The sequence below is a fragment of the Cupressus sempervirens genome, chromosome 10 (assembly GCF_028749045.1).
Source record: "Cupressus sempervirens isolate cs-2001-9-10 chromosome 10, ASM2874904v1, whole genome shotgun sequence".
Classification (NCBI taxonomy): domain Eukaryota; kingdom Viridiplantae; phylum Streptophyta; class Pinopsida; order Cupressales; family Cupressaceae; genus Cupressus; species Cupressus sempervirens.
Genome location: NC_143127.1, coordinates 987015192 through 987303549, shown reverse-complemented (window position 1 = coordinate 987303549; position 288358 = coordinate 987015192). Strand labels below are relative to the sequence as shown.

The following is a 288358-nucleotide window of genomic DNA, read 5'->3' as shown; positions in this document are numbered from 1 at the left end:
ATTTTGCCTTGTATGAGTTAGATATTGCAATCCTCCAATCATAGATCTGTACTTTTATGCTCCCAAACCTTTTCAATAAATCCTTCAAGTACTTAGTCTGAGAAATAAAAATTCCTTCTTTATTCTATACAATTTACAATCTTAGGAAATATTTCATCTCTTCTATCCTACTCATTTAAAAGTCTTTCTTCATCTCTTCAGCAAACTTTTCACTTTCTTTATCATTTCCTCCAAAAAATATTACCAAAATCATCAAAAAATATTATCTTTATCATCAAAAAATATTACCAAAATCATCAAATCATCATCAATTTATTTTCAATATACATTACCGTCTACCATACCTTTTCTATACCAAGCTTTTTCAAATTCTTGTCCAACCTCACATACCAAGTTCTTAGTGCTTGCTTCAATCCATATAATGTTTTCCTTAGTCTGCACACTATGTCCTTCTCATTTTTCAAAGGACATCCTTCAGGCTACTCAATGTACACATCTTCTTCAAGTTCTCCATTTAGAAATGTTGACTTGACATCCATCTGATATACTTTGAATTTCTTTTGTGCTGCATCGGCTAGAAAAAATCTTACTACTTCTATTCTAGCCACTGGAGCATAAGTCTCCACATAATCTATTCCTTCATGTTGTTACTAACCTTTACATACCAATCTTTCTTTGTTCATTATAACTTCTCCTTTTTCATTCATCTTGTTTCTAAATACCCATTTGGTTCCTATCACATTCTTGTCTGCTTGTCTAGGGACCAATTTCCATGTTTCATTCTTTACTATCTGATCCAATTCCTCTTTCATAGTTTGTTTCCAATAATCATCGTTGCATGCTTCATATGCATTCTTAAGCTCAACTTGAGATATCAAGAATAGCTCTTTATTGAATTTATTTCTTGACATCACTCCTTTGTCTTTGCTTCCAATGATCTATTTAGATGGGTGATTCTTTATCATATTCTTTCCTAAAGTAGGAGTTGTCGTCTCAGCTCTTGGCTCTACTAAAATTCTAAGCTTTGTTCCTACTTTGGCTCTCCTTCATTCTGCAAATCATTGTTAGTCTCAAAAAATACCTCATCATTTGAATTATAATTAACTATTCTCTCTCGTATCCTAAATTTCTCATCAATTCTCACATTTGCACTTTCCATAATAGTCTTAGTTCTCTAATTATAACATCTATAAGCCTTTCTTTTCAATGAATAACCAAGAATCATACCTTCATCCCTTCTAGCATCAAACTTACCTATATCATCATCTCTTTTGATATAACACTTACTACCAAAGATTTTAAAACACTTAACTATAGGTGAGTGACCAAACCACAGTTCATAAGGTGTCTTGTTTGTGTCTTTCCTTACTTGCACTCTATTCATAGTGTAGACTATTGTATTCATAGCTTCTCTCCAGAATGTCTTGGATACATCATTCTTTGCTAACATATCTCTTGTAGCTTTTGTAACTGACTTCTTTCTTCTTTCTGTAGCACCATTTTGTTCAGGAGGTCTCGAAGCCGATAGTTGTCTTTTAATTCCACCATGTTAAACTCATTCAAAGTAAATTCTCCTCCTCTATCTAATCTTAAACATTTTCATACTAGATTCATTCTCAATCCTATTATTGAATATGATAAATTTATCAAATGCCTCATATTTCTCTTTAGTAAATGCAATCCACATCATTCTAGAAAAATCATCAACTGGAATCATAAAATACCTTTCACCATAGAATCCTTTAGTCTTTGTAGGACCGTTGAGATCTATGTGCACAATTTCAAAATTCATTTTAGTAGTAAACTTCTTGCTGAGAAAAGAAGTTTTGTTATGCTTTGCCAAAACACACTCCTTGCAAATTGTGTTAGTAGGCTTTATAGTCTTCGGCAAATCTCTAACTAAAAACACTCTACTAGTCCTTACAATATAGTCAAATTTTATATGAAAAAATAACTTATGCCACAACCAATTATTATCTACCTTTGCAAACCAAACATGTCATTTCAATAGGATATTCCAATTACCTTTCCATTTTTTATTTTGATCATGCATATCTTTTCTGTGAACTGTAATTGATAACCTTTAGCTACTAGTTGTCTAACACTCAAAAGATTGTGCTTTAAACCATCAAAAAAGTATACATCATCATTTTTAGTCTTACCATCAAGAGTTATAGACCCAATACCTTTAACTTGGCATGTTGCATTGTTTCCAACTCTGACAATTCCTCCATCCTGACTTTTGAAGTCAACAAACTTGTTCATATCACTAGTCATATGATGTGAACAACCACTATTAATTATCCAATTAGATTTAATCTCAACCTATGATACCAAAGCTACCTTTTCTAGACTTTCTTCATTAATTGCCAACAAATCCAATTTCATCATCACTAGCACTTAATGCTTGTTCATCAAAGTCATTATCTTCATTTGCATACAAACACTCTCTATCTTTTCTAGGTTTATGATTTCCCTTATACTTTTTCTCTCTTTTAGGACACTTGGATGCATAATGACCATATTCATCACAAGTCCAACATTTGAAAATCTTGTTACCTCCTTTTTCTCTTCTTACTTGAAGGGTTGCTCCTTCAATCTTTCTGTGCTCCTTAGATCTACTATTGCTAGCAAAATCTTCTCTCATACTTGTGCTTCTTGATAGACTAGGTCAAATATTCAAGGCACTAAATGTTGTATATGTTCTAGTCAATTCTCCAGATTGTCGAAGTTCATTCTCAACTACTTCAAGTCTTACAAGCAATGTTTCCTTTGTGAAATATTTGGTACAAGATATCAACAACTGCATCATCTAAACTGCTCACTTAAATTGTGGTGTTAGAGTTCTCAGTACCTTCCATATAACCTCATCATCTTCTTTGGTTCCTCCTTGAGCTTTAATTCTTGTAGAAATTTCTAATATCCCAACTATATGTATTCTTATATATTCATCTTCCATCATTTTGGCATCTTGAAATTCACAAATCCAACTTTGTAACCTCAACTTCTTAGAATGTGCATCACCTTCAAAACTATTTTCCAAAGAATTCGAAATCAAATGTGAAGTTACAAGTGATTTTACCTTATTGTACTCAATTTTAGGAAGTGTAGTTAATAGTGTTTCTCTAGCTCTCATGTCACACATGAAATTATCTCTATTTGCATCGATACAAGTTTCCAAGTCTTCTTCAACAATGATTGTCTTCTCTAATTTTGTCAAGATCCAATATCTTGGACCCATACACAACAGGTGTGTCTTCATCTTTTCCTTCCATCTATCATAATTTGTTCCATCAAACTTTGGACTATCTTTCCTAAACATATTCACCATGGATCTCCCAAAGTTGTTAAATTTTATCTTCAAGGACTCGATGCCCTAATACCAATTGTTAGAAATAATAGTCCACCAAGATAACTGAGAGGGGGGGAGGGGGGTGAATCAATTATCCAATAATTATTTTCTGTAAACAAACTTAAACATTCAATCAAAGTAAATAGAAACCATAATAAGATTCTCATAGACAATTACACCAGATATGTTGACTAGGGAACCCTTAATCAGAGGGAAAACTCTGGTGGGAATGATGCCCACAAGATGATGTACTAATATAAATATTATTTGTTAGAAGATGGACCCTGTTAGGAGTCTATTACAAATTTTGTACATAAAGTCCCTGTTAGGAGACTTTGAACCCCTATTAAGAGATTCCAACCTTATTAGGAGTTGTAGCACAATGTATGCAAGATGAACCCACTGCCCAAACATGCATTTTCAACTACATGAAGAGCTCACTGCTCAAACGAGTAATTTATTATTATCTTCTCCTTTCCTTTCCTCTTTCCTCCATCCTATCAACTAGACCAATCATTGTTAGACCTTGTAGACTAGGTCATGAACCTCATATCCAAATACCAAACATTGGATCACTTAGCAAAACCTCGTCAATGAAGTTTCCTTCACTTCCGCATTGCTCTGCTCAACTTTACATTCTACACTCTTTGTTGTTTATTAAACATTCACAATCCATGCTCATGATAAAATAAAGTTTCCTTCCTTTATACCGAGTCCATAAAATAATTCCCTAAGCTGGTTGTTAGACCTTCTCAACTAATTATTATATGAACACATTAAGAACATGTTACACTTAGCCATAACATGAATCTTTTGCCTTGAAACTTGAATAAATTTTTGTACATGTAATATTATGATGAGTGAGCTTAGCCACATCATCACCAAAATGTCTTATCCATGTCCTCAACCTTGGTTCTCAAAATATCAACTCTGCTAAGAGATATAACAAGTTTACCAGAACATGCCTCTGTAAACTCTATCTCAGAATAGACATCATCAAAACTTACATAACTTCTTCTAGAATTATCCTTCCTTCTTCCAATGTTGACTACATATACTAGATACTCGAAAGTATCTCCCATTACCTTGGATAATTACAATACTCAACTAGTCATTCGTACCAATTTGATCTTTACATTGTTCTTCTGTTAGATACCATAGAAAACGGTTATGTTGACATCAATGAAAATCTCAATCATGAATGTAACATATCATCATAGTAGCATATCTAAAAAACTCCCCATAGGAATATCATAATAATTCATGCTTGCAACCAATCTCCTAACAATCTCCCAAATCTTCCAAAAATCTCTTCCTCCAAACTCACCTTCTCTTTACCCTTGCTAAAGTCTTCATCTTCCTTAGCTTGGGATACATCTTCCATATCCTTTATCTTATATTTCATCTCCTCTATGGCCTCATCAAGAAGCTTGTTCTTCTCTTCTATAAGCTTCTTCCTCTCATCTACCTCCTTTTCCAACTCTACATTGGTAACCATCCTTGAAGATCCACTTGACTCAGTGGAGTACATCATACCAACACAAGCCACAATCTTATGGCTCTAATACCACTTTGATGGGGAGATTATTCACTTTAGAGATTCCATCCTCTACCAAGGCTACTCCTAGCCTACTTAGGGCTACTAATCCAGACCCCAACCTAGAGGATTCTTTCCCTGTCACCTTTCACCAAGAATCTCACCCAAAAATTCAAGTTTCCATCCTCTACCTTCAGTTCACCAACTATGCACCATTTGACCTAGTGTTCCAAGATTCCACCAAGTGCACCCTAAAGGTCAAAATCAAGTTTGAGCCATCATTATGAGGTTTTTGATACATTTCCTACCATTCTGCATCATTATTTTAAGTTCCACACACCTGCAACTTCAAACTGCCCTATTTACTCTGGTAGCCCTAAGAACCCCCTATTAGACCTCCGAAAATAAATGAATGATCTATCACTCCAAAAAATATTAACAAGGCCACTTTTATTCAATACTTTACTTCCTAATGACCTAGGCTTGAAATTTGTCTAGCTCTTAGGTCTCTAAGGTGATCATATAGTATAGCTCTAGAAAACCCTTTTTTTAAGGGTTTCAAAGACAATGTCAATGAATATTTCACCAATGGCTTAAAACTCCACTTCCAACCTCCTCCTTTGAGTTATGAACCCTTAACATCCTACTCCTTCATTTCCAAATCAAGATTGGCACTTGTCAATCCATTTTTCTTGCCCAAACTTCAATTCAAATTTTCATTGCACCTTGCCAAGTTTTCATTGCTTGCCTAGGGATCACTTGAAAAATTAACTACTTGACTTGCACAAACCCCAAATAACTATAAACATTATTTACAGGGGTTATTTTTTGATTTTTAAGAGCCATGTTGTTTTTATCAAGGAAGTTCAAGCCATAGCCATTTTAGTGCTAGTGATTCAAAACTGGACAGCAGGAACACAAAACCTAATTAATTTTCTAAAACTTGTAAAATGAATGCTCTAAATTCAACAACTATATTTCGATGCAACACATGGTAAAAAGACACAACTCCATCAGAAATAATAAGCTAATCAATCCAAAATCTTATTCAATCCTTCAAATGACATTATTTGTCAATCAGAACTATCCTTCTTGCATGTGTTGTACGTACAATGGTGTCTCCAACCCCTAAAATGAGTTGGAAAGTGTTCTTATAGAATCTCCTAACCACCTTACCCTTTTTTTTGACCCATAACTACCCATGTTTCCTTTTTAACAAAATTGTATAAAATGTTGCTATGCAATTTTGCAAAAATTGCAAAGTTTTCAATGAGCAACTTTTTGACAACTTTTGCAATTTTGCAAGTTGAGCCTTCAAACTTGACCAGTTTGTTATCAAACCTTATAAAGTGAAGTTAGTGCACATAAGGACAATTTTTTACATATCTTTCCCCTTTTAGGCATTTTTTCCACATTCTTCATTATTGAACAATTGTAAGCAATTTTTTCTTATCAGGACCTAATTGACAAAATTTGACTCACATTCCAAATCCTACCCATCCAAACCTCCTAAAATTACCTTGATAATTTATTCCTATTCCTTACTTCCTCAATGGTTGCTTAGGCCATTTATAAACCAAAAATTAATTAGGATTTCACCTTTACCTCTAGGTGCTCCTGCACCATGCGTATTGGCACAATTAATGTTGAAGGGATTTGTAATGAATAAAAGGACTTAAATCAATGGAATTAACCATCATTTGAGAATTATGAGACAAGAGAAATTTTTGGAGGAGATTGGAGGGAAATTTTAAGGTGAATATGAGTGTTTGAAAAGCAATTTAGACATTTTATGCGAAAAGCCCTAAATCAATAATTTGAAGATATTTATCTATCAACTGTGAAGTCATTTGAAATTTATAAGAATGGATCAATTTGTATTTCATGATATAATAAACAAACCTATATATAAGTTTAAAAGAGGTTTAATTGCATAATTGGGAGATAACCATGTCGATTCATTCTCGTAAATACCAAACAAAGTAGTTATTGTAGAGGATGTACGATCTAACATCAATTGTAAGTTTGAAACCCTAGGAGATGACAACAAATTTTGGTTAGGAGGCCAAGTAGTTTACATCACAAGTGACCTAATCCATGAAGTAACTAAACTTAGAATCAAGGGAATAATTCCAATCAATGAAAATAATGTAAAGAAATAGTGTAAATAAACACCAAGAAAAAATGGAATAGGAGAGGCATGATGCTAAACCTAATTGAATGGGATGATGTAAGATTTGTGAGTAAAATCATAGCCTATAAAATAAGTTCTAGTTCAAGAGAGGATGAAGTATTTGTAGGCTTCATCAATGTTTCATAGAAAATGTGTGTTGATAGAGTTTAGGTTCATCTTGGTGAGATTCTAAAGCAACAATTGTTTGACAATCTAGAGAGAATTAAGAACAAATATGAAACTTTAATATTTGGATCCCTAATCACATTCTTTCATGTTATAGAAACATTCCCAATTATACTAGAATCACAATGGAATTTAGATAAATGTACAATGGAGTTAGTAAGTTATTTTTATAGAAAATCTCTTGAAGATTATATGATCATGACAATGAATAAGATCATTCCAAACTAAAATGAAGAACAAAGTTAGGGTTCCTAATTTAGTTGTAGACATTTTAAGAAGTAGATATGTTTTAAGGTTGAGACTGATAAGAGTTGCATGGAAGCAATTGTACCTAGAGTTATGTTTGTTGATCCTTTGGCATATAAAGTGACAAAGGTAGAGATTATTGAGTATGAAAATGAATAGTTAAAAGAAAAATTTAATGATGAAAGTGAGCAATGGGGAAAAAAAATTAAAGAATGAAAGAAGCACACGAATCACTATCATCTAAGGCAAAAAATCAATCTGTGGAGAGATTAATGGTATCATCTTAAAATGGAAGCACTTCCATGTTAAGAGTGTTTATCCCTTTGAGTAAGTGGTATGGGGTCATGTCAAGCACCTTGAATGGGTCTTTGCATGGATCTGGTTGTTTTCCCCCTGTTCTACTTCTCTCTCTCTATTTCTAGCCTATTTCTGACAACCTACTCTATGAAATTGAGGACTTTGACTTTTGGGTCAAGGATGACTTGGTGAGTCAAATTCAACCTTGACCCTAACCTAGGGTAGGGTTGACCTCATCCTTAACCTTAGGTTCATTTTTCAATTTTTAAAATTTTTGGGATCTCGTGCTTCAAAAAGTTTCTTTTCCTACTTCATGGTCAACTATTTCTTATTTTAGAGTGGTAGACTCTTAAATTACATTTAATATAGGTCCATTTCTAGGATTTAAGGTTAAATGGGATTTAATCCTCCTATGTCAACCTTCTCTAGTAGTTAGTGCCCTAGATCTCTATATAAGGAAGCCTTCTTCCCTCATTTTGACATCTACTTTCCATCCATAATTTCATGAGCACATTCACCTACATGAAGTTAAGGTCTACTATTGATTAAGAATTCAAGCACTCAAGTGTTCAAGAATTCAAGATTCATCAAGGAGATCCATTGTTAGCCATTGAAGGATTCAATCTCTATGGAGCCCTCTTTTTGAAGATTTCTCCATCTATATTCATCCAATTCTTTTCCTATGCAAAGATACATTAAATATTGGTGTTGAATACATCCTACATACATTTCTATATACATTTGGAGCATTTTTATTCAAGGATTTGAATCCTCCACAAGGATTTCAATATAAGCAAGGTGAATTGTTTCATTTACTTTGTTTACATATATTGCAATTTCAATTACATTTCAAGGTTGATTCCAAACTGGGGTTTAACCAAGGAAAATTCTCCATCCAAACAAACAAACCATTTTTCTTGCACATATAAGTTTGGAATAGTGAATTGAAGAGCATAGTTGGATACCATTTTCATCAAACTTGCCAGATCCATGAACAAAAATTTTGTCAGAGTAGTGCAGGTCAAGGTCAACTTTTCAGGGTACAATTGTACCTCGAGGTAAGATTGTGCCCCACTATTAGGTTCAAGGTTGACCTCCCTTCAAAAAGATAAAATATTTCTAAGTTTCTCCATCTTGACATTTCCAGTCTAGCATAGGTTGCAGAATTCCTTGAAACTATGCACAGACAATAAAATAGCACTTCCCAGATTCAACATTAGTATTTATCTTTTATCTATTTAAGGATTTAAGAAAATACTCCTCATAATAGAAAGACCATTGAACCCCCTTTCTCCCTATTCTCCATCACATGATCCATTTCTTCATTAATCACTTTCTTGTGCTTAATCATTTTGGAAAATGGGGTTAAGAAAGGAAACCTTATTTTCTTTCTATTCATTTTGGTGAATATGACACTCTTACCCTCTTTTATTTTTGTGGAATTAGATGCCCTATTTTTTTTTGTGTAATTTCATAATTGTTAGGTCTTTTCTTGCATTAAGGTTAGATTTCGTTTGTGCTCTTGAATTTTAATTCAAAAATACAAAAGAAAAAATTGCAAATTTTCTTTCAAAATACAAAAATATTTATGTTTTATGTTTTATTAGTTTAGTTCATTTAAATTGCATTGGTTTATGAGCTTTATTACTTCTAGTCCTACTTCTAATATTAGGGTTAGATGCAATCATAGACTTATGGGTACCTTTGAGCCTAAGTCTTCTTCTCCTTTCCTTAGGATCTTGGATGAGAGTTTTGTTCTTCCTAATTCTAATCCTCTTATGGAGAAAAAATCTTCTCACTCATCTCATGATGAGGATGATGCTTTAAGAAATCCTCCTAAACAAGTCCAAAAACTTTCAAACAAACTTGATGAAATCGGTAATTGGCTTCTTCAAGAAAATCATAATCAAGATTCTATTCAAGCTATTTAGTCTCTTAAGAAAGTTCTTCATGATAGTGACCAAGGTATTAATCTCTTGTGTGGTATTACTCACCTTTTTCATTCTAATGTTAAACCTTTAGCTCAAGAAGCTCAAGATTTAGGGTTGTTTCCTCATGTCACTAGTGTTGAACCTTCTTTTGTTCTTCTTCCTAGTGTTCCTTCTTATACTCCTTCTTTGGTGACTATGATGATTCCCTATATTCCTTTGAGTATTCCTCATATGTCCCTTCCTATATCACAACCTTTTTATCATATTGTTCCTTTTACTTATTCAACTCCTATGCCAACTATAGTTCCAGTGTTTCTCAAGTTGTGTCTTTTATTTCTACAACTTCTTATACTTGACCTAGTGTATCTAATGATGTTATTCCTCCTATTTATTCTCATGATTCTACAATTATCAGTTTGGCTCAAAATGTGTCATCTCTACAATAACAACTTGCATCCTTGACTCAAAACAAGTTTAGTATCCCTACTTGTGACATGGTTATTCTATTGTCAGAGGATATTATTTGTACTCTCGTTCCTCGTCTTGAGAATTATAATGTTAAGGAGATCTTATTAATCATGTTAAAATATTTCAAATCATTTTTAGTGATTATGCTTATGATCATAGGATTTTAGTTAAGGTATTTACTCAAAAATTTTGTGACAATGCCTTACCATGGTTTTGTTCTTTGACTCCTTATCTTGTTCTTTCATTTCCTCAACTTGCTAATGCTTTTATTCAAAAATTTCAAAACAACATTGGACCACAAGTGCCTTTGACTGATTTGATGCATTGTAAACAAAATTCTATGGAAAATTTGACTAAATTTATTGGTATATTTAAGCATTTGCATGCTTAGATTTCCCATCTTGTTCCTAATATTGATAGTCAATGTATGTTTATTTCAAATTTGCAAACGGATATTAGAGATAAGATTTCGCTTACTAAGTTTATTCTTTTCAACAACTTTGTGATGTGCTTCATCATTACCAATTACAAGTGAGTCAATTCGAGAGCACCACTCAAATGGCTCATGTTCCTATTGATAAAAGTGATGCTGCCCCTAATCCAAATTAAGTTCAAAATTTCAACAACTGTGTCAAGATAAATAAACAAGAAAATGTAGTTGCTAATCAAGTTTTTGTTGCATCTCACAATTACACTTCTGCATCCACTACTTTCAAATTAAATTGTATGTTTACTCCTCTTTCTAAATCTTTATATTTTATTATGAATAGATTATTAACTACTAATATGATTACTTTACCTCCTATTTGACCTCTTTTACCTACTACAATAGTAGATAAATCTTTTGATTCAAAATCTTTTTATCAATATTATTGCCAGAATGGTCATGATACTGAGAAATGTTATTCTTTAAAACATAAGGTTCAAGACTTAGTTGATTCTAATGCTTTATCTATTCATAATTTTGATGGTATTGGGAATAATTTTGTTTCCCCTCCTAATAAGAATTTATAAATCTATACGAATCCTATACCTACACATGATACTAATACTATTGCTCAACCATCTTCTATGGATATTATGTATGATTCAAAGATGGATGATCTTAATCATGTGGTTAATCAAGTGGAGCATGTGGTTCAATCTATATCTCCACCTTAGTCTCAACCTCCACTTTAATTTCAATTTTTAGCTCCACCTTAACTAAAACTTAAGCCTAAATTGAAGCCTCAATCTAAATCTTGACAACAACCTAAGAAAAAATGACCTCATGAACTTTTGATTACCTTTGATGATTATGAGACTATTAAAGATCCTAATGGTCCCCTTTATATTTATGCTAAGGTTTTTGAGATACCCACTCATGGTTGTCTTGTTGATCCTACTTCTTTAGTCAATGTTATTACAGAAGAAAATATTTTTTATGAAAATTTTGCAACATGATTTTTATGATAAATCAGATGTGTGGATTCAAACTTGTAATGTTTTTCTTTATCCATCATTTGGTTCTATTGATTTACCAGTTCAACTTTGTGGAAAGATTGTGAACACCACCTTTGTTTTTGTTCCTACTTCTAATCAGTTTCAAGTTAAGCTTGGTTTACCATGGTTAAATTCCATGCATGCTATTGCTTCACCCATTCATAAATGTCTTAAGTTTTTTTATGATGATGAAATGAACATAGTTAATCATAGTTTATATCATACCTCTAAGCCTAGGAATTCTACTACCATTGATTTCTTTTGGACTTCATTACCTAATTCATGTTGTTTTTTACCTGATCAATTTTTCCATTCAAATCAAGTCTATAAGCATCACAATATTTTTGAGTTAATTTTACCTCCTATGGATCTTAATCATGGTCTTTTTCCTACACCTTCCATACCTCCTTTATCTATGGCTTCTACAACTATTAATCAATCTCCTCTTGTTGCTTATCAGTCTGTTGATAATCCTATTAATCTTCCTATAAAACCTATGCAAGATGTTGTAATTGTTCATCCTAGTTCTCAAAAAAAATCAAGTAAGGAAAAAGGTAATTTTTCTACTAATGAACGTTGTAAAAATCATCATGCTCAAGGTAAAGCTTGTAATTCATTTATTCAAAACTCTTTACCTTCTTTGGATACAACTATACATGATGTGTTAGAAGATGTTGTTGCTAATAATGATGTTAAGTTGCATGATTCTTATGATTCTATTTGTATCTTAAATCCTATTTTGATTAATTTAGATGAAGAAGACACTCTTGATGATGTTAATGATGAATATGAAACTATTGACATTGACATTGATTTACCTAATATACTTTCTGCATAATTGATACTTACACCTAGTATTGAACATGGTGATTCTCAAGAGGATCCTTGTTTGGAACTGTTGGATATAGTCCCTCTTGCAAGTTACCCACCTTCCCTAAATGATACACAATGAGATGGGGAGAGTAGATGAAATGATTGGTTGGCTTGTTCTTCATGGTAGTCTTTATTGTGTGTCTGTATGTTGTATTGTATTTCTCCTATTATGTATTTGCTAAATTTTGTTAGATTCTTTTATACAATTTTTTTGCTTCTATTAGTGCAAGGTGATAAAAGAATCAAACCTATTTTAATATTCCTCTATATACATCTATATTCTTCCATATGTTGTTTCATGTTATGTTGTAACTATATTATTGTTTGTACATATTTCCTTGTGTAATCTTATTGGATTCATGACTTGGTAGAACTGATTCTTTTTGGTCTCTAGGTCATGGTCCAAAAATATTCTTCTTTGTATTTCATATGTAATATTTCCTTTTTTTTTATTGTAGTTCTACTTTCTTTGGGAATGATGTCAATTCATTTGCAATAATATCATATCCATATTATCTTATGATCATACATACCCTACAGTAGGTAGATCCCTTCTGTGTTTTTTGTATGTTTATTTGGTAATTCCCTTGATTTTTCTTCATCTAGGGGCATCTTGTAGTGGAAATGTAACCAGTAGAGTTTTTAATGTTTTCGTCAAACTCATTGCTCCTGTTAAAGTGTTAGCAATGACTTTAACATGGGGGCATACACTTTTCTCACCTATTGCACACACACACATTTTTCAATACATATATATTATTTTTCAAGATACTTTTTTCTCCCTTTTTGGATTAGTGACTAATCCTTAAAGCATGGATTTAAATTTTAGGATCTCTTGATCCCTCCAGTTTCAAATATATTTTTAATCCCTTAAGGTCAAAGGTGTCCTTAAGATTTGATTTTTTTTACATTTTGGTGTTACTCTTATAGAATAGAATATTCTTAAGAGTGAATCCTTGATGGGTTGACTAGTGAGTAGCCACATTCACTAGGTGGTTTAATTCCATATTTCCATTTGCGCAGTTTCCTTGTGTGGTTCACAATGGACATAAGTTCTCATTGGGCAAGATAATCACACTCTTTTTCTTTTTCTCTTTTTCTTTTTCTCTTTTTCTAGAGATGTCTCACCTATTGTGATCTTAGAGTTGACAAAGAATTAAGTCTCTGGGGGCTTGAGGATCTCTTTTTCTCTTTGATTTTAATTATCTTTTCATTACAATATACTTTACCAATAGTTTGCATTGATTAGTCCATACTCTTGCTAAAGTGGGGGCTAAATGTATCATCTTAAAATGGGAGCACTTCCATGTTAAGAGCATTTAGCCCTCTGAGTAAGTGGTATGGGGTCATGTCAAGCACCTTGAATGGGTTTTTGCATGGATATAGTTGTTTTCCCTCTATTATGCTTCTCTCTCTCTATTTCCAGCCTATTTATGACAACCTGCTCTATGAAACTAAAGACTTTGACTTATAGGTCAAGGATAAACTAGTGGGTCAAGGTCCTAACCTAGGTCAAGTAAGCCCTCAACCCTAACCTAGGGTAGGGTTAACCTCATCCCTGACCCTAGGTTCATTTTTTAATTTCTAGAAGTTTTGGGATCTCGGGCTTCAAAAAGTTTCTTTTTCCCACTTTCGGGTCTATAGTTTTGGGTTTCATAATGTATAAATCTAGGTCCATTTCTAGGGGTCAAGGTTAAATGGGATTTAATGCTTCTATGTTGGCCTTCTTGAGGAGTTAGTTCCCTAGATCTCTATATATAGAAACCTTCTTCCCTCATTTTGACATCTACTTTCCATCCATAATTTCATGAGAACATTCACCTACATGAAGTGAAGATCTACTATCTATCATGAATTCAAGCATTCAATTCTTCAAGCATTCAAGATACATCAAGGAAATCCATTGTTAGGTATTAAAGGACTCAATCTCTATGGGGCCCTCTTGTTGAATATTTCTCCATCCATATTCATCCAAAACTTTTTCTTTGCAAAGATATATTCAAGATTGGTGAAGAATATCTAATGCCATTGATTTGAGACATCCTACATACATTTGGAGCATTTGTACTTGTGGATTCAAGGATCCAAATCCTCCACAAGGATTTCAATATAAGAAATGTAAATAATTTTATTTACTTTGTTTACTTTGTTTACTTTGTTTACTTTGTTTACTCTGTTTACTTTGTTTACATATATTGCAATTTTAGTTACATTTCATGGTTGATTCCAAACTGGGGTTTGACCAAGGAAAACCCCCCATCCAAACAAACAAACCATTTTTCTTGCAAATATAGTGTGGAACAGTGAATTGAAGAGCAAATTTGGATACCCATTCAATTAAACTTGAGAGATCCATGAACATAAATTTTGTTAGAGTAGTGTAGGTCAAGGTCAACTTTTAAGAGTCTAATGGTGCCCCAAGGTAAGATTGTGCCTCTATTAGCATCAAGGTCAACCTCCCTTTAGAAAGATAAAATATTTCTAGGTTTTCTCAATCTTGACATTTCTAGTCTGGAATTGGTTGCAGAATTCCCTAAAACTATACATAGACATGAGAAAGCAACACTTTCCAGATTCGAGGTTAGTATTTTTCTTTTATCTATTTCATGATTTAAGCACATACTACTCATAATAGAAAGACCGTTGAACCCCCCTTTCTCCCTATTCTCCATCACATGATCCATTTCTGCATTAATCACTTTCCTGTGCTTAATCAATTTGGATCATTCCTTTTGGAAATTAGGGTTAAGAAAGGAAACCTTATTTTCTTTCTATTCATTAATAAACAATATGCTCAAGGAGACATGAATGACTCATGAAGAATATGTAGAAAAAAAACATATTATAGTAGAAATGAGTGCAACATGTTAAAATAACATATTGTTAGTGCAACATTTGTCAGTTGCACCAAGTAGTCCACCATCAAAAACACCTACTCCAATAGCACCTATTAGTGTTATTCCTATAGTAGATAAAGATAATATAGAAGTTGAACCACCTATTGAACAAGAGGAGTATGTAATAGTGATAAGTGAGATTAGTTCACCCATAGTGTCAAGAAAAACTACAAGAACAACTTCATGAGTAACACTTGCACTAGTTAAGCAAGAAAAAGAGGAAGAGGAAAAATAAGAGGTAACCCCTAAACAATCAAAAATGATTAAGGAAATCATCATTGGTCCAAGACCCAGCAAGAAACCAAAAGTATTAATGACCTATGAATGAACGAAGGCTACAATAGAGAAGGCAAGTACAGCAACAAAGATGAGAGGCAAAATTACACCACCACAACCAAATCCACATGAAATAGAAAGAAGTGAGAGGAATAAAATGAGTTGGAAAATTAAAATTAGCCAAATGATAATTAAGGATGGAAATCCAACTTATTTAAATAAGTACTATGATCTTTGGAGCCTTTGCAAAAAATGAAATTGGAAAATGTAGTGATGAGGTACATGATAGACTTTAAACAATTGTTTATACATATACATAAGAATATTCCTTAAGATATATATAATAGATCAATTGAGAAAAAGTCTAGAATCAAGGAAGAGGAAAAGAAGATAAGAGAATAAGTAGTTAGGAGAGTATGTGACATTCAGAGTGAAGAAGAAATGGTTGGAAAAAATTAAGCCACTATTGAGGAATAAGAAAAGGTCTATATTAATTATGGGAAGAGAATGTGAATTAGTGATCAAGGAGACAAAGGATGCAGTAGAAAATTTGATGATAGAGTCTACTCCAGCAGTAAAAGCAACATCAAAGGAAGAATGTGATAATACAATCATGGACACAAGAGATGCACCAAGGGAAGAAGATGACATTATGGTGATAGGGGTGGATACAATCACTATTATTAGTGTTGAAGACCCCTTTGCTAATGTTAAAATTGACCCCTCTACAGAATAGAAAAAAGAAGAATTTGGAAATTTGGAGAAAATTTACATTGAGGACTATATCATCTTAGAGGGTGAAGAGGAAGAAAAAAGAAAATAGGTTTCTAATCTTGTGCACAGTAAAATAGCTCCAATAGAATTATCTTTAGTACCTACACTAGTGAGTGTAGAGCTTGACTATTTGGCTAATTCGTCAAACATAGTAGATAGGTGACATCCAACACTATTACCTTGAAGAATATAGAAAAAGAAAAGGAGAAATAAAAGAAATAAAAAGAAGACAGAGTGCCAAAATAGAAAGATCATTTGGATGTTCAACCATCACATCCGCCACACCAACAAGCACCTATGATTTTAGTTGAGGAGAGACAAGTAGCAATTATGAAGACACTTGCTAAAGTAGTAGAGATAATATTGTTTAGTACTTCAAGATCCCCTCTTGAAGCACTAATTATTGGATGCCACATGGTGTTTGTAACATGTTTGAAGGTAACATGGACATACATAAATATCTACAACTAATAGCATTTTCACTAAATAAGATTGCAGAAAAATTGGGAATGATGAGTATGAGTGCCTTGGGAACACTTGATAAAATGAAAAAGAAGATGCAAGACATTGCTCAAATACAAGTGGATAACCTAGATACATAGAAAAGAGAAGAAAAGATAATGACATAATTTGATTAGAAATTTTCTACATTGGTTGAATTTGCAACAACAAAAGCTCAGGCCATACATGACGCTAATCTATTTAACATTGTTTGCAAGAAGACCACAAGTAATTTATCACTTCTTGATACTTGTATCAAGGCATTGAGGAAATACCTTCAAAAATGAAAAGACTTGTATGGAAAATGTACTTTATCTTATGAGTGCATAAAAGACTTTGAGGGAGAGATCGAAGACAAGGAAGCTGAACTAAAAAGCATTCTAGATGAATTACAAAATCCAAATGCACATATAACATATTTGGAAGAAAGAATCAATAGTATTAATGATAAGTTGGGACTACTTGAGTTGAGGAAGGAAATAACCATAGGAAATTTTCATTGTTAAGGGAACACCTTACCTTGAAAATTGACCATGTGCAGAGGCAATTCAAGAAATGTACTATTACAGAGGATTCCTTCACCAAATTTATTTTTTATCTAAATGAGGTAGAATCGACATCCAATGGCATATGTGCACTAATCAACATATCAAAAGAAGTCAAGGATATATTATTAACATAATTCAACAACTTAAATAAGAATCTTGGAGAGTGCATGGCACTCATTAGTAGGCAAGTTTGATAGAGAAGTGAAGGTAACAAAATTTTGACATGCATATACAGTTTTGCCTCACCTTTGCCATTGATATCAAAGGGAGAGAGTAGGATAAGAAAAATTGTATACTTTACTATAAGGATTTAAAAGAGGATAAAATACAGTGAAAGGGGAAATAAAATATGTATAGATGATAAACATATGAAATGATCCACATTTTCTAAATTTTGTTTGGCCATGTGAAAAACTTCACAAGTTTTACAATTTCAAATATTTTTTGGACTTGGCCAATTTTTCCATATGTTACCATCAATGCCAGAGGGGGGAGATTATTGGAAATTTGGCTAGGATAATATGTAAATATGCTATAGGGTTGTCATTATGGAAACATGTACCTGCTATGAATCTTAGACAAAATATAATACTAAGTTTTATGTGATTGAACTTAGAAAATTGTTTAAGTATTATTCAAGAAAATAGTGAACAATTATGCATTTTGGTTTAGCATGGTTTACTAGAAGAAGATAAGTTTAGTCATCATTAAGTGAAGCAAGGTTATGATGTATTAAGCACATTTCTAAGATTGTTAAATATTATGTAATGTATGGACAGAGTTATGATCCATACTTGAAGAATTTTCACGAGGAAGTGAGGAATAATATTACCAAAATAAATACATAGTACAAGGCTAAGACAAATGAGAAAAGGAAGCATAAAGAATTTTAGATTTGACATGAAGTCATGGATCATTTTAAAAAGGATATATTACCAATGGGAACATATAATAAGTTGAAGATGAAGAAGTTTGGACCTTACAACATATTGAAGAAGCATGATTCAAGAAATGTCTATTGCCATATGAATATTTCACTAGTATTTAACATTTTAGATTTGATAGAGATCACAAAGAAGGTATTGAAGATGAAGTCACAGAAGCATAGTAGTTTATTCCAACCACTACTTCAAGTACAAAGGAGTTTTATTAAATTTTAAATAATGGTGTTGGTAGAAGCACAAGAAACAAGAAATTGTTAGAAACTATAATTGGAACAATTGTTATGTTGCCATTGATGTCAAAACTTATAGGTGAGACATTTGCTAATATTTTAGAGTGTCATATTAGTTGATTTGAAGAGGATTTTAAAAGAGAGTTAACTAGATGAACTGGTGAGCTATTGAATAAAGAGAAGAAAGTATGTTGGAATTACAGTGGACACTTGATCAATTAGTCTTTGACAATATGATGTTTTTTTTAATCATTATTTGAAGTGAAGATGATAGTTGAGTTGATGTGTATAAGAGAAGACAAGAAGTTGAGTAAAACACTGAGCTTGATTGAGTGATAGTTTTACTAGGTCAATGAAGCAGAAGATTAAGGAACTTAAGAGATAGTTGAGAAAGCAATACTAGCTGAGTGTTAGTTATGGCTGAGCAAGATGAAAAAATTTGTAGTAGTGACCGAGTATAATGAAGACCAAGTGAGCCAATGTAAGTTGAGTGAGAAAAAATAGTAGAGATTGATCTATCCAGTGATGACCAAGTAGAACAACATAGTGATGGTTGAGTGTCATCATTTTAACAATTTGTGAAGAATCAAGTTTTCAAGCCAACATAGTTAAATTTTTGGATTGGTCAAACTATGTGAATGATAAGGATTGGTGAGCTAGTGTATTTAATGCATGAATTGAGTTTGCTAAGAAATAAAAGGAAAGGATTTAAAGATAAGTTTCTAGAAAGGAGAAGAAAGACAAAATGATGGATAAATTCAATGAATCTTATCAAACTCTAAGATCTATGATGATGCTTAAGTGAAAAAATACCAAAGCTACCTATTCAAGGAGGCATAAGGGAGATTTATCAAGGTTGGTTCATTATTGATTGGAATTTTTTTGGAGAACATGTGAAGAACAAAGTAGCAAAGGAAAAGTGAGAACATTGGTGAAGTGTGATTGCTTGAAGGATTTTTAGGCAGATCAAAGATGGAGAGTATAATGAAGTCTAATTAATGAACAAACAATGAAGCCAAATGGAGGTCTGAATTTGCAAAAGTGAGTTATATCTTGATAGATCAAACCTAGATATTACTTTCTAACCATTGTGGCAGTAAAAATCCTTTAATAAAGGTTGACCTAATAGTCATTTATAAATCCTTTAATCAAGATGACATTCTAATGGAATGATCCAAAGTCCTCTAACCAGGCCACTTCTAATAAGGTGATTAAATCCTCTAACCAAGTCACATGTGACAGTGTGTCTTGCAACCTTTAACAATGTTGGATCTTAAGCAATCTCACTTTATAAGAGTGAAAAGTGGTAGCATATTACTTGGTCTTTTTTCCCAAAATGGGTTTCCACATTAAATTCTAGTGTCATATATGTGTGATTTACTTTTTGGGATGCATGTTGTTTACTGTTATTATTTCTGTTAGTTGGCATATAATGAATAGAGAGCTAATGATGTATGAATAAGTTAAGATGTTGATAAGTTGTTATATTGGCCAAGTAATTTTATGAGTTTGAATAAGTTGTGTTAAGTTGTTAAATGTTGAATTGGTAGATCTGGACCTAAGGATAACTAATTCCCCTCCCCCTACCCTCTTAGTTATTCTAAATATTCTAACAATTGGTATCAAAGCTTTGGTGTTTGTAGGGAAAGTCTGAAGGGACTTAAAGCTTAACATCAAGATGTAAAATAGAGAGGTACCTAAGCTAAAAAAAGAGAAGTTCCTAGCATGACAATGCTTGATGAGATTACATCTATCTAGAGTTGGAGATTTTGCATTGTAAAACCTAGGCAATGAGTATATTGAAGTGCCTAGTGTTGGAAGCATGAATGTTGATGATATTCCTATGGGGAAGTATTGTAGAAACATGATTAGATAATTATCATGATGATATGTTACATTCATGACTATATTTTTCATTGATGTCAACATAGCAATTTTTTGTGGTATCTGATAGAAGAACAACAGAAAGATCAAGTTGGTATGGATAGATCGTTGAGTACTTTCAATAGCAAGGTTAAAGGGAGATATTAATAAGTATCTAGTATATGCAGCTAACCTCAAAAGCATAAGATATTAAGTCTAGAAGAAGTTATGCAAGTTTTGGTGAAGATTTTTTTGAGATAGAGTTTACAGAGGCATGTTCTAGTAAACTTTTTATATCTCTTAGCATATTTGTTATTCTGTGAAGCTGAAATTAAAGATGTGAAGAAGAAACTATGGAGATGATGTAGCTAAGATCACTTTTCATAATGATACCTATATGCAAAGATATTCAAGTTACAAGGCTAAAAATTAATGTTCTCACTAAGTTTAACGTGTTCTTAATGTGATTCTATAATAATTAATTGAGGAGGTGTAATAGCCAACTTAGGGAATTGTGTTATGGATTTGGTATAAAGGAAGGACATTTTCTTTTATCATGGATGAAGAAAAGTGAATGATTATAAGAAACACAAAGAGTGGAATGCAAAGTTAAGAAGAGCAGAGTGAAGGTGAAGGAAACTTTGTTACCAAGGTTTTATTGTGTGATCTAAAGTTGGATACTTGGATCTAAGGTTTGTGACCTTGTCTACAAGGTCAGATAGTGATTGGTCTAGTTCACAGGATAGAGAAAAGAAGTTAAAGTATAATACATCTAATTATTTTGCAAGGAATAGTTGAGAGCTTAGTTTAACAGTGAGTTCAGTGATCATTCCTTAGAAGCTTTTTGGATAGTAGGTCCTTCTATCTTCTACAACTCCTAATAGGGTTGGTACAACTCCTAACAAGGTTCGAATCTTCTATCAAGGATTCCAAGTCTCCTAACAGGGGCTCATATGTACTAAATGTTGTAATAGACTCCTAACAAGGTCCATCCTCTAACAAGGAATATTTATACTAGTACATCATTTTTTGGGCATCATTCCCATCATGGTTTCCCTCTAATCAAAGGTTTACCTAGTTAACATATGTGGTGTAATTGTGTATGTGCATCTTTGTATGGTTGTTGTTTACTTTGGTTGAGTGGTTAAGATTATTTAAGGTGAATAAGTATTTTAATTATTAGATAATTGATTCACCACCCCCCCACCTTGCTCAGTTATCTTGGTGGACTATTATTTCTAACACCTAGACCCATGACTGTTGAAAAAATGAAGAACAAGTAGGAGCACAATCAAATGATGATAGATTTGGCATCTTCCCTGACTTATGTCGAATTTGATGATGTGTAGGATAGCACTATTACAAAGAAGATGTGGGATAATTTAGCACAAATCCATGGAGGAGACATAAATATGTTAAGGTCTATAGAAGAAAGTTTGAGAGGCAAGTTTGATGATATGAGAATAAAAGAAGGAAAGAATATTGCACAATATTGTGGTTGAATCAAGGAGGTTTTGAATGCAATTAGAGGATTTGTAGGAGACCTATCTGATGAGACTATGATAATCAAGGTATTAAGGACTTTACTTCCTATATATGCAACTAGAGTATCTACAATTCAAGAACCAAGATGTACACCTAGTAATTATCTAACCTTAGATAGTCTAATTGGTAGACTTCCTACATTTGAATTGTAAAATTTATGTAGCTGCACACCTTCTACTTGAGTGTTCTTTCAAGTATCAACTGACCCTAGAGGAGCTAGAGGATGCCTATATGATGACTATGATAAGCAAGGTATTGAGGACTTTACTTCTTATATATGCAATTAGAGTATCTACAATTCAAGAACTGAGATGTACACCTGGTAATGATATGAGCTTGGATAGTCTAGCTAGTAGACTCACAACATTTGAATTATCAAATTTTGAGAACTATACGCCTTCTACTATTGAGTGTTGCATAATATTGTGGTTGGATCGAGGAGGTTCTAAATGTAATTAGAGGAGCTAGAGGAGACCTATCTAATGAGACTATGATAAGAAAGGTATTGAGAACTTTATTTCCTTTATATGTAATTAGAGTATCTACAATTCAAGAACTAAGATGTACACCTAGTATCCAACAAGTACACCACTAGAGGCAAATATAAAAAAACCATAAAGGAGACTCGAGCTACATACTATGAAGTGTCATCACATGAGCTAACCCTAAGTTTATCCTAGCAGTCTCTCAAGACTCTAGCCCCCTAGTGACTCTATGTGGAACCAAAATACTCTCTTGTGAAGATGAGGAAAGTAGTCATATCTCTCAAGGTATCATCTCCATCTCATCCTTAGTCTATACAAGCACTCAAGGCATGAACAAGGAAAAATCTCTAACTTATCTTTTTAATGTATCTCAAAGAAAGGGCTAGGCAAGATATTTTAATTACTATGTTTTCACTTGTTACACAACTTACAATGAGTTTCCCTTGCAGCCACTTTGGGCCCCGACCCCCATTGGAAGTCACTCCCATAGACATGTACCTAGACTACCTTACCAAAAATCACAAACAACAATTGTGTCCCATACCACAAAAATAATATTGATTAAATTTAGTTCTTTAACAGGTAACCCAAAAATAACATTGGTTCTCAAAACCCAAATTCTCATAAATGCTCGATAACATAAAGCTCATAAAACATAAATTTCAATTCAAATCATAAAGTTCATCAAGACATCCAGTCAAATAATCATAAAATAAATCTCAAAAATGCCTCTAGTTCGCATCCTAACTTTGGCCAACTAAACAACCCACAAAGAAAAACCGTCATTAAAATAAACATCACAAGACTATAAATAGAGTATTAGAAAACATGTAGTTTTTTAGCCACATGATTTAATTCCATCAATTTCTCTTGTTTAGTTTGGGTGATAAGGATGTGTTTAGAAATAAAGTAAGAATATACATGTTAATATAAATTGTTATGGTAATAAACTTATTTAAAACAATAAGTATCATGCAATATTATTATGTTATTAATTTAAGTTATCTTAAATCATAAATAATTTAATCAATAACATAAATATATATTATTAAATTAAATAATAGTATCAATTTTCATTTCTAAAATATTATTTGACTTCTATTTAAGTCCAATATTAACATTTACTTTTTCTTTAATTCATAATGCAACTAGAGATAAAATTATAAATTTAATTGAATTATTTATAATTTCTCTCATAAAGTCAAATAGTTATTAACTAGATGATTACAAAGTGAACTCTACCACAACTTCTCTTAAAATATAATAAAATTATAAATATTTATTTGTTAACTTCCCTCTTGCATTAATAAATATAAAATCATCTATATTTAACTAAGAGTTTAAGTAGACTTAAAGAATCATTAATATTAACAAACACTTTAACTAAATGAATAATATTTATTTAATTTTTGAAATTAATAAATTATTATTATTATTATTATTATTTTAATTTAATAAATCCAAAAAATTATATTATATTTTTATAAAATAAAAATAAACATGCATTTAGTATTTTCGCATGTCTTTGATCTCTTAAATCATGCAACTATACTATACTTAATTTTCTATTTTTAGCATATTTGTTTTACCATGCATGCATAAGTTTAATTACAACGTGCTTTCCTCTCAATTAATCTTTTTCTTTTTCCAAAAAATTTTGCAATTAAATTATTTTAGATATAAGAATAATATTTATCTATATTTAGAAAATTCATTATAATCACATGGTTCTAATGACAAATTTAAAACTGAAATTATAAGATGATGACCACATTCAAGAACATGTCTATTGAGCTTTCCATTTCTTTACCCAAAAGTCTATATGATAGAGTTGAGCAAAGATGGCAATACAGTTTAACTACTGAAAGAAATATAAGGGAGACTAGTCTAGCCAAAGTAATGCAAGAATTGGATAGGTCATCTATGACTAAGGCCATTAAAAAATACAAGGGGATATTTGCTCCCAAATATAGAGCTTTCAACATTTTGCAGAATAATATTGAAGAGGTTGTCAAGCAGAGCACCTAGATATAGAAGGTTATTTATGGGTTAACAACAAAAAAGGCAATTGAGCAAGCACTTGAGGAGGTAGGTGAGGAAAAAGATGAACAAGAAGTAGTGGATATTACCAAAGATGGATCTATCAAAGATGGACATGAGGGAGGCATAGAGAAGGAAGCAGATGTAGAGGCAACAACTGAAGAAGAGCAACAACAAGATCAAAATGTACCTGAGGTACATATGTCGAGTGCTAGTCCCCCCCATGTAAACCCAAGGAAGTCAACAAGACACTATCAAGATAAATGATGTTTTTGATAACAAAGTGCAGAACATCAATCCTTTGACAGAGGATGATTTGAAGAGGATACTACAGGATTCAAATTTAGCTGCTAAACTATGCACTAATCTGTATTAATTAGTACAAATAAAATTGACAAGGTATTGTTGGAAATACAATAGGGAAAGTAAACTTTGAGAGGGGGGATGAATCAATACTTAAAACTTCAACCTTTAAATCATTCACCACACATCCATCTCACAATCTATGCATGTAAACTAAAATACCAAATTAAGCATATACATCCATAGTATAAAAGTCAATAACCATTCAACACATGTATGAAACAAGATATTTGGTTACCAAAAAACCCTCCAAGGAGATGATAAAACTGGGTGAGGATGACAGCCATAGATCTCCACTACTACAGTAATAAAGTGTATCCAATGAAGGTTACAATGTTTGATCATGAAACATGATCTACCCTATAAAAGGTCTACCCTATTAAAGGCGTACAAGATTGTTAGATCTTACCTTGTTAAAGAATTTCAATACCCTATTAGAAGTATTCCTGGTAAAAGGATTTTAACTTACAATGAAGTAAGCACTCTATTAAAGGATTTACAACAGCCTGTTAAAACTACTTTGGTAAGAGATTTAACTAATTCACCTATTAGAATATCTTGGCAATGACCCTGTGATTAGCACTCTACTGCTAGATAACAGATTGCCTCTTTCCTGATGTGTACTTAATCCTTACTGATCAGATGTACTTCTATTATCTTCTAATTCCTTTGTTCTCCTCTAATTGATTCTACAATGTATCGTAATTCACAACTCCTTAGCCACCATCAATGCTCTGTTTGCACATTCAAAATTCTCTCTTTTCTCTTTCTACATTCATAAAAAATTTAGGGTTTATCCTCCTTAAGAAGACATAGGTGAATTAGGATTAGGTATGAATAAACGATGGTGATTCATCCATAATGTCACTTAATCCTTCCCTTTTTTTGATTGGTTGCATGTACTACATAGGGATTCACAATGAAGACTTGTCCTTATCATCTAAGATCACAAAACAATCTTCAAGTTGGCTCCAAAATGGTTTACATATTAGTTTGTGCCATTACAAACAACTATGTCAAAATTGTATTACTCAACACTTGAAGTCATTGATTCTTGGCATCAACTGCAACTTCAATGTTCTAACTCGACCTCTGAATGACTCGACATCCACTGATCACTCAATATCTGAATGACTTGGCACTTACTATTTGTTCGACACTTGAGTGATTCGACAATTACTAGTTACTCAGCACATACTATATATCTCTTGCTCAACATATACTATCTGACAACTTATGTTTGGCATGTATTGCTTGTTCAACACGAACTAAGTAAATGACCTAATTATATTGTCACTCATATGTCAAAACCAATCTAAGATTAACAATCCCCCCCTTTGACATGAGTGGAAAAATACTTGGTCATGAATGAATAACCTTGGCCTTTTAAGAATAACACAGATAATATCCAATTACATACAAAATTTTGCAAAACTTATGACTCTTCAGTCATGCGTCAAAAGTCAAAAACTCCCCCTGAGTTGATTGTTCCATTTTGAACTAAAAACTAAATACTCCTTCTGAGTAGATTTTACATATACTAACTCTATCTCTGTCTCTATCTCTATTTAATCTTCACTTATCATGCATTCTCCCCCTTTCTTCATTCTCTCCCTCCATTTATTTTCCCCCAAAACTTATTTTTTTTCTCCCTTTTTGACACTTATGTCATGGGTTGTACATGGATAGTGTGTTTGTCCAAAAATGTTTTATGGACCTCAAGTATTATCTTCAGAGTTGCATCCCAATTATCAAAAGCTACCTCTAATGATTTGACTTGGATGGCTAACTCGGCATCAAGATGAACTAAGCCTTCAAGTGTAGAAAGATGGGGATCTTTCTATAGTAATGTCTCTACAAAGGCTAGCTCCTTATGAAGTATGTCCATGTGAGGGGTCAACATGGATTGGATGTTGATCAGTGTAGTTCGAATATTTGCATCTTCAGCATGCAGAGTTGCCAACTAACCTTGGGAATTCATCAAATTCCTAAAATGCTTCTAACTCTGAGTTGGAGAATTTGGTAGAGTAGTACCTATTACCTTCATATCTCCCTGTAGATTTGCAATATGATGCTGCACTTCTTATGTGAACAAAGTTGTATCACACAATTTGGTGTAAAGTGAGAAAATATTCTCTAAAACTTTCTTTGCACTATCAATCTTGGTTGTTAACTCAATCTGACTAAGTACAATAACACTTGATATCTTTTCATTGACTTTTCCTTGAAATTTTCTCTTAGACCATTTAAGTTATTTTACATTGGAATCTAGGTTTGCATCATTGATCTATTCCATATTGTTTACCAACTACTCCATGATAGGCATGTCTTCTTCAGGTGATGGCAGACTGAATGCATCAAGAAATATATCCTTGATGTCTTGCAATGCTTGCTTCTACCTATGCTCCCTTCTAAGCAGTTCTTGATGCTTTTTCTTTGCAAGTGCATCCTGTAGTATGCTCATTTGTTCAATAGTGATTGTTTCAAGGTCAAAATTTGGTAAAATGATCACTTCATCCAAGTTTACATCACCAAATGATGTAATCTCATCTACCTTGGATGTACTAGGACTAGGCCATGATGACTATAGTGGTGTAGCTTCTACAATCGACCTATGAAGTGCTTGACTTGGAGGAGTAGCAATCACTAGAAAAGTAACCATTGTTTGTATTACTAATTGTCCTCAAGCTTTATGGTCAAGCCTGACTCTTCAGTCCTCTCCTCTTCTTTCATTTCAACTACAATTACACCTTGAACTTATGTTTCAACCTGTGCAACTATAGCAACTTCTGTATTGACACAATGTGCACCAATTTGTTGATGTTGGTCATGGATGTCTTTTTTCTTTGATACACTACAATGGGTAGTGTAGGGTAAATTGAGGGGTTTTTTATATGTCTTGTTCTTCCATCTTTGCAAATGTCTTCTCTTCCTTCTTAAGTTCATCTAACTCACCAATATAGGATGACTGCATAGTTGTACCTTGGTGGTGGTGTCTAGCAATATTGTTTGCATGTCCTCCTCTATTAGGGGATTGATGTTCTGAGGCACATTGTCAGAAACATCCTTGATTTGTATAATTTTAGTGTCTGCTTGTGTCACATGTTGTGGACTAGCACTTGACATCTGTAAATATGGTATACTCTATTCTATTTTCTACTCATCTTTAGTTGTTGCTATGTGTCTGCATTTGTCTTAGTGCCTTCCACATGTGCATCTTTCTTAGTATCAACTTTAGTAACCTCAATTACTTCTTGATGACCTCTTTCGTCTCCTACCTCAACTATTGTCTACTCAATTTCCTTGGGTGTTGTCAGCCCATAAATTACCTTCCATGCTTGGGTACTCTGTTGAACAACATCTTCAATTTTGTTCTAAAAAATATTAAATGTTGGATACTTTGGAGCAAATCTTTCTGCATACTTTTTTAATGGCCTTTGTCATTTTAGATTTATCTAAATCTAGCATCACTCTTGCATGTGCAATTTTTCTTATATTTCTCTATGTTGTGAGACTATATTTCCATCTTTGCTCAACTCTACCATATAAGTTCTTTGGTCGAGAGTTGGAAATCTCAATTGAGTCATCTTAAATGTTGCCATTGTGGCATATACTGACTCTTCTACCTTATCCATATCTAACTTTCCAAGCTTATCAAATTTAGTATGTGAAAATCCACTCAAATCTGCATTATTCTTTATATTTTCACATAGATTATCCAAATCAAAAGAAGGACTATGACTTACCACTTTGAATTAGCTATTATCATTAGATTTTATTTTCTCCTCATCTGATTTGATTGGAGCAATGTACTTTCTCCTTTGTCTCTTCTCAGGCTCATCATCTTGTATAACTTTTATGGCCTTCTTTTCTTTTGTCTTTTCCACTTCTTAAGCTTTCTTAGCAGTAGTTGTTGTGTCAGTTCCAGTAGTTGGAGCTACAAGCTTCTTCGATTTGCTGACTGTTGGATCTTTAACTTTCCTCTTCTTCTTCTTTGTGGCTATAACTAATTCACTAGCTTCTTCTCCCTCGACACCTTCTTCAAGATTGGCTTCCTCTTCACCTTGATATTCTCCTTGACCTTGGGTTAGGGCCAGTGGTGCTTGAGCAGGGGCATTTTCTTCTTCATCATCTCCATTGTCTTCCTCTTCTTTATCTTCCTTTGCTCCACCAATTTTTTCTTTAAGCTTCTTAACCATTTTGTTCTTCTTTCTTAATATTGTTGTAGTCTTCAAGTCCATAGTTATCTTTGATTTTGCAACATCATAATTACCAAAGGTACTAGCCTTATTATCTACTTCTTCTGCAAGAAAAGTTGTAATTGTTGCAGATGCCTCATCCACATTAATCTCATATCCAAGAGGTCTTAACCATCTTACCCTTGGAACTGCAGGCTATACATACGTGAAATTAGTATCAACTAGAAAGCAAACATCATTAAAATGTTTCTCAACTAGTGACACTGGAATCTTGTGTCTTTGTTTCATTGACTTCTTAAAGTTCTCAAAGTAACTAGTCATAATAGACTCATAATTTTCTCTCATTTTCTCAATGAATTCACCTATTTGCACTGCAATAGATCTATTTATCTTCCAAGCTAGTGTTCTGCACATAGAAAAATATAATACAAGTATTGATTCAAACTTGCATTGTGCACTCTTGGTTTTCCTAATGGCTCCCAAGTCTTCTGATAAATGTTGCAACTATAGCTCGACAAGGTCATAAGTATGATCCTTCTTCACTATCTTGTATCCTACGTCAACAACAATACAAGTTACATTGTTCACCCTGATTGATTGAAAGAATTTGTGTGTAATATGCCCACTATTATGGTTAGATTAGGACACTAATACTTGCATAATAATTGTTAGGATTAATTATTAGCAAAGTAGAAATATATATTATTTTCTCCTTTATTCTATCCATTATCTTCTCTAGCCATTTATATAGGGTTACTCATCTCTTGCACTAGCACAATAGCCATTTATACAAAGATCTCACTTCTTGCACTAGCACTACAAGATTTCATCAATCCCATCTTAGTCATTTATATAAAGACAACTCTTGACTCTATACTAGCACGAAGCCATTTATATAGACGAGCAATGTCCGTATATACTAGCACCCTGGGTTCTTAATTATTTTGTAAAAAATATTTATAGCAAACAATTAATTAACTTATATTCATAAATATCACTTCTCAAATCAATTCAGACACCTTGTCATTATTTCCATAATTAAATCTAGTTACATATTCATTATGTTTTTGATAACATTTTATATTATTTATAGAAGATTATATGTTTAAACATCCTCAAATGTTGGAAAATCTATAAATATGAAATTAGTACTAATATAGCTTTATATATGAAATTATTTATTTAGTATGATAGTACGAATGGGAATATAGCACTAATAATAATGATAATGTAAAGAAAATATATACGATCCTAGTTATTTGATACCCCATTGATAATATAACATGAATTATCATCCTCGACTTGCATTATTGATGGGTGGCGGCTAAATCTTGATACCACGTGTATGTGCGAACATTACTAATTCGTTGCTTGTATTCCCCTGCACTTTTCACAATACCCATGTACTTGCAGACTACGTCAAGGTTTATGCTTGTTTGACCACCCAATCCTTGTGACTCGGTTTAGACGTTTGATGTGATTATTTCTTGTCTTTCCCCGCCTCGTTACATATGAACTCCTTTCATTACTTGTAGTGTACTTGTAGTGTGCTTATATCGTGGATACCAATTGGATCACAACAAATATACTATTAAATTTCTTAGGCCTAATGCTCCCACGACTCTTATCCCACGTGATCGGCTTCTCTTGCTCCACATCTTCGCTTGCAATGCCTAGTTATGCTCATACCTCTTGATAGCTTCTGAACCTTACTTTATTCTATCTCTTTTTGTAATCCCCCATTCTTTTTTTTTCCTTTTTCTCTCCAATGTCTTTTGACTATTTATATGCAGTGGAACTACCACCTCGCAATCCATAGACCCCTTGTGTATGGGTCACGAATTGTGTTTAGTCATATAAATATTTATTCTATAGTTAATTCAATAAGTTTGTTATTTGATCTTTTAATGACTATTATTATTTTCTAATAATAAATCAATGTATTAGATTTCTTATGTCTTCTTTTAATACATATCATTTGAATAGTATAAATACATCTAATATTGTTTTTAATTACTATAAGCAATCAAAATAATGGTTTGAATATATGTTTGCTTATATTTAAAGTAATGGATTTTACATATGTTTATGGATGTTGCATGTCAATAGGGTGTTATTACATTGTGTGAGATAATCCTTACTACAAAATCAATTAGGGGATCTATGATGGTGTCAGTTGTCATTCCTCTCTTGTTCCACCCAGCCCCTGTGTTCTTCTCAATCACCTATTTTGCTTCGCTTCTCATGGGTCTCTCTAGGGTTGGATACCCTGTTACCCTCTGTACAATTTTCTTCATGATCTTGATCATTCCATTTTCTAACCATACAAAATTGTCATGAATTTTGCTCAAAACAATCTTTATCCACTCTATCTTTAAAATGTTTAGAAAATCTAGGGCACAAGTTAACCCTTTTCTCTCTACGATCTTGTATTGCTCCTTCAGTACACAATTCTCACATAGTTTTCCATAAAGGTATTTGATTTCCATATCACTTATGCTACCCACCTTGCATGTGTAACAACATCTCACATCTTGAATCATTAAGACTTGTGGTGGTATCATGGATAACACACCAGATGAGTCTTGTGTAGACACTTAAAATCGTCCCAAAAGACTATATTAATTTATTTAATATTGCCCTTAACATTATAATTAATTATTTATTAATTAATTATAATTTTCATATTCTTCTACCTATTTAATTAAATTTATTTAATTAAATAAGTTCACTTTTCTAAGGTATTTAAATTTAATTTAAATACCTCTAGCCTTAATGTGTTAAATTTATTTAATACATGATCCCCCATAATTCCCTCTTTTAAATAAATTCTATTTATTTGAATCCCTCTATTTCATTAATTCCTCTAAACCTATGATTAAATTAAATCTTGTTTAATTTAATCTTAAACCTAGCCTAAAACTTAGTCTACACCCATCACTTTCATCCTACTAAGCCTATCCACCCTTTAATTCCCACTTAATTACCCTTAATCATCTTGCTAATCCCTCCTTAAGCCTAAATGTGTGCACACACATGTGTGAGACCACTCTCTCTTGCAAGCTTTGTCCTCCACTCTTCTCTCCGAGTTTGCTCACACATGTGTGAGCAAACTTTGAATGTTGACCACTTGCATGGCTTGCTTATGTGTCTCCTTGTGGCACTATGTGGATGCCACATAGATGCCACCTCACCCAGGGTCTTTCTCAAGCCTATAAATAGAGCCCTTGTCTCAAGCATTTTTATCTCCTCCACACGCATTGTTATCATGTTAGTTTGAGTTTTGATCTTTCATAGTGTTATCATGCTAGTTTGAGTTTTCATAGTGATTTCATGTTGCATGCTAACCCTTGGTAGCTAATTTTAGATTGCATTTGCATTGTTACATTTAGCTTATTCTTGCATTTAGATCTTCATTCCACTTGCATATTAGCTTAGCTTGCACATTAGCTTAGTTTTCTTTATTGCATTCCATCTCCACATCCTTGAATGCTCTCAAACATGGCTTTCTCCATAGCCATTGTTTGAGGTGTTCTTCATCTCATATAATATAGTTTCATAGTTTCATCAATCACATTTGCACCTTCACATCAAGAGATTCAAATATAGTTGTGTTTGAGGAGAGCACACCAAACATCCCTCCAATCCAACACACCAAAAAGGCCTCTCATGGGTGCCTTTGTTGATTTTTTTGAGGTTGCTTGAGGACTTGAATTTTTTGTTGCTTTGAGTTGCAAAACTCAAGCAAATGTTAGTTAGCTTTTATTTCATTGTGAAATCTTTAATGCATGCATATTAACTAATGTTTGTTTGTTAATCCTTGCTTCCAACAGGTCTTGTTTTCTAACATACATTTTCGTATGCCCGATGGGACCCATGTCCCTATTTTCATCTCAAAAATCCATCAAAAATTTGCAGTCTATCGTAAAAAACCTCGCATTGTCGTCTTCGTCGAACGTAGTGTCATCTCTATTTTGTCATCTCCGCAAACCAACATCTGCACAGACTAGTGTCTTCGCATTTCAGTGTATCCACATCATTTACTGACATTACATTTGGGGACAAAGTTTTAGCGTCTGCGTAGATTATTTTGTCATTTGCGTTGGGGGTGGGTTTTAAAATTTCAAAAATTACTCTATCATCTACACATAGTATTCTGTCGTCTGCAATTTTCCATTTGTCGTCTGCATTTTGTGATGGCTGTATTTTGTCGTCTACGTTTCTGGCATCTCTGATCTTTAATCTATCATCTGCACCTGACAAGAGCATTAGTCTGCCAACTATACCTTTGTACCTTCTATCGTCTTCGCAGTTTAGCGTCTGCGAGTTTTGGCGTCTGTGTATTTTGACATCTCGGTATTATGTCGTCTGTGCTTTTTGACAAAATTGTTAAACTTTGAAACATTATTATTTGCTAACTAATGGTTTGCAAGGATTGCTAATGAATTTTCATACAAGAAACAAACCTTGAAAGACTTAAAGAAAACCAATAGTGATTTTTATCACTAAGAAAATTTCTAGTGATTTTTATCACTTTAGGATTAAAGGTTAATTAACTTGCATGTTATAATCATTTGTCTTTTGAATGAATGCTACAAATTAATGAGTAATCTCCAACACACTCTTGAGTGCCTAAAGAAAAAAATTTCATCCAATCTCTAAGGTCTTAAAGGAATTTACTCATATTTCATTGGAATGGATGTTTAGGTAGAAAACTCAATCTTGAATGCCCTTAAGGAATGAACCATCTTTTCATTGGACTGTATGTTTAGGGTAGAAAACATTTGGAATTGGTGCTTAAAATAAACTCATATACTCTTGAATGCCTTAAGGGAATGGATATGCATGTTTAAGATAGCTAACATTTGGGCTTGGTGCTTAAAATGAATTCACCAACTCTTGAATGCCTTAAGGAAATTAACATGAATGTCTAGGCTAGCAAACATTTGGAATTGGTGCTTAAAATGAATTCACATACTCTTGAATTTTTTAAAGGAAATTGATTTCATTTTTAGCATTTTGTTTATGCACACGCTTGATTTACTTTCTTGTTGACAATTCCGCGCTTTCATTTATGTTGATGGCGATTTCAAGTTGGAAAGAACATTGTATGACTTAAACACATGTGTCTTCAAGTAGATTGCAAAACCTAAAGGTTCATTAGGAAAGAACGCATCTCTTTTAAACCCCAAGGCCACTTACGTATTCTCTCCCCTCGTGCCTTCGGGTGATCTTGGGTGCATAAGAAATAAGTGGTCTTGTTTTGCTTTTTTAGGAGGCCTGCTTGGGGATTTCATCACCCCTTAGAACGACCTCAACTCTAGTGTTCTGGTGGAGTATTAAAATTGGGAGGTGAATCAAAAGACACCTCTCTTAAAAGTAAAATCTTGTCACTCTTGGCTAAGCCCCAAAGAACTTTATACCTTTGGGAAGTGAAGGAGGAGATTTGGGTTACTGTCTCCTCCCGGCTGTGTGGCATTATTTTTTTTCATCTACAAATTTGAGCCTCACGTACCTTGCGTATATTGAGGATGCCCTTTAGATAAGCCTTGTATATCCTAGTTGTAACTTTATTAGGATTGTTGGCGTGTTCTGCATGCCTATTTTTTTAAACATTCAAAGCCAATACCAAATATAAAACAAGTGCAAAATGAGTGAAATTGTGAGCTAAACTTCAGTGAGAGAAACAGTGGTTATTTTCAAAAGTCTTATATTGCTCTAGAATTGGAAATTGGTTGAGTCTATTTTGTGCTTGAAACTGAGTCTTGTTTTGTTCCTGCCATGACCGATAAAGTCAAACATAAGAAGGTGAGATTGTCCAAACCATTTGTCTACAAGGAAAGGAAGAACCTAGCACACGATGACAAACAATTCTGATATGCTATCAAAGACATTCAAAAAGAAGAAGCTAAAGAAGACCACTACGATAAAATGGAGTACAATGCAAAACTTCGAAATTGGTCTACCTTCCCAGGAGTAAACCTCAAGTTTTTGTTCCCAGTGAGTGAGGATTGAGTTAACCGTATAAGTGACCACCACACCTGCATTTTCCACACATCATTTTCTTTTTCCACATTTCTAATCTTCCATTTGCAAATTTCCTCTAGAGAATTTGATCATTTGAACCTAAATACTTTGGCATAAGAACACCTTCCGAGATCACAACACTAGACCTTTTATCCACAAGAAAACACCTATCACTTATTTGGGATCACAAGTCCATCACCAAATAGTGAGTAATCACACTTTGCTAAACCAAGGTCTTTTGTTTACATTTAGGTTGTTGACCTCTTTCATTGTGTAAATTCAATAGTTCTCTCTCACATTCCCCTCTTTCTTCCATAGTCTTCCACCCATTGGTTTGGTCACTATTGTATGGTACATACATGATCCGACAGATTCACATTTAATCTCATGTCTCGTTTATTGGAATCATTAAGACAAAAAGAGATGGAGAATCCTTTCCCTCCACATGTAACATCATTAGGGGGAGGATTTCCCTCTAGTTCAAACTTTGGCATGCCTAACTTAACATCCACATAAGAGCTAGAAGATCCTTTTTGCAACACAACCTTGGGAAATGATGATAAGGAAGTATACCAAGAGGAAAAACCTACTGACAACAACAATATCCCTAATGATGTCTGAATATTCCTTGCAGATCCATATAATGTCGAAATGATGAAAAAATCTATTAGGGCAAACAAAACTAAGATTTTCCTAAACTTGGTTAAAGATGGTGTTAATGTCCCTACAAGCTTTGATGAGACCACTTTGTTTAGACAGATTACAAAAGGTGGTGCTCCCGTATTGCTAAACACAACCCAAGCATCTAGTCAAGGACCAACAATGATGACTAGTGCTACATCTACATCAAGTGGCACCACACAACCAACATTCTAATTAAGTGCGGAACATATCCAACAAATCATTAGTGTCATACCCAACACTACTATGCCTGCTAGTATTTCGTAGTCCATCTTAACAGGTCCAACTGTGGGATGCTTAAATATCAGGCAAATTTCTACTCAACAGATGGCAATTCCAACACAACTAATGTATTCTGCTTATTCGTAAATTCTAACAAGTATGGTAAAAACATTTGTGCCACTTCTGATGACTGCATATCAATACATTGGCCAAAGTGGAGCACTCCCACCATCCTATAATATGTTTGGACCTCCCTATAGCTTGGGAGGTGGGATTGCAAATTCTCAATAGCCACAAGGGCAACCAAACCAAGATTTAGCCCAAGAATTATAGGAACTTCGAAACTTGGTGCATTCCATGGCCAACAAAGGGGAGAAGGATTTCTCTTTTTAGGAAGTTTGTCCCTTCCCATTTGATAAATCCATTAGCATGATACCATTCCCACCAAACTTTGAGATTCCTAAATTTGACAAATACACAGGAGAAATATGTCCTATCATACATCTCAAGGAATTCTCAGTTTTGTGTCAAGAAGTAGCCTATAATGAAGATTATCTTAAGAGGCTCTTCACACGAAGTCTTGGGGGGCCCGCACTAGAGTGGCTAATGAACTTACCCAAGGGTTCCATTACCTCTTTCAATGATTTAATAACAAATTTTGTGGCACAATACTCTTACAACATTGAACATCATGCCTCATTAAGTGATTTGTGCAACACAAAACAACAAAACGGTGAAACATTTGCTAATTTTCTACAACAGTGGAGACATCTTGCTAACTGCATGCCCTACAAAATTGAGGATTCCCACCTTGTGGATATATTTATAAAAAACTTGATACCAGAGATGTCCTTTCACATGAATATGGCTAGCCCTGAAGATTTCACTACATTAGTCAAGAGAGGCAAAAGCATTGAAAATGGACTTTTAGACAAAGGTGTCATCAAACATTATAGCTTGTCATCCTTAAACAATGACACAAACAACAACAACAAACCCTAATTTTGGTCCAAGAACAAAGGTGTCACACACGATGGTGTCACTGATGTTAAAAATGTGCAAAACCTTCAAGGAGGAAACAACAACAATTATCGTAACCGAAACAACAATAGTTCAAACCGTGACAATCAGAATCAAAACAATCAGCAATCTCGTAATCAAACATAGTTTTTCCCTCACAAAAATAACAATACCAACAACAATTACAACCGAGACTATGATCGCAATAGGGTGTTCACTAACTTTCGTGAACCCTTGGAAGCCATATTCCAAAAACTAAGGGATCACAATCTGATGGTATTTTCCAACACATGGCCCTTTGACGAGAATCAACCCAAGTCGAAATGGTATAGGGAAAATGAATATTGAAAATACTACCACATCAAAGGACATGACATAAACAAGTGTATAAAACTCAAAGTCTTCATCCAAAATCTTGTCGATGATGGAGAAATTGAGGTAGAAGGGGGACCATCCTCTAAAAATGCTAAGCTGAAGATATTTCAAAAACCATTTCCTAATCAAAATAATGACAATAACAACAATGGAAACATCAATACAAACAATGCAAATCGAGCTTCCACATCAAATGCTTTACCTTATGACTATTCTACTAACCATATATCGAGGTTTGACTCCCTGCGTGGTAAAATAGAAACCAATGATATGTGTGGATTTGACTCCATGTGTGGTCACATTGAAGAGGTAGACACTCATGTGAATACCCTTGCCCTAAAAGTAGCCAATTGTGATGCAACCACTTGATGGGGAAGACTTACTTTGCAAGCTGCCACTCCCAATCACACTAATCCATTAGTTCCACATGCACCTACTGCGCTATCCACTTCACGAAGGCCCGCTTCTCTCTATGATGTGTTTTCCCAGTAAGGTAAGACTCCTACACAAATATCCATTCTTGAGCTCCTCACCACATCACCCATCCACAAGGAAATTTTGGAGCAGACTCTTTTAGAATCTCGTGTTCCTGAAAAGCCACACAATAACACCTTGTCTTCATAGATAAATATTTCCAAGGTCCTGATCCCCACCATAATTTTTTGCTCCACATTGAAGTCCTTATACAACAACATAAGATTAAAAGAGTCCTTATAGATAATGGATCTGGTTTGAACCTATGTACATTGAAGATTATTCATTTCTTGGGACTTCCAGAAGATCTCCTAGATGTCAATAAAAGGATAACAATCAAAGCCTATGATGAAAGGGAAAGAGAATCAAAAAGAGTTATCATGTTGCCACTAAAGGTTGGACCAGCCATCATAAATATTGAATGCCATGTCCTAGACTTGGATTTTCCATATAACATCTTGCTTGGTCGACCTTGGATACATACACTAAAGGTTGCTCCATCTACCTATCATCAATGCTTGAAATTTCCCCACCAAGGAAGAGAAGTCACAATTCCAGGAGATCCCACACCTTTTCCTTTTGTAAAAGATTGGAAGGTGCACCAACAAATTTTTGCCCAATCAATGAGTTTGCTAAAGTTATACCTAAGCCTCTCACAATAATAGAATCACCTTCCACAACAGTACCAGAGTTAGCCAATAATGATTCCAATTCTCGCAAAGGAAAAGAAAAGGTGGAAGATACTAAGGTCAATACTACAGGGAAGAAGGTTACTTTTACTAATTTAGGAATGGAGAGTATAAGTTTGAAATGCCTTGTGTGTTGGACAACTACCATTGTCTCCCCCTTCCTGTGGAAAACCTTCACAATTACCACCTCCTACCAGCAAAGAGACTACGCATATCAACAAGACCACATTTGAACATTGGGGTTCACTTAGTGATGAGCACATGGAATCTAATATCCTAGATTGGCTATACTATGATGGAAAAGATGAACCCATGGAATTTCCAAAGGATAAGTATGTTAAAGCCCCTCCCATTATCAAAAACATGGGATATCATGGTACCGGCCTTAGACCTAAAGAAGATGGAATTAGATAACCCCTAGAGGCTAATAGTTATCCTAAAGGACGTGGTTTGGGTTCCATTAAACCTAAGGTATCCTTTACTGACAACTATTGTACGGTTGAATATGATTCTAAGACTGACGAGGAGGAATTCTTCGAAATACCCTTCCAATACATTAAGGATGACCTAGACACCTATGTCCATGCCATTACCATAACTGACCTTTCATCCACTAACCTACCTCTCACCAACCCTGACATGATAGACTGGGACCTTTAGGACACACCACTAGCTCTTGATATTTGTAAGTCTGATGAGGTAGTGATGGCACTCTTTGGCCTTAAGAATCTCCAAGATTACGAAAATGAAATCCAATACAATGAGGAAGCCTACTTTGGTAGCCAAGTCAACTCTCTTAGTCACAAAAGTGAAAAAGAAAATAAAAATAGAAAAATAAAAGAAACATCCTCTAGTGAAAACTCTTCTAGAGCACTTTTGGATGAGGAAAAAGATAAAATAAAGGATGCATCTTCTAGTGAAAACCTTCTAGAGGCGCCAGAAGAGGGAGAGATTAACTTGCCATTCAAATCTTTACCTCTAGAAAAGTCATCGATTTTGAATGAGGACACAATTCCAGTCAACTTGGGTACAGAGGGTAATCCACGAATCACCTACATTGCAACTACCCTAAGCCTTGAAGAGCAAAAGACAATGACTGAATTCTTGAGAAAGGGTAAAATCAATTTTGCATGGACCTATAGAGATATGCCTAGTTTAGACATAGATTTGGTTGTGCATCACTTGACAGTAGATCCCAAGATTAAACCAGTGAAACAAAAGTTGCGCAAGATGCATCCTAAGGTAGCACTTTTAGTCAAAGCAGAGCTGCAGAAAATGTTAGAGGCAAAGTTCATCCACCCTATTGATTATCCTAAGTGGGTCTCCAACATTGTTCTTGTAGGGAAAGCATCTAGGGGCATCCGTGTTTATTCATATTTTTGAGATTTAAATCTTGCATGTCCTAAGGATGATTTTCCACTTCCCAACATAGACATCATAGTGGATTTGACTGCTGGACATGAGATGTTGTCTTTGGTGGATAGTTTCTTTGATTATAATCAAATCAAAATTGCAAAAGAAGATCAACATACAATGACATTTACCACCCCATGGGGAACCTTTTGTTATCAAGTCACGCCTTTTGGCTTGAAAAATGTCGATGCCACTTATCAACGCGCAATGACCACAATATTCCATGATCTTATACATGTCATAATGGAGGACTATGTTGATGACATCCTAGGAAAATCAAAGACACGAGAGTCCCACATTGATATACTCACCACCATTTTTGAAAGATTGGAGAAATATAAAGTGCACCTAAATCCTAAGAAATGTGTGTTTGGGGTCAAATCAGGCAAGTTGTTAGGCTACATTGTGTCAAGAAGAGGAATTGAGGTAGATCCCACTAAATTCAAAGCCATCATGGAAATTCCTTCACCTACCACATTGAAACAACTCCACAGTTTTCAAGGAAAGTTATAGTCCATCAAATGATTTGTGGCCCAGTTAGCAGATAAGGCCCATCCACTTCAGCATTTACTTCACAAAGGAAACAAGTTTGAGTGGGATTGTCTATGCCAAAAAGAATTTGAACAAATTAAGACATACTTGGCTAATCCTCCAGTCCTAGTCCCTCCAGTTGCAGGATGACCATTGATTCTCTACATTTCAGCTACTTCAGTCACCTTAGGAGCACTTTTGGCACAACTAGATGACAATGGGAATGAGCAAGCTATATACTACCTCAGTTGAATAGTAGTTGTCTATGAGTTGAACTACATTGCTATTGAGTGGGCATGTTTGGCAGTGGTCTTTTGCGTACAAAAGCTATGCCATTACATGCTTAATCATACTACACATCTCATTGCCAAGATAGACCCACTGATCTGATTTAGGATCTATAAGAATATGACTTAATCCTAGCAATCAGATATACTTTCCTGATCCTTGCAGTAAATGCGTGGTTATGTATCTTAAACCGTTGAAATTAAAAGAAGATTTATGCTTTAAACACTTAAAATTAACAATGTGTTTAATAACATAAAATAAAGAACATAACAAAAAAAATGAGAGAAATAAGAAAGAGATAAAAGAGATGCAAACGATTTGATAATCGAATTAATCCAGTTAGGACTACGTCTCCGGGTTTGTTTCTCAATTCGAGGACTGCTTTATTAATGTCACTAGGAAAAAGATGCCTTCTTACAACATCCAAGCTTCAACCTTTACAGTCTCTCTCTTTTGCACTTGAAGATAATAACTTTGTACTTACAATAATCTCTCACCTACAAACTCTCTCAAGAATTACAAAACTTCTCCCAAGAGAAAATTTTCCTTCCAAGCTCTAATTAAAGAATGCCTTTACAAAAAGACTACACCCCTTTTAATACATGATTTTATCCAAAAATGGCTCAAAACCATATAACCATCACCATAATTACGTAGCCCAATTTGAAATAACAAAATAATCCCCTCATAAAAAATTACATTTTCGTTTAACCCCTTTAGCCTTTTTATTATTTTGGCCTTTACTAATTTTTGGGGTTAACAAAGTAACAAAAACCTTTATTTCAAATAATGGGTGAGTTGTTTGTTATGGCTATATAACAATTCTTCCTCTAACATCAAATATGTTATAAATAGCCCATTGGTTGACCTTACTTTTAGGAGGGCAATCGTTGAGAGTTCAACTCCCCTTAACTAATTCCTTTAATTTGAATTAAATAATCATTTTAATTTTTTTCCCTCTCTTTAAGATTTTATGATGTCATGCTAATGTCATCAGAATCCACACTTTTACCTGAACTTCGAACCATCATAACTTTCACATTTGATCTATGTTTTTTGACGAAATCGATGCTGTTGGAAAGCTTTCATCATGCCCTTCATTTTGAAATCCATTGTTGACCACTTTTGAAATGGTCTGATTTCACCCCTTATCTAGCCCTCTAGTCTGTCTGTTGACTACAACTTTGACCAAGCATAACTACTACATATTAGCTCCTTTTTCACTCATTCAAGTTGCATCGGGTTCCATTCTCTAAGCTCTTTGCAGTGATGCTAAATTTGAGAGATTACGAGACTATTGAATTTTTGGCCTTTTGGATCCACCTGGATCACCCACTCAAATATTTGCTATCAAAAGCTTCCCTCACTGGTCAAGTTGCAAAATGGGTCTTGATTTTGAGTGAGTTCAACATTGTTTATAAGGAATGTAAAGCCATTAAGGGACAAGTAATTGCAGATCAACTTGTTGAAGCTCCTCTTCCAAGAGACTATCCAATAGTAGCAGATTTTCTAGATGATACCATTATGACTATCACCTTGACTACACCATGGAAACTATTTTTTGGTGGTTCATCCACACAAAAGGGATCGGGGGCAGGAGTTTTGTTTGTTACACTGCAAGGGGATCTCATTCCTAAGTCTTATAAGATATCATTCCCTTGCACAAACAATATAGCTGAGTATGAAGGATTAGTCACAGAGTTGCATCAAGCTATCAGATGGAATATCAAAAGGCTTCTTATCTTTGGAGACTCACAACTGGTCATTAAAAAAGTTACAGATGAATACCACACTAAGGATGAGAAGTTGTTGCCATATCACAAGATAGTTAAGGATCTTAAACAACATTTCACAGAGCTAGTTTTTTAGTAGATCCCAAGGGCTAATAAAAAAGCAACAGATGCCATGGTTACTATTGCCTCCCTGATTGCCATGCTAGAGTATAGTCCTGAATGTGAGTTTCTTGTTGAGAATCTTTTTAATCCTGCTTATGAGCAAACTGATTCAGAGTTGGTGTGTGAGATTGTTGGTCCTGAGTCTCCATGGTACATTGAAATTTTTGGCTATTTATGTAACAAAACCATTCCCATGACCCTCACCCCAAATTAGAGCAAAACCTTCATCCGTCATACAACTCAATATAACATCCTAGGTGACACACTTTTTCGAAAACATTTTGATGGAATCCTCCTTCAATGTCTCAATTTGGATGAAGCCAGAACAACATTAGAAGAGGTCCACCAAGGGATTTTTGGTGCCCATTCTAGTGGCCTTACGTTAGCAAAAAGGCTTCTTAGAATGGGTTACTATTGGCCTACTATGGAAGCAGATGAATATAATTTTGTGAAGAGATGTGTTCCTTGTCAGTAGCATGGCGATTTGATACACGCTCCCACCCAAGATCTCCAGCCCACTATTACCCCATAGCCCTTTTCCCACTGGGGATTTGATCTTGTTGGTCAAGTATACCCAAATTCCTCAAATGGCCACACGTATATTATTGTTGCCACGAATACTTCACAAAGTGGGTCAAGGCTATTCCATTAACCTACACCACCGGAAAACAAATTTCAAAGTTCATCTTGAACTAAATTATTTGTCATTTCAGTATACCTCAAGATATTATGACTGATAATGGAACCCATTGCAAAAATTAGGAAGTTGCCACATTGTGTAGGAAATTCGGAATCACCCAGCATTTTTCCACCAAATATTACCCCCAAGGCAATGGCCAAGCTGAAGCTACTAATAAAACCACTTTGAAAATATTAAAGAAAATCGTTGATGTAGTTGGTCGTGATTGGCACCTCCATCTTGCTCTCTCCCTTTGGGCCTACCGTACCTCCATCTGTACCCCCATAGGAGCCACTCCATTTTCCCTTGTTTATGGTTCTAAGGCTATCTTACCCATTGAAATTGAACTCCCTTCCCTCAAAATCTCTCTCAAGAATCTAATGTTCGAAGAAGAATATAGAGTTGCTTGCTTGCAAGAGCTGCAACTCCTTGATGAGAGATGCCTTAATGCCCTAAACCACCTATGTGTGTATCAAAATCGCCTTCAGCTTCAATATCACAAAAAAGTCAAGCCACTGGAATTTGAGGTGGGTGACTTAGTTTTTCAGCATAACATGAAGAATCTCTAAAATCGTGAAAAGAAAGGAAAGTTTGAGGCTAATTGGCTTGGTCCGTTTATCATTATAGCCAAATATGGTTCTAGAGCATATCAGATTGCCACTCTAGAGGGAGATCTGTTCCCTGAGCCTGTAAATATCCAACACCTCAAGTGATTCTATGCTTGAGTTTTGCAGTTCTTGTACAGTGTTCTTATAGTCCCGCAAAAATCTTTAAAAAATAGAAAAATCAGAAAAATCCAAAAAAATCCGTGAAGTGTTCCTAAAAAAAGACTAAAAAAAAAAAGTTCCTAAAAAAACATTTTCATCCATTGTCTATAAGGCTTGTTTCCCTTCACTCCATTCCACCAGTTCATTTCCTTTGTGCAAAGTATTATCTAGCTTATGCTTTTCCTGCATCCAATAAAAAAGACCTCTTGTTTGCAAGGCTTCGCTTCACCTCCATCTTTTGAAAGACCTTTAGTCCGTGAGGCATTATTTTGTTGAGTGTTTGTTCCAATCCCATCACACTAAGATTTTTCACAATAGTGACCACACAGGACTCGAAGAAAATCACCATTTGAGACTTAACGATTTGAGAAACTTGTTCTTTTCACAACATTTGCCAAAAATAAATAAATGATTTATGATGCTTGACATCAAACAAAACAAAATTTTATAGGATGAATCCTGTCTATAGGTGGCATTATGATATTCACTTCTAGACCTAAGGTTCTTGGCAGGAATTGTGGACTGAATGACTAATTGGTCATGAGGTCTCTTTTTGGTTGATTTCATTTTTGGTGTTAGTGGAAGCCGTTTATGGTGCGCTTTGATCTTCCATATTTTGGTCATACCTAAATGACTCTCACTGACTACACGTGTTGTTTGTGGCATGATATGTTTTTGAGGCTTTACTACATATGTGTTAGTTTCAAGTTATGTTAATGCATTGCACACTAGGGGCAACAGGTTAGTACATGTTCCACCAAAGATCCCTAAAAAGACTATGTGTACCTAGACCTCTCCAAGTGTGTATATGACATTTGGTTCATCATGACTATGTAAACTACACATATTGTTCTAAAGTCTCTAATCTACGCAAATGAGTCGTGTCATTTATGCTTCTATAACATATAATGCATAAACTCATTTGCAAAATCAAACTAAGGTGTGCTATTTCATATAAACACAACTAAATCTCTTGATATCATGTAGTTAAGTTTCATGTAGTATAAGGTGTCATTGAGCCATGCTTGAGACAAGGGTTATGTTTATTCCCCCCCCCCCTCCTATGCTACACTACTCGGTTTCTATGAGTGAAAAGTTTTGATAGATAATTATTCATTAGGTTCATTCATTCTACAATTAGGTTACATTCATTAGTGTTCATTAGGCATTTTGTTCATTTTATTAGGTTGCATCATTGGTTTATTAGTTACATGCATCCATTTTAGTCATCACATCCAGGGGCATATACATCATAAAACATCTCATAAATGCATCCATACATGTAAAATAAAGCAATGCATATATCTCATAATCGCCAGAAAACCTATATCATCCACATGTTAGGCATCATATACGTAAATATACATCATACGAAACATCACATCACACACATCCTGCATCACAAGCATCATTATCCACATCATAGATATCATATGCATCACATTATCCATATACACATAGGGCCATTGAACCATGTCATGTATATATCAAAAAAATAATGTTTGTACAATCCGTATACAAAATCATGTACTACAAATGCATCATCAAAAACTTGCTACATTTGCAATTATCTGTCAAAACATATTGCTGTAAAAAATCAAGCCACTGGCTGTGAGGGCCTAGCCCCCTTATATCCCCCCCCTTGAGGAGGTTTCTTTCATCTTACAGACTACTCTGATTTGGCTCTGCCCCTTGTGGTCCATGAGCTAGCACCCCTCTCAAAATTTGGTTGTTGTTGCTCAGCAGACATGACCTCATGATATAATGATCTATAATAAGTCGCCTCTCGTATGGCTCGTTCCTCTGCTCAGTTCGCTGAGATGGCCTCCTACATGATTGTGACAGCTGCTTAAGGTTGTAGCATCTGTCTCGCTATGTCCCTCTGCTTGTGGTATCCATCCAGCTACACTTGATGGGTAGCTCACTCGACTCGTAATGCGGCCACCTCCCCTTGGAATCTCTCTAGCTCTACTAGCTCCTCAGCATCTGCATGGACCTCCATACCTGCAAACTCCCCGGCATCCACCTGTGCCTGTAGGGCCACTATGGCCTCCTGCACACTGTCTCCTCTAGCCCTTTGAGCCTGCAACTCTACCTGTATGGCCGCCATGGCCTACACTAAGATGTTCGTTCGTGCCTGTTGCACCTATGCCACCCCCTATAATTGGGCTACCTCTGCACAGAGGCTATCCCACTCAACCCTCACCATGTTTAGGTCCTCTATTAGCCCCTATCTCTATCCACCTAGTGGAACCTATACCTGTACTTGTGGCCCCTATCCTGGTGCCTGTACTAGTGCCTCTGTTGGTTCCTGTGCTGGTACTAGCCGTGGACCTCTCCTTGCCCGGGCTCTGCACCCTTGTGGCCCCTCTTCTGCCCCCTATGCCGATGGTGGCATCATGGCTACCTGACCACCATCCTTGCTCCATCCCCATCCCTACATGCCTACTCTGCTGGAAGAGGTGCCCTAGGCACTGTCAGTCTCACAGGCTAATGTGTTGCCCGCCACTATGCATATGCTACTGTCATGCCTGCATCCACGTGATCTTGCCCGTGTACCTAGGGCACTAGATGCATCGGTAACCATGAGCTCTATGCCAATCGTAGCGTGGTCCCATGACCCTAGAGTCTACTGTACTCTCAAGACATGACAGGGTACAAAAACTTGTCTAAAACCACATTCTAGACCCTGCCAAACTGTCATTGTACCCTCGAAGGCATATAGTGCATAACCACGTGAACAAAGTGTCCGATAATCTAGCAGTCAATCTATGTAAAATAGAGATACATCTGAGCCTCTAAGTAATCCTCTCTGCCTGCAACCAAATTTGTACCCCACCACTCTACCCCATCATATGGAGTCCACTCGAACATAATAATCTCATCTAAACATTGTCGCCAAAATTCCACAGACTCTATGGAGGTGTATTGAATGGATGGTTAGTATCTACAGGTGAACGACTTGCCAAGATGTCTGGTCTCCCGTCTGGTGATCGGACCATTAGTAGAGTCAGTCCTGGACCCATGGTCCTCTATGTCCGATATGCACACATGTGCAGATCATGATATAGCTCCGCTAGAATGGTTTGGCCCTAGCAGTAGACCTCTTCGTCCTCCTATAGAAGGGTGCTCAACACTCGCGCCTAGTTAATAGGAAAACCATGCCCAACATGGTCTGATAGCATATGCTAGATCAGAGATGTTAGATATACCGCTATTCAGGGTAGTCTCTGCTCCAAGGCTCCTCTCTATGACAACCATGATCTCTGGACTGGCAATCTCTGTTGTCACCGTCTAAAGCACTCTTGCAGAGGTTTGAGCCCTCTAGCACGTACTCTAGATAGGTCCCCCAAATGGGCACTCACAAAATTTGCCACACGTCCAACAATGTGATCGTCACCTCTCTTGTAGGCAGATGGAAGCTCTTTGTCGGTGTGTGCCAATGCTAGATGAGAGTTGATAGTTGTGCTGAGTGTGCCCTTAGGTCTGGCCACTCGTGGGCGTGCTCTAACTCGCATGGCTGGATGTGTCCCCAGTTTGCGTCAGTCAACCTCTCCTCCAGTACCATGGTCGACGGATAATGCTCCCTCGACCTAAACACCACAATCTCCTCCTGCAACATAGACATGCAGAGGGTTAGTTTCCTTAGCCCAAGTTGTCCCTAGAATGGGGCATCATACCTTGTCCTCCATCAATTGGTCCCATCAGTGCAGATGCTAATTGGCGTAGATGTCAATATGTGTAGATGCTAATCGGTGCTGACGTCGATCCGTGTAGACGCTAATCGATGCAGACACCGATATGGATAGATGCTAATCAGTGTTGACGTCAATCTGCACAAACGCTGATCAACGCAGATGTTGATTAGTGTATACAACCATCCTCACTAATGTCGGGTGATTTATCATCTGCGGAGATGACAAATAATAGACTATCCTCTCTACTTCCCTTAACCCTTTTGGTCATCTAGGAAGATGACAGGTCATCTTTGCTGACCCCATTTCCCTTGTCTGTCGTCTGCGTAGACGACAGGATAGGTTATGTTGTCTATGTGAATAACATGGTCGCCCTTTTATCGTCTGCGCAAACGACAAGGTGGAGATTGTTGCCTCCATCATGATCACATTTTTGCCTCATTTAGGGCACAATAAATGCCCCTACCCTAGCCTAACCTACCAAAATGACAAAGAGGATTAGAGGACTTATCGATGGACCCATCTCGGCTGCTCACTGGTACTCTTGAATGCGCTCACCAAGCTGCAAACGATCAATAGGGTCCATCTCTGCTCTGGATGCTCTACTCTTTAGGTGTGCAAATGACCTTCTTTGAGCCCCTTAGAGGCTTATATAGGCCCTCCAAGGCCCCCCTTTTGAGCCCATGCCTTCTTTAAGCCGTGTTCATCCCCTATTTGTCTACAAGCCATGTAATGTCTCAATTTATTTCCTTTCTCTCTTTTTTTTCTTCCAAAGACCTTTTCACAAAATTTGCTCAAAATTTATTTTTCGCACTATTTTCGCGAGGGGGCATCCTCCTCCTCTGTCATCGCTCTTAGGACTCCTATTTTCCCTGGGGCAACCTATATTTTCTTTTCTTTGATATGATGTCATCCCAACATCACATCAAAGAGGGGCAAAATGTAGATGCTTAAAATCGTTCCAAAGACTATATTAATTTATTTAATATTGCCCTTGACATTATAATTAATTAATTATTAATTAATTATAATTGTCATATTCTTCTACCCATTTAAATAAATAGGTTCACTTTCTAAGGTATTTAAATGTAATTTAAATACCTCTAGCCTTAATGTATTAAATTTATTTAACACATGATCCCCCATAATTCTCCCTTTTAAATAAATTCTATTTATTTAAATCACTCCATCTCATTAATTCCTCTAAACCTATGATTAAATTAAATCTTGTTTAATTTAATCTTAAACTTAGCTTAAAATCTAGTCTACACCCATCACTTTCATCCTTCTAAGCCTATCCACCCTTTAATTCCCACTTAATTACCCTTAATCATCTTGCTAATCTCTCCTTAAGCCTAAGTGTATGCTCACACATGTGTGAGACCACTCTCTCTTGCAAGCTTTGTCCCCCACTCTTTTCTCCAAGTTTTCTCACACGTGTGAGCAAACTTTGAATGTTGACCACTTGCATGGCTTGCTTATGTGTTTCCTTGTGGCACTATGTGGATGTCACATAGATGCTACCTCACCTAGGGTCTCTCTCAAGCCTATAAATAGAGCCCTTGTCTCAAGCATTGTTATCTCCTCCACATGCATTGTTATCATGTTAGTTTGAGTTTTGAGCTTTCATAGTGTTATCATGCTAGTTTGAGTTTTCATAGTGATTTCATGTTGCATACTAACCCTTGGTAGCTGATTTTAGATTGCATTTACATTGTTACATTTAGCTTATTCTTGCATTTAGATCTTCATTCCACTTGCATATTAGCTTAGCTTGCACATTAGCTTAGTTTTCTTTATTGCATTCCATCTCCACATCCTTGAATGCTCTCAAACATGGCTTTCTCCGTAGCCATTTTTTGAGGTGTTCTTCATCTCATATTATATAGTTTCATAGTTTCATCAATCACATTTGCACCTTCACATCAAGAGATTCAAATATAGTTGTGTTTGAGGAGAGCACACCAAACATCCCTCCAATCCAACACACCAACAAGGCCTCTTATGGGTGCCTTTGTTGAGTTGTTTTAGGTTGCTTGAAGACTTTAGTTGTTGGTTGCTTTGAGTTGCAAAACTCAAGCAAATGTTAGTTAGCTTTTATTTCATTGTGGAATCTTTAATGCATGCATATTAACTAATGTTTGTTTGTTAATACTTGCTTCCAACAGGTCTAGTTTTCTAACATACATCTTGTTTATAATCAATGTTGAGAATTGCCTTGAAATTTGGTTGTCTAGTTTCATTGTTGATTAATTGAACATTTAAAACTTCCTTTCCCTCTTTGACCTGAGTAGCAGAAGAACTAGAAGCCATATTTAATACCTAGGGTTTGCACAAATTCAAATAGTGTGGCTTAGCACATGATAAATGCCTTGACAAATCTAATGAATGGTGTTGAACAGTGGTTGAATTCACTTTGCAAACACTTGGAATGATCTCTTCAATTTGTCTTTAGCTCTTCATTCCCTCTCTAGTTTCGATTGATGTCAAATGTGTCAAAAATTATGCCCTCTCTAGTTTCGATTGATGTCAAATGAGTAAAAAATTGATCATATAGACCTTAAAACTTTGCAATTAATGTTCGGTGCTTACACAACTATAAGCTTGACTTGTGTAGAAATTTTAACTCACTCAGCTTATGTGTAGTTTCCTTTATGCTCGGCAACCACTATGAGCTTGGTCAACACTATCACTTACATTAGCTTGGCATTAACTATATTTCACTTAGCAACCACATTGAAACTTTTCATGCTCGAATATAACACGAAAACTAACAAAACTTAAAGATTTCTTCTAGATTCTAAGCAATACTTTGCATCTTTCTTTATGCAAATATAATCTTTTCAGAACTAAACCCTTGGAATTGATGTATAATTGAACTTTGAAATATTAGTCCCACACATACCTCTTGATTTCTTAATTCAAGGTGGTGTGATCACCTGACCCATTGGGTGAAGTGATCCCATCTAAACTTGATGTGCTACAATCTTCATTTCTCTTCCATGTTTTGTTCATCTCATCTCTAACATTCTCAACATTTGCCTTTCCTTTACCTTTTTTGAATTCACTACTAGGTGCCTTTGACCTCGTTGGACAATTCCTACTTATGTGACTAGTCTTCAAACAACTAAAACATATAGTTTGACTCAACAATCTTTTGTAGTCATTTTTGAAATGTGTTCTTATGCAATTTTCAGCAACATGTCCATACTCTTGACAATAGTGACAATTGTTCCTAGTATTATAATCCCAATTATAAGAATTGTCATTGTGCTTTAGCTTTGTTTTCTTTGTTTGATGACCATTTGGGCTTGGATCTACATTCATATGCTCTATGTTTATATTTCTGACAATTATAGCAATATCCTTCAAATCTTTGTGTGCATATGGTCTTGGTTTTACATTTATGTGCCTAATGTCCTTGTTTGTTGCATTTATAGTAGTGACCCATGAACTTCTACTTAGGATTTTGATTTACAGTTTTGCTCTTGCAAACATTGGTAGTATGACCTATCTTACCATATTATGACAAGTAGGTTTTGAGTTCTTACCATTGGCATTCCTCTGTTCACCACTTTTAGATGATTCTCCTTCTTCAGTACTAGAATAACCCAATCCAATAGTATCACTATTGAATCTAGGAGATCTCATCAATTACTCAAAATACTTGATGGCTTCACTAGGTTTGTTAAAACTTTCAGCAAATTATATTTCTCTTTTTAGATCATTTCTCAGTTGTTCATTATGCAACTTCAATGTTGTGATCTCAATATCTTTTCAATTCAATTCATGATTTCCAATAATCACTTGACTCAATGTTTCCAATTACATATGAGAAATCCTATTCACCTCTGATGTTTTTTCTTCTAATCTATTGGTTAGTATTCTTTTGTCATCTTCAATCATGACTTTGTCCTCTTTAACTTTTTTTTTCTGCTCAATCACCTCACATAACAATATTGATTGGACTTCTTGTTCTATCTTGATATTCTTTACCTCTTTAGTTAGGGCTCTATTCTTTTCCATCAGATATGTAACTGTTGCATCAAATTCACTTGTGTTTCCATTTGCAAATAATTCAGTAGTGTCAATCTCTTAGTAATGTGTGTCATTCTCTTCAATATCTATCTCTTTCCTTCTCTTAAATAATCATTTTAACTCATCTCTTACTTCATTCAGCTAATGTAGGGCAAGCTATATTTCAATCATCTAGTTTTCAATAGTCTTTCCCATCTTGTAGACTCTCATCTTTAAGATCTTTCCTCAAAGCTACAAAGCTTTCCTTTTCCAGAGAACAAGTCTTTGATACCAATTGTTGGAAATACAATAGGGAAAGTAAAATTTGAGAGGGGGGTTGAATCAGTACTTAAAACTTCACCCTTAAAATCATTGACCACATATCCATCTCACAATCTATGCATGTGAACTAAAATACCAAATTAAGCATATACATCAATAGTATGAAAGTAAATAAACATTCAACACATGTATGACATGAGATATTTGGTTACCCAGAAACCCTCCAAGGAGAAGGTAAAACTAGGGTGGAGATGACACCCACAAATCTCCACTACTACAGTAATAAAATGTGTCTAATGAAGGTTACAATGTTTGATCATGAAAAATGATCCACCCTGTGAAAGGTCTGCCCTGTTAAAGGCTTACAAGATTGTTAGATCTTACCTTGTTAAAGTATTTCAAAACCCTGTTAGAAGTGTGCATGGTAAAAGGACTTTAACTTACAATGAAGTAAGCATCCTGTTAAAGGATTTACAATAGCCTGTTAAGACTACTCTATTAAGAGATTTAATTGATTCACCTATTAGAATGTCTCAACAATGATCCTGTGGTTAGCACTCTGCTGCTAGATAACATATCACCTCTTTCCTAAGGTATACTTGATCCTTACTGATCAAATGTACCTTTGTTGTCTTCTAATTCAGTTCCTTTGTTCTCCTCTAACTGATTCTCTAATGTATATCACTTCACATCTCCTTAGCCACCATCAATGCTCTATTTTCACAATGAAAACTTCTCTCTTTTCTCCTTCTACATTTATAAAAAGTTTAGGGTTTGTCCTCCTTAAGAAGACCTAGGTGACTTAGGGTTAGGTATGAATTAAAGATGGTGATTCATCCATAATGTCATTTAATCCTTCACTTTTTCTGATTGGTGACATGTACTACATAGAGATTCACAACAGAAATTTTTCCCTATCATCTAAGATTGCAAAACAATCTTCAAGTCGACTCCAAAATGGTTTAGATAGTAGTTTGTGCCATTACAAACAATTATGTCAAAACTGCATTACTCAGCACTTGAAGTCCCTAATGCTTAGTATCAACTGCAACTTCAATTTTGTAACTCAACCTCTGAATAACTCGACATCCACTAATAACTCAACGTCTGAATGACTCGACACTTACTATCTACTCGACACTTGAGTGACTTGACACTTACTGATTTCGACACATACTGTATATCTCTTGCTCAATATATACTATTTGACAACTTATGCTCCACATGTATTACTTGTTCGACATGAACTAAGTAAATGAATTAAGTATGATGTCACTCATATGTTGAAACCAATATGAGATTAACAGGTATCAACAGGGGAGAAACAAAACACTGACTCAATTAGTGTACCCCCTGCATCTATAAAGACAAGAGGTCCAAAATCATTGTAGGGTGTCACCACTGACACTCATGTTTCAATGCCCATTGTGGTATATCAAAGAAAGGACACTATGACATCACATGTCAGCACACTGGTGAATGCTTCAGTGTAAGCAGTATTAATAGTTGAGCAGGATGTGACACAAGTCCATATAGGTCAGGAAGGCAATCCTGCACCTAACTCACATGCATAAGGTGAATAAAACACAAAGAAGGAGAAGGATACGATTGAGGAGTCAATTTTGACTACACAAACCAAAGGAATAGATAACAATTTAGAAATTGGTTACTCTACTAATCTCTGCATCTCCTATTCCTAGTCAAACTCTTCATAAGCCTAGTGTAGATGCTACACCATTGCAGTCATCAAGGCCTAGTCCTGATACATCTAAGGTTGGAGAAGGAACATCTTATGGAGATGTCAACTTAGATGAGGTGATTAAACTTCTAAAGTTTGATCTAGCAACAATCACCATAGAGGAAATGAGCATATTGCAAGAAGCTCTAGCAAGGAAGAAGAACCAAGAGTTACTCAGAAGGGAGCACAAGCAAAGACAAGTACTATATGACATCAACAACATATTTATTGATGCATTTAGCCTCCCAAAATCTAATGAGGATAAACCTATTATTGAAAAATTGGTGAATTTAGTGGACAAGATCAATGATGCAGTCCTGGACACAAACACTAAACTTGTAGAATGGTCTGATAAGAGGTTTCAAACCAAGGTTGATGAGAATATTTCTAGTACCATTGCACTAAATAGGTTGACTTAGGAACCAAGATAGAAGATGTGAACAAAAAAGTGTTAGAGAATATATTTTCTCTATACACAAAGCTTCGTGATGTGAATTTGTTCACACAAGAAGCACAGAGGGCTATTGACTGGCTATAAGGAGATTTAAAAATAACAAGTAATATTCTTAAGTTGTCTCCTAGCCATAGCCAAACTCATTTTCAAATGTTATCTACTCAAGGTCAATTAGTTGCATTACAAGCACAAGATGAAAATACTAGGGCTGCCTTGATAAATATTCAAGGCATGTTAACCCCACAAATGGAGGTGTTGCATAGGGAACTAGCCTTTGTAACATTGATGAAGAAAGATTCACATATTTCTACTCACGAGGACCTAGTGGACCTTGTTGCTATGCTAGATGTTCAAATTATATCTCTAGAGGTGGCATGCAACAATTGGGATGCAACACTTACGATTATACTGGAGGTCCGTCAAACATTTTTGGACAAACACACTATTCGTGTACCACACACAACATAAGTGTAAAAAAAAGGGGGATATTGAGTAATAAGGGGATATTGGATAAGAATAGTAGAATTGAAACATAAACAAAGGGGGAGTAAATGTAGAAATAGAGTAAGCCAATAGTTGAAGCAAATTCATGAGGGAGTAAATGTAGAAACAGAGTAAGCCAATAGTTAAAGAAAATTTACTTAGCAGTAGTATCAGATTCAAATTTAGCATTGAACAATCAACTCAGGGGGAGTTATGAAGTTTTGAGGTATGACAGATAAGTCATCAGTTTTGCAAAACTTTGATATTTTGAAATTTTGTATGTGAGCCGAGTAAAGATTATAGATTATCTGAGTTATGCTCAAGTCAAGGCTATATACGCATGACAAAGTGTTTTTGCCACTCATGTCAAAGGGAGAGATTGTTGATCTCATTTTGGTTTTGACATATAAGTGACAGTACACTTAAGATGTTACTTAATAGTACTTAGTACATGTCGAGCAAGTAGTGTATGCCGAGCATTAGTTTCTAGATAATGCATGTCAAGTAACATATATAGTATGTGTAACTTGGTAAATGCAGAGTATATATTATTTTAGCAAATCTAACATTCATAGTAATAACTTGCAAACATGAGAGAAAGAAAATGAACACACGAGACACCAGATTTAACATAGAAACCCAATATGGGAAAAACCACCAATGTAACTAGTTACTATTTTTCACTCTTCTAAAGTGAGCCCTGTTAGGACCCAACCCAGTTAAAGGTTACAAAACACACTGTTAGGTGTGACCTTGTTAGAGGATTTAATCACCTTGTTAGGAGTGGCCTAGTGAGATGTCTTTAAACAATTCAATGGAACAGTCATCTTGTTAGAGGATTTACAACTAGCTGTTAAACCAACTATGTTAAGAGATTTCAGATTATTACTATAATGGTTAGAGAGTAACAATGAAATGATCTGATTGTGATGCAACTGAATTGCTGAATCTAGATCTCTGTTCTACTCAAAATTTGATCCTTCTTGATCGTATATTACTTTTCTTCTCCACAAGGATATTTGCTTATCCTTCAAGTTCACTCCCTCTCTTTTCTTTTTAATTCAATCAACACACTTGCACACACTTGAAAACCACAACTTGACCTTATATTTATATCATCCAGATTGTCAAGTCGACTCAATACAAATTAGAATGACCACTAATCATCACCATAGTTTGCTAGAACCAATACTTAAAGTAATTAAGATTTTCATGCCAAAACAACAAAATCCTTTATTAGCTGAACCTGCTCGGTAAACACTGGTTCTGAGATGATTTCTTATGTTAACCGAAAGAAGCTCGGTTAACACTGCGAACTTTCAAAAATCCTTTGGTAACTGAGGGAACTCAGTTAGCACTAATTCTTTCCAACTTTTCTTTGTTAACCATGTGAACTCAGTTAACACTATTTTCTGTCGTAATTTCCTTCAACGCCTGAGTGACCTCGGTAGACACTTTCTTCGTAGAGTAAACTTCAGGAATGCTTGGTAGACAAGGAAAATAGTCTTGCTGACCAAGTGAGCTCGGTATGCACTAACTAACAACTAATATGACATTTGTGTGACATCAAAAACAACAAACAATTATATAATTGTATCCAACAAAGATAGGTCGTACATCAAACAAATATTGGAGTAATAGAAAAACAAATTTCAATGGAAAATGCTACAATTGCAATCAACACAGTCACATGGCTAATGAATGCAAAGAGAAACAAATATTTGAAGGCAATTGTCATAAATGTAAGAAATAAGGACATATGACATTAGAATGCAAAACAAATATATTGAATCCTATAGAGCAAATTGTGAAAGCAATATTTGGTTGGGACTACAATACCTAGTGTAGATGTCATTACTGTGGAGAATTTGGACACATTGGTATAAATTGTGTTAAACATCATATGAGGAAAAGAGATACCACTAAAACATGTTTCATTTGTACAAAGCCTGGTCATCTTGCCAAGAATTGTATGAATACTGGTAAAATTGAAGATGAGAAGAAAGCAAAGGCTAATAATATCCGAAAGCAAATGAGACAGCAATGGATTCCTAAGTATACTAAGGAAGAAAAGCAAGATGATGAGGAGATTTATCTAGTCAAGATAGTTGTTGCAGCCATTGCCTCACTTCCTCACTCCTCAAGCAAACCATTGACTACATCAAGTATGGAGATAGCTTCAACAAGTTTGTTTGTGACTACTACTGATACATCAAATGTCCAATCACTCTTTGTCCCAACTCAAGTTAGCATATCATTGACAGAAGTGACTTCCACTTCATCCACCAAGCTGCAGAATCTTTCTTCATCTACCAAGTTGAGTTCTTCAGTCTTCACTTCTCCAATTTTGACTTCTACAGTTTTGAGTACATCCATGGTAAGCTCTCCATTTTTGTATACTTTAATTTTGGATTCTACAATTTTGACTTCATCGAATTTGGATTCTTCAACCATCTCTGTAAGTATTCCATTAGTCAGTATTGTATCAGTTTTTACTGCAAGCTCAATTATGTCCACTATTGTTTCCATTCTGGGTACAAAAGCAATAAGTGCGAGTACAGTTGAACCCAAGGTTCAATGGAGTACAAAATTTTTGAAAGGAAAGGAGATAAAGGAAGATATAGATTTAAATGAGGAAATATTAATTCCCAAATGGGATATCTACAATCTTTTTATAGACCAAATGCACATATTTGGTGAACTCCTCCAGAAAAAGGCCAAACAACAGAGATTAAGAGAGGAAAGAGACAGAGAATATAAGATAATAGATGAGGCCAAGAATATCTTGACCGAGGCAGTAGGAATTGAGGTTGATTCTTCTCAACCTATTTGTATCAGCTAGGAGAGGTAGTCCAAAAATTCAATGAGGACACTGAAGGTCAAGAAAAGATGGTTGAAAAGGCTGAAAATAAAATTCAACAATAAAGTGTTGGAGCACATTGCTCAACAAATAGCCATTTATCAAGTTGAGCTTTCAACAATTTTGGTCAATCTTGAGGCATATTGTTCAAATGTGTCATCACTTTTTGGGAAACTATGTGATGTCATTGAGTATACAAAGGAAGTAAAGGACAAATTGTCCAAAATTGATATAGATCTTAAAGCAATAGCTCAACAGCTGTAACTTGACCCTAGTTCAAGTTCTGCACATTTCAAAAAGATCAAATTTTTGTCAGACATGCAAGCTAAATTGCTAAGAGAAGAAGCAAGGATCCATTCAACATTGATTTATATACAAAATATGATCCTTCCAATCATGGATGCTATGCAGAAACAAATTGTATATTCAAAGACTCTGATCCATGATAGCAACTTCTCTATTGTAGATCACATGATTGAACTATCAACAAAAGTGCAAATTGCAATTCATACATGCAAGGTCTTGTAATAAAATTGGGATAAAACCTTGGCAATCACCCTCAAGGTACATTCTGAATTCTTATCTCATTTAGGTGTCTCTATGTAAATATGTTAGAATAAATCTTTGGCATTACTGTCAAAAAGGGCGAGAAAAGTCACAGGGGGAGATATGCTATTATATGGGAGAAAAGTTACATTTACATAAAGGAACACCTAGTATGGGGGAGAAATATGCTATGGTGAAGAAGTACTCTATATATACCTTACAAAGATCAATCTTGAAAAATCTAAAAAATATACCAAGCTAGTATCACATGGTGATGAATACAAGGTATTCAGTTTTGGGCTAATAAGTGTTTTTGTCACTAATGCCAAATAGGGAGATTGTTGACATATAAATCAAGTTTATTATTAGTGACACACACTTATTCAGATTTTGTATAGCTACTGAGCTCATTGAATAGTTTATAGTGCTTGCCATGTAATTCAGTAGCCACCGAGCTCTACAGTTGCTATCGAGTTTTTTAGACTAATCCTAGTGGTTATCGAGAAAATTCAGTCAATGTGAAGTTCAATAGTTCAAACCAAGTATTTCAATATTCACCGAGTTTATCAGTGGTTATCAAGCATCATAGTGTTTATTGAGTTCGCAATTCATGTGATGCAAAGCTAGTGTTAACCGAACTACTTCATGATAACCAAGTGATTCAGTGTTTGCCGAGTTGCATAATATCTACTGAGTCACTAGTGTAGGCCGAGTTCAAGACTACTTGAAAGTAATCAATATGGACTGAGCTTCTACATCTACTGAATGCATGACGATGCCGAGTATTGATAGTGGATGCCAAGTATCAGAGCCTCACCAAGTCAGTCTTTAGAACTCGAGTATCTTCATGTGGGCCGACTTTGTAATATTTGTGTTCACTTGTGTGATGACCGACTTTGTAATTTTGTAATTTGGATTGGTATATATATGTAATGTATTGCATCATATCCAATGCATGAGTAAGAGTAAGGACAAGAATTCGAATGTGTGAGCATATGTATTGTAATGTGGATGTGAAAAGTTCAAGTTATGATAGCAGCAAATAAAGAATTATAAAGGCCATAACAGTTTAAGGAGCAACTGAGACATATTTATCATAGAAAGGTGATCAATACACTAAGGAATCTCTATCAGCAAACTTAGTTGCAAGTTAGAGATCTACTGCTTCATCCTAGTAGGTGAACTAGTCAAAATCCTTTAACAAGGTAGACCTAACAGTCTTTTAAAAATCTCTTTACCGAGTGCATACTTCATTGTGTGTTTGTAAATCCTCTCACAAGGTGGACCTAGCGGTCCTATTTGCTCCTAACAGGGTAGATCATCAGAAGTGATCGATGTAAGCCTTAATAGGCCAACTTTATATTGTAGTACTAAAGTTTGTGGGTATTATCGCCACCCCAGTTTTACTTTCTATTTGGAAGGTTTTTGGTTCATCAAATCTTTGTGTTCAAGTGTTGTGGATGCTTTCATGTTTTCAGTTTTTCATGCATGTAATTAGATCAGGTGTGATGTACTAAGTGCTAATTGATTTATTGGATTGAGAATTGAAATTGTTAAACTTTTAGAAGTTATTGATTCACCCCTCCCCTCTTACTAACTTAGCATAGTCTTGAATATTTCCAACACATTCATGGTGACTAATTGAGATATCAATTGTCAAATCAGTTAGAGAGAACAAAGGAAAGTAGAGAGGGGACAAAAGTGATACATCTGATCAAAGAGGATCAAGTATACATCAGAAAAGAGGTGATCTGATATCTACCAAAGAGGTGTTAACTAAAGGATCAAGGTTGAGACATTCTATCAAGTGAATAAGTAAAATCTCTTAACAGAGTAGCCTTAATAGGTTTCAAGTTCTAGCAAACTTTTGTATTGATCTCTTAACCGAGTGCTTACTTCATTGTAAGTTGAAGTCCTTTAACTAGGCACAATTCTAACATGGTGTTGAAATCCTTTAATAGGGCAAGATCAAACAATTTTTGTAAGCCTTTAACAAGGAAAATTTACAAGTTAGATCATAGTTTATGGTCAAACATTGTAACCATCATCGAATACACTTTACAATTGTAGTAGTGAAGATTTGCGGGTGTCATCCCCACCCTAGTTTTGCCTTCTCATTGGAGGGTTTCTGGGTAACCCAATATCTTGTGTCATATATGTGTTTATTTATTTTCATGCTATGGATGCATATGCTTAGTTTGGTATTTCAATTTACATGCAAATTGTGAGATGGATGTGTGGTGACTGTTTTAATGGATAAAGTTTTGAAGCACTAATTCACCCTCCTTAGAGTTTTCCTTCCCTATTGTATTTCCAACAACAAATTCTTTATTTTAAAGGCCCTATTTCAAAATTTATAGTTTGTCTAATTTGCTTGATCCACCTCAATCCTATTTGATTTCAACGTCTCTCCTTTTAGGACCTCATGTCCTAATTTGGAACCACGTTGAGGGGAACAAGATGACTTGGGCAACCCGCTTCCAAAAGAAGATCAATTAGGGTGCCCCACTCCCTAATATTTGGGCCCAAATTCAAATGACTTGATGATCAACGTCTTTGAGCACAAATTTTAAACCCACCTCAATGTGTTTTAAAGTTTACACCACAAAAATGTAGGAGAAATATATAAGTGATCTATCGTTTCTCATTCTTATAAAACAATAAGTTAGTCGAGATCCCAACTATAATTTTCCATTTCTTTCTATACAACAAATATCGAGACATTGAAGATTAGGAATATTTTCATATTTATACATTTGTAAAGATATCCATGATCTTCTCTTCTGAAGTAAAATACAAGTCAACACCAAGAATCTTCAATAACATTTTGAAATCAAGGGGATCATATAAAAACTCTATTTTTAGATCTAACAATGCACTTTCAATTGGAGTTCAATTTATTTTTATTTCAAGGATGACTGTACATCAGGATGTGACCAAGTAAAACCCCTTTCTACATAAAATTTCACCTTTTTTTGTTATAGGAATAGGTGATGGATGTTCTTAAATAGTTTTACATATACAAAAGAAAGACTGCTTCACCCCTGTGAGCATCACCTAGATCCAATGAGTGCTAAGTGTTCCATTTATTCTCATGAGAGATGGATTCATGTTGAATCACTAATCATGAAACATGGGTCAATGAGTTTGATTCAAAATCACACAGTTAAATCTTGATAGCAATATCACAAAAGAAAGAGATTTATAATTCATAATTTTCCTAAGCTTTCTCAAAATATTCTTTTTTATCATGACAGTCTTTACAATGTACAAATGTCTTAGGATGAGAATTTAAAATACACACTTGATGACAAATTCTGCAATTGCTAGTATTATTCTTATTTTCTATTTAATTTTAAATACGACTTTTATTAATCAAAAACATATTGTATTCTCACTACAACATGGTACATCATACTCGTATAAATTTAAAAAGAACGGCAAGAAAAACGCAGGAAAAGGAGAAGACAACCAACTAGAAGACAACCAACCGCTCAAACTTCTTTGTCCCACTGCACGTGTGTTTCTTTCAATAACTACCTCCTTATTATTAGTTGGTGTTAATTTTTCAGAAATGTAAGCTTTTTGTTTTTATTTTTTTGGTTTAAATGTAAGTTTTTTAAATTTCTTTTTTAAAATTTAAGATTTTTCCTCTCTCTCCTGCTATATATATATATATGTGACCGCGTCCGTTCATATGATCTGTTTATGCATACAAACAGTCACTTTCTCTCGTCACTGCACCATGCATAGCTGGGTCAAGGTGGCATCTCCCGCCTTTATTTATATTAACCCTGCTGATTTATAGACTGTATATTTGCAATTTAATTCATGGGGATTTGCACTGGCTTGATTATTCGCCGAAGGGTTATTCCCATCAGATGCCTCAGTTGTGGCGAATTTTACAGGGCATCCACATTTTTTTGACCTTTGCAGAAGTGGGTTGCGTTAGCTAAAGACGATTATATTAGGTCTGATTGGAGGGCAGTTTAATGAATGTTTTGGAAGGGAGTGAACGCGATCACAATATAACATGCTTTGCTCATTATCGGCATGGGCACAGATTAGGGTATGGTGGGGCGACTACGACAAAATTCAAACCGTTGCAGTTATTCTGCTTTACATTCAGGTGTGTTATGGTTGTTTCTTTTTTCTAAAAGTTTGTTTAAAATTGAAAGAAATCGAGTTGAAGACTTTGTTCAAGAACTGGCATTGCTTATGAAAGGTAAACCCTTAAAAATCTTCATAAACATTTATATAACGAGTACTGTAGGAATGCTGCACCGGTTGATAATGCCTTTTTTAATATATTTTTTGAAGGAAGAGATCTACCGCACCACCAGTTCTAAGATTGATGTATCTTCGCCTTTCTTTTAAGGAACATAGGATACACCACGTGTAGTAAAATTAAATATAGTTAAATTCATGGCAGCATTGCCATTTGCCTTTACATGCGTCTGTTCTTGAGTGAAGTTATTCAATGGCTGTAAAGAAATCAGAGTGCTCGATGCTTTGGTACCAACAAGAGACAAAATTGTCTCGGTTAGCTTCATGGGTCTTAGTCTGCCCTATTACAATTAAGATTTGAAACTGGGTCACGCTATTAGGTCTCTCTAGAATTGCTGGATTCATAATGCGCCTTTCGAGTTTTTTGCCTGCCTTATAAGGAATATCGGAGCCTGGTTGAAGCTGTTACGAATGCCTGCCATCAGTATTATACCACAACCTTTTGGATATTGGTGAAAGGTAAGATCAAAGTCCTAACGCAGATGGCTTGGACAACTAAGTGTTGTGGGATTTGCTCAACTTATAGTACCAAGTACCCATATAGAGAATTGTTTTTCTCCACTATGGTCTTGTCTAACCTAAGAGCACTAACGTCCTTGATGACTCTTCTTCAAATTTTGGTAGGGAAGCATGCTCTGCATCATTTTTCTGTTTTAAGGATCATTGCAAAACATTGATTCCAACCACAACATGTGAGACACAATTAGGGCTCCCCTTTTTCATTGCTACTTGAATCAACAAAACACTTAACTACTTCTATATATATAAGTTAAAATAAGGTGTTACATTCATCCTTTTTTCTTATTTCAGAATAGGTGTTGCCTTCACAATGTAATTCTTAGTTGATGGTATCATTTACTTAAAATAGGGTGTTACATTCATCCTTTTTTATTTATTTCAGAATAGGTTTTGCCTTCACAATGCAATTCTTTGTTGACGGTATCATTTACTTTGAAAGTATTAGTTGGAGCACTAATTTGATTAGACACAAGAATAACTTTCAGCGTACCAACAATTTTTGGTAGACTAGGATTTCATGAAAGCTCAAAGTCTTTCCATGATTCCTTACAAGATTAAAAAACAAGAATGGAACACACGTGCAGCTCAAAGTCTTAAATACAGATTTCACCTTGCAATCACAAAGTCTTAGATGTGATATGCAACACAAAGTTTGCAAGACCAAATTTGAAACTAAAATTTAAATTTGAACACAATATGCAGCTCAAAGTTTACAAGATTGAGTTCAAATCCCTCTTGGAGTAAAGCACAAAACTCACAATCAACTCTAGAAAATGTTGTCACTTGACAACTTGGATTGGCACAAATTCTCAAGACAACCTGCCTCTTTTATTGAAAGCAATTTGATTTACATCTAAGCTCAGAGTTTTAGAGTGCATATGCAAACTAGAAAAGTCATCTTGCGTTGCCAAAATATAAAAATTACAATGAGCACCTGCTCTTTTTTATAGGTTAGGGTTTGAGGGCAAAAAATGGGAGAAGTCTAACTAAATCTATCAGATTTCCACAACCCACCACAATCCATATCAATGTATATATTCTTTCTAGGATCGACTGTGTAAATATTTTCATGTTCCTTTGCTCTCCATCATCCTGATGATGGATAATGTAGTATGATCCGAAATGTTGGTGCTAAAAATCATTTACACAATTGATCCTAGATTGAATATATGCGAAGTTTAACTAATTAAAACTTATTTAACTATTGACTATGGCTTATTTTAAATTTTAGGCATAATGTAACTTGACTTACAATTCATTTACATGTACTCACAAGTTACAACCTTTCAAGTGATATGATCACTTACAATTACATATTGTTATTTTACATGCAATTTGTCAAAAAGGAATTACAAGTGCTTAATTGGAATAGTTAGGTGTTTCCTTAATGCATCCACTCAGGGTATTTGATTTATGGTTATGCCTATTTGGTCTTGCATGTCTCAATCATCTGATAAATGATGATCCTTAGGTTGGTTGATAGAATATACAATTCTAGTTAGTGTCGTGATCAAATGTCTCAGGCTAAACAATACTTCATGCTTCCACAACATTGTTGCATTGTCAGAACAAGATGTCATAATAATTTATGACCCTAGTATATATATTGGGTACACGTACGTAGCATTGACATGGTATAGGTGATTCTTTAGAATACTTATTCCAAAAATACTTGTTATACTACTTTTTATTTTATCTTATCATTTATTATTGTTATTATTATTTTAAATTTTAAATTCTTCCAACACTAAGCTTACATGCTTCTAATAATTATTGGATACTAACCAGGAACCTCCATAAGCCTCTTTTTGTTATTCAATGTACGGTCTCATGTTTAGTCGACTTCCTCCATCTTAATTTGAATGATACCTAATGTTAATTAAAGAGATTATAGTTTCATATTTTAATTATATATATATATATATATATATATATTCATATCCATCATCAAGGTGATGCACATGCTCATATTTTACATGCCTTAACTAACTTATTATTTTATTTTTATTAGAATCATTATTATTATTATTTTTTTATGCCATATATTACTACTAGCTAATACTTACATGATCCCAAGGGTAACTCATAACCAACGTGATTCCACATAGGGTTGCAAAATAAGCTATTATATATGTACATATATTTATATATGAAGGTATCCTAAATATTTGACCTAGAGACTTACCACCTATCCTTTGTTTTTAGTCGGTATATTCTGCTTTACAATAAAATGAATCTAATTGCTAACATTTTGGTATCGCTAGTTCATCGTCAATCACGTAATCACATGATAATATATTATGTAGTGCTATTTGCATTATTCTCATAATTGTGATAAGGAAAGAATGTTTGATTAATATTTATATAAAATGACGCATTGTTTTATAAATAACATTTAGAGGATTAATTTACAAGTATCATAGTTGTATTAAACTATTCATTAATTATCATATGTTAACTATACAATTTCCATGGATATTATTAAAATTTACTTACTAGTTAATTCAGATTTCTAACCATTTGACAAACTAACATAACATCACTAAAATTAGTATCAATCCTCACTACCCATTCCTAGTTTCCTACACTTTACCTTTTGTTAGAAAGGTTAATCTTTCCTTGGATATATATTTTAATTGGGATATTCCAAGGGTCCCTACATGTAGTTTGTCCACTTGTACACATGTGGAGGACATGTCATTGTTTGTCCTTATTCCACATGTAAGGACAACTCTTGTTTATTTCTTTATTTAGTTTATCCTCCTTAAGAGGATTGTGACACTTTGCACACACCTATTATGAATGTGGCATTCATAGAAATGGGAGTTACAAATGCAACTCCTCTCTCATCTCTATATAAGAGATGCTCCTCCTTCTTTTTTCATAACAACACAACACTCTTAGCACTTGATGTTATTGTATTGAGCTACTTTTGCTCCAACACTCTCTCTCTCTCTTCTCTAGGCATTTGCCTTCATTCATAATACTCACAAGGGGTTTTCTTTGCTTTCCCCTTATAAATCCTTGTCTCCATTGTTGAACCATCTTGGTGTATGCTCTTGGAGTTGCTTATCTTATGGTAACATTGTTTCACACTTAACTTACTTGGATTGTTTCTCGTTCCTTGCTCAACATTATCATTTCTTACATGGTATCAGAGCTTGGTTATCTAATCCTTGTTTTAAGTTTTGTGGTGAAGGTTGCCATTCATTGGAGCACACCTTATTTGGAGACGTTATTGAGAGAAGAAGTTTGTGTTGTGATTTTAGCTCTTTTTAACAAATCTTGTGTATGCAGGTTTCATATTTTTACTAACCCTCTTTGGAAGGCTTGCCGCCAAAGGGTTTTCTTGGTAAATTTCAATTTTTTTTTTGTTGTTTTGGACGGCATGCTGCCAAAACAAAAAGTATTACATTAGTAAAGTTTTATATATCTCTCTAATTTTTCTTACTTCATTTATAAAAATTTTTTTTTTTTACTCTTTAAAAAAAAAAACATATTTCAATATATTGTGTTTTTATAAAAATATTGTAAAGCTTCATTTCTCTATTATCATTTTAAAATAAAAAAAAATAAAAATAAAACTCTTCAATTGTTTTGGGCGGTCGCGCCACCTGTGCGTCGCCGCGCGCAACCGTCGCCGACTGCAGACACCCCCGCGCCGCTGCGCGCAATTGCCGCAGTTTGCAGAGCTGCCGCGCCGCCGCACGGAATCCTCTCGCCGTTGCGAGCCCCTCATGCCGCCGCGCGCGCCACCAGTCTGCACCGCAGCCGACGCCCTCTTCTCTACGTCGCCGCTTGCCTCTGCCGCGTCAGCGGCTAAATTCCAACGCTCCGCTGCGAGATCTGCCGCTCCGCCATCGCCGCCTAAACCCTGCAACTTCAACGTCGGTGTTTGTTTATCCCGAAACCCCCCTTCCACCGCTTCTTGGCGCGGCCCGCGTCCCGGCCACGCGGCAACCGCTGCCTGCGCGGGCAAAGCCCGCATCCTTATCTTCCTTTTTTTAAATTCTCAAAACCTTGCCTTTTTCCACCGACCTCCACCATCCATTTTTGGTCAATTTTTGCCACGCGGCCGTCGCTGCCATCGCTCCGCTCCTCATACAAAAAACTCCGCCCACCCTTTTAAATTAAGCAAAAAACTTGTTTTATTTATTAAAACAACACTTTTATAACATTTTTATCACATTTTTTCTTTTTTATTTTTTTTTAAAACAAATAACAATATTAATTCAAAAACAAACAAAAGATATCTTCTTAATTTTATATATTTAAAAAAAAAAAAAAACATAAAAATAAATTTTTTTTCCATTAATAAAATTAAATTTTTTTTCTCATTTAACAATTTTTTTCCATTAATCTAATTTTCAAATTAAGGATTTTTTTTCAAAAAAGAGAAGAATTTTTTTTCTTAATCATGTCAACATTAATTCCAGAAATCAAACTTAATTATTCTAATTATCATTCTTGGAAAACTCATATCTCATTTATTTTTCGTTTTAAACATCTCTTCGAAATAGCCACTGACCTTTCTCTTGAACCCGGTTCAACGGCTACTCAAGACGAGAAAGATACTTGGAAAGCTAAAAACGAAGAAGCTTTAGGGTTAATTGGTATTTCCATTATTCCAGATTTATATGTTTTAATTGCTCACTGTTCTAAAGCTCATGATGCATGGTCCATCCTGAAAACCAAGTATGACAGTGGCGATGAATACCGCAAAATACAATTGCAAGATCAACTCGAAGATCTCAGGTATGCAGATTTTAAAAGTATGGATGAATTCCTCTTAAAATTTGATTCTCTTAAAAGTCAAATTATGGCTTTAGGTGTTCAATTAGAGGACATTCGTTTAATTCATCTTATTCTTAAAAAATGTCTTCCTAGACAGTTTCAACAGTTTATAACTAATATTCATGCACAGCTTGCTATTCCTACTTTAACTTCTCAGTTAACTTATGTTATTTTTCAAACTTTATTAAGATAGGAAGAAGCTAAGCTAATTCAGTTTGGTACCCTCAAATCAACTGAACATGCATTTGTGTCTAGAAATTCAACTAATAATTTTCGTTCCAATAATAACAATAATAATCACAAACAATATAATTCTAATTCAAATAACTTCAACAATAAATTTCATGCTAACTATAATAATAATACCAATCATCCTAATAATACTCGTAATACTAATAATCAAAGGAACCATTCCAATTCCAAACCTCATTGTTCTTATTGTGGCAAAGATGGTCATCTTGTCAATAATTGTTTTAAAAAGCAAAATGATAAAAAACCTATGAATCATAGTAACAATCATCAAACCTCAAACCATAAAAAAGGTAACTCAACTAGTTCTAATCCTCGTCATGCTTTTACTTGTAGCTTTAATCTTTGTAGACCTTTAGAATGGATTGTTGATAGTGGTGCATCACAACATGTCACTTCTCATAAAGAAATTTTTGATTCTTTACAACCTGATATTGCTAACATTCCTATTCAGTTAGCTAATAATCAGACTTGTAAAGTTGAAGGACTAGGTGATGTTACTATTCCTAATGGTAAATTGCATGATGTTTTATATGTACCTGACTTGAAAACTAATCTGCTTTCTGTTTCACAGTTATGTCAGAACTATAAAGTTGAATTCTACAAAGATACATGTTATATCATAGATCCTCAAACTCTCAAAGTGATTGCTCATGCTAAAATGGATTATGACAATTTGTTTAAATTCCATGAATTTGCTAGTTCACGATATTCTTTACATACTTCTATTGATTTCAATATATGGCATGAAAGACTTGGTCATTTAAATTCCGATTATATTACTTTCATGAAAAAGCATAATATGGTTGATGGCTTGCCTCACATTATTCCTTCCAAGATTGCCTGTACAGGTTGTATGAGTGGTAAGATGCATAGGGAGCCCTTTCCAAGTGGAAAATCATGGCGAGCAACTCATAAGTTGCATCTTGTCCATAGTGATCTTTTGGGCCCCATGGAGAATACCTCCATCCAAGGTTCTCGGTATGCACTTACCTTTGTTGATGATTTTTCTAGAGGAACTTGGATCTATTTTTTGCATAGCAAGGATCAAGTTCTTGATATATTTATTGAATTTCAATTATATGTTGAAAGGCAATCTGGGTATAAACTTAAAATTCTTAGAACTGATAATGGGAAGGAATATGTGAATAATGCTTTTCATTCTTATTTGAAATCATGTGGAATTAAGCACGAGCTTACTATTCCTTATACACCACAATAAAATGGTGTGGCGGAAAGAAAGCATCGGACCATTGTTGAAATGGCTAGAAGCATGTTGCATGCTAAGAATTTGCATTACAAATTTTGGGCTGAAGCCATGTTTTGTGCAACTTATATTCTTAATCGGACTCCTACCAAAGCTCTCAAGGCTATCACTACAGAAGAGGCTTGGTCTGGTAGGAAACCGAATTTATATCATTTACGGATATTTGGTTCTATTGCTTATGTTCATACGCCTAAACAAAAAAGGCATAAATTAGATGCTAAGTCATCTCCTTATATGTTTGTTGGCTATGATGAAAACACTAAGGGTTATCGTGTTTATGATTCCACTACTAACAAAGTTCAAATTGCTAGAGATGTTTGTATTGCAGAAAATGGAGTTCATGATTGCTCTACTACACAGGATGAAGAATTCAGTGGCACTAAAATTGTGCTGGTGGAGGACCAACCTCCTTCTCTTAACCCTACTCTTTCTCTTAATCCTTCAAATCAAGGACCACCGATTATTTCTGCTCCTACATCTCATGATACTCAAGTAGATACTAATGATGCTTTTATTACTAATGATTCTTCCTCTAGTGATAATTCCATTACAACTAAACGTAAACCTAAATGGACTCAAAACCTAATAAATGAAGCTGATGATTATATTTCTAAATCTGGTGGAATTAAACATAGAAGGATTAATTATTGTAATTATGCTTTGATGACTACTATTATGAATTCTAACGATCCTAAGTCTTTTGATCAAGCTAACTCTCAACCTCATTGGCAGAAAGCCATGCAAGAGGAATATGACTCTTTACTTGCTAATCAAACTTGGGACTTAGTTAAATTACCTCCTGGCAAGAATCTAGTTTCCTGTAAATGGTTATACAAAACAAAATTGAATACTAATAATGAAATTAGTAAATTTAAAGCTAGACTAGTTGCTAGAGGTTTTTCCCAAATTGAAGGCTTAGACTATAATGAAACTTTTGCACCTGTTGCTAAAATGCCTACTATCAAATTAGTTCTTGCTTTAGCATCTAAAATGAATTGGCCCATTCATCAAATGGATGTTAAAAGTGCCTTCTTAAATGGTGATTTACATGAAGAAATCTATATGGCTCAACCTCCTGGATTTGTTAAGAAAGGTAGTGAAAATCTGGTTTGCAAATTGAACAAATCTATTTATGGTCTTAAACAATCACCTAGAGAATGGTATTCTAAAATTAATTTTTTCTTTATTTCTCAAGGTTTTACTAGAAGTAAAAATGATCCTAATTTGTATATTAAACATACTAACGATGATATTATCATTGTTATTGTTTATGTAGATGATCTAATTCTCACTTCTAGTTCAGACATTTTGATTTCTGATATTAAATTCCAACTTAAACAGAAATTTCAAATGACAGATTTAGGTATCTTACATTATTTCTTAGGTATGCAAATTTTTCAAACTCCTAAAGGTATCTTTGTTTCTCAACGCAAGTATGCTTATGATCTTGTAGAAAAATTTAAGATGAATGACTCTAACCATGTTTCAATTCCATGTGAATTAGGAACTAAATTAATGAATGATATGAATACTCCTTTTGTTGATGAAACTTTGTATAGACAGTTAGTAGGAAGTTTAAATTATTTAACTCTTACTAGACCTGATATTGCTTATAGTGTTGGTTTAGTTTCTCGATTTATGTCTAAACCTCAACAAACTCATTTTAAAGTTGCTAAACGCATCTTAAGGTATATTAAAGGAACTATTAATATGGGATTATTTTATGATGCAAACTCTGAATTTATTTTACATGGCTATACTGATTCCGATCTAGGTGGAGATCCCAATGATGGGAAATCCACTTGTGGTTATTTTTTCTTTGTTGGTTCAGGTCCAATTTCTTGGAAAAGCAAAAAAGAACACTCTATTTCCCTATGCTCAACTGAAGCTGAATACAAAGGTTGTACCAATGCAGCTAAGGAAGCTTTGTGGATTCGACGACTTCTTGACGATTTGGGTCTACCTCAACAATCACCTACACCTATACATTGTGACAATCAAAGTGCTATTGCCTTGGCAAAGAATCCAGTTTATCATGCACGCACCAAACATATTTCACTTCAACATCACTTCATTCGAGAACAAGTTGAAGACAATCAAATTATTCTTCTTTATTGTAAAGGAGAAGATCAAGTGGCTGATATTTTAACCAAACCACTTTCTAAAGAGAGATTTCAGTTCCATTGTAAAAATTTGGGTTTACAACCCGTTGAAGTAAACTCCCCAAGTAAAGATTAAGGGGGGGTGTTAGAAAGGTTAATCTTTTCTTGGATATATATTTTAATTGGGATATTCCAAGGGTCCCTACATGTAGTTTGTCCACTTGTACACATGTGGAGGACATGTCATTGTTTGTCCTTATTCCACATGTAAGGACAACTCTTGTTTATTTCTTTATTTAGTTTATCCTCCTTAAGAGGATTGTGACACTTTGCACACACCTATTATGAATGTGGCATTCATAGAAATGGGAGTTACAAATGCAACTCCTCTCTCATCTCTATATAAGAGATGCTCCTCCTTCTTTCTTCATAACAACACAACACTCTTAGCACTTGATGTTATTGTATTGAGCTACTTTTGCTCCAACACTTTCTCTCTCTCTTCTCTAGGCATTTGCCTTCATTCATAATACTCACAAGGGGTTTTCTTTGCTTTCCCCTTATAAATCCTTGTCTCCATTGTTGAACCATCTTGGTGTATGCTCTTGGAGTTGCTTATCTTATGGTAACATTGTTTCACACTTAACTTACTTGGATTGTTTCTCGTTCCTTGCTCAACATTATCATTTCTTACACCTTTTCCAACTGCACTAACTCTGATGACATAAACCTTACCAACACTAAGTCTAAGCTATGCTAAATGCTCCCCTAAACATCTTACCAAATTTCCCTTAACTATCTTACTAAATTTACCCTTAACTAAGACAATAATAAATTAGACTAACCCAAAACTATCTCCCTTCCTCCTAGGCGAGTTCACCAAGTTCAAGGTGGTCCCCACCAAGCTGGGCGTTTTCCCATGTTTCTTCTTGCATAGGCACCAAGTAGGAGTTCAAAAGGATGGAGTATGTGGGGAAGGGTCCCTAACATGTGGCAAGGACAAATCATTTGCAAAAACCAAAGCTCCCCCTCAACACGGGATGTACCCTTTTCTTTGCAAAGTTTTTTTTTGTTTTAAAAAGAGTCTCCCTTCATACTTGGCGCCTAGGATTCTTGAAAAGCACATTTCCATTGCCCCAAGATGAAAGTGCATGGGATAAGGGTCTGACATGATGTCAGATTTGCTCCCTCTCCATAGCCTCTTGTCACGTACACCAAGTATTCGAAGGGGAAAGTGTAAGCACTTGGGTGGATGAGGTTTGTTTATTTTTTTATTGTTTTGCATTTATTTGAAGTCAATTCATAATTTGGCGGGATGTCTTCTTAGGTACAACCTAGTATTAAAGGGTAGTGTCTAGTCTTTCCTTTAATCTTAGTTTTATATATATATAAATTTTTTTTTTTTAAAACTATATACTTTTATATTTTTCTTCTAACATAATGCTCAAATGGTCATGTGATCCAAGAGGGTCTTTTCTCATAGATAATTCAGGACTAAGCCATTATTATTTGAGTCTTACTCCTTAGTACATGTATTATTCTATTAATACTCGAAAACACAAAATTCCTAGTATATTCTCTTGAATAAAATATTGGTCTGTAATCTAGGGAAGGATTTATTTTTTTCTTCTCATACATTTTCCAGAGAACCAAATGTACACTTACAGTAGTTCTTATGTTTTTGGGCTATGTATCTATTCAACAATTTTCTTTAACTTACCATAGAATTTAAGTGAATATAGTGGATGATATGATGGTGTGATTTAACCTAGAGATTTATTAGGACCATGAATCTAAATGATCTAATTTTCATGCACATGTAATGATCTACAATATGGGATAACTTTCTTCCATTAAATTGGATGCAAAACATATATTTACAATTACAACCATTCATGCAATGGATTAAATCAACTATTTTCCCAAGAAACAAATTGCAACCTCTATGAAATATGTACATTAATTGAATTGAAAGGAGAACTATTTCATTTACATGATTTTCCATAATGCATCAATCACATAATGTAAAGATTTACAACAAATATTTCCTTACAAGAGGACTATATACAGTTTCTCAATCTTCCCTTACACAATTTCAACAACATATAATGATGAACAATCCCTCCTACATCAAAATGCAATAACATTGAAGACTTGAAAACCACAATACATTCGAGATGACATAAACATTGGTTTCTCTTTGCACAATTGATTTTTTTTCAACTTGTCAAGGGTGTAACCCTAACAACTTCAAAGCAATCCATCTTCCCAAAACCTGCACATAACACACAAACTAGGAACCATGGAGGGCTCATCTCCCATCCTAGGCTTCTATGAAGCCACCCACCGAGTAGGGGAAACAAGATCCAAACTGGGTTTCATTCCAAGCTTACAAATGCATGAAAATCACATTACAAGTTTCATCAATCCCATCCCAAGGTATTTCACAATGGTTCACCAATGGAACCTTAACCATAGGGTGAAGGTGTGCTTTTCAAAAGGAGGTTTGCCATATCATATCAAATCTGCAATAAACAACTTTCATGCCCTTTTGTGGCTTCACAATCCAACAAAATATCATGCCCTTTAGGGGCTTCACAAATCAACAAAATGTCATGCCCTTTCGGGGCTTCCATAAACATCCTCCAAAACACACTACCAACAACTATAGCTTCCTTGAAACCCATACTTCATTTACTTCCTTTCTTCACCATTTTCCCCTTATCACCCCCAAAGCAAGATATGAATGAAAATGGCATACAATGGAGCCCATACTACAAGGTCCTTAACTATGTTTCAAGCCCAACTATGCCCTTCACGCTAGACTTCTCTTCCCTTCCCAAAAGGGTGAGTGAAGCCCTCACACCTATGATCACATTCACATTCCAATCCAAAGAAGAAAACAAATCAAGGAGGAAAACCAAGAAATCTTCAAGAACACAATACACTTCCACATTTCCACAACACAATATCAAAATCCATAATGCAAAGACTCCCAATATAATGCATACTCCATTGACACATTTCTCATACTTGCAAATCTATTGTGCAATACTCAAGAAGGAAAATGAAGCATAGCTTTGGAAACACCAACCTTGGTCCAAGCTAGGGTAATGGTAGTTGTAGTAGAGCTCCCTTAGTCTCCTCCCAAAACCTAACTGTCTCTAAACTTAGAGAATGGGTGAACAACAACTAATTTGGCACAAGCTCCCTAAAAAGACCTCCACTTTCATTCCCACCACCCTTCCTACCCCCTTGTACCTTTCTACCAATAGGAACTCAACCAAGTGGAGGGGTGAGGAAACAAGTCATGTGACACTTTGATTTTCGAATTGGCTTGAAAATGACTAGTTTAGAGGGTCTCCTAAGTCCCTTAGACCAACTCATGGTTATATTTAGACCCCCAACCTATACTACTACCATGTGGGTGACTTATTTTCACAAAAATAACACTTGGGAACCACTTTTAGGCCCTCTAAAGTTCCTATCACATTTGAATTCGAATTCCATCATGAAGATGACTCATCCTAACACTCTCCAAGTGGGTTCACTTGAATTCATAATGGGAATTAGATTTAGGTTAAGTGATTCCATGCCCAAAAGCCCTATATGACATGTCATTTACACATAGACAACACGAGTGTCAAATGACACACACATTAAGATACTTTACACAACAAAATGACATGTCTCTAACTATTCATGATTTCTAAATTTATTACACCCATGCACAATCACATTACGAAATAAACACAATACAACGAGGTTTTGAATCTTCCAAAGATTCACCTTGGCTTTACCGTATTCACATAGGTTTGGATCTTGTTTTCCCCCAAAATTTCCATGGTTCCACTTCCTGCACATTAAACTCGAGCACTAGTAGTCCAAGAAGGTCATATAATTATATATCATAAATGCATACAATTTCAAATGTTACATAATCTTATCAACATAATTCAATTAAATTTCCTTTCCTAATCATTTCAAGTAAGTCATTCAAAATGTTAAAATATCAGGATCTGCATATCATAAACCATCAGAATCAATTCAACATTTATCTACATATCACATTAAATTATAATCATCATTATCCAATTAACATTTATTTTCATATCACATTAAATCATAAATCATCGAGATCATCATATCATAATCTAGTTCTTTCATAAGGTTGCATTCATATGTGTTTGATCATTCTATTCCCAATATTAGGTTCATAGATGCAGACACTACTGAAAATGTCAAAATCAATAGATAAAATACGCCATTGTCCTTCTAAGTCTCAAACACTGTCAAAATATCCAAATCCCGAATATCTAAAAGTAAGTAACTTACCCCCCCCCCCCAACTTAACATTACCATTTCACATTACAAGTATTTTCTGCAATTCAGCTTCTATCAAGCAATTGAAATAAGATAAAATATGCCATTGTCCTTCTAAGTCTCAAACACTGTCAAAATATCCAAATCCCGAATATCTGAAAGTAAGTAACTTACCCACCCCCCCCCCCCCCCCCTTAACATTACCATTTCACATTACAAGTATTTTCTGCAATTCAGCTTCTATCAAGCAATTGAAATAATTTAGAACATGAAATGGAATCATTAATTATATCCATTAGATCCTAATGTGCGGATCATCAAAATGCAAGTATAAAAATGACATAACCTTATAGTCCCAAAGTGTATCAAAATGTTGAATTAGAAGTATTATAATGCAATGTGTCCCCAATACCTTGACGGTCCGGGTGAGGCCTCACAAAACTATTTCAAATGTTTAGGGACATGATTCTATTCACATCATCCTTTGTTAGTATTCATGTTGCTACAAAATGTTCTGTGATTGAAGTACTTAGGTTTGGTGGAAGCATCTTGGACTGAAACAAGAACTTGCATCTTGGATCATTATAGCCTTCATTGGAAGGCATTCTATTTTCTTGCATGAAACATCAAGCCATTTACTATCCTAGGACAGTATCCTTTTTCATTGTTTTGGAGTATCTTTATGATCTTTGTGCCCTTCTTCAACCTTGGAGTTTGCTTACAAAATAAATCCCGTCACTTGATTTGTTGATTTGGTAGGTCGTGTGTGCAAATAGGATTGACAGAGACAAGTTGAACAAGATGCAAAAGTGGTGCCGAAACTTAATTTTAGGTCTTGGAATGTACATCACAAGTGGGGAAAAACATGGATCTTGACTTGCAGTTGTAAAAACTGTAAATGCATTTTATATGTTTAATGGGAATGTACAAGCTGGTACCTTGTAATTGGGTCTCGGTGACTTGATTTCAAGTGATTTTGAGTGCATTTTGGGTTATATTCGGGTTTTGAAAAGTTAACTGCAAGTTTGGAAAGCACATTTGGTTTTGTAAGTGTAAAGTGTAGTTCATAAGGCTTAGATTGCAAGTTACAATGTTGGGAAAAGCATGTGTGTTCTATTTGGGTGGAATGAAATTTTGTAATTTTGAGTCTTGGATCCTTCATCTCAAGTTGTAATTTTGGAGCTTGAACCCTTCATTGCAAGTTGTAATGTAAGTTATAAAGCAAACATAACATTTATGTGCAATGATTATAAAAGCACCCAGTTTTACTTAATAGGACTAACTCAACATTAAAACAAAACAAAAGCATAACATACCAAGTCAAAATCAGGTTTTAAAAAGGCTATTACAAGTGCAAGTAATTCGAGCTTGTAACTTAACTCGTAATAATGATTACTTGCAATTACGCGCTAGATATTCGACATTGAAGACAAACTTGCAATGCTACCTCTGAAACTTGATTTAGACAACAAAACTTGACAGAAATGGATGCAAAAGACTTGGATTTGTCTATGGACTTGTAGGAGATGAAGAAATACCTCGAAAAACATGTCTAGAGCATTATATCTGATTTTCTTATTAGGAAGATATTCTAAAATATATACCTTAATTTGTTACATAACCCTGCCACATGTTGAGAGTTTAATTTGCCTTAAACCAAAATTGGCAAATGCTGATTTTGCAGTTCAACTGCCAATGCAACAGAACCCTTTTCCAAACCTTTGAAATAAAAAAGCTTTTTCTTAAATACCAGGAAAAAAACCTGAAGAAATGAATGAAAGTTAGAAAAACAAAAATGCAATTTTAGTAGAGGGTATTACTACACATTAAAAAACATTCCCTTGTGGAAAGTTCCAAAATCTGTCATGGCTTGCACCCTACATAATTATGTCCCTGAAGTGCTTTCCCCTCTCTCTTTCCTTCATCCCAAATTGTAACTAGCAAACTATTGTGAGACATTTTGTTTAACTGTTTACTGTTTGTAGTAGAGTGAAATTTGGTGAATGGTAGTCATGGATTACCTTACTGTGAAGGATTTGAACTTTGGCACACTTTAAGTGATCCATGTTACCATAACACCATGACCCATAGGACATATGTTGTACTATGGAATTATCATTCATTTCAAGTCGCTTTACTTTTCATTGTCCTCATGCTTCCGGAAAAAAATTTGCGGAGCCGAGAAAGGAGCCGAGCGGGAACGATGAGTAGGAGCCGAGCGGGAACAGTGAGTTGGAGCCGAAACAGCTCAAACAACGAATAGGAAGTCCGACAGATTGCCTTGGAAGAAGGTTGGCCTTTCTCCCCCTTCTCTTCTTCTTTCCTATGCCTCTTTTGCTCTACTTTTTCTGAACACAGAGTTTTGAAGCACACTACAAGCAGACACAATAGATCCTAGACTTTACACAGGTAACGGAGCAAACTCAGGGGATACTTTATACCCTATAGAGCTAGCTCAGAGGATGATGAACATAGCATACACAAGATCCTTTGACCCAGTTCTAACAAGTTTTAGCACACATGTTCCGGAGGCATGGCTCAGATGGATAAGCCACGGAGGGCAAATAAACCCTGATAATCACATGATGCAGATTAAAGACGGGTTTTCAAGGAAAAACCACATGGCACAGGTAGAGCCCATAGTAGGGCCCTGGAGCTCGAACTCTCAGTGGTAGTGGAATGGTGATCAAAGAGAGGTTGATTTTTGTCAATGCAAAACAATACAAGGGGATCTTAAGACACAGGTAGATACAGGAAAAGAAGCAACCAAAAATGAGGCTGTACATGATTCTCCCGAAAATAGTTAAAAACAACTATACTGCTACCTCACAAGTAACTCAAGTCCAAGATGGTGAACAGGAGCAAAGTGGAAAGGAACAACAAGGAAACGAAGTCCTGTCTACTCAGGACCAAGTTAGGGCAGAACTAACTACAGATGCCATCACTGAAGAGGAGAAGACGGAAAGAGAGGAGGAGTACCGTGACCATCAGAGAACATATAGCCCTACAACCTCCACTCTTCTATGGTCCTCTGAACTATACGTGAATGAACTGATGTTGCTGAAGGAGTAGAGAAGCAATATACAAATAAAGGACCAGATTAGGGACTCATGGATGAATGAAATCACAGAAGCCAACAGGAACTTAGAGGAAGAAAACACAATGCTCAGAGGAAGTCACAAAGCTACAGAACAATATGGCAAGCGGGGAAGAAGAGCTACTTGCTCTAAAACAGGAACTACAAAAAAATAGATCAGCAAAAGAGATATTAGAACAACTACATAAAAGCTGCGCAAATCAGATGGAAGAAATCAAATCAGTAGTGGAAGACATGAAGAGGAGAGAAAACAGCCTAAGAGAACAAATAGAGGCAGCAAAATCTTGGACACAAGTTGTAAATGGGGCTTCCGAAAAGAAATCAAATGAAGATATGGAGGAACAAATCATGAGACAGTTAATGGAAGAAAATGAAAGAATAGATAAAGCTGAGAATCTCATAATCAAAGGGTTAAAAGATTTTGGAGAAAAAGGAAAGAAAAAAAATCTTAGTAAGAGATTTTCTGGAGGATCAAATGAGATGGACAGGTAATATTCAGCAGGCAGTCAGGATCAGTAGGAAGCTAGACAATAGAAGACCCAGGCATATAAGAGTCACACTAAAGAACACAGAAGACAAAAATGCAATTCTAAAAATGAAGGGAATGTTAAAAGGCACGCAATACTATTTGGATGATGATCTAATGTTTGCACAATAGGAAGAATGAAGAAAGGAATGGGGAAAGGTAAAGGCTGCAAGAGAAAAGGGGCTTTGGGCTGTGATAAAAAATGGCAAAGCTCAAATCAATGACAAGCCTCTCCAAAATAAATAAGGATGCGGGCCCCCCCGAAAGTCTCTACAGGTAGTGAGTTGGAATTGTGGAGGTTTTCTGTGGAGATGAGGACCGGGTTTGGAGCCAATAGTAGAAGGGAAAGACGTTATTATACTTACTGAGACACATGAACATGAGGGCTACAAGATACCAGACTTTGACGGTTATCATAAAATCTCGGTATGGAACAACGGATCGAAAATGGGTAATGGACATGGGGGGCAGCAATCTTAATCAGAAAAGAATTGGAAGATACTATAAAAGTTGAGAAAAAAGATCCTATCAAATAATTTATATGGCTGAAATTAGTAGCAAAAAGGTACAACAATTTGGCTGGACTCCAAACTATATAAGAAAAATGGTTTTGACAGCGAGGATCCATATGGTATGTTAAAGAAAGACATCTCGAACTTTGGCTCTATGGGAGAGATAGTTTTAATGGGCGACTTCAATGCAAGGACAGCAAATCACCAGGCAATTCAGTTGGGCAGCGAGAATGGAGGAGAGGTTAATCCTATTTGGTTAGACGAAGATATAGACCACATGTGGACAAGGGTATCACAAAACGGGTAAGCAAATGTGTCTCATTTTGGGGTGGAATCGCTAGGCCTTTGCAGCTTACTTGGTATGATCATATGCAACAGTATAGAAAAGTGGCCAGGGTCAGGGGTGTCACATGTAAGACGTACAATGGTCACAGTGTGGTAGACTATGTTCTTTGCTCTCAAGCTTCCACATCTAGAATTCTGGATTTTCAGATTAGAACATGCCCCATTGAGCTGAAATCTGATCACATGCCATTGTACATAAACTTGGACATTCAATAAATGTCAACTTGCCCATGAACAATAAATCTCAAGGAAAAATTATCATGAACCAAGAAAACCAAGAATTTTTTGTGGCTGCCTTAAAGTACCATCTTCAAATAGCAACAGATGATCACTCGCAAAATGGAACAAGGGAGCATGAACAACATATCTGCAGCAGCCTGCTTGTTCCAACAATCCACAAGGCTTTAGAGGTTTGCAAAAGATCTCGATCCAAGAAAAGGGACAGCGACACTTTTCCATCAAATCCATGGTATGATGAAGAACGCAAGGCAGCAAAGAAAATGATCAAGGGAAATGAATCAGAGAAAGAGAGACAAAGAACTTATGTGAATTTGATAAAAGAAAAAAAGGAAAGATTCGTCATCACTAGAAGAGAGGAACTTATTGCGCCGAGGAAACTTAATGCCAAAGGTTTTTGGAGAGAGCTCCAACAAAAGAAGCTGCAATTAGAAAACAATATCACAGATGATCAATGGTTAGCATATGCAAAATCTCTCTATGAGCATGCTGAAGATAGAAACATCCTCAGTAGAATCAACACCTATGTCGAACTTTTCTCAGCGGAAGATATAAAACAAGGAGTAAAGGGTTTAGCAAATAACAAAGCAAGAGACATTGATGGGCTGCAAGCCGAAATTTTGAAATGGGGAATGGAACCTCTTGCTCCTCACATCCAAAATATTTTCAACAAAGTGAATCAAAGTGGTTTCCCGGTACACTGGACCACCCGCGTGGTGATACCTCTTCACAAGAGTGGAGATAGCAATACTTCATCTATCATATGATCATGGTAAATCCACTCCTTGGTAAATTATTTGGGGGCATGATAGAGCACAAAATTAACAGTTGGGCAGAAAAAGAAGAGAAGAGAGCAAAAGCATGCTGGTTTAAGACCAAAATACTCCACTATTGATCATTGCATCACTCTTAGACACCTCATTGAGAAAGTTTGGGATATCAAGGACAGGGAGGTCTTTTGCTGTTTTGTTGATTTCAAAAAAGCATTTGACATGGTTTCTAGAGACAAACTTTGGAAACATATGGAGGATCTCAAAGTCCCAAATGAGCTTCGGGTGGCTGTCTATAGACTTTATGAGCAGGTTAGAGCTAGAATCAGAACAAAAGAGGATATCAGAGTGGTTCAGCAGCGACATTGGAGTAAAACAGGGCTGCCCCCTATCACCCACCTTATTTGGGTTATATATTGATAAATTAGAAGACTGGCTAAACAAAACTTTGGGAGGGGGAGTTTAACTTGCTAAGTATGTGATTAAACTACTCCTCTATGTCGATGATCTCATTCTAATAGCCCAAACAGCCAATGATTTAAAAGAACATCTGAGAACATTGGAGGGTTTTTGTCAAGAAGTTGGGATGCAAGTGAACACTAGCAAAACTAAAATTATGATCTTCTCTTTGAAGAAGAAACAGCAACACGTTGATTTTCTCTCAGACGGAAATACCTTGGAGATTGTAGAAGAATACAAGTATTTGGGCATAGATTTTAACAACAAACTCAACTAGGAAACATGCAGAACCAAGAGGATACAAGGAGGATGGAAGGCACTCTTTTTTCTACAAAACAGATGTAGACAGGCGAAACTTTGGGATTGGAAAACCAAAAAAAATCTTTTTGGTTTGTTGGTCATTCCGGTTGTGTTGTATGGTTGTGAGGTTTGGTGGGGCAGCCTAACAGCTCACAAATGGAAACAGATAGAAAGAATACAGAAGCACCTTATCATTACTACACTCAAAGTCAGGTCAACATCCCCTATGAGATACTTTTGGTGGAAACAAGAATGTTTCCGATAGAAGCCTCTGCAATTATTCGTTTGTTAAATTATTTAAACAAGGTTGGAATGAATGATCAATGCTGGCCCAAGATGGTGGTCAAAGAAAAAATAGATAGGAGAGAATACGTGGATGAAACAAAATGAAAAGTGCTTAAGAAAGTGGGACATTGACATCCTAGAGCGCCCCAACACGTGTGAAGGGATAAAAAGTTATGTACTGGAAAAATTTAAAATTGCCATGTGGACGAAACAAATGGGGAGAAAAAAAGCACGCTATGTGAAAGAGTTCAACCCCACGTGATGCCATGAAATAAAAGACTACCTACAGTCAGACATGAAAGATAAAAGAGTAGGCTGCTGATTGCACAGTTAAGAACGGGATCCCATCATCTACGATATGAGACAGGCAGATGGACAGTACCCAAGGAGGTGTGGGAGGAAAGAACATGCATCTTTTGCAATAAAGGATATGTGGAAACAGAATGGCACTTTATATACGAATGCATTGCATACCAAGATATCCGAGTTAAATACAAGGATACTTTGAAAGAGGACCAATTGCACCAACTCTTTGCGGGCACCAATCTTCATAAGGCAGCTAGTATCCTGAGGCAGATGCATAGCAAGTGGGATAACATGGGAAAGAACATGCATTTGGTCCCATAGGCTGAAAGGCCTTGTGGATGCTATTAAAACTCATTCATTCATTCTGATGTCTGCTTTCATATGGGGCTTACCTAGCAAAAATAATTAAAGAATTATTGTAAGTTTTGGTAAGGGGCTATTGCTATTGGATTCTGAAAGAAGCTCACATAATTTGACACTTATACAACACTGCTTGAAATAATAAAGAGAGTAAAAAGAGAGCACATTTCTATAATTAGCATAGTATAAATCAGGCACATTGACCTAAGTGAGGTTTTGATGTGATGCTTGTACATATGGAATTGTAACGACCACCCCCTCAAATTTTATTTTGAAATTTTCTGACAGTTTGCAAGCTTAATATAAACACACCATAATAAAACCCATTTTATGCAAATGATGGTTTGGCAAAAAACATGCAGGTACAATGTGCACCTGGAATTTTGTTCCCAATTAGCCCAATACATGGAAACAACACTTAAAATGTAATACATCAATGAGTGCCTTGAGCTTATAGGCTGATTTGGTATGGGCAAGGCTGGAGGCCACAGTGTAGGCTGTTATAACTTATAAGGAGCATGACAGGTCTCATACATCTGTGGTTGCTGTTGCAGGTGACCGATATGAGTCTGCAGATCATAACAGTAACATAAATTCTTCGAATATCACCTCCTACCAGCTTAGCTCACAATTCCAAGTCCAATATCCATTTCTATCATGTGCAGAAATCTTGAAAAGTCCCATCACTAAAAGAATTGCAAGGAATAGCCTTGTTTTCAGTTTGAGAACTGAACTGTCAAGAAACAAGGCAGGGGTAGCTGGGTTGATTTAGAAAATAATTCATATCTCCTTCAAATTAAAATGACACAAATGCATTAACACCTGTAGATGACCACAAGGATCTAGACGCCGTCTAACATGGTGAAAAACCTTTTATAGAGTTTGAGGAAAAGAAAGAGCAAGTTTAAAACACTAAAATAAATAATAAAACATTAATATTATAACTTTTAGTGCCAAATTCATATATTCTCAACCAAATTGTAGAAAGCACTAGCAAGACATTTGAAATCAAAATCAATCATGCCATGAAGTAACTGAAGCTGAGGAATTATGTTGGTTGCTAAAAATGGGAACTTCCAACTATAGTAATCTCCACGATGTGTGGAGAACAGTAACTAGGCCTGAGAAGAGAATGATAGAGGAGTTAAGTACATTTTGCAATGTTTAAAAGGCGTTCATCAATCAAAATAATTGAAAATAATAGAAACATATAGATATGCATCAGACACACCCTGATATAGTGAGGTATGTTGTGAATGTCATCCCAACAGTTTTGATTATAATGTTAAATTATGGAGGTTGTCAGTTATGATTACAATATTAAAATACCCTCCACAGTGTTTAAAAGGGTTCTATGTAGCAGTACAAAACATGAAAAAGTGTCATACACATCCACAAATATTTTGTTGTTGATGTACTCTGTCATGGCCAGAGTTGTGATTATGTCAGAGACAGGCCATCATAATAATACCGATATGTACTAGGTTAAACTGGATGAACAAAGAAAACATGCTCTTATTCTAGGAATCCACAATAAAAGAGATTTCCTTTTCCTCATCTTCTTTGTAGTAGTCCCACTGGTGTACATCACTGGGTTTAGATGGTAATTAGTGCCATAAGCTGCATAGATATTATTGCCACAATTTTTGGTTGTGTTGCTCTTTTGGAATTATATTCAGTTGACTTTGTTTTTATGATTTTTTCAAGTTAGTCGATTCTTCAATTTTGGCCTGGATTCCTGTCTGGGACTGATCCTGGCATAGAATTAACAGAGAATCTGTCTGCCTGGGAAGGACCTGAGCGAATTCGTAGAGGAGTCCGAAGGATTCCATAGGGTCCCATGGCTGTGGGTGCTCTAAATGGGCCCCATGTTAATTTTATTTATAATTTTAGTGGAAAATTATAGATTTTCATTTTCATTTAATCATTGAATCGCGCTTATAACTTTTTGTTATAATTATTATATGGCATATGTTTGAAGTTTTGAACCAATGATGGATGAACACGTATGAATCTACAATGTATATATAAATTTATAACTATATGATATCAATATGTGTGTTTGTGTGTATATCTATTTCTGAATAAATTATATATATGGAACCGGATTCCAAGCAATTTTTTTTTGCCAAATCTGCGTACTGGAACTTGAGGGTGAATATGAATCAGAATCAGTATCAGTAACTTAAGCAGATCTAACAAAGGAAGTGCCAAAAAACCAGCATAAACAGGCTTTACAAGCTATGTTACCAAATTCTTCCCCAACAATTCCAAAGTCTGGCCCAGTTCTTGGAAAAGTTGGGTCCATATTGTATTCTTGCGAAAGTCTGCTGTAGACCTTCAAAGTCTGCCCAAACTCTGTCAGATGAACCCAACATGAGTTTTGCCTTTTTTATGTCAAATTTGCAAATCTGCGGCAGGATTTAGGCTGAATTTGGCCATACAATGGAATTTTTGACTTCATAAAGGTTTTTTTTGGTCTATTTTAGTCAATCTAATCCTCCTACCTTAAAATAGACTATTAAAAAGGTTTAAAAAGGGTAGACATATGTCATTTGGACTAAATCATTAATATATATGGTTGTGTATTTTGCTATGTTGCTTTACTATTTGTATAGTGGTGTATGAATTTATTTGCTGCTGCATACATATACACATACACATTGTTGGTGTAAGTAAATATTACTAATCACACTTTACTTAAGTTTACTTATGATAATGCATTTTCATATTAGTTGTCATGTAGACACATAGAAGTTAGCACTTATTTGAGCACATACATACACATTGTTGATGTAATTAAATATTACTAATTACACTTTACTAAAGTTTACTTACGGTTATGCATTTTCATATTAGTTGTCATGTAGACACATACGAGTTAGCACTTTATTTGAGCACATGTTGTTTCGCAACTCTCTTTATCTGATACGCCTTTGTCACCTTTGTATTCTTATCCTCTCATTGGTGCACGTACTTTCATGCACTATGGAAGATAATCTACCTTTCTCTCATTGATGAAAGTACTTTCATGCACAATGGAAGATAATCTACCTTTGGTGGACATGTGCTTAGTTGTTTTGCTTATCACAAGTACATAACTCCTAGTTATCTTGCATTGCCTATATATTCATAAACATCTACATGTATTGTTCGGATTATCAATTCATTACCCATTATTGCTTGATCAATATTGAATCATTCATTTGATCGTAGCATTTTGTCTCTCTTGTGCTATCAATTGAGCTTCTAGATCTTGGCATTTTTCATTCTTTCCCTTAGGCAAATTCTTACATGGTATCAAAGCCGAAGGAGTTTCATTGGTTAGCCATTGGAGAGTGTCTTTTGTCTGACATTTTGGAGGGCCACAATTTAGATAGAGTATCAACAGTTGTTAGGAGCATCTAAAGCAAGATCTAACCTCCCCATTGCATCAGGTTGGCTATATCCATGAATTTTGACTATAAATTTGCCTATATTTGGTGAAAGTCAAAGTTGATGCAAATTGTTTTTGCAAATCGGACTTGGAAGACCGATTTGCCAAATTGGGTAATTTTTGTTTTCAGAAATATTTTAATTTTTGATTTTTTAAAGATTTGCTGGTCAATTTTTTTAGAATATTATTTTGCAGAATTTGGCCTATACAGGCTTTGGATATATTTGTCAGTTTACAAGTGGGGGTAATGATGTCAATTGGCAATATAAACATAGTTGGAGTTTTTTGCTTGGAAAATCTTGTACTAAAATTCCCTTCGCTCACCCACATCTTGATCTGCAACCTTCATCATTGTGAGCAGATCGTTCAACTTTGGCATCTGAGCAACGATTTGGTCCTTATTCAATCTTAGCTTGAGTTATAGTTGGCACCGAGCCAAGACCCAATCCGATCAAACATTCATTCCCCCACTTGACGATTTATAGGTTGAGGGCGAAGAACTTTTTTTGGCACCCATGCTCTATTGCATTTTTTATTTGGATCTAAGTCATTGTGTGGATTTAGCAGCTTGTGCGCATCATCACAACCTAGGGCGACTTCATCGTGTTGACATTGGACACACAGACTCCCAACCTGTGCACACCAGATTCACGAGCTAGCACAGACATTACCCTTTGAGATCGCGATCGACATTGCACAATGACCCCCGACCTCACTCTATGCGGATGAATTGGATGAGTTTTGGCTCGCTCGCGCAAACTCATGATCCACTATTCTTTTGGAGGAATTTTTGAGCACGTGAATTGATTTTGGGCGTTCTCCGACAGACACTTTGTCGTATTTGGTCCACATCATCAGACAACGATTTGCATCCAAGCTTGCTGATCCAGCATTGTTTTGGCCCAAGCACATCACAACGAGCATTTGATCAAGTGTTCTGATTGTCAATCATTCATCTGGTCAATTTGGTAAATTTTCCCTAAAATCTTTCACATTTAAAGAAGATTCTCAATGGATTGAATTTGACGCCCATTTGGGTGTCAACAGGCATGTATTTTGTTTTGCCGCGACGAGACCCAAACCGTCAAATTTAGACTGTTGATTTTGCTAACGTCGTCGGGCATTTGCATATTGGACCCCTCACCATATTGATTTTTGATTTGGTAGTTTGACTTTAAGATGCCATAATTCACTCATCCGAACTCCAAATCAAGCTCAATTTTTTTTTGATTTTGGCCTACATCTCCTGAATTTTACATTGGTGCAACTAGTTTTTGGTTATGGTGGACAATTTTTTCACTATTTGTAGATCTTGGTGATTGGACCTGCATAATCCCGATTTTTGCAACTTCAGAGTTTTTGTTCGGGCTCTCATATAGACACATTTTCAGGTACTATTTTTTTTGGAAGTGCATGATATTTTGTCTACTTTCCAGATCTGATATTAGTTTGGAGCAATTGAAAGTGGATATTGTACTTTCAACATTTGGTCATTTTTGGCCTATTTTGGCACTCGTAATTGATTAGATCCTTGAGAGATCTAGTGTCTTATCTTCTTGAGTCTGCTATGGCTTCATTTTTTCTATTGTAACCATCAAAATCTTTGATCCATTTTGACAAGTGGCCCATTGTACACGCACTCAATATAAAGTGTCAAAGCATCTATTTTGGAGGGGGGCTGTCTTGTGTGTTTGTTCTTGCATTCTTTCAGTTTTGCATCACGAGTTCTTCATTTTCAAAATTAACTTCACATAACTATGCCACCTGCAAAGAAAATGTATGGGGTAGGTTAATGAAGAGAGACTTGATTCTCTTTGTAAATGGAACAAATCCAATTTCCTCTGTCCTGATGTAGATACTAAGGACAAAATTGCATGTCAAAACTCTAAGGCTTTTAGAATGATTAGAGAATCAGTCTCACAAGATCTTTTGTCTCATATTACACCCTTGAGTAGTTCCAAGGAAGTTTGGGAAAAACTTGAAAGTTTGTATGGTAAAGTAGATGAAGATAAGGGATTCACAATTCAAGCAAAGCTTCTCAAATTGGATCCTAAGAAGTTTGATACAAGATTTCATCAACAAAGCTAATGAGTTGAGGGCACAACTTAGGGATTGTGGTATTACCATAAAGGATTCCCAATTGATTCATCATATGATGGACAATCTTCCTTCAGAATATGTAACCTTTGTTTCAAGCTACAACACTCACAAGTTGACAATAGGAAGTGCTTTCACAACACCTTCATTTGAGTCATTTGGAGAGATCTTGATGTTGGAACAATCAAAATTGATGAGTATGGGAATTCGCAAATCTTCAATTTCTAAGGCATTGGTGGCTAATCAAGGGAATCAAGGAAAGAAGCAGCAAAAGTAGTGGAAGGACAAATCTCAAATTAAAAAATCACACGAGAAAGAGCAATCCACCTCCTCACCCCAAGGCAACAATAAGGGGAAATCATCCAAAAAGGAGTTGCTTACTTGTGCATGTTGCAAGAAGAATGGACATGAAGAACATCATTGCTATTAGAAGGAAATTGACGAACTCAAGAATCTTCTTAAGAAGAATCAAATTAGTCTAACTTTAAGAATGACTACTTCATCCTCTTCTTCACATTCAAATTTTGATAAAGGAAAGAATCACATAGGCAAAGCTCAAGCGTTAGTTGTTATTTAGTCAAGATTCAAGTAGATGGCTTATTTTGGGGCTTCTCATCATATGGCATCACCACACTTTATGTTTTCATCATTTAATCCTTGTCATGCTCCACCTATTTTGATGGGCAATCATACTTATATGAATGTGATTGGGAAATGAACTATTGGTAAAGGAGAGGGATACTTCAAAGATGTGTTGTGTGTACCTCAACTAAGTCAATATCTTCTTTCCATCTATCAACTCACTAATGGGGACACAAGGAGGACCGTGGAATTCACACTTGATTCAATTTTTATTAGAGATTTGGAGACTAGAGAGATTCGTGCTACGGGGGTGGTTGATCATGCATCTCGACTATACTACTCAGACTTTGCTCATGATGATGATAGTGATTCTTTAGTATATTTTGATCACACTTCGAGGGATGATTCAGACATTGAGGAGAATTTTGGCTACTTGAACTTGGGTATTCCTTCATGTGATCAAGTTCTTGAGCCATCCATTTCTTCTCCCCCTATTGATATTTCATCCATTGTTGCTCCTGATGATGCTTGTATTCACACATCCATGGATTCAAGTGATTCAGTGCAGTAGGATATTCATTGTCATCCAAACTCAGTTCTATGGGATGACTACTTTACATAAATTGCAGGTTTGTTTGTGGAATCCTACATTGCAGATTTGGGAGATAGTATTGATGACATTCATCTTCTCTTTGGCAAAGATGATCCTTCTCCAGTTGTTGCGAGGGAGCATGCTGACCCTCATCTTCATTCTCTACTTGATCAGTCTTTCGAGGTTGACATGATGGTAGACCCTTTGATACAACAATTGGAGGAGGTCACTTTGTCTTTAGAGGAGACAGTTGAGTCTTTGACACATGTTCTGCATTCATCCTCATTTGATCCAGATTTGTCTTTTTCAGCATGGTGGCATCATACATGTTTTGGAGGAGGCACCTTTTAGTATTGACATGGGGATACTTCAAAGATGTGTTGTGCGCACCTCAACTAAGTTAGTATATTCTTTCCATCTATCAACTCACTCATGGGGATACAAGGAGGACTATGGAATTCATACTTGATTCAGTTTTTTTAGAGACTTGGAGACTAGAGAGATTCTAGCTACAGGGGTGGTTGATCATGCATCTCGACTATAGTACTTCTCAGACTTTGCTCATGATGATGTTAGTGATTCTTCAACATATTTTGATCACACTTCAAGTGATGATTCAGACATTGATGAAACTTTTGGCTGCTTGAACTTGGTATTCTTTCATGTGATCAAATTCTTGAGCCATCCATTTCTTCTCCTGCTATTAATATTGCGTCTACTGTTGCTCCTGGTGATGCTTGTATTCACACAACCATGGATTCAAGTGATTCAGTGCAAGAGGATATTCATTGTCTTCCAAACTTAGTTCCATGGGATGACTACTTTACAGATATTGTAGGCTCTATTTGTGGAATCCTACATTGCAGATTTGGGAGACACTATTGATGACATTCATCTTCTCTGTGGCGAAGATGATCCTTATCTAGTTGTTGTGAGGGAGCATGCTAACCCTCATCTTCATTCTCTACTTGATCAGTCTTTCGAGGTTGACATGATGGTAGATCCTTTGATATAGCAGTTGGAGGAGGAGGTCACTTTCTCTTCAGAGGAGACAGTTGAGTCTTTGACACATGTTCTTCATTCATCCTCATTTGATCTTGATTTGTTTTTTTCAGTAGGGTGGCATCATACACATGTTTTGGAGGAGACACCTTTCGGTATTGACATGGGGATATTTGAGCAGGTTTTGGAGATTCCATATATTTTGAGGTTTCTTCCTACAGATGGGGGAGGCTTTATTGATGCACCATTGGTTGTGTTTTTTGCTAAGGGGAGGAATGTTGTTCTACAGTCATGGAGCAATTTCTACATTGAGCTTGGAGCATCTACCATAGTTGTACCATTGAGGTGGGGCTACTTGGTCTCTCTTCTACTTCTCTTCTATATGGGGATTCTCTATTGTATATGTATGATGTATGTCATAATGGGGGGGATCTTAATTACTCCATCCATACATGCTTCTTGTTTTACTTATCATCTCTCTTTTTGGGGGAGGGTTTTTCCCATGAGGTTTCCTTCTTTCTCTGCTTTATGACAAATTGCATTGGTTTTCTTTTGCATTTTGTACATGGGTACCTAATATGGCCTAGTAGTTGGGACCTATCTGTTTACCGTACAGGGTAAACGGATACTTATCTCATTAAGGTATTAGAATGTAATGCAGAACAAGATACTTTATTCATATAATTAATATGCAATTCCAATTACAACGATTACGATGATAATGATGATCCAATAGTTCATTCAAAGGATATACCTATACCTTCCCGAAGGGGTGACTCAACCGTCATGCACCCTTTCGGATACAACTCTATTCGTCAGCCACAACATGGATTTTACCGACAACCTCATCCCCTTCAAAAAGTAAAGTTGTCTCTGGACGACATAATCAAAAACTCGAAACATAACTCAAACATCAATTACATCAAGATTTAGACAACTAGGAAGAGGGATGCGTCCCTGCTATGGTAGATGTCCGTGCTCTAAGCTCGTTGAGCTCCGCTCGTAGCTCACACAGTTGCTCAGTCTGTACCTTTAAATTTGCTTTCGCCTCCATATGAATTTCCAAGGCTGTTTGCATCATCCTAGCAATCTCTCCAAGTTCCATCTCCTTCACTGTTGCCACCTACTGTAGCTGACTTTGTTGAGCCAAAAATGCTGTCCTCTCAGATTGCCATGCCGCTCTCTCTGACTCTCGAGCTGCCTTCTCTGTAGCTAGTTTTGCCTTCATCGCTGCTATCCTGGTAGGTGACTCCTCTCGAGCCCTCTCTGTCGTTGCCTGGTCTTCTTGGCTCCTCCGAAGGGCATAATAAGTATCCTTGTATATCCGAACTATCTCCTAAGTCAGAGCCTCTATGCGGCTCTCCCCAATTGACTCTCTCGTAGTGGCCCAATCCTCGTGCATCTCTAAAGTCTTGACTCTGGGCCACCCACGCTCCTCAAAGCAGACTGAAAAGACAGCTGGGCACCCTACTCACGAGGGATATGACGTGCTTCAGCTCCTTTACCACTGAATCCAAGGCCTGTGTCTATGCAGAGGACATCGCTCGTTGAGCCTGAGTCGTCATATCCGTGATAAATGCCTCCACACTCTCTCCCATCAATGCATCTAGCCCTACTGGAGGCTGCTGGGTGCCCATAGCCGTCTTTACTGCCTCTACCATCCACTCAACAATGCTCTCCGTGGAGAAATGTGGTATCCCATTGATCTGCATGGGGTGACTTTCCTCCACTTGTGTCTACGTGCCTACAGGATCTTCTTCTGGGGCTACTTCCCGTGTAAGTGTGAGAATGCTTGTTGCTCGTGGTGTTGGTATGTAGTAAATCTCATATTCAAGTACGTGCTCAACCTCAGAGATTTACTTTATCTGTTTGGCTCCTCTATTGGCGTTGTTAACAATGTTGCATCCACCATAACCACCGCATCCAAACCCACTACATCCAAGTGAACACTAGGTGTCCTCAAACCCTCACTTGTTTCCATCTCCATCACTCCCTGTTGAGTGTCTATCTCATCATCGGGTGTAAGTATCTCAGGCCCTAACTCTAGTGCAGATAGCAAAGTCTCTCGGACAATTCCTTCAAGTAACTCCATTGCTACCTCCTGTACGATTGTATGTGCTGAAGGCTCGACACCCCTTGAAGGTGTTAATGTTGCTGGTCGGCCTGATGGTTGGGGTGCTGGCCGTGCTGTTGGTCTGGTTGCTACGGTGAACAGAGTCTTGACTACAGCTTAGCTAAATTGCCGGAAACTAGGAATGTGCACACTTGGGGGGACTAAGTGCAAGTGAGAGGTAGCTGTGAGGGACCTCGGAAATGGTAATGGCGTTGCTGTGATAACTTCGACTTCCTCATCATTCTCCTCGTCCTCTACTTCCTCCTCTGAGTCATCAGTATCCTTAGAGGATGTGTCTTGTCTCTCACTGTCTGTGTTCCCGTGCTCGGAACTTTCTACCTCCTATTGCATCCTTTTCTGTTCGATGGCATTTTGCCCTCTTGGTGTATCAAGATGTTTCCATTGTATGATCAGAGGCTCTCCTAGTTCTGTTGGACTTGGCTTGATTTCAACCTATCATTGGGTATCATTTGTACTGTGGCGTCTAGAAATAGGCCGATGGCATAGTGTGGCATATAAAATGTTTTATGTTGCAGCGTCATGAACTCCTGCATGCGCTCAGCCAGTAAGGATGCCCATTCGTACACTATGCTATTCATGATATCGTTCATCATGGTCACCTGTAGAAATGAGATGTCTGATGCCTTACTCGAATCGGTGAGTCTACTCTTTACTAAGTCCATCAGACAATGCCAATGTCCTTCAAGAATCTTAGATTTCTTCAATCCCCTTCCTTTCGAAGAATCCATTAATGCTTCGCTTTCTGTTTCCGGCCGTTTCCCACATACTAATTCTATCAGCTGCTCCTTAACTCTCTGATTGAGTTTCTTTGGCTTGTTATTGATTTTCCTTCTCCCTGCTCATGACCTAGTATGCCGAATACCCTGGTGAAGTTTGCGGCTCTAAAAGATATCACCAAATTCTGTCCTAGATAAGGAAATGAGCATATTTGTGAGCATTTGTCATAGGTTTCGAGCATGGTGCGGAGAAAACCCTCGAAGTCGCGAACATAGAATACTGGCATCCGCAGCGCCCATTCCACCTATGCCCTCCGTATGTTGTCCTTCGCAAAGCGATCATTCAGAGCCTCCTGCCACCATTGTCTACACTCCAACCCGTTCAAACCCTTGAATGTTAAATTCTGAGGTGTGAGATGCGTTGTTGCAGCCAGCTATGCCCTTGCCTTCTTTTTTCTTGTATTGCTTGCAATACATACACCTGATGGTAAAGACTACACATTCCTGTTCATTGTGCTGCTTGATGAATCTTCTTCTAATTTCTTTTCCACGCTCTCTTTCCGGCTGAATGCATACTGTTACTTGTTTTGTCTTTTTGTGTGAAGAAGACAAAAAACGGTTAGGTTAGTTGTTGGAATCCTCCATACAACTTATCCCGAGTGCTTGGTTGGTATGATTGTACGACTTCACCCTGTCTCCTTGCCTTGATCTTCTAACTAGGACCTACCGTACAATAACTATTCCCTGCGTCTTCTACTCGGTGGTGTACTGTAAATGGATGTACTATGTTTTGCTTGCACTCCTGCACAAGTGTTTCTGCTACAGGTCGTTCGGTGGCATATGGTATGAATGTTTACCTTTGGCAAATTTTTTATCCTTCAATCTCTTTTTACTGTATGGTCGTACGGTCACTCCAATTCGCTCAGGGCTCTTGCTCTATAGACATGTGGTGAGTTTATAGTCTGGTGGATATTGGCCATATGACACTCCTGTCTTCTGAATATCTGTACTACTATACGGTGACTATTGTTTGACTTGTATTCTGCTTGCCATACAGTGTCCCCTTCATGTCCTGATGCTGTTCATTGCCCATTGTCTTCCTTAAAACATGTGTTGGCCATACGATGTACAGTGATGCTCAATATCTCCTCTGTCCCTACCATACGGTATATATATAGGCAGTTGCTCAGTTTCTTTTAGTTTATGCTCAAGAAGGCCATACGGTACTTGGTGTATTGCCTTAACTTAACTGTACTGCTTGCACTCCTTCAATCAACCTGAAATACTGTACGATTCATACTCACTGGCTTGCTTCAATATCGTACAGTGGTCTCTGCTCTTGCTTGTCGTACTAAGCTATACGGTGGTCTCCTTTTCTTCTCTTCGTTCTAGATAACCTCCATTGTACGGTATATGCATTTTTTTTCCTTGTAACCATCTACAATTCACTATACGGTATTTGTTATTTTCATCTGCTCATGCACATTCTTTCAAACTGTACGACCTTTTAGGTTTGAATCTTTCCTTTTGGACCATATGGTTTATACTTTTTACTCTTAGTGTTCCCTTATATCGTACGTCCTTTTAGATTTTAGACTACTCTCTGTTTAGATCTCAACCTTCTCTCCTAATCGTGCGATATTCAAAATTGATCTTTCTAAGCTTCTTTGAGTCCATACAGTAGTCTTCTCCTCCTAGCCACACGGTCCTTCAACTTGTGTCCGTTTGATTACTCTTCAGGCCGTTGGCTATATCATCTCCTATTTTCTATTCCATGTCATACGGTGGATATATGAAATCTCCTCTTATTATGATTTTGTCATTACTCTATTAACATATAATCATTTTCGCTTTTGCCTTCTTATTTTGCACATATTTATTATAATTATTTACTTATCTTGCATATATACATTACTACTTATTATTATTTTTATACAGTCTCAGAGTTGCTCGTCTGTGGAGGCACATTATTTCTTTCATTATAAACGTTCAGCTTCGATTCATTCATTGCATCGAGCAATTCCTTCCTGTCGAGAGTCCATAGTTTTATTGCTTTATTATTACCAACTTTGTGAATTTTATATGGCCGACCCATTTTACCTTAAATTTCTCTGGTTTGATCTCGTTGCGCCTATTATACTTCAACACTAGTTGGCCTGGTTGAAATTTGTTCAACTTCAAGTGCTTGTCATGCCATGCCTTACGCTTGTACTTTGTAACCTCTATGGCCCATTGTGCCTGCAGTCGTTGCTCGTCAAGTTTATTTAAATTATACAATCTTTCTCTCAAACTTTCCATATCTCCTAGTTTGTTTTTGATTGCGATCCTTAAACTTGGTACCATGAATTCCGTTGATACCATGTCTTCTTGTCCATACATCAACTGAAACGGAGTGTCTCATGGTTACCTTGTATTAAGTAAGGTACAACCATAACGCTGATGGTAGCTTTTCTTCTTAATCCTCTCCTTTGACTACGCAAGATTTATAAATCACTTTGACTAAGATTTTATTTGTAGCTTCTGCTTGTCTGTTTGCTCTTGGATGGTACGGGCTCGATAGGGAATGATATATCTTGAACTCTGTGGTTAGTAGTTGCATGACGTGATTGATGAAATGCCCCTCATAGTCGCTTGTCAATTGCAGCAGGATTTTGTACCTTCTGATGATCTGTTCATAAATGAATCTCGCTCTACTTACTACTGAGTTGTTTGGTACGACCTGCGCCTCTACCCCCTTGATAAGGTACTCCGTCGCTACCACAATGTGCTTGCATTTCTTAGTTTTACTTACCTTGAGGGGTCTGACAAAGTCCAAACCCCATTGTTCAAATAATTCCCGTGTGCGTGAAGGGTTTAGAGGCATGAAATCCCTCTTTAGTGGTTTCCCAACTCTCTAACATGTATCGCACGCAACGACCCACTCCATAGTGTCATTGTGCACGGTTGGCCACCATAACCATGCTAGAAGTATCTTCTGTGCAGTTGTATCCGACCCCATGTGTCCTCCTGTTGGTCCTTCATGCGCTTCCTTCAACACCTTTGGTATTTCCTTTTCTAAAACCCACCGTCGTAGAATCTAGTCAGGTCCTGTCTTATACAGCAACTCGTTGATCAATTTCGACTCCTTAACACTAGTTTCCTCCTCTTGTTCGGCGACATTTCCCTAGGAAATTGTCTCGTTGAAAGATATTCCCCGATACTTGCGTACTGGGACGGTAGTACGACAATTTGGAATAGTTGTGCGTCAGGAAAATCGTTGTTGACTTCCTTTGCTGGTTCTCTTGATTTGATCCTTGATAAATGGTTTGTGCTTACATGGCTTTTTCTAGGCCGTTCCATGACTTTGAATGTGAACTCCTGTAACAGTAATAGCCATTTGCTTATTTGTCCTTGGATGATCAGTTTGTTCACGAGATATAATAGTGCTTGATGATCCACATAAAATACGAATGGAGTTGCCAGTAGATAATTTCTAAATTTCTGTACGTCGTATACCATTCCAAGTGCCTCTCGTTCCATTATACTATAATTCTTCTCCACTTTAGATAGTAGCCTACTTACAAAGTACACCGGATGATCCAATCCGTGGTCACTTGTTTGTGCCAACGTTGCTCCAATTGCGTAATTTGATGCATTGATGTGGACATGGAACTCCTTATCCCAGTTTGGATAAGCTAGGATAGGTGCTGTAGCTAATCTTGTTTTCAATCCTTCAAAAGCCTCATTTTCTTTTGCTTCCCATTTGTAGGGTTCGCCCTTGCAGGTTAGTTTGTCAAGTGGGTAGGATATTTTCACAAAGCTCTTAATGAACCTTCGGTAGTATCCTATGTGGCCTAGGAATGATTTTACCTCCGTCACATCCGTCGAAGGTGGCATTTCCAAGATTTCTCGGACTTTGTCAAGATCCGTCTTTAATCCTGCTTTGCATACTATGTGCCCTAATAGCTTCCCTTGCGGTACCATGAATCTGCACTTCTTCGGATTCGGTGCTTGTCTCGCCCATCTCCATCTTTCCATGCATTCTCTGAACGCAGTTGTAACATCCACTTTTTCCAAGCCTTAGTTATCAACTAACATCTCAATGAAATACAATACTAATTCACATTCATGTGCATGTGAAGGCAGTTATAATTAATTAATCAGAAATTTCATAACTAACAATTGAAGACACCATCAATGAATTTAACAAGGAACTTAGAATCTACATACAATAGAATTCAAAGCCAAAATCCGTCTAGGGATGCTTTTGCAAAACCCAGGTTAGTCCATAAATACTGCTTAAGGAACCAATAGCTATACCATTTTATCGTAATGACAAATGTCAATATATCATCTAGGGCTTCAAATACCACTATATCATTTAGGGCGTCAATACCACTATATCATTTAGGGCATCAAATACTATTGTATCATTTAGGGTGTCAGATACTATTGTATCATTTAGGGCTTTAGATACCACAGTATCATTTAGGGCATCAGATATTACTGTATCATTTAGGGCACCAATACCACTTATCATTTAGGGCATCAATACCATTGTATCATTTACGGCATCAAATACCACTATATCATTTAGGGCATCAAATATTATTGTATCATTTAGAGCATCAAATACCACTGTATCATTCTTTTTCTTTTTGATGCTAACTATGGCAATAACATACAGTTAGAAAATACTCATATTCATTAATTCAATAAATGAAAGACTGAAATAACATTCCATGAGATAAACCTATCTCTTGCATATAGATATATTCCATGTTTAGTAGGAAGATCAACCGATCTAACTGTTTACCAATTACATTGACGAGAAGAGTTGCTTTCATCTAAGGAAATGATTGAAATGATGATATAAATCAATCCATCTTATCTTCTACTTGAATAAACATCATAAAAGTAAAATACATGTTGCCAATAAATGTTTGAATGCTCAACTTATCTTTGTCTGATGCATGTCCTAACATTTTGTGGAGAGGGGAAACATTGTCAGGGGCTTAACCTCCCAACCTTGGATCATAACTTATCCCCACGCAATCTCTAACGAGAATGGGCCTCCCTAGTCGGAAAAATACATGGAGCAGCTTAACTAGCCACTGAGCCTCCTGGTACTTAATTCCACCACTCGACTAGACAACAAGATCTAAACAATGGATTATCATGAGCTGACTCAAATATTTACATGTGATTATTTGTTTCTGATTTATGTTTTATTTTCATTCTCACCCTTCATCTTGACCATGTTGGTCCTTGCGGATGAATTCATGGGTGATTCCATAAAGGAATTTGATTATTGTTTATAAGGCACTGATATCTCATTAATGTTCAAATCTACTCTATGACATTATAGATGAAAGTTTATAATCCTTTCCAATATTAAACATTTGAAGAGGGATCATGAAGATCATACACAACAAACAAATTATATAGAGGTAGAAATTAAATGCAAATACCACAAGGATACGTAACTGAAGGTGTTGATACCAATCTAAATGCATATGAATGCTGCATGTAAAATATCCAGCAACAGAAGCAAAAAGCATTTACGACAGCCATACATGTTCACAAATGATCGTATAGATAGCAATCCAGCACATGATCGATGACAATAAATATGGAGAAGCAGCAAAATTTGAGGCCCGATAAAAACATGAACAAACAAATAATTGGTTATACCATGGAAGCCATAAAAGAAGTCGTTAGGAGTTAAACGGTATCGTGGATCAAGCTCAGCTAAGATATAGGTGTTTGGGGCAGTGGTCCAAACATGTAATGAAACGAATATGCCTCGATACTCTCCAACGTGATAGAAGATTTCAACTTCATTCCAAGAGAATACAAATGGTTATCACAGGGCTGCGATCAGGTTTCGCACATAACAAAAGCAAGGATTAATTTTAATGGTTCGCAATAGGGAGCAGGTTGAGGTATATCCCTCCACAGTAGCAAGAGTCGCAAGCTAAATAAGAAATCCATGTTCGGTTAGAAGAAAGAACAAGAAGGCGGCGGTGGAGGAGTTACAATACCAACAAGAAGTCATTGGCATAAATAATTTAAAATGGCCATCTCAACTTATAAGGTCCGATGGAAAATAAAAATAGAATATGAAAGGTTGTCACGCATGAAATAATATTAGACCACTGCCAAGGTGAAAGAAATAATAATGTCTTAGTATATAGCATCATGGTATCTACAAATACCTATATATTTATGTATGCATATACTTGTACATGTGTAAACCCATCATATATTTCTTATGTATACGCCAAATATCAAGTATGCGTATACTTCCTTATATATATAAAGTTGGTTTACGTATGTACACATATACATGTATGTACATGTATAGATATGTAGGTATCATGATGTCGACATGATAAGACAGGATTATACATTAGAAGGCTCCAACCAACAACACAATTACAAAGGTACAACCTCGCTCAATTTCCAATTCATGCTTAGTAATCTCTTGTACTATTAAATGATATGTAATTTAACAAGTTAGCTCATGGTCGTCCAACTACACTCTTGCTTGCCTAGTTGTTATTCTTAGCCCTAGTGGTTCAGGGCTTGTACCTATTTGCTTAGTGATGGTGGTGCCCCTCCATGCCTAATTCCTTTTTGGCAATGCTTCCCCCCTTTGACGTGCTCCTGTAAGGGAAATCTCCACGATTATATTATATTCCTCAATATAATAGCAATTTACCATAACAAATTATTATTCATAAACCACCATAATGGCAAACCACCATCCCACTTCCCATGATGAATAACCAATTTTCTAAGATTTCAAGATAACAATATAATAATATCATAACGATTAACTAGCATGTCATATTCATATGAAATTATAACGGTTAACCATCTTACCATTTCACATGATTATAACAAATTTCAGCTGTCAATTGAGTTCACACGAAACCTCAATGGCTATATGAACATTTTAAATTAGGTAAAAAATTGAGATGTAACAACGGTTAGATGCTTGTCCTCCGCATTAAAAATTGACCAATCATCCAAAAATGTCTTGAAATTCCCGACTAACATCTTATCGAATATGTGCAAGATAATTCTCTGAAATGTTGTCGGAGCATTACACAGTCCGAATGACATCCTATTGTAGGCATATACTCCATCTTTAGCTATGAAGGTTGTTTTAAGCATATCTTCTTCCGCGATGGATATTTGGTTGTATCCAAAGAATCCATCCATAAATGAATAAATTTTGTGGCTTGCAACTTCTTCCAAAATACTATCGGTGAATGGTATCGGGGATGGATCCTTGATCGTTATTGCATTCAGGCATCGAAAGTCCACACATATCCTTATCTGAGTGGTGTCCTTCAGAGATATCACAATTGGAGATATCCACTCACTCGTCTGCACCCTGAAAGTAATGCCTGCTTCAAGCATTCGATTGATCTCGTTAGCGACCTATGTAGCATAATTTTTGTTCATCTAGTACGGCCGCTTCCGTATGGATACTACCCTTTTTATCAGTGGTATCCGATGGATGCATAATTCGGGTGGTACCCTTTTCAAGTCCTTATATGTGCACGCAAACACATCTTTATATTCCATAAATATTTTAAATGCTGCCACTTTCAGGATTGCATTCTAGTCATCTCCCACAAATATATTCTTTGGGTTAGTTTCGTCCCCTAAGTTCATTGTCTTTACTATAGGTTCTTCGTATTTAATAGCTTTGTCTTCAGTAAATGTATGCACAGGCATTTCATCTATCTATGCTTCTTCTTCCTTCACTTCTCTATACTCCTTTGGAAATTCATTCTCATCTTTTCGATCCTTGACCCCTAACATGTTACAGCTTGGAAAGAGTTCGTAGTTTTCCATCTGCCAATGAAGTAGGTTGTTCATCGAGTCCAGGTCGTCATCGTCAGACCCTCCTTCCAATCTCAATATTCCCTCTTGGTCAGGTTCCATTCTTTTCTTCCCCTTGTCATCTCCTCAACCGTTGCCTTCAGAATCCGATGATGCTGCCTCCTCTCCTACCATTTGTGCGTGTAGGTCGATTACAAATCTTCGGCCTTTGCCTTCCATGGACAGAGTGCTCCGTTTCCAATCATGTTTCACCTTTCTCTGTACTAGCCAGCCCTGTCCGAGGGTGGCATCGTACCCTTTTCTTTTTAATGGTATGACCATGAAATCCAATAAGAACGACTGTGTTTCGATGGTTACAGGTTACATCATCAGGTTCCCTAAAGGCTTGATCCTGTGCTGATCACCAATGAGTAGTTGAAATGTAGGTTGCCACAACGTAGGTTCTCCAACTTCTTCAATATATCTTCTGGTAGTAGATTCACTCCTCATTCGCCATCTATGATAGTGTTCGTGAGGATGGTTCTCAGGATACCCATCACTACTACTGTAGGATGTCTTCCCGTAGTGAGTGCCAGTAGCATTGGGTCTATCATAGTCTTTTTGCTGCCATCTTTTCCTGTCTCTTCCGTCACTTTCGAGAGTGGTCTCATGTTCAGTATTGCAGTCCGTAACTGAGGCATTGTTAGAAGTTCATTGAGGTTCATAGTAACTTCCATTTGCATTACCTGTCATATAATAATTTGTTGTGCCAGGTTCCTCTTTGAGGTGCTGACAGTGTCTTTTGTTTATGATTTTTTGGATTTCATTTGTTTTTCTAATTTTGTTCGCGCTTGTTGCAACCTTTTCTTTTCCTCTTCTGCATCTAGATACGTTGCCTTCTTTGCTTGCTCACGAGTGATGGCTAATGTCTCCTCCTCACATGTTTATATACTTAACAAGTTCGCCCCTTGCTTAGGGCATTTCGAATGTTTGTGGTTGGTGCAGGGCACCTTTCTTTTTGATGCTTTTAGATGTTTTTGGGTGCGTGGAATAAGTTACAATGGGTTTTCGTCTATGGTGGATCAACCATATGTTGTAAGAGCCTATAGTGCTCACTAGGGGAAAAGTTGCCATTTTGGCTTAGAATAGAAGAATAGTGTTATTTTGGGGTAGGATGAGTTTGAGGGGTGGTTTAGGACTCTATGGATGTTTGCTAGAGTCAAGGTGCTCATGCTTAACCATCAAGTTGTCAATATAGGCTAAAGTGCTCATTGTGCAAAAAGTTGCTAAGCAATTTTGAAAAGTTGCTCAAGCAACTTTGACAGCTTTTGCAACAATGGAGCAACTTTTGGTTAGATCGGTTATAACCACCCATGCTTGGGATATAAGCATGGATTTGATGCTTAGAGAAGGCTAATGGAAGTTTTGATTGCATTTCATGTTTTATGCACTTCTGTATGGACTGTTGTGACTGTATTACCCTAAAACTGTATTGTTTCTTTGATGCTGTACGGACTGTATGGATTGGTGTGGTAGATCAGGATTCATGGAAATTTAGAGAATTTTACTAGCCTTCATTTAAGTTAAATAGTTTTCTTTCAAGTTGCAGGTGTGTATGGTTAGGAGTTTTTGGAAGCTTGTTGTTTGTACAGAGCAATCAGAGTGCTGTTTGTAAAGAAATGGCTCTAACCTAAGAACCCACTGGTGGAATTGACTGAAACCACGGGGGAAGTAGGGTTAGAGCTTGTAAATAAGGTTTTTGTTTTCATTTCTGTTTTTTGCAAAGGTTTTCCATGACCAAATTGGGAGCTCTATGGTTGACTATTGAGAGCAATTGAGCCAGGACAAAGACAACAGTGCTTTGGGACGTGCGCCCATAGCCTTGTGGAAAAGGTTGAAAGGTATTTGTGGAAGCCTTAGATGGTCCCTTGACAGGATCTGGAGGTGGAAGGAGTAGAACTTAAGATTGAAGGACATTTTTACAATTATTTGTGCTCACTGGTGTAGAGGCCTAATTAATAGGCTTAAAACTAGGGCCTAGTTGAAATTGGAGTTATGGGTGCAATTAGAAGTCAAGATTTCAGAATCTGATAGTGTTCACAAGTACCTTAGAGATTCTCAAGGTCTTGTGTGGGGTCATTTGGAGAAATTGGGACTTCTATCATCAAACAGTGAAAATAGGCCTAATAAGCCTTGGAGCAGTTAGGTCTCTTGGTGAATTTGAAACCAGTTAGGTTGGTAAAGGGTCCAAAAGTGTGGGTGAAGGTTTAGAGGGTCTCTAAATGGTCGAATAGACTAACAAGTGTCTAAGTATGTGGAGAGATCCTAGGCAGAAGATTGGGCATTCTAGTAGGGAAATCTAGCAAAGAAGACTAGGTATTTGAGGACTAGTTGGACTAGTTCAGCATTGGAAGTTTGGAACCTTACGGAGATAAGCTATATCTTGGAGGAGAAGTTGATCCCAAGGGTCTTGGAGATCCTAATTAAGGAAAGGCTCAAAACCATTGGATGGTTAGAGAAAACAAAGGAGTATTTGGAGTGAAGAAACCCTAGGATACCTGAAGTCCTCTACATCAGTGGTCTCTCAGACCACACCATCTGCACAACAACTGTGGTGTTTCCTTCATGGTACAGTCTCTGGTGATGTGTCCCCAGAGGTTGCACGCATGACATTGTATCATCGGTCGTCCACTCGAGTCGTATTGTATCCAATTTCGGCCTCCATTATTGTTATTATTATTATTGTTACCGCCTCTTTCACGTCGGTTATTGTTACGGTACCCTCTTGAGGTTGCGTCATTGTTCCTGTTCGTTCCTGCTCCTAAGGTGGACACTTCTTTTGCTAGCAATACTTGTTGGTGTCCCTTCATCTTCATATTGAATGGGCATTCCTTGGTGGAATGTCTCGCAATTTGGCAAAAATCGCAAAATTGTTTCTTCGGGCAGGAGCCCTTTGTGTGGCCCTCCTCCTTACAATTCGTACACCACAGTTCCCCTCCTTTTGCTGAGTCAGGATTCTTTTTTAGATTTTTGAACTCCATCATCCATAACATGTTCTTTTGCAATGCTCGAACCTTCTTTCTTGACTCTTCATCGTTTCTGTTACTCTCCGGAGATGAATCGTCTGAGTTCGACGATTTGTTTTTCTTCTTTTTTCTTGTTTTCTGCTCACTCTCTAGATCTATTGCCCGATTATTGGCATCTATGTATGACATTGGAGGTACGATTTTCATCTTTTTCTTCAATGCTGGTTGTAGCCCTTCAACAAACCACCTTTTCTTCAACCTATCAACTGGTTGGCTTTCCATTTTTTCACCAGCTCTTTCAGCCTCCTTGCATATATGTGGATTGTTTCATTTTTTCCTTAGTACTGTATATTTCCGCTACTATCTCCTTATCATCCCTTAGTAGTCAGAACTCTGCTATGAATTCTTTCCTGACGTCTATCATGAAGTTAATTCCTGTGGATTGACATCCAAAAACCAATTAATTACTACACCTCGTAGGGTCGCTAGAAACTGTCGGACCTAGTCATCCTAGTTCGTCACACCGTTCGCCTTCCAGATTGTTTCGCATGTCTTACAGTGTCTAACTGCATTGGCCATCTCATCACCATTAAACTTTGGTAATTTTTCCTTAGGTCCTGCTATTGTTAATTTCTTCTGAATTTGTGATACTTGTTGTGTACCCACACTGTTCTGAATACTCGTGTTGTTCTGAGTACCCGCGTTGTTTTGCACAACTGCGCTACTTCAGACAACCATACAGTGGACAACCGCTTTGTTCTTTGTAAAAAGATCTTCTTCAAGCGAAGTTGTTCTATTCTCTACCTGTACCCATTCGATAGGTGTATCCGGAACGAAGAGTTCACCCCACACTTTTGCTCCCTCGACACTTCGACCTATGCAGGTTCCTTCTCTTTCTTTCGGATTCTCTACCCTTAGCGTACACAAGTTTAAGAAATCCTCCCTTGTCTCTTCCATCAGTGTCAATCTCTGTCGCGTTTCCTCAAGCAAGTCCTCGAGACTCCTCGGTCTGCTAGGTGATTGTACTCCTTCCATCAGTGCTCCTTCACCCCCTCGGCGTCTGTTGGTAAGTTGCTGAAACTTCTATCTGTGCTCCGTTTGTTGTGTTAAAATTAATGCTTTCCGTGCTGTGCGTATATCATCCTTGTCTTTTATTTTATTCCTATCCTTATTGAGTATATTCGACATTAATCTGCATAACACCTCTTGTATACCAGATTCAATTGGCAACGACGCCAAATGTTTACTGTACAGGGTAAGCAAATACTTATCGCATTAAGGTATTAGAATGTAATGCAAAACAGGATATTTTATTCATATAAGTAGAATGCAAATCCAATTACAATGATTACAATGATAATGATGATCCAATAGTTCATTCAAATGATGTTCATATACCTTCTCGAAAGGGTGACTCAACCATCACGCGCCCTTTTGGATACAACTCTACCTGTCGGCTACAATATGGATTTTATCGAGAACACCATCAAGCATTGTCATTTAGCTTTTGTAAGCTTAAGTGCATTCCCCTAACTTGCACTTAAGGGGGGTTGTTGGTGTAATTAAATATTACTAATTACAGTTTACTTAAGTTTACTTAGGATAATGCATTTTCATAGTAGTTGTTATGTAGACACAGTAGTTAGCACTTCATTTGAGCACATGTTCTCACACCTCTCTGTGTGATACACCTTTGTATTCTTATCCTCTCATTGGTGCACGAACTTTCATGCACAATGGAGGATAATCCACCTTTCGTGGACATGTGCTTAATTGTTATGCTTATCTTGCATAGCTCCTAGTTATCTTGCATTGCCTATATATTTAGGTACATCTACATGTATTGTATCGGATTATCAATTCATTACCCATCATCATTTGATTGATATTGAATCATTCATTTGATTATATCATTTTATCTCTCTTGCGCTATCGATTGAGCTTCTAGATCTTGGCATTTTTTTTTCTTTGCCTTGGGCAAATTCTTACACACATACACACATTTATATATTTAAAAAAAACATTTTTTTGCATGGATGAACCCAAAACGAATTCAAATCCACCCCCCCAAAAATTGAATGAATTTTGAATATGAATCTCAAACCTGCATCCGAACTGACAACTCAAGTATAGCTCGACCAAATAGAGCATAGCATATAGCCTAAACCACTGACAGACACCAATAACATATGCAACCAATTACTATTAACAAATCTTGTTAGGCCCTGCATTATAGGTACTCGAACATCGCTCCCACCATGCAACTCTTGTGCTACCCTGGATTGTGTTCTAGCAGTCATAAGCTCTATTCATAACACCCTATCCAGGCACAACCATTGCTTGCATGGACACTGACCATGTAGACCTTTTAGCCACTCAAATTGCAGTCTTCGATTAATTCTGGATGCTTGATTTTCCTAAATTGTCATGAAAGATGTGTTCTTGTAAATCATTAAGCATGATCGATGCAAGATAGAAAAGAATAATATAATGGTAGCGATTGCATCTAGAAGAAGACGATGCGATAAAAGACCGTGTGTGATATTTTGGTGCCGTTTACTATCAGAGGAATTAATATTTACAGACTTCCGTAGCAGACCTCTTCATTTATTTTAGGTGTGATTGTTTATTAATATACAAGTCACCAACAGTGAGCAAACTGAAACAGTGATCACTCCTGCACAGAGACGTCTATTTCTGGCCCAGAAATATCACTTCTGAGAGTCATCATAGGATTGAAAGCAAATAAATACAAAAGAATATTACAAGGTAATTGGTAAATACTTGCTTATTAATAACAGAGACCGAAAGGTCAATTTATACAAAAGGAAGAGACGATGTTTCCTTAGGAAACGATCGTAAAGAATAGAAACATTCTATTCCAGAGAAAGCAAAAAACGAAAGCAAACTAAAGCTAAAGATATTTACAAGATAACCATTAACTAATAATAGACGTCTTATCTATTATTGTAATACCCTCCCTCAATGGTTAATCTATCTAACACGCCAAGCTGTCCTCTGAATTTGACAAACTTATCAGGACCAAGAGGCTTGGTGAGAATGTCTGCAGTTTGATCTGAGGTAGGAACATACTGCAGATCTATAGTCCCGTCTTCAACCAGCTGTCGTATGTAATGACAATGAACATCCACATGCTTGGTTTGTTCATGGAAGATTGGATTCCGTGCTAACTTGATAACGCCTTCGTTATCAACAAACAGAGTAGTCGGTCCTGCTGGTGACATCTGCATATCCCCAAGCATCCGACGAAGCCAGACAGCTTCACATCCTGCCTTAACAGTCCCTTTGTATTCAGCCTCTGTAGAAGAGAGAGAAACTGCCTGCTGCTTCTTGCTGGTCCATGTGACTGCACCGGATCCCAAACTGAACACATATCCAGATGTTGACTTTTTATCATCTACAGAGCCTGCCCAATTTGAATCTGTGAACCCACTGAGTTTAGGATTAGAACTCCGAGAATACAGAAGTTCATAATCAGAAGTGCCCTTCACATAACGAAGCACACGCTTTGCTGCCATCCAATGATCAACCTTAGGAGCTGTCATAAAGTGTGAAATATAGCTGACTGCGAAGCTGATATCAGGCCTAGTAGCAGATAGGTAGATGAGGTTGCCTACTAGTTGCCTATACGTAATATCATCAACGGAAGGAGAATCAGACTTGGCTGATAACTTGAGACCTTTCTCCATAGGTGTAGATGCAGGTTTGCAATCCTGCATTCGGAATTTGTCTAACAAGGCTCTGGCATATTTGGACTGAGATATGAATATACCAGAAGACTGTTGCCAAACTTCAACACCTAAGCAATAATGCATGAGCCCAAGGTCAGTCATATCAAAAGACTGGCATAAGTGTTATTTGATTCCCTGAATCAAAGATGCCGAACTGCCAGTGATGATCAGATCATCCACATAGATAACCAGAAGGATGATGTCACTGTCAGTAGTCTTGATGTACAGATTTGAGTCTGAAGAACTCCTCTTGAAGCCTTGATCACTGAGGTACGTATCAATCTTGATGTACCGTGCCCGAGGGGCCTGCTTCAAACCATAGAGAGCTTTTACCAATCTGAGAACCTGATGGTCTTTACCAGCAACCTTGAAACCAGGAGGCTGCGTCATGTAGACCTCTTCATGGAGATCACCATTCAGGAAAGCACTCTTTACGTCCATCTGATGGACCTTCCAGCCAAACTGTGCTGCCATGGCTAAGACTAATCTGATGGTGCTCATCTTTGCAGTAGGAGCAAAGGTCTCCTCATAATCAATGCCCTGACGCTGAGAAAAGCCCTTTGCCACTAAACGAGCTTTGTACTTATCCAAAGTACCATCTGATTTGTATTTGATTTTGTAGACCCATTTGCAGCTAATGGGTTTATTCCTTGGGGGAAGATCAGAAAGGACCCAAGTGTTGTTCTTCAGCAGGCTCTGGTGTTCAGATTGCATGGCCTGTTCCCACTCTGGAATTCCTTGAGCCTTGGAATATGTTTGAGGTTCAAACACACTGTGAATGTTGGCCATAAGAACAAAGTTAACAGAATCTATAGTTTTGCTCTTTTTCCGAGTAGTTCTCCCATCAATGAGCTCATCATCATGAAGATCAGCAAATGTCTTAGCCCACCACTTAGGCCGGAGAGGAGAATGACCAACAGTAGTACTAGGAGATGCTTGATCAGCAGGATCCTAATCAGAAGAATTTGGATCAAACTCAGGTGAAGCATCTTCAAAACGAGGTGATCCTGCAGGAGAAGCCGGAGGTGGCTATACAGGTATCACTGGCAGGATTGGAGTTGTAGGAGCTACTGGAGCCCTCCCATCAGGTGGACCTAATGGAAGCCGAACTCCCAAATCATGAACCTGCATAGGCTGGACTGCTGGATCAGGAACAGGAGAAACAGGCATGAATGGTCCTTGCTGCTCATCAAAGACTACATCGCGGCTGTATATGAGACGAGATGTCTCAACATCAATAAGGCGGTAGGCTTTGTGAAGACTGCTATATCCAGCAAGCATCAGTTTCTGACTCTTGGCATCCAACTTGGTGCGTGAAGCATCAGGGATCCAAACAAAAGCAAGAGAGCCAAAAACCTTCAGGTGACTGATTCTGGGCTTGCGACCTGACCAGGCCTCTTCCGGAGTTTTACCTTTGACCGCCACTGTGGGTGACCGGTTCAACAGATAAACTGCAGTGTTAACTGCTTCTGCCCAAAAACGCTTCGGAACATGTCTGTGTTCGAGCATGGAACGAGCCATCTCGGTGATTGTCCTGTTTCGACGTTCAACTACACTATTCTGTTGTGGTGTGTGGGGTGTGGTGAATTGGCGTTGGATGCCATGTGTATCCAAGAAGCTGGAGAAAACATTAGAACAAAATTCCCCCCCATTGTCTGATCTAAGAGTAATAATAGATTTCCCAGACTCTTTTTCAACTAAGGGTTTAAACTTTTGAAATACACTAAATGCATCGGATTTCTTTTTAAGGAAATACACCCACATTTTTCTACTGAAATCATCTACAAACAACAGAAAATACCTGTACCCAAGAACAGAAGGAGTGGCCATAGGGCCGCAGATATCAGCATGAACAAGCTGAAGTACTTGAGAAGCTCGCCAAGAATCGCCACTAGGGAAAGGTGTGCGATGTTGCTTCCCAGCCTGACATGCGTCATAAACTCCAAGGTGTTGGGTTTGAATCTCTGGCAAACCAAGAACAAGCTCATCCCGAGCAAGTTGTGAGAGATAATGCACATTTAAGTGCCCATATCGCTGATGCCAAAGTGTGCTGATGGAAGATCGCCGAGCAGCCATAGCTAAGTCCTGAGAATCACCAGAATCAGTAAGTCTGAAAAGACCATGATCCTCAAGACCAATTGCAACAGTATACTTAGTCGCCCGATCAGTGATGGTGCCTTGATGTGAACTGAAGGTGACTGCCAAGTGTGGAGAATGTCGTAGCAACTGACTGACCGAGAGTAGATTTAGTTCCATCCCTGGAACGTAGTACACATCAAGGAATATGAGCTTCCTCCCAACAGACTGAATTTGAATGTTGCCTTTACCAACAATCGTGTACTCTTCTCCACCACCAAAGATAACAGAATCTGAATAAGGCTGGTAGTCAATAAACCAATCTCTGCGGTGAGTGAAATGTCGAGAGGCACCTGAATCAATGTACCAGGCAGATGACTGTACATGATCTGCAGGTCTTTTAGCCATGAAGGCGTAAAAGGCAGATTCCGCCTGCTCAGTGTGCTCTGCACTGTTCGCTTTGAGTTGCGAACCTGATTGCTTAGACTGGGCAGCTAAGCGTTTTCGACATGCAACCTTCATGTGACCATACTTGTGGCAATAGTTGCATTGAATGTTCTTCTTTTTGGTACCATCGGATGCTGGAGCAGAAGACTTCTGCTGAGATGGTTGCTGAAACTTGCCCTTATCTATCTGAAAGGATTTCGCAGCAAAGGCTTGCTCAGTGGAGGTGGAATTGGAGCTGCTATCGAACTGTTGTTTCCACCGATCTTGCTGAAGTAGCAGGGTGCAGAGATCAGTGAACTTTAGATCAACACCAGTAGATGTGATGTTGAGAGTCTCGATAAAATACTCATAGGAATTTGGTAAACTCCGAAGAGTGATTACCACAATATCCTCTTCCTCCATCTTGCGACCGATGGCAAGTAACTGATCACGGATTTCCTGAATCCGATTCAGGTGTGCCTGGAGCGAGGTGCGCTCATCCATGACAATAGAAAACAGAGTGTTTTTTAGAAAGAAGGCTCTGCTCTTGTCGGAAGTGTCATGAAGACCTTTTAGATGTGTCCAGATTTCGGCCGCTGTCTTGCCGGATGGAATCTGAGAAAGCTGGTCATCAGCTACGGATAGTTTGAGAAGCATTACTGCCTCTTGATTGTAGTTAGACGGACTACAGACAAGTAGTTGACTATTATAGAAAGTATAAGATATTATCTTAATACCCTCCCTTAATGGTCAACTTACGGATGTCAGAACATTCTATGATAACTGAGACCCTCCCTGGATCTACAGAATGCTGAAACCAAGAAGCTTTGCCAGAAGAGTGCTATGACTCAAAATAAGTTGCAATTACAAAACTTCGTTTTTGTGGAAAAAACGGTAAAACCCAGAATCTCACACAACCTTGCGTATTACAGACAACTTGAAATGATTTTTGAGGAAAAAATCAACAAACCCAGAATTTCACGCAACCTTGCGTATTACAGACAACTTGAAATGATTTTTGAGGAGAAAATCAACAAACCCAGAATCTCACGCAACCTTGCGTATTACAGACAACTTGAAATGATTTTTGAGGAGAAAATCAACAAACCCATAAAAACAGAAACAGATTCAGAAGGCGAAAAATGCAGCTTCGCCTTGATCAGGACTCGGAGAAGTCGGACGCTGCGTAACACCCAAAACAAGTTGATCGATGTTTCGATATTCGAAGATTGCAATGATGTGTTGCTTCCAGGTTCCATAATTGCGACCATTGAATTTGGAATTATGCTCGAGCAGAATATTTGTCAGAGATGCCATGGCACGTTTTTTAATGAAAAATTGTGAAAATCTGTGAAGGCACGTTCTTCGAGGCAAAAATACGAAAGACCCAGAAGAATCAAAGGATGACCCAGAAGGAATCTACTGTTGTTTTTTTGGATCCACTGGCTCGAAAATTGAGGCACAAAAATTGAGGCACCCAGAAAAAACGGATGACAACCCAGTTGAGCTCTCGAAAAACCCACCAAGAATCTGCAAACAAAATATTTTTTTTTGGACCCCAAAAATTAGGGTTTCGAAAAAAAACGGCCCTAGCTGAAAAAGCTTGAAAAAACTTCAGATTTCTTGATGAAAAATGGTCGAATCTGCTTCCCATAGCATGATGACAGACTAAGACGGCTAAGAGCATGAAGATTTGATACAGAAACATGCAGATTTTCACCCCAAAAATGCGAGTCTCCAAAAAATGGCCACGATTTCCACGCGATTTGCAAACCCATAATTCGGGAATTTCTCCAAGCAGAAAAACCTTAGGTGGGTTTTGGAGAAATTAGCTGAAATAATTTTGGAAAAATTTAAACAAATAATTTCAAGAAGAAATTATAAATTTTTCCGAAAAAATTTAAGTATTTAGCTTTGATACCATATTACAAGGTAATTGGTAAATACTTGCTTATTAATAACAGAGACCGAAAGGTCAATTTATACAAAAGGAAGAGACGATGTTTCCTTAGGAAACGATCATAAAGAATAGAAACATTCTATTCCAGAGAAAGCAAAAAACGAAAGCAAACTAAAGCTAAAGATATTTACAAGATAACCATTTACTAATAATAGACGTCTTATCTATTATTGTAATAAAGAAATGTTAAATATGGCAGACATTTTTCAGAGCTATGTTGTTCGAACAATAGAAGAACCAACATCATCATTTATGACGGACAAATATGATGAAGATTTGTGATGTAGTGGAACGGAAATCATATTCAACGATTAGAAGCAGCAGTGATACAGCAGCAGAGATATTGAATACAAATGTAGTCAACCATATATGTTGAGTTCATTCAGACAGTTGTATTCAAATAGTGAGAAAGGATTACACATGGCTGGGTTCGATATTCAGAGCAGTGGTTGAATATTAAACGATGGCAACTAACATAGGAGTCCGACTTGTATATCCAGCCAACTAAACATTTGCCCTGTCATCGAAGTCAAACATATGTTGTGAAGAATCACAGTCACAAATAAACAAAATGAAGGAGCCAAATCGATTCCCCAAGACAACAATGGCATATAAAAGACAAGGAAACATTGTTTGTGTTTAAAGACTAATAATTAAAATATCAAAGGCCCGATAAAAATAAACATCAAACATCAACGTCTTGATCAATAGAGGAAGTGACCACGTAAAGAATGGAGCTGTATAAATAAGACATCTTCAGATTCAGAAGAGGTGTCATTGGATATAATACAATAGATTTATCAGTAGGGACAAACAGAATCTATGTGGAGCTTGATGTTGAAGGTTATCGGTTTAACATCATCGTTCATTTGTAACCTGCGGTAATACCAATTAAAGCACAGTAATTTATAGTGTTTCATGAAAAGTAAGGATTCAATGACACCAACTCCTGCCGAGAATGAACAATTTTGTGCTTAAGCTTGTGAAGTCAGCGATGAGGATGTAGACACAAAATACGGAGTTCTGAAGTCAAGTCAATATAAATGAAGCATAGAGAGAGGAGCCCTATACAAGACAAAGAGAAAACATAATTATCGCTGGAGATATGAATTGATTAAAAGCTTAGTTTCCTGCTGTTAAAGGAGCCCATGATAATTAAGAGAGAAATAATAAGATTGCAATTATATTTTGTTAATGAAAAGATGTGACAAGGTTAGAAGAGATGTCTCTCTTACCAAAAGGCATAGCTCTTTGAGAATTGAAAGATATATATAAACATGCTTTTGTTTGAGGAAAGAAAAGAGAGGAATAAGAGTAAATAAAAAGGATTGAAGTAATTGAAGACTAGTATGTGTGAGTGGTGAAAGATGAATAGAGTATGAGTTGGTTAAAAATAAAGGGGTGTAATAAAATATTCAGTTATATATCTGATTTATAAAATTGCAGGAGTATGGGAGTGGACAATATGAAACTATAAAATATAAATATAAAAGCAAAGTGATCAATGTATGATGTGATAAGATATATGTGGAAAGAATTAGAATAAACAATCAGATTAAAAATGTGATTTATGAATATATTATATATAGAGGAGTAGAGGCTGACTTCAAATCAGAGAAATGTGTAAGGTGGATCTAAAGAGAAGTTCAATATAGGTATAAAGATCAGATAAAACAAGAGTTGTGCTAAAGATTCCATCATTAGTTGAAGATAGAAACATTATGAAGGTGGAAAAGAGGTTTGTGCGCACTGGGTTGGTGCTCAGGAAGACAGCAGTGGGGGTTGGTGCTTCTAGTAGGTCGGAGAGTTGTGCTAAAGGGTCCATCATCAGTTGAAGATAGGAACATTACCAAGGTGGAAAAGATGTTTGTGTGCACTGGGTTGGTGCTTACGAAGACAGCAGTGGGGGTTGGTGCTTCCAGTAGGTTGGAGCCTGCGAAGTGTAGGAGTCAGAGTTTCCAGTGAGTCGTTGCTCATAAACATAGAGGTCATAGCCTCTAGTAGTTGGAGCCTAGAAACCAAATTGTAAAAGAATAGTTTATATAAGAAAGCATTTATGTGTTATTGTGTTTATGTGCATAATTGTTCATTTCAGCATTTGAGGTTAATTGTTTGGATATAAGTTTTAAATTCCAAAAGTTTTTATCATACTGATTCCCCCCCCCCTCTTGGTATAACTGCGCTCTCTTCAACAAGAGCATACAAACAATTAATATAACAATATTATATAATGCAGATCTAGATATCAAACTTGTAATCACATTATTAATATGTATGTTGAGCAGTACCTTGATCAACACGTTGATGTCAAGACAATCTTTTTCATACTGCATATTCAAGGCCCATAGAGATAAAGTAGACACAAACATATCCATCTCTGAGATCAGCATAGTCATGCAGGTATAGTGTATTCAATACATGCTAATTTATTGGAGATATATCTTATATGTCGCATTATAATTACAATCCATAATGGCATCAGATCCGTAAGTCAACGTATATACAAGTATAGTGGACCAATGAATTGCGCATAAAGCGTCTAAGAGGAAGAAGTCTCTTGCCAATCAAAGTAATAAAAACATTGTTCTGATAGTATGAAGAAATTTGACAAGGGACATTACATTCTTGGGAAGTAACACTTTATTGCTATAAGCATCATCTACATGCAGTTAATGTTAGTGGACCATACATACTCATAAAAGATGCGCTATTTTGAACTGTTTTTCATGAAATATGGGTTGATAAATGTAAACTCAAAAACTATGTAGTTGAATTTTCATTAAAAATCATATAATTGATACATTGCAAAACATTGGCTAATTTTTTAATGAATAAGCTAGAGATATCTATGATGAATGATTCATAGAGCACAACTGTTGAAGGTTTTGCAAATGGGGTAGCAAGCTGTTGCGGGAGCATCTAGTAGTGGATGAACACCATGAGGCCAATGAGCAGTGTCCTAATGTTCTGAGTCTATGTTGGTTGATAGGATCATTTTTTGATGTCTTACGAGTCATTTCAAATCATTTTAAGTCATTTTGTAAGGCAATTTGAGCCGTTTGTGCAAATAGTTCCATAGGGTCCTAATAGCAAGAAGGTCAAAATGCATGTACATGCCCAAAGAAGGGTGAAATGGATGTAAAATGTCTTGTTTAGTCCATCTTAGAGTGGTTAGAAGGTCCATGCAAAATTTGGAGTTAAAACACAAAAGTTGTTAATGTGTCAAGAAATGTTAAGCAAAAGCTGCATAAAAAGTTGACAAACTGAGGTTTTAAAACCCTCACCAATTGAGGTTTGAAGAAAGATTTGTCAATATCTTGTAATTGAACCACCCATTTTTTTGAAATTTTGGAATTAAGTAGCATTTTCAATGCCCTTTCAAATAGTTTTGGTCTCATGGTAGATGATTTTGTCTCTGGGAGAAACCTGATACCCTAATGGGCTCATCATGCGAGTTTTTGTTGTTTTCATGGTGTATTGAGTAGTTAAGACTAAGTTTGATGTTTGAAAGTCCTCCAAATGGTTTGAGAAGATGAAATAAGGTTGACACTATGTCAAGAATACCCTGCAGCCAACAGCTTAAGGAGATTTGGGCATTTAATCCACTGATTTCTTGAACTTCTCTCCTGGCCGATCAGCGGATATCTGTCTCCAACCCCAATGACCCTTTACTCTATAGGGCTGTATGTGGGAAGAAACTCAGCAGGCGAAGATTGGATGTATATATCCAGTAAGAGATAGGATCTATGATCCCAGTAAGTCTAGTTAATGGTAGCCCCCAATCAATGCCTGCCTCCAACCCCAATGAAACTGGAATCCTAGTCACCATTTTACCTTAGTTTTTCAAGCTAAGCATGTTGTTACACATAAGTCTTTGAAATTGATGATCACAGAAGTGGAAGGACTGCAGAGGAGAGGTAGTTTAATTCATGATTTTTTTTTTCTGATATTTATTGAAAACACAAAAATACCGAGAGGGGGAAGGGGTGAATCATTATTTAAAACTTCAATTAGACACATTCAAACAAATTAAGACATAGGCACACAAATTTATCCTGTGGAAACCCTTCTAGGTAAAAACCACGGTATCACTAATCTCCAAAAGTATGGGCTGCCACCTAGTACAATGAAGAGCTGCAACTCTTTTACACACTCAAATTACAATACAGGCTCCAGCCTGGACAAACAGAGGCTATGACCTCAAGAGGGCTCCTACCCAATATATCTGAAATAAGAATGAAGAACTGCACCTGACTTAGGCTCTTTTTTTTTACCAAGAGATGGTAAAACCCACAGGCTAAATGCAGTAATCCCGACCTTCAAGTCCAATACGCCCAGCTTCAATCACGTTGTTGCCTCTCGCTTAGCATTCCATTCACAGTGCAAACTCTAACCGTTCTGATCCATTTCAAGAACATGCAAACTGCTTATCCCAGGAAAACAATTTTTATGCTAGCTGTGTATCTCAGGAACACAATTTTTACTCTCTGTTAAAACTTTGAACCAGCAGCCCAAATGACCACTTCACTTTTCTTCTTAGCTACCATTTTTTCACCTCAGAATCCATTCACAGAATGAAGACTTCAATGATTGTCCAGCATGACTCTCTTCATCATTTTTTGCACACAAAAAAAAGTCTTCTTCTGCTATATCATTTTGCTTTGCTAACAGTATATGTGTTCATGCAGTGAACCATACAGTCCCCAAGTCACTCTGAGAATTTTTAGTAAACTCCTATTCCGTTTTGTCTCCCATCATGCCCTTTTGTATATATCTATATAACGTGTGTTCCCTGCAAGAAAAACGCTTATACAGATTTTTCACTACACACCCAACACGCAATTGATCCTCAACTCGCTATCATGATATCACCAAAGGATTCTCAGAACAGGACACACCATCATCATCCCTTCGCTAATATATTTTCCCTTAGAATTTGGCACGTTACCAAACTTGTAACTGTTACATAGATTGTATGCTAACTGACTTCACTATTTCCTCTGTTGGTTTTTGTGTATATACCAGTGCACACACATATAATGTGTTTGAAGTATTCTCAAAAGAGATTGTGTGCGTTATCATGCACTCAAATCACAGTCATTCCCCCTTACCTTATCTCGGCACACCTGGACTTCTCGTGATTCGATACTGCAGTGGCAATAGAAAACGCCATCATCAGTTCTTTTTCAAAAATGCCTTTGCAAGACTGATATGGCAGTCGAATAGGCAGCTAAGAACAATTTGTAATAACTTCTATTACACTTGTCAATACTAAACGCTCACACACCTAGGTCTTCCTAAAATACGCATGTCTCTAACTACTTCCTTCTTGCTGATTTATATCAGATTATCAATTTTTTTATGTCCAAGTCTTTTATGCCAAAGCCATGCATCTTCTACTTGACTCAAACAACAGGTTTCATCATCAGTACAATTGAGAATATAGATTTTTTTTGCTGCCGTAGTAGCATTTGCAATAAGTTCTTCACCTTTCTTAATGATGCAAACATTTGAATTAAAAACAAGATCATAACCTTGGTCACAAAGCTGATTTACACTCAACGAATTGTGTTTCACACCTTTGACATAAAGCACATGCTCTATCATATTTCCAACATTATTTAAAATTAAGGTTCCCATACCAACAACTTCAGCAGATGAACTACCTCCAAATCTGATCTTTTCTCCTTTCATATTTATGGTAGTATGGAACTTATTCAAATCACCAGTCATATGTCTACAGAAACCACTATCCACTATCCACATACCATATATCCTTTTCATTTCTAGCAAAAAGAGCAGTTTGAACAACCAAAGCCTTACGAGATACCTCTTGATTCTTCTTCCTCTTAACTTTAGTAAATTTTGATTTTCCTTTTGCTTCAGCATAGTTAGATGACCCTGTACTGTTAATCTTACAAAATTTTGCAGCATGACCAAATTTGTTGCAGCTATAACAAATGATATTATATTTGCCAAAAGAACCAAAGGAATTTCTGTCAAAGAAGTAAGGCTTTCTCATAGTGAAAGATCTGCAATTAATGGCTGTGTTCAAAATAATTACACGAGAAGCAATAACCATAGAAGAAAGATTTATTCACCTTGTTCAAATGGTTTTGTTGGATGGTAATGGGCTGCTCACCACTTGAAGTCTGCCATTCCCTTTCTTGAGGCATAGAACTTGACCAACTTGAAGTCCAATACCTCTTTTATCTAATGTTAATTTTATTGAAGCTAGGAGGTTATCCAATGACATGCTAATGTTGTTATTGTTCACCTCTTCACTTGACAGGTTGTAGATTCTCCAAGGTTACTTAGAGAAACAACTCTAACCTCTAATCTGGAAATATTTTCTTCTTTTATCTGAATCTGATTTTCCAAACTCTCTTGAATCTTTTATTCCTCTTCAATTTTTTGACTCTTCAAGATGTTTTTCAGCCTCACTAAAAGCCAGAGCAATCTTTAGTTTCTCTATGATTCTGATTTTTCTTCTTGTGTTTTTTAATTTCAACCAAGGCTGCAACTAACTCAAGTTCTAAGTCCACATCACCATCTTCCACATCATCATCCTCATTATCCTTTTGGTCATCAAACCAAGTAACTTCCTTGGCCATCCGCACAATATCCCTTCGAAGATCATTGCCATATGTAGCATGTAGCTGCTCCCAAATTTCGTTGGCTGCGTTAAGATGCAAGTACTTGTCCCTATGAGAATCAGCTAGACAACTTAGGATGGCACTCATTGCTTTTGCATTTTCTGGCATCTTATTTTCAGAATTTGTGAGTTCTATGGGAGGAAAACAGTCAGCTGAAAAACATCCCACTTATTGAGACCAAGAGCCTTAATGTAAATCAGCATTCTAAAATTCCAAATGGTAAAATTTGTCCCATAGAACTTAGGAGCCCCACATTTTTCATGCTCTTCCAAATTTAAGTCATCAATTGCCACGAACCATATTTGATCATTGTGAGGATCATACTTACTGCTGGAAGAACCATATTGCCATCTTTAGAGTACCCTTTTAGATTTATCAGATTTCTTATTCCCTATTACAAGTTTCTTCGTTCTTTTGAACCTTCAACTTCTTTCATCACTACTCTCCTCTCCTTTCTCATGAGGACATTTTGAAGCAAAGTAACCAAACTTGCTGTAGTTGAAGCATTTTAATGCCAACTTACCCTTGCTCTTGCTAAGTCCTTTCTTCAACTTCCTTACAAGATAAGCTATCTCATCATTTGAGTCACCTTCAGAGCTATCACTTGACTTTTGCTCCTCTTTTGCACTTTTCGAAAGCTTGAAAGCACTTTCCCTTTTTGATGATCCTTCAACATTGATACGCATTTTGTATGCAATCAGGCTACTGTACAACTTATCCACGGTCGAAGTATCCAAATCTGACATCTCTTCAACAACAAAGACTTGGTATTAAACTTTAAAGGTAGAGTGCATAGAATCTTTTGAGCAATGGTATCACCAAGTCCTAAGCGTTCACAACTAAATCAACTCTTAAGAAGTAAGCAACAACACTCTCATCTTCCTTAATGTAAATACCTTCAAAAATCGTTCTATGTGCTTGAACTTTTGCCTTCCCAGCTTTATCATCACCATGATAAGCATTGAACAACTTATCCCAAAATTCTTTGGCTGAATTGCAGTGTATAACTTTGACAAGTTCAGATTGAGAGAGACCGCATAGAAGTGCAATCATGGCTTTGACATTATTTTCAAAGGCTCTTTCTGCATCAACATCTGTAGGGGATTGAGTTGTGAAAGTATATCCATTGACAACACAAACATATACGTCAAATCCAAGAGACATAATGTAGGTTTTCATACGAACACTCCAAAAGGCATAGTTTGTTCCATCAAAAAGAGGAGCACGATTTGTGGCAAGCCTTTCCAAAAACTCACGGTGACACAAGACATACCCACTCTCAGGCTTTTAAGCTTTAGGAAGAGAGAACCTAGCTTTGATACCAATTGAAAATACAAAAATTCTGAGAGGGTTTTTAAACCTCAATCAAACATTCGATCAAATTAAGACATAGAGAAACAAATTTATCTTGCGGAAACCCTTTTGGGTAAAAACAACTGTATCACTGATCTCCTAAAATATGGGCTGACACTCTGTACAATGAAGAGGTGCGGCTCTTTTACACACTCAATTACAATACAGGCTCCAACTTGGCCAACTAGAGCCTACGGCCTCGAGAGGGCTCCTACCCAATATTTATGAAATCAGAATCAAGAACTGCACTCAGCTTAGGCTCTTGTTTTACTAAGAGATGGTAAAACCCACAGGATAAATAGAGTAATCCAAACCTTCAAATCCAATATGCCCAGCTTCAATCACGTTGTTACCTCTCACTTAGCATTCCATTCACAATACAAACTCTAAACACACTGCTCCATTGCAAGAACATGCAAACTTTGTATTTCAGGAAAACAATTTTTTATGCGAACTGTGTATCTCAGGAAAACATTTTTTACTCATTGTTAAGACTCTGAGCTAGCAGCCCGAAGGACTACTTCACTTTTGTTCTTAGCTACCATTTTTGCACCTCACACTCCACTCGCAGAATGAAGACTTCAATGATTGTCCAGCACAACTCTCTTCACCATTTTTTGAACACAAAAAAATGTCTTCTTCTGCTGTATATTGTTTTATGTTGCTAACAATATACGTGTTCATGCAGTGAACAACATAGTCCGTAAGTCACACTCATAACTGTTTGTAAACTCCTATTTCTTTTTGTCTCCCATCATGCCTTTTTGTATATATTTGTGTATGTGTGCTACCCTGCAAGAAAAGAGCTTATAGAACTTTTTTACCACACATAGTTGTGTGGGTTTCACACCATTGCCCCATTGCAAATGGGGACCCCCTCTTTTGTTTTATTAAGTAGGACTCTTTGTCCTAGGTGGTTTTAGTTGGCAACATTTTTTTTTCAAGTCTAAAGTCCTGGGTGAGTTTGAGCAATTTGGCTCATTGGAAGCAATTTTTGTCTTGGGTTTGTGCGAGCATTTTGGTGTCACTTAGAGGAATTTGTGTAGCCTAAGTCTAGGTGGAGACTGGAATTTTAGTTTGGGAGAGAAGGGTTTGCATGTTTGATAGAGTTTGGGAAAAAACAAGTTCTCACATTGAGTTCAACCAAAATTTTCCATCCTTAAGGCATTAGAAGATTGATTTATGGCATGAGGGCAACACCATGAACAAGAATAGAGCAAGGAATCGCAAAGGAACGTTGAAATGAAGAAAATTTAAGAACACCAAGTCCTGGGGAAATTTCCCATCTGTCGAAAATTTCCCTCCTGGGGAATTTTCACATCTATTGGAATTTTCCCCAACCAACTCTCATCCTTTGTTAATTACCAAAACCACTCTCTCAAAAATAAATAAAAAACAAAAAGTAAATTAAAATAAATAAATATAGTAAAGGTTTCTCAAATGGGTAGGCATGTGGATATTTTGGACTGTCTCAGCTTGTCACATCAGGACAATTTACGATACATGACACCATCGAGCATGAGGAGATAACATTGTTTGGTGTTCCTCTTGAGGATGGACTTGGCATTACGAGGAAGAATTTCATTTTCACAAGTGTATGAGCCTGTGATGCTTGTCAATTTGAAAGTTGAGTTCCTTGATTTCAAAGAAGATATCAATAGGAACCAAGAAGTGGATATGGAGAAAATACTTGGTGTAGTGTGCTTAGCCTTTTACATCTTGCCCATCTTGTCAAGACACTATTGACTGTATTGAGTTTCAAATGGGTTTGTATGAGGAGATATCCGTGGTGGGTGAGAGGGATTTCTTCCAATTCCCAAGTTGGATGTCAAATGAAGGTGGTTGTCATCACTCAAGTTGGGAATTAAAGGTTGAAGAAAGAAATCGGTTACATCAAGGAAGCATGGAAGAGTATAATGACAATGATAATCAAGAGGAAAAACTTTCATGCATCATTTTAGAAGAAGGTGTTGACAAGGAAATCAAGGATGCAATCAATTTCATCCAAGGAAGAGGAGACATGAAAGACAAAGATCAACATCATGAAGAATTAGAAGAAGATTACCACAAGTTTGAAGAAGTAGTCCTTGGTGAACTCTCCCTCATGCTACAAAGTCGAGTTCTTGAGGATGACTTGCAAGAGATTTTGTGTACGCTTGAAAAGGAAAGCATCCAGGTGAATAGGTTGAGTGACGAATTACAAGATATTGTATGTGAATGTAAATGTGAAGAACAATTTGACAGAGCATTTCAAGACATCATCACCACCAAGTTCTCTAGGGGGTGCTAAAGGATATCATGAAGGAAGTTGATTCATTGTCAAAGGTATTTCAAGATAGCCAAGTTACTGCAAGTGGCATGGTTCATCATTAGCTTCGACCTCCAGAGACTCACCACTTGAGATTGAATTTGATGTACTCATGAGGATGTTTGGTTAGTAGCTTCCTTCTAGTTTGAAGAGGGTAGGATGGATGGAATCCCATATGAAGAATGGCAAAATGTTTGTAAAGAGAAATCTATATGCAACACCATGGAGGAAGATAATGAAAAACAATTTGGATTGGTGCTACAGTGGGACTTTTCATTTGATCAACTAGAGGAGATATTTGAAGGAGAAATTATAAAGGAATCCTTGATTTTTGAGGATGCATTTAGCAATACACACAGGATGTGTGGTTCATGCTATACAAGAACAAGCCTTCTAATGCAATATTTCACGGGTTTGATTATAATGTTGATCCTGCCTTGAACACCCATGAGATCAACGCTGACACTTAAGGGGGAATCCACCACCAACTGTGACCTCTTGAAGCTATGGATAATCAACTACAATTTAAACATGAATTGTCACTAGAGACACGCCTAAATGTTTCATTCCTTGCTTCTAATGTTGAAAATTTTGAAAGTTTTATTTATGATTATGGAGGTTTAAGATAGGAAACTTGCATTTGGATTGACTATGGATCACATGAATTTCCTTAATTGTCGATTATGCATCATAATTTTTTTGAGTTTGAGTTGTAGAAAATATTTTTTCAGAGTACAAGGATAAAAATGCCAAATTGAGAACCCTTACCCATGCATTGTTGCTCTTGAACATATTGAGAAACCATGTCCTATCAAGAGTATAGATCAGTTTGGTCTGTGTTATTCCCTTAGGATTATTGTACATAGTTAGAGTAGGTTTGTTTTGAATCACTTGGTTTGAGAGGGTTAGAGTGGTTGTTTTCTTGTCAAGTGGGGAAGCTAGTTTGCCTTGAGTCATTTGACCCAAGTAGTTTAGTTGTTGTTTCCTTTAGTTGTCTAGCCTTCTTTAGTTTAGTTGCTTGTTTGGTTAGTTTAGCTAGAGGGATCCAAACTTGTGAGAAAGGTGGGGTGTCAGGCAATACACTCTGGTACTTCTCCTAGTGGATTTGTTTGGTATATTTCTTGGATATCTCTTTGTGAAGTTCCCTTGAATTGGAGATTGGATTCCTACTAACCTTATCTCGCGAAAAGGATTTGTACTAAATTTGGATTGAATTCATTCATTGGGTCTGAGGCACCCAAGTCTTTCGGTTACAACAATTTACTCACACTTTGCTATGAGTTCTTTGGGAGTGTCAAGGTGAAGTTGGAATTAGCAAAAATCATACACCTTCTTTAGTGCCACTGTGGTTTTAGAAAACCTCTACAAGCTTCCTTGCTTGTAAGCCAAAAAAAAAAAGATTGAGAAGAAATAGAAATATATATATATACAAAAAAAATAGAGGGAAAGACTTGATCAAATTGTTGCTATAATACTTGGCAAAGTGATTGATAATTTATTCTTGGTTCTTCATGGTGAATTACTTGTTATTGCTTTGGAGTGTTGCATGGTTTCCTTAATCTTTCACTTAGAGTAGATTTATTTTCATGTCAAATTAGTTTAGTTGAATGGAAGTGTTGTGGATATTTACTTGTCTGACTCAAACAAATTCGGGCCACTAGCCTCTTGTTGATTGTAAGGGTACCTTGTGTGGTAAACCGATGATTTAGTGCACTTAACTTCAATTGATATTCAATCTTTAGTTTGCATCCATTTGATGGGATTGGAGAGGAGATATTGATTTGAAACCCATTCGAGTGTTCCTTAGAGCTTGCACTAGATGGGTGGAGCCACTGGTGAGATTACATCTAGTAGAGTCCAAATCATCCATGATTCCTTGCATTTCTAGTTAGAGATAGAAGTAGTAGTAGAAGTTAAGTTTAATTTGAAGTGGATGTTTGAAGATCAAAATCATATTTTTATTGCACGTTGTAAACCCAAATCTCTAGAAGTGCAAGAGTTGATATCCATTGAATGAATAGCATAATCCCTCTGTGATAACCATCATATCACATCATAAGACTGAGTGAAGTCCACAATTAAGAAGGAAACTTGAAGTCATTTCATGATCATACTTTGCAAGCTTAGTATGAGAGATGACCTCATATTAGGAGAGGATTGAGTGTTCGGTGTTTCTCCTCGAAACATTTAAGTATTTTTGATTCTACATATTGTAGTGGAACAAAACTCACATCAACAACACCCAACACACAATTGATCGTCAACTCCCTTTCACGATATCTGTAACGTACCCTTGTTTGGATCTGGATTTGAAAGTAGAAATCTGCATTAGATCGTTGGTATAATAAAAAATGCATGAAATTCACATTAGAACATGAAACCAATAATATAAAAACTACCCCGTCTAACCCTTCCTAATCCTTCGGAAGAGACTCCTTTGAAATCACCTAACCCTCTAATGAGAATTGCTTCCCGATTAAGTAATTGTCATAAAGGAGTATCTTCCTAAGGTCTCTTTTGGGATCTCTAATTAATCACTTGGTAAAGATCCCACCTCTACCAAGGCCCTCACCTCTGACATATGCATATGTTTGACCACTACAATATATATATTGTCTCTAAGGATTCAAAAAATGAATCCTTCTCTGAGTTCCTATTCGGAATCTCAACATCTATTTGGATGTCTTTTACTCCGAGTTTCTCTCTAAAGAAACTAGACATTCTGAATTCCTATTCAGAATCTCAACATCTATTTGAACGTCTTTATTTCGAGTTTCTGTCTAATGAAACTAGGCATTCAGATGTTCCTTACCTGAGTGCTCCCAGGTCTTTTAATGATAAATTATGTACCTCTGTTTCTATTGTCCTGGTTTGGATGCAGACGTTAAGTATCTCTGTTATGTATTAAGCTTATCTTCCTGGTTTCTCTCCCTGCGCAATGTCTACTGTTGGTGTGTGATCAGAAATCGCAAACTCTAATTGGTCTAATTTTGGATTAATGGCTGGCAACGTGAAATCCTTCTTTGTATGCAGATTCGGCTTTGGTTCCTGTTTACCGCATAGGGTAAGAAGTTCAACACATGTATAACATGATTCAATTTAGAACAAGTACTTTATTCGTGTATGCACTTGCAGATTACAATCCGATTACAATGACTACAATGATCTATCGATGATTCCAAAATCCATCTTGGACGTGTACATATACCTTTCCGAAGGGGTGACTCAAGCGTCACGCGCCCGTTCGGATACTATTCTACCCGTCGGCTACTTTATACATTTTACCGACAACATCATCCCCCCAAAAAAGAAAGGTCGTCTCTAGACTACAATACAACAAAATTCGTTAACAAAATTTTACTAACAAAATGCATCAATGCATAAGTACTAGACAGAGGGATGCGTCCCTGGCGTAGTGGTTGTCCGCGTTTGCAACTCGTTCACCTCTGCCCTTAGCTTGTAGACCTGTTCTTTCCTGATCTTCAGCTCTGCTTCAGCTTCCAACTGGAGCTCTAAGGCTGACTGCATCATCTCTCTGACCTCTCCCAATTCCTTCTCCTTCTCTGCTGCCATTTTCTCTTTTTCTGTCCTCAATTGTTCATTTGTTGCTGCTAACTGTTCTTTTGCTGCTAACAAGGCTGTCCTTTCGGATTGCCAGGCCGCTCGCTCCAACTCCCAGGCTGCCCTCTCCGAAGCAAACCTGGCAGCTAACTCCTCCGAAGGGTGTAATATATCTCCCTGTGTAACCTCACGATCTCCTGAATCAGTACCTCAATCCAGCCCTCCCTCTCAGGTTCCCTCGTCATGGACCAATCCTGTCGCATCTCTGTGGTTTCCACATCGGGCCATCCCCTCTCCTCAAAACAACCGTAAAGGCAGCTGGACATCCCGTCCGTATGAAGGATATGACTCTCTCCAGCTCCTTCCCGACTGACTCCAATGTTTGCGTCTTTGTTGAAGCCAGAACCTTGCGAGCTCGAGATGCTAGAGCTGCGACATCATCAAGAAAAATTGCCTCTGCCAACACTGTCTCCTGCGCTAGTGGGTGTTCTTGCTGTATACCCATAGCCTTCTCCACTCCATCCGCCATATGCTCAACAACGCTATGCGGCACTCCTTCACTCCGTGTCTATCTCCATCTCCATGTTCGGTACCAAAGTCTCTCCTATATCGAGTAGGGTTTCACGAGCCGGCTCCATCAGTGCCTCCGGAGCTACTGTCTTCGTCGGTGCTGGATGTGACCCTGCTACAACTTGTTTCTCTTCGATGGGTTGTGTCGTAACTGAGATTGGCGCTATCACCACTGGTTGTCTGAACTGTCCAAACCCTAGGATACCATGTGTACCCACCGGAACCAAGTGTGTCGTAGTTGAAAGCACAGGCCGTGGAAATCTCAAGGGCGTAGCCGTGATTACTCCTACCTCTTCGTCATCTTCCTCTTCCCCCTCAGACTCGTTCTCCTCTGAAGATGTCTCCTCTCGGCCACTATTTGTCGCCACCATCCAGCCTTGGTCGCTTCTGCCCTACTGTTTTGGTGCCGAAAGTATCCAAGTGCTTCCACTGCATTATAGGTAGTTCGCTAGGCGCGAGTGGTCTCGGTTTTGCCTCCAGTGCATCATTCGGGATCATCCGCGTCGTTGCATCCAAAAACAGACCAATAGCATAATTGTCACCTTTTTGTTGTTTTGTGAATAAATGTCACACTGTTATGGCAATTACTTTCCACAATTTTTCTGGCTTCCGTACGGTACGGCTTCTTTGAATCTTATAACCAATTTGTATGGGACGGCTTGACTGGATTCAGCCTCCAGGTGGTGGTACGACTTCTTCAGTATGGGTACCTTGTCTTAGAAGAGCACAGCCTCTTGGAAAGGATAGCTTACTCCTTTTAATGATACGGTTATTACAATTTTGCGGCTTATCCCGTTTCAATTTGCTTGAGATTGTATTCCCAAACGACTTCAACTATATCTCACATACCCTGTACGGACATCTTCTTATGCTGCCCAGACCGTACGGTCTTTTGTCCTTGCTATTAACTTCTAAACTATTTCAGTTGCCATTAAATCATTCCTTTAGTATGAACTCAATCCTTCTCCAAGTCTTAAGCTTTCATCTCCTCAGAAATCTGTGCTTCAAAAATTTCAATGCTAGCTTCATGAAGGGTGCCATCGGCCTGTATCCATTGTTCACATCCGCTTCTGAAAAGAAAAAAAAACTAATCTCAGAAAGTGTCTTGATTGATTATCAAGCTCTCTGCCGGCAGGTCACAATTATCACTTGATCTCCCTTCATATAATGATGCGGTACTGTTTGTTTTCCTTTTGCTTTGAGACCTTTTAAAATAAATTTCACCGTACGGTCTTTTCCATGCATAGCAGGCCGTACGGCTTGATTCTACCGTACAATGGTCCAAGAAAACCTTTCAATTACCTTCCTTCTTCGAGTCCGTACGGAGTCTCCTCTCAGGCCGTACGAGCTTCCATTTAGCTTTCCTATGTCTCTATCAGGCCGTACGGTCTTCCATTTAGCTTCCCTGTGTCTCCTCTCAAGCCGTACAGTCTTCTATTTAGCTTCCCTGTGTCTTTTCTCAAGCCGTACGGTCTTCCATTTAGCTCTCCTGTGTTTGTTAATAGTCTCCAAGGGCCGTACGGTCTTTCATTTCACTCTTCTTTGCTGGGTCTGACTGTACGGTCTTCTTTTATAGTCTCTCAGGGGCCATACACGGTCTTTTCTTAGTCTTCTTCACCAACAGCCATACGGTCCTTTTTTTTCATAATTTACAACTTTATTACTTCAAGGTAGTATAGTATTATATATATATTTTTAACTTTGCATTACAAAGTTCGAGTCCGTACAGTCATAAAGGAAGGCCGTACGGTCATTAAGGACTCTTTTTCAATTCTTTCTGAACTCACTTTATTAAAATTTCCTCCCTTTATTATCATTTTGTTATTTTGCTCCATTTTTTGCATACTTTTCATCTGATGATGTTTTCTATAGTCGTACTACAGGCTTTTGTTCCTTCAGAATTCCAATACGTTTTATGCTTCATGTTTCATTTTATCACTTCATACTTTTATAGTTTATCACTTGATATTTTAACTATCTTCGGCTTTAATATTATACATATGTACATTATTTACAGACATCTTTTCTTTGTTCACTTCCTTGCGTACGGAGGATCCTTCCTTTCCCTATATATTTTCAACTTTGATCCATTTACGGCATCTGGTATTTCTTTTCTGTCCAGTGTCCACAATTTAATTGCTTTGTTATATCCAACTTCCCGTAGCTTATATGGTCCAACCCATTTAACTTTGAATTTCCCAAGCCTTATTTCATTTCGTCCATTATACTTCAGTACTAACTGACCGAGTTGAAAGTTGTTCAATTTTAGGTGTTTTTCATGCCACGCCTTCCTCCTTGTTTGTGTAACTTCGATGGCCCACTGCGCCTGCAATCGCAGCTCATCGAGTTTGTTCAAATTGTACAGTCTCTCCCGTAAGCTCTCCATGTCGCCTAGTTTATTCTTGATTGCTATCCTTAAACTTGGTACCATGAATTTTGTCGGCACCACTGCCTCTTGTCCGTACATTAGCTGAAATGGGGTGTGTCCTGTAGTTACTTTATACGAAGTGCGGTATGCCCATAAAGCATATGGTACCTTCTCTTCCCAGTCTTCTCCTTCAACTGCACAGGATTTATAAATCACTCCTACTAGACTCTTGTTCGTTGCTTTTGCCTGTCCGTTAGCCCTTGGGTAGTACGGGCTCGACAATGAATGGTAAATTTTGAAGTCAGTAGCGAGCACTCTGATAACGTGGTTCACAAAATGTCCTCCACGATCACTTGTCAACTGGAGTGGGATGCTGTACCTTGTAATAATTTGTTCATATAAAATTTTTGCTATGCTGACTACAGAATTGTCTGGTAACGCGCGTGCCTCCACCCATTTAGTTAAGTACTCCGTAGCTACCACGATGTATCGATGCCTTGTTTTACTCACCTTCAATGGTCCAATAAAATCCAGTCTCCACCTCTCAAAAAGCTCCTGTGCGTGCGAGGGATTCAAGGGCATAAAATCTCTCTTTAGTGGTTTTTCGGCCCATTGGCATGTATCACACGCAACAACCCACTCCCTGGCGTCGTTGTATACAGTTGGCCACCATAGACCTGCCAATAGTATCTTCCGCGCAGTAGTATCCGGCCCCATGTGTCCTCTTGCTGGGCCTTCGTGTGCTTCCGTCAGTACTTTCGGAATTTCCTCCTCGAGGACACACCGTCTTAGAATCTGACCTGTTCCCATTTTATACAGTAGGCCATTAATTAACTGGAATGTCCGACTTCTCATCACCAATTTTCATCTTTCGTTTGGTGACATGTCGCTTGGAAATTGCCCCGTCGATAAATATTCTCCAATGCGTGTGTACCAGGCTGGTAGTACTGTAACATGAAAAAGTTGCACATTTGGAAAATCATCATTAACTCCTTCAGGTGGCTCCCTCGATTTTATTCTTGATAGGTGATCTGCACTCACATGACTCTTCCCTGGCCGTACCACGATCTTAAATGTAAACTCCTGTAATAATAACAACCATCAACTTATTCTTCCTTGAATAATCGGCTTATTGACCATGTAGAGTAACGCCTGATGATCTACGTAGAACACAAATGGAGTAGCCAACAAGTAGTGTCTAAACTTCTGTACTGCATATACCATCCCCAACGCTTCTCGCTCCGTGGTACTGTAATTTCTCTCCGCTTTCGACAACAATCTGCTTGCAAAGTACACTGGATGGTCCAACCCGTGGTCGCCAGTTTGCGCTAGTGTTGCTCTGATGGCATAATTTGAGGCATCTACATGGACATGAAATTCTTTATCCCAATTCGGATAGGCCAAAATCAGAGCCGTAGCCAACCTTGTCTTCAATCCGTCAAAGGCTTCATTCTGCTCGGCCTCCCATCTGTAAGGTTCACCCTTGCAAGTGAGTTTGTCCAGTGGATAAGAAAATTTTGAATAGTTTTTAATAAATCTTTGATAATAACCAATGTGCCCCAGAAACGACTTCACTTCTTACACATCCGTCGAGGGTGGCATCTCTAAGATCACGCGGATCTTGTCTGGATCCGTCTTTAGTCCTTCTTTACAAACTATATGCCCAAGCAGCTTCCCCTGCGGCACCATGAACCTGCACTTCTTCGGGTTCAATGCTAATCTTGCTCTCTTGCACCTCTCCATACATTCTCCTAACATTGTTATATGTTTGTCTTCTATGCTAAAAATTGACCAATCATCTAAAAATGCCTTAAAATTTCCAACAAACATCTTATCAAATATATGTAGAATAATCCTTTGGAAAGTCGTCGGAGCATTACATAATCCGAATGGCATCCTGTTATATGCATATACTCCCTCCTCGACAATGAATGTCGTTTTTAGTTTATCCTCCTCAGCGATGGATATCTGATTATACCCTGAGAATTCGTCCATGAATGAGTAAATTTCATGCCCCGCCACTTCCTCCAGAATGCTATCTGTAAATGGTATCGGAAACGGGTCTTTAATTGTTATGGCATTCAAACATCGAAAATCCACGCATATTCTTATCTGTGTCGTATCCTTTTTCAAGGATATCACAATCGGTGATACCCACTCACTTGTTTGCACTTTAAAGATGATACTGGCCTCCAACATCCTATCAATCTCTTCCGTGACCCGCATTGCATAGTTTTTGTTCATTCGGTACGGTCTCTTCCGTACTGGTACTGCGCCTTCGATTAATGGTATCCGATGGACACATAGTTTTGGTGGTACTCCTTTAAAGTCCTCATATGTCCAAGCAAAAACATCTTTATACTCCATGAATATTTTGAATGCTGCCGCCTTCAATACTGGGTTCCAATCATCTCCTACAAGAATGTTGTTCGGATTTTCCTCATCACCCAAGTTCATTGTTTTCACTGTCGGCTCTTCATACTTTATTGGTTCATCTTTACTGAACGTATGGGCAGGTGTTTCATCCACCTGCGCTTCTCCCTCCTTCAGTTCGCTGTACTCCTTCGGAAACTCATGGCCTTCTTTTCCTTCCTCGATACTCAAAATATTGCAGCTCGGAAAGACCTCATAATCTTCCATTTGCCGATGTAGCAATCCGTTTACTGAGTCTAGGTCGTCATCAGTTGACCCTCCTATTCTCAGCACCCCTTCATCATTTGGTTACATCCTCTTTTTCCCTTCGTGATCACTCTCGCCACCGCCTTTTGAGTCCGACGACGCGGCTTTTTCTCCTACCATCTGTGTATGCAAATCGATTATAAATCTCCTACCTCCCTTCTCCATTGACAGGGTGTTCCTTTTCCAATCATGCTTTACCTTAGCTTGCACCAGCCACCCCCGTCCTAGGATGGCGTCGTACCCTCTTCTCTTTAATGGAATAACTACAAAATCCAGTAAAAATGGTTGTGTCCCAATTGTTACCAACTGCGCCATTAGAGTGCCCAAGGGTTTTATCCCATGTTGATCTGCTGTAAGTAACTGAAAGGTGGGTGGCCATAGTGTTGGTTGTCCAAGTTTTTTCCAGATATCTTCCGGCATCACATTCACTCCCGATCCTCCGTCTACTATTGTATCTGTTAGCACCGTACCTAGAATGCCCATCTCCACCACTGTTGGATGTCTACCTGTCGTAAGTGGTAGTAACATCGGATCTGTTGCTGCTGCCGTGGCTGTTTCCTTACTATCCTTTGCTTCCTTTGTCTCTCGGGGACAGTGTCATATTTATGATAGTCGTACGTAACTGTGGCATGGTGAGAAGAAGATTATTTAATTTAATTGGTACTTCCGTTTGCATTATCTGTTTCACCATGTCTTGTTCTGCCAAGTTTCTTTTCGAAGTTTCAGCAGTGTCATTTACTTGTGACTTCTTTTCTCTCATCTGCTTCTCTATCTCTGTTCGGGCTTTTTGTAACTTCTCCTTCTCTTCTTTTGCATTCGTAAATTTTGCCTTCCTCGCCTACTCCCGTGTGATTGCCAACACGTTCTCATTACTTGTTTCAATACTTAATAAATTTACACTTTGCTTTGGACATTTTGAATCTTCATGGTCCCCTGGACCACACCATCTGCACAGTAGCTGCGGCGTCTCCTTCATAGTACAGTCCCTCGCGAAGTGACCCCAAAGATTACATGCTCGACACTGTATGATCGGTCATTCACTCGCACCATATTGTATTCTACTCCGGCCTCCATTGTTATTGTTATTGTTTCCACCCCTTCCGCGTCTATTATTGTTTCGATATCCACCTGAAGTTTCATCATTGCTAGTGTTGTTGCTATTGTTCGACGCTTCCTGCGTTAGTAACACCTGTTGGTGTTCTTTTGTTTTCAAGTTAAACGGGCACTCTTTCAGGGAATGCCCCGCCACCTGGCAGATGTCACAAAACTGCTTCTTCGGGCATGAACTCTTCATATGGCCGTCCTCCTTGCAATCTATACACCACAGTTCTCCTTTTACTGTATCTGGATTTTTTTTCAAATTTTTGAATTCTTTCATCATCCGTAGCATGTCTTTCTATAGCGCTTTCACCTTCTTGTTTGATTCCTCATCACTACTACTACTCTCCGAGGATGGATCATTTGAATCAGAGGACTTATGTTTCTTCTTCTTACTCGTCTTCTATTCGCTTTCTAAATCCATGGCACGAGTATATGCATCAGTGTACGATGACGGTGGTACAATCTTCATTTTCTTTTTAAGAGCCGGCCGTAGCCCCTCCATGAACCACTGTTTTTTCAACCCATCCGCTGGTTGACTCTCCATCTTTCCGATCAATTCTTTCAGTCGGCTGGCATAGGTTCAGACTGTCTCATTCTTTCCTTGTTTGGTGCTGTAGATTTCTGCCACTATTTCATTATCATCTCGGAGTAATTTGAATTCTGCTATAAATTCTTTTTTAACATTCTCCCATGTATTAAGTTTCTGAGGACTAGTGTCAGAAAACCAGTCTATCGCCACACCTCGTAGGGTTGCTGGAAATTGTCTTACCCAATCATCCTCATCTATCACACCATTTGCCATCCATATGGTTTCACACGTTTTACAATGTCTGATAGGGTTTGCTGAACCATCACCGTGAAACTTGGGTAACTTTTCTTTAGGGCCAGCCATCGTTACTTGTGTTGGATTTTGAGGTACTTGTGTACCCGCGCTGTTTAAGCTCCCACGCTGTTCTGGACTCCCGCGCTGTTCTGTGTTCCCGTGCTGTTCTGAACTCCCGCACTGTTCTGTGTTCCCGCACTGTTCTGTGTTCTCGCGTTGTTCTGGACTTTCGCGTTGTTTTGGACAACAATCTTGTTTCCAACAACTGCGTTGTCTGGTGAAAAGTTTTCAAGTGACGTTCTATTCTCCGCCTGTATTCGTTCGTCTGGTGTAGTGGGAACGAAGAGATCCCTGCACGCTCGTGCTCCCTCAGCACTTCGAGCCGTGCGAGTTGCTTCGCTTCAGTTCAGACACTCTCCCCTCGGCATATACAAGTTAAGGAATTCTTCCCTTGTTTCCTCCACCAAATTCAAGCGTTGTCGAGTTTCTTCCAGCAATTCCTCGGCACTCCTCAGCCTACTAGGTGAGTGCACTCCCTCCGTCTGTGCCTCTTCACCCCTTCGGTGCTCCTCGGCAATCTGCTGAAGTCTCTGTCTGCGTTTTGCTTGCTGTGTTAAAATTAATTTTTTTTTTGCTGTACTTAGTTCATTCTTATCTTTCACCTTATTTCGATCTTTGTTTGGCAAATTCGGCATTAATCTTCATATCATTCGTTCGTTCCAAGTACGTCTGGCAACGGTGCCAAATGTTTACCGCATAGGGTAAGAAGTTCAACACATGTATAACACGATTCAATTCAGAATAGGTACTTTATTCATGTATGCACTTGCATATTACAATCCGATTACAATGACTAAAATGATCTATCGATGATTCCAAAGTCCATCTCGGACGTGTACATATACCTTTCCGAAGGGGTGACTCAAGCGTCACGCGCCCATTCAGATACTATTCTACCTGTCGGCTACTTTATACATTTTACCGACAACAGTTCCTTCCTTCGCCTGTGGTAGCAAAATTGTGTAAGACTTCTATTGTTTAGTTTGTTTGAGAAACCTTTAATTTGTGTTGATGGCTTCCGCATGATGGGCAACGTCTGACGCTGAGATGTCTTCTTATCTTCCGTGTAATGACTCCCGCTAATGTGTAGTGTCTTATGGTGAGGTGATAATACCCGTCAATGCAGATAATATTTATTAGTCTCAAATCGAATCCTTCCACCAAAGTCTGTGTGATTCCTTCTTCTCGATTTCCCATGCTTTTTTCCCCCTTCCTCTCTACCTTTGGTTCACGATATATACGACTGCTTTCTTGACCAGTCGTGTCTCTTGGGAAGCGATTTAATTGTATTTGAAGTAATATTTCATTTGTTATTTTTGTCAATGGTATTAGTTTTAGTTTGTATTTTGTTTATTTTTATTTGTTCATTAGAACTTAGTTATTTATTATTTTTAATATGAATTGTATTATTGTATTTTCTTATTCCCTCATTTATAATAATTATCACAAAATATAAATTCTTGTGTAAGAAATTACATTTATTGTTTTATTACTTCCTCATTTATAATGATTATTACAAAATATGAATTCTTGTGTAGGAAATTACATTTATTATTACGGGTTATCACAATATCACCAAAGGATGCTCAGAACAGCAGACACCACCATCATGCATTCGCCAGTATATTTTCCCTTAGAATTTGGCATGCTACCAAGCTTGTAACTGTTAGTCTGTTACGGTGATTGTATGCTAACTGTGGTTTATCTTGACTGTTCTGTGCCCAGCTTCAGCGTTAAGAAGTATCAAATTCACACTTTTCTCTGTCGGTTTTTGCATATATACCAGCGCACACACATATAATGTATTTGAAATTTTCTCAAAAGAAAAAACGAGACTGTGTGTTATCATGCACTCGAACACAGTTGTTCTCTCCTCATCTTGGCACACCTGTACTCATCGTGATTAAACAATGCAGTGGCAATACAAAATGCCTTTGTCCTTTCTTTTTCAGAAATGGCTTTTGAAGACTGATATAGTAGTCAAAGAAGCAGCTAAGAACAGTTTGTAATAACTTATATTACACCTGTCAATTCTGAATGTTCACAGACCTATTCTCATCCCGTTTTCCGACTGCAACTCTATCCTCTTCATGCCTCGTCAGGAATCTGCATGGTGCAAGTTATTTCAGTTGCCTCTGACAGTACTGGTATTGCTTCAAAACAAAAAGAATCTAAGCTGGCATTACACAGTTGAGCGCTAATGGGAATTACCAGATGTAGCAGTCACATTGTGAATGATGAATCTGAATGGACACAAGGCAGTTGTAGTCTGCCAACTTCAGGAAGGGAAATGACGATACATGGTAAGCAGACAACAATCATTGCATGCCAACACACGTACTTTGTCTCACACTGAACTGCAGGCCACTTGTCTCTTCCTGAACTGCAACCAGCAAAATGAACTCCACAATGACGATATACTGCAGCACACAGCCCATAATGCACAGATTGAAGATGCAGCTCAAAACAACCCAGGCTAAACTAATTGCACATAATGCAAAAATACCAACATTTATAAATTGCAGTGTAACGTTTAGTGTGTTTATGTCATTTTAAAGCATGAAAAGTTGAAATTTATTAGTGAATGCATAAGTGTTTCTCCATGAGTGCAGTTGGGGTCTATACAAGAATACCATTGGCTCTTGTACTCTTGAGTACTTAAATCTCTATCCATTTAATGAATTTTCAATGCACAAAGATAGAGTTAATAAAACAAAAACAAAAAGTTAAGCTATTTGTTATTCGTTTGATGCAAACAAGTAGCAGATCCGTAGACCTTTTTATGTATCGTGCTTATTCTTTAACAGTGTATAAGTAACCTTTTCAATAGATAGCTTCAAGTATTTTCCCTTTCTACTAGTAATGCTAAGCAGAGATAATTCGGACTTTGTCTGCCACATGTGGCTACCTTTTCAATTTTGCCATAAAGATAATGTTTCCATAGGATTTTCTAGTGTTCAGGTGAATGAATCACAGATTCTCAGCATCTTAACATTTCTATTTTATTTATCCTACATGTTCTCTGGAATTGAAATTCTTAAAGGTCTCCATAAGATTGTTTCATCTCCAACGTTTCTTTTTGTTAAAACAATCTCTAGTACATGTTTATTGATTTTGTGATTGCTTCTTGAAGCTCAAGCTGTGCCAGAAATGTTTCAAGAGTCTCTGTTACAATTTTTATATGATACACGTGCAGCTTGAATTTATATTAGTTATGGTTTTCAGAATTTATTTGTTGTATTTCAGATTGGATGCGCTTTGGTTGGGTCTCTCGGTGCATTCTATACAGGCATTCTTTTAATTAACTTGGTGGTGGCTTTATTTGCTTTGATAGCCATTGAGAGTGGCAGTCAGATTTTGGGTCGTACTTATGCAGTATTGCTGGCCTCGGAACTTGCTCTTGACATCATTTGGTTTATTTTATTCTCCAGAGAGATATGGTGAATTTCAAGATCCTTGACAATTTTGATTTCTTGAAACAATTCATAGTAGACAACTGTTAGGAGCTATAGTATATTCTCATATATTTAGCTTACTCATGAATATTCTCATGCACACTTTTGAATGCTTTTGTTAATGTTAAAGTATAAGTGTCAAAATAGTAAACAAATTTCTTTATTTTCTATGAATTATCCATTTTGGGAGTAGAGTTAAAAGCACATTACTTGATTCTTCAGAATGTTCCATCTTCTTGCCACACACCCTATCAGTGATTCAGTGGCATCCAAATCTGCTTGATTCTGGTTTGGTCCCTGGGTCAAATTACCGTAGGAAATGTGTGGATCATCAGGAATCAGAACCACTTGGCTGATTCTGGGTTGAACCAGCAGTACACTGCCAATTTTTTTAAGGAAGAAATATGATTTAGCTTGACCTAATGAAAGGCTATTTTAGCACCTTGTCCCTTGCTGCATGCATACATCTTATTATTATTAGTGACTCCTTTTTTGTGTTGCACTTGTTCATAGACTAATCTTCCTGATCATATGTTCCTACATACATTTCGATTGGGGTAGGCTCCCATGCAGTACTTTATGAGATGCATCATCAGTTATCCTTTTGGCGCTCACTTTCATAACAGCATATTTGTCCTTCTGACTTCTTGATTCTCCTTCTGACCGCCATCTTCCTTTTGAACTGCATGTACGTAACATTGTTGTGTAACTGATGTTTCATTTGTTTTAACTGACATCATTTGCCTAGATGATGACATTCTGTAGCACCTCTATTTTGGCTGACAACATTGTTTGGACTAATGCCATTGGTTAAAACTAAAATTTGTCTGTAGGGTTCTAATCCATTTTTATAGGTGTCTGGACTATCATTTCTGAAAGAAGAAAACACATCATTTACTCTCCTAGTTCAAACACATCTACACAAATAAGTAGTGTATTTAAGGTTAAGGGGAGGTTACACCAAGGGAGAAAAGTCAACATAAAATTCTTGAAGTTTTAAAAGTAGGAGTTGCACCAATGAGGTTTCCTAGTCTTTGGAGTACCCACCTTTGGTTTTCTTAGGTCTTCTTCTATCATCATGACAACCCAATGGGCAGATTACTGTGTTGTTACTCATAAATATTCCTAATAAGTAACCTCTTTCATTTTATACTTTGGTTTGTATTATGGATAGTGTGTACTCTGTGTATTAGGTCGCATAGTATTTTTTGTCACTTTCTTGTTCTACATTGTTGTTGCCCATAGCCCTTGTTTACAGCCTCTACTGAAATAATAGTCTTGATAGCCCTCTCTTGCTACGTAATGGCATCTTATTTATCGCATAGTGTTTTAAACATAATGTTGTGTGTAGTAGAACCATTTTTCAAATTAGTCTATTAGAAGGGGAAGTTACCTACGACAATAAATAACCTAATTTAAACATGTATTAGATATTTATAATTTGTACGGTATTTTTTGGCATGTTTCTGTTACAACAAATATAACTAAGGGTTTGCATTTGAGTATGCAATACAAATAGAAAGTAAAATGTAGCTTTTTGGTTCTGAATTTAGGGGACAATGCAATTCAACACTTTTGCTTCATGCAAGATATTTTATGCTTCTTTGACTAAAAGTAAGCCCTACATTAATGACGTTGCTTATATTGTTCAACTAAAGGTAGATATTTAGGATTACTTTAAACTACAAAGAAGAACCAATAAACTAGAAGATGGGAGTGACATACAAAGCCATTACATTCACTTCATTGTGACCTGTAATTTAAAGCGTATAAGTAATAGTAAAATCTTTCCAATTGGCTTCCTCTACAAACACATTGGATATTATTAGCCAAACACAATAGTTGTATTTAAAGATACAACAACCGACTCAACACCTAGCTTTTTTAAAAAGATGTCTGGACTCTTGCATCATCACCGTTCAAATCATTCAGTGTATTTGATGTTTTAAATAGAGGAAGCAAAAGATTCTTAAAGAAACATTACAAGAGTAAAGCGCCAAAAATAATGACAACTTAAACTTAAGATGACCACTCCCTTAATGGTCATCGTACTGCCCTATAGTATTACACATGTAATTTGGTAAAATATTGGATAAATTAATGGATGTGTAAGATGCTTATTTATAGTTTACAAAGACGATGTTTCTATTAGAAATCGTGGTTATTAGAAACATTCTAGTAACAATAACAATATTTGAAACATTCTAACATTTATGTGATTTACAATTTTGACCATTAAAATAATAACAAACAAGATATTACAGATATATAATTCTAATACCCTCCCTTAATGTTCAATTTGTCAACTACAGCAGATATCCCCTTGAACTTAACAAACTTATTTGGAAGGAGGGATTGGTTGAGAATATCTATAGTCTGGCCTGCTTTAGGAACATACTGCAATTCCACGGATCCATCTTCAACCAGTTGGCTGATTAAATGACAATGAATGTCAATATGCTTGGTTCGCTCATTGAAGATTGGATTTTTGGCAAGTTTGAGTATCCCTTGATTGTTGTCGGAGAGGGGTGAAGGTCCTACTTGAGACTTATGGATGTCTGAAGGCATCATTCGAAGCTAAACTTCCTCACAACCTGCTTTAAATGTTCCCTGATATTCAGCTTTTGTTGAGGAAAGAGATACAATCTGTTGCTTCTTACTGGTCCAAGTGATAGCAGCTCTAGCCAAATTGAAGAAATACTTGGATGTAGACTTTATGTCATCAACAAAGCCTTCCCAATCTGAATTTGTGTGATTGATAATGTATGGGATCTTTGGCTTGTCCTTACTATCAAAGTGTAAAATGCGCTTTGACATAGCATAGGATATGCTTTGTTGCAGCAGAATGATCTGAAGGAGCTGTCATGAAGCGGGAAATATAACTTACTGCAAAGATGAGATTTGGTGTAGTGGCGGTGAGAGATCAAATTGCCCTCTAGTTGCCTGAATGTAAATTTGTTTCCAACATGAGAACCAGATTTGGGTGACAACAATATAGATGCAGGGCTACAAATCCTGCATTCTGAATTTGTCTAGCAGAGCCTTTGCATACATAGAATGAGAGCTGAAGATGCCACGAAACTACTGCCAAACTTCAACATCTAGGCAGTGTTAATGTTGTAGCCTCAGTTGGAATTAATTGATCAAAGATAAACTATGATTAATAATCATTGACTAAAAATTATAATTATACATTTAACGCACACGCACACACATATATATACCTGAATGTATATGAATATATTAATAGCTGATATTAATGTATTAACAATTATTGTCAAAATGACTATTATAAACTTGCCAAGACTGCCGATTAAAACATCATATAGAGCCTCAAATAAACTACCCAAACAGATGCATGAACACGGGTTTTGCATACCGCGATTGTAATGTGTAAAGGGTTGCGATTAATTCAGATCGCTTGGCTATTATTGTGAACCCCCAATAATATGAAATAGTGTATTTGTTTAGAGTGACAAGGCACATCCATGTATGGACATGGCCCTACGTGGGCTAACGCCATGTAGGGTCATGTCCCTACATGGGACATGACTTATCACGGTAATATATATATAAACATATCTGCGGATGGAAAGTATATTCACTCAGCATGATATTATTGCATCTGCAGTGTATCTACAGTAATAATCCAGATTTATTGAAGGAACAATTCAGGGTATCATTAAATCACAACAGTGAGGAAGTATGTACAAATATATCTGCACAATAGAAGAGTTTAGAAAGTGACAATAATTCATAGAGTAAATACATACACAAAATTCAAAAGGTATTATATCAGATCTATATTCCTTAATATGCAGTAGTGGAGAAGCCCAAGGTTGGTCATGTCAAAAGATTGGCATAAATTCTGTTTGATTCCATGAATTAAGATGCCAAACTGCCAATGATTATTAAATCACCAACACATATAACCAGAAGGATGATATCATTGCTAGTTGCCTTGACATAAAAATTTGAGTCAGAAGTCCTTTGAAAACCCTGGTCTATGATGTATTTATCAATTTTCATGTACCATGCCCAACAATCCACTTTGAGGCCATGGAGTCCTTTCACGAGTTTGAGTACTTGATGTTCTTTATCAACCACCTTGAATCCTGGAGGTTGCATCATATAAACCTCTTCTTGTAGCTCACCATTCAGAACGCCACTCTTTATGTCCATTTTATTGACCTTCCAGCTACACTGAGCTATACTATGGTGAGGATTAATTTGATGGTGCTTATCTTTGTTGTTGGAACGTAGCTCTCCTCATAATCAATTTCTTCACATTGAGAGAAGCCTTTGGCAACTAGAGGAGCCTTCTACTTATCTAAAGTACCATCAACTTTGTATTTGACTTTGCAGACCCATTTGCTTCTCATGGATTTCTTCCATGAAGGAAGACTAGACAAAACCCATGTGTTCATTTCAATTTTCACTTAGGTATCCCTTTTGTCTTTGTGCATGGTTGAAGCTAATACACATTGTGCATGTTGGCGATGAGAGCAAAATTGACAGAATCAGAAAGCTTGTGAATAGTTTTACTCTTAATGAGATCATCATCATGAAGATTGCCAACTGTCATAGCCCACCATTTAGGCTAGAGAGTAGAAGTGCCGATATCAATAACAAGAGCTGCAACTGAATTAGGTTGATCAAACAAAAGATTAGGTGAATCTTGAGGAAAATTGGGTGGTGTAGCTGCATGTTTGGGTGGAGATGCAGGAACAAGCACAGTTGGAGCCTTCCCATCAAGTGAACCTAATGGAAGGCAAACACCCAAGTTTTGAGCCTTGAGAGGCTGATCCTTTGAATCCATGATTGGAAGAAAGAGCTGAAATGGCACTCATTCCTAGTCAAAGACTACATCACGACTGAAGATGGGATTATTTGTCTTGACGTCAATTAGTTGGTAGGCTTTGTGATTATCACTTCCAACTTGGTGTTTTTTAGCTTCAAGGATCTGGCCAAAAGTAGCAAAGCCGAAATTTTTGAGATGACTGATTCTGAGCCTTATGACCTAATCAAGCTTCTTCCAGAGTTTAGGTTTTGGCAACTACAATAGGAAAGCGGTTGAGATGATAGATGATAGTGTTGATTGCTTCAGCCCAAATGTTTTCTCAATACTCTTGTGTTCAAGCATAGATGGGGCCATTTCTATGATCATGTGATTTCTCCTCTCAACAACCTAGTTTTGTTGATGGGTGTAGGGTGTTGTTATCTGACACTTTATGCCACGTTCATAAAAATAGGAGAAGGTAGAGGAACACAATTTTCCTCCATTATCAGTTCTTACAGTAATAATATGTTGACCAAACTCTTTTTCTCCAAGAGTTGCTATCTAAAAATAGAGTGCAGCACTGCTTCCTAGCTTGACATGCTCTACAAATTCTAAGGTTTTTGGTCTCAATCTCCGATAGTCCATTGACAACATCTTCTTGAACAAGCTGAGAAAGATATTACTAACAAAGGATTGCTGGACTTCCATAACAAGCTCTTAAGAATCACTAGAGTCAAGTTTAAGAAGACCATAATCCTCAAGACCCATGTCAACAATTGACTTAGTCTCCTTATCAATGATATTGCATTGATATGAATTGAAGGTCATGTCCAAGGAGAATGTCTTATAATTTGGCTTACTGGGAGAAGGTTGAGTTCCATTCCTTGACAATAGTACACATAAAGGAGAATTAATTTTCTCCCTCCAGACTGAGTTTGTATTTTACGCCTTCTGATAATGGTGTAATTTTTCCCTCCAAAAAGTGGTGGGGGGACTTGAATCAATATAAAAAGTAGAAGATTTTACATGTTCAACAGGTCTATTATCCATGAAGGCATAAAAGGCAGACTCATTCTGCTCAGCGTGCTTGGCTACATTTGCTATAGGCTGTAATCCAAATTGCTTGACTTGTGTAACTAAGTGTTTACGACAGTCCAACTTTGCATGACCTAACTTATGACAGTAATTGTATTGAATATTTTTCTTCTTCGAGCCTTTTGATGTTTGAGCATAGGATTTCTCTTGAGAAGATTAAGAAAACTGGTAGAGAGAGCTTGTTTGTGGGAAGATGAATTGGTACCATTGTGTAATTGTTGTTTTCATCAATCTTGCTGTAAAAGCATTATAAGAGACCCGAAAATGTCACACTGGCATGAATGGAAGCAATGTTGACTCTCAACGAAGTGTTCATAAAGATGAAAGACTATTCAGGGCGATCAACACACTGTCTTCTTCCATTTTTCATTTGATGCTTTTAACTGATCTCAAATATCCTTGACTTTAATGAGATATTCTTGCAAAGAAACTCATTCATCCATGATGATTGCGAAGAGCATGTTCTTTGAGAAGATCGTGTAGTACTTATAAAAGGTTTCATGCAAATCTTTTAGATGGCTAGAGATTTCTACAGTTGTTTTGCCAGAAGGGATTTGCAAATGTTGATCATCACTAATGAAAAGTTTGATAAGCATAACAACTTCCCTATTTTGCTCATCAAATTTATCCCGCTCCTTGCCTTTATCTGTAGTATGATTAGTCTTGCCGAAAACCAATTTATTTAAGATATTTGTATTTAAAGATTGTCATCATACATTGTTTCCAGGTATCGCAGTTTCTGCCCTTGAATTGACTCCCCTTAAAGCAAAATTTTTGTAAGTGATGCCATTGTAGAAAATTGAGGTCAGAGGTGGTTGATTGAATGGAGGTACAAATATAGTTGCAAAATATGATCACCACATGAGATCATGGAGTGAATAAAATTGGGATAGGAAACAAGCATTGCTTTTGAGATTGGACAATAATTTTTTGGGCACAGATCCCAGTTCAATGACTAATTTTTTTTGTTGAGTAAAACCTAGAAAAGCTCTTGAAAAACCCATCAAGAATATGCAATCAAATGTAGAATTCAAGAAAAAAAATCTAAGAGTTTTGAAGAAACCTTGTTAGACTGACTAGAAGATAACCAAAAGTTGAAAAATAATTGCAAAAATTCGAAGTCCTAGCGGCAAAGGAAAGATTGAGGGCTCGAGAAAGGACACCTATGCAATAGAAAGAAGCCCTTAGTCTATCAAAGATGACCACAATAAGGGTTGAAAACACAGACAAAGTCAGAGATGAGCCACAAGCAACTTCAATAATTGTAGTAAACCACAAAAATAGAAAAACCGATTGGTAATAGATTGAATAATCACATTTTGAGCAAATGTATGGTGTTTGAAATATGCGGAGTGTAGGGACGGTTCGTAGAGGAAAAATACCTACCATTTGGAAAAATCATGCTACAGAATAAATAGATCGATGACTGGAGAAGACGAGCTCTAGGAAGGTTGCAGTTGTCGCTCGTGACCGTATATAGGAAGACAAACACGATAGGCATAAAAATCCTTAAGAATGACCAATAAATGATTGTTCATGAAAGCTGAAAATGGCTAGAAAGAGTTATGAATAAGAAAATTGTTTATTAGCAGAGTTTGTAGAATAAAATGACATTTGGAGCAAAAAATGACCAAGAGTATGGTCATACAAGCCAAAAAGACTGGGACACTACTACAAATGGATAACAAACCATGAAAGTCTGCCACAACAATATGCAAATAAACCCTTATTGCAAACAATAAAAGCTACAAGTTGCAAATTGACAGAAAAAATTGATACCAAGAGATTGATTTTGAAAAATTAAAAAGCTAAAATAATTTGATAAAGCAATTATACATTTTTTGAGAAAAAATGTTAACTTAGCTTTGATACCATATTACACAACTAATTTCGTAAGATATTGGATAAATTAATCAAGGCACTCACTAAGACAATGTTTTTATTATGAAGCAATAATTGTTATTAGGAACGTTGTAATAGTGGAAGAATAATAACAATATTAGAAACATTCTAATATTTACAAGATCTACGATATTGACCATTAAAATAATAATAAACAAGTTATTATTCTAATCATAGATATACTACTGGTAGAGGGCAAAATAGTCTTCCAACACTTGCAAACGGATTTCCATTGATTTTTAAGCAGATTTTAGAGGCCGATTTGGAGCAGATTTGAGGTGTTTTTTGAAGGGAATGACATCAATGATTTGGAGAGGCAGGCTATGGAGGAGGGGGGTGGATATAGTTTCACATTTGATGACATCGAGTTAAATGAGGAGTAATTGCTAGTGCTAGACGAAGCGAGAGGTAGAGCTACATCCAGAATGGAGTATGAGCCATAGACTGAGTCAAACATAATGAGGGAAGAGGCTTATTCATTAACAGTGCAAACTTCTAGTTCTACATCTCCCTTAGTTTTTGGCTAGAGTTGGGAAGAGGAAGATGTAATTGAAATGATGTATTTACATTTAGTTTTACACAAATTATTTAGTATTTTGCTTCCAACCATCAACATTCCTCACGAGAATGTGATTCTGTACCTTCTTTGCATTTAAATATATCTAGAATAAGCTTATTTCTTTTGTGTACTCATTTATCTTCTCATTGCAAACAAATGCATTTCTAATTAAATTTAAGTAATTTTTAAGTTCCCAAGTTTTTGCCATTGCCAGTTCGAAATTATTTTTTCGTCCTAGAATTGATCAAATTTTTTTGTAGATGTTTTTTTTTCCAAACCTGAAGAGGGTTTCACGTTCCTTTGTGAAACCATTTTTTCTCAGCAAATGAGAAGTTCATGGGTTGTTTTTGCAACAAAGCTTCTTTGTTTGCGATCTAGGCTCTGAAACATGTTTTTCTTACAACTCTTTGTTGCCATTTTTTTCATGGCCGTCACCTGAACTCTGCGGCGTGTTTCTTTTTCGCAACGCCTCTAGATGTGGCCGTTGTTCTTGTTTGCCCGTAGCTACTCTTGTTTGACCACTTTGTGGTTATTACAGTCATCTATGCCTTTGTTTGCATGTGAGGCCATTTTTTGGCTCTCTTTCTGATCATGCATCATTTCTATGGGACTACTTTTCCCCTTTTGCTTTAATGACCTACGATTCCAGTTCTTAATGGTCATCCACCATTTTCAACCTTGTATGGTCATTTTTTCTGCAACTCGTGGTTTTAGTCTGCCATTTTGGAATATTTTACAGACAGCTAGGATTTTCTTTTGAAACTCTCTAATTTTTTGTCGGATTAAAAATTAATTGCTAATTCTTAGAGAATTTTTCAAAATCTCAATTGGGTCGTCCTTTGAATTTTGTGGGTGTCTTGATTTTTGTGCCTTAAATTTTGTACCAATTGGAATTTTATTTTGATTGAAGATTCCATTTGTTTTTTGAGTGCTCCCCTAGATCTTCGTCGGATTTTTTTGGGTTAGCTAGAAGTTATCTCAAAATATGTACTAGTTGTACTTTTTGTGCTATCACCTCTTCTTTGTTTTTTCATTTTCCACGCCTTGGAAAATGTTTGAGATGGTGTCATTGGGCGACATAATGTTGGAAGGCAATTAAAGATTTAATGGTAAAAATAACAACACTTGCAAGTACCGCATGCTAACCATCTTCGAATATCATCACCTTGATGATCTTGTTTTGGGAACAAAGACTTTTCTTACCGCACTTGGATCTAACCAGGAGAATTTTGGTGAATGAAATTGAGAAGTTGTTATGCTTTTCAAGCTCTGTTACAGTTGCCTCAGATTTTTTTTTTTGGCAAGTTAGTATTAGACATCTAGAAGCATCAAAAGGAGTTGCATGAGACATCCGACAAGAGTCGAGTGTTCATCGTGAAGAACTAGTTGTTCTTCGTCATGATGGATAAGCACATATCCTTACGAGAGCATCTCAAAAAGATTAAGGACATTGAGGTTAGCTCGAAGCTATTGGTCAAAAAAATGGAGGAAGAAGATATGTTAGTCTATCACCTTGAAAATTCTGCCTAAATCATGAGCACTTTATAGAAATTCGCAATGTTACTTCAACTAATGTTGATCTAAAATTTCTAGAGTTGTGCACCGAATTTCTACAGTAGAATCGTTGGAAACAACACTTTGGTAGTTGTGCCACTTTGTCCTTCTTAGAGCAAGCCTTTGTAGCTAAATTCTTTCACAAGGATAAAGGCAAATCTTAGCCCTTTTTGTAGAAGGGCCTTGGTTAGGCACAAGATGGTTCAAAGAAGAAGGTTCAATGTAACTATTTTTGTAAATATGGCCATCTATCAAGGATTGTTGCAATTGTTTGGGTTCCAAGCAGTGGAAGCAAGGAGAGTCTTAGCCTAAAGCCAATGTTGCTGAGTACAAAGAGCAAAAAGAGTTTTCCTTCTTTGCCTTCATGGCTAAAAGACTTGTAGACCATGTTAACATCTTTTGCCTAGTATGTAGATTTTGGTGCTTCTTGACATTTCACAAATAAGCGTGATTAGTTTATAGAATTTTCTTCCTATCTTAATTCGGTTTTATTTGGAGGAGGTGAAGAGTATACCATTGTCAGCAAGGGCAACGTTAAGATACAGTCTGGTGGGAGAAATCTTATTTGTCAATGTATACTACTGTCTTTACATTGAATTAAACCTACCCTCTGAGTGAGATCATATAACATTCTCTTCAGCTTGATGTGGTATTCAGTGCACAAAATTGATCAATTGTTGATTGTGCAACACACACTATTGTAGTGTTATATTGTTGATCGTATGACACACAGTAGTGTACCTATTGGCACTAACCATCATGGTCTATACAAACGTGTAGATATGGGGGATTCTTCTTAGCATGCCTTCATAGCAAAATCATCTTTTATCAGTAGTCTCTAGCATCAACAATATGATCACTTGAACATTCATCATCTTTCTTAGTTTGTTTGGGAAGATTTAGTACATGGCCTACCTAAAATTCAAACTCAAAATTAGCAAATTTGTGCATTTTGTCAGGTTGGGAAGCATTATATGATGCTGTTCAAAGATGGTGACACATGGTGAGCCTTTAAGGCACCACACTTGGTCCACGTTGATGTTTGTGATCCATTAAAGTCTCCTTCCTATTACTGGGTGCATGTATTTCTTGTCTTTTGTTGATGATTTTAGTCGTAAAATGTGGGTGTACATTCATAGACAAAAATTAAATGTGTTTACCATAGTTCAAAAATTTAAGGCATTAGTAGAAAGAGTCTGGTTGTCTATTTTATCTTTAGGTCTGACAATGGGGAGGAGTTTTCTTCTATTGCTTTCTCCATTTTCTGTGATACACATAACTGTTCCTAAGAAATATTGGGTAAAAATAGTGTTTATTGCGGTTTATCTTCTTAATTGGTCTTCCACACATGTTGTTAAGGGGAAGTCAACTCGAGGAAGCTTGGAAATGTCGCAAACCTAGGATCAAGCATCTAAAAGTTTTTGGCTCTTTAGCATATATACGGATTCTATGCCCAACGCTCAAAATTGGATTCAAAGAGTCAAAAGCTTATGTTTACAGGATACAACGACAACCATAAGGCTTATCAATTGATTGACGTAGACATTGATTGTCTTATCTTCAGTTGCGATGTTGTCTTTGATGAAGAACGATGACCTTTTTAGCATTTCTAGTTTCAACAAAATTTTGAGGATTAGCCTTTGAAGGCTTTTGATGTTGAGTGTTGTCTTCCATTAGGTTCACTTGATTAGAGGGATGATGGAGATTCTATTTTGATGATGCCTTACTTGAATTTGCATTGTATGATGCTAACATCCACTTGTTCATGATCTTCAAGATGATGGTTTCTCTCTGATCTTCCTCAAGTGAAGAATCCCATTAGTTGCAAATCGTATATAAGGTAAAGTATCATGTAGATGGTACCTAAGATAAATACAAGGCTAGATTAGTTGCTCAAGGATTCACATAGCGGGAGGGTATTGACTATGAGGAGTCTTCTGTTCCTGCCAAGATGAGTATACTTTGTCTTCTTCTTGCCATTGCAACTCAGTTTGGATGGAAAGTCCATCAAATGGATGTTAAGGGTGCTTTCCTTCATGGTGAGTTGGAAAAAGAAGTCTACATGACACAACCTCCTGGTTTCAAGGTTGCTGGCAAAGAACACCAAGTATGTTTACTCAAGAAAGCACTCTATGGACTCGAACAGAATTCTCAAGTGTGGTACATCAAGATGATTGGTACTTGGTTGCTTATGGTTTTCGGCGTAGCCCTTCTAACATTAATTTGTATATCAAACACTCTAGTGATGATGTTTTCTTTCTTGTTGTCTATGTGGATGGCTTAATTGTTACTGGAAGTTTAGCACTTTTGATTGTACAAATCAAACAAGACCTATGCAAGCATTTTGATATGACAGATTTGGGGCTTCTCCATTATTGTTTAGGTTTTGAGGTTTGGCAGATTGATGGTAATGTCTTTATTTCTCAGTCTAAGTATGCCACGAACTTGTTTGACAAATTTTGAATGCAAGATTACAGACTTTCTTCCATGCCTATAAAGAAGGGATTGAAATTGTAGGACAAGTCTAATTCTCCTCCTATTGATGAAACGACTTGTCAACAACTATAGGGCAGTCTCATCTATCTCACTGCCACTAGACCTGATCTTAGTTTTGCACTAAGCTATATTTTATGCTTCATGGCAGCCCCCGAGCATGATCATTGGGTATCAGCAAAGCGTTGTGTGAAGGGCACCTTTGATTATGGACTTCATTGCACTAGGAGTCATGATTCCAGATTCAGTGGGTTCACAGATTCAGATTGGGCAAGTTGAGTTGATTACAAGACATCAACCTTTGGCTATGAGCTCAAATTGGGATCTTGGGCAGTCATCTGGACTTAAAAGGCAGCATGTAGTCTCAGTCTCTCCAAAAGTAGAGTATCGAGGAGCTGTTAAGCCAGCTTGTGAGGCAGTTTGTCTTTGTCGGGTGCATTGTGGATATGCAGATATCTCAAGCAGGTCCAACTCCATTGCTATCTGATAATCAAAGAGTTCTCAAGCTTGCCAAGAATCTGGTTTTCCATGAAAGAACCAAACATGTGGATATTCATTGTCATTACATTCAATTGATAGTTGAAGACGAAACAGTTCTGTTGCAGTATGTTCTAACAATAATTCAGACTGCAAGACATTCTCACCAAGCCTCTTGGTTCATATAAGTATGCTAAATTCAAGGGGCAGCTTGGTGTTGTTGATAAACTGATCATTAAGGGCGAGTGTTAGCATATTATTTAGGTTTTCTTTACATTGATATAAGTTTGCTAAATTGAAGGGGCAGCTTGGTGTTGATAAATTGACCTTTAAGAGGAGGGTATTAGAATATTATTTAATTATTTTAATGGTCAGCTATGTAATATATTGTAGATAAGATCATTTCTTAAGTTCCTGATTGAAACTTTCTATTCCTGTATTCTTGTAAATTCTTTATAATGATATATTCCATCATTTATTAATACAATGAAAATTTTACCAAATACTTCCCAGTAATAAGTCCAAAAGAACATTTGTTAAAAAAAACTCAACTCCTGCTTAGCACTATTTAATTTATAAAAACATTATAACACATTTTTGAGAATATACAGATTCTTTTACCAATGGTTGTGGATTTCGATCTCTATCTAAATAAACCAATCAAAAGATGAGATATAAGGATTGGACAACTACAACTTGAAAATCTGAAACTTATATGCAAATGTGAAATTAAGATGCTTGAATGTGGAAATACCATGTTTAGATCTTTCTTCTTTATGTTATATAAAAATTAGCTTACATATCATGCTTATTAACAATACCTTATGCAAACTTATAACAACAATAAAATATGCATAACATCTTATAAGAAATCATCCAAGAGGCACAAATCAGCGACATAAGAGCATCACATGACACATTATTTTTTTTGGGGAAACCCTTGCAAGAAAAAACTGCACCACAAAGAGAGGTGAAGTATCCATTGTCTTTGAAACAAGATTACAATATGTCACACACTTCCATTCTCCTTTTTACATCCATTGTGGCAGCACTTGTATACGTTTGAACAACCTCCTTATGCCTCCCGCCCGTTCTTGTTCTTGCAGAACAACTATACATTGAACTCTCCCTCAAGTTTTTTATTCAAAAAGCTGTTTATACAGAATAACAAGAGCTCCAAAACGAAACAAGGCATTCAAATGATGCTCTTTATTTCAAATGTCTCCAACCCTTGGATTACTTCGATGGAAGTAAATAAGACACTGATCTTGGCTTCAATACTTTCCCTCCAAATTGGGTGCCTAAGAATGGAAGATAAACATAATATAAAATGCTATAAATAAGGAATACGGAGAGACCCATGTTACCTCTTCCAAACGACCTCTTTAAGAAGCCCAAAGTTCGCTCATTTGCCCTCTTCCTACGTCATTAATTATTCCCTTGTAGGTATTCAGATGTGAAGAAAACAAACATAAAACAACTGTGAATAATTATTACAAAATATTTTTGTTAATACACCCTAAGTGCCTTAGAGTTAGAACACTTCCCAATGTCTCCAACCCTTGGATTACTTCGATGGAAGTAAATAAGACACTGATCTTGGCTTCAATACTTTCCCTCCAAATTGGGTGCCTAAGAATGGAAGATAAACATAATATAAAATGCTATAAATAAGGAATACGGAGACACCCATGTTACCTCTTCCAAACGACCTCTTTAAGAAGCCCAAAGTTCACTCATTTGCCCTCTTCCTACGTCATTAATTATTCCCTTGTAGGTATTCAGATGTGAAGAAAACAAACATAAAACAATTGTGAATAATTATTACAAAATATTTTGTTAATACACCCTAAGTGCCTTAGAGTTAGAACACTTCCCAAGGTTGTTGGAACCATACCTTAGGATTTACAAGGTAGATAACACCTTAATTTTAACACACATAAGAACATATAACACTTAAATAGCAATTTGAGTAGCACAATAGGGATACTAAATTCCATTGGTTGAATTTATTAGTGCAAACGACACTCATAAAGCATTATAAGACTTGCATGAAAAATAATTAAAATACTAACGTCCAATGTAGGAAATCTTTAAAAATTCTTGATGATGATAACTACCATGAAATGTTCTTGACCATGTTTGATCCCCGAATAGACGAATACTGTAACAGGATGGGTAAACAAGATGATGTACGACTAGGTCCAAAGACTTTGTGAGATTGTACGGTGATGTATCTGGGATTGTATGGAGTTTTCTTACTAACAGTACGACAACATATGAAGGTGAAGTGGCCGTACGTGGACAGTCACAAGCCGTATGGTGGCAAATGGGTAGCTGTACGGTGGCAATTGGGATAGCCGTACGGTGCAGACCAATCAACTGTACGATGGAGGATTGCCAGGCCGTACGGTGTTTATAAGAGGCCATATGGTGATTATAATAGGCCGTACATTGATTTAAATGGAAGGTTTAATGCCAAAGCCATACAAGGAGGTGAAGAACAGCATGGATGGATGGACGAGTGAGGAATGAGTAGTACGGAAAACATAGTTGGGGACGTAAACACAATGTTGCTCATACAAACACAGAATGTTGATGGAATCCACAAAATAATAGACTCGAAAATGGAAGTGCACAGAACAAAGAATAGATCGAACCAATAGTTATTCGCAATATGATGGTGCTTTGACTTGCCAAATCTGAGCAAAGTAATACATTCAATGACGGAATAGGATGAGGGTTGAATCCCACCGAAACTGCAATAAGCCAAATAGGGAAGATCTTTCACTTTCAAAATGGCGAACAACAGAGAACCCTAAATAGGAGTTCGCAGTATAGAGAAATATATTCCAAAGCATACCTATAGACTTCCTACATGCCGTGCTTAAATACCTATTGGGAAACCCTTCCGAGGGTGTACAAATATAGCCGACGGCGACACAAACTTCGAAGACAAAAATAAAAATGGTTTCGAGACACATTAAATCAATCAGCTTGTTACAAAAGTTTAATTTATTATTTATTTTATAACGGGAACATTACAGTCCTCCCATCCCAAAGTTTTCTTGTCCTCAAGCAAATGCAATGCAAGGTGCTGGAGAATGTGCTCGCCTTCCCACGTTGCGTCATCCAATGGTAGGTGTTGCCAACGCACCAGGTATTCCTTAACAGTGCAGTTCCGTAGGGTCTTTTCACATACTTAGAGGATCTCGGCAGGTTCCAGAATGAGCTTTCCTTCTTCATTGAGTGGTGGAAGGTTGGTAGCAATTGTGATGTTTTACCCTATGGCTTTCTTCAGGCAAGAAACATTGAAGACATTATGAATGCAACTCTCCTCCAAAAGTTCCAGTTCGTACGGTACTTCACCAATGCGGCGGACCACACGATAGGGACACCATAAAATCGTGGTTTCAATTTTTCCTTTCCCGTTCCCTTTAATGAAGACTGTCAGTATGGTTGGAGCCGGAGATAAACCAGATCTCCCACTTGGAAACTCCTCTCTATCCGATGTTTGTCGGCGTACATCTTTTGTTGATTTTGTGCCCGTTGTAGGTTTTCTTTCAAGCACCTCAGTATGTCCTGTCCTTCCTGAAGCCAGTCCCTCGCCCTTGGAGTGCGATTGTCACCTAGAACTGTGTCGATGAAGGAGAGGGGTTTGTACCCGTACAAAGCTTTGAATGGTGCCATCCCAATAGACATGTGATATGTGGTATTGTAGCAATATTCTCCTAGATGGATCCATTTTACCCATGCTCGTTGTTGTGCCGAGACGTAGTTCCGAAGGTAGCCTTCGAGCCATTTGTTCACAATCTTAGTTTGTCCGTCTGTCTGTGGGTGGTAACTCTTACTTGTCGATAATTCTATCCCTGCCATTCGAAACAGTTCTGTCCAGAAGATACTGACGAATCGTCCATCCCGATCACTGGCGATTTTTCAGGGTAACCCGTGCAGACGAAAGACTTCTCTAAAAAACAGATCGGCAACTTGTACAGCCTGAAGGTCCGAGGGGATGGCGAAGAAATGTGCATATTTTGTCAATTTGTCAACCACCACGAAGATAGAATCCTTTTCGCTCACCTTGGGAAGACCTGTTATGAAGTCCATTGATATACTTTCCCACTTATGTTCGGGAATTGGCAAATGTTGTAGCAACCCAGTAGGAAGAGTATGTTTGGACTTGTTCTATTGGCAGATCGTACACTCTTACATACTACAACACGGCCCCTTTAAGTCCTTTCCATGAAAACCTCTCCCGAAGACTTCTGTAAGTTTTGAGGTAACCTGGGTGTCCAGCCAGAGGTGAGTCATGTATTTCCTTTAAAATTTTTTGCTTCAATTTGGATTTTGGCACCAGGTATATCCGGTCTTTATAGTAGATGATGTCATCCACCACTCTGTACCGATCATCGTGAGTGTGGCCATCCATTATTTCATAGGCAAATGTATTCTTGGAATATTCCACTAACAGATGTGCCTTCTAGTCAGTTGAAATCTGGTCTAGTGAGCAGATGGTGGGTTTCCTGGACAAGGCCTCTGTAACTACATTGTTCTTCCCTTTCACATACTCAATGTCAAAATCAAAAGCTTGAACTTTGCTTACCCATTTTTGTTGCCGTTCATTCAAGTCGCGTTGCTCCAGAAAGTATCTCAAACTGTTGTGATCCATATAGACGACAAACTTGGCACCTACCAGATACTGTCGGGAATTGGTTAGTGCATGTACGATGGCCGACATTTCTTTGTCGTAGATGGAATATAGGCATTCTGCTGGCGTAAGCTTCCTACTCTCATAAGTGATGGGGTGTCTATCTTGCATCAGTACCACTCTAATGCCTTCCTTGGATGAGTCGCATTCCAAAATGAACGGTTGAGTGAAATCAGGTAGTGCAAGTACAGGACAAGTGCTCATGGCCTCTTTCAGCTTATCAAAGGTGAGTTGTGCCTTTTTGTTCCATTGGAATGACACCTCCTTCATCAGATCCGTTAAAGGTGTGCTGAGCTGAAAGAATCCTTTAACGAACCTCTTGTAGTAACTGCACAGTTCGAAGAACCCTCGCAAATCTGTGAGTGGAGGCCAGTTGAGGATAGCCTGAATCTTCTTTTGATGTACTTGAACCCCGTATTTACTGACAACATGCCCCAAGTACAATATTTTTGTCATACCAAATTCACATTTGGATTGCTTGGCAAACAAGGACTGTTCATCCATGATACTTAGAACTTCATTCAGATGCTTCAGGTGCTCCTCCCATGTCTTACTATAAATAAGATCATCAATGAATACCAATAAATACTTATGCAATTGCTTGTTGAAGATGCGGTTCATGCATGATTAAAATGTAGTAGGTGCATTGGTCAATCCGAACAACATGACCAGAAACTCATAATGTCCGTAGTGAAAACGGAAAGCCGTTTTCTCTACATCTTCCTCCCTCATGCAGATGTGATGGTATCCGGAACGGAGATCTATTTTTGAAAAATAGACAACACCATGCAATTCATCCAACAACTCATCTATCCTTGGAATGGGATATTTGTTCTTTATTATTTTTTTGTTCAACGCCCGGTAGTCCACACACATGCGCATCATCCCGTCCTTTCTGACCAAGACCACAGATGATGCGAATGGGCCAGAATTGGGACGGATCCATCCAAAGAAACGTGAATCGGAATCGGATCGGAATCGGCAAGGCCGAATCGAATTGTGAATCGGCAATGAATCGGCGATGAATCGGCAAATTTGAAAAAACCCTTTAAATTTAAAGATTTTAACAATTTAAAACTTATTTCATGCACCCTTTATTGAATATAACTTAAGCACACTATAACATCATCAAATAGAAGTTAAAACTTAACATACATAAACATGAAACATAAAATCCATCACATACGTAACTATGTTATCTAAGATTCTAAAATGTAAATTGTAGGCTAGCTGAAGTAAATAGAAATCAAATGATCATAATGATTTAAATCATAGAATGTATGTAAGATGATCCATAAGACATCAAATCATAAATTTATGTAAGAATCTAAGATGAAGATCCATGAAAGTTTGAAACTTTGAAACATATGTCTATCAATGATTCAGTATCAATATCTGTAAACAAAATATAAAAACAAGGCTCCAGCTCAAGCCTCAGGCTCATAGTCATCATCATCCTCAACATCATCCTCAAGCTCGGCTACAGCCTCAGCCTCAGCCTCTGAGTATCCAGTCTGCCTAGTAGCAAGGCGTCTAATGTAGGTCCTAGAGGACTGTCGAGCCATATCTCCCGCATATAAGATGGGCTCACGAATGTCGCTAGGGCCTGTGTCTGTGCGTGCACGTGTGCGTCTACCAATGCCTGAAGAACGTGCTCTAGCTGCCTCAGCCTCTATATCCACCTGGTCAATCCACGCACGGTCTTCCTCAGTGAAGACTGGATCTACAACCTCTGTGAGCCACTCTGATTCTGGATCAATCTCCTCCAGAATGATCGGAGAGGAGTCAGTGCCCAAAATCTGTCTGATCCTAAGACGGAGGTTGTAATGAACGAAGACAAGATCATTCAACCTCTGCACTGTCAACCTGTTTCTCCTCTTCGAGTGGATGTGCTCGAACATGGACCAACTGTGCTCACATCCAGAAGCGCTGCTTGGCTGACTCAGAATACGAATGGCAATTTTTTGAAGTTTTGGGGTTGTGGCCCCAAACATTTGCCACCATCTATCTGAAATAAGGGAAAATAAAAATAATTAGTCTCATTTACAAATTACAAATTACAAGTTAACTCTAAAATTACATAATCAACTTTAAGTTTAGAATCTAGATTCATGAACATTGAATATATTATTTAATTTTTACCTGGCTGTATTGTTTCCCGAGCATCTATGGCTACCCTGCTAGAGAAAAGTGGCCCTTCTTTATTATTGAACTTATCAAGCTCAATAATTGCAGCACTGCTATCCTCATCAGTACTCAACCTCTGGATCACTGTATATAATCTGGTGAGAACCTCCTCATCCGCCTTGAAGTCAGGACGGAAACGAAATGCCGAATTCAAAAAGTAAGTTGCTGCATGGATGGGTCTGTGGAGCTGATTCTGCCATCTCCTATCAATGATGTCCCAAATAGGGGCATACTTCTCCTGCACTCCTGCATACTGAGCTCTAATGGCCTCCTTGGCCCTATCCATGCCCTCATATATGTAGCCCATAGAGGGCTTCTCCCCATCAGCAGTTCGTAGGAGAGATACAAGAGGCTCAGTGGCCTACATATAAAGTAAAACAAAAATTTGAGTCAAAACTTAAACATAGAATAATTCAATAATATAAGGTAAAACTAAATCATTAAACAATTAGCATAGTAAACTGTAAAATATTAAATGCTAAATTGCAATAAAATTACCTTAAGTATTTCTCTAGCAGGTTTCCAAAAACCATCATCATCAAATATGCAATCCACCACATCTATCCCTGTAGTGGTCGTAGCATAGGAAGATGAAATCCACTCCCGCCCAACAAACATGCTCCTCAAATCATCCCTTGATGTCAACAAGGACTGCAAGGTGATGAAATTCGAGGCAAACCTCGTGATCCCTGGACGAGCTAACTCTTTGTCTCCTGTGTACTTCCTCATTGTGCTAAGGACAAATGAATGATTATAAATAAACTTACATATGTTTTTTGCCCTTTCCACACATGACTTGACCCACTCAAGTTTGCCAATTTCCTCCAACATGAGGTCAAGGCAGTGTGCTGCACAAGGGGACCAAAATATGGTGGGGTGCCTCTCCATCAAAAGTTTGCCTACAACAATTTTAAGATAATTAGAAATTCAAATTTCAAACATGTTAGAATTTAGAACTTAGGAAACTTAGAAATTCTAAGTTAGAATTAGAAAAAGTTCAAAATTCAAATAAATTTATTTTCAAAACTTAAAAAGTTAAAAGTTTACCTGCAGCAACATAACTTGCTGCATTATCCGTCACCACTTGCACCACATGTTGTTCCCCCACCTCTGCTATAACTTCCTCAATAACCTCACATAAGTATGTGGCGTTTTTTACATGAGCAGAAGCATCAATGGATTTGAGGAACATGGTATATCCTACAAGTAACAAAACAACGAATTATAATTACTATTAGCAATCAACAAATCAAAATTTGAAATAGTCAATCACGATTCAAAATTATGTATGTAGGAAAGTAGAATGATCAATCACCTCCACAGGATACAAGAAAATTGAGGAGTGTTCTTCCCCTCCTATCTGTCCAACCATCAGTCATGATGGTGCAACCCTTTTCGATCCACTCCTTTCGGTTGTCCTCAAGCTCATGCCTCATATCCTCAACCATTTCCTCCAGGAGGTATCCACTCAACTCAGCCTCAGTTGGGGCTTTAAACCCCGGACCACAAATGGCAACTGCATCTATCATGTTCTGCCAATAAGGAGTCCTGTCACAAATAGATAATGATATTGATTAGAAATTTAGATGTCAAAAACTAAAATCATAAAACAAGTAGATATAATTAAAGTTTTACTTTTACTTTTAACTTTAACTTTGAAGATAACAAAGAAAAAAGAATCAATTACCTGGCTGCAATAAATGGAATGTTGCAAAAGTACCAGAATTTGCAAATCTCTTTTCTGGCAGCATCATGAATCTCCTTGTTCAAACCCATGCCCTCAAGCATGGGTTGGGAGCCAGGAGTAGTGCGGGGCACAAAGTAACTATCCATTCTGCTTTTCCGCACTCTAGGCCGCAATAGGTTGGTGTTGGACTCTGTCTCAGTATGAGACCGACTACCACTAACACTCACATGAGCACTAGCACTAGGATGAAAAGGAGGCCTAGAAGAACCCTCCCCAACACAACCTACGGATGCGGAAGCTGATGCAGATGCACTTGCAGATGTAGATGCGGTTGCGGATGTGGGAGCACGGGAGCCAATACCTCATAACCCTTCAAGTTGCATTTTCTTAGTCAACTTGTCTTGTTCAATTTTTTCTAATGCCACTAAACAAGAGCGTTTTGCCTCAGCGGTTTGTTGAGTGCAAACTGTGACATCATGGCCAGGTATGCTAGCAATGTGGTATTTCAATCTATAGATACCTCCCGAATTTATTTTTTCTTTGCAAAATATACATTTTGTTTGATATTTGGTTCTCCCAGGAAACTCTTCATTATATTTCCAGCATTCATCTTTTTTACCCATTGTGGAAATTGGAAAATGAAAGCAAAGGGCTGCTGCAATAAAAAAATTCATGTAAAAAATCAAAGTTTGCAACTAATAAACAAAAACTACAAAACAACAAACCCTAGTTTGCAATTTAGTAAAACTAAAAATAAAAAACATTCAAGATTTGCAAATGAACACTAAAAAAATTTAACAAAAAATGCATACTACACTAACATGCAAAAAAACAACCAACACTTACCTCTTGCAAATGAGTTGAGGAGTGTTGATATTGACTCCTTAATGCTCCCAATGCAATTTATGGCCTCCCCAAATGGACTTCTGATCTCTTTGGTGCTCTTCCTTCTTGCCGGTTGGAAACCTATGGATTCTCTTTTCTCTTCTTCTCTCTCACTCTTCCTCTCTTCTACTCATACTAAGCAAATAGAAGGCTCTTTAGGGTTATAACAAAGAGGAAAGTCAACTTAGAAAGCAAATAAAACATGTGTTTTTTTTAAAAAATTGAACTTTCTATCCTTGCTGCCGCGGCCGATTTCTGGAGATTCACGATGGCGATTTTGGCGATTTTTGCCATGAATCGCCGATTTTGGCGATTCACACGAAAAAATCGCCACCAGCGATTTCCGATTCCAAAAAAATCGGGAGCCATGAATCTTATCGCAATTTCTGCGATTTCAGCGATTTCATGGCGATTTTTGGAACTATGGATCCATCCTTTATCTAGCAATTCTTGAATTGTCCTTTCGATCTCCTCTTTGAATTTCTTGGGATGGCAGTACGGTGTGGTTATAACCTGCTTTGCCCTTGATTCCAACTCGATAGTGTGTTCAAACCCTCGATGAGGTGGTATGCCAGGAGGAATATCCATGAAAACATTATCATGTCTACTTAAAATATCCTAAAGTTCATCATCCTGCGGAGGTGTTTGATGCCCCTTTATAGGTTCCATTGAGATAAGACAATGCGTAGCCCATGCAAGATCATCGTGTCGAAAGATTGCCTCCATCCGATGCGCAGAAACTTCCTTTGGACCTTCATTTGCCATTCCTCAGAGGACAACCTTCTTTTCGTCAGCCACGAAAGTGAAGTCCATCCGTTTGAAACTCTGAGTGTATTCATCAAGGGTCTCCATCCACTGTATGCCAAGTATAACTTCCATGTTGGCTAGGGCCACTATGAAGAAGTCCTCGGTCATTGTGTGATTCGCCATTGTGATACTCAGTGGAGGAACAAGGTGCATGCAGGGCAGAAAAGTCCCTCCGGCGACCTTGACCTGAAAGCCTGTGTGCGCCTCCATAGGTAGACTTCTTCGTTTTACCAAGGATGAGTCTATGAAATTTAGAGTAGCTCCACTATCCAACATCACCGTAACCCTTTGTCCTTGAAGGGTACCTTGCACACGAAAAACTATGCACCTCGGGCTGTCGGCCAAGGCAATGGTTCCTCCGCATTGTACCAAAGCAACAATTCTCTCCGTATGGTTTAAATTGATGTTGGTGTCATTGTGGGGTTGGTTATCTTCGGCTGACATTTCTTCCTGTTTGTCCTCATCATCGGACATGACCTCAATGTAATGGATCTTCCCCTTTCGAAGGCATTGGTGGCCAAGCTCCAAGGTCCCTTGCAATTGAAACACAATTTCTTTCTTCGGAGTTCCTGTCTGGTAGCTTCATCCAACGTTGGCTTCTTGTGCGGAGGTTTGTCCCTCGGAAACGTCGACGGTTTAGGATGTGAGTAACTTTGAGAGGATGATGCCGATGACGATGCCATACTTCGTGCTTTATTGATTGCTTCCGATAGGGTGGCAAGATTGAACCCCTTTACCCAACCTTTCAGAGGTTCTGTCAGTCTGTCCATGAAGAGCACTACTCGTCTTCTTTTGGAAATGTCTGTGACCAAAACTGAGTCTTTGAAATTCTGCAATAAACTGATCGACCGATCCAGTTTGTCTCAGTTGTGCCAAATCTTTGAAATTGAGCTGTGAATCTTTACCATCAAATTGTTCTATCAATCTCTCCGTGAATTCCGCATAAGTATTTATTTGATCATGCCCTAATGTGATGGTGCTGTGGTGCCACCATTTGTGCGCAACTCCTTCCAAGTGTAGCGCGACAAATTTGATTGCTTCTTCTGGCATGGGATTCAGCTGGAAGTAGGTATCGGCTTTCATTACCCACGCTTGAGCAGATATGGAACCAGATCCATTAAATGGAGACAGATTTACCTTACTCAACTTTCTTCTAAGATCATCGTTAAAATATCCTCTGCTTCTGCCTCTCGAACATCTCATTCTCAGATACGCATAATCTTTGTAGGATATATCTTCTTCAAGGTTTGCATTTTTCCAGTGTTCTCTTGTCTCCTTGAAGGTTGGTTGTCTCCCTTTGTGTTGTGCCTTTGTCCGTGTGTGGAAAAGTCGACATGGAAGGTCAAGAGCGTGCTGGTTGAGGGTTTGATTTACTCGACACCGAGTCCACGCTATGACCATTTTGTTCTCTAGATATTTTGTTCTCCACCAACTTCTTGAGACTTTCTTCCATGAGTCACTGCGTATCAGTGATCCTGATTCCTGGCAAGTTCTCTCAGTAGTGCCACAAGTTCGGTAGCGGTCGGTTCCTGTTCGTCAGCCATTCAATCAATGGAATGTAACCTTCTCTTCCGGCTATAAACTCTCATTCACTGTCCCCAGGCTTGCAGGATCGAAGCGCTTTGATACCATTGAAATGTTCCTAACTATGTTTGATCCTTGAATAGACGAATACTTTAACAAGATGGGTAAACAAGATGATGTATGGCGAGGTCCAAAGACTCTGAGACCGTACAAAGATGTATTTGGGACTGTACAGAGTTTTCTTACTGATCGTACGACAACATATGAAGGTGAAGTGGCCGTATGTGGATAGTCACAAGCCGTACACTGGTAAATGGATAGCCGTACGGTGCAGACCAAATAGTTGTACGGTGGAGGATTGCTAGGCCGTACGGTGATTCAAATGGAAGGTTCGAATGCCCAAGCCGTACAAGGAGGTGAAAAACAGCACAGATGGATGGATGGGCAAGGAAGGAGTAGTACGGAAAACACACAGTTGGGGACGGAAACACAATGTTGCTCATACAAACACAGAATGTTGATGGAATCCACAAAATAATAGAGAATCGAAAATGGAAGTGCACAGAACAAAGAATAGATTAAACCAATAGTTATTCGCAATATGATGGTGCTCTGACTTGCCAGATCCGTGCAAAGTAATACATGCAATGACGGAATAGGGTGAGGGTTGAATCCCATCGAAACCACAATAAGCCAAATAGGGAAGATCTTTCACTTTCAAAATGACGAACAATAGAGAACCCTAAACAGGAGTTTGCAGTACATAGAAATATATTCCAAAGCATACCTATAGACTTCCTACAAGCCGTGCTTAAATACCCATCGGGAAACCCTTCTGAGAGTACAAAGATAGCCGACGGCGACACAAACTTCGAAGACAAAAATAAAAATGGGTCCGAGACACATTAAATCAATCGGCTCGTTACAAAAGTTTTATTTATTATTTATTTTATAATGGGAACATTACATACCAGATAACAATTACTATCAGATGACAATAATTATTAGATAACAATAAATCTTCTACGAGTTTGTCTATAAATAGCTGATCCGTAAATAGCCACTGCATATAGACTTATCAAAATATGTTTCTCTTCAAAGAAAGCAATGGTTGAAAAAGTGTGTTTTAAAGCAACAAATCTTGAGATGGCTTTTGGCAATGATTTCGATGAAACTTTTTGGTTGGAACATGACAAATCCTTTGAAATTCTAACAAGTGCTAAGTGTTCCATTTATTCTCATGAGAGATGGGTTCATGTAAAACCACTACTCATGAAAGATGGGTCAATGAGTTTGACTAAAAAATTCACAAAGTTGAATTTTGATAGCAATGCCACAATTTGACTTGTTGTGGAAGAATCTCCTATTTATCAATTAATGAGCTTAAGGGGCTCTCTATGAATGGTTCATAAGGTACAACACTTGCTGAAGTTTTTGCAAATGGGGTTGCAAACAAGGTGGGTTAACCATGAAGAAAATTCTGTAGTTAAGTGTACTAGGATGGGTGACTTGCCGAGAAGTCCTGGTGCTTCACCTCTGCGAGCATCACCTAGTTGCAATGAGCGCTAAGAGTCCCATTTATTCTCATGAGAGATGGGTTTGTGTAAACCACTACTCATGAAACATGGGTCCATGAGTTTGACTTAGAAAGCCACACAGTTGAATCTTGATAGCAATATTGCAATTTAACTTGTGGAAAATATCTCCTACTTATCAATTGACGAGCTTAAGGGGATTTCTAATGAATGGTTTATAAGGCACAACACTTGCTGAAGGTTTTGCGAATGGGGTCGCAAACAAAGTGTGTTTCCCATGGAGAAAACTTAAGAGTTAAGCACACTCGAGTTGGAATAGTACCGGGATAGGTGACACCCTGGGAAGTCTCGGTGCTTCACCTATTTGAGAATCACCTAGATCCAATGAGTGCTAAGGGTTCCATTTATTGTCATGAGAGATGGGCTCGTTTAACCACTACTCATGATTCATGGGTCAATGAGTTTGACTCAAAAATCTGCAGAGTCAAATTCTGATAGCAATATCCAAATGTAATTACTAATTATAGCTTTCACTTGGTAAAAATACACCATATAGTATATAGAGCATGCTGGTGTATGTTGCTGCAACTTATGTCTGCAAAAACATGAAGGGAAGCCAGATAAAACAAAACCACTTCCTATACTGATCTTGAGAGGAGAAAATGAATTTAGGTTAGGATTTAAACAGTCTTGGAAAGATTAATCATACATACAGTAACATGCAACACATAAAAATACAATTGCTGCAATATTTGCCTTGGGAAAAAATCTAGCATTGATGGAGTGTCAATGTTAGTCACCAATACTGCAGTTACAATACAATATCAGAGTATCATTTTCAGTATCAACACAATTTGGAGAAATTTTGGTAGCATGCGCTCTGCAAAATAAAGTGCTACATAAACTCCATCTTAGCAGCTAATATATATTGTTAATCAAAACCAAAAACCACAAGTGGTTTTTGACGACCACAAGCCAAGCAACCATGACTAAATGTGGTGCTGAAATCATTGACCCAAATTCCAACACCCACTTTGTGATGGATCAACAACTTAAAATAGAATGCAAATACCATGTAATCAGGCAACTACCAAAATTAGGTGCTCTTTTTGGACTTATTCCTCCTCTAGTTGGATATTACACCATAATTTTGTCAAAAGTCATAGGTGCAGGAGCATCCTAGGCCTAGGAGAAATTTTACATCAACAAAATTATTGCCCTATTTTTTTAGTCTTTTTTTTTTTGACAGTTTAGTAGTTTTTCACACTCATTGTTATTAGTTACTCTGGATTTTCTTGACACAACCATGAGCTCAGCAGTGAAGCCACCAAATTAGAATGCTGCACTGTTTATCACTTGGAGCATAAGTAGAGACCCCACCATGTCTATGTCATCATTTCATATTTCATTATGAGCTCTATATATTGTCCTTTAAGATATAGGGCTTTACACCAAAGAATAAGCACTCAAGTGGCTTTTAAGTCACATAGTTGGTTTTGCTTAGAATCACATTAAATTTGGGATTATAATTCTTATTTTGGAATCAAAGCATCAAGTGTGCACTATAAAAGAAAGTTTATTAATATGAAGAAAGGGTTTCTACATTCTAAAAAGTCTCGACTTGTCAACATAAAAAAATCCATGACTTCCAGACATAACCAATTCGCAAGTCCAAAAATGCATCTGGAAAAGGTTGCAAATTTCTTAAATGTTAAATCTTAAGATGACTCACCCAATATTTCTGTCTTGAGCTTCCGGTTTTAATTCTATGGCTATACGAGCTCGTATGACATATTATTTTGGTCCTTTCTCTATGGAGCGATATGTTTAGTAGAGCCAGTTTACAAAGAAAGTACCTCAATTTTGTGAGCCGTTCAAAATAGTAGATAAACCCATGTATTATTTTAATTATCATAACTGCTCTGAAATTTTCATGGGCTTTGGATGCCCGGTTAACCCATAGTGAAATTACTCATAGTAGCTGCAAGAGAAATTAAAACTTTCTCACTTTCTCTATTGTTTTTGTACAATAATCTGAAACATTTTAAATTTGTAAAACATTTTGATGGCAAAAATTTCACATGAATGTGAAAGGGTTATTTCATTCGCTAAAAAAAACAGTTACGAAAACTGAAAAGAGGAATTGGAGTCTTTAAATATGTAATTAATAGATTAGATTTTTACTTCGGGAGTTTTTTCTTCTGCATTGTAAAGGAGAATATTAACATTGTTCTCAAGGAGAAACATGGCCTTTTGTGTATAGACACAAAGAGGCTTTGAACTCTTGATTTTTCTGAAGAAATATTGAGTTCTTTTGAAACTTTGTGTTCATAAGTGTCTCTGTTTTATTGTGGTTTTCCTATGTCAGTTACAATATTTCTTGGGTGATTCATTCTGTTACATCAGATAATGGGTGTGTTCATTTTATGAACCGAGTCAATAATATTCATACAGTTTGTAAAGAGTTGCTGTTATATTCTCGATTCTTTGTTATGGGTTGTAGTCAGAATAAAATACTTGTTATGTTTAGTACTTGTTAAACTTGTCGGGTTGGGTAGTTAGGTGGTGAGGAAATGTGTCGGTTGGCTTCCAACTGACCGACCTGTCTATAAATATTTGGAACATTTGTAATGAACGGGTGCAGGTTTTCTGGTATTAATAAAGAAATCATTTCCTTGCCTACTGGATTGTGGTATTACTGGTACATTCTATGTTTTGTGCATGTGTATATCAATCGTGTCAATTTGTATCTGTGAACTTGAGAAATATTACCACTCTACATTTTTGGCGCCGTTGCCGGGGAAGATGTAGTCAGAATAAAGTACTTGTTAAACTTGTGGGTTGGGTAGTTAGGTGGTGAGGAAATGCGTCGGTTGGCTTCCAACTGACCGACCTGTCTATAAATATTTGGAACATTGGTAATGTACGGGTGTGGGTTTTCTGGTATTAATAAAGAAATCATTTCCTTGCCTACTGGATTGTGGTATTATTGGTACATTCTATGTTTTGTGCATGTGTATATCAATTGTGTTAATTTGTATCTGTGAACTTGAGAAATATTACCACTCTACATTTATGGCGCCGTTGCCTAAGTTTGGATCTGGAGGTATTGTGCTGACAGGATGGACTAATGGGAAAACCATTTATACCTTGCATCCAAATTATTAATAGCAACGGAGAGGAGGAAGAAATAACTAGGGAGGATCAGTTGACACGCGACCTGGTGATAGTGTGGGAAGTTGCGGTCGAGTAGTACGTGCAAAAGGAAGCCCATGAGAGGACAGTTCCTGAAAGCACGGTATGCAACGAACTCTCCCTATTGGCGGTGCATGATCTCCTAGGATAGGTTCCTCGGCTTTTGGCAAGGAACCTCGTACATATTGAAGACGAAAGAGCACAAATCGAGAGGGAAACAAGAAGGCAACAAGTTCTTCAACAGAGAGGGCGCGAAATCACAAAGTAAAGGAACTCAATAAGCCAAGATAGGAAGATAGGCTCTAAATTATTTCATGCCCCTGATTCCAAATAAATATCGGAGGACAGCACCAGAGGACGACTGAGGAGGAAGTCGCCCTAATAACCTTACGTCTCCAGCAGCAAGAAGAGAGACATCGGAACTGGAGAACACAAGGGGATTCCCATCAAAGTCAAGAAGGGTGGATTGAACATATTATTGAGGAACTAGCCAATTTGGTTATTTCAGACACACCAGAAAGGTAGTCTAGGTGCTGGAAACTGGAAACCCCTGAACGGCAAGAACTCGCTCAAGAGGAGATAAGGGGTCAGGAGTCTAGTCCATCGGGAAGTATTGTTCCATTTGGAGGGGGTGTTCCATCTGGCGGGGGTGTTCCATCTGGCAAGGGAGTTCCATCTGGAGGGGAAGTTCCATCTGGCGGGGAAGTTCCATTAGGAAGTGGTGTCTCATCTGGAAGTAGGGTTCCACTGGGTGGTAGTGTTCCCTCGGGAGGAGGGGTTCCGTTGGGAAGGCGACAACAAGCAAAGAGAATGGCGGTTGATAAACAAAAATTGCCCAAATTTACGGGGGATGGATCAGAGGATCCCGCTTGCCATTGCAAAACCTCTATAACTATATGGCAAGCGAACAGGGAGAATAACAGTGATGAATGGTTAAAGGCATTTCCTGCCACATTAAGAGGGATCACCATAGATTGGTATGCAGACTTGGAGGTTGGTAAGAAGAACACTTGGGATAACTTTCGTAGAGCATTTGAGGAGGAATTCAAATTGTTAAGAGATGACGATGAAATTGTCACAGAAATCTATAACACCAGACAAGATAAGAAGGAATCGGTGAAGGCTTATACCAGTCGGCTGAAGGAACTCATCAACAAATTGGACAATAAGCATGCAGAAAGGCTAAAGAAAAGATGGTTTATTGAAGGACTCACCCCATCCTTAAGAAAAAAAATGAAGATAGTTCCACCATCCACTTTTGGAGATGCTTGTACACATGCTATGGACATTGAAAGTGAAACTAAAACCTTGAAGAGGAGACGGCATGGAAGCTCTAGTGAGAGTTACGAGGAGAGTGAGGAAGAGTCCAAAACAATCCAAGCTTTGAGGAAGGATCTCAACCGGCTAATGAAGGAAGTAGCCGGAAATAAGGATGAGAGGAAGGAAGGTAAAGACCTATGGTGTACAGACTGCCAAAAAGAGGGTCATACCAAAGGAGCATGTCTGAGAAAAATGTTTTGTGAGATTTGCCAGATAGGGGGTCATGCTATCAAGGACTACCCTTATAACTTAAAAACAAGGAATGCCCAGGTATTGTTCACTAGAGAATAGTCTACACCACTGGCAACTCCCCCAAAGAACAATAATACAGAAGCTTCCCTAGGGGGGTACAGGAGTAACTGTAGAGGCAATGCCAATAACAATAATAACAATAGTAACACCAACACACCTCGTAGGGCAATCCAATATGATTCTAGAGGACGGCCCATGATTCAATGCCGGAGATGCAATGAATGGGGCCATTTTGCCCGAGAATGTCAAAATGGAGGGGGGCAAAATGGAGGAATGTTGTGCAAATGGTGTGGGTCGGGAAACCATTAGGATACCAATTTCCCAAGGCAAAAAGGTGTGAACATGTTGGATATTGAAGGATTAGAAGAGGAGGTACTTGCAATAACAAGGATGCAAGCCAAGAAAGCCACATGCTCGGAGGCCACGGTGGAAAAAGCAAGATTTGGGGAGGCAAAGCAGAACATCCAAAATGAGTTGAGAAGGGAAACAACAGCTAAGCCAACCAAGACGTCTAGGGCGAAGGGCGTACCTAACGTCACGAGGAAAGTATTGGAAACTACCATTTCGGTCTCCATTGGAAAATTACTGGATACACTACCCCAGTTACAAGTCACATTGACACAAGGAATGCTGCCAACTCAGCAGGATCCCCAAAGGGAACCAGAAACAGTAGAACAAGTGGAACTAGAAGCAGTAGACCAAGTGGAACCAGAAGCAGTAGAGCGTGTAGAAAAAGAAGAACCTTTAGTGGAAAAGGAAGAAAGCACATTATTTACAATAGGGTTAGGGAGAGCGCTAGCAGTGGTAGAGATGGAGATCATGGGGTACAAACTCTCAAACATGATAATTGATGGAGGCTCCAGAGTAAATGTTCTATCTAAAGATACGTGGAAGGCAATTGGAAAACCTACCTTTTGGCTGCCCAAATTCCAGCTCGTAGGAGCAAAACAGCATGGCATCAAACCGACTGGCACTTTGATAGGGCGAAAGGTAATAATAGGAACCCAACAATTTGTTTTATACTTTGTGGTTATTGCCTTGGAGAAGAAAGGGTATGATGCTTTATTAGAGAGAGAATGGTTAATTGTAGCAAAGGTCAATCACAACTGGAAATGAACCACCCTTTCTATTGAATCGGAAGGAAGGAAGTACACAATAGATCTCAAAAACCAGTCAGTAAGTCAGGACTTGGCATTTGATTCTGAAGAAGAAGAATATGAAGGGACCTGACGAGGAGGGAGTACTCAGGTTAGGAGAATACTTGGAGGATGACACAGACTCCCTTAAGGGTTTATTTCACTGGCAAATGGGAGACTATGAAGTTTTCCATGCAAAATGTAATATGTTACAAATACAAGACTCTTAGTTGGAAGGAAGGTACTCGGAGGAGTACACGAAGTATAACGAGAATGGAGCAATAAAACTATCTACTTTAGATAACGCACCTATTAAAGACTTAGTAAATGGGTCTAAGCTGAATGCGTATGAAAAATAGGATGAAGTGGTAAGTAGCCATTTTGTAAGTATAAGAGGAGAAAGAACCGACACAAGTCCCTATAAAAGGAGGAAGTCCCAAAATAGTAATAAGTCCTGGAGAAGCAAAGAAGGAAGTGAGAGAGAGGGAATTGACAGAGAAATTAGTGTATGGGCTGATCTAGAGAAGAGATTGGCTGTACAGACAGTAGCCGCATGGATAGCGCAAGACATGAACAATTCCGTATGAGGGTTATATAGCGTACGCGGTCAACATAGCCTTTCTGTACGGATAGAGGAAGTACGACACCCCCACGTGCAGGTACAACAAGTTAAGTTGCAGAATTTTGTATGCAGAAATAAATTGCAGTTACACATCCGACAGGAACTAGAGGAACAGGAAAGAGAAGAGGTACGGTCTGGAAATATATCCGTACGGTGTCAAAGGGAGAGGAAATATGCCCATGCGGCATCAAGGGGGAGAAGTACGGCAGCTTGGAACTATAATCGTATGGTGTCAAGGGGAGAGCTTTCCATTCGTACGGTGGCAACAGAATTCCATACGGCAAACACTAGTACGACAACAGATTCCCGTACTAAAAGATTCCGTACAACTTATAGATGAAGCCGTACGACAACAGTCTGGCCGAGTATGGCACACAGAGGTACGACGAACATAGACATTCCTAGTACCTGAAAAATCCGTTCGGCAACTGAAACATCCTGTGGAGGTTGGTTACAAGGGTAAGACGACAAAGGGTAGCAAAAGCATTGGCAGGTTGTGGCTGCCATCTCTCATCAATGGGAAGTAGAAAAAATAACCATGGAGGAAGCTTGGAAGATAGAGAAAGTAGATCCTAGCATAGGGATGTCCTCCCTCTTGAAGTTAAACTTGTTTTTGTTTCATGTTCTAAAGTCATCTGGAAGACGACTTCTTCTTTTTTTGGGGGGGATAGATGTACTCAGAATAAAATACTTGTTATGTTTAGTACTTGTTAAACTTGTTGGGTTGGGTAGTTAGGTGGTGAGGAAATGCTTCGGTTGGCTTCCAATTGACTGACCCGTCTATAAATATTTGGAACATTGGTAATGTACAGGTGTGGGTTTTCTGGTATTAATAAAGAAATCATTTCCTTGCCTACTGGATTGTGGTATTACTGGTACATTCTATGTTTTGTGCATGTGTATATCAATTGTGTCAATTTGTATTTGTGAACTTGAGAAATATTACCACTCTACATGGGTGTGGAATAGATGAACTTTGTGTTATTTCTTTTCACTCTCATTAGTTAATAAATCCATTAATTGCATTTGTAGCATAGCTATGTGCGGATGTTAGTTTGCCTTTTGTGCTTTTTGGTGAAAAGCACACCCCATAAAATTAATTATATCATAAGAGGGAGCTGTACCTCTAAAATTCAGAGGAAGATCATCCGTTTAATGGAGTTTTTGTTTTGTCTTTCCTTTTGGGGATGGTGAGTCTTTTTTAAAGATTATTTCTTGAAGGGTAAATCTGTCAACTTACAATCAGTAAGAGGTGGAATTTTTTCAAGAAAATTAGTCAACCAATTTCCCTACAAGCAACCTATCATGCTGCTACCTCCAATGTGAACTGAATGAAAATCCTTAGCTTGTTTCTTCCTTAAATTTCCCTTTGTAAAATAATTAAATAATTAAGTTGTCAAATTATTTTTTTATTATTTAAAAATATTGTCATCAATTTGGTTTAAAGTAATAATTTTAAGGGATGCTTCTAAATTTTATAACTTTGAAGGAAAGTAAAATAAAAGAATATTAAATTATATTATTTTCTCTTGTATGGTTATAAAAGTAGATTTGGAAATAAAGAAGAATCTCTTGCTCATTTTATCAATTTATTCTTCTAGAGAATGAATGTGAATTCTTCTTTTTGCTTGAAGTTGAGGATGAAAACCCTCTGGCAAGATAGTTTCAGGGACAAAAATCCATCTAGCCATCTAAGTGATTTTATCCAGTGTCATCAAGGAGCTGAATATTTGTAGTTTCAGAGTTTTAATTTGCTGTTTTGTGCTGATCAACTTTGGATTATTTCCAGAGTATTGTAGTTGAAGGTTTAAATTATATTTGCTTGTTTATTTTATCAAAAATTTTGGAGGTTTTTATCTTTGGTGCAGCCTATAAAATTTCAGAAGAGATTTATAGCGTTGTATGCTTGGAGTTGAGGATGAAAACCCTTTGGCAAGGTAGTTTCAGGGACGAAAATTCTTCTAGCCATCTGAGGAATTTCATCCAGTGTCATCAGAGTACTGAATATATTTAGTTTCAGAGTTTAAATTTGCTTTTATTGTACTCATAGACTTCAGATTATTTCCAGAGTATTGTAGTTGAAGGTGAAATTATATTTGCTTGAATATTTTATAAAATAATATTGGAGGTTTTGTCTTTGGTGCAGACTTTACAAGTTTGGAAGAGATTCATGGCATCAATCAAATTATCAAAGAAGACAATGCAATTTATTCTCTGGTCGTATAGTTTTGTGGGTGAATATTATACTAGCTGCACCAATTTTGGGGTCAATTTATGGCATGTTTGATTAGAGTTGATGGTTAAAAAAATCTGAAATGACCAGTTACAAGTTTAATCATTAATTATTTACAAGCTGGCCGCATCAATTCAATAACAGGCTGTATGGGCTTCAATGTGCCCATACTCCGAGTTCCTTTTTTGGGGTAGATTCAAGCTGGTTAACAAAGCTACATGATTTGCTGTTGGTATTGAGAGGTCTAAATAGGCTGAAAACTTAGATTTTATTAATAATTTGTGCAGTCATACATGTTACCAAGCTGCTGTACGGCTTTCAAAGATTGCTGCGCGATTGTCATTGGGACTGCAATAACGTTTTTCACTGTTATATATCTCATTGATGCCATAAAATAATATTTGCAAACCTGACCCTACCTTTTTGAGGCAGTTGATGACAACCATTTATCAGTTGGAGCTCTATTTAAGTTTTTGTTTGTTATTGGATTGTCATAGCCAACCTCACGACTCTTGAAGGAATCACTTCATGTTCTGGTTAGTAGCATATATGCATGAAGCATATATTTTCAATTCAAGTGCAATTTCCGGAGACAAATAATTTTAATCAAGAATGCACTGTTTCAAAATTCATATTTAATGATTATACATATTGGAAAAGTCTAGATGTTGAACCTCAGATTGATGTTATTTTTGTAAGAATACCAGGATGGTTCACTTCCAAATCCTTTTTATTTTGCAAATTATTATCCACTATTTCGGGATTGATTCAAAATCAGCTGACATTGTTTTCCAATTGGCTTTGATTCAGTTCTGTTTATTATCTCCCAGTTGGACATTGAATGGAAGTTGCATATCATTTTTTGCCATTTTGGCATTGATGGAATTTGTTATATGATTTGTTTGTTTGATGATATTGTAACCTAGACGGCTTACCACTAGTTATTTTGTAATTACTTGCTTGTCCATAACTTGTTAAGTTATTTCCATGTCTTGTCTCCTTGCTGACATCAAGATGTTGGTGATTAAAAAGAGCTTGGTTTTGGGCTGATTAATATTTAAAAAATGGCGAATTGGTGTTAATGGTCCTATTAGGGATGTGACACAACCTGGATTTTCCAATTGAAGAAGATATAGATAAGATTGAAACAGAAATATTTGGCATGGCAAAGATTTTTTTCAATAGATTAATAAATATTATGAAGGATAGAAGAAAAATTCTCAAGCCTAAATCTGATGGTAAGGAAAAGAGATGCACGATGTTGGAATAGGGCAAAGGATTCACATGTTTTAGTGGAAGACTAGCAAGTAGAGAAGATTTGGTACGAATGGTTCGTAAGCAGTGCTCACTTGAGAGATGATGAATTAGAAAGTGAGTAGAAGGCACTTCGCAAAAATGTTGAAGATAAGGAAGTAAGAAATAAAAGATTTGAATTGACTTAGATAGTATGCAGTAAACATAAAATAATTATAAAGCACCATGTGGAAGTTGTCGATGATTTAAGATGGGAGTGCAATAGCAGATGATCACAAACTGCAAAAAAGTGAGTTCAAAGAATTAGATACAATGGGAACATGTAAGTTGATATATAAGTTTCAACCTATTTATAGTTGAAACTTGGAAGGGTGAAGATGTGAGACTCAACTAAGAAGAGAGAGATTCTATCATGAGGAGGAATATGATAGGGTCCAAGATGAAGATGAAGATGAAGAAACAAGTTGTTGATGTTTGTAGCTTTGGTCAGATAAATTGTAGTGAAGATATATATATGTGAGATGTACATATATACACACACACACACATATATATTTTATTATTATTTATATATTAGAGAAAGAGATTATTTATATATATAAAAATATAATGATTATCATTATGAATGGACATGTCCCTGAAGAGACATGTCTATTCGTAACTCATGCTTCATATAAATATATTGATTGCTGCATTTAAAAAGCACATACCAAAAACAGACTGTGCTAATACATTTGCAGCAATCCTGATAAACCAACACGGTATGAGAGCCAAGCCGTGAATGTAAGAAAAACAGTGTTGTTAGAGCCAGTTGTTAAGAAGAATGCGTGTATGCACTGAATATATGCTTGGCGGCTTATGTAATTCTGAATATATTATTCGCACAGTAATGTTTGGGTCAATGATAGAAATTTTCGATAGTTTCAATGAGTGTAATGCTACTAGTTTGTTGTATCTTGTTCGCTTGTAATGGAGTGGTTGTTTGATCCAGGAATCGCCAATTACTCTAACTTCACACGGTCCAGGTTTAGGTTGATCGCTAATGAGTGATGAATGTCCAATATATCCTGATCTTCAATAGTGGAGAGCGCATGATGAACATATATTACAATCGACAATGATAGAGGGACAGAGATATGTTTAAAAGAACCAAAACATTAAAAAGGAGGCCTGATGTAATAAGGTTTAGGTTTGCATTCATCATAATAATAAAATAATATTCAAATACCCGAACAGTGGATCACTCTTACCTATGTACTCACCTCTTTCAAATGTCACCTTGCTGGTTGTATTATATTGGTATGCGGGAGACCTTTAAACTTCTGCTTTTCCACGTTCGATGCTTACAACCTTTGTTTCGGAACATCTCCAACTTAGGGGATGACTCCAACTTAGGTGGTCTAAAGGATTTTTAAATTCTAATTTTCTATTGGTTGAAAGGATTTTTCCCCAGGGGTAATTTTATTTTTTACAAATAAAAAAAAGAAAAATTGGAAACAGATAAACTTGAATTAATTATGACAGCCACTATTGTCAGAAATGTCATTTATTGCGTCAGATTGAATCTTCTCCTGAAATCTAGAACCTAAGGTATTCTCATGGAAAAGCCCCCATCGTTGCTGGAGCAGGTTGGGGAGCTTGTTTATCAGAGCCAAAGAGAGCATTCTTTCAAGTACTGCAGTATACGGTTTATTGGCAAACATTTTTTTGTTATACTGTAGTAGCACTAGGTGCTGGGGATCTCTTTGTTTTCAAGATTCTTTTCTCGACAGCATGTATAGCCACTTTTCAATCATTTTGCGGAGCTGTGAGAATAGAATTGCTTTTAATATAACTGTACAATCTTTTATGATAATATAATGGAGTACAATCATTTCCAATATATAAAAGACGAAATTTCTACGGGCTCTTCCAATGGATCTTCATGCTGTTATAATTTTCTTCATTTCTTTTGCTTTCTTGATTTTTCTTCTTCTTGTCTGTTACTCTTTCTTGATTTCACCCATCTTGAAGTCATTTGAATGACATCTGGTTGATTTGGCAAACATTTTTTTTTTCAGATTACTGATATTTGTTGTTTCCAGGCTTCTTCTCCTCTCACCAGCATGTCAAATTCTCTTTCTTTCTTTTGGTTTATGTAATGATACAATATTTTTGCTTGCCTATAAGCCCCATTGGCTACTCATTCAAGTGCAAGAAACATGTACCGCTCGGTTTAGATTTTACTTAATGGTTGTCAACTAGTGCTATTGAAATTAATTTAGGGCTTCTGCATTGGTGTAACAGAAATACCTTTTTTTTCAATGATGATCGGAAATGAGAGTGTGTGAGGGATTGAGAAGCTTTGGGACGGGGTTAGGAAAATCTGAAGATAAAAAGGACCTTCTCACTTCTGATCAGGTGTACAGTTTACTGACAAATTAGCACTGTGAAATTATATGCAACGTGGTCCAAATTTAATGCAGCGTTCATACAAGCTATGACAGGAATCAAGGAGAAATTAGAAATGATTGCAGCCGCTTCAATTAGCAATCTTGATGTTTGGATTGCTCAAACAATTTACAATTAAAAATTAGTAAACAATCATGAGGAACAAATCTTTTATGCGTTCAATCTTACATGCCACATGCCTGCATTGGGTCCCTTACATGAAGTTTTGGACAGTGTATTTCCACAAATTTTAGTGAGATAAAATATTGACAGTGGGTATCTTAAAAGCATTAAGATAGCTCGAGTAAAAAGCTAACTCATAAAATATTTTAACTAATACTATTTTTCAATTATAAATTAGTTTAATGTTTTTTTAATCAATTGAAATTTATTTATTTTTTAAATGTTTAAAGTAAATGGTATTTATTATTTTTTCTCTATTTTATTTCTAACAAATTTGAAAATTGATTTAATAATTAGTAAATCCTTTTTACTGTAACATTCTATTTTTGTATTTATATTTTATTTTAGTGTAACCTAGAGACTCGCACCCCCCTCCCAAACCTTGAAGTACCCGTCCCCGAGACGTCCCTGCACCTACTTGAGTAACCAAGCACCCCCACCTCTGCCATTCTGCAACCATGCCGCTGCTGGGATGTGTACATGAATTTTGATTTTTGAATGTTACTATCGGGATTGTAATACGTTACTATGTTGAATGTCAATGGTTCTAGTTCATGTTGCAATTTTGCTATGTTCAAGTATTTTAATTTGGTATGTTCTAGTGAACTATTGAAACATCATTTCATAACTAGCATTTCAAGTTCTATATGTATACTATACAATACCCCTCTTTGGCCTGTCCTCCTGTTGCCGCCGTCCCCTGGCCGTCCCCCCGCTGTCCCGAAAATGAGGCCCATTTTCCCTGCGTCTTGAAAAATCGCCTCAGCATCCTGCAATCCCGAAGTACCCCTATACTGGTGTAACACTTTTATTTCTATTATATAAGTGTTACTTTCATTTTTTTTCACATAAAATGATATTATAAATATAATTAATTGATGTTAATGTCACTTATTTGGGCTTTATTATTTTGGGGAAAAAGAAAAAGAAAAAGGCTAACAAATAAGTAAATAGATGAGTTTTACTTTTTTTTGGGTGGAAAATTAGTATTTTAATTAATTAATTATTTGTTAACATATTGATATATTAATTTGTACGAATATTGATAACAATATGTATCTTTTCTTTCGGTATACTACTTTGCATTATTACTAGAACTAATGATATATCTTTACTGTGTATAGTTTCTTAAGTTTAAATTTTTTTAGAAATCTATATTTCATTTTTGACAAGGCAGGGACTCAAGCTCCATAGAGCTCTTGTTTATATATTAAAGAGATTATATATATATTTATATATAAAATTATAATGATTATCATTATGAATGGACATGTCCTTGAAGAGACATGTCTATTCGTAACTCATGCTTCATATAAATATTATGATTGCTGCATTCAAAAAACACATACCAAAAACAGGCAGTGCTAATGCATTTGCAGCAATCCTGATAAACCAACACGGTATTAGAGCCAAGCCGTGACTGTAAGGAAAACAGTTTTGTCAGAGCTGGTTGTTAAGAAGAATGCATGCATGCACCGAATATATGCTTGGCGGCTTATATAATTCTGAATATATTATTCGCACAGTAATGTTTTGGTCAATGCTAGAAATTTCTGATAGTTTCAATGAGTGCAATGCTACTAGTTTGTTGTATCTCGTTCGCTTGTAATGGAGTGGTTGTTTGATCCAGGAATCGCCAATTACTCTAAATTCACACAGTCCAAGTTTAGGTTGATCGCTAATGAGTGATGAATGTCCAATATATCCTGATCTTCAATAGCGGAGAGTGCATGATGAATATATATTACAATCGACAATGATAGAGGGATGGAGATACGTTTAAAAGAACCAAAACATTAAAAAGGAGGCCTGATGTAATAAGGTTTAGTTTTGCATTCATCATAATAATAAAATAATATTCAAATACCTGAACAGTGGATCACTCTTACCTATGTACTCACCTCTTTCAAATGTCACCTTGTTGGTGGTATTATGCGGGAGACCTTTAAACTTCTGCTTTTCCATGTTTGATGCTTACAACCTTTGTTTTGGAACGTCTCCAACTTAGGAGATGACTCCAACTTAGGTGGTGTCCACATCAATGTCTTCGTCGGCTAGTACCTTTCTAAATAAGAGACATGTAAGCAAGAAATGAGTAAAAAGGGTATAAGCAAGACTTCAAGTAGCATGAGAGAACTTAGAAATAAGGAGTGAATATGGGCAAAGAAAGGTAGAATCATGCAGAAGATTAAAGACAACAAACATGAAAGGATTTTGGGAACACATTGGAACCGATTAAAAGGTGAAAGTAAATAAACACGTGCTTGAGTATTAGGAGCATTAAAGTTGAATTGTAAGACAAAGTTTTTAAAAGAGGACTCCTGATCCAATATTTTATCATGGGAAAGGATTATCGATAATATGAATTGAAAAGAATTGACAATTGAGTTTCAAATATTAAAAAAAAAGGAGACATTCCATACCACCATCGTGATAGGATTAAAAGTAAAATAATGAAAAGAGCGGCACTTTTATGGATATGACCATAAAAGAATATAATTAAACTAAAAAAGGGCTTGAAGAAGATAAGGTGATGTTGGATGTAAGAATTAATTGATTATTTCCTATAAATATAAGTAAATATGGATTGGGGAAATTGATTACCTTAGATTATTATATATATAGGCAAATAATAGGTTGAATAGATAGATTAAGGTATATATATATATATATATATATATATATATATATATATATATATATATATATATATATATATATATATATATAGAAGATTGAATATATGCATATATGTTCAAAGTATATTTTTATCTATATTTTATTTGGAATGGTCTAATGCTATTATGCAGAATTTTTGATTATCCTTGAGTTTTTATATTAGTCTCTCTCTTATTATTTCAATTCATACTATGAGTTATTTGCCTTGATCTTTTCCTCCAAGTATGTTCTTGCATGAAAAGGTAGATTGGTATCAGATTAAGAGGGAGTCTAACACTTCTTCAAGATGACTTTGGATGAGAAGCTCAGAAGATTAATATTTAGAGGGAGTCTGAAAATCCATGGGTGTGATTGTGTGATTTTGATGACCCTACCCCTGTGTACATCATGAGGAAGTGATGATTTCCAAATAGTTATCACTTGTATTTGTAGAAGTTATTGAAAGGTGACGATCTTTCAAAAACATTTTTTTTTGATCAGTCGATCTTTCAAAAACTTAACCTTCTCTTGTGATAGACATTTTATGATGTCTGAAACAGATCTTAGTAGATTGTAAACTTGCATGGTGGATTAAGTTCCTTAAATAGACCGTGGCCATCTATTATGATGGAATCTTATGATGTCGAAGTAAATCATGATAGATGATATCCTGCATGGTGAATTAAGTTCCTTAAATAGACCATGATCTTGTATTGTGATGGATATCTTATGATGTCTAGGCAGATCACAATAGAAGATTACCTGCATGGTGGATTAATTTCCTTAAATAGACCATGTTTGTTCATATGGTAAGCATTATGAGAATGCGTGTGCACTTACCTTATGAACAATTTTTGTACATGGTGAATGTTATGCAAATTGATGTTCAGGAGGCTATTACGAAGAGTACTCGGTGAATATCATGTGATTCAATAGTCAGGAGGCCATTACTCACAGTACTTGGTGAGTATCTTGCAACTCAACATTTAGGAGACCATTGCTCAGGGAGTACTTGATGAATGTCGTATGAGTTTAACATTTAGGAGGCCATTGCTCTTAATATCATTACTCAAAGTGTTTGGTGAATATCATATGTTGATATTCTGGAGGCCAATACTCATGATATCAAATTTGATGTCAAAGTGTTGAATAATATCTGATTAAATATATTCTTATATTACATTGAGGTAGTATATAGTCATGTGTTTATCCTGGGAGTGTTGATGTTTTGTAGCTGCAGTCGGATAAATTCTAGTGAAGATGTTTATATATATATATATATATAATATGTGAGATGTACATAAATATATATATGTGTGTGTGTGTGTGTGTGTGTGTGTGTGTGTGTGTGTGTATGTATATATATACACATGTATATTTTATTATTATTTATATATTAGATATATATTTTTTGTATATATAAAATTGTAATGATTATTATTATGAATGGACATATCCCTAAAGAGTGTTAAGTATATTTAACCAGATAACCTACAGGTCTGAAAGTGCAGACTGTACTTCTTCTTCTTACCCTTATATATCATTAAGTTGGCATTAGATTATTTTCCTTAGGAGCTGGCTACTTCTCAAGAAGTAGATTGATAATCCTTAACTAATCTAACACATTGTGTAAGTTAGATGTTATTATATTTATCTTTCTGATCACCGACTTATAGGAAGATTAATTATGTTAACTTATGTCCCTTTGAGGGACATACCCTTTAGCAAGGATATATAGGAAGGTTATTGGTGCAGTTTGAGGACACACAGTTACAATTAAGTCTGCTCCTCTAAGCATCTATATCCTGTGATTAATTCAGAGATACTCCAATTCAATCAAAGGTCCAATATTCATTATTGTATCAGCATTAAAGATAGGTGTCAACTTCCTCAATATTCAGAAATTAGAAGAGCATTCTCAGCAATCAAGGACTGAAATAAAAGTCTGAATAAAAGGTTATAGAATTTTAAGAAACTTTACATGGTATTAGAGCCGTGTTCCTTTGAGAAAAGCTTTACCGCTTAAAGGAAGATCCTAAAGACCAATTATTTTCCCTTGCCTGTGAAGTGGTATTGGTGTCTGCATTTAAGTGCCAATATTATTATGGGAAATAATATTACTGTCTGTGGAAGTTCAATCTGATTTTGCGCACACCTGAGTCGCGTCTTCAAAATCATTAACAAAGATAGACTGCAAATGACAAAATCCTAGCAAACTGTAATATGCCGAATAGGATATTTGTTGGATTTCGCTTAACAATACACTTAGAAATAGAACCTTGTGGATAATTTACAGCACATTCGAAAACCAGTAGAATTTTTTCCAATTAATTCACTTTTCTTAGATTAACATTTAGATTCGGGTGTACACAAAAATGAGACAGAGTGTTATAATAAACTAGAAGATTCTTAAATATGACCTGTTATTTTGCAGTAACATTCAGAATATCAACATGCAACCATGAATTACAAACTGGTATGATAAAACCAGAAACTCTTATAAATCTTTAAACAATGATATTGCCTTTTACAACTGCAATATAACACCCGACAATTAAACGTTATTGTATTATACAACAGCAATACAATAACCAATACATAGAAAACCAATCCTAAATACAAAATTCAATAGTCGGATTGGAATGAGAGGATAAGAACTTGTAAGCTCAATGAGACACTTGTGATGATATCTACACGGGCAATGGGTTTGTGTCCACTGCCTGCTTGCACAAGGGGCTACGTCCTCACACGGGCTGAAAGCTGAAGCTTTCTGAAACTCTCCAAGAGAGAAAACTGAACTGAATAGCAAAATCAAGCATACTGAATGGAAGGGTCTTTTCTCCTTTTATTCCCACAGTTGTGGCTCTTCGACTACCTTTCTGTCTTTTCGTCTTAATTCTCCTTGTCCTCTTTTGCCCACTTGGAATATTAATTTGACTTTTAATTAATGAAGTTTCAGCTCTCCTAGTAAATTTTAATATCATAGTGATGACCCCCTTAATATTTCTAATGTCACCAGAAAAGGGACATTACAAGTCTCCCCTCCTTGAGATTGCTTGCCCTGAAGCAATCAATACCAAGATCCCGTATGAATCTGCAGTTGACCCTGTAGCTTGAACTGAAAGCAAATCCGGCCAAACTGTGAAGCAAAGTGTCACATTGTAAACCACCTGTCAACCGGGTTCCTAGATCCCATATTACTCTCTGGAAGAACTCAGCACCTGCACTTGTAAACTAATAAGCACGGATCAACACCATGACCATAATCAAATCCTCGTCCGACCATAGATACAATTTGCCAACACTTGGATCCCAAACTTTGTTATGTCGTTCCGCTGCTATGATGAGGTAGAAGCATATCAAAGGTTCATGTGTAACCCAGTAGAGTGTGAAAACCTGACCTAAGTGGACGATGTAAGAAATGAATTGCTCAAAAGCTGAAAGTAGCACTCTAGGTGCATCAAATGCCATACTGTTATCATCAATCTGGATAACCTCTGGATACATAGGAACTATGAATGAGAATGAATCTGAAAGAGCACTACCTATGAGCAACACATAACTCTCCTCAAAACTATACCAAAATGTGTCCAAAGGCTGATGTAAATAATCCAACCAACTTCGGTATGGTGTGAAAATAGGAACCCATTGTGGATGGGTTCTATGATGCATAACCGTAGTCAATTCACCACTTCCATCCTGTGACCCATATTCTTTGCTAGGAATTGTACCAAGATTCCATATCCTAAAATCATCTTCATCTTCATCATGATAACCAAAAGGAGAGTCTTCGTTTATTTCAAAAAGAGGATTATTGGAAATCCAATCAGCGTCAACTTCAAACATGGGGTTATCGATAAGCTGAAAGTGATTTGAAACATGGGTACTTGATTGCTTGGGACAATTATCTAAGGCATACATTTGCCGAATGCTATCAAGTTTATCAATCACTTTTAAAAAAAACTCCTGCCTCTCTTTATCCTCCTGCTCTTGAGAGTGATTCATGATCCTAATTTGATTTGTCGCTTCCTGAAGAGAAAATCGCCCCACATCCACTGCCTGATGAGTAACCTTAAGCTCCCTTTTGAGCTCCATAATCTCATTCCTTTATTTATCAAGTTGATCAATATGAATTTCTGCAACCTTAAGAATGTTATCCCTGTCTGAAAGTAAGTGCAAATATTCTGATTTCATGGTTTCAAGAGCAGTTTTGACCACCTGCAGATCAGCAACAAGCCAATCTTTTTTCTCTTCCCTTCGTGCCTTCCTGTTGATATCCTCAACCAACTTGTGAGTGCCGTCATACTGTACTAGAGAAGTCACAATTCTATCTTCATTAACCTTCAACTGATTCCTTAAGGTGTGCATTCCATGATTGTCATTTTGAAGTGGGTCATTGTTTGGTAGGGTCATCTAGATATGTTCTTCTAATTTTATGTCATTGGCATCAACATTAAAATATTCACTGTAAAAAGGTTCCAACCTGCAATAATCTTGAGTGCAACCACCCTCATCCACCTGTTTGTCAACACTAACCTCCATTTCACCCACATAAAAACTTGCACCCTAGGTAACTCCTTCCACGTGGTTGCTGGAAAGTTGTACATCAATAGTAGTTGGCAGCTCTTCTTCTTCAAGAACCTCTACTTGAAGTTTGCAATCTGCTGAAAATTCTTCATACACATTTTTGTCCTGGCCCCTTGCAAGAAGATCCTGAACCAAATCCAAATACTCTCTTTTTGCCATCTCAGTCTTATTTTGCTGGTTGAGGTAAAAATCCATGTAATCATTGAATGATAGATTATTCTGAATTCGGGTAGGAAGCGTTTTATATTCCCTGTAAATGTCAAGCACTTCTACTCTTATAACAGATTTTGACTGCTGGGCTATCTGTACTCGTATCTTCATAGTATTTGCATTGGCAACACTCTCAGTCACTTGATTTGCGATTTTATCTTTCACAGAGGCCAACTCTTGTTCAGAAGGCTTCAAAGATAACTTCACATTACTATTTTCAACGATTTTTTGTACTGTCAGACTTGATCGTGCAGGCACACCAGAAATTTTTGCCATACTCTCTTTATATGGTGTAGATAATGACAATACATTTCCAAAAGACTTTTGACAAGTGCTTCGAATTGGTTCAATGTTAGCATCATCCATCACAAAATTCCTCTTTAATGTCTCATATCTACCTGTACCAGGGTGTTGATGTTGTGTGAACCTAGAAGATGTCATATCATCCCCTGTTGCATTATCTATCCTCTGAATAGAATGTTGTGAATAAGCACCCCAATAATATGGAGTCCGTGATAGACCAGCTCTGGAATAAGGACTATAAGTCAATCTTTGGGCTTCGTCAAGCGCTTCATTCCTCAAATAATTCCCGGAGTGCTCTCTAATATGTCTGTGCTCTTTCAAGCCAGAACTATCAACTACTCGTGACTGAAGCAACATTGCTAAGTGTATGACCTCATCCCTTGTATCACATAGAAACCATTAGGAGTATAGCCATCTCCTTTCAAAATCTCCAGTTCCACTTGAAGCTTCTACAGATGACCAACCTTTTGACTGCTTATTTAATTCAATAACCTTGGAGGTAGTCTCTTTTGTTACAGGATGTCTATTCTTAAATGCAGTAATAAGGCCAGCATAGCAGAAACTGTAATCCTGTGCCTGTAGTCTCTTATTTCTTTTAGATAAAACTCATAGAATAATTTTTCCCAAAGAACAAAATTTATCCTTCAATTCTCAAATCACTAGAACTTCAGCCAATTATATTACACCATGTTCACAATCTTTCCACCTTCCACATCAAAATAGATCAATCACTAATATTCCAAAATAGAGTCCACCAATATGGTTGACAAAAAGAAGAGTTTTCAGCAGTTGAACGACCACACCAAATAAATTAGGCTCAAGAACCCGATTTCTCAATAAGGAACACATTAAGAATCTCCACGTATCTCATCTGGGCCTCTTTTAAAAAGCTATTCAGAAGAGTATTGAACAGTCTTTCCTTTACATACATGGAACAAAGCTCTTTTCTTTAAGTTTTGTTCTCTCCTTCCATTTCAATACACCAGACGAAAAAAGTAGCTATCTAGACATCTAAGCAACTTCCCTCTCAGACTTGAAGTGCAGAATTTTTATAATCCAATAATGGATAATAGTTAGTGGCACATCCCCCCTATCGCATTATCTCGCATATGCTTACCAACCACCTTGTAGACAAGCCATGTTCCCTTGAGATTAACTCGTATTATCTTGTCCAATTCATCTTCCTTAAGGTCAAGGAGTGGTGTTACATTATCATTCCACCTGGCTTCTGCGTGGGTTGCAGGTATTTCGTCAGGTGTCGGTTCAACTTCCCAGGGAATGAGTTCTTGCTGTCAGAATAACATATACATGTTCGAATGCAATGTAACTGCTAACAAGGAATCACACGGCAGGTGTCATCGACGATATTTTGCTCAAACCCCACATCTTCTTGGCGTTACAAATTCCAGCTATTTGCTTCTGCCAGGAGCGTCACAAGAATGCATGATGACACTTGCACCGTTTTGGTTTTGAACTATCTTCATTTGCAAATAATAACAATTTCCTCCACTCAATGTTTGCTGTCAACCTACTTACCGTTTTGATCTTGGCTACCTTTTTAAATACCACTTCTACTTGAATGACCCCTGTGCAACACTTAACAAAAAACTGCTGATGCTCGACCAATCTGGGAGCTCCGTTACAAATTCTCTTGACATTTGAGACGTTACTTCATCAACTGGGTTACTTATCTTTACACTGTTTGATTTCCCTGCAAAAGAGTTCTGATAATCTTTTTATTTTGAGAGGCTCCTTTAGTTTAGATTTATCTTTCAATCTTGCTATCTCTAAAGCCTTAGGGTAGACTGGGAAATTATTGTCTTCACAGGAATCAATAATGATTCTTGAACCTAAACAGATACTTTCCTAGTAAAATGTTGCAAACTGTTCTACAACAATTCCTTCCAACTTTGCTGTTTCACACCTGTGATGTGATATCTGTATGCCTTGGGTTTGAACCTTGAGGGATACATAACCGATTCCCCTTAAACAACAAGCCACTTTGTAGAATATATTCAAAGAACTAACTATGAAAATGATTTTGGAAATCAGCACATACTTTATATGCTTCAAAGAAATCTTCATCATCCTTGTAGAGGTCCTTGAAACTTTCTATGCCAATGCTCTACAATTGCACATCTTGTACTATCAATATTCTCCTACTTAATGCATTTGCCACCTTGTTTAGTTGCCCCTTCTTGTGCTTGATAGTGAATGTGAAAGCTTGTAAACATTCCATCCACTTTAAGTGCCTATTTCTCAACTTCTCTTGAGTATTCATTTAGCTAAGTGCCTAATTATCAATAAACACCACAAATTCCTTAGGTAAGAGGTAATGTAATGATTGTACTAAAGCATATAGCTCCAATTAATAAGAAGAGTACTTCTTCTTTGCCTCATTAAGCTTCTCACTGAAGAAAGCAATGGGCTTGCTTTCTTGGTTCAATACTCCTCATACTGCAATTCCACTTGCATCACACTCCAATGTGAACAAGTTATCAAAACTAGGCAACGATAGGATAGGTTGCGTAGCTACTTCTTGTGTCAACCTTTCAAAGGCCCTTCCTACCTCAAGAGTCCATTTGAATTTTGTTTTCAATCCACCTTTAATGGTGTCCAACACTGGTGCACATATACCACTAAGTTCCTAATAAACTTTCTATAAAATTGAGCTAACCCATGGAAACTCCTTACCTCTATACTTGTGGTTGGTGTTGGCCAATTCAAGATAGCCTCCACCTTGCTTGGGTCCATCTTCAATGAACCTTGTGACACAACAAACCCTAGGTATACTAGTTCTTGCTTGAGGAATTCACACTTTTCCAAGTTTTGAGACAACTTCTCCTCCTGCAACCTTTTGAGCACAATCTCCAAATGTTTCATATGCTCCTCTTTAGTTTTGCTAAAGATGAGTATGTCATCTAGGTACACAACCACAAACTTGCCAATGTAGTCCTTCAGCTCTTCATTCATTAACCTCATGAATGTGCAAGGAGTATTTGTAAGCCCAAATGGCATCTCTCTCCACTCATACAACCCTTAAATGGTCTTGAATGTTGTTTTTCATTCATCTCCCTCTTGGATCCTAATTTGATGGTAGCCACTTTTTAAATCCAACTTGGTGAAGTACCTATATCCTCCTATACAATCCATCAAACCCTCAATCCTAGATATGAGAAACCTAAATCTGATTGTGATTCTATTAATTGCCCTAGAATCAGTACAAAGTCTCCACTTACCACCCTTCTTGGATGCCAATATCATTGGTACTGCACAAGGACTAATGCTCCTCTTTATCAATCCCTGGTCTAGCGACTCCTGCACTTGTCTAGCCACTTCTTGGATCTTCTTTAGAGTGAGCTTATAAGCTGCCTTGTTAGGTAATGAGGCCTCTGGGATAAAGTCAATCTGACGACTAATAGCCCTTTTAGGAGGTAGTGTTGCAGGTGTTCCTTCACTGGTTATGTCTTTGAACTTACCAAGCAAATTTTGTACCTCCTTTGTTATAGCTGTTGGCACAGCCTTCTCTTCTCCCTTAGGTTGTACCATGATAGCATATCTTTCACCACCTTCTTGTAGGATGTTGACAAACTCCTTGCCACTACTCAACAATACACTCCTTGCTCTTAATCACAAACCCTAAGACTTCCTATAGTAGGTGCTAGGAAAGGAACAGTTGCAGGGATAGATTCAAATTCCTTGCTATCATATAAGGATAAAAAAAAATCTGCAGTTGTTGGGATGCAAACACAATGCTTTGGTGCTTTTAATCAGTGATTGGAATTACTGGGTTGATTGATGAATTCCATTTTGTGATTAGTAGTATATGGAATTGTTTGTCAAGTTCCTGGTAATTGCTTACGTGTTCTTCCAGAAGGGGAGATGGCAACAAGTTAGAAAGTTTTCTTGGCACCCGTCAAGACTCAGAATAAGAGAGGAGAATTTATAGTGAGTAAGGCAAATGCCGCTCTACTGAAAGGAAACTCCCATTCAGAATAAGTTTGATCCACTATAAAAGGGAACCTTGGAATAAGAACAAATGATTCTATCATCTTAGACAAACTTGATTATTTTGTTTGAGAGGGAGTTCATCAATGAAGATAACTCGTGGATAGAATCATTGATGAGATGCACATGGATAAAGATTACATCATGAGACTACATATCATTAAGATAAACATTTTACTCAAGGCATTTCTGTTCTTCCCTCAAGTCCAAGAGGGAGTGTTAATGATTGTGGACTTAGAAAAGATGCATTCTATATAACCTTATGACTATTTAAATTATTAGTGATGGTTCTCTTAGAAAAGAGGGAATGAAGTGACATCATGCTGTGACACTAAGATCATGGATATTAGCATGGTATGCCTTTCGACAAAAGGAGAAGCTAAATGATTTGCAATGGCGAATCTTGACTCAGAGGGAGTAGACCATGCTTTATTGATTCCTGAGTAATAAAGAATTTGTAGTTGAGAATCATAAGTATCATCTTATAAGAAGGTTATATGGTAGAGAGAGTACCTAGAAGATCAAGTTGACTACCCAGGATCTAGGTCATACAAACTCAGACTGAGTGTACCATGTCAAGATGGTTTATACTCATAAAGTACAAAAGCTTTCATCAAGGTTATGATGGAAAGATAAGTATCTATTGTACTTGAGCTCTTCTTTTACCTTATGTCTATAATATCTTTCATTTGTATTTTTTATAAGAAGAGTATATGCCTTGATTTTTTTCTTTTCTGAAGAATGTTCTTGTAGGAAAGAATTTTTGGATTTAGAGGGAGTCTGACATCTCATCAAGGAAACCTTGAATAAGGAGCTTGAAAGATTTGATATCCAGTAGGAGTCTAGAAAATCTAAAGTGAGCAACCATTTTATGGGCCTACCTTAATAAACATCATGGTGTGGAAGCATTTCTTAGCAAACAGTCTTGCAGCATCAGTTTGCAGTAATAGAAAACAATCTTCGAACACGAATTTGCAATGATAGCAAATGATCTTTTGGTGTTTTAAATCAGTAGAGGACTACTGGCAAATCTTGAATAGATTCAATATTGTGTTGTGAAAGAGACATTTTGATGTCTATGAATCACGACTTGGATAAAGAGAGAATTTAATTATTCTCTAGACTTTATCCTTAAGTATTGGAAATCAGAAAGCAGGTATTCTTATCAAACCTCTCTGAGAGTGATCATCTTAGGAAAGATCTAGGTATGATTCAATTGTTTTTGTATTCTTATGATAATTTTATTTGTCAGGCTATTGATCGTTATGGGCTTCACCATTTGTATTCATTATTTAAGAGGTGACGATCTCCAAGATAATGAAAACTTGTATAAAAAGTATTATGAGAGATGACGATCTCTTAGATAATGTGCTAAACAATAGAATTCTATTGTAAGATCTAGATGAGTTCAAGATCATATTGTGATGTAGACATTGCTATGTCTATGAGTCACAATTTGGATAAAGGAAGAATTTTAGTATTCTCCGGATTTATCCTGTATTCTGGTGGATCTTAAACTCAGGATCTTGTTGTGATATAGAAATACCAGTTTTTATGAGTCACAACTTGGATAAATGAAGGAATTAAATTACTCTTCAGATTTATCCTGTATATTATCACTAGCAGCAGTGATTTGTCATATCACAGGTTTAGTAATATGACTTTGTATCATGTGTTCTACGATACCTCATAGTAGGAAGAGTCAGACAGATATAAAGTATTGATTCTTGCTTATTCATCTGTATTGGTGTTTCTAGATATAATATCTCTCTGTAAGATAATCAGGTTAAGAGGGAGCGTTAAGTATATTTAACCAGATAACCTACAGGTCTGAAAGTGCAGACCGTACTTCTTCTTCTTACCCTTATATATCATTTAGTTGGCATTAGATTATTTTCCTTAGGAGCCAGCGACTTCTCAAGAAGTAGATTGATAATCCATAACTAATCTAACACATTGTGTTAGTTAGATGTTATTATGTTTATCTTTTTGATGACCGACTTATAGGAAGATTAATTATGTTAATTTATGTCCCTTTGAGGGACATACCCTTTAGCAAGGATATATAGGAAGGTTATCGGTGCAGTTTGAGGACACACAGTTACAATTAAGTCTGCTCCTCTAAGCATCTATATCCTGCAATTAATTCAAAGATACTCCCATTCAATCAAAGGTCCAATATTCATTATTGTATCAGCATTAAAGATAGGTGTCAACTTCCTCAATATTCAGAAATTAGAAGACCATTCTCAGCAATCAAGGACTGAAATAAAAGCCTGAATAAAAGGTTACAGAATTTTAAGAAACTTTACAAACAGACATGTCTATTCGTAACTCATTCTTCATATAAATATATTGATTGCTGCAGTTGAAAAACACTACCAAAACAGGCAGTGCTAATATATTTGCAGTGATCTTGATAAACCAACACAAGTTATAATACATATCACAAAATTAAAGTTGGGTAGCATAAATGTAATAGAGTAGATTGGATTTAATGCTAAGTTTGGAGATGGTACTATTAGTATGGTTGTTTGACATAAATGCAATTGGAGTCTAGGATATTTGTAAGATATCAAGAAGACAAATAGTAGGAGAATAGCGGTAAAAGCATAATTTGTAGTTTTATAAGAAATCAAGAAGGATAGTAGGAGGGCAGGGGCGAATGGAGAAGTTATATTTGAAAGCACAATATCTAGTCACGGTAGGAGAAAGTGGTAGAAATTTATTACAAAAGAAACTTCAAAATATGATAAAGTAGTGTAAGTTTAGATTAGGGGTCTAAAGCACTAGGAGGAGATTGGATTGGTGGATGCAATTAAGCTTCAAGAGAATGAAATGGAAGATGAAATATTGAAAGGAAATGGTATTGCAAACATGTATCTTTGTATCTAGCATTAACGAGGAAAACAATTGGGAACTTATTGATATTTTACAAATTAAGAAAGTGACAAGATGCAAATGTGTTTTCAAGATAGAAAAGTAGCTGGTTGCATTGACAACTGTAAGCCCCAACTCGCGGCTAAGGGCCATGGGTAGAAAGAAGGCATTGACTATCAAACAACCTTTGTTCCCACTACAAGGATGGAGACTGTTAGATGTATTTGACAATAGGAATGCAATTTAGTTGGTAGGTTCATCAAATGGATGTCAAATTTACCTTCCTGAATGTCTATTTAGGTAATTTTATATGTCTCAACTAGAAGGGTATTTTGCATGTGGGGAGCAACAAAAAGGATGCAATCTTGTGATATCCTCTATGGTTTGACATAGGCACTTAGATCTTGGTACATCAATATTGATGTGCTTCTCTTCATTCATGTATTGGCTAGAAACCTACATGATCTTAATATCTATCTCAAATAGTAAGCGAGGGATATTGTATTTAGTATATGCCAATGATTTGTTCATCATTGGGGATTGTTAGAAAATTATTTGATTCAATTAGTGATGATTTGAAACGATTGTTTGGCATGATAAATCTCAGGCTCTTGCATAATCATTGGACAAGAAATGTGGCAAATAGAGATCCATTAGCTTAGGTGAACACCAGTGTTTTATTATCAGCTGATTGTGAGTCTCATTTATTTGACCTACACCAAGTCAAATAACATCTATGTTAATAGAACACACATAGTTCTTTGATAGGTTACACAAATGTAGAATTTGCAGGATCACTAAATGATAAGTCTACTTCATCTCTTGTTTTATATTAGGATTTGGCATGATATCATCGTTGACTGAAAAGAAAATGGTTGTTCACTCTTCCCCAAAAGTAAACTATTGTGCCGTAGGTGGAGCTATTCATGAATTGACACTGTTACATTAGATTTTGACAAGAATGGGTGTGCATACGCAATAACCTATAGTTCATTCTTGTGAAAATTAGGCAGCATTGAAGCTTATATAATCTAACATTTCATTAGTGAAGTAAACACATTGAACTCTAGTTGCAACACATTTGTGAGAACTTGCAACAACAATTTTTTCAGCTCCACTATTTTTGATTCAAGAGTAGCATGCATATATTTTCTCAAAATCACTTGCTGCCATAAAATTCAAAACTTTTGGGGTCTTATTGCTTTGCACTCTTGAGGAAGTGATGTAATAGGAGGGTGATTGTTATTATAAATAAATATTAAGTATTGCATCAATATAATAATATTAACAATTGGGTGGTTTGTTGTTTCTTCCTTTTAATTGACTATCCCTTGTACATATATGATATTTCTATTGCTGTTCAATAAGCATTTTGCTCTTGTTTTGCCTGATGTAATGATGTCAATTGTATATCTTGATGTTTTTACACAAATGGTATATTATTGAATAAACTTTGTGTTCATGTAATGTCCCCTTTTTTTGGGACATTATAATTCTGTGTGCTGGCTCACTTCGCCTAGGTTTCGGGGGCAAAAAGATTCTTTACAGGGTTTAGTTCGAGGTTTGGCCTAGGCATTTCTAGTTTCACACCCATCAGAGTAGTTTTGGCAGGTTGTTCGGATACTTACTATTTTTAGTAAGTAAACAGAGCATAGTATTTTCGGTACCTCAGTATTGGTTTGGAAGCGTTTCGCTGAGAGCTTTCCAACGAGCTATTGCATATGATTATCTGAGTTCATTTGGTCAGCTATTTTAATGCCTGATGATTATATGGTTTATTGACTAAGTGACTATTAAAGTTCATTTCACTTATCACTTTATTTAAAAAGGTACTATGTTCACTTAAGTGACTAAAGGACAAAAAAGGTGCTTTATCCCACATTGCTTAAAAGAGCGTGCATCACATTGGGAAAAGTGATAAAGGTACAACAAACTCCACATGGGAGGTTATGAAGATATAATATTTAAAACAAATATTAATCTTGGAACTGGAAACAGTTGCTGGTTATCTCTTTGAGGACACAAACCCTTGAAGAAGCTTTTGAAGGTTGGACGCAAACTTAGCCTTCTTACAGGTTTTATCTACATTTGCCAATATGACTGTAATTTCTGTTTATAAGATTGGGTTATTTGGGTTATTGTATGTTATTGTATTGTTGTTATATAATACAGTAACGTCTTTGGTGCTGAGTTAATTCCTGGTTTATATATGTACTTTCTGAATATTGGAGGAATAAAACAAACTTTACTGAGTTTTCTTATATGTAAATCTGCTGGTTAGAAATCGATTTAAGTTCTGGAATTTATATTGAATATTGGTTTATTGTTCGGATTTAAATCTGCAAGTTTATATCATGGGTTTTTAGTGTAATATCCAGAAAGGGATATTATAGTGGTATCAGAGCCAAGAATCTTGCCATCCTGTGGAATCACGCAACAGACCAGAATTCATAAACTCAATATCTAGATTATTGGTTGCTTAAATGTGACTGAGTTGTCTCGAGGACGAAAACCCTTGAGAGTTAGGAGCTGGACCTAGCTCTAGTCCTATAGATTGAAGTCAATATTCGATTCATTGGAAGATCTTTTGGAAAGCTCAGATTTATTGGATGGTCCTCAAGCTAGCCCAGTCAGTTCAAGAATACTCAGGTTGGTACGGCATACAATTTTTTTTTTTATATAACCTTTGCATTTTATTGGAGCTCATGTGGGTGGTTTTAGTTATCATCTTTGCTTTTGGCTATGGAGAGAGTTGATTCAAAGGAGGGGCGGTCTTAGCATTACTAGAAATCGTAGGTGAACTCGTGCAATGAAAGTATGGGTTGGAAGTTATAGTCGACGGTTTGGTAGAAGGGGAGGTTCCAAATCTCATTTTATGCCGGGTAAAGCAGTATCCTTCAGTATAGAGTACGGAAGCCAGCATATTTAGAGGCCGAGGTTGATAGAGTTTTTACGAGATTGGAGGTTGCCAGGTAATGTTTCTATCATTAGGCGGAATACACGGGTGGTGGACTGGGTGTATACGGGCGGATGTGTCACGAAATTCCTCATGCCATATGCAATGGCCACGACCAGACTCATTCTCTTCATCCACGATTAAGTAGGATCATTCCTCCACTCAAGACGACATCCATTAGTGCAGTATACAGCGTCTAAAGGGAGTATTGGCTGTGGTTGAGTGATTGAAGATTGCTGCAGTCTTCAGCATTTCCCATGTCTCATCCTCCTCACGGGTCTGCTATTATCTATTTGCTCTCCTGCATTTTTATTGGAACTGCCATTATTGTTAGAATGTAGTTTTGCTTCTGAAAACAGCTGGAGGTTTTATTGTTTTACTGTCATCAGTTTGGAAATGAATGTTAATGCTAAGTTCAATCTGATTCTAGTTCAGTGGGTTTTCCAAAGTATCATTACTGTTTAATCTTATTCTTTCATAGCTCTTGAATCAAGAAAAGTGGCACTAGTTTAATAGAACAATTATATACTAAAAAAATAAGGTTGCATGACAATTAGTTGATAAAATACCTCAGTTCCAGAACTGAACTCAGTGGCCAGTTGTAGAGAAGTTTATTACAGTGATAACTGTTTGCCAAAATTCTTGCGAGTCATAGTATATATATTTTCTGATTATTCCAAGGCCTTAAACGGAATGATGGTTACAATTGTGGCATAGTTACACTGCCTTGGGGGATGAGGGGACGGTAGAACGGGGGGGACAAGTTTTTGGAACAGGTGGACAGAGGGGCCTTAATTTGGGGACGGTGGGGGATGGTGGGAGGACGGGCGGCGGGGGACAAGAGGGGTGTATATATCTATGCATATGGTACTTAAAATGATAGTTATGAAAATATGTATTACAATATAGGCTATAAAGATGTAAAAGAGTAAATATTTGAACATTGCTTTGAATTGGAACATCAAACATTAAACATAAATAGTCAAATCTGCAAATACTGAATATCGGGATGTCCCTCATCCTCGGTGGAGGTGGCGAAATCTGGTGGCGCCATTGGGGACGGGGAGACAGAGTCCCCAAGTCTCCGGTGCGTTGAAGTCTCCGAGATGTCGGGCAAAAATGTGGGAGATGTGTCTCCGTGTTACTATGAGTTGCGGGCTAGTTAAGGAATGAATCATATTGGTCGGCTTCTTATACAACATCCATACCTCATATTGTAATACAGACTTAATATAGTGGTGCCTGCCGTACATGGAGGTAAGGAAATACGGTATTGATTGTCTCTGAAATTGTTGCATCGTATTCTAAATACGTAACACATGGTTTAGGTTCTGGAATAAATCTGTTTGAGCAGTGTTGGAATTTAAAAATAAAATCAGAACAGTCGGAGATCATTGCAGCATTTGAATCAGTTAGTTAATCATGTTTACTACAAGTACCCAGAAACAGTGGGACAAGAATATGGAGAAGCTTAAACAAAGTTTGAAAAGGTTGGATGAAAACCAGAAAAGGATGAATGAATTGATTTCAGACCTTGCAAAACTAGACAAAGTGGCATGATGTATGGTTTCCATTGTTAAGAGGACTACATCATAGAATGAAGAGAAAGAGGAACAAGAGGTCTCTATACTATTTAGAAGCCTCTATGATGAATTCCCAGCAGTTAGTGACCATCAGATAGCTGACCTTACGGAGAGCAAAAATCAGACTTTAGAAAACGAATCAGAAAATTCATTTGATGACAATGAATCCCAAGATCATGATGTGGATGGACACGCAGTCACCTTGGAAGTGGAAGTGCGTGAAGATATTGTTATATCAGCAGCTTCTACCTCCCTAGTTGAGCCATCCTATGAGGTGCATAGCAACAGAACCCTAGATATTGAGGTATGCCTAGATGATAGCATACACGATGCTGCTTATCATATGGTGAGTGACATTGATTCAGCCTCATCACAGTGCGGATGAAAAATTGGAAGATTTGTGTGGCAATGTTTTGTCACAAGGGGATCATCATTTAGCAAGCCAATTAAAGGTTAATGATAGGATGGTTGCCACAACCGTTAAGCATTTTGATGTTGCTCGTCAAATGTTGGGCACCTATGGTTGGAGTACTCCTTTGACAGATGAGCATGGTGATAGTGTTTTTTCCCTTGCAGACATACATGCACTTTGAGAAGCGATTGGAATGATGAAACAAAATTACTTGCAACTACTTGCAGATAGAGATTTTCTTCTTGAGTGGGATCGCATTTGTTATGTTGCATTGCAGGGAAACGAGGAGAAGATTGATAAGCTTACTCATGAGCTTGATGTGACTATGGACTCGTTGTAGAGTGCCCAGTTGGCCCTTCAAGAGTCATAATTACAGATTGAGAAGCTTACAGAGGAGTTGAGTTTGACACAATCTCCACCAACTGCAAATATAGTATAGTTACATATAGAGGCAATTGATAAGGATCTTATATCCACGGGTTGTAGTAGGGATGTGGTTACATCTATCATAGATATAGTTACAACAGTTTCAGCTAGGATGAGTACCTTGGTGGAGAACAGTAGAGAACTGGTAGTTGTATCGAGTTCTCCTAAGGTTAGTGCCCTGACAGTTGATACAGGACAATTTACCAGTAGCTCTTGTGTCACAATGGTGGATTCTCTTGAGAGTTGTGTGGTAGTAATCGACGCTACTCCACCATCCACATATGGCATTCGCAAAGTGTCATCTGGTTGGGAGTATAGCTCTCATGTTGATTTGTTTCCATCTCCTGGAAGCAAATCTGTCACTTCATTCCATGCAGTGGATTTTGGAGGCCGGCTTGTTGATTTTCAGAGTCGGAGGGATCAACTGCTTGATTCAAGTGTTTTTAGTGATGAGCCATTGGCAGAGGTTGGAGCATTTTACCGTGAATACACAGTGAGGAGTGCTCATCATTTTTCTTTTGACCTACGCACGAAGGACTTGATGATGCATCGGTGTGGATTGGTTCCAGAATTATACTATCCTTGGTGGGATGGGTATTCACCATCTTCGGAAGATGGGATTAGCGATTGCAAGCGTCTGACTCAGATCTTTGTGGGGGATTACTTGCAGGGAAAGCTGTCAATTATACATCATGCTGATATGTATCCAACATGGTTTGCTACTTCTATGTCACAAAGTTTTCTTATGGGTACATGGTTATTGGACAACTATGGTGTTAGTTGGCATGATGGTTTGGTTAGTTATCACATCCATGGGAGTTTAGCGGGAGCTGTAGAGGGATGTTGTATTATAGAGGCTCCCAGACATTTTTATCTCTATATGGCGAATGGATGTGGGGTTCAGTAGTTTTGGGATCTAGGTGGCGACAGGTTTGACACGATGTATTGGGTAATCGAGAATCCAGGTGTTAATAGTATCTTACATCCGGTGGATTATGCGGTGTTGTTTCACAGTCGCATGATTATGATCTGTGTGTTTCAACCTTTTGACACATCAGAGTTCCAAAGATTAGGATTACTCCGTTTTTACCAGGGTGATATGATGGTGGAGTTAGTTTGGCCGAATCTGTCATTGTCATCGGTACAAATATTGCAAGAGTGGTACAGTGGTGCATATATTACAGGAGCTGGTCAGTGGTATCTCAGACAGCACACGAGTTCTCACTTGGGATCCAGGTGGAGCATCCCTACGTATTGCCTTTCATTGGGGAGCTAGGGGGAGAGTTTGGTTGTTATCATCTTGGGGTGGATATTGGTATATTGTTGAGCTCCCATCTTCACTTGACAGTAGAGACTCGTAGAGTCACAAGGCATATATGCTGACTGAAGGTTTTGGCACATAGGGCAGCAACACATGACAGTTGGTGTCCCTTTATGGTGAGACTTGGGATCTTGGCATTCAGTTATTTGGCACATTGATTCCTAATGTACTGTTTTCCCATTCAAGAATTGGGATGATGCATTTCGGGTTACATCGATTGAGGAGTAGAATCTCATTCTCAAGGCGAGTATGGGATCCTAGCATTTGCTTTCTGCAGGTATGAGCGGATTACTTGAGGGAAAGCAATCTTTGAGAAGGGAGGCTTTGTAATGTCCCCTTTTTATGGGACATTATAATTCTGTGTGCTAGCTCACTTCGCCTAGATTTCGGGGGCGAAAAGGTTCTTTATAGGGTTTAGTTCGAGGTTTGGCCTAGGCATTTCCAGTTTTAGACCCATCAGAGTAGTTTTGGTAGGTTGTCCGGATACTTACTATTTTTAGTAAGCAAACAGAGCATAGTATTTTCGGTACCTCAATATTGGTTTGGAAGTGTCTTGCCAAGAGCTTTCCAACGAGCTATTGCATGTGATTATTTGAGTTCATTTGGTAAGCTATTTTAATGCCTCATGATTATATGGTTTACTAACTAAGTGACTAATAAAGTTCATTTAACTTGTCACTTTATTTAAAAAGGTACTATGTTCACTTAAGTGACTAAAGGACAAAAAAGGTGCTTTATCCCACATTGCTTAAAAGAGCGTGCATCACATTGGGAAAAGTGACAAAGGTACAACAACCTCCACATGGGAGGTTATGAAGATATAATATTTAAAACAAATATTAATTTGGGAGTTGGAAACAGTTGCTGGTTATCTCTTTGAAGATGCAAACCCTTGAAGAAGCTTTTGAAGGTTGGACGCAAACCTAGCCTTCTTACAGGTTTTATCTACATTTGCCAATCTGACTGTAATTTCTGTTTATAAGATTGGGTTATTTGGATTATTGCATGTTATTGTATTGCTGTTATATAATATAGTAACGTCTTTGGCGGATATCTAAGTTAATTCCTGGTTTATATATGTACTTTTTGAATATTGGAGGAATAAAACAAGCTTTACTGAGTTTTCTTATATGTAAATCTGCTGGTTAGAAATCGATTTAAGTTTTGGAATTTATATTGAATATTGGTTTACTGTTCGGATTTAAATCTGCAAGTTTATATCATGGGTTTTTAATATAATATCTAGAAAGGGATATTACAGTCCACAAGAAATCTACTTTCTCTTTGAGCTCTCTTTTTATTGTTATTTATCATCCAGATGTGCTATTTTAATGGAATTTCATTATTTGGAAGGTAGACATCTGTTAATGCTGCCACTTTATGGTAGTTTTGAAATGTAAAGTAGCACGAGTATAATGGGCTTTGTAATTATTCAGCTGGTTGGTTAGAACTCAGATCCATCATACTTTTTTCATATCAATGTTTGTCCTTCATATCAGCTTTTCTTCTCTCACACTTATACATGATTGAATGACAGGGCTGTGTATGGTTTGTGTCGTGAGTTGTTTGATTTAATCTTTTTGCCCATTCTTGTTTTAGGTGTTTTGTTTCTGGGAATTTGAAGACTAGGTGGTAGCTATTAACTTTGCTAAATGAAAATGTTGTTTGACATTGGGAAGCTTAATCTGTTTGTCTTTTCTGACAATTCAACCTGCAACAATAATGAAGATTTAATTGTGTTTTATGGCAGTTGAAGAGGGTTCATGTGAGTCTAAATTACAGAATGTTATTACTTTCAAGAAATTATGGCTGATTTTGACTTGTGATTTTTTGTAGGAAAATTGATCCCCTGAAGTATGGGAAGTTTTCTATCTTGTCAGTGAAGGTTGTATTTTGGATGCAAACTATTGGGTTCACAGTTAGAATGATATCCTCATTGGTATGGTTCCAGATGTATAGATTGGGAGTCTCATCAGATAATACTGCACTTTATCAATCTGCCGATCTTGACAGCAGGGGTGCTTTGCTTAGTGTATCAAGCCCTGTTCCTGCTAGGCTGACATCTCTCAGTGATGAAGTTTTAGGAGGCTCTATCTATGACCCAGCTTATTACTCCTCTCTTTTCCAGGAGACATCAGATTTAGGACCTTCCCCTGAGGTTGGTATCAGTGTACATGTGAACCTTCATTGGAAGCATGCTTTTTTCACACAAACTAGTTATGTTTTAACTTTTTTTTGTCTTCATTTGAGCAAATTGAGATATCTGCAGAATCTTAAATAGCTGGCTGTGAAAAACATGCAAGATGTTGATCGGTTTTTTCATAATGCCATATTTTGTCATTAATGAACACTTGAACATTTGTTAAGAGTTTGTAAATGGAATTAAGTGAACGTCTGAATTTTTTTTTTGAACTATGATTATATTGTTACAACACGCACATCATTATTATCCATCAGCGTGGTCACTATGTCAAACCTCAATGGTCCCATGTGGAAGGAACCACTCAGCATAGCGAAGTGACCCTTCATATGTTGGGTACACTTAACTTTGTTGATCAAAATGAAATGATGTTTGTTGTATCGATAAAAGTGCCAAGCTGTTTTTTTTTTAAGTATCTTTAAGATTCTTGTTCTTCTGACTTTTACTGCATGACATCACACCCCTAAAATGATGTGGTAAAATACAACTAAACATTGTTTAGTAACTGTTGAACAATCAGGATTTTAATGTTCTTGTAGTGTTTGGCTGAATTTGAAGAAATGTTTAGAGTCTGGTCAAGTGCATGGAAGTTAATGTTCAGTGATAGGTTGCCTTGACCAGCTTCTATCACTGTCATCATGCAAATTCTTAGTCAACAAATAAAGACTATGGCATGACAATCTTGCGATTTACCAAAGACGCCCCAAATTGAATATGATGAATATAATTAAAATGAATCACGATGACAAACAAGGAAAAGGCCAGTACAATCATAGTGTTTCATAGGGAGCAACATATAATGAGCCCTTTTATTGCATTGTGAAGCATGTCTTAGTTGTCTACTGTTGAGAAATTTAGCCTTATAGTGAATTGAAGAAAATTCCATATTTAATATATGTTTATATATATGTGTGTGTGTGTGTGTTTGTTGATGGAAATCAAATATATGAAAGCCTGACATCATATGCGCACGCACACACACACATTTACATATACATATACATATTCATATACATATATTATATTTAATATATCATTGAAATTGTAATCAAGTATCGGTTTAGTTAAGAACCGAATTGGTAATGCATCGGCCATCTTTGTGTTATGATTGACAGTATTAAACAGAAGTGCCGACATAGGGTCATGACCCCATGAAAGCCACATAGGGTCATGCCCCTACTTGGGCTTGTTACCCTTAATATATATTACCTTCGATGACTGATGAGACACACCAATACCAAAATGCAATGTGAATCACAGCCATCGAACTAACTCAGTCTGCCATCTACTCCACATTCAATACAGTGTGAAACATATCTGCATTCAGAGAAGTTCATACTCATTGTCATCAACATAATTAGATTAAAAGGAAAGTAATTCTAAAATGTATTAGGATTACAAGTAAGGAGCTGAATACATACTCAGAACAGCACAGTATTTCTGCAAATTTAAGTTAGTTTGACCTCCACCAAATCGATCTAATTAAATAACATCTGGACATTTTATAAAAATTCTCATGTAAAGAAAGCTATTCTTTAAAAAAAAATATTTGATGAATATAGCTAACATTAAGCAACAAAAAGCTTTTATGGCATTATGATGTGAGTCCCACTTGACCATTGAAGTTTCCTTACAGAGGAGGAAAAACAGCTATTTGTTTTTTTATCTTGTTGGGTAGAGTATTATCACTTGAGAATATTATAAGGGCAGTAAATAGATAATTAGGTTTACGAAGTTTTGTATATTTTGTTCTGACATATTAATTATCTCATGTAGATTGATAAGCAGAGTGCTGGGAGTAATGGTGCAAACTCTTCACCCGGTTTAGGATCTTCCCATTTTAAGTGCTATGTAAGTAAATATTATCATATTAATCCTTGAAAGAAGGCTACCTATTCAAAATCACAATGATATATTCCCTGTATTTTGAATCTTTCTTTCTTTAGGTAAGAAATGTACATAGTATTCCATTCTTGGGCTTTAATTTGCGATATTGTTTGTTATTGAATTGATTTGTCTGCTGGGACATCTCTTCACAAACAATGTGGAACTTACCATAGATTGTGCACTCTTTGTAGTCTTCTTGTCATAACTTTTCTTTTGACATATTTGCATGCATGCTTACCCCATACACATTCAAGTGCAGGCACACACACAGGTAATGGCTTATCTTAAAATGAACCATCAATGATTTTGACACCATTGGAAGTTATCACGATATAGAAAGTGACAAGATTGACAAAATGTCTAAATTAGACTGCCATTTGTTAGGTGCATGGAATTAGTTCCATCTGTGTGATAGTTTGTCATGTTCAACATTCTTCTACTTGTTAGGTTATGCATAACACGAGGACATTCCATCTGATATTGTAGATGAATTGAGGTGTGCTATTTCAAATTGACATTCCATCTGATACTGTAGATGAATTGACATGTTATATTTCAAATTGATTATCTTTCATAGTATGGTATTGGTTAATTACAGACCACATTTAGTATCTTTCAATAGGACACTTTTTTTAAGGAAATTTGAATATCATATGAGTTTAGATTCAGAGCATATATCTTTCTGGCAAATACCTCTATATCATATGATCTAGTCACTGAGGATTCTTCTAATTCGGGCTTATTGCGTCTGGAATATTTGATGTATTCTCTCTAGTGATGATAAAGGAACAATGTCATAGTCCAATTTATTAATAATTTTTCAAATTAAGTTCGTTGAGAAGTTTTTAGAGCCTAGAGTGATAAGTCATTCAATATCAGTCACATCATTCTGGCAATTTTTGTAAAAAGAATTCTTAATCCCTTTTTCATTTAGTTCTTTACCAGTGTCATAGGGATGTTTTGTGATATCTTGATGTAATCTAATTGCAAGTACTTAGGTAGGTTCATTTTTATGATGCTATAACTTGGATTTCATCTAGTTTTCATTTATTTATCTCTTCTTTGACAAAGTAATTGCCTATTTTCAAGAATTCTTTATTTTTTTTTCAAAGATTGTCCAAGTCATTTAAAATAATGGAATCTAATTTTCTGCATATTTTTACTGCATTCCTTGAAGAGAAGCTTCTAAATATTGAATCAAATTTCTCCGACCGGGGTCCGTTTTGGGAAATTAGGTGATGTGTACCATATGTACAACACCAAAATTATAGAGGCATAATTCTTATTCATTGAGATTTACAACCCATACATATGATACATGAAATTCATAATATTCAAAACAACCACCCAACTACCCACTAACAAATAATGACTTGGTTGTTTAAATCTAACAAACCTCCTATTATCCCATGTTTCAAATCAGGTTGCAAAGAATGAATCTCTGCAATGTGTCCAACCTCATCAGTATCATGTGCCATTTTTGTAATCCCAAAATCAATGGATAAATTTTGTGCACAATTGTACATGAAGGCAAATTCATCTGTATAGCTTAGATGTATCAATTCAGTAACCCAAAAAATCAAAAAATAAATGTTGTGCACAGTTGTTCTCTTAAGAGTCTAAGACATCCATGGACTGATTTGAGTCCTACCTAAAAACTCTTGAACTGATGAAGGCACATGCTGACACTGAAAATGTAACTTTTACAAAAATAGTGTCATCCTCAACTTATCTTAGAACTCAGATCTTTGCATGGCCATCAATCAATTGCTCAATTCAATGCAACCATAAACATGGGTGACACATTCTTAGATGGTACCATTCTCCAATATGATGACCTTTGTATCGTTATTTAGAGCCACATTTCAAAACAATGATTTCGCATTCCCAATCATTGGTGCAATCATTTTCCTATAATAGGTGATCAATTTGAAGGTTGACTATCTGTGAAACTCTCTTCAAAATCATGACATGTTAGGGATTGCCACTGACCATCTCTGCTTGAATTTAAAATAAATGTCTAGAATAATCAGAATCCAATTTTTGGAATCAAGACTCTTAATGGTACCATTTCATCCATCTATCAATCGTCATCATTCTCTATGAGCTGCCATTGATGTCATGAATATGTGATGGCCACTCACAACTAGTAATCATTAGCTCTCATAATCTTTGGGACAATTGCAATCTCATAATAAAAAATCCCATCAAAAAAGCTCCAGTCAAACTATAGCCTTCACTATCAAAAGGGCCAATTTACAATGTAACCAATATGAGTAGTCTCTAGTTATCGTCTAGGAGACTAGGAAAACTTTGCATGGTCATTGGAATCAGCTGGAAATATATGCCAGACATTATGATCATATGAATATCATGTATAACTCTGATTACGTGCGAAAATAGGTGTAATCAATGTAATCAGGAGTAACAGGTAGATATCTATAGTCCATGAATCATCAACTAATCTCCATAGGTGCAATCACTAGTTGCACTCTGAAAGACTCTGAGCCATCAACTAATCTCAATAAGTGATATCAACATGTCATGTCCCCTTTCTGGAGTGGACATCAGAGATGATAGAGTTAGCCTATCAGGGAGTTTCGTAGGTTGGCAGTGGTGTTTAGAGACTCAGTCAGGGTATACAGTGTTCGGATCTGGAGTTTCAAACAGTAGGAGGGTAGTTGAGAGCAGTTCCTTAATTGAAGGAGGAGTTTCTTGCATTTTAGGAGGTGGAGATGGGTTATAGTCTTGAGTCTCTACGAGATCATTCTATGGTTTCAGTTTCGGGAGATTAGGAGACATTCTTATTTTTAAGGAGTATCCCTAATTTTGAGGGATGAGATTGTGAATTATTTCAGATTATCCGGCATCAGTCATAGGGGGTAACGAGTTTAGTTTCACCTTGTAGAGGTGTTTTGGCTATCAATTCGCTATTTGGGAAATATTTTAATATATTTAAGTTAGCATTTTAATAATTTAAATAAGGCTAAGTTATAGCCATTTTGGAGTAATAAGGGGGTTTTTGGCCTTATTTGGGTGAATATCCTTTGGTGTAATAGCTCGTTGGAAAGGTCTTGAACTTTTCTAAATATTTCTCTTTTGACCCAGAGCATTTTGGTGAACGAATTTCTTTCTATTGGGAAAAAGGTCATTTTCTGGATACTTGACCACTTTAAAAATGAGAAATATATTGTTTTATAACCCAACGCCACATGAGGACACTTTTAGGGTTCGAGCTAAGTTTGGTGGGTTATAAGGAGGTAAAGACAAAGTTCGAAGGAATTATTGACATATTACATCTTGGATTTGTGTTTTGGGCTCTGATTGAGTTTTCAGCATTTGGGACGCCAAACCCACTTGCTTTGCTTGTTTGGGACATAGCCCCCAAAATAGTGGTCTAGTTCTTGCAGTCAGAAGCATCTTGGAGATTGTGCATTGTTTCTTCTGGGGAATGCAGTACTGAGTCAGAGTTTTAGCTGGGGTTTGGGTATTTTACCCACGTGTGGGCACTTTGCAGTTGTACGGCCGCACCTGGCAGCCATCTACTTTTCCATGTGCAACATTTGAGAGCTGGATTCTGGTCGTAGCTTCCTTCTGGGCTCATATTTCACCTTTGTTTACCGCATAAGGTAAAAAGTTCAACACAAGTATAACACGATTCAATTCAGAACAGGTACTTTATTCATGTATGCACTTGTTGATTACAATCTGATTACAATGACTACAATGATCTATGATTTACAATGATGATTCCAAAGTCCATCTCGGACGTGTACATATACCTTTCCGAAGGGGTGACTCAAGCATCACATGCCCGTTCGGATACTACTCTACCCATTGGCTACATTATACATTTTACCAACAACATCATCCCCCCCAAAAAGAAAGGTCGTCTCTGGACGACAATACAACAAAATTCATTAACAAAATTTTCTAACGAAATACATCAATGCATAAGTACTAGACAAAGGGATGCGTCCCTGGTGTAGTGGCCATTCGCGTCCGCAACTCGTTCACCTCTGCCCTTAGCTTGTAGACCTGTTCTTTCCTGATCTTCAGCTCAGCTTCTGCTTCCAACTGGAGCTCTAGGGTTGACTGCATCATCTCTTCGACCTCTCCCAATTCCCTTTCCTTTTCTACTGCCATCTTTTCTTTTTCTGTCGTCAATTGTTCATTTGCTACTGCTAACTGTTCTTTTGCTGCTAATAGGGCTGTCCTCTCGAATTGCTAGGCCGTCCTCTCCGATTCCCAGGCTGCCTTCTCCGAAGCAAACCTGGCAGCTGACTCCTCCCGAGCTCTCTCAACTGCTAGCTGGTCCGCCTGACTCCTCCGAAGGGTGTAATATATCTCCCTGTGTAACCTTGCGATCTCCTGAATCGGTATCTCAATCCGGCCCTCCCTCTCAGGTTCCCTTGTCATGGACCAATCCTGTTGCATCTCTGTGGTTTCCACATCGGGCCATCCCCTCTCCTGAAAAAAAACGGTAAAGGCAGTTGTGCATCCCATCCTCATGAAGGATATGACTCCCTCCAACTCCTTCCCTACTGACTCCAACGCTTGCATCTTTGTCGAATCTATAACCTGGCGAGCTCAAGATGCTAGAGCTGCGACATCCTCAAGAAAAATTGCCTCTGTTCTCGTTGCCTCAAAAAGAGTCAAACTGAGGCAGAACGAATATCATACTAGGGAAGCCGTACCATCACCTGGGAGGTTGAATCTGGTCAAGCCGTCCCATAGAAATTGTTTACAAGATTCGAAGAAGCCGTATAGTACGGAAGCCAGAAAAATTGTGGAGAGTAACTGCCATAACGGTGTGACATTTATTCACAAAACGACAAAAACCTTCACGCCTTCAGGTTGGCTTTATTCTTAGTTGTAATCATCTGGATATTATTGTAAATCTTCATTTGGTTACATATTAGGTGTATATTCAAAAAAATCAGCTTGAAGTGACTTTGCTTTAAATGTATTTGGAATACATTCTCAGAATTGGTTCATGTTATTATACTTCTATTATTACTTATTGAAAAATTATCAGAAATATAAAACAATCAAACCCTTCGACAACTTTTGTCTAGCTTTGCAAGAAAATTTTAGTAAACAGGGAAAACAAATTAAAAAATATAAAATTACAGCAGATCAGTGGAAGAGATCCATCAGGGATCTTTAACAACATCATCAATCTCAATAGACGTGGAGTTAATTAGACCAATATTTGTTAACGAATGAAAAAAAAATCTAATCACCATAAGAAAATTTCTCAACACATTCACAAGTGATTCGCAATTTTTGCCCAACAAACAACCATCTTTGGAATGCAATGACAGTTTGGAAACATGCAACTAAACAATCACAAAACATCATGTGGTCAGATTTGGCAAGACATCATCTGCAATATACTTCCTCTTCATCAAATGCAAATTAAGCATTTACAATTGTGCAAGTCAGGCACACAGATTAAATATGCACAACAAATGCAACACGATAATTAGACTCCGTGTACTTGGCAAGCCCAAATGTTTTAACTTGGCAGAAACTTGGCAACTTTAAAATAAGATTTCATCCTGTGTTGAACCTGTCCTAAAAAATGCGTAGAATAGATTTCAAAGTTTTATGGGTGTCCTGTGTTTTAATGTTTCTTTTTGTATTTTGGTAAGTTAAACTTGCATTTTCACCACCTACACATTTTGGCAATTGTTTTATGTAGAAGTCCTTATTTTTTGGCAATTAGCAGGCGATTTTCTGCAAGTAGGAAGGTTCTAGACCTGTATGATTTTAACACATGAGACTCTTGTGGCTGCAAAAAACCTATGAGTACTCACACATTCAGTAAGTACTCACCAAGTATGTGATGTTTGGTGCCACCAATACCTTCTCTTGGTGGATGAAAGAGTGCAGATCATATGTCCTTTGAATGGGAAATAAATCATTGATTCGCTTTCAGGTTTAAAACTTAATAGGATATTTTAATTAAGTTGCTTATTTTACTTAAGAGGTCATGTACAAATCATTATCATTAACACACCAATCTCTGGAAATCTAATTGCATATCAATCACAGGAAGTGTTGCATTCTACAGCCACCAACTCACATTCAAGAACAAGATGGGAATTTGAAAAGTGTCATGCACATTCAAAATGTTGAACATATTACAAGATGGGAGTATTGTAATGCCCCCTCCTTAGGTAGGTCAATTGATTGATGGAGGTTGGCCTATTATTTGGTTCTTGTAGGCCAGCAGTTTGCAGAGGGGACCCATTTAGGGAGCATAGCGACATATTGGGGCTTTTGGAGCCACCTTGGTCAATTTTGGTAGTCTCGTAGATTTTAGGAGAAATCCCTACTTTCTAGGGATGGATTGGGAGTTAGTAGGAATACACCAAAGGACCTCTGGGATCATCCTAGATGTATCTGATAGACTGGCACATTTACTATTTTTTAGGAAGGTCTTAAATTTTAGGGTTCCTAAAGAATAAAATATTGATAAAGTGCTTATTAAAAGCACTTATAAAATAATAAAGTGAAATTTATAATCACTTGTAAATAAAATAACATTACAATGTGGACCAAGGCCCTAGGTGGCAATAAGTTTTTAAATTAAAGGGGGAAACTTTTAAATAATGCTGAATGGTCCCTATTGATGGCTGACCACTTAGGAGGGAGAAATGAAATAATAAACATTTAACTATGTTATTTCTTTTATTGAAGAGAAACCCTAATGTGGTTTGAGTTGGGCATTGGAGGGAAATGTTTTTTAAAAGAAAAGAGGGAATTTTTTCCCTTTTATTCCAGGTTTTTTTTCTAATAATTGCCATTGTGAAGGAAGCCTGTATGCAAAGGTTTCAGTCCGAAATGATCAAACTGGGAGTGAAAACTCCCTTTGGAAGATTACCTATGATTGTGAAAGATCAACCCAGGGTAAGTTCAATGAACATCGTACATTCAGAGTAGATTTGGAGAAGGAAATTGTTTCTACAACCAACAAGGGGGTTTAATTATTAAATTGCAGGCTGTAGATTTACTTTTGCATATTAATCCAAGTTTCTGTGGGTTTCTGGAAACTGTATATTAGCTCAATGTACGTACCATGGAGATGAGGTTTGAGGTGGATAGAAGGAAGCATGTATTAAGGGGCATGGCGCGTGACAACATTTGCACAGTGTCCACAAGGAGGATGGATAGATTGATTTGTCATGAGGAGGTTGAATGGGCAACAAAGTGTGTCATCATGCTTTCAATTGTTGAGGAGAAGAAGAAAGTTTATTCACCACAAATTCAACGTATTTTAACTAAATAGAGTAAGGTGTTTAGTGACATTCCTCCAAGGAGACAACCAAAGGGTTTGAACATATTATTGAGTTGGAGGATGGGTGAAATCAGTTATCATTACCCCATATAGACATCTTGAGGGACTCAAGGATGAGATTGAGAAAACTATTAAGGAATTGCTTGATACGTGGACATATCAGACCCAACAAGAGTCCCTTTGCTTCAACAATTGTACTAGTCAAGAAGAAGGATGAGACTCTTCATATGTGCATTGACTATAGGGTAGTGAATAAGAGGATAATAAAGAACATGTACCCCATTCAAGGTATAGATGAGCTCTGCATGGGCCAAGCTATTTCTTCAAGATTGACTTGAGGTTTGGATACCCTCATATACAAACGATGGAGGAGGTTGTGGAGATGACGTTTAGGTGATACTGTGGACACTTTCAGCCCCTGGTTATCCAATGCATGAGCCACATTCTAGTCTTTTATGAATAGGTTGTTCTAGCTACAATTGCCAATTTGTTTTGATTTCCTTTGATGTCATATTGGTGTACACTCGGTCTTGGGATGAGCACACAAATAATTTGGAGTCCACAATGTCGTGACCACATTCCAGTCCTATATGAATAGGGTGCTCCAGCTTCAATTGTGGAAAATTGTTCTAATTTTCTTTGAACATGCTGGCGTATAGTTGATTTTTAAATGAGCACTTGGATCATTTGGAGTAGGTAGTGGATATGTTAGAGCGGGAGTCCTTGTATGCCAAGGAGTTCACACGCAAGTTTGGGATGACAAAGGTGCTCTATTTGGGGCATATTGTAATGTCCCCTTTTTCTAGCCATTAACCCCCGATGCGTTGTTAGCCTTTTTCATCATGGTCTCGTGGGCTAACCAGGTCTTTCCAAGGGTTAGTATAAGTTTCAACATAGGCATCTTCACTTTCAGGGGAGATCAAAGTTGAGATAGCAGGGTTTTCTGACTTACTATTTATAGTAAGTCAGTTGTTGTCCTTATTTCTAGGATTACATTATTGGACTTCGAGCATCTTGTCGAGAGCTTTTCAACAAGCTATTATACACGACTTTTTGAGTTTGACAGGATATTTATTTTTATGTTTGAAGATTAGCTTGTTTTAATCAAGGGACATTAAAATTAAAAGGGGAATCAATAAGTCATTTTATCTTATAAAGCTATATTATTCTCTTAAGTGGGAAAAAGACAATTAAAAGGGAATTAAAATGAAGAGATAGGCAAGGAATATAAAGTCATCTTGTTGTGCTTGGAAAGAGAAGAAGGATCTCATTTTCAGCATGCTTAGATGTTGATTTGGTTTGAGATTTCTTTTGGAGAAATTAAGGAAGCTTCAACTATTCAGGATACGAGGACGCAAACCCTCAGGTTCTTCTTTGGTAGATTGGACGTAGCCTAAATTCATCATCTATGGTGAATTTAGGTTCAGTTCTAGTTATCCAATATGACTATTATCACTGTTTTTATGATTCGATTGTTATTGTATTGCTGAACACTGTAATGCAATAACATTTTTTGAGTATTTTTGTATGAATATTTGCTGGAATTATTGCATAAATGTTTAATTATATTTTTTGAAATATATTGTAGAAAATTGGAAAAGAATATTTGGGTAGGATATTACACATATTATCAGTAGTGAGGGTGTTAGAGTTGATGCAAAGAAGATCCGATCTATTATGGATTGGTTTGAACTCTAGAACCTTACACAACTTAAGGGGTTCGTTGGGTTATATTGTTTCTACAAGTTCTTTGTCAAGGGTTTCTCACAACAGGCAACACCACTTATAGAGTTGAGGAAGAAGGGTGAGTTTTCATTTGTCCAATTAGGCACAACACTGCTTTGATAGGTTCAAACAATTATTAGTTCGTGCCCAATCCTTTCTATACTAGTTGTTACTAGACTATTTGAGCTTTATTGTGATGCTTCGGGTGAGTGTATTGGAGCAGTATTGATGCAAGATAAGTAGACGGTTGCATTTGAGAGTCGGAAATTCAAGGTACTAGAGAGGAGTTATAACATAGATGATAAGCATATGTTGGCTATTATGCACGCATTAGCCAAGTTAAAGCAATACCTTGTGAGCAGCAAATTTGTATTGAGGATAGATCATAACTTGAAACACTTTCTTAATCAACAAGACATTAATGATTGGTAGTAGGAGTAGGTCAGTAAGCTTCAGGCCTATGATTTTGACATCAGGAAGAACATAGTTGTTGATGTGTTATAGCGAAGGTCTCATTTGAGTGTCATTGGTGAGATTATTGATGATTGGTGTAGGTTAATTTCAGTTGAGTATGCTAAAGACATATGGGAAGCCAACATTGTGGATGGTTCAATATAGGATGATAGGTATACCATTGTAAGCTTCTCATTTACAAGTTTTGGATATTATTTGTGCTAGGATCAGAGATGATGAAAAAAGTGTTGAGGGCTTTTCATGATGATATATGTTTTATAGACAGGTGTAGGAACGACTTATATGTAAAAGGCTCAAAACACACATTATATTATGTTAGAGAGAGTCTAGTTTGTCAATAGAATAAACAGGGGCACACCTTTTCAGAGGGGTTATTACAGCCACTCCCCATTCTGGATGGGATGTATCATGTGGGAATGTGATTGGGATAGCAAATTTATGAATAATTTTGGGTAGTTGGTCGGATTGAGTAATACAAAGTTCGCTCCAAGTACCAGTGACCACCCACAGATTGATGGACAATTGGAGATTGTTAATAGATGGGTGGAGGGCTATCTCAAGAACTACATAACAAGGCAACAAAAGGTGTGGGTTTAGTGGCTACACATGTGAGTACTATTACTACACCGCTTATCACATGTCTATTAGAATGCTACCTTTCATGGTGTTATATGGGTATGATTGCAAGCTTTGCCGAAAATACATTTGTCGATAAGGTTTGGAGAAATGACTCATACAGGCATAAATTTTCTTTTTGTAGGTCTTGCTAGCAATCTCCCATCTTTCCTACAACACATGAACATGCAACAAACCACCTTCAATGGAGATTCTTGACAAGCCGTATAATTTGGAAAGCCTCAAGAAGAGAAGTATGGTGCGTTAACCATTGTCCAATGTTCTTCAAGCAATTATCTTCTCATGAATTTTGTAGCTGCTTGTTTGCAAGGCTTTATAGACTCTAAAGAAAAGATCATTCAAAGATTTCATGAACTTCTTGGAAACATTTTCCATTACCCTTTATTGGCATCATGCATCCTCTTCCAAAATGGAAACTTTAGATCGGTTCACAATTTGCCTCTATGGTATTATCATCTCTACCAATGCAATTATTAATATTTGAAGAATCAAATGATCTACAGGTTATGGCCATGCATCAAAGCATATGGATAGTGAAGCTCTTATTTAGTATAGAAGCCATCTTTCCATAGCCTCGTGCTAAATGACAAACCTGGAACAAATCATGACTTCCATTTATAAAATATCGTGCTAAATATCGAAACTGCAACACCAAGAAGGAAGCACTCAATCTGTGTGTAGACATTCATCGATGTGATTCTTAGAGACTTAATATGCATAGTTTTGGTTTGCTGAGAAGTTTTGAGAAGATTTTAATCAAGCCAATACAAGTCACAACCTAGCTACCAAACTCAAAGAACATGAACAACACAATCTAATCATTATTAAAATGTCTCAAAGCATATGTTCATAGAAATGTTATGGCGGAAATGCATGAAAAAGGTGGTAGTTTAGGCAGTTTGTGAGAACTATTTGTCAAATCATCTCATGGAAATGACATTTCAAGAAATTCAATAACTGCAAGATATGTACAAAATCATTTATAATTGAAAATTTCATTTTTATTAGTTGTTTTATAGATTTGTTAAAGGTATCAAAGTTTTCCCAAGCTTCAATTATAATTTGAGCAACCAAATGCACTTGTATGGTGGTTTGATTCTTAAGGCTCCAAGTGTATGTGAGGCAAATCATAAACTTTTCAAAGCACCCTAGAACTTTGATGAAGCATGAAGAAGCCAATATAAATATACATATCGAGAACCTAATAGAGTTGCCAAAGTTATTTAAAGCTTTGATGAAAGTTTCAAAAGGAATTTATGTAATGCAAAAGGAGGTGACATGTTGATAAACAATTACCATATCCTTTCCACCTCACTCTTATCTAAGCACTAAACAATTATGTTTCTCATAACATATATACACCCATTAAAGATGTCACTTCGTGGGATGAAATGATAGAAAATTCCAATGAAGTATGACCCCAAAAAAAATCTCAATGAGGGTTTTGTTGTGCAAGTATATAAGAGCCTAATGCACTTGTATGGTGGTTTGATTCTTAAGGCTCGAAGTGTATGTCAGCAAATCATAAACATTTCAAAGCACCCTAAATTTTGATGAAGCATGAAGAAGCCAACATAAATATACGTATCTAGAACCTTATAGAGTTGTGAAAATTATTTAAAAGGAGGTGACTTGTTGATAAACAATTATCATAACCATCTTCCCTCACCCTTTTTATAAGCACCAAACTATTATGTTTCTCACAAGGTATATGCACCCATTAGAAAAGCCACTTAGTGGGATGGAATGATGGAAAATTTGCATGAAGTATGGCCCCTTCAAAAAAGCCTCAATGAGGGTTCGCAGGTATACAAGAGCCACCAACTCTATTAACTTTCTTAGTGCATACCCATGGGAAAAGAAAATTGCGAAGAGTGGAATCATAGAGGCACATAAACCATTTTTTAGATCGCTTGGAGGAAACAGAAACACACAAAACACAATGTGATTACACAAGCACGAAATGGATCTTTTTATTAGTAAGGAAGTTAGTTATTATAACTAACTTAGAAGATTATGATACAAATTCATCATGCTCAACTAGAAGATTGTAAAGTTTTTCAAGATTTGTAGATGAACAAATTTGGTGAAATGCCTTCCAAACTCTCAACCAAATGTAAATGGCAAGTGCAAAGCTGCACTCAACAACCTTTTCCAATATCCTCTATGTTCATGCCAAGATGGAAGCTTTTGAAACAATGTGCGAACATTACAATACAATGCATCTAAAATTGGAATCATAGATAAACACCACTAATTTGTTTGACAAAATGCTGTAAAGAGAAGTATTGTCATCAAATGAATTAAGAAGATTACAACCAAAGCATGAAACAAATCTGTTGAAAAAGTCTCTGCAATCAAAAAGCACAAATACAAGTCTTATGACATATATATGACTCCTTTCCAGACTTGTGCCGACCATCTTGAGGATGTAGTTGTTATGGGTTTCTGGATGTATTTTCTTGTGAAAGAATGCAGTGTCTTGACATTTTTATTTTTGTAGAATAAGAATGAAGTGGATTTGGTTTAAAATCTGTAGAAACTTTCAAGCCAATGTGAAGATTTGTATAGACATGCATGTAGAAGGTGGTGTCCTATACAACACATAAACTGTATGACAAAATGCATGGAAGAAATGTCTCTCATTGGAGAAAAAGGATGCATTTTAAAAATATTCTCATTTCAAATGAGCTTTCTCTTGATAATTAAAATGAGAAGATGGGCGCAACATGGAATGAATGTATAAAGAGTCTTTTTGTTGACGTGTGCAACTTGAGGATGCATAAACAAGGCATGCAAAACATTTGACATAATTTGTGAAAATATCACCTCATGGAACACAATTAGCAAGTTTCAAGTTAAAGTTGACAAGCTTTGCCAACTTTCTTTCATGCACATGCAAAGTCAGAAGCTTATAATGATTACTATTGATGTTGACGAACCTTGAATTCAAGTCTCTAATTAAGATGCACCTCCATCTATATTCGGTCAGATTGAGAAACAAAGATGAGCATAAGCATGCACTTTTTTGTGTGTTCCCATTTTGTATTATGACAAAGATCTTGAAGAGTTAAAGTTGGCTTAAAGAAAGATAAAACATTTAGTAAACCAAACAAGTCCAGTGGATGTGAAAGATGCTTCATTGGTATCGTGAAAGTTGGCATCTGCTTAAAGGATAATCTTATTTTTGGACAAGTAACTTTTGGTTTAAGCAAATGCACAGTGCTGTTTCAATGGGATTGGTATCTTTGTCCTTTCTTGATGACACTGGCATCAAGATTGTCTATTTATTCCAACAAAAAAATATGAGGTTTCTATTCTCAAATGGTTCGATGGTAAGGGAGGCACAGATGCAAAAGAAGATGGAGACAAAACCTCAACAAAACCTTAATTTGAGTGACAAGTTTCTTGTTTTTACTCTTGTAAAAGTGAATTGTATTGTGTCACTTGTTGTAACTAGAGCTATCTTTTGGGCTTTTGTTAATGTTATTATAGTTTAGTCACTTAAATTGACGATTTTATACACACACACACACACACACACACACGTTCTAAATAGGCGTCACTCCAACGTGAGATTCACGAACCTAAAGGGTCATGACTCCACGCTGGAGTCACACCTATTTGGAGTTGGGATTCTCGATATATTATATGTGTAGGGTGTGAGATCTCCAGATACTCATCGAAGAACACATACATTACATAGTCTTTTTTCTGTTGTATTCTTCAGTATTTCATCCAATACAAATTTGTGCTTAAAACTATTTTGTTTATAATGATTTTATATAAGCGGTGTTGCCTTATTTATATAGGAACAAACACACACACACACACACCCATATATATGAGAGAGACTCTAGATTTATAAAAATAAATAAATCTGATAATAATTTTAACATGGTATCAGAGCAGGTTTGAGAAACGATCCAGATCAGATTTATCAAATTAATTCATTCAAATTGTTGAAATCTTATATCTGCTAAAATGGTCAATGGAATTAGACTAGAGGATAGACTTGAAGAAGCCTCAAATCTTGAAGCATGGAAGTTGCGAATAATGTTAATCATAAAGGAGCACGATCTAAAACAATTTATCAAAAACTTTTCTCAACCGAAGGAGAATGATGAACTAATTAAATGGGAAAAGATCACACTAAATCCATGAAGTTACTAGTGGATGGAGTTAAGGATCACCTACTACCCCTTATCACAAAATTGGACTCAACATAGGACATGTATAAAGCACTTGAAGATACGCTTGAGACAAATTACACTAGTAAGATTCTTACTCTAAAGAACCAACTCTCCAACATAAAGATGAATAAATGAGAGTCCATTGTCATGTCCCTTCTTTAGTCTGACTGGTAGAGTTATGTGAGCTGGCCTATCATGGGGGTCTCATAGGCTATTAGTTGTGGATAGAGATTCATACATGATATTCAATGACCGAGCTTGACTTTATAGGCAGTTGGGAAGTTGGGTGCAGTTTCTTGATTTTAGGGGATATCCCTACATTTTAGGAGGATGTGGCAGTTTCTAGATGCAAGGTTCTACGGGACCATTCCATGGTTTCAGTTTCAGGATGACAAGGTGTGTTTCCTATTTTCTAGGAGCATCCCTAGATTATATAGGGAAGGGATTGCCAGTTGACCCATCTCATCCTGTATTAGTCACAGATAGGTGACATGGTCAGTTTCATGTTTATTTGGTTGGTTTGGTCTTTCAGAGGGAAAATGAGGAATATTTTAATATATTTAAATATTTCCTAAGTTAGCATTTAAATAATTTATAAAAAGGCTATTTATATAGCCATTTCAGAGTAATAAGGGGAATATGGCTTCGTTTGGTCAGATGTGCCTTTGTGTTATAGCTCGTTGGAAAGGTCTTGAATTATTAAAAACTATTTTCACTATCCAATTGTTCATGAAGACCTAATTGTTCATTATCTTTTGACATTTTGAAACTTATGAATTGTGAAATAGCTCTGGAAGGGCGAGTATGTGGCTTGGGATGAAATCCTCAGGTTTGGACTGTTGGGACGCAAACCTCAACAGGTCTTGGGTGATTGGAGTGGTATTTCATTGCATTCAGATTGACAAAGGAGGTGGTTGATTTACCTTGGCATTATCATTTCAATGTAGTAAGGCACTTGCAGCTGGGCGGCCAGCTCTTGGCAACAGGCATTTCATTGCAGCAACTCATGTGGGGGTTGGAGGTGGTCTTTTCTTCATCATTGGACACCATAGCTTCCCTTTGGCATTGGACGGTTCATTGCAGCAATTTCTTTAGGGTTGAATCATTCTCAAAGCATCTCCCTGTAGTTGGTGTTGATACCTATTTAAGATAGTATTATTGGCAATGATCTCTTTGAAGTTAATATATCAGGTTGCTGGTTGGTTCAGGTATGTACTTTTTCAGAATTCAGTAATGATGAAATTTGCAGCATATTTTTACATTTCTTAAGTGCTATTTATTTCCTATTTGTTATGCAATTATTTTATTTTTGAAAAACTCCAAAAAACGGAAAAAACAAGGAAAAGAAAAAAGAAATCAGAATTCAGCTAAAGATCATTTAGTGCAGGGTAAACTTTAAGAAGGCCACCTCCAAAAAAAGATATAAAATATTGGTGAATCTTTCATTATTTAAAAAAAACAAAATTATTTCTATTGGCGAATCTCTCAATTTTTTTATTCTAAATATGATTAATATTGGTGATTATTTTTGAATCATAATTTTTTTGTATAAAATATTGACGAATCTCAATAATAATAATAGAAAGTTAATTAATCACCATGGAATATTACAAATCAAAATTGAACATTTTTTTACCTCCTGGAATATTACAAGGATCGTTACATATACTTTAAATCAATAGTGAAAACTAAATATTGGTGATATATCCCTAAAGTAACTAATAATTATGATAATTTTTGGTTAGTTAAATATAATTTCTCCAATAATATATTATATTTAGGTGACTCAAATCTAATCATGTAACCAATATTGTGGCGAATATTTGAGTTCAAAATTTTCAATAAAACAAATTATTGAGTGATTTTAAATATTTTAGAACTAAATTTTATTAAACTATGGCGATTTAGGTTGTATCAAATCTTAAATTATTAGCCAAATTACTAGTCAAAAAATGTCTAAAATTAGCCAATTTACGAATATTAGCCACTAAAATATACCTTGATAGCAAACACTAGTCATAGATTCAAACTTATAGACAAAAGGTAACAAACACTAGTCATAGATTCAAACTTAGAAACAAAAGGTAATTCCTACGGTCATTGGAATTTAGGTTGTATCAAATCTTAAATTATTAGCCAAATTACTAGTCAAAAAATTTCTAAAATTAGCCAATTTACGAATATTAGCCACTAAAATATACCTTGATAGCAAACACTAGTCATAGATTCAAACTTATAAACAAAAGGTAACAAACACTAGTCATAGATTCAAACTTAGAAACAAAAGGTAATTCCTACGGTCATCGGAATTGGGAATCTTTCATCCATCTCATATTTTATGAGAATAACATAGCTTAGAAACCAACTCTCAACTATTAGTCACATCTACGATAGCAAAGAATTAACTATGATAGCTCTAAACGGACTTCCAATATCATGGGAAATTTTTTGACAAGGAATAAGTGGTCGATCCAAACTTCCCAAATTTGATGGACTGAAAGCTGATTGCAGACTAGAAGAGTGCACCTCAATATCTCGAGCAATTGGTGTTAGTTCCACAAAACATGATATCAAGATTCTTACAACACAAGTTGATAAAACAAAGAAGAAACCAAATTTCGAAAGAAAAAGGAAACATAAAGACTACTCCAAAATGTAATGTTTTAGATGCGACAACTATGGCCACTCTGCAGCAAAATGTCTTGATAGACTAAAACATAAAGCTTCCTTTGCCAAAGTTAGTAAATTTAATACAGATTCAGAGAAATTTGTTTTTTCCTCTACCCTATCCGGCCAAGTCTCAAACAAACCAAATACTTGGGTGATCAATAGTGGAGGATCTCGACATATCATTGGGTTTAAAGAACAACTAGATTTTATCAAAGAAAATTGATGATGAAGTAACAATAGATGATACTAGCTATCTAATAAAGGGTATCAACACGTGTACCATTAACCTTAAATCAAGAATCTTACTTGAACTTCCTGAAGTACTATGTGTACATAGTATAAAGAGGCACTTGAGGACAAAAGATACACGATCACATTTATGGAGGGAAAAGTCTTAGCTTTGCCTAAGAACTTAACATTATAAATGCTCATACAATTGGAACAAGACGTGGATTCCTCTACAAGCGAAGCACATGTTCACCTTCAACTTTAATACAACAAATAACAAATAGGAATTACTCATGGATACAAGCATCAATCATGCTCACTAGACTTTATTCAGAGATTGCTTGATAACATGAGCAAGGGGGCGCTTCCTCCTTGGTCACCAGGTATTCAAAATCACGATTACTAGTTATGCCAAATCATGCACTCAACAAAGAACTTTGAACAGCAATACTTTATATATTATCACCATATGTATCTCAGTCACTTTTCATACATATTTATATATTGAAGTTTATTAATATTATCTCATACTGATTATGAATCACAAACCATTGAACTTGGTGAAGGTTTTGTAAATGGGGTTGCAAGCATAGTTGGTTTAACCATGGAAGAAACTCCATAGTTAAGCTCGCTCGAGCTGGAGTAGTACTAAGATGGGTGACCTCCCAGGAAGTCTTGATGCTTCACCTCTATGAGCATCATCTAGATCCAATGAGTCCTAAGTGTTCCATTTATTCTCATGAGAGATGGATTTGTGAATGAATCACTACTTATGAAACATTGGTCAATGAATCAATACCAGTAAACTTGTCTGTGTGCATCAAAATAATAACCGCTAATCAAATTGGGCCGTAAGCCATCATTTTATAACAATATAACAACTTAAAAATAACTAAGCTAATTTAAGATCAAATCAAAACCATTAGCTAGAAGATAAATCATTTTGTCGTTCATAACGTGCCCAACAATATTTTGCTTCGTGTCTATCCACCTACAGGTCGCCTATTATGACAATTAGACAATCTAGTGAGCAATTAGCCAAGGTTTTCCTTCTCAGTTTAAGTTTTAGCTTTTCTTTCCTATTTATCTAATTCCCTATTTTTTGTTGCCAGATGGTGACATGAATAACACAAATAATATTAGAGGGAAAGGAAATAATTGCATTCTAATGGTAAAATAAAGAACAAATCCTAGCCTCATCAAAGACACTGCATTCAAGAGATCCAAAGATGAAAATGAGTCAAATGATGAAGATCCTCATGGGAACTTATCTCCCTAGACTCAAAGGGAGGATCAATTAGAAGACAATAACTCCTTAGAACCTATGGATACAATAGATGTATCTAGAGAAAATAAAAAAAGACCTATATGAAATAATTGAAGAATCTGAAAATATTGCCAGCTCCTTTAGGATTATTATAGAAAGAAAAAACCAAATATATTCTCTAGCTCCATTGCACTTAAGAATGAACTTTCAAGTTCAGAACCTTCAAATATAGATAAAATAAGATAATGATATTAATGTCCAACAAAAGACCATAAAAAGGTCTATGGGATTGAGGGATTACAACAAGAAAGGTAACAACGATAGGAGCACCAAATGGTGTCCAAAATAAAAGAGCAAAACAAACAAAGAAGAAGAAAAGGAACCAAGAGAGGCCAAGACAAAGACGAAGAGTCCTTTCTAGGTAGAAAGAAATCAGTCGCAGAAGGATATGCCTGCCGATGGATAGAAGCTCTGCTTTGTCTCTGTAAAGTCATAGATGAGTGTCGCTGATGCAAAAGGCCGGTACAGGGTTTGACAGACCTGGAGTGACCAAAAGAATTGGTAGAACTAGATGACCTTTTCACACCACATAAAGGAGATAAGGGTGTGAAAAAGTCAGTAATGAGCTGAGTAGATGTATGCTAGTGAGGAAGTAGTGACTGTAACGTACTATCACGGAGTATAGTGGCCTCCTGAAGATAAAGTGCAAGGCACCGATGGTCATAGTAACTGAAAAAATTAGAAAGAGAGAAACAATCCCGGAACAAGCAGAAAAACCTCCCTCTAATTTCATAATAGATAGGGCATCGGAAAATAAAGTGAGTCTCTGTCTCAATCTCATCTAAAGTACACAGCTTATAGATCCGTTCCCTGCTGTCAATATCAATCCCAATAGATCCCAGCAGAGAAGCTTGTGCATACCAGTAGCGAGCCCAAGAACATGAGCCAGAACTCGCATTAGTGGCAAAAGAACAATATGCCAAGTAGGAGTATAGATCCCGTTCACCAACGAAAACCGCAAAACCATGCAGATGATAGAGGAACCAAATCAAATCAAATATGGCCACGAGGCTGAAAGGATGAGCATCGAACTCAGCAAGAATGATACTATGAGGAGTGAACTTGTGACATCTAATGATGTGCCGCAAGAGCAAAGTTTGAACATGCTCGATCGATGCCCAATCAGAACCAAGGAGAGATGGGCCCCAAACCACATATCCATAAAGAATAGTCGGCTGCACAAGGGAGTCCAAGAGGGATAACTTGGACGAGGTATCCTAAAAGTGATGTCTAAAGCACTGTTTCTCAAGCATAGCAAGAGAGCCCAAACCCTTATTGACTCTGGGTTGAATTGCCCGTCTCGTACTAAACTGAGGACCAGAAAACTGAACCCCCAGATACGTATAAAATGAAGTGATCTCAATCTCCTGTCCTTAAAAAAAAAAGTGAAGATGAGAAGTCTTTAAGCAATTAAAGATCATAACCCAAGTCTTACCTAGGTTAAGCACAAGCTGTCGCTGGACACAAAAGGAAGCCAAACCATCAAGAAGCCTTTGTAGACTCTTTGGAGAGGAAGCAAGAAGAACCACATCTTCTGCGAAAACAAGAATGGAGATCATAACCTGATGTAAGTAGCAACCATCACTTGGGAGCGAAGACTTCAAAAGGAAGTCCTCAAGCTCATCAATATATAAACTGAACAAAGTAGGGGAGAGAGGGCATCCCTATATGACCCCAATGGTGATGTGGATCGGATTTGAGAAACCCTTAGGGGTCCTGAATCTGCCAATTACAGTATCATACAATCTCATAATAGCGGTAAGTAACATCTAAAAAATCCCAATCTCTTGAAGCCTCTCAAACAAAGCCATAATAGGAACATAATCAAAATCCTTGCGAAAATCAACAAAGCAGTAGTAAACTTTCGCCGATTTATGTCTAGCCTCCTCAATAATAGCTCGTAAAGTAAAGATGTGATCCATGGTTTGATAGTCTGCCTGGAAACCTGCTTGCTCTCTAGCCCTACAACCTTTCCTGTCAAGTTTAGCAAATAACATAGCATTAAAGGTTGTCGCATAAAGTTCCCTCGGTCTTGTAAATAGGATAAATCAGATGCCTGGACCAACAAATCGGGAATCCGATGCAAATCACTCTATTGAAAAGAATAGAGAGGTAGGGGCTCAAAACCAAAGCATCAAACTTAAAGTGCTCAGCCTAAAATCCTTCCTCATCTGCTGCTCTTCTACATCTCATGGATCTGATGGCCTCATAAATGCAAGAAGGGGTGAACAAGTGGCAAAAGGGAGGCAGAGTGGGGTGGATGGAAGGTTGCTCAGGGATATATAAAGGGCCGTGGTGTGAGAGGTAAGGGAGCGAAAGTCAAGGGTAGAGAGTGGAGGGAAACAAAGGGGGAAAAGAGTGCACCAAAAAAGTTGGGGGTTGCGGATTAGTGTGGAGTAAAGGGATTTGCAATGGGAAGTGGTAAAGGATTGTTTCTTACTGTAAAGTTTATGCAAATTTTGTACTAAATAATTCAAACTTGTATAATATCCTTTCTTGCTGAATATGATCTTATATTCTGAAGTATGGAGGAGTTGTCAACTTCGATTCTGATCGGAATGTTATTTATCTCTGCAATATATTTGAACTGGTATTATTGCTTGAGGGAGCAGACTTGTAATTATTGTGTCCTCAAACTACAATAACACCCACCTTTAATACCAAGACCAAAGGTCGGCCCATACCATGCTTCTAGAAATCGGTGACCGATCTAGACAAACTAAATGTTAACTAACAAAAGTGTTAAGTTATGTTGGTATTTAATCTTATCAAGAATCACCGCCTATCATTTCAAGAACTTCTAAGTATATAATGCCTAAACCAGTTATAAAGGGAGAAGATTATGGTGCGGTCTGCACTCTCTCAGACCATTATGATATTGCAGTTATAAACTTAACACTCCCTCTTAACTTGATAATCATACTGAGAGGTAACATATCTAGCATCATCAATTATGATGAATAAGCATAGATTGATACTCTATATCTATCTGAATCTTCTCAAGCAAATGGCATCATGGAACACATGATGCTGAGTCATATTACCATCTTGTGATATGACTTATCACTTATATTAGTGATGTCAGTATTGTATGTAATGCAATACACACAGGATAAAATCTGAAGAATGATTAAATTCTTCATTTATCCAGGGTGTGACTCATAGGGACTGGTAATCTTATATCACAACTTGATCTTGAGTTAAGATCTACCAAAGAACATGATAAAGTCTGTAGAATAAATTCTTACTTTATCAAAGTTGTGATTAATAGACATAGAAATGCTTATTAATCACAAATTGATCTTGAACTCACCTAGATCTAACAGTAGTTTTATACTGTTGAATACATTATCTGAGGGATCATCTCTCATAATGTCTTTTATACAAGTATTCATTAGCTCAAAGATTGTCACCTCTTAAATAATTAATACAGATGGTGGAGCCCATAACAGTCAATAGCCTGACAAATAAAATTATTTTATTAATAATTTAAAGAATGCAAATGGATTACAATTCAACCATACCAAGTCATCTCCTGAAGTGGTCTATCTTCACTCTAGATAGAGGTTCGGGGTGTATGTTTGTTGTCTGATTTGCAGTGCAAATGTATTCTAATTTTACAGTATTCCTGTCTATCGTATCTCTTACATAATGGTAAGGAATTTTGATATGCTTGGACTTGTCATGAAAAACTGTATTCACCGAAAGCTTGATGGAATTCTGATTATCACAATGAATAATCGTAGGATTCATGGCTTGCCCAAATAATCCCACAAGTAACTTCCATAACCAAACTGCTTCTCGAGAGGCCATCGCTGCTGCAATGTATTCAGCTTCTGTGGAGCTTTGAGCTACTAAAGACTGTTTTTTGCATATCCAATATATCATTGCTAATTCTAAACTGAAACAACATCTTCAAGTACTTTTTCTGTCTTTAACACTTCCACCCCAATATGAGTCGGTCAATCCATGTAAGTCTAAATCAACTTTCTCATATTTGAGCCCAAAATTAAGAGTGCCTTGTAAGTATCTTGTAATATGTTATACTGCAACTAGGTGAATCTCCTTTGGCTTACACATAAACTAACTTAAGGCATTAATAACATAGCAAATATCAGGTCTGGTATTTACCAAATACATAAGGGATCCAATCATCTGTCTGTAAATAGTAGAATCTATGGAAGGTCATTTTGTTACTGCTTGTTTAAGTTTATGAGGTGATCTTAGACTTGCAAAATTTGATGGAGATCTTGTTGCGAAGTTTTCACACCATCGGCCCAAAATTTTTGGGGACCCCTTTTTTGGATTGCCTCGGCAAATTTTTGGATTGTCCAACAATTTTGATTTTTCGAGAATTTCATGCCTTGGCACCTTCAGGACAAATGTGGGGAGGCTTAGCTTATTTTCACCCAGCTTCGCTTGATTTTCCAGAGCCACCAATTTCATCCTTAGGCTGGACAAAATTTTAAAGAACAACTCTTGGCAGGATAAAATTGTGAATTTTGTACTTAGACATTTTCTTTTGAAAATTTGGATATAATTGTATAAATTTGGATAATTTTCAAAAAATGATTTTTTTTATTAAATTTGGTCTTTTGGAAAATCTTAATTATTTTTTGGTGAAGAAAATTAATTTTTGTGATGGTGAAGTCAAATTGCAAAATCGATTTTTAGGCTCTAGAGAAATAATTTAATTTGTGTTAAAATGCTAAAATTGCTTAGCTAAATCGATTGGGATTTAAATTGCAAAATTTGGCCTTGAATGGATTAAATTGCCTTGAAAACTTTTCTAGCCTTTAATGAAATTAGTAATTTAATATTGAAAAATGGCTTTTGGCTAGCCAAAATCTTATTTTAATGACGTATTAATTACTAAATCTTCATTAAATGGAAATATTTAACACCTCTAAGGCATTATTTATTTTCTTTTTGCAATTTTGGTCCAAATGGAAATTTAAAAAATTAATTTTCATTATGGCAAAATTAATTTTAGCTAAGTATTTAATTGTGGGCCATAATTTTGCATTAATTATTTGTTTTTCTTTCTCCCGGGGTCCAAGTCGGCTAGCTTGGAGAGAGTAAGAAAGTTGGGTATAAGAGGAGGCCTCTCTCCCATTTCCTCCTCACTTCTCACTTCTTCTCAAGGTGTTGGGGATTTTGCAAGAGCAGATCTGCACTCTTCTTGCTTGGTGAATTTTGTGGGAGCCGAATTTTGTGGAAGGCGAATTTTGTGGGAGCCAAAATTTGTGGGAGCTGAATTTTGTGGGAGCCGAAATATGTGGGGGCCGAAATATGTGGGAGCCATCAATATCAATATAGTGGACATGATACGGATGAGGGATAGATTAAAGGAAGGACAATCCCCCTTGGCTATTGGTAAAGGTAATTTCAAATCATTTAGAGTTGAAAAGGGTCCTTAAGCAGATTTTCTTCTTTCGTTCTAGTCTAAGGATTGCTTCCCTTGGTTCTACTTGCCTTCTGGTCCACCACTCTACCATCCCGTAATAGGGCGACGAGTATGGAGGATGTTAGTGCAAGCAAGAATCCTAAGCGGACAAACACTAAGAAAGACAAAGAGGATATGATGCCCAAAACACCTTTCTTCTCGAAAATGAAGAGAATAACCAACACCAATATTGGTATAGTGGATATGATACGGATGAAGGACAGATTAAAGGAAGGACAATTCCCCTTGGCTATTGGTAAAGGTAATTTCAAATCATTTAGAGTTGAAAGGGGTCCTTAAGCAGGTTTCCTTCTTTCGTTCTAGTCTAAGGATTGCTTCCCTTGGTTCTACTTGCCTTTTGGTCCACCACTCTACCATCCTGTAATAGGGTGACGAGCATGGAGGATGTTAGTGCAAGTAAGAATCCCAAGCGGACAAACACTAAGAAAGACAAATGCCCAAAACACCTTTCTTGAAAATGAGGCGAATAATTGATACCAATGGTAGTACAATAAAAGGATATACAAAAAGCAGTTGCACATCACAGCCCAGGCATCGACACTTCCATTATGACCATGATGAGTGACAATGGAGGAGCCCTTGATTTTGAAGACATCAGAGAAGAGTATATCGATGAGACAAATTTTGGATCGAGGTTGGATGAGTTGGGAAAGGTTGCTATCAAGAAGAAGCATTTGGGCACCCTTTCCTCTCTCAGTGCTTTTATCAGAAAGAATATGAGAAGGATCATGAAAAGATGTTACAAGCAGCAAGCTGTGTGGTGAAGTCAGTGGAACTCAGGGCGAAGCACACACCTTGTCCTCCTATGGAAGAAGTTAGCGAAAGGCTAGCTAAGTTCATTGCCTTAACTAAGAAAATGAAAGAAAAGTGAAGATTTATATTAGAAGATCATTTGATGTAAGCCCATGTGGCAAATTCCCTTTCTTCTAGAATAGGACAAGTGTCTATTTTTGATTGGCCACCATTTTGGTGCCTTCTCATTGGTTGCCACTTTTTGCACTTTTTTCATTGGTCCATTGATGAGGTGGTAGCTTCTCATTGGCCGATGGGGTGGCAACCCTAATTAGGGTTTTGAGGATCCAATCTAGATCGTTGAACTTGTTTTGATCTCCACCGTCCATTGTATTTTTGGCCCCTATATAAGGCCATTTGCTCTCATTTGTAAAGTGTTGGAGAAATTGTTGCGAAGATAATACCAAAATTGCTCTTTTTTTTATTGTTGTGATTTGCATGTTGATTAAGAACATTGGGTATTATTGCATGTTTTCTACTTCCACTTAGTTAGATTTCCTTTCAAGTTGTTGAAGCAAATTTCATTTCAAGTTGTTTAAGTGAGGTTAAAGTAGATGGATAGTTGTATGGTAGCATTGGTAAATGTTTGATAGGGATCAATACTAGACCACTAGCATCCTAGCGGCTGGTTGGGAAGCCTTGTGTGGTGAACTAATTTATTGTTCCTTTGAATCATTGCACCTGTGGAAGTGAGGCCACTGGTCAGCTCTAATTAGGTTCGGTCCTCGTCCATTTGCTAACCTTCCATTCGTAGGAGTAGGAGTAGAATAGTGAGTGCTTGGGTAGTTGAAGCTTAGAGAAGCAAGTTAGAGGAGTAAGTTAAGTATCAGAGCACATCCATTCACCTTCCACAACCATCGCTTTACCATCAACATCATCACTGGCAAACACATCCTTCATCACCACCACCATCAACATTATCTACCACCCGCACATTTCACAAACCGAACCACCATCACCTTCATCCCACCAAAGTCCAAGTCATCCTTGAATGAATAGCATAAGGCCGCCTACATGATTACTAGCAAATCACATCGATAAAATTGAGCATCCACAAGAGTAAGGAACATTGGAGTTATTCTCATATCCCATGAGCAATGACTTTTCAAGAGAGGAATTGTATGTTTGATACTCCGTATTGAATATTCAATTGCTAATATGTTATGTAAGTGATGCAAAACTCACATCAACAGATCCCTAGGAAGATAGTGATTGATGGTAGAATTGTTAGGGAAGAAGTATATGACTTTACTTGGTAGTATTGTGTAGTGATCATTGCGTATGAAATGTTTGAACGTTTCAAAAGGGAATCCACTCGATTGAAGAGGGTAGTCGAGAATACTCAAACATGGATCTCCAATACGGCTGCATCATTGCTATGAGATTTTCTGAAAATGAAATGATAGTGGACAACTTGAGAAGTAAACTAGAAGAGTTCTTTAAGTTGAATTCCTTTGTAAGGGATGACTGAGAATTTCTCCACATTTTCAATTGTCATGCATACAACCCACGACTTGTTGCTCGATTAGGAGGATAACTTCAGAAAATCTGAATAAGCCATGGTGGTCTTGAAACCCAAGTAGGAATCAATGCAAAGTGTCAACATGGATGAGTTGGAGATGGTGTTGGGCGAATTTTAGACATTTAAATGACAAAGTTAATCATAGGCTATTATGGGTAGAGATGCATTTAATGCATAGTGGACATTCATGAATCCCACTCTCTTCCTTAATGGGCATGCATAGTGAGCATTTGTTACCCACTAAGATGTTAGAATGTGGATTCTTTCTTCTTGTGCTTACTCTAATTAGGGCTGACACGACAAAATCGAGGCGACTGGTTTTGTTTAGATTCGGGCCACTTATAACCAAGGACCTATATAAGGCCTCGTTTCTTATTTGTAAAGAACAAATTTTAAGATTGTTTCTAAGAACGACCACAATAATAGAATACTCATTGTTGGTTTCATGGTGATTACATGATATATTTTGGTGCTTGCATGGTGTCATTGTTCCCTCATTTAGATTAAATTGGTTAGATAAAGTGTTTTAATTTCACTGGAGATTGTAATGATGTTTTTGATGAATTCCATGGCTCATAGTTTTGATGGTTTACTGATTATAAGGCGGTGTGTGGCCCTGAGCCCTCATTTTATGGATGCTGAATTCTATCATTCAACAAGCATTGTTCATCTGGATGTTGTTCGTTGTGGTATGAAAATCATTTGCATAACCCACCGAAGATTGCATAAGTTCTTGCATAATTGTTTATTTTGGCAAAGCGGAGCTTGGTTTTTTCAGAATTTGTCCATCAAAGCAGCATCTGTTGTTGTCATTATCCCGAGGATTAGATTAGAATTTCTAAAGCCTTTCCTTTTTTTTTCCACATCTCTTGGGAAACCCTTTTACCCGCAAAAAAAGTACCTTGTTGCAATGTCTTTTGATAGCTCCCATTTTTGGTATCATCTATAATTGACTTGAGCAATACAAATGTAAGGCCCCTCGCGATTAACAACAAATCACATTTACCATTGAGCTTATGCACGATCAAGACCTGACATGAAAGGAACCTTGGAGTCATCTGTATGATCTTCCACAACCTTAGCATTCATGGGATTTTGGTCAAGACGATAAGATATATCAATGTTTTGTTCTATTGTTGGTGGGTCATGAAACACACATCAACACTGCCCAAGCAAGATAGTAGTTGCAACAGGTCAAGCAAAGATGCAATCAGCTGGATGATGCTAGAAGACAAAGAGAGTCATAAATTAGATCCTCCTTTCTTCGAAGGGAAGGATGTGTATTGATGGGCATACAAGGAAAGAGCTTTGTGAGGTAAGTCAACAAGAAGAGCATGCAGAGTTGTGTTAAAAAGAAAGGAGGTATGGCTCAAGAAATTCAGTTTGGTCTAGTTCACATCTTGAAGTGTATAACTCATCTTTTAGAGAGCTCCTTGAAGGCTCAAAACAACAATGATAATATTTACATACTTAATGGACCATCCACAAGTGATATGCCTATGTGTGTGAAATGGAATATAATTGATTTTGAGTCGGTTGTTCATGTATCATCTATAGTGGAAGAATCACTGTTAAGATCTTATTTCTGTTTTAAAAAGATGAACAAAGAGACTAGGAGGTTGTTTACTACAAAGATCTTACAATTTGATAATGTTTGGTTTGTTTCACATGCTAAACCATGGAATTGGTTAGTAATGAAAACCAGATAATCTTTGGCAGCTAGGGATTCATGCTACTTGCAGCAGGATACTTGCCAGAGGGTAACACTCATGGAGGAACAATTTCCCCTTGGGAAAATAAGAAAACAAGAGAGCAAAGGAAGACACCTTGCAAAGGTATGAGCATACTTTGTTTTTTTGAGGTGGGACAACAATCTTTTGACATCACATGGCCATAATGCAGTAACCCCTTTTTGGAATAAGATTCAAAAATACGTAACAATGATAATAGAAGAATAAAAGTGCAAAAATAAATAAATAATAATAACATAATAAAATCACAATGACAAACAACTAAGATGATGTACCAACACGTTAGTCATCATCAAATGGTTAGTATTTTCACTTACACATGACTACGGGAAAGAGACTCAATATTGCTATAGATCAAAAACAGGGACCTATGTAATGAATATTGATTCAAGAATGTAATGCGTAGACTTAGGAATTCTAAAATGTCAGACGAATCAATATTTATATTATTAATGAATGAAAAATAATACTAATAAACCACTAATAATATATCAATATTCATTGATAATCATTATTCAAATAATAAGTAATATTAAACAATAATATTTCATAAGTAAGTAAAACCAATTAAAAAGGAGAATATCATTGTTAATTAAAAAGGCAATTGGCAATTATAAAGGGCGCACCATTTATTAAGTCAAACACCATTTAATAAATGAAAGGGACTAAATTACTATTAAATCAGAATCAAAAATTAATAACTACGAAGCAGTAAAATGAATAATCTTGGTGTCCCTTTGAAAGGTTACATGGTGGCAGACTCCCCATATTTAATGGTTGTGTGAATGCTAAGAGGAAAGGCATTAATGATTTAGGGGCATTTAATATTAATATAAATTCATTTTGATAAACTTAAAATGGAAAGAGGGAAGCTTACATGGCATTTTTGAGAGATATAAATAAGATGGAGGACATTAAACAATTGGTGATAAGATAAAAAGATTAAGTAAAAGGGACAGGGGCCACCATAAATGCATAGAGGCATTTATAAGTAAAATAATAAGCAAAAGGGTTGCCTCCATTCAAATAATAAATAAGAGGAAGTGGTAATCATGGATAAGTCAGCAAAACATTTTTATACAATCCAACAAGGAGAATTCAAGAGGGAGCCATGTGTGTGGGCTTTTAAGGTAAGGGAAATGTATGCAGTTAGGAATTTATTTTATAATTAAATTAAGCTATGTTATTTTCATTTGAATATATATATATATATATTTGTGTATGTATAATTGTATTTGAAATATATTCATTCAAAATGATATTTTAATTTATTAATGATATTTGATAATTTAATAGTATTAAATGTAAAGGATTAATTGATAGCAATATAATTTCTTATGGATCTAATTAATTAGAACTTCCATAGTACCAGTGTAAGGACTGTGCTCATCTCTATATGAATGGCTACGTGTCTGTGTAGAGTTTGAGATTGTTTTTGTATGAATGGCTAGATGGAATCTCATAGTGCTAATGCAAGAGGTTAGCACAATTCTCGTATGCATGGCTATCGTGCTAGTGTGAGAGATTAGTACAACCTTGTATGAATGGGTAGATGAGTAATTAATGGAATTTCATAGTGCCAGTTTAAGAGGTTGCATCCTTGTATGAATGACTAACATGCTAGTGTGAGAGATTAGTACAACCTTGTATGAATGGCTAGATGGGAATTATATAATGGCCAAAATATTTTGATGAGTCAACATTTGCATATGTAACTGGCCTTGGATAGAGTATGTCTTGTCCAAGAAGAACCTTAAGGGGTGCACTCCAAAGAAGCTGGTGGAATAACTAAGGCTAGGAAACCCGATCTAGAGACATCTTTAAGGTTGAGGTTAGGAATTAGGATAGAGAGTATATTATTATACTTAGAAATGCTATTATTACGATTCTAACAATTATTTTACAAGTATTACTTGTCTCAAGCTAACCCTAATAGAACGGACATTATACATAAATTCAATAAGGATAGTGGTGACAATAAGTGTTGTAAGGTGGACGTTCGTAAGTAGATTGATAAGTATGAGGTGTAAAATTTTATAGGATCTCTGATAGAGATATAGTGATATCTTCTTTTATTCTTCTTCTTATTATTGTCAAGATACTGAAATAGAATTCTTATAGATGACTCAATTAAATTCAGACTTACGTTATATCACAATGATATCCTTATATGAATACTTGAAGTATTCTATATTATCTTCTGCTTTTAAACTGAATCTTATACTATGTAACTGAATTATATATATGTGAACTGTGTCTTGTGTTCGATTGCAGCTGGGAATTGTTCATTACCTTTTTGATTGATGACTTTCCTCTAGTGATTGATCTATATTTATATGAGGTAGCAGAGTCTCATGTCCTCGTAAGGACTATGAGGCCATGAATTTGATTAGTTAAGCTGACTGATATATGATCAACATATCCAATAAAGAGACATCAATTTACAATGAGCAACATATATATATATATATATATATATATATATATATATATATATATATATATATATATATATATATATATATATATATGAATGTAGTAATCACAGATTCATATACTTAATATATCGTGTACTTCACTTCTACTGAAGTTACACTTTAATACTCCCTCTTAGAAAGGGAGAAGTGAGATATCAAAATTTCTCATGTACTCTTGAAATACAAACTGGTATCACCTTCAATGATACCTATCCAAAGAACAAAATATCTGACTTTAACACTCTGAAGTAGTGACTTGTCAAATAATTGTAATCGCAATGTCATGAACTCTATCATGACAAGTATTATGATCTATGGCACTCTGGGACAACAACTAAATGTAGTCTAATCACAATGCGTTCATTATCAATGACTTCCGGATATCCAGAACAACATAATCTGTCATGATAAGAGGTCTATCATTTTTAAGATCGTCACTTTACAATGATTACCTTCTAAATATATATGTCAATGAAAGATCGTCACTTTTCATTACATATCTGATGCAACTATGAAATAGAAGCATAAACACACAAACATAACAAGATTGAAACTTAATTTCAATATTTCTAATTACAATTTAATCATACCAAACTTTCCTCTAAAATATTCCAATTTGAGTTTGGCAAGAGGTTTGGTAAGGACATCTACCGTCTGCTCATTTGTACTTATGTATTCTAGTTTGATAACAACTCAATCTACCATATCCCTAAATAAGGTATTTCAATATGCTTAGATCAATTGTGGAAAACTAGATTTTCCGAAAGCTTGATACAACTTTGATTATCACAGTGGATGATTGTGGGCTTCAAAGGTTCCTTGAACAATCCAACTATAAATTTTCTCAACCATACTACTTCTCTGGCTCCCATGGAAGAGTTGTATATTTTTCTTCAATGGAGCTTAAGGCAACTGATGATTGTTTTCTGCTGAGCCAAGAAATCATTGTTGAGCCAAGACTAAAACAACATTTTGTGGTACGCTTACGAGCAATAGAGCTGCCTGCCCAATCAAAATCTGAATATCCATGAAGATTGATCTCAACTTGATCATATTTGAGACCCATACCAACTGAACCTTGTAAGTATCGTAAGATGTGCTTAGCTTCCATAAGGTGTATCTTCTTTGGTTCACACATGATTTGACTTAATGTATTGGTTGCATAAGAAATATCATGACGAGTGTTAATTAAGTACAGTAGTGACCCAATAATCTGCTTGTACTAAGTAGAATTAGTATGTTCAGATTCAACTCTGTCATTCTTCAGTTTATGTAGATTTGCTTCCATATGAGTAGTTACAGGTTTACAATCCATCATTCCAAATTTTGTTAAAATATCAACAGTGTATTTTCCTTGATTTAAGGGAATGTAGTTTTCCTTTTACCAGACTTCTAGACCTAGAAAGTAATGAAAAAGTCCTAGGTCTTTCATGTCGAATTTCGCTGTTAGTTCCTATTTGCATTTAGCTATAAGATGTTCGTCACCTGTCATTAGTAAATCATCAACATATAATACAAGAATAATCATATGATCTTCAATTCTCTTGAAGTATATGTTAGGATCAGCTTCATTTTTGGAATACCCTAATTTTGAGAGATGGCTGTCTATTCTTTTGTACCGTGCCCTGGGTGCTTGTTTAAGACCATATAGTGCTTTCTTTAGTTTACATACATGAGAATTTTTGTCATGAGTAATAAACCCTTCTGGTTGCTCAATATATACTTATTCAATTTCACCATTTAGAAATGTTGTTTTGACATCCATTTAATGTCTCTTCCACCCTTTGGATGCTGCAATAGCTATGATGGTCCTAACAGATGTGTACCGGGTGACTGGAGCAAGTGTTTTTTCATAATCTATTCCTTCCTTTTGAGAGAATCCACGTGCTACAAATATGGCTTTTTATTTTTAAATGCTACCATCTGGTGCATGCTTGATTTTGTATAGTCATTTAGAAGAGACAACTGATTTATCTTTGGGTCTGGGTACAACAACCCAAGCATCATTTTTTAATATGGATTGGTATTCTTCAATCATTGCATCTTTCCAAGATTTGCATGATAATGCTTCTTCAACATTTGTAGGCTCTGTTTTGATGAGTTTAGAGAGTAGTGATTCCTTGTTCTCGTGTCTTCTTTGACTACTTCATCAGGGTCTATATGATTTTCTTCTATCAGTTTTTTAGCCCAAAGTGGTCTCTTTTTATTGTTAGGATTTTTAGTATTCTCTAAATTTGGGATAGAATGTGTCATATGTTCAGTGTCATCCTCCCTCTCAATCTCTAATGAGGGATTTTCATCTAGTTCTGTAGTAGGTTCAGAGTATGATTCATCAATGTTCTTGGAGAGATTAAAGACAATGTCTTCTTCAAATTTTACATCTCTACTGGTTTCAATGGTTCTTTGTCTAGGGACATAGATCTTGTAACCTTTGGTTGATTCACTGTGTTTGATGAATATGCCCTTCTTTCCAGATGGTTCTAATTTGGTTATCTTTTTTTTAGGAATATTAATATAAATAGGACACCCAAATATTCTTAGGTGGCTTAAATCTGGTTTGTTTCCTGTAAATACTTCGTAAGGAGTTGTATTTTCCAATATTGAGTGAGGACATCTATTTTGAATGTAAACTGCAATATTAGAGGCTTCAACCCAGAATGAGGTGTGAAGATTTTGATCGCGCATCATGGCTCTTGCTGATTCAATGATGGTTCTTTTTTTTCTTTCTGCAACTCCATTCTGTTGAGGATTATATGGTACAAAAAACTCCCTCTTAATCCCAACAAAAATGCCAAAGCCTTTAAAATTTTCTAAGATGTATTCACCCCTATTCTCTGATTCTAGGGTTTTGATTTTCTGTCCAGACTGGTTTTTAACTAGGGCTTTGAATTTTTTGAATTTGGATAACACTTTGGTTGATTCCTTTTGTTTAAGGAAGTAAATCCAAGTTCCCCTAGAATAGTCATCTATAAAAATCACATAGTAGAGATATCCATTTAGGGAAGGTACATACATACATAGGACCACATAGATGAATATGAATGAGTTCAATTACAAAATTAGATTTGTATTCACTTTTGGGAAAGTGGTGCAGGAGCACCCCATCAAAATTAAGTAGTCTTAAGGTCTTCTAGGCCTTCTCAATCCTTGATTCTAGCATATTTTGGTTAATTAGGTTCTTTCTTGCATAGTGATCTTATTGTGTGAACCCTTGAACAACTTTTGGTATTTGTATAAACCAGTTGTTTCATGAAGTCACAGGGATCTAGTAGTCTCCTAGGGTCATGTTAAAGGTCTTAGGAAATGTTAGAGTCTCTTAGAAGTTATGTTAGAATCACAAAATCAAAAGAAGTTGCATAATCATGACAATAATGCAACATTTACCTTATATTAATACCTTTTGTTTGTAATAAGTTCTCTCCAACAGTCACAACCTTCGAATTTAGATTGGACCAGTTGGGGGAAGCTCTTCATAAGCCCTTACAGGCGGGTGGAAGACATAGGATGTAATATCTTGCTTTTGAATCAATAAAAACTACTGTTTTTCCTGCAAAAACACTGGTTTTCTGCCCATTGTACGGACTGTACGGAGTTAGGTGATTGGAGGGTCAGATTTTATCGAAGCTTGAAGAGTTACCTTTCTAATGAGCCTACTCTAAGCTCTTGAATCATGTCATGTCCCCATTTTGGAGGTAATTTGATTTAATTAATTTAATTAATTAGGTTGTCCAAAATAATGAATATTTTACGAGGATGACTAATTAATTATTTTAATTAAATAAATAAGTGATATTAAGTTAATTATTTATAAAGTTATCAAATAAATAAATATTAAAAGGTAACTTTATATTTAATTAATTTAATAAAGTGACTTGAATTATAAAATATTTTTTATAAAGTCACTTAATAGATAAAATAAAATAATGTTCTAGAAGTTTCTGGAGAAAGTGGAGAAAAAGAATAAATAGGCGCCCTGGGCTTCATTCTAATCATCCAGTTGTTTATTTCTCTCGACATCAAATTGTGATTCAGTCACATAGTCTATTGTGGATCCAAGTGGTTTCAGATAGTCAGTTGATCTTTGGGAACGAAAACTCCCTTGGATTTGTATAACTGAGGAAGTGAAATATCTTCTGAAGGGTTGCACATTTGGAGGTGATACTTCAGTCACTTCAGCTAGGGCATCATTGGGCCTAAGGCCATTTTCAGCATTTCAACATTTCAAGAGGCATTTTTAGCAGGGCCGAAATTATTGGAGGTCATTTCTAGCAGGTCTGAAATTATAGGAAGCCATTTTAAAGCAGAATCGAAAAAGCAGGCCGAAAAAGCGGAACAAAAAAAAGCAGGCCGAAAAAGTAGTTTGGAAAAGTAGCTCCGAAAAAAAAAGCAATCCGAAAAAAGCAGTTCGAAAAAGCGAAACAAAAAAAGCAAATCCGGAAAAAGCAAGTGGAAAAAGCAAATCAGAAAAAAAAAAAAAAAAAAAAAAAAAAAAAAAAAAAACAAAGCAGAAGGGGCAGCATTGAAGGAAATTATTGCAGCCATCTACAATCAGGTTCTTTACTTCTCATTTGGCATATTTTTTGAGAAATGTAGGTTTTCAGCTGAGTACAAAATATAGCTTCAGCGCTTCATTATTTCACCTTGTACTTGTCTTTGTTTGCCATTTGGCATTATTGGTATCAAAGGAAGGCTAGGATTTTGCAATTGAAAGAGCATTGTAATTTTTAGACTATTTATATTGCAAACCTAGAGTTTGATGATCAGCTTATTAGTTTGCATGCCAATTGTTTGACAAAATGTCAATTGGCTGTAAGTTCTTTTTTTTTTTGGCATAAATAATGTTATAATTTTGCATACTAAGTGTTTATATTAATGCCACTTGGTTTTAAGTGCATTAATGCCATCCTAGGTTGCATCCAAAGTATTTGTCATAATTACTAGTTGTTGTAGGTCATTGTTTAGACAATTTGGAATCTTTTGTAAGCATTCTCTTTGATGCAAATCAAAACAAGTCATTGCAGCAATCTGAAAAGTTATATCAGTCATATGACCCTTTTTATGCAAAGTGTTTGACAAAATTCTTCGAGCCTTCAATCAGCATTTTAAGGTCGGAATTGTGCAGGATTATTACAGTGGTATCAGAGCTTGCTTGCAAAGTGTTTGACGGAATGTCAAACAACTGAAATATAAAGATTTTTGGTGTTTGAAGAAGTTATAACCTATTAGGGTTATTACAGTGGTATCAGAGCGGTTTCTTGCTAGCCTGACTGGGTTATTTCAGATTGAATTCAATTATCAGTATGGCTTTAATAGGAGACAAGGTTTTGGAAGAAAGAATGCACAATGTAAAGAAGAAATTAGATTGTCCATTTCAGCAAACAGAGGACCTTCTAAGAACTTTGGAGGAGTTGGAAACTTATTTAGGCAAGTTTGATCAGTCAAGACCCGATGCTATGCAAACAGCTTTATCTCCAGCATTTGGTTCATTGGTTAAGCCCCGATTATTGAGACATCATGATGGGTTAATAAGACTTACAACTCTCTCTTGCATTAGTGAAATCATGAGGATAATAGCTGGCCTTGATTCTTATGACAATCAAATTATGAGAGAGATACTTCATGCTATGGTAAAAGCTTCGAAAAGTTGGACAACATTCGGGACCCTTATTTCACACAGAGGGCAAGATTACTTGAAGTATTTGCGAGGTGTAGATTTGAAAATATTATGTTGGCAATAGGTTGTATTGGTGACATTCGCAGGATGTTTAATACATTTTGGAATATTATGGACGAGTTTCATCCCAACAGGGTATTGGCATCAACGCACTCCATCATGTTCACAATCCTGTTTGAGGAGGATGAAATTTCTAAACTTTTGGCAAAAGACTTATGGTATGTTTGGACAAAAGAGAGAAATTTGTCACCTATGGCACGTACGTGGTTAAAGAGCCTGATTGATAGGCCTAAGGATCATACCTTCCCTATGACAAGCAGAAACTTGTATGAGAAGTTTAACAGACATGCGGATTCGATACAGGGAGACATTAGCACATCTTCAAGTAATGGTTTATCTGCATCATCTTCATAGGCAGAAGGGGTTACAAATGTTGTGCAGGTTGAGCCAGTTGCATCAGAAGGTGATATCACAAGCACACCGGATTGCGTGATTGACACAGATAGTGATTACAGTACAATTGGGCTGGATGAAGTTACAGCAGTTGGGGATACTATTGTAATACCCCAAAATTGGCTCATTGCCATTATACCAATTCTGGTCTATTTTTGATAATTTCTAAGTCCTATTCTAATAAGCAATTCTCATTCTGCTACTTGCTACTTAACTTAATTGTCAGATGCAGAAAACCCAAATCTGCATTCATCATACTCTTTATTTAATTCCTATAGTACGTACTCATATTAGTCACATTAAACCTATTTGATTTAATTATAATTTAATTAAGTATTTATACTTTAATTAAATTAAATTATATCTTAAGGCTAATGTACTATGGAATTAAATTTATTTAATTTAATAAATGTGCCTATTTTAATTAATTAAACAAAATTATTTAATTAAATGGAGAAAGCTATTTCTAATTAATTAAATGAAGTTATTTAATTAAATGGGAAGTCATTCCTAATTAATTAAACGAAGTTATTTAATTAAATGAGATAATTAAATCTTTAATTAATTAAATAATATTTTTTAATTAAATGAAAAAGGTAATTATGAGAGCATATCTCATTTTATTAAATTAAATATCTCACCAAAATCTCTCTTCAGTTCAAAAAAGGAAATTTCCAATTCACTATTGATAAAAAATGAGTTAAATCAGTTAACTTACTTTTTCTATTCAAATTAAATTAGTTAACTCCTTTTAATTTGGGAATCTTCCTTTATGATTGAACTTCACCTTTAATCCTGACCCTTGATTGAAATCAATCTCAACTGTTGATGGATTCCAGGAAAGTCTATTTAAGAGACTCTCATCTCTTCATTTTGAAGAGAGGATGAATTGATTTGCTATCGAATTGCTATTGAAATTCATGCTCACATTTACTTACATTTCTTGCATACATTCTCATTCTTAGTTTAATCTCATTTTAGTTTAATCATGCATATGCTTAATCTAGTTTGCTTTATTTGTTCTTAGATTACATTGCATCTTTCATTTTAAATTAATCTGTATACTCATTCTTAGCTTAATTCCACTGTCAAATCCTTCGTTCTTAGAGGGTCTGGTTGCCTGCACCTTGATTCTGAGGATATTAACAGACAAAATCCCTTTAGATAGAAGGCAACAGGTCGCTTTGTAGGTCGATTTTCGGATGAACAATCCAATGTTCATATAAGCAGAGATGGATAGACAAAGAATATGAAGCGGTGAATGTTACCCTCAAGGAAAGCCTTCACAAGATTACCCAAGCTAGGGAGAAGGATATAAGCTCATGGTGTAATGAATGGTATCGTGTAAGTAACCAAAGAAAATGACCATGTCAAGAGATTGCTAAGAACTGAGTTTTCTTCTTTCTTTCGTTGATCAAGACCAAAGGGTTAACTGAATAGGATAACAAAGTTTTTTATGGAGGTTATGAGTGAATGACTTCAGGAATGAGGACATTTGAAGGATAAGCAAGATCTTGATAGGATGTCATGGATGGAAGAATTACGCATGACGACTGTTTGCCAGGTTTTCATCATGGTACTTATCCAAGGTGCCACAAGAAGTGGTTTTCACCATAGAACGAATTTATTTTTCTTTACTTTTGCTACCAAGGCACCTGTTTCTAGGTTTTCACCAAGGCACATTTTTCTTTTTTTCTTTTTTTATTTTTGGAATTTTTAGAGTTTTTGGAAAGAATTCAAGCCTTTCTCAAATGAGATAGCACTCCTATAAGAAAGATAAGTTATGATAAGCCAAGGCCATAGCAAGGTACGCTCAAAGATGCTGATAAGGTAATGGAGGGAGATAGGAAAATGAGAGGTAGATGGAGGATAAGGTTGTTGGTTTTGGAAGACTGAAACAAGCAAGGATGGCAAGTAGGCATAAGATTTAGAGGATCTCATGAGGGTGGATGAGATATTAGGCAAGATCAACATTGACACACACCTTGAAGGGTAGTGGAATGATGGAGGAAATATGGATGAAATAGATTGAGGCTTAGATATATGAGGTGGAAAAGCCATTTTGGAGAGGGGTGGAGTAGAAGGTTTTGAAACCTTTTTAGGAAGATGTTGAGAATAAGATAGAGTGGAAGCCTTTGGAAGCTTGAATGTCAACTTTAATTTGTTTTCGATATTCAAGTCCTTCAAAAGAGACTTGGGAATCCATATAGCTTTTGATTTTTCATTAGATGCTTTGGAATGCATTTCTTCAATAACAAATTTAAGAACCCATACTTTCTTTGGTTGAGCTCTTTGAATAGTGGACCTTTGCGGTCGCTTTTGCATATTTTCCTTCTTAACATTCACATGTCGATTAGAGGAGAAATAGTGAAATTTTGAAGATGGATTCATGCACTTGTGTTTGAGTTGATCATCCAAATTGCTTCCAAAGGACTTGGGACTTGTGGATGAATGAGGCCGGTATGACTGGTTTAGATGGAAAGGTGGATGTGGAGAGTTCAAGTATATGTATCTTTGTTGATCTTGGGGTAGGGTAGGAGGAACGTGGAATGAGCTAAGAGTGGAAGTAGGAGAGAGAGGAACATAAGGTCCCAATATGGATGGAAGACTTGAAAGATTTAGCTTAGATGGATAGGGACCAAGGATAGATTTAGAAGATGTGAATGAACCATGAGTATGGATATCAGCATCTTTAGAGTGAGCAATATGACCAAAGTCATCAATAGATTTATGAGTAACTGTTATAGGAGCAATACCTTTGATAGGAGCATTTAAAGCTTGAGCATAGTTTGGAAGTGAATGGAGCGAGTTAGAATAAGAGAGCGAGGGAACACTTTTCTCTTCAAAAGGAATTTTGGGTAACATAGGAAAAGTATCCTTCTCTTGGTCTTTTGTAATCTCCTTAAGGATGGTGAAAGGAATATCTTGATCTTGCTTAGTAGAGGTGCATGACATGGGAGATGGAGGACTATGTGGCTCTTGAGATGGAGGCACAAGATCTTGGAAGACTTGAAAGGGGATGAAGGAATCTTGGTCTTGATCAAAACTTGTTTCTTCATCATTTAAGTGGTCCTCTTGAAATGAAACCAAATCCAGGGATGAGGGAGTATCTGAATCTGTATTCAAATATATTTCTAGAGTCTCCATAATAGGCTCTTAAAGGGGCAATGGAGGAATAGTTGGAGTGGGGATAATAGGAGGAGCAACACATGGAGGTTTTGGATCTTTGGTTTGAGTAGTATGGGAAAGGTTTGCAGCCAAGTCAAGATTAGCTTGAGTTTCCTTTAAAGGTAGTCCTTGAGGGTACACATAGTCAACTGGGGGAGTAGTGAGTTCTTTTGGTGAATATGTGTTGGAAAGATTGGACAATTTAGAAGGTGGATGTATGTTGGAGGCAGTAGAAGTTGTGTTTGAACCGTTACTAGACATGGTTTCATGAGGTTGATCCTTCTTGAGAGTAGAATCTTTGAAAAAAATCTAAAAATCAGAAAAAGTCCTGAAAAAAAAAATAGTTATCCTGGTGAAAACCTAGCAATAGGCGCCTTGGTAACACCAAAAAAATTGAAAGATCTCAAAAAATACAAAAAAAATCAAAAAAAGAATTAAATACAAAAAAATCAAAAAAAGAAAAAAATACAAAAAAAATTGAAAAATAGAAAAGTGCCATTGGTGAAAACCTAGAAACAGGCATCATGGTAGCAAAAAAAAAAAATCTTGCCAAGAAGGTGAAAACCTAGTAAATAGGCGCCTCTTGTTCCCAATGCTCCATCTTGCAGCGCATCTTCTGGCTATTCTGTACAGTCACTTTCACGCTTTTGCTTTCTTGCTTTTCCTGCTCATGTATCCATGGATTGAGTCTTGTCACAGCTCGGGGGCATTCCCCCTTAGTGTCACTCTTTTCGAGATTCTCCTCATAGAATCTCCTTCGCGAAAGTCACCAGTCGTTCTTACTGCATCTGCCTACTGTCGCTAGTGTCACTATTTTTGAGATTCTCATAGAATCTCCTTCGCGACAGTCACCAGTGGTCCTCACTATGTCTGCCTACTATCGCTAGTGTCACTCTTTTCGAGATTCTCCTCATAGAATCTCTTTCGCGACAGTTACCAGTTGTTCTGACTGCATCTGCCTAGTGTTGCTAGTGTCACTCTTTTCGAGATTCTCCTCATAGAATCTCTTTCACAATGGTCACCAGTTGTTTCAGCTGTGTCTGCCTACCGTTGCTCGGGTCATATCTCAAGATTTCTTTATGAAAAATCTCTTGCATCAGTCACTAGTCGTCCTGGCTGTGTCTGTCTACTATCGCTTAGTTCTTCTTAAGTTCTTCATCGTGAAGATTCCTCTTTGACCTCAGTCACCAGTCGTTCTGATTGTGTCTGCCTACTGTTGTCACCCTACTAAAGAGATTTCTTTCGAATGTATTTTGGACATTAACACTTGACATCAATCCAAAAAATTGAACTCAAAAATGATATACTTGTTTGGATATGTTGAGCTTTTTCTTTGTTTGCTTTGTTTTTTCTTTATCATATCTCCTCGAGCAACTCGATGATGTCATCTTCGACTAGAGAAGTAATGACTGGGGGCATGATCTTTTCTTGGCTTTCTGTCTGTGGTTTAGTTCCAACAAGTTGATACGTTCCTATAAAAGGGGTGTCCACTATAAGAGCCTCCATCTCGTATTGGATGGCCATGTGTACCTCAACTCCTTTTATACAGATACGTCAATGACATTGGTTATTCTCCTTGTTTGTTGGAGTGAACTCTTCATGCTATAGTACATACTGATACTTGTCCTATTAAGTGAATGTACGGGTCACTGCGAGTATATCTAGCACACTTCTGTCTCAGGTTACGAACGCAAGGGTCGTTGCAGACAGAACGAATACTGAATACTTAGCACAAGAAGGATCTCCCGTGTGTTTGGTGTGCCTGTCACGCAAGCAACATTCAGGTCATCCTCGCGTTTATGCTCTAATGCTTATGTTAACTTGCTACATTAAAAGGGACAAATGTTCTGGTCATTCTGGCTTCTTGTGCCTCGAATGCTTACATTTACTCCCGACAAACCAATTACGTATGTTATATTCATATTTCCATGATTGCGATGTCAGTGGGAATTGTATGACCTACGAGCTTTGTTCTATATCTGGTGATGATTAAATATTGAGGCTTGGGAACCAGACCTAGGGTTGCATTTAACATAGTCTTGCATTGCATACTTCACTTGCATAAGCATGCGATTCAATTGCAAATCTACTTTCACCTTCTCTGATGAGGGATTGCTGATCCCTTCAAAGTATCATGTTCTTTCATGAACTGCACAAATGATTGATTAATCACCCTCTTGGCTACTTTGGTTGCTCTTAACCCATTTTTTGGGATCAAATTCGAAATCTGACACACTTAAGTGGCTCAAAATGCATTTAAAATTTTTTTGTGCAATCCAAATCTTTCTGATACTTTGCAATTCTTGGAATCTTTTCAACTCAAACTTGGTCTTTTGGATCTCGAAATCACTTCGGATCAACCTCCAAATTTCTTCAGATCATTCTAATCTCTTTATATTTCTTCTAATCATTTTAATCTCTTCTATATTCTACTAAACCTTGGATTTCTTTTGTATCTTTCATCACTCTCCTTACATCATACTTCTGGTGTGTCATCTTTCAATTTCGTTCCCGAGGGGGCAGGATGATTACATCATTGAACTAAATTTCAAATCAATTTGAATCTTCATTGTTTGGGGCATCTTGTTCCCATCTTATGTCCTCGTCACTTGGGGCATCTCATCACTCGAGGCATTTTGTTCCCTTCTATTTGACATCTTTGCCATCTATCTTATCTTTTCATCAATTGATCAACCTTATAACAACTCTTTTCAGAGTTCAATAGACGGGTATTGGGACAGTCTAAACCCCGACTCCTGAGGATCAAGCCTCATTCTGAGGATGATTCTATGACTCATGATTGGACCTTGTTATCTTTTTTCAATCTCTTGGGTATCTAGGTGTTCTATCTGGATCCTTGAAGGTTAAGCTCTGTTCTGGAGATAGTCTTCTAAATGCTATCGATCTTAGGTATCTAGGTGTTCTATCTAGATCCTTGAAGGTTAAGCTCCGTTCTGGAGATAGTCTTCTAAATGCTATTATTCTCGAGTATCTAGGTGTTCTATCTGGATCCTTTGAAGGTTAAGCTCTGTTCTGGAGATAATCTTCTAAATGTTATCAATTTCAGGTATCTAGATGTTCTGTCTGGATCCTTAAAGATTACGCTTCATTCTGGAGATAGTCTTTTAAATGCTATCAATCTTAGGTATCTAGGTGCTCTACTTGGATTCCTTGGGATTAAGCTCTGTTCTAGAGATAATCCTTAAAAGCTTATCAATTGGTCTCCGTGTCATCGCCTTCGGAACCAATCTCATGTTCGCATCATGCGTTCTGATTCTCTTTGAATTGAACGTGCTGCTCGCACATTCATTCAAAGAGGGGCAAAATGTAATACCCCAAAATTGGCTCATTGCCATTATACCAATTCTGGTCTATTTCTGATAATTTCTAAGTCCTATTCTAATAAGCAATTCTCATTCTGCTACTCACTACTTGACTTAATTGTCAGATGCAGAAAACCCAAATTTGCATTCATCATACTCTTTATTTAATTCCTATAGTACGTACTCATATTAGTCGCATTAAACCTATTTGATTTAATTATTAAGTATTTATACTTTAATTAAATTAAATTATATCCTAAGGCTAATGTACTATGGAATTAAATTTATTTAATTTAATAAATGTGCCTATTTTAATTAATTAAACAAAATTATTTAATTAAATGGAGAAAGCTATTTCTAATTAATTAAATGAAGTTATTTAATTAAATGGGAAGTTATTCCTAATTAATTAAATGAAGTTATTTAATTAAATGAGAAAAGCATCTTTAATTAATTAAATAATATTATTTAATTAAATGAAAAAGGTAATTATGAGAGCATATCTCATTTTATTAAATTAAATATCTCACCAAAATCTCTCTTCAGTTCAAAAAAGGAAATTTCCAGTTCACTATTGATAAAAAATGAGTTAAATCAATTAACTCCTTTTTCTACTCAAATTAAATTAGTTAACTCCTTTTAATTTGGGAATCTTCCTTTATGACTGAACTTCACCTTTAATCCTGACCGTTGATTGAAATCAATCTCAACCGTTGATGGATTCCAGGAAAGTCTATTTAAGAGACCCTCATTTCTTCATTTTGAAGAGAGGATGAATTGATTTGCTATCGAATTGCTGTTGAAATTCATGCTCATATTTACTTACATTTCTTGCATACATTCTGATTCTTAGTTTAATCTCATTTTAGTTTAATCATGCATATGCTTAATCTAGTTTGCTTTATTTGTTCTTAGATTACATTGCATCTTTCATTTTAGATTAATCTGTATACTCATTCTTAGCTTCATTCCATTGTCAAATCCTTCGTTCTTAGAGGGTCTGGTTGCTTGCACCTTGATTCTGAGGATATTAACAGGCAAAATTCCTTTAGATAGAAGGCAACAGGTCGCTTTGCAGGTCGATTTTCGGATGAACAATCCAATGTTCATTCCGAGATGAATCCGCATGCAATGACCGTGTTGAAGTGTGTGTGTTAACAGAGGCCACATATTCACGCATACAACTATTATGTTTGAGGCTAGTAGCTCTTCACTTGGTTTGGCAAGCCAGCTGAAGACAAGGGACAAGGATATTATCGCAACTTTATCTCATCATGACAGGATGCATGGATTGATTGAGAATCACATTTGGATGATTCAACTGGAGGAGAGACAGAAAGGAGTCACAACAGGTTGTTCTTGTGTTGACTTACAGGCAATTAGGGAAGGAATGGGAACGATGAAGTTGAGTTATTTACATCTTCTATTAGATCGTGACCATCTTCTTAGCCTTGTCGGAAACTATTCAGATGCCTTGAGGAGGAAGGAGGAGGAAGTCGACAGGCTTTCTCATGAGCTTGAGGACACTCGAGCTTCTTTGGTGAATACTCCATTGGCATTACAGGACTGGGAGAGACATGGGGATAAGCATGGCATGGAGTTGAGTTTAGTTTCATCTTGCACTCTTGATACTCAGCTTTCTGCGGCACGTAAATCATATGTGGTCTTTGATAATGTTGTGAGTTCATCTTGCATTCACATCCAGGATATAGGGACAATGTCAGACAGGTATGTGGAGTTAGTTGGTATTGGTCATATTACTCAGCTGAGGAGTTTGCTTGAGTTACCAGCTGATTCTAGTTTACAGATATGGACTCAAGATTGTTTCATTGGCGTTTGGGATTCAGTTGACTGGAGATCTTTAACACTTTTTGGTAGCAGTGATTGTTTGGGTGTTATCATGGATTTGATTAGCAGATTGCACGGTGTTGTCTTTTCTTGTGCCAGCAGCTTGTCCGATGTTGGTATTAGTTTTTATACACGGGTGTTGGGCTTTGTTCATATATCCAGTCGACCATTCTTGCTGGAATGTGTTGATGATCTTTCATATTTGGCAGTGTGTACAGATGAGTCCTAGGATCATATTGGCATTGATGACATCCAGGAGGATGCAGTGGGCAGTTTTGAAGACTTAGTTTCCTTGGCAGTTTCTTTTGGTACAGAGGAGTTGGACAGCAGTGCTACAGACTTTGATACTCCGTATGTTGATATGAGCTTTGGAGTTGATTCGCAGGATATGGATGGTAATACTCTAGAGACCAGTAACTTTGAGGATACTCTTTTAGACAGTGCGTCAGAGGAGGTTTGTAGGAGACAGTCTAGCCAGTGCCATCATGTGTCTAGTCAGTTGAGAGTTAGTGAGCGAGACATTGCTATCGCTTGCCAGCATTTCGATGCTGCTCGTCAGTTGTTAGCAGTTTATGGATGGGGTTCTCCTACTAGTGATGAGCAGGGAGGCAGTTATCTTTCCTTGATAGAATTCCACTCTTTATGGGAGGCTATCCGGATTTTGAGACAGAATTATATGCAGTTGGTAGCTGACAGAGATTATCTTATGGAGTGAGGGAGTACAGCATACGATGCATTATTAGCCAAGGAAGATGAGGTGAGTGAGCTTACTCAGCAGCTCGAGGTGACTTCTGAGATTCTTGAGAGTACACAGTTGACTTTCGAGGAGTCATAATTTCATTTGGCTAAGGTGACCGTGGAGTTAGAGCGACTGCAGTCTTTACCAGATTCTGTACAGTCACAAGCTGTGGTGTCTGGTGATCCGAGGATGTCCATGGTCGAGCTTGTCAAAGACAGTGGAGATGGGGATGCATCCATCCTTGATACTAACATTGGCATATCGGGTTTGTTCCCACTAGAGTCAGGTTCAGTTGAGTTGGGTGTTGTAGCAGATTGTTGTGGTATGCTTGACATAGTGGTGGCCTCTAGTACTGATGGCACAGAGACTAGAGATGTTGTATCAAAGATCATGTGTGATATTGGTGAGCCAGCAGTTGGCATGGTTCCTGCTAGTAATACAACTCCCTTGGCGACGTTTTCGGAGGTAGTAGTCAGTTCCAACTTGGTTAGTGATCGATTGCAGTTAGTTACATCTGGATTGCAGTCTGAGCCGCTGACTGAGATTGGCGCATTCTATCAGCTTTACAGTGTGAGGTATGCTCATTAATTTACCTTTGATGACCATGTTGATGAGATGATCATACAGAGATGTACTTTGGTTCCTAGTGCTTGTCATCAGTTATGGGACGGTTTGACGCCTCAGGATGAGAGTTGTGATGGGCATGACATGGTGATAGGTTTTGCGGTTGAGAGCTTGATAATACATGACTTAGAGCAGGAGTTTGGGAGTGATGCTTCAGTGGTTGTTGTTATTGATTCTACTCCTTTGGTTATGACATCTCTTGACTTAGCTGGTGATCAGTCACAATGGGTTGTATCACTTGTTCATGGTGAGCTATTGACTGAGGTTGGTTATTTTTATCAGCATTATACTGCAAGGTATGTACATCAGTTAGCATTTGATCCTTGTGTTGAGGAGTTGATGGCAGGCAAATTTGGTTTGGGTTCCATTTCTTGCTGTTTATCTTGTGATGTCTTTTCACCATCAGCAGTGCATGGGAGTTATGGTTATGAGACAGTGGCCGGTGATCTGCAGAGTTGTGTTGACTGCAGGAGTTGTACAGTGTGTGGATTCTCCATACTTGGTACAGTTTCATTCGGGAGCGTTCACCATTGTTGCAGAGTTGGATTGTACATTCCGTATAGGCCAGTGGGATGCGTTGATGGTATTTACTATGTTGGCAGTTTGATTTGTCCACTTTACTCGGGTTTTGATTTTCTAAGAGTTTGTGTCTCGTGGGTTTCTGACTGTGGCAGTTGTGATTTTGGAGTGCAGAGGATATTGCAGGAGCCTATGTTAATTGACAGAGTATAGTTCATGACTACATTTGGGATCCAGGCGGATTGATTGGTTTATTGTTCAACCATTGCTTGGGGACAAGCAATTTTAGGAAGGGCGGACTGTCATGTCCCCATTTTGGAGGCAATTTGATTTAATTAATTTAATTAATTAGGTTGTCCAAAATAATGAATATTTTATGAGGATGACTAATTAATTAGTTTAATTAAATAAATAAGTGATATTAAGTTAATTATTTATAAAGTTATCAAATAAATAAATATTAAAAGGTAACTTTATATTTAATTAATTTAATAAAGTGACTTGAATTATAACATATTTTTTATAAAGTCATTTAATAGATAAAATAAAATAATGTTCTAGAAGTTTTTGGAGAAAGTGGAGAAAAGAATAAATAGGCACCTCGGGCTTCATTCTAATCATCCAGTTGTTTATTTCTCTCTTGACATCAAATTGTGATTCAGTCACATAGTCTATTGTGGAGCCAAGTGGTTTCAGATAGTCAATTGATCTTTGGGAACGAAAACTTCCTTGGATTTGCATAACTGAGGAAGTGAAATATCTTCTGAAGGGTTGCACATTTGGAGGTGATACTTCAGTCACTTCAGCTAGGGCATCATTGGGCCTAAGGCCATTTTTCAGCATTTCAACATTTCAGGAGGCATTTTTAGCAGGGCCGAAATTATTGGAGGTCATTTCTAGCAGGTCTGAAATTATAGGAAGCCATTTTAAAGCAGGCCGGAAAAGCAGTCTGAAAAAGTAGGCCGAAAAAGTAGAACCTGTTAATTATTGTTAGTTGGACAGCTATTATTTTTGACCCGGAAATAGTAGTAGTATTTATGGGTAGCTTGGACAGCTGTTCGTCCTTATCTATGAATAACAGTAGTATTTATGGGTGGTTTGGATAGTTGTTTGTCCACTTGCCAAGAATTAGTAAATGGTTATTATTTACTAATTTTAGAGATTCCCTTTTGGACACCTTGCAACCAATTCTATTATTGGCTGTCGAGTTGTCGTTATCTCAGTCGTTGGTTTGATTTGATCTCGGTCGTTGGTTTACCAATAGGAGTAGTATAAAAAGGGGTCATTGGGTCATTTGGATATGAAGTTTTGGAGAAATGTTTGCAGTGTTAGCAAGGGCGCAGTGTTAGCGCAGGAATAGCAGTGGGGAATATCAGCGGGATAAATTAGGAGGTTGTCGGAGTTCTACCAGTGAGAGGCAAGGAATTTTGTATCTCTTGATTTGCTGAAGTTTAATATAATTTCTCATCTGTAGAACTGGTTTTCCCTTAGGGGTTTTTCCAGGGACAATTTGTCCGAAAATATTGTGTTCATTGTGTTGCGCATTTCTTTCCGTATTTTATAAGTGAAGTTGCAGTTGTGTTATTTTTCGATATTAGTTGGGAATTTATTTTCAGCAGTTTAATAATCGTTTATGATAGGAGATTAATAATCAGTGACTGCAATAGTTTGATTTTTCACATGGTATCAGAGCATTGTTAAGGGTAGAAGAGTTTTTCCCTAGGAAAGAAATTTTGATCTCTTTAGATTTATTATTGCTTTAAACCCTTGAGATGGCTTCAGCTGGTTTGAGAGATCAAGATAGATTGGATGGTGCCTCAAATTTTGGTGTCTGGAAGGCCAAAATTTCTTTATTGTTGGAAGAGAATGGTATCAAGGATTATGCTACCAATGGTGTACCTGTACCAACGGATGCAACACAGCTTGCAGCATATAGGAAGGACGATGCCAAAGCGAGGAGGATTATCCTTGATGGTGTCAAGGATCATATTGTTCCACATATCTTAGAGCTAGATACAGCAAAGAAGATGTGGGACGCCATTCTAAATCTGTACCAGAATGCTACCACCAACAGGAAGTTGATTCTCAGAGAGAAGCTAAAGAATACCCGGATGAATCAGGGAGAAGACGTCACAAGTTACCTCACCAGGCTCAAACTTGTCAAGGATGAGTTAGCAGCTGTTGGAGATAGCCCTAGTGATGATGAGCTAGTGAGAATAGCCCTAAATGGGTTTACTAAACAATGGAGTGTCTTTGTTCAAGTTGTCAGTGGACGAGATACTTTACCGAGTTGGGATCGACTATGGACTGATTTCACTCAGAAGGAGTTTAGACTAAGTCTTGTCAATGGGGCCAACAAGAGTCAGAAAAATGAGGTGGAACAAGAGAACGTTGCCCTAGCGGGTAAAGGGAAAGCAAAGAAGGGATCTAGCAAAGGATCAAATTCACAAAGTGAAAAGAAGGACCTTTCTAAGGTCAAGTGCTTTGGATGTCACGAGTTTGGCCACTATGTCAGTGATTGCCCAGAGAGGAAGAAGGGTAAGAAGCAGGTGGCAGCTTCAACAAGTGCAGAAGAACTCTCCAGTAGAATGGAAGATGAGTTTGCACTCATAGCTTGTATGGTTAGCTCAACCTCACAGTGTGTTTGGTATATAGATAGTGGGGCGTCATTTCATATGATAGGAGTTAGAGAGTACTTCTCCAGTTACAAGGAGGAGGACACCAACATCTAGATTTCTATGGGAAACTTGTCCAAACTCAACCCTGTTGGGAAAGGGACTGTTCACTTTCAGAGGGAGAATGGAAAGATAATTCCACTTCATGATGTGTTATATGTGCCAGGCTTAGGTATGAATTTGATTTCTGTATCTGTTCTTCAGGATAGGGGGTATAATGTACTCTTTAGAGGGATACATGTGTTGATTAAGCACAAGGATTGGAAATCACCCATAACTATTGGAGTTAGGAGTGGTCGCCTTTATAGATTGCAGTTTGATACTCTTAAGGCACTTATGAGCAACAGTAATCCTAGAGATCTTGGAGAGCTATGGCATAGGAGGATGGGCCATATTCATCATGGAGCACTTAGATTGCTTCATGAGACCGTGACAGGTGTTCCAGAGGTGAGCACGAAGCATGACGATGTATGTAAGGGATGTGTGTTGGGGAAGTTTGTGAAAGCATCTTTTCCAAGGAGTGACACCAGATCTAAGGGTGTTCTTGATCTAGTACATTCAGATGTTTGTGGACCAATGTCGACGAAATCTCTCAAAGGATATGAGTACTATGTTACTTTTATTGATGATTTCTCTAGAAAGACCTGGATATACTTCTTGAAGACTAAGGATGAGGTTTTCAGTCGATTCTAAGAGTTCAAGGCTCTTGTGGAGAATTCAACAGGAAAGAAGATAAAGGTTCTTCGGTCAGACAATGGAGGCGAGTACAAAGGAAATGTCTTCCAGGAGTTCTGCACCAAAGAAGGAATCAAGAGAGAATGGACTGTTCCTTACAATCCACAGCAGAATGGAGTTGCTGAGAGGAAGAACCGTTCTATATCTGAGGCAGCAAGAGCTATGCTACATGACCAGGACATGCTCCATTACTTATGGGCAGAGGTGTGTAATACAGCAGTCTACATTCAGAATAGAGTTCCACACAAGGTGCTAGGGAAGATGACACTAGAGGAGGCTTTCACAGGGAAGAAGCCAGATGTTAGTCACTTCAGGATATTCGGGAGTTTGGCATATTGCCATATTCTTGGAGATATACGTACAAAGTTAGATCAGACTGCAGAGAGGGGGTATTTTGTTGGGTACAGTGAGACCTCAAAGGCATATAGGATTTTCATTCCAGGGACTAAAAGAATTATTGTTAGACGGGATGTCAAGTTCATGGAGGACAAGGCATTTAGGAGATCCAGAGATTTGCCAGCAGATGATCAGAGTGAGCAGCCAACAGAAGCTCCAAGACCAAGTCAAGGGCAGCAAAGCTCAAGTACAGTTACCAGTACGAGTGTAAATTCAGTTAGTGAAGATTCACAGAGTATGGAGCAACAGGTGCAACAGGAAATGCATCTAGAAGACTTAGAGGTTGACATTTCATCCTCTACAGTTGGCAGCAGGAACCATGTGGTTCCAAATACACAAAGGGATACTCAGGAGTTTGTGGGAGCTCCTAGGAAGAGTACTAGACAGGGAAGACAACCAGCCAAGTTCAATGACTATGTGGCATTAGTTAGTCAGTTGGTAGATAGTGAGCCTTCTAGCTATCAAGAAGCTGCAGAGCATCAGGTATGGCGAGATGCTATGGTTGAGGAATATTCTTCAATAATGCAGAATGATGTGTGGGAGGTAGTACCTAGACCAACAGATAGGGTTGTAGTTGGATCACGTTGGATCTATAAGATAAAGCACGGTGCAGATGGTAGCATCGAGAAATACAAGGCTAGGTTCGTGGCAAAGGGGTTCTCTCAGAAGGAGGGAATAGACTATGAGGAGACATTTGCTCCAGTTGCCAGGTATACTTCTATACGAGCTGTAATCTCACTTGCAGCACAGATGGGATGGCAAATCCATCAAATGGATGTCAAGACAACATTCCTCAATGGTGAGTTGAAGGAGGAGGTATACATAGAACAACCAGAAGGCTTTGTAGCACACAACAAAGAGACCCACGTGTGCAAATTGAAGAAAACATTGTACGGACTCAAGCAGGCTCCTAGAGCGTGGTATGAGCGCATTGATACATACTTGCAGAAAATGGGCTTTGTGAAGAGTGAAGTAGATGCTAACCTCTACTACGTGATGGTTGGGGGTGAGATTCTCATTCTTGTTCTTTACGTGGACGATCTATTTCTTACAGGTTCACTAGGGCTCATAGTGGATTGCAAGAGGAACTTTGCAGAAGAGTTCGAGATGAAGGATTTAGGACTTATGCACTACTTTCTAGGCATGGAAGTGTGGCAGACAGATGGGGAGATTTTCCTTGGTCAAGGGAAATATTGCATTGAAATCTTGAAGAAATTTGGGATGGAGGATTGCAAAGCCATGTCTACACCCATGATCACGAATTGGAGGAAGGTAGATACATCTAAGGAGAAAGATGTAGATCCCATTTTATATAGACAGTTGATTGGTTTGCTTATGTATTTGGTCAACACTAGACCAGATATAGCATTTGCAGTTAACTCTCTTAGTCAGTTCATAGTTGAACCAAAGAGAATGCATTGGATAGAGGCTAAGCATGTGCTACGTTACTTGCGTGGTATAGTCGAGTATGGGATCAGATATGTTCGAGGTGAAGGTATCAGGTTGATAGGCTATACTGATGCAGATTGGGCAGGAAGTACAACAGACAAAAGGAGAACTTCAGGGTGTTGTTCAGCTTGGGATCAGGAGTTGTATCTTGGTTCAGCAAGAAGTAGAAGTCTGTGGCTCTAAGTTTAGCTGAAGCAGAATACATAGCAGCTAGCATGGCGACATGTGAAGCTATATGGCTTCGGAAGTTGTTAGTAGCCTTGTTTGGTCAGAAGGTTGAGACTACTGTGATACATTGTGACAATCAGAGTTGCATCAAGTTGTCTGAGAATCCAGTGTTTCATGATAGGTCTAAACATATAGATATCAGATATCACTTCATCAGAGATTGTGTACAAAGGGGAGTTGTTCGACTACAATACATACCTACAGATGAGCAGGTAGCAGACATTCTGACGAAGGCTTTGGGAAAGGCCAAATTTATCTTTTTCAGAGATAAGATGGGTGTCATGCAGAATAGCTTCCTCACTAAGAGGGAGTGTTGATTATTGTTAGTTGGACAGCTGTTATTTCTGACCCGGAAATAGCAGTAGTATTTATGGGTAGCTTGGACAGCTGTTCGTCCTTATCTATGAATAGCAGTAGTATTTATGGGTGGTTTGGACAGCTGTTTGTCCACTTGCCAAGAATTAGTAAATGGTTATTATTTATTAATTTTAGAGATTCCCTTTTGGACACCTTGCAACCAATTCTATTATTGGCTGTCGAGTTGTCTTAATCTCAGCCGTTGGTTTGATTTAATCTCGGTCGTTGGTTTACCAACAGGAGTAGTATAAAAAGGGGTCATTGGGTCATTTGGATATGAAGCTTTGGAGAAACGTTTGCAGTGTTAGCAAACAGTCTTGCAGTGTTAGCGCAGGAATAGCAGTGGGGAATATCAGCGGGATAAATTAGGAGGTTGTCGGAGTTCTGCCAGTGAGGCAAGGAATTTTGTATCTCTTGATTTGCTGAAGTTTAATATAATTTCTCATCTGTAGAACTGGTTTTCCCTTAGGGGTTTTTCCAGGGACAATTTGTTCGAAAATATTGTGTTCATTGTGTTGCGCATTTCTTTTCGTATTTTATAAGTGAAGTTGCAGTTGTGTTATTTTTCGATATTAGCTGGGAATTTATTTTCAGCAGTTTAATAATCGTTTATGATAGGAGATTAATAATCAGTGACTGCAATAGTTTGATTTTTCACAGAACCGAAAAAAGCAGGCCGAAAAAGCAGTTTGGAAAAGCAGCTTCGAAAAAAAAAGCAATCCGAAAAAGCAGTTCGAAAAAGCAAAACGAAAAAAGCAGATCAGAAAAAAAAAAAAAAAAAAAAAAACAAAGCAGAAGGGGCAGCATTGAAGGAAATTATTGCAGCCACCTACAATCAGGTTCTTCACTTCTTATTTGGCATATTTTCTGAGAAATGTAGGTTTTCAGCTGAGTACAAAATATAGCTTCAGCACTTCATTATTTCAGCTTGTACTTGTCTTTGTTTGCCATTTGGCATTATTGGTATCAAAGGAAGGCTAAGATTTTGCAATTGAAAGAGCATTGTAATTTTTAGACTATCTATATTGCAAACCTAGAGTTTGATGATCAGCTTATTAGTTTGCATGCTAATTGTTTGACAAAATGTCAATTGGCTGTAAGTTCTCTTTTTTTTGGCATAAATAATGTTATAATTTTGCATACTAAGTGTTTATATTAATGCCACTTGGTTGTAAGTGCATTAATGCCATCCTAGGTTGCATCCAAAGTATTTGTCATAATTACTAGTTGCTGTAGGTCATTGTTTAGACAATCTGGAATCTTTTGTAAGCATTCTCTTTGATGCAAATCAAAACAAGAGTCATTGCAGCAATCTGAAAAGTTATATCAGTCATATGACCCCTTGTATGCAAAGTGTTTGACAAAATTTTTCGAGCCTGTAATCAGCATTTTAAGGTCGGAATTGTGCAGGATTATTACAATGGTATCAGAGCTTGCTTGCAAAGTGTTTGACGAAATGTCAAACAACTGAAATATAAAGATTTTTGGTGTTTGAAGAAGTTATAACCTATTGGGGTTATTACAAATCACCAAGAGATTGGAGGTATAAGGGTTTTTGTAAAAACTGATCACAAACCCTAACTACCTAGGGTTTTGGAGAAAAATGGCAATATCTCCCATTTCCACCGTTGGAAAAATCTGATTTTCAAGGGAATGGGAGATTGTCAAGTGTATTTTAGGATTTTGGAGGTTTCAAGGCAGGAGCAGGTACTATACAAGCAAGAATGAGTTGGCATCTTTATGTGACAACTCGGCTGCATACTGAGATTTGCTAATTTGCATGCCTTGGGGTTGAGCCAGGTTATGAAATCTTGGAATCCTTCTATTTTTGACCCAACCTAACCATTTCTTGTGTTGGTTTTGTATTGCACCTTTTATTTCTAGCAGTTCCTTTGTAAAAGTGACCTAATTGGGCCAATTAGGCCTGTTATGCATTGCTGTTTTAGAAGGTTAAAAGGTAACATCAGGACCTGCCTTTTTGGGAGTATGTTAAACTTAGTAAAGGGTGCTAAGAATGGTAATTTGTTCCTAGGTGCCTTTGGAGGATTTTGCACTTAAGGCACAAATTGGTTTAATAAGGGCTACTAGGCCTATTGCTGCATTACTAGGACAGAATAGTGAAAGTGGGTTTGGATTGCTGATTGGCAGTGATTCCTTGATCCTTTGAACATTTGTTCAACCTCTAGGATGTTGATGGGTTCAAAACACGTGGGTACACCATGTAAGGGTGAAGAGTCAAGTTTGCCAAGTGTGGAGTTGAATGGATTAGAAATGATCCTTTAGTGTTATTCTTGTATAAAGGTGTAGAAGTTTGGGTGAGTTATTAGTCCAGTTGGATTGGTGTCAGCATAACTTAGGTTTGTGAGTATTAAACCCTTACCTCTGCATTAGAAAGGATCCTTGTGTTTTTACCTAGGGCACATTCTTTGCAAATGCTGGAATGATGAGGTGTAAGACTAGGTAACCCTGTTACTATTTTTCCTATAGATGATAAGGCACGGAAATGAAGATGACCTAGTCTTCTATGCCAAATTTCATTTGTGTTTGATACTTCATTATTTAGAGCTAAATTTTTTATGGTTACAAAGTTTATATAAACTTCAATCTCTAAATCCAATGCATATAACTTTCTTGATATTGGAATTCTTTGGCCAAGATAGTACTTTATCTTCTTGGAAGGTGATTTGATATCCTTGGTCAGCAAGACTAGAAATGGAGACCAGATTCCTTTTTATTCTTAGTACATACAAAATATTCTTAAATTGAAGAGTGATACCTGAATTGAGTTGTATTGAGCATGATCCAATTCCATTTACAGGGTGTGTAGAGTTATCTTCAATAGTTACTTTTTCAAAGGAGTATCCTTCAAAGCTTTTGAATTTATCTCTAAAGCCTATTATATGATGTGATGCTCCATTGTCTATAATCCATGTGTTTTTGTTGGAATTTAATTCACTTGAGAGTGCAAGGTAGAATGCAAAGTTTTCATTTTTGACTTCTGCTAGTGTTGCTTGAATTTTCTTTCGTTCCGGGCAAAAATTATGAGTATGGCCAAATTTGTCACATTTGAAGCATTTTTCTTTTGACCAATCTCATTTCTTGTATGTTTTGTTGAATTCCTTTATCTTTCATTTGAATTTTCCATTCTTTCCTTTATTGTTGGTATTTACTTGAAGAGCTTGAATGCCTTTTTCTTGATTTAAACTTATTCCCCTGGAGATTAATCTTGACTCTTTTTGAGTACACTCATTTTTTTAGTTGTTCAAATTTAGGAAGTTCTGGTCGAGAGCATTGTCCACCAATGAATTTTCCCAAGTTAGAGGTAGTCCTTTTAGAGCTATAATGCCAAGTTCTTTGTCATCTACTTGATTTCCAATAGTTGCAAGTTGATCTTTCAACTCTGAGATTTTTAAAAAATAAGATGTTATTGATTTTCCATTGTTCATTTTTATGTATAGTAGATCTTGTTTCAATGTTAACAATCTACTAGTGTTATCTTAATAGTGGAAAACATCTCAAAAGCTGTCTTAAGACTTGATATAGAAGGGAGAATGTGATCCTTCACAGAATCTATAATAATCTTCATAGCTTTATTGTTGTGTCTTTTCCATGTTGTTTTGTCTGGATCATTTTTTGATATAGGTTTATTTGCCTCTATATATTCTTCTAATTCCATCTCTCGTAGAATAATCATTACTCGAATTTTCCACGATGCAAAGTTTGAAGCTCCTTCAAGTCTATCTTCTAACCTTACGTGATTCACCATTTTGAATTTGAAGATATTTAGAATCTGATATTAAAAATTATAAGATTTGAATTTCTCTATCAAGATGGCTTTGATACCATGTAAAAGTTTATAGGATCTCTGATAGAGATATATTGATATCTTCTTTTATTCTTCTTAATATTATTGACAAGATACTGAAATGGAGTTCTTATAGATGACTGAAGTAAATTCAGACTTCTGTTATATCACAATGATATCCTTATATGAATACTAAAATTATTCTATATTATCTTCTGCTTTCAAACTGAATCTTATACTATGTAACTGAATTATATATATGTGAACTGTGTCTTGTGTTCAATCGCTGCTGGGAATCGTTTATTACTTTTTTGATTGATGACTTTCCTCCAGCGATCGATCTGTATTTATGTGGTAGTAGAGTCTCATGTCCCCACAGGGACATGACTCTATGTGGCCAATGGCCACGTGGAGTCATGGCTCTACAGGGCCATGAACTTGATTAGTTAAGCCGACTGATAAATGATTGACAGATCCGATAAAGAGACATCAAGTTACAATGAGCAACATTTTACACACACGCACACACACATATTATATATATAAAATATATTACAATGACTAATTTAAGTATATGAATAATATCAGAAAATACATAACAGTGAGACTGTGTGTGTGTGTGTGTGTGTGTGTGTGTGTGTGTACTTAATATATCGTGTACTTCACTTCTACCGAAGCTACAGTTTAACATGAGGTAAAGATTGAAACTTCAAATTGCCAGCTATCTGATTTTATATCAGAAATTGAAGAAGTGCATAATCAATTTGTGTGTTGATATCTCACTCTTGTGATGTTGATACCTTGATTGGGCATAGCTTCAAGATATGAAATGCTAGAAGATAGGACTGCCAAGTGTTTGCAAGCGTACTCTACTATTAAAGACTTAAAAAGCAACAAAAGAAAATGTACAGTCAGCCCTCAATCTCTGATGAAGGACAACAACACTAAATCTCTTTGTACTTCTGAGTTAGCTACCTATACTCGTGGGGAAGTAAGCAATATTTACTCTCCATTTAATTGTGTACAAGATGCTAAATTTAGACAAAGTTTTTGATAATTCATTTTTTGAGAAGACTAAATTTATTCACTTTGGGACAGCAACATTGAATCAGTCCCAATGAATGAAAGAGAGTTGGCTTATAAAAGCAAGTAATACCAAGTTGATGACTCACCAAGGCAAGCTTCATCTTCAACACAGTCATGACATTCATCACTTCATTGATGATGAGAAAAATGAGTTATATATTTCTGAATTTATAGGTGACGTTGATCATTTCTGCATGAAGTTGATGAATTTGTTGATGACACTCATAGTGGACCAGCTACTGGACAGTTATCTTTGGTTAGTAATGAGGGCATGCTCTTGACAGCTTTGAATTTGTCACAGGCATTTCTTACAATATGGCAACCATCTACTTATTGGTTGATGGCCTAATCTTCATTGGTTCTTCACGGGTTAGTGGCTGTCCAATTTGGAATTACATGATACTTTTTGATTTTGCATGGCCTATATCAGCTTTTTAGTGGCACGACTTGATGGACATAGAATATGAGGTAAAATTCATTGGTTTGTTGGTATATTGACATCTATGACATCATTCATGTTCTTGGTCTGAGCTATGACATTGATGTTGGGTGGCTGTTTGCGTTGGGTTTTTGGCATGCGGGATTTCATTTCACATTTTCTTGTTGGTTTATGTTCATGGATGGATGAGTCATGGTGAGTTGAAGAAAACTTTCTTCTTCATCTCATATGGTAGGGTTGATGGATTGGTTTGGGATTTGGGTATTGTCATGGTTGATGCATTGTTTCTTATGGATCTTGATGAGTTATGTCACAACTTCTGGAATAATGTTGTTATTATCAAAATAGTGCAGCGGATTGGTGGAACAACGTTCTTGAGTTTGATATGGGATCTAGGCATTTAAGCAAGTGCAGAGTGTTTGAGGGCAAGCAAATCCTGAGAAGGGACGATTGCAATGCCCCTTCTTTTGGCAGTTGAGATTGCAGCAGAGGCTGGCCTATAATTAGGGGTTCATGTAGGTCAACAAATTGGTTCGGGTACTCAACTAGGGGTTGTGGAGTTTAGTAGGGAGCTTTGCAAGGCATTTTGGACAATTTGAGACATTCCTTTATTTTGTAGGGATTGACTAGGAGTTAGCCCATCAGGAGACCTCAAGGATCACATTTTGTAGGCTTTCATTTTAGTACCTATATTTTAGGGGGGATCCCTAATATTTAGGATGGGACTGTCATCACTCCTATATTTAGACATCACCGGGATGCCACATGCATCATTAGTTTTTAGTTTCGGATTGCTAGGTGATGGATTTTGAATAAAAATAAAATAAATTAAAATGATTAGTAATTGTTGTCCGACGAATTGGGTAGTTAGACGGTTATGGGTACGAGCACGACTGTGCCGTTTCATTGGCACTATGTCAGATATTATAAATATGGCATACACTTATGTAATTGACATCATGTTGGTATTGAATATTATTACTTGTACAGAAGCATTTGATGAATGAATAATACTTTTACTTTGTTAAGTTATATGTTTTTTTCCTGTTCACCTACGGGCTGAACATTTGGCACCGTTGCCAGTTGAAATCTGGAGTGGCAGCGAATAGAAAGCCGAAGATAAATTGGAATACCTGTACCAGACAACCGAAAAACAAATGATGAGGACGAGACAAAACTCTTGAAAGGTGAGCACAAAGCAACCCATAACTTTCACATCCTGTACCGCGTAAGCCTTGAAACTTTCATATGTAGAGAAGCCACGGAAAATGATTTTGCACAGGATATTGTGTGGGATGCCATGCATGCAAGCCCAACAATGAATAGGTTCCTAGACCAACTCCCTTGTTTAATTGCACAAGCATGCCTGTCCTAGAAGAGATGCAGGGAAAGAGTGGAACAAAAGGAACATCATCAACAAACCCTCAAGAATTTCTATGAGGAGAGAGACACACGATGTCGCAAAACTGAACCATGAACTTTTGAGCCATGGTACCAAGAGCACTCAATGGTCTATAATTGTCGCATGAGTCGACCACATGATGCATAACAAGTGAATAAATAATGGAGTGTTTTGTTTTTTTTTATAATGGTTATGTCAAATGCCCAACTTCTTAAATAAAAATAGGAACTTGACAGAGGATATTGATGAATTACAATATGTGCGTGGAGATTTAATCCAAGCCAAACGAAGGCAATGACTAAGACAACTTGCCGAAGAACGGACTGTGGGGCAGTCGGAAGAATCACCAAGTGTGGTAGAAGGTAACTGTGTGGGTGGTGTAGGAACCATCGAAGGGTGTCGGGTATGGAGCAACGAGAAGTTGCTTGAGGAAACATGACAGATTGGTTGTGCTTGAGGAGACAAGGAACAATTTCTACATTCATCCCATACACCATAGCGAGGGAACCCGTGAAGTAGGAAAGGAGGCGAGACCAACAAAGGAAATCGGGGCACAAGGAAGTGTCGGAGGGACACTACACGGTGCTTAGAGTAACCTGCTAGGACCAATTCCTAACAGTTCTGGGACACAATCGAATGGTACAAACACAACTGGTCGTTAGAGGACGAGAAACACAATGTCTCAGAAACAAAAACTCCCAAAGTTCATAAGCGATGGGAAGGAAGACCCTGTACAACATTGTTGTACATGTGAAACCGTATGGACTGCCAACTTGGTCACAGACGTGGACGAGTGGTTGCAACAGTTTCCAGCCACCCTACAGGGAGTGGGGGTGGATTGGTTTTTTGATATGGACAAGGCGAAGACCAACACATGGGACAATCTCAAAAAATAATTTAAAGCAGAATTTGACTACTATGGGATGACGAGGTCATCGCCGAGATCTACAATTGCAAACAAGGGAAAAGGGAAACCATACGAGCCTACAATCGAAGGCTCAAGGATCTTCTTAGCTCAAGGAAAATGCAAATTTAGGAGCTATTTAGATCATTTTTGGTGGCAAAGTACTTTTCCATTGTTGGTTGATTTTTTTTGTTCGAGCTTTTTTGCAAAACTGTGAGTTTGAAGTAACCTATTTACAGCTATCTGGTATTTTCACTGAGAATTTGTTTATATTTTGCTGGCTGCTGTCTTTTTAATGCAATATTCAACTAAATAGACATATTCAATTAAATAGACACTAATTTGACTTATTGCTATGAATAAGTCATGGACAAAATAATGTCTATAACATTGTCCAAATATTATTCAATTAAATTCAAATATTATAAAAGCGAACCTGATTTGCAATTTCTCTTCATTCTGTCTAATTGTTTTTCTGGCACAAATATTTCTCACATTTTTGTCCAAAATAATGAAATGGGAATTTTGTTAACTTCACAGAGTCCTAGATCAGCTTCTAAATGAATACTATCAAACCCTTTTGTTGTCCAATGTTATTCTGCTCCTTTGATATAGATTACATGGAAATACCAGGTTTAAGGGCTAGAGAAATTCATTAAATGGATTTTATTTCCAACCAAATTAGATGGAGAGTGTCAAACCAGATTCTACTTTTTTTCTTTAGTCACATAAATGTATATATGCAAGTAGAAGCGAGCATATGCTAAAACTTGATTGTTTTGGAGCAGAGAAGAAGAGGGCCTCACATGAGTTCATCGAGGATCTTTGAAATAAAGATTGGATTATAGAAAAGAGAGAGTATATGTCCCTTGACATTAAAGGTTGTATGTATAATGAAATTTACCAATGTTGGAAACACTAATAATTTTCTAAGTATGCAGTTGAGGAAGGCTGGTCAACTACCAGTGCATTAGGACAGAGCTATGCTGATGAAGTTCAAGGCTCTAGTCACTTTCTTATTCCAGGATCATCCGTGACCAATGCATGCAAAGTGCTTGAAAAATGTCACGATGGTTATTCAATTGGTACCTACTATTTGATTATAAAGTTTGTTATTATAATGTTTACTAATCTTATGTTAATGAGTGAAAGCTTTTATGCATGGGAAAATAAGTTGATAATATTTTTAATTCTGTGAAGCATAATAGGCAGGACCTTGTATATGTACAATCCAATCTTTGTCTTTTATTATATCATTTCATAGATGACTGAAGGGGACCTAGTAAGTTTTGGGATGTTGAATGTAAGATGAGTGATATTGATGTATTCAGAAATGTATTGACATGCATTAATTCCAATTTTGAGGGTTCTAACAAAGCAAGAGGATCTTCCATGCTTCTTCATTTGGTTTCGAGAGTATAGTTGGTGGTTGTAGTGAGTCTACGCAATCCAACCATCTAGCCTCTCTTGAGAATTTTGATGAAATGAAATATCAATTTCCAGGGAATAGCAAGACATTTTGTGGCATATGATTTCATCAATGTATTTGTTTTGAATCAGATTGATGACAAAATTATCTTCATATACAATATTGTGGAAAATAGTAGAAATTACTGACAAATATATAATAGGTCTCAATATACGAAGACCTCCCCTTTTAGTGAATACATGCATTTACAGATATATTGGTACCTCTCCACCTAGCAACTATTTTGAAGGGCCTCTAGTATGGATACAATATTTATTAAGTATCTCACACAGAGATATGGAGCCTTTAAAAAAAATAGTAATATTTATGTCTAAGTAATTCTTCTTATTATCTATTGGTAACTCTATACCTGGCCGTGCTGCTATTCATGTGAACTTGTCTAGTAGGCCAGTATTGTAAACTAATTATTGAAAGGAAACTATGACAAATTTCTATCTTATCGAAATAGGAGCAATGGAAATAAACCAATCTTCACCAATTTCAGGAGAGTATTGACACTAAGGAATTATCAAGTATAGAAATAAACGAATTATACCAAAGGGGTTTATTGAGTTTACATAATTTGGTGGGAAGTATTATTTGTAAAAAATCCTGATTAAGACAATGTTCTGAAGCTCCTTGTTTAGGCCATCATCTCAGGAACAGAATCAAGGAGTAGGATATGAATACTGTGCCATTTGAATTGTAGTCCATTTCTGCCTTAATTCCCTATGGATTGGGTTTTTTGAAATGTTACATGTGGAGTGTTATGCTTAGAACTGTATACAAATGATAGTGTAATGAAATGTTATTTTGATAGATTTGAAGAAACTTATTGCTTTTAGGTTTAAATGCTTAAATTACAGACATTTTGTGGTCAATATGTCCTTTATAGTAATTCTATTTAGCTGAATTTTGCTTTCAATTGGCATAAAGTGTTTTGTTAATTGTTTTGTAAAACTTGTGCAGACTTCAAGTTTGCTGGATGCACCTGGGAGTGTGTGACATGGTGAAGAAACTAAAAGCTTATGACATTTGAAGTCCAAACTGATTTTTGAATCCCATTTCTGTTTGCACATTATTTTTGGTGAATTGGACATGTACATCTTGTACTATATCCATCTGTTTGTATTATTTTTAAAATATTCAAGATACGTGATTTTTCACTTAACAGAATCTTGAGTTTTTAGTTTCCATCACGCAAGAGTGCAGTTATAAGGCAACACGGAAAGAACTTTCTTGGCTTTATGAGTGGCTTCCTTAAAGATCTAGCCCGTGTGTGATATGATCAATAGTGGTTCATTATATTGTCCAAGGGCAAGCTAAGAATATGCCCAGAAAAACTTCTGGGTGAAACCATAGTTTTTATTCTCTCAAACAATTTCAGGGTCTGTTTTATTATTCGGTCAGAAAATTTTGGCAATGAAGATTTTGGAATCTGTGTATTTGTTACCCATAATCAATAGTTCTTTGATTTACCACCTTCACTAGCCCTCTTTTCGTACATATTAATGAATTCTCATAATTTTGGGATCTTATCAATTCTTCTGCTGTATCATTTATGTTCCTGTGCTCGTGTGGTTCATGTAAATGTGTTGCTCCTTTTAAACTTTCCTATACTTCTGGGCAATACAATTATGGAACTAGACATCATTATTGTAATGTCTAATTGCCATTGCCTATCTCATTCCTGCTTGGTGATAACAATAGTCAACATGTTTGAAACGTTTGCCCAGATTTTTTATGTTCAGCTTTAAGACTGCTTTAAGGGCTAACCACTATTCTGAATGTTGAAGATACCAGAATCTACAATAGGAGAACACCACATCAGAATTGACTTTGAGGATGTGATCCCAATCAAACCATGCATATAAGAACTATTTGCTTATGGTATGAGTTGATGATGATGACAATAAGGTCTTGCACTGAACGAGGGATGGTCGAACATGATTTTTATTTTATGAAGAACTTAGGTCAATCAACAGTTTGAAGCATGTATTTCTATTTAGAAATGATGAAAAAAGTAGTTAAGCAATTTATGGTGCAAATTCCTCAGTGTATGTATTAGTAAACATATTTGTCATCGACATTTTGCCAAAAATAGTGAGACTTAACAGGCAGTGACAAAGTTTGGCATAACTGGAGAAATCAGTATCAGATTGGCAGTTTTCTTCTAGGTTTGAAAGGGGCAGCAACCTCAAAGATAGAAACTCTGGCTTTTTGAAGGGTGTGTTTTATCAAACAGACTGCAAGAAAAAAAAGGAAGAGATAATTAATTTAAAACTAAAACAAAAGGCTAACATGGGGCCAATAACTTAGTTTTACCTAGACAAGGAAAACATAAAGTTTCAGGGAAGGAGGGAAGTCAAACGCAAACATTCATTTTTACATAATAGATTAGATTGTGTTTTAAAGACAGAATTGCCTTGCAAGGATTGCTAAAAAGTCGATTATCTCATTCAAATTGCACAGGGTAATCATGTATGTTAAAATAATTTTTTTGTATAATGAAAGAAGATACAGGCTCACAGATTAGTAAAACTAAAAACTATTCATCATTGATTTGAAGAGGAGCTTTAAAACTCTCATTTTTGCATAATAGTGACAATCTCTAAGTGTTTCGGGGAAAAAGAACCCGTTTACATTGAAAATGATTGCACATATAACACCATAAATGATAACTAATTAGTAACTTAATTTTCATACCTTAGATTTTGTAATGTGTGGAAGTATCCAACTCATTAAAATAAAATGTTTTTTTTTTTTTAATGAATAGGCTTTTTCCATTAATTTAAAATTTTAAAGATACATATTCGCAAAAAAGGGACCGGGGGATACGGGATCACCCCGCAACTTCAAACGGCCCAAGGCCGGAGATCAACTATTCATCAAAAAAACATATATAAATAGAAATATGAAAATTCAGGCTGCAAGAGCAGTGCGAGCCGAAGGAGTGTCTTTGTCATCAGAACCCCAGAAATCCTTGGGGTTATTGGTTGGCTCAAGGGGACCCCAACCATCAGTAGCAACATCTTTATTTTCCTTGACCCTAGGAGGAGAAATGGCTAAATCCAGTCGAGGGAAAGCTCACACGGGGTCACAGTGAGCAGATGGCCAACCCACATTAGTGGCACGGGGAGCCACCAACGACCGACCCGAGCCTAACCTTCAAGGAGGCAAAGTTGAGTGGCAACAGCCACGAAAGCCACCATTGGGAGAGTGGTGACGAGGCTGGGACTTGGGGGTTTGTGAGCGGCGAGCCGAACTGCTTCGGCCTCTCCGAAAATCACGAGGAGTACGGTCGCCGAAAAAAGCATCGAAAGGCACTCGGGAAACTATACAAGGAGCATTTCCCCAATGAGCAAGTAGCTCCTGCAGGTGAGCCACTTCCAGTATGACTTTGTCAATTTGTACTTTAATATGCATAATGACATTATTACATATACGTACTTTAGAGTACATTGCAACATAAATATCAAGAAAGTTGTGAGAATAAAACAACATTGCAATCTTTCCAGATTGTGAACAATATATCCATTCTGAAAGCATTCCAAATCTAGGCATATCTAAAGGGTAGTTTGGGAGCATCACTTAGAACCACTATATGCCAAGTGAAGGCTTCTGGATGAAAAGGCCTAAAGAAATAAAAAATCTAGAGCCAGTAATTCTAAGCTCTTCTACAAAACCAAAAGATATGCAGAAAGCTTTCAGGTTGGCCACAAAAAGGGCATCTAGGATCAAGAACTCCTAGATGCCGGAGCCAAGGACCCAAAGGCAATCCCTGGAAGAGGATACACTAGGCAAAGTGAGCTATCTTTGGCTTAGTGATAGTATGCTAGATAGTGGCAAATCTAAGACTCCAAGTCTTATGCGAAGAATGCAAATGCCAACGCTGATTGAGAGTATCAACCATCGGAAGATGGGGCATTGGCCATTGATACTCGAATTTGGGCTTATAACTAGACATTGGAGTGGCAGGGTACCACTTCCAATCTTTCCACCAAGGGCGCGATAAGTGAATTCCAAGCTTGTGTAACAAATTGGGAAGAACCGCAGAAACTAGAAGATCAATTGTCTGTCGATTTGGACAGATAAGCCTAAATTGCACCTGCAAATCCTCCCATGAGTAAAGATTCATTGTAATATTGGAAAATAAATATTTGGGTGTTTTGATATCTATGCAAAATAAACACAAAGCATTGGCTCCTTGAAGCTTGGCTAAAGACACCCCTTGAGTGATAAACAAGGGCAACCACCAAAAGTTTTGATGATTCATAGAGAGCCCATCTTTGAATCCATTATCGACCCAACGGAGCCAAGGTTTAATGGCTTTCCAAGATTTCTAAATGTTCTTAGCAACAAAAGTGCCTTGATTCTGAACAGGTTCAGAAGTCACAAGAAGGGTTTGAAAACCAATCCCTTTCCAGGCTCGACGGTTGATCAGAAAGCTTGAAGAAATGTAGTGACATAATAAAAAAATCCAGGCCTCATCTCCAGTGAAAGCTCGTATGACCCATTTGGCACAGAGGGCTATCCTCTACTTGCAGGTGGAAAGCAAGCCAAGACCACGAGAATCCTTGGGTAAACAACATAAGTCCCAGGTCACTCTATGAAAGCCATGATGCACAACATCAGAGGCCCAGAGAAAGTCCCTGAGAAGATGTTCAAGCTTGAGGTACGAGGCTTTGGAAGGAGCCCAACAAGAAGAATAATAAACATGAGTAGCAACAAGCACTTTGGAGCATATTTGAAACTTACCCGCAAGCGGAAGGGGCTTAGTGATCCAATATTCTAGCTTCTTCTCAATTTGAGCAAGAGCAACATTCCACAACTCCACAGGAGATGCTTGAAAAGCAAAGGGAATGCCCAAGAATTTAAAATTTTCCACATGTTGGACCCATTTTCATACATATTGTTGCAACCAATGAGGGCCTGGCAAAAAAGATTGTTGGTAGCAAAGGGTTTTGTGCCATAGGATAGCTGAAAGCAAGACAAAAAGATTTGCAAAGCATTTGTAATATTTTCCTCATCCTCAATCAACATGAGGAAGGAAAAATGGCCATTAACCAGCTGAGTGTTGGATTTTGGTAAAGAAATACCATGCACCAGACCACATGTTATGGCATTGGCCAGTAGATAACCAAAACCCTTGGCTGCCAAAACATAGAGAGAAGGTGCTAGAGGACAACCTTGACAGATAGATCTGAAGAGCACAAAAGCTTCATTAATGGTGATGCAAGCAGAAGCATCGCCAAATAGCATTTGCACTGATTGACAAAAAATTGGGCCAAAGCCTAGAGCTTTAAGCATAGCAAGAATAAAGGGCCATTCAATATGGTCATCTGCTTTGGCAAAATCAATCTTTAGGAAAAGGGCCTGTTGTTTGGATTGCCTGGCCCATTCCATTCCTTCCCAGACAACAGCGATGTTGTCCAAGATATAGCGGGACTTAATGAATCCAATTTGTTTAGTTCGAACAATCTGAGGGAGAAAATGTCACATTTTAAGAGAGGGCTTTAGCAATGATTTTGTAGGAGACATTCAACAAAGTGATGGGCCTCTAATTGCAGATTTCTTTAGGATCTCCAGCTTTAGGTATGAATTTAATATTCCCTTTGTTGATGAAGCTGCCCAATGAATTAGAATTGTAAGCTTCAAAATAAACCTTAAGCAAATTAGGGCCAATGTCATCCGAAAGCATCTTGTAAAACTCACAAGGGAAGCCATCACATCCAAGGGCTTTGTCATTAACCATGGATAAGATAGCTTCCTTTAAGTTTGCAAGAGTAAGCTTTTGTTCACAAAAGGCATACTTCTCAGGTGCAAGCCTATTGGGAATAACATCAAGGCAGGCTTGCAGCGCATGATCATGTGCAATAGAGGGCCCCTGAGCCGTAAAAACTTGCTCATAATGATGTATAAAAGCTTGGAGAATATTTGGTAGGTCAGTGAGAACCTGTTGATCCTCTCAGATGCGTTTGATATCAACAACAGTATGACGAGCCCTCAAAGCATTAAAAAACTCCTTGGAAGCCTGATCGCCGACCTCTAACCAATGGAGATAGGCTTTGATCTGAGCTCCCCTAGCAGCATAACTGTCTGCAACCTATTTATGGTGCTGAAGGTTGGCAAACTGAACCTGGAGATCTGTATCAAACGGATTCATGACAAGAGCCTTAGAGGTTGTACGCAGATCGAGAGTAGTGGCTTCATAAGATCTCCTGTGGTACATAGCTAGCTATTTGTCGTAAATGCGAAGAAATCTTACAGTACAAAGGATAGCGCCATTCCACCATTTAATCCATCCATGGTGATTGAAGGGTCGAGGCTTAAGATTCCAAACACGTAGGATGTGAGCAACAATTGGCGGATGGGACAACAAAGAGGTGTTGAGGTAAAATTGGGTTTTATTTGGGTGAGGCTGAGATGATTGCCAGGTGATGGAAAAGTTGATGAGGGAGTGATTTGACAACATCACACCAGGCAGAGGAATGACAGGCAAGGTATGCTTTTGGGAAAAGGAAAAAAAGGACTACGCAGAAATCATAGCCTTGTCAAGTCTTTTAAAAACTCTGTCAAATCCAGCTCCAAAATTGGACCAAGTGTGCTAAATCCCATTAGGGCAGTGACGAGTAACATTAGGATAAAAAAGTCTTTATTTGTTCTACATGTAAAACCAAGGCTCGCTTTCACCAGCTGCCCATCTAAAGGGAAAAAGGCCTTCCTTGTCAAAGGCCAGTTAAACCATATTGAAGTCTCCACAAAAAACCCATGTCGTAGGTGGCAAATGATCAACCAACCAATGCCACAAGTGTGAACATTCAACAGCATCATTGGGAGCATAAATGTTAACAATACCAAAAGAATGATTCTAAAAAGACAACAAAATCCAAACCACCCTGTGCAAAGGGTCAGAGCCATGCAAAACAACAAAGGAAACTAAACGAGGGGAGAGAAGAGTAACAACACCACCTACCAGTTTCATGCTAAGAAGCAAAAATGACACTATCCGGTCAAATAACACAACAGGCTAAGAAGAAACCTAACAACTTTAAATTCTTGGAGACAAAGCACATCAAGATCAAACCAACACTCAAAAGAGGGGTCATCAATAGCAATGACCCTTCAAAGCTTCTCCCCATTGTCAAAAAACTCATCACGGCCATCTGGGTTGCAAGGCCGGCGTAGCTTTTGCTGGGCAATCATCGACATCACTTGCAGCGCTCGAGTTCACAGAGGGCGCGGATCCAAGGTATGAACATCCATTGCCCCTCGGCCTCCAAGGTTTGAAACAAGAGGCGGAGGGAGCAATAGAATGGAGGATTCTATGGGTATCTAGCTTGAGCTATATTTACCATGATCCACAAGCACCGAGCTTGCCTTAGTCACAGTGGAACCTTTCCCTTTTTCAACCACCGTAGTCCATTAATCTTCTTGGTGGCTGGAGCGGGCTTGGTTTTTGAGGTAAAAGGAGGGTTACGGTCCAACAACGGACAATCCCTAATCTTGTGCTTAGTTGACTGGTACCGGTAGCAAGGATTCAGAAGGTTAAGGTAAAGCACCTTCTGAGTAAAGGTGGTACCACCTATCTGTATATCCATTGTATCCTTGAGGTCCCTAGAGAGGTCGACCTCAACACAAACCTTATGTTGGGGATGAGCGTTGAAAAACTTGTCTGGTTCAAGGCAAACAACCTTGCCAATAGTTTGTGCAATAGTAGGTAAAAGGGACCAACAAGGAATGGGAAGCCCTTGGAACTCCACCCAAACGGGTACCTTAAGTTTTAGATCATCAGAGACAGCAAAATCTCGCAACCAACGCTGAAAAATCAGGAGGGAGGACCTTACAGTCCAGGGGAGTCACACAAAAACATGTTTAGCTTGGTCTTCATTGCCAAAGCGAAAAAGAAAAAAGCCTTTGGTAAGGCTTTGAATGCCTTCAAGGCGAACACCTTGAGGTGTCCAAATCTTAGAAACCCATTCCCACAGCGTGCTTTCAGAAGGAGTACGACCCACAAATTATCCAATAAGGGTTTGTTGTTCTAACTAGGTGCATGCACTATCAAACTCCTTGGCATTCAAAATAATATTAGGAGAGGAATTACCTCGTGAAACGCTTTGGGAACAAATTTGCATAGTGTCATTATCTCCGGTAGCAGCAACAACAACTAGGCCGTAGAAGGCTAAACTCATTATAAATGAAAGTATTCCTGCAATAAATGCGGGATGACAAACAGTGGAAACCAACAAGGATTCAGATGGAGGCTTGATGTAGGAGCATCTAGCATCAAAAATTAAAAGGGGGCATGTTGATAGTAAAAAAAAAAAAATTAAAATGGAGAGAGAAATTGACAAAAATAGAAAGAAAATAATAAAAAATAGAAAATAGAAAAAAAAGGAAAAGAGGAATTTCTATTTTCGAGGTGCATAGGCAACGTAATAGAAAAAAAAAAAAAAAAAAGTTGTCATTCCATTTATCAAAGTGTGTAGGTGGCATCTTAGAAGTTTGTGGAAAGTTCCTTAAATCATGAATTTAATATTTGTTGTAATCCACAAAAGAAATGTAATTTTCTAATTGGGCCACATGGTGGTGCTTAGTTGTATTTAGGTGGAATTCTAGAAAGTTGTGGATATTGTGTAGGTGGAATTCTAGAAGGTTGTGGATAAGTCATGCATTGAGTGGTAAGTGCCTATTTAAGCAAGGCATATGAGCATTTCTAATCAAGCTTTGGAAGGAAAAGCTTCAAGATGTGAAAGCTTTGGAAAGAAAAGCTTCAAGATGTGAAAGCTTTGGAAGGAAAAGCTTCAAGGTGAAAGCTAGAAGGTGTGATCTCTTCTTAGTAGAAGCTTGGAGAGAGGGAGGAAGCAAAGGGCGAGTTTTTCTGAGTCTGTGAATAGAGCGTCGAATGTGAGGCAGTTTATAGCAAGATTGTGGTGGAGTTGTGAGTGTGTGGACAAAGCACCGAATGTGAGGCAATTTACACTTGGACATAATCTATCTAGAAATTTGACAGTTATAGTTGCCAATCAAGACATTATGTGACAGCTACAGTTGCTAGTCAAGACATTATGTGGACTATAAATGAATGAAATATTATTTTTAATAATGTCTATGAGGCGAAACAAATTATGGGACCTACAGATAACTAGTAAACAAAAGAAGTAGAAACTAAATGCTACAGGCCTCCTCCAATTAGATCTCTTTCTTTTTCTACATCTTGAATCTTCTACTGTATATTTTGTAAAATGAATGTAGTATCTCTAAACAACCAATAAAAATAAAAATAGTATTATAAATGAAGTGTGGACCTTAAATAAATGATTGTATAAACTATCTTATCATCTTCATTTGCCATCCCAAGTAAACTCCCTATGATCTACATTGATTGCCTATCTCACATCTTCCATATTTTTTGAAACTTGTTCATGCATCATTGTAATTATCCTAAACTTTGTAGATGAATAGTATGATGAAAAAATTCTCAAGGTCATATTAGGGGGTTTGAAATGAGCCAACAAGTGGGTAATATATTATCTAAATGGTGGGGGTGTTATATAGGAAAAGGGGTATGAGGGATACTTGGTGGGTTTGGGACAATATTTTTTGAAATTAGGGGTTCTTTAGTATGCCACAAACACACATGTTATGATTTAAATTCACTAGGTGAAATCTTCGTAAAAAATTTGAAATAATTTTGTAACAAAAAAAAAATCTATGTGAGACTACACCCTTAAGGGTACCATTATATAGTTATATTTGGACTTTCAACATTTCAACATTTTTTTGTTAAGTTATTAAAATAACTTAATTAAATTTTACTTTTAGCCAAGGTAAGTTGAGTAATGAATAATATTAATTAAAAAAATAAAAATTACAACACATAATAATAGTTAATCTTGGCCTTAGCCTCTATCAAATAAATAAAATTTTGCTTTCATTTTTTAAAATGAAAAATAGAGTGAAACATTTATTTTTGTAGAAAGAATACAAAGCAAAAGGTTTTAAGCTCACCAAAGGGCAAGCAATAAAAAATAAATAAAAGAACACACACAGAGACACGTGTTTATATATATATATATATATATATATATATATATATATAGCGAGAGAGAGAGAGAGAGAGAGAGAGAGAGAGAGAGAGAGAGAGATGTATATGTGTGTGTGTGTGTAAGAATTTGGTATAACTCTGATACCATGTAAGAATTTGCCTTAGGACAAGATTCACCCAAGATCATAGAACTCGAACACAAGCACAACTGTAGACCAAAAAGGAGTATGATCAATATATCAAAGTATGTTCTCATACATTGTTCTGTATTGTATGTACAAACACACTAGAAGTGCCTGTATATAAAGGCCTCTTAGGAAGCACCTAGAATGTCTCTAGAAAGAGCTAGGAGATAAGCATGACAACTAAGCACATGTTTTATCCATCATTCTAGATGAGAGGATGAATGACAAGGTGTATCTCAAGTGGAGATGTTGTAGACACCATATGCTTAATTAGTGTGCTAACTCGTAGGTGACTAAATAAATTAATATTATAATTATGCATTAACTTAAGTAAACTTAAGTAAGTGTAAATAGTGAATAATTATTTACACCAACAGTGTATATATACATATATATGTTTATGTATATATATAACTTTTTTATAGTTTAATAATAATATAAGGACAAAAATCCTCCATTCACCAATATCCCACCTTTCATTAGTTTGAGAAGCCCATTTGATAAACAATATGTTCACTTTGTTCCACTATTTAAGAATATGACCAATTTTTTGTTACAAGGTAGAGTTGTCATTGCACCAAAAGATGACTTGTCAATGCCTGATACAACTATTAGACTTATAGAACATAGGAGGCGGTTAAGCCATGTCATAAATCCTAAAGGGGAACATTGGTGGTTAGTCCAACAATCCCCCCCCTCAGCTTTACCTGAGGAGATTTAAATCTATGACCAAGCTCTGATACCACTTGGTACTGTTATTGCACCAAAAGATCGACCTGTCAATGCTCGATACAACCACTAGACTTATAGAACATAGGAGGCGGTTAAGTCATGTCATGAATCCCGAAGGGGAATGTTGGCAGTTAGTCCAACATTTTTTTGGTAAAGCAATGTTAAGATTAACCTCAAATAGAAATAATAATTACATGCAAATATAAACAATATCAGGAAATAATAAATCATACAGAAAAGACACAAGACACCAAGATTTAACGTGGTTCACCCAAACCCTAGGCTACATCCATCAAACAACAAGTGCAATATTATTGCGATCCAATGATTACAACCTGATTACAATCTGTAATCCCTTACCTCTCAATACTATCGTAAGAAGCAGTTTTTGCATCACCCAAAATGAAACAATCCCTAACCCTAAGCCTTTTTATACAAGTATTTTTGCCGCTTTAGGGTTAAAATTAGTTACAAAATGTCAGCCATAAAATGTTGATAAAATAGCCCCCCCAAAAAAATTTCTTAGCCACAAAGGCCAATTGCTAACTTTGTCCATCTTTTGTTTATTCAGCATATCCACCATAATTTGTGGATTAGATTCACAAATAATCTTTTTCCCATAAGGGAGTAACCTCTTCCAACTGGATCAAGAATAGTTAGGACCTCTTTTAGATTATTGGTATGTTGGTCTTTGTAGAAAGAGAAAACAAATACAAAAAATCCTTTACTATCCATACCAATGTCACTAGTTCTTGCATTTCCAAGATTCCCTTGGAAGAACCATCAACTTTTACGTTCAAAATACCTTAAGAGGAGGAAGTCAACAATCCTTACAGTGAATCTTCTTTTTTGGATGTTAAAGCATTTTAATTGTAGAAGAGTCAAAGCTATTATCAACCATATACAAATTCCTTGTAACAATAAAGTTGTTAGGATCCTTTGCATTCGAAAGATCATATTTTGTTGAGATAGTTTGCTAAATTTTACTCATGACCTTAAGCTACAAAAGGGTTCCTACCATTTTTAGATCATAAAAGAAATTACAATTCCTTTTTAACCAATATGTCAAATAATGAAAGTATGGCCAATAGCCCAAGCAACCAGAAGCAAAGAGGTGATGCTAAGGCGCACTTGAAGTATTCACCCCAAGAATCATACCAAGAAAGAGCATGAATGCCTTGATTACAATTCAAAAAAAAGATCCGCCTTGATGAGTGTCACCCCTCGTTTGAGAGTATTCCATATCATAGATCCCTTCACAAAGAGGTTATGTTAAAGTGCATATGAACTATTCACCTCTCAAAGATATTTTGGAGTAAGAATTTAGCCTATTCCTTCCCAAAGAGGTTATGTTAAAGCACATATGAAGTATTCATCTCTCAAAGATATTTGGAAGTAAGAATTCAAGCCTAATCTTGACCCAAATGTACATCAATGCCAATATAACTTGGCATCTAAATCTTCAAATGGGATTTTGTTTGCAAGCCATACCTTATATATTCTATTTGAAGTTTCCTCCAATTCTTGTGGAAAATGAGTCATATGAGATCCACTTTCATCTCTTAGAAACCAAAGAGGATGCAATTTTTGGTGGAGGAATGTCCTTAGTGAACAAAGTTGAATTTTTTTGAGAGGTCTCCTAGAAAAGTGTCTTAAAAAAAAGGAAATTTGTACCTCAATTAGAAAAGGAGAAGTAACAAGATTCTCAACTTTTGTAGTGTTAACAAAGTTGTAAAAAAATAGTATTATTATCTTCTTCCTAAAGTTATGCGAGATTTTTTATTCGGAAAATTATCCTTCCAAAGTTCTAATTCCTCAAACTCCTTATAGTTGTTGTCTCCTCTTTCCTTGAATCTAATGTATTATATTAACCCTGATTTTGACATGCGGGATATCCAGGTGAGCTTGAACTATCATTTTGTTGAAGTGGATATTGTCAAGGCACTTAGTATTTCACAAAAGAAAAATAATACACAACCCTTCATAATTAGGCATCCTTTTATTCAACTGTTTTATTATTAAGTCTTGAAGGGAAATATGACTATTGTCTAACTTGTTAGTAAATAATCAACAAAGCAATCAAGACAGAAAGGTATCATCACATAACACATTTTTATCTCGTGGAAACCTAATTAGGGTGAAAACCATCGTGTGTGAGATGATGCTCAAGAAGCTTGCACTCTTCTAGAATAAGCCTAGTCAAGAGCTTATGCACATTAAAAGATTACAAAGACACTGTCAAGTGCCACCCAGTTAAGGGATTTAGGAGACCGATTAGAGTCTTTACTTGGTTAAAGGTAGCCTAATTACAAGACTTGTGGCATAAATGAATGTGTCACCTTGTTAAGGGATTTGGTACAAAAGACTTGTTAGCGTCCAACCTCAATGAGATTTGTTGTTGCAATTATAAGAGAACAACATAATGGTCGACCTATGAGAAATAACAACTTGACTAGCTTGAGTTAGATCACCTATATGCTCATGGAATTGTCTCAGACATAGTCGCTTCTATCCTTGGCTCTCCTTGGCTTCAACACTCTTGCATTTGATGTGTTTTGGCTCACTAGCTCTTACTCAACACACTTCACTTCCACACTCTGTCTTCACCTTTACCTCTAACCTTTTCACTAGTGATTGCGCTTAGCTCAATGGCATTCTAGCTTCACAATATGCAATCCACACTTGCTCATACATAAATGAATGACTGCATATAGTACTTGTTTTCTCATTCTCAAAACCCTAAATCATGAATTCAAAACTTGAATTCAACTGCCTCTATCATACGTACTTTCCTCTATCCTATATCATTTTCATAGGTAGCATGTGTCAAGTGTACTTCTCATTTATGGAAAGTCATGAGTTTCATATTGTAGACACCTAAATCTGATTACATCACTAGGTAATCATATTTAGTCATCTCCTAAGGCATTATTGATTAAATATTTGCTATTAATTAATTGTCATCCCCTAGTTTATTTATTTATTTAATTAACTATAGTCCAATTGATAAAATCAAATGATCACCCAAAATCAATTTATCAATTAAATCCCTCTTCCTCTATTAAATTGAATAAATCATCAAATCTATTCAATTTAATTCCATTCTCCCATTTTATTGAATAAAACATTTAATAAAATATCTAAAATCCAAAAGCCATCCTAAAACTCACTTAGCCACCTAACTAACCCATCCCATCAAAGCCAAATCACTCAACACCTAACCCCCCTTCTAAGCTAATATTAATCTCCCTTCTAATCATGTGCACAATCATAAACATGGGTTAAGACTTGCTAACCCAAGCTAAAGTCAACAAATATCTTCCCCTCACCCTCCAACATAAATGACCCTCAAATATCTCTTACACTCCTCGTAATGGCTCTTACACCTTCATTCATGAGTCTTGCATACTCAACCACCCTCATCAAGCCTTTGACCAACCCTTATCCTATCCTCTCACACTCATCCTCCTTGTGACACTTGTCACCTCCTCATTGGTGCTAAACTAGCACAATCCATGTGCTCCCCTTTGAGTGCATCCTAGCCCTCCCTCACCATCTCATCATCTTGACATCTTGGCCATCCATTCCTTCAACCCTTGGCCTATAAATTGAACCCCCTCCCTTCACAAAAGAATCCACCTTCCATGCAAAGTTATAATGCTATTTTGAGAGCTCACATACTACCAAAATACCATTATAATGGAAAAATCACTCCATGAATCCATTGTTGCAACCTTATCTCACTCACCCATCCATCAATTTGAAGCTTGAGCTATACTTGTGAGCACACATACCTTAAATCGAGGACAAATCTATTGCATCATGATGTTATACCATTAGGAGCCTACCATTCTTGGTTTGCTTCCTTTTGTGGTGATAACAATCAGTCCTATCTTAAGTGTTTGCTCATTTTAGTATTGTTAATGCTTTCTTTAATAGCTAGTATTCATCGAGGACAAATCTATTGCATCATGATGTTATACCATTAGGAGCTTACCATTCTTGGTTTGCTTCCTTTTGTGGTGATAACAATCAGTCCTATCTTAAGTGTTTACTCATTTTAGTATTGTTAATGCTTTCTTTAATAGCTAGTATTCATGTTACACTACTAAACTAGGTGATACACATACGACCCTTTTCTGTTCATTGGGAAGAATTTGAATTTGAATTCTCCGGCCTATCTTTCATTTAAACTTAATGTGGCAACATCCTCTGCATTCTCCAAGGCATCAAGTCAAATACACCTACATTGTGACATGTCTACTTACAAGTATCCTGCTTTTTCTTTTGACAATTTCATTGTTTTGAATTCACCAATCGTTCCTGAGGGCTTCATTCCATCCTGTCTTGTTTGGCAACATGTCTCTACTTCATGTGTACATGTTTTGTCTCTTGCTCGATGTTGACTTACACTTAGCCCATTTAGTCTAAGTGTGATAGTGAAGATCAACTATCTTCACCTCTCTTTTCTGTTTTGGATTATACCAAAGGGGGAGATTGTTAGCACTTGGATAACATGTCTATTTATTGTTACTGATGACAGTTATGTCATTGACGTCAACATATATATGTTTGGGTATGTGAAAAACATAGATTATGTACATCGTAGTGGTTGGATTAATTTGCGAAGTTAGTGTATGATAGATTCAGTTATGCATACTTAGGTTCATGTTTAGGAATATGTTGATACACTACATGTGTGTTTGCATATGTTATGTGAAGTATTGGACAAGTTACAGTTAATTTGGTGAAGATTGATAACAAGCCAGTGTGTTGTTGATGTTTTGATTATATCTAATGAACGAGATGGAATTAAGGTAAGAAATCTTAGATCAAGGTTAAAGGCATGTCCGTGATGATATGTTCCTGTTAGCATATGTTGAAGATTAGTTTGTGGAGGTTGTTGAAGTGTAACATGTGATATGTTCATTGGTAGCTGACTCTTGTATTGGGAATTATTTAGGAAGTTGTAAAGTGTAATGTAGCATGTGGAACTTTAATGTATTATCCTAATGAGGTCCTATGTAATTAATTGTACATTAGGGAAGCTCAAAAGGCCGACCTTTAGTTGTTAGAATAAGGTATAAAAGAAAAGGTTGTTTTCTTGGTTGTAAGTATCACATTGTATTGTATTGATGCAGATGTGGTTTGGGGATGCAAATTTTGATCAAAACAAAGCATAAGATTATGTTGATGTTGGTTTGGGAACTTTGAAGAAATTGTATTGGCAATTGAGATGCAGTATTGATCAATTCACTACTTGGATTTGTTATCCTAAAGATATGTTTGTATAACAGGGACATAAGCAATTTGGATTGTGAGTTTAGTTGTCCTCCATATTGCTCTTAATAGGGCTAGATCTTTTTGATAGGGATTCAAAGTCTCCTAACAAGGACTAAATGTAATGATAGTATTGTAATTGGCTCCTAGCTTGATCCCATCCTTTCACAAGGAAATTTTATATTAGTCTATCATATTGTGGGTTTCATCCCCACTGGGGTTTTCCCTCTGATCAAGTGTTTCTCTATTTAACAAATCATTGTGTCATTGTGTATGCCTTATCTCTTGGCATTGCTCACTTTGTTGGTTATTGAAGTTGGATTTAAGTTATGTTTGGCATACAACACCCCACCTCACCCCCTCTCAATTGTATTGGTGGACACAACTTTCTAACATTTCTTATCAAAGCATCAAATCCTTAACCAGGAAGCTTTGCAGCTTAAGGAGATCCATAGAATTTAGGAAGGAATGTTCAAAGTTTGATGGAGAAAACTATGACAACTAGAAGGACAAGATGAGAACTCATTTTCCCTACATGGGAATTGATTATTAGATGATTACAAAGACAAGAGGACTGTCAAAGAAGAAAAAGATATTTTTGCTTGCATTGCTAAAGGGAAGGAATAGTTCATGTACAATATGTATGCTAGAGAAACACTGATCTTTGCACTTCCATAATTAGAATTTTTTGAGGTAAGAGGTCTACATCTTGCTTATGATATTTGGACAAGGTTACAAGCACCTTATAAAGGAGATAAATATGCAAAGAAGTCTAGGTTACAAAACTGGAAAAATATGCTTGAGCATGGAAAGATGCATGAAGATGAATTAATCAGGGCATTTTCTCAAAGGATCTCTGAGATTGTTGCAAATATTAAAGGTTTTGGTGGGATTTTAGTACAAGATGAGGTCTGTAATTCTTTTTTGAGATCACTAACTCTTTCTTATGAAACTAAGGTGTTAGCTATAGAAGAAGTCATACTTGCAATGCCAAATTTAAATAGAGAAATATTGATTAGAAAGTTGCAACCATTTGAATCTAGATTGAAGATTACTGTACCAAGATCTAAGACTATTTAGAACTAGTGTGCATAAGGATAAGAGGACACTAACTAGAAGTTCAAGAACTATGGTAATTATGCTAGATAATAGGCATATATAGGAAGAATAAAAGAAGATTGATGGAGCTTTTACATTAATTGCCAGAAGAGAACCTAATGGTAAGAAAGCTTTGTTTGTTGATATTGCAAAGAATTTGGTCATTTCTCATATTAATTTCCTAAGAGAGAAAAGAAGGTGAAACCTAGAAAGCCTTACAAGTCAAAAATTCCAAAAGATTGCTTTTATGCTAATGATGATGAGTTTGATTTTAAAGAGAAAAACTTATTAAACACTGACGATGTAGATGGAATAGGATTTATTGCTATTAAGGAAGAAAGTCCCAAAGAAAGTCATTTAAAAAATGAAAACATGATTTTAGCACATGTAGAAAAGAAAAAAGTTTGACTAGATTATTGATAGTGGATGTTCACATGTCTGGTAGCACAAAAAAGTTTGTTGAATTTAAAAGCTATGATGGTGGAGTAGTCAGAGTTGGTAACAATGTTCCATGTCATATTAAGAGAAAATGATATGTAACACTTGATGGTAAAACTAACACTCAAGATGTTTGTTTTGTTGATTGATTGAAACATGAATTGTTGTGTTGGAAAATTTGTTGAAAATGAATATCATCTACAATTCACTGAGAAGACGTGTACAATCATGGACATAAATGGTAAACTATTTGGAATGAGTACAAGAATCAAAGGTAGTGTTCTTCAATTGAATCCTATTGAGATAAGTTGTTTTGTCACTAGAGTTGATGACAATTGGTTGTGGCACAAGCGATTTTGACATATAAACTTTGATAAGATTGTAAATATAAGAATCAATAATGCAATAAGAGATTTGCCAAAGATTGTGAAACCTTCTAACGTGGTTTGCAAAGAATGTTTGAAGACTAAACAAAATCAAGCAAGATATTCACTACGTCAGAGAAATTGGAGATTGTACATACAAATTTGTGTGGACCTACAAAGGCAAGAGCATTCTATAGTTAAAGGTATTTCATTCTTTTCATTGATGATTTTACAAGAATGGTGTGGATAGTATTTCTAAGAGAGAAATAAGAAATATTTGAGAAATTTAAGATATTCAAGGCTAAAGTTGAGAATGGATTTGGACTTAGAATTAAATGTTTAAGATCTAATAGAGGAGGAGAATTTACATCAAATCAGTTCAATAAATTTTGTGAAGATAATAGAATCAAAAGATAGATTTTAGCTCCTAAAGCACCAGAATGGAATGTGATAGCAAAAAAGAGGAACAAGTTAGTAAGTATTGGTAACACATCTTATGAATTTTGCTTTGGGCATACACCTATTGTGGAAGGAAATGCTATATCAAGAGAGAATATGACATAGGGAAATTTGATCGTAGAAGTGACAAGGGTATATTTCTTGGTTATTCTTTGAGCATATAGATGTTATAATCAAATATTGAGAATGAAAATGTAAGAGTTGATTAGAAATTTAGGATACAAGAAAGAATTCTTGATTATGATTATGATAATGTAGCTAGTACAAGTCAAAGACCTAATAATCAAAATGTAAAACATGAATTATTCTATGAGACAAATAATGATTTATAGGTATAGATTGGGGAACCAAGACAGGAACTTGAAGAATCTAGAGAAGAGCAAAGGACACCAACATATGTTGGAAGGAATCACCCTGAGAAACAAATAATTGGGAGTACAAACAATGAAGTATTTAACAAGAAATTAGGCCAAAGAAGAAGTATGTTCAATATCACAAGTTGAACCTAAGAGAGTAAATGAAGCATGTAAAGATGAAATTGGATAAAGGCTATGAGAGAAGAACTTGATCGAATAGAAAAGAAGAAAACTTGGGAACTAGTCCCTAGCCCTAAAGACAAGAATGTTATTGGCACTAAATGGGTATTCAGGAACAAAATCAATGATAAAGGTGAAGTGCTAAGAAATAAATCTAAATTGGTGTGCAAAGGATACTAACAAAAATAAGGAATAGGTTTTGAGGAAACATTTTCCCTTGTTGCAAAATTGTAAGCAGTAAGAATGTTATTAGCATATGCCTCAAACAAAAACTTCAAAGTATATCATATGGATGTTAAGTCAAAAAATTTGAATGGTGAACTTGAGGAAAATTTTTATATTGAACAACTTTATAGTTTTCTTCTCACTGAAGACAAAAAGATTTTTTACAGATTCAAGAAGGCATTTTATGGATTAAAATAGGCACCTAGAGCCTGGTATGTGAGGTTGGACAAGCACTTGCTAAGCTTGGGATTCAAGAAAGGTAATGCAGATAGTCACTTGTATTTAAGGACAAATTTAGATTGTTTATTGATCATTACAGTATTTGTTGATGACGTCATATTTGGAGGCAATGATGAGGCTAGTGAGATTTTTTCTAAAGAAATGAAGAACGATTTTGAAATGTCTATGATTGGTGAAATCAAATATTTCTGAGAATTGGAAATAAATCAGAGTATAGATGGATTTTTTATATAATAGACTAAGTACCTAAAGGATCTATTAGCAAGATTTGGATTGGAGAATTGTAAGCTAGTTGTACACCTATGGTTACAAGATGTAAATTATCAAGGATGAGCCTCCTAGTGCAATCCAAACAAGGTATAGATCAAAGATAGGAGAATTGCAATATCTAACTCACAAAAGGCCAGATATAGAAAATGCAACTGATATTGTTGTAATATTTTAGGCAAACCCTAAAGAGACACATATAGCAACAATAAAGATGATATTCCTATGTTTGAAAGGAACAATAGATTTTTTATTATGATATGATAGATCACATGATTTCACTCTATGTGCATACAATAATGCAGATTTGACATGAAATGTTAATGATAGGAAGAGCACAAGTGGTGGTGCATTCTTTCTTGGAGGAAGATTGGTTTCTTGGCTAAGAAAGAAACAAGATTACATTTCACAATCCACAATAGAAGAGAAATATGTGGCCACTGTAAAAAATTGTAATCAAATAATATGGATGAAGAAAATGTTGAAGAATATAGGTATTGAGTTTCCAAAACCTATTATCATTCACTGTGATTACACAAGTACAATAAGTATTTCAAAGAATCAAGTTTTACATTCCAAGACAATACATAGTATTATCAAATATTATTTTTTGAGAGAAAAGGTTGCTGGAAAAGGAAATCAAATTAGATTATGTCAGTACAAAGGAACAAATAACATATATCTTTACTAAACCATTGACTAAGGATACTTTTGAGTATCTTAGAGACATATTTGGGTAATGTCCCCACCTGATTTAGAATAATTGATGCATGGATTGCATTAGTCCAATACACTAAAGGATACTTTTGAGTATCTTAGAGGTATCCTTGGGTTAATGTCCCCACCTGATTTAGAATAATTGATGCAAGGATTACATCAGTCTAATTCACTCATAGCTCTATTTATTTTTTACTAGACACTTAATGCTTCTCCTATGGGGAGTAGTTGATTTGGGAAAAGTTATTTGAGAACTCTTATTTAATGTTTTAGTTTATCAATGTTGGTTTGATTGGGAAGATTCAATAATGAGAGCACTTCATATTCTTCTATTGGCATATTGACACCTTTGGTATTGATGTCAATAGGGAAGAGTGGCAACATATGTGTCTATGGGGGAGTGTATTCAAAGGAAGAAGAGGCAATATAAGAATTGATGTCAATGGGTGAGTATTAAAAAAATTACATTTAGATGATGCTTGACTCTTGGAAAGTTTGTTAGTAGTTGGCATTCTTGGTTTTTCATCATATTTTGTCAGCAATGCTAAAGGGGGAAGACTGTTATAATTATACCAAAGGGGGAGATTTCTTCCACTTGGATAACATGTTTATGTGTTGCACTGATGACACGTTTGTCATTGATGTCAACATATATATGTTTGGGATGTTTGGGTATATAATAGATAGAAGTTTTGTGTATTGCATTGGTTGGATGGATCAACTAAGTTGGTTAATGATTTATTAAGTAATGCAAGCTTAGATTCATGTTTAGGAATATGTTTAGACACTACATCACTTTTTGCATATATTTATGTGAAGTATTGGATTTGTTACAGTTGATTTGGTGAATAATGGTAACATGCTAGTTTGCAGAAAATAGGTTGCCTATATTTTGATTGTATCTAATGAGAGAGATGAAATTAAGGTAAGAAAGATTAGATTATACTAGTAAATTTAGCCCTAAATTTTGACGAGAAAAGGTTAAAATTTTGACCACAGTCGGTCGAATAGATGACTAAAATTGTCGTCGATCTTTTTTAGTCAATTTTTCGTCATAGTCATTATTCATGGAAATTTTGACTTTAAAAAGGTCAACTTACTGACGAGAGGTTCGTCAATTTTCTCAATCCAGCCTAAAGTTTTATTTCCTCATTTTTGTCCATTATTGGTCGAAATTTCGACAACACCCCTTGACTTTTTCGACAATGAAGCCAAACCTTCGATGGCAAAAATGACCAACCGTCGTTGAAATTTGTGACCTTTATTGGTCAAAATTGCAACCAAGACCCCTTCAATCTTCTATGGTGGTGCCATACCATGGACGACAAAATCGACCAACCGTCGTCGAAATGTGTGACTTTTGTTGGTCAAAATTTTGACCAACACCCCTTAATTTTCTAGGATGGTACAATACATTCGACGACAAAAAAAATGATTCTAAAGCATAATTTCTTGGTACGAGACTCAGGGTATCATGCACATTTCTACCTCCACACCATTTTTTCGTACATCACATGATTTATTTCATACAAAAAAATGGGAAGGAGGAAGAAATGTGCACGATATCCTGAGTCTCCACCAAGAAATTTTGATTTACAATCAAATTTTGTGCGGTTTAAAAGGATCCTATGAGAACAAAGCTTTTACAATAATTGATAATGTTTTGTACAATTTTTGTTCTTCCGTTTTTATGGATATTCTTTATTTTCAGTTGTCAGCCAAAGAAGTATCAATATAGATTCTTATTCTATAACAGATAGTAAAACAAACTAATGAACTATATAAAATCCACATTAAAGAAACATTAGCAAAATAAAAGGAGTGCTCTGATTCATCAATTCTCACTGCTACAAAGACAACATCTCTAGCAATGAGTGCCAATAACACTAACTAATCTTTATTTTTCAAACAAATAAATGTGACAAAAAAACTTAGAATCCTAATCACATCAATAGAAGAGCACATAAGTTGCATCCTCTTCATCATACTTGTAGGGTCCTTCATATATGTTGATACTTGCTGACTAACAAACACTGCATGGCCAAGAAAATATTAGCAAGAAAAATGAAGGAAGTTAAATATATTAATAGTAGACAAATTTTATGAATCTGGAACATAAACAACATATAATTATACCTGTTTATTAGCAATACTTCTAATGTCATCCAATTATACTTGGCCGATCAACCAAGAAAAATTCAGTAGGTAATCATAATAAATTCATATTGAAAAAAAAAGGAAATAAATCTCAAATGAATAAATATTATCCCTCATTTAACTCGTCATCATCCTATTCAGCCTTCACTGGCAATGGTTTCCTTAGGCAAGAATCCATGGGCTTTCCAATTGTCATATTGCATTGCCATAAATTGCATATATAACTATAACCCCTTATTTGGCTGCTTGTTGATCAATTTCTTGGCAAGAGCATCCAGGACATAATATTATAATGCAATCAATCACTGAGCCTATTATCTCTTTCCTACCACCAAGTTTGGAACATAGTAACTTTGTCGATCGAATCAAAGAAAAAAAATGCCATACATATGGATAACAAAGACTAATTCAATTGCCTCCCCATGTATATTTTTTGTCTACATACAAGGACCAGAATATATTAGTGGCCTCACCAAACCTCCACTATAAATCTAAAGGCAAGGATAAGACCTTTTTCCTAAGATAGAATTAACTGAGACAAATAAGAACACTATAAATTCAGAGCTTATATTAACAGAGAACACCACATTTTCTTTGTTCCATACATAAGCGAAGAGGCTGGGTATATAAAGGCTCACAGAGTATTTGGAGTGAGTAATATGATAAAAATGTTGGAAGGAATTCCAATGGAGATGAGAGAGATGCAGTGAACAACATGGTCTATGAAGTGAATGTGAGACATAGAGATCCAATCTATGCCTCTGCTGGAATCGTGTGGAACATCCACCAACAGATTACCAAGTTGCAGGTAGAAAAGGCCAGTCTACAAGTACAGAGATCCAATTATCATTGAGTATTTGGAAAATAGATTGGTCATTTTTATCAATAATGATCTAATACAGTTACAAGGTTGGTTTGAACCGACTAGCCATTTGGGGAAGAGATTTTGAATGTTTAACAACTTTTTAAAAAGTTGCTCAAAAGTTGTCAAGCAACTTTTTGACCAACTTTGCATTTTTGTGCATTATAATGCCCCTAGTGACCAAACTTGGTCCAAGACTTTATTTTGTGATCCCTAATGGATCTAAACATGAAAAACATGAAAAATAACCATGCTAACACCTATTCCTAAGATATGGGATCATTTATGACCAATAGCTAGCCAGGGGCTTATAAATTGCCAATCCTCGAACTATGGTCTTACAATGTGATCCAAAGACAAAACTAATGTTCCTAAGAATGGTTAGAGGTCCTAATGACCTTAGTGAACTCCTTGATTGCATTATGGTGGAGTGGTGCTCCTGCACCAAGGAGTTTTCATTGTCACGATATCATAGCCAAATATCTATTTCAGATTGGCATTGGTTTAGAGTATAGCTCTTCTAAATCCTTCTTCAAATTTTGCATGTCTACTCACACAAGGTCCACATGGAGAAAGTAAGCTCTAGAAGTTCATGAACAGCTAGAAAGTTCATGAAATCCTTCTTCAAATCTTAGTTATCTCCATAGTCTCAATAGAAGATGGTAGACAAATTGATAGCAAAGATGCAGCAACAAAGGGATGATTTGGAGAAACATTATGAATGGATATAGGCTATAAGCATGAATCCAAATTAGAATGTCACATAATATCATATAAACAACAAAAACACCATAAACTTGTAATCATAGCATCATGATCATACTATCGTATCATCATATGCTTCAAGTTCAACATCAAAATAATAAAATGTCAAATGATAAATCATAGCATCAAGTTCAAGTAAAGGAAATAGAGCCTGTATAACCATATTTGTTTGTCATACCCTTTTTTCAAGGAACTCAAAAATTATTCAAATTAAACATGAACTATAAGAGACTAAGAAAG

General features: G+C 36.7%; 2 protein-coding genes across 3 annotated transcripts; one reads left to right on the top strand and one right to left on the bottom strand.

The window, feature by feature from the left end:
• Window positions 1-61932: 61932 nt before the first annotated feature.
• LOC149537277 (uncharacterized) lies at window positions 61933-265231 on the top strand. 2 transcript variants are annotated; one of them, XM_089807639.1, is made up of 5 exons: window positions 61933-62475; window positions 137427-137620; window positions 199634-199955; window positions 201774-201848; window positions 263065-263783. In XM_089807639.1, the coding sequence occupies exons 1-5, from the start codon at window positions 62380-62382 to the stop codon at window positions 263122-263124; spliced, it is 747 nt and encodes a 248-aa protein (XP_089663765.1). In that variant the 5' UTR covers window positions 61933-62379; the 3' UTR covers window positions 263125-263783. The 2 variants fall into 2 exon arrangements, with proteins under 2 accessions (XP_089663765.1, XP_089663766.1); XM_089807640.1 differs by lacking the exon at window positions 263065-263783 and adding an exon at window positions 264714-265231 and having other exon boundaries at window positions 61934-62475.
• LOC149537278 (uncharacterized) lies at window positions 156440-159450 on the bottom strand. Its single transcript, XM_089807638.1, has 6 exons — window positions 159078-159450; window positions 158706-158938; window positions 158438-158590; window positions 157889-158289; window positions 157346-157751; window positions 156440-157211 (listed from the first exon to the last, which is right to left on the bottom strand). Exons 1-6 carry the CDS (start codon window positions 159221-159223, stop codon window positions 156631-156633), a joined length of 1920 nt encoding a protein of 639 aa, XP_089663764.1. The 5' UTR covers window positions 159224-159450; the 3' UTR covers window positions 156440-156630.
• Window positions 265232-288358: the final 23127 nt, after the last annotated feature.

Coding starts and splice junctions, on each gene's coding strand:
- LOC149537278 (XM_089807638.1), bottom strand. CDS start 159,223: ATGGATAGTTACTTTGTGCCCCGCACTACTCCTGGCTCCCAACCCATG. Junction 158,939..159,077: donor ATTCCATTTATTGCAGCCAG/GTAATTGATTCT, acceptor TATTTGTGACAG/GACTCCTTATTGGCAGAACA. Junction 158,290..158,437: donor AGCAAGTTATGTTGCTGCAG/GTAAACTTTTAA, acceptor AAATTGTTGTAG/GCAAACTTTTGATGGAGAGG.
- LOC149537277 (XM_089807639.1), top strand. CDS start 62,380: ATGCTTTGCTCATTATCGGCATGGGCACAGATTAGGGTATGGTGGGGC. Junction 62,476..137,426: donor TTATTCTGCTTTACATTCAG/GTGTGTTATGGT, acceptor GTTGTATTTCAG/ATTGGATGCGCTTTGGTTGG. Junction 199,956..201,773: donor ATTTAGGACCTTCCCCTGAG/GTTGGTATCAGT, acceptor TATCTCATGTAG/ATTGATAAGCAGAGTGCTGG.